Below are 221,804 nucleotides of genomic sequence, written 5' to 3'. Positions count from 1 at the left end.
CGGGCGGCGCCTCCGGGCTCCCGGCGCACGCCACGGACTCACCAAGAGATACAGGGTTCGGGGAGGGCCGGGGGGGGGGGGGAACCCAATGCCTGGCACACAGTAGGCGCTTACAAAGTATTTACTGACCAACCATTCAGTCCCAGCATTAAAGCTCCTACTGCGGGCTCGGGGCTCAGGAGGCTAATTGAGGGTGTGGGTATCCTTGGGGACAATGCCGTCCCTGCTCTTTAAAGCTTTCTCCTGCTGACACTCACCGCTGGGCAACCAGTGTGTGACTGTGTGTGTCTGAGTGTCTGTGTGTATATGTGTGAGTGTCTCTGTGGGGGGGGGGATGGGGGGGTGGGGGGGGAGTGAGACTCCTCCTCAGACTTCAGGGTCACTGCAGGCTCACAAACCTGCTCTCCTTTATCTAGGCTTCCCTGGGATGGAGAACTGAAACTCCACCCCCACCCCCCCTCCCCGGAACCTTAATCGCACTGAATCCTGGCTCCCGTCTCAGTTTCCTCTCTGTCACTATCTACTCCCTCCCCAACGCCGGGACTCCTTCCCTGGGAGAGGGCCCACAAGAGGTCTGCATTCGGGTACCTGGAGATCGCAATCTCCTGATGCTCTCTGGGCCTCAGGCTCCCCATCCGTATAATGTCCCTACTGGACAAGAAGGTCTCTGAAATCCCATCTAGCCCAAATCCTGTGCTCCAGTGATCTCTCCAACTCCCCTTCCTCCATGAGTATTTCTAGACTGAACTAGGGTAATTGGGGCCTCTCTAGTTTTATGTGGTTGTCTCCTCCCCCCCCCCCTCCCCCCAGGATTCTGTGCCTTTCTTCCTTCCTTTTTCCTGCTCAGTGTTTTTCTTTGTGTCTTTAATTTTTAACAAATTTATTTAGTCACTGTGCCTTGCAAGCTGAGGCCCTCCTGGGCTCGCGGCCTCAGGGAGGAGAAACCTAATACAAGAGAGATAAAATGGGCTGCAAGTTAAGGAAGAGTGGTCTGGTGGAAGACAGACGGGTCCACATGTAAAACTGGGCAAGCCCCATCAAGGCCCCTGCTTCACTAGGGCCGCGTGCAAGTCACCGGCCTTATCTGAGCCCCCATTAGTGAGTCACATCCCAGACCCATCACCCATATCCCAGATGAGATGAGGTATAGAAAGCACATTACAAAACCCAAAGGGTTATACACACAGAACTCCAGCTCTTAGGGTAGAAGTCACCTGAGTCCCAATAAAGAGGAGGTTTCCCAAGTGGGTTACAACTGCCTCCACATGCCTTCAAATTCATGCGTTTTTCTGCTCCCCCAGAGCCACAACTTTTTTTTTCCCTTACAGATTATTAATACCATTCTTTTTTCCCCCCTGACAAGCAAAATGCTTTGGGGAAAAGAGCCTGAGAAGGGACCCCTAAGGAAAGTTTACAGTCTTATGGTACTTGGCAAAGAACAATGGACTTGAGCCTTATAGGATCTGGATTCAAATCCTGCTCCGCCACTTTCTGCCTCTGTCATCTTAGATAAGTCACTTCAGAGATTAGTGTAGGTCCCTTCCCTGCGGAAGGCCATCCCTCAGTGAGATCCCTGGGAACTGTGGCAGTGCAGAAAGGAGAGCCTTCCCTTCTGGGTCCCAGTTTTCCTTTTCTGTAAAATGAGGGGACAGTCTGTCCCAGCTCTCTCACGGGTTTGATGTGAGCACATTAAACCTAACCAAGGCTATATTTTGAAGATGTGTGATGGGCATTGGAAAGTGCTAGCCACTCTCTCCTAATAAAGTTTATACTGGGCAGAACTTCTCATCACTTTTTAATGGGTTTTGGTGAAATCTGGTCCGTGGGCAGAGGTTACAGAGATGTGTGATTGCATCAAGAGAAACCCACGGTTCACAGAAGTCGCTAGTTTTAATTTGTTTACAAGGGGTATTTTTAAGTCATGGCTTTAAATTTGCCCTTCATGTTTACCTTCCCTGGTCTCCTTATGACTCTCTCTTGAAATCAGGTTCTTGTCCTGATTCCATCCTTAAAAGGCTTGAGTAAATCAGTGGCCTTCTCTGACCCTCAGCTTTCCCCTCCATGAAAGGAGCACATTCATAAAGGATCTCCAACGTCCTCTTGGCTTCGAATCATAATCACTAGTTCGAGGTATCTGGAATGGAATAAATCTCTCTCCCTTTCCTTCATATCCAACTCATTGCTAATTTTTTTGTCTAGTCTACCCACACAATATATCTCCCATCTGTCCTCTTCACTCAGTCACTGCCCTAATTCAGACACTCGTCACCTCTCACCAAGTACGCCAAAATCTATCTTGTATGTTCTGTGCCATCCTAGTTAACCAAATTACATGCATTCCAACTGGAAAATATAGCAATAAATAATAATAAAATATAGATAAATTGAGGAGACCCCTTAACACCCATTATATCTAGCTCAGTTTCCACCTCCAAATCCCATCCATAAAAAAATATTCATTTGATCTTTCTATCCTGTCCAGCTATCCCCCCCCCCTCTGTCTCTGTTTCTCTCTGTCTCTGTCTCTCTCTGTCTCTCTGTCTCTCTGTCTCTCTGTCTCTCTCTCTCTCTCTCTCTGTCTCTCTATATATATATATATATATATATATATATATGTAAAATCCCTTTCAAAGCCAAACTCCTGTAAAGTTTTCTTCACTCCTTTTTTAGCTCTTTGTCATCTGGCTTATAACGTTATCAGTGTACCTGCGGTCTCTCCAAAGTCCCTGAACGACCGCTTCTTTGTTGGATTCGAAGGCTGTTGTTCAAGCCTCTCCCAATGGCCCTTCCCGCAGTCACTGCCTCCAGGGACCACCGCCTCCTCCCTGCTTTTTCTGGGCTCCCATTGCCCGACTATTCCTCATTCCCATTGGCCAGACTATCTCCTCGTCCCACTCCTTACGCGGAGGTGTCCTCTCTGCACAGTTCCCCAGACAGTTATCACCTTTACACAGGAGACTCCCAGGTCTGGATAATCAGACTTACTCTTCCTGCTAAGTAGCACCATCAGTTTATTAGCCAGATCCAGCTGGATCGGATCAGAGCAGAGCATTAGCAGCAGAAGGGACTTCCAGGACCCCCTCATTTTACAGAGTTGTCAGAGTTCTTAAGTGTCAGCGGCGAGAAGTGAGACAAGGTGTTGCTAAGTCCGAGTCCTGAACTCGGCCCAAAGGAAACTCATTAAGCACCCACACACACACAACACTTCCCTCTATCTGATTTTCCCACTTCCTTCCCCTTATTCAGGTTCACATCCCTTCCTCTTTACACTCCCCATTACTTGCTAACTCTTGTCTAATCTACCCACCCAAGGCACCTGTCACCTGCCACCAGACCTCCCCATTAAACACCTAGAGTGTGCCCAAAGCCTCCTAACTGATTGCTCTCAGGCTTTTTCCTCTTCAGGTCATCCCTCACCGACTGCCATGTGGAGATCCTAAGGAAATTGGTAAGATGAAGTCACTCCTCTCCTCAGGAAGCTAGAAGGGCTCCCAAATGTCTAGAGCATTAAATACAAACTGCTCCCTATGGCTCTTAAATCTGCCCCCCCCCCCCCATCTCTAAGCTTATTGTCACTGATGCTCCATTTCTAATCCACCTAGCTTTGCTGGAACCGACCATCATGCCTGAAATCACTCCCTTCTCATCTCTGCCTCAGTCATTTCTTAGCTTTCACTTCCTCCAGGAAGCCTGTGATAACCTCCCCCAGCTGCTATTACTCTCCTCCACTCCCCATCCTGGGAAATTATTTTGTATATATTTTGCACTTAATTTCATTGCATCAACCAACTAGCATTTATTAAGAGCCTACTATGTGCCGGGCACTGTGCTAGGTTCCAAGGATATAAAAACAAAGAACAAAATGAAACAACATTCCACACTCTCAAGGAATTTATATTCTACATACATGGGTTCCCCACCTCACCCCAAATGCTCCACCTGAACATGAGTGCCTTAACAGCAGAGATCTTTGTTTTATCTTTGCATTTGTAGAAGAAAAGAAGGAAGGAAGGAAGGAAGGAAGGAAGGAAGGAAGGAAGGAAGGAAGGAAGGAAGGAAGGAAGGAAGGAAGGAAGTGAGGGAGGGAGGGAGGGAGGAAGAGAGGGAGGAAGGAAGGAAGAAAGAAGGAAGGAATGAAGGAAGGAAGGAAGGGAGGGAGGAAGAGAGGGAGGAAGGGAGGGAGGGAGGAAGAAAGAGAGGAAGGAAAGGAGAGAGGGAGAAAAGGAGAGAGGGAGGAAGGAACGAAGGGAGAGAGGAAGGAAGGAAGGAAGGAAGGCAGGAAGAAAAGAAAGAAAGAAAAAAGTAGAGAGGGAGGAAAAGAGAGAGAGGAAGGAAGGAAAGAATCTTTCCCAGCACTAACATTCTGTGTCCTAAGGGCACTCCCAGCTCTGACATTCTATATTCTGAGGTCTCTTCCAGCTCTGACATTCTATATTTTAAAGTGTCTTCCAACTCCAAGGATCTGTGACTCTGTCCTATGATAACCACAAGCCCAATGGGTAATGCAGGACGAGGAGCCCAGTAACTGCTTCTTTTAACCCTAAAGAACCTTAGTTTCCTGCTCATATCACACTCAAAGTCACTTTGAGGTGAACTGGTCTCGCACCCCCTGGAGGCTGTGAGTATGTCAGAGGAACAGGAGAGCTCTGTTTAACAGCCCAAATATCTATATCTTAAGAGGGGAGCACAGCAGCCCTGGGACCCAGGGTCTTCTCTACGAGGAGTGGGGCTGGATCCTTCTTTCTCCCATATCCCAAGATCACCTGGAGCTTGTATTGCCTGCAGACAGAGCCTGAGTAGAACAAATGGCATTCTGCACTCACAGAGAACTTGGATGAACAAGCCAGGCCTGGGAGCTGCCGAAGTGAAACATCCGAACATTGTGGGTAATGAAAAATACCATCTGTGCGTGATGGCTTTTCCTGAACACCCAAAAAAATAAGTTCCTTGTTGGAAATGTTGTCCTACGACGGGCTAAGGGATCGGCTTGCGTCTCAACCTGGTGCTCAACTGTCTCTTGGGAAAGGGTCAAAATGGGAAACAGGTCCCAGACTAGTCATTCTCACCCAGAAGGGCCGTTTGCCCGGAAATTGGCTCAGTCATGCAGATTTCAGGTCCACTAGGAAGTCCTCTCTGTGAGGGGACAGTTTGATTTTTGTCCTTTCCCCCCAACATGGCACCTGAGAAGTACAGTCAATGGAACACAGGGTCTAGACCTAGGAACATTCAGGTTCAAATCCTGTCCCACAACAACAGAAGATCCCGGACTTAAACCTGAAAGGGACTTTAAAGATCAATGAAGGAACAGCCCTGGAGTCAGGGGGAGCTGACTTAAAATCACACCTCAGACACTTGACTAGCTGTGAGATACTGGGCAAGTCACTCGACTCTGTTTGCCTCAGTTTCCCCATCTGTAAAATGAGCTGGAGAAGGAAATGACAAGACACTCCAGTATCTTTGTGAAGAAAACCCCAAATGGAGTCACCAAGAGGCAGAAGTGATTGAAGAACAACACTTCAGTGTTTGTTGAATTGAACAAAAGAAAGTATTTCCCAACAATTGTGGCGATGGCACAGAGGAGTGGGCAACAGCATCCTCCCAGTCCCTCGGGCTCACAACTTGGGAGTCATACTGTATCCTTCACCATCTCTCACCTTTCATGTTCAACCCCTCGATTTCACCTTTGCAGCATCTCTCTAATGCACCCCCTCTGGCACTGCTACCCCTCTCATGCAGACCCTCATCTCCTCACTCCTGGATCGTTACAAAAACCTTCTGGGGAAGAGAGAGAGTGCTCTGTTTGGCGTTCAGCACTGTTTATAACCCAGCCCCCTCTTACCTTTCCAGTTTTCTTACACCTGACTCCCAAACTCATACTCTTCAGTGCAGTGATTCTGGTCTCCCGGCTGTTCCACGAAGAAGACCCTCCCTCTCTTGACGCTGGGCATTTTTCCTGGCTGTTCCTCATGCTCTTCCTCCCCTGCTCCCACTATTGACCTCCCTGACTTCCTGTATGCCCCAACTAAAATCCTACCTCCTCTAGGAAGCCGTTCCCAGCCACTCTTAATTCCAGTTCCTTCCTTCTATTATTTCCTATTTGCCCTATATGTAGCTTGCTGTTTGTTTTAGTGTTGCTTCTCTCATTCGATTATAAGTTCCTTGAAGGCAGGGATCATCTTTTGCCTCTTTTTGTACCTCCAGCAATTCACACAGTGCCTGGTATATAGCAGCCATTTAATGTTTATTGATTGCTTGATCTAAACCAACTTCCCACCCAGTGCTAGAATCTCCTCTGTAATGTCCTTGACAGGTAGCCACTTAGCCACTACTTGAACACTTTCATTTATGGGAAGCTCTCCATCTACCGATATTTTCTTGTTGGATGCTGAAAACGATTAAAAAGTCTGTCCTCATGTTGAATCAAAATCTTCCTCCCATAGCTTTTCCCCACTGGTCCTAGTTTTGTTCTCTGCAGTACCACAGAATAATAATGTTAGCTAATATTTATATAACCTTTTAAATTTTGTAAATACCTTACAAACATCTCATTTTATCCTCATAACAGCTCTAGATGTAAATTCATTTTACAGATGATGAAACTAAAGTAGATAGAAGTTAAGTGATAATGTCTAAAGCGAGATTTGAACTAAGATCTTTCAGATGCCAGGTCCAGAATTCTCTATTTATCCCCCACTCCCAATTCTCCCAGATTCTCTCCCTTTAATATAGTTCATACATATGCAGTCATGTAAAACATGCATCTTTATTAGCCAAATTGCAAAAGAAAAGGTAGAACAAAAAATCCCCAAAAGCAAAACAAGAAAAATAATGTTAAAAAAAATCTGCTTCAATCTGTATTCAGACTCCATCGGCTTTCTGTGGAGGTGAATAGCATTTTAAATCCTGGGTCCTTGGATCCCCTTGGATCACTGCATTTATTGATAAGAAGAGCTAAGTATTCACGGCTGATCAATGTTCTCCTGGTTCTGCTCATTTCACTTTGCATCAGTTCCCATAAGCCTTCCCAGGTTTTTCCAAAGGCATTCTGCTCTTCATTTCTTATAGCATAACAGTGTCCCATCATAATCATATACCACAACTTCTTCAGCCAGGTCCCAGTGGATGGGTATCCCCTCAATTTCTAGTCTTTTGCCATCACAAAAAGGGCTTTAAGACACCCATGTCACATTGTTTGCTCATATGGAATGTGCACTACCCCCGGCCCCTCTCTCCCCAATGGTCGTCTAATCATACCTTCCTTGTTCTGTATTTATGCAGCTGATATATAAATGCTTATTTGCAACTTTATGTTTACCCCATCAGGTTTTATCTCAATACTGTCTCCTCTTTTTTCCCCCCTGAGGCAACTGGGGTTAAGTGACTTACCCAGGAAGTGTTAAGTGTCTGAGATCACATTTGAACTCAGGTCCTCCTGACTTCGGGGCTGGGGCTCTACCACTGCCCTCATTCCCAGACAGTAGTTCACTCTTGAAGCCTATAGAAAGTGTGTCCCCAAGTCTGTCACCCGAAGTGTTAGCCATCCCCATTTCTTGTCATCTGTAACTTGATTATGGCATTGGAAGAGAACTCGTCAAAGTCACCCACATGAAGCTCTCTTCCCTGGGGCAACATCCATCAGTCTCTCTGATTTACAGGAGCAGGGACTTTGCTTCCATCCTCTGCTCTAATTTCTGATGAAGAAGAGGCCAAGGTCAACCACTCTCCACATAACAATGGATCCCCTCCCCTTTCGTTATCTCTAGAAAAAATTGCCTTTATAATGATCCCTTCTCTCTCCTCTATTTCCGATCTTTCCCTGGCTAAGGAATTTCAGGGTTGGAAGGGATCCCAGCCTCCAGCCCAAGCTCTCCCAAAAAGGGGCCCACCCCATAAAACACTGAAAAATGGTTGTGTCTTGCCCAGCCCTCCCTCACTTAAATGCAGTTCCCTCACATGTTACATGATGTGGACAGGAGTTAACCTTAAGTAGGTTCTGGTCAGTCCTTCCAGGGTGGAGAGGCTTCTAAATCAGGCCTGGAGACGAGATCATGTTTCTGTCTGTCCTGATCTGTCCTGATGTCAAGGAGAATGGCAGACAGACAACAACAACTCGCATATACCTACAGGCAAACACAGGCAGCTAGGTGATTCAGCGCACAACATACTAGGCTTGCAATCAGGGAGACCATAGTAAAATCTAGCCTCAGACACTCACTAACCGGGCAAATCATTTAATCTTGGTCGGCCTGAATCCGCTGGATAAGGAGATGGCACTTCAGTGTCTTTGCCGAGAAAACCCCAATGGGGAGCTGTGGTCCACAGGGTCACGAGGATGAGGGACTGGACATGGCAGAATAACAACAAATATATTTCTCTTGTTAGAGTGTAAACTCTTTGAGGGCAGGTATTGTTTGGTTTTGTATTCTCAGCATCCACAGTCATATAAACAGCTCACATTTTTATTAACATTTTAAGATTTGCAAAACACTTTACATAAATTATTTCATTTGGTCCTTCCTAGGAGGTGGGTGCTAGGATTTTGCCCATTTTGCATATGAGTAAACTGAGGTTTTAAGATAAATTAAGCTTATAAGTGTCTGAGTTGATTTGAACCCAGAGTTCCCTGATTATAAGTCTAGCTCCTTTAGGGGCATCCAAAAATATAATGATAATAAATCACTTTACGGGCTTCAAGAGTCCTGGTTCTTATCTCTATTCCATCTAAAAATCAAAATGAATATTCTCGAAGTTTCAAATGCTTTCAAATTTCTCCATAGTTTCAAAATATTCCCAGGAGGTTCCTTGTCTGTACCTTTCCTTTGATAATTTATCATGCAGAACCTTGAGCTCTCTCTTCTATTGTTGTTTTCTTGAAATGCATTTTAAATAGGCTACAAAGTTACTTTAGACAGATTTGTGTTTTGGCGGTTGGCGTTTTCCTCCAGGACTGTGGAGTTAACCTTAAGTAGGTTCTGGTCAGTCCTTCCAGGGTGGAGAGGCTTCTAAATCAGGCCTGGAGACGAGATCATGTTTCTGTTGTTCAAGATACAGTTTAGCTAAAGAAAAAGGTTCATCCTTTGGGCTAGCCAGAAGACAGAACAATAATTAGCAGGGTCTGGAAGGGATTTGGATCCAAGGTGTTGACATGGGATGGAGCAGACTCAGTGATACAGGGGTAAGGGCACTAGTTCAAATCCCACTTCTGACACCCGGGGGACCCTGAACAAATCATTTTTCCTCCCTGAGCCTCAGTTTACTCCTCCCTAAAAATAGAGCTATAGACAAGCCTTAGGTCTATGATCTATGGATGATCTGGTCCTTTTTCTCTCAAGTTACTGTCCTCTTCCTCTCTTGTATAACATTATTTTCATATTGTCTTCTCCCTTACAGAACGGGAGAGCCAAGAGAGTAGGGACTATGTTTTAGCATTTCTTTGTATCTCCCATGTCTTAGAACCTGGCACAGAGTGAATGCTTAATCAATGCTGGTTAACTGACTAACAGACTAATCCTGGGATGCTTCCTCTTTTCAGGGATTATTGCTGCTGGGCCTTTTTTCTTGGTTGTCTGTCTGGCAACTTTAGATATAGCATGGTGCAAGTGGCCCCGGCTCCGGGGCCCTGGATGGGCTGTTCTTTGCACAACTTTCCACAATCCATTCCTCAGCTTTTTCCCCCAAGGTGAAATAGTTCCCTAGTTCACCATTTACACTGTAAACAGATGATGGATTTTCTCAGCATAGCAAGTCATGGAACTGTCCAATAAGGCACTGAAAGGATATATTTATGGATATATTTATGTATTAAAACAGAGCACCATCATCACCCTTGCCAGCAAGTTATAGAATAAGGGGCACCGGATTCAGAATCAAAATATATGGGGTCAAACTCTTCACTTCATACCTCCTGGCTCTGAGATAGATTATAAAATTCAATTTATGAGAGCCCCAATTTCTTTATAAAATATGGCTAATCCTCATACAAGACTGACCCCACAGGCCTGTATTAAGGAAAAAAATTTTGAACCTCTCAAGTTGTCAAAGGCCACAGTTGTGAGGTAATGTATTGGAAAGTCCCTTGCACACAGTATAAATTCACAGGATTTTAAAGTTGAAAGAGTACTTAGAGAACATTTAGTCTAAACCTTTTCTTTTCTTTTTTTAAATTTTTAATAACTTTTTATTTACAAGTTATATGCATGGGTAATTTTACAGCATTGACAATTGCCAAACCTTTTGTTCCAATTTTCCCCCTCCTTCCCCCCACCCCCTCCTCCAGATGGCAGGATGACCAATACATTAAACTTTTCTTAAAGAGGAAGAAAGTGTGGCTCAAAGAGAGCAAAAGACTTGCCCAAGATCATTCAGCTCAATAAAAATAATTCAATCATTATTGTTATTTAACTTAATACTTTCTGCCTAACGATCCTGTCAGTAAAGAAATGTAAATGTCACCCTCATCTGACACAAACCAAGGCGTAGAAAAGTCACACAAATTGTTCAAGATCACACATCTAGATGACAAAGATGGAACAGACACTGGAACCCAACGGAACAGTCAAAAGAACTTGACAGGTCCAGCTCTCAGCTTGTCCATTCTGGCTGTGGGACTGTGGGCAACTTAATCTCTCATAATCTCCATTTCCTCACCCATAAAAAACCCAGGATAATAATACTTGTAAAAATAGAAATGTCAGCTACAATCGCTATCCTCCCTTTCTCTTTCCATCACAACCAACAGCTTTCTGGCTGGGAAGCTGATTTGTAAAAGCTCTCTGGAGAAAAAACAATGCATTGGTATTAGGAGACTGGAGTTTGGATTTGGGTTTGTGTAACCTTGCCCCAGCTTCTTCATCCATAAAAAGAGAAAGTTAGAAGAGATCTAGAACTCCACGTTTTAGCTCTTGTTTTAAATCCTGTGATATTTTGGCAAGGTTTATGTCTGCCTTGATGCTGAGAGCATCACACACACACACACACACACACACACACACACACACTGTATAACACTATAAGGCAGAGTGACTTGTCCAGGGTCATAAAGCCAGTATTGTCAGAGCTTGGACTGAACCTGTTCTGAGGCCAGTTTTCCACCCACCACATCACTCGTCCTTTTCTTTCTCTCTCTCTCAACCTAGACATGTCACATTGTAAATACTGAATATATTTCCCCTATTTTTTTTTAAGTTCATAAAATGATAGATTTTGAACCGGAAGAAGCAGTAGAGGCTACTTGAGTTCATTCTCCTCATTTTACAAATAAGGAAATTGAGGGTCAGAGTGGGAAAGTCGCACAGATAACAAATGTCAGACTTTTTTTTTTTTAATGTCAGACTTTCTAAGCAAAACCCAGTGTTCCAAATGTCCTCTAGTAAGTTTTCAAAGTTTCTTTTCAACAACAGAACTCATGAAAGTATCTTACTTTTCCTGCCCCATTTTCTTTGTCCTTCACACACAGAGCATTAGCCACCATCAATGACATGGAGCTGAAAATAAACTGCGTGTAAAGCACCTTGGAAATAGGCCACGTAACTTCCACATCAACTTACCGATACAGGGCTATCTCTGGAGTACCTCGGAGGCTAATTATCTCACACTGCAAATTAGGGTAATTAGATCTGCAGGAACTGAACTAAAAATCAAGAATTTGGAATCTTATGAGGGATCTCTTCAGCGGGTTCTAAACTTCAGTCCACTCCTGGACCTTGTTCCTTCCTGTCTGTCCTCAGAGTGACCACTGGACACATTACAAAAGGGGTTTTTGACCCTTTTACCAAGATACCAGTCTTTATGGCACAGAGCTGCAATGCAAAGAGTTTTGGGACACCGGGGCCTGATACAGCAAATGCTGCAGGAGGATCTGCATTCAAATCTCACCTCAGACATTATTAGCTGCTGGCACTCTTATCAGCCTCAATTTTCTTATCTGTACAATGGAGAGAAGACCTACACTGCACAGTTGTCCTGAGGCCCAAACAAGATAATGCATATAAAGTGCTTTGCAATCTTTAAGGTATGATATTAATGTGAGCTGTCATTAAATTTTATAATGATATAGACATGGGACAATTAGCAGTGTTATAACTACATAATAAAAAGGGAAAACAAACAGCACAAGGGAACTAATCCTTTGGGATAGAGTTTCTGCTTCCTATAACATAATATGCCTGGACAAAGTGAATCACAAAACATCAGATCTGGGAGGGCCCTTAGAACCCAGGAGGTCAGAGCCAGGAGGGCCCTTAGAACCCAGGATGTCGGGGCTGGGAGGGCCCTTAGAACCCAGGACGTCAGGGCTAGAGGGGCTTCAGAGACCATCTCTTCCTTCTATTTTACAAAGGTAAAAGCTAAGCACCAAAGAGCATTAGAGTCTTGCTTAGAACAAGTCAATGACAGATGAAGCTTTTTTTTGTTCAGTGCTTTTTCCTACCTTACAAAACTGAGGCACCTTAGATAGGACAAGCCCATGACCAGTGACAGCTGCCTTGTCCTACCTGACAACCATGCTATAGCTGTTCTATCATTTTCTGACCCATTTTATCAGCCTCAGCTCCTGTGGCTCATCTTACCTTTCTGTCTTCTCAGTGTTCAATTGCAGACTTATCTCTTCGGTCTGGAAGCTCCAGGACTTGCTCTTAGGCCTTGTATCAGTTCCCAGACTTGTTGATCCCCCTAAAATTCTTCACCTAAGGTTAACCCTGTATTTTTTTCTGGCCTGCAGCCCGGGAAGAGAAATAAAGAGGGCTTGCTGGTACTTTGCAACAGGATCCTTTAGATTTATACTTACAAATCCTAGAATCCTCAAACTAGAAGGTCTTGGAGAGATCATTAAACCAGCCTTTTTCCTTTAGAGAATGTTAGAGTATTTAAATAAAAAATTTCTGATGCTTAAACCACTTAACAGAGAGTCATCCATTAATCTCTTAAAGAACTCTAGGGATGGAGGCGTCCACAATAACCCTTGATTTCTCATTATTTTAGTTTATAAAGGATTTTCTAAAAATTTTAGTGCAGTTTTAAGCTTTAATAATTTCAGAACTATATATGCTACAGATTTACAAAAACAAAACCAATTAAAATTTGTAAAATATCGATGTTTCTTAGTAAAATTCAACTTTACCATTGTCTTGTGCAATAGTTATAGCTGATTTTTGAATATTGTAACCATTTCTTAAGCTACTTCTTAATGTCTGAAAAGACTGCAGTTGTTATCCTTTCCTTAAAGTCATCAAAGAGTAAGGTTTTGATGCATGCATGACAGTTTTGATGAGACCCCTCAAGAAAAAGTCTAATACTGATAGATCAGGTAGCCAAGGTGCCAAACAAGAGGACGTCCTTTACTGAACTACTTGTCTGAGAAAGTGTCATGAAGAAACTGTCAAACACACCGTGCATAAATGGCAGAGTATCACATTTTGTTAAAACAAAAAAAGATTCAAAATTCAAAAAATAATTGAGAAATTTAAATAAAACTTCTAAATGAAAATTTGCTAAGTTTGTAACATTTATACTTCTGAAGTTATTAAAGCTTTTTATTTTAAAGCTTTTTATTTTCAAAACAGATGCACAAATAGTTTTCAACATTTACCCTTGCAGTACCTTGTGTTCCAGATTTTTTCTTCCTTCCTTCCCCCATTCTCTCCCCTAGATGGCAAGCAATCTAATATGTGTTAAATATATACAATTCTTCTATACATATTTCCACAATTACCTCACTGCACAAGAAAAATCAGATTCAAAAGAAAAAATAAGAAAACAAAATGCAAACAACAACAAAAAGAGTGAAAATACTATGTTGTGATCCACACTCAGTCCCCACAGTGCTCTCTCTGGATCCAGATGGCTCTCTCCATCACAAGACTATTGGAACTGGCCTGAATCATCTTGCTGTTGAAAAGAGTCACATCCGTCAGAATAGATCATCATTAATCTTCTTGTTGTGTAAATGTTCTCTTGCTTCTACTCACTTCACTCAGCATCAGTTCATTAAGTCTCTTCAGGCTGAAGTTATTAAAATTTAAAACAATACTAGGTCTCTGGGGATAGCCTAGCTTATGTGATTCTGGGTCTTACTTAGTTGCTTAATATACTTAGCAGATTGTCAGACCCCCAAAGTCTATTCATTTTCACAGTTACAGAAATCCGAATCACAGATTTTATCTCACTGTGCAAATTGTAAAAGATTTTTAAAAATGGGAATAGCTGATGTTGTCATAGGCTCCTAATTGGGCTTCCTGTCTCAAGGCTTTCCAATCCATCTTCCACAGAGCTGTCAAAATGATTTTCCTGAGGTATCCATCTGATCATGCTGCTCTCTCATGCAATGATTGGGCCTGTGTGATCAAAAATGCCTTCTGTTTGCCTTCAAAGTCCTTCACAACTGGATCCCAACCTACATTTTCAGACATATGGATTACTCTTTTTTCACACACAGATACACATACACGTCTCCTCTCTCTGTGTCTCTGTCTCTCTCTGTCTCTTTCTCTCTCTTTGTCTCTCTGTCTCTGTCTGTCTCTGTGTCTCTCTCTCTCTCTTTCTCTCTCTCTCTCTCTCTCTCTCTCTCTCTCTCTCTCTCTCTCTCTCTCTCTCTCTCTCTCTCTCTCTCTCTCTCTCTCTCTCTCTCTCTCTCTCCTCTCTCTCTCTCTCTCCTCTCCCTTCCTCCCCTCCCCTTCTTTCTCCCCTCCCTTCCTCCCCCCCTCTCTTTCTCCCCTCCCCATATTCTCTCTGGGTACCTCTGCATTGACAATTCTCCATGCTTGGAATGCTCTCCTTCACCTCTGCCTCTTAAATCCCTTCTGCAAATCCTAGTACAAACAGCCTCTTCCCTTTAAGCCTTTCCCAACATCCCAGACTGCTCGTACCTCTGCCTGAAATGACCTTGCTTTTACCTAGATATCTATGTGTTTGTGTGTGTCTGTGTGTTGTCCCCCACGGGGTTGGGACTATCTAGGACAGCATCTGGCACATTACAAATGTTGGGGGCAGATTAAGGTTTTCCCTATCGTACCCGTGTGGAAGCGTAGGGGCCACTCATAGGCCCAAAGCCTCAAATAATCAGCATGAGGTTCTGTTTCTGACCCGGGGGGGGGGGACTAAATTTGCTCCCTCTTGGGCAGCCTGGTGGCCTCCAATCAAAGGGCTCCCCACACTGATGCTGGACACAGTGTGAGCTTCTCGTCAGTTTGGCATCCTGCGGTTCAGAACTCCACCCCACCTCAGCCTCCTCTACACCAGCTGGCTGCCACCAGTCTCTTTTCTCAGTCTTCCCTCTAGTCTTGATGCTTGTCCCTCTCTTTTTTCAAACGCTCTCTCCTCCCTGAGTCTGTCATTTTTTCCTGGTTTTCCTTCTGCTTATTTCTCTATCCCCTCTGAGATGCCCCGTGGCCCACCCCCCACTTGTCTGTGTCTAGCCCCGTCTATGGTCTCCTCAGCAGCTGCCCCGTGCTCTGCCCCTCTGTCTGCCCCAGGGGCTTTTCAGACTCAGGCTCTTTCCTTTTCCCTAGCCGCAGCCTCGCTTCTGGACATGAGGCGCTGACTGACTGCCCTTTTGCCCCACTCACACAGGGCTTCCCAGAGCAGAGTTCCTTTAGCTTCTTCTCCCGTACCAGAAGATGAGCTACTTGGCAGCAGGGCCTTGTGGCTTCTGCCCCAGAGCTTATGCCCAGTGAATATGGCTTGTTCCTTCATGTCCAAAACGGAAACCATCCCTTTCCTGCCTTACTGCCTCTCTCTGTGGAGGGCAGCATCATTCTTGGTCACCCAGATTTACAAACCAGAAGTCAGCAATACCTTCCCCTTCCTCACCCCTCCATATCCGAATAGTTGCCAAATCTTGTTAGCTCCATTTCTTAACATCTCTTGCATCCCTCCCCTTTCCATAACTGACATTAATACCTTAATCTCATTACCTCTCATTTGGCCTATTATAAGATTCTAATTGATTTCCCCATCTTCAGCTTTCCCCTTCTCCACCTTCTCCACAAAGCTGTTAAAACTGATTTCCCTAAAGCACATCACTCCCTGCTGGCCCCCACGATAAAATTGGCATTTAAAGCCTTCATATTTGTATGTTATTTTTTTTTTTTCACGAAGCTTATGTTCCTGCCAGACCAACCTAATTACTGGTCCCTGTACATAGCATTCCATCTCCATTCTTCGTGCATTTGCAATTTCTGTCTCCCAGGCCTGGAATATTCTTTCTCTGCACCTCTGCTAAGAGAATACCTAGCATCCTTCAAGGCTCACCCAAGTTTCTTCAAAAATATTTTCTCATTACCCTACTTATCCCTCAAATTACTTTGTATTCACTTTTCTATACTATTTTGCCTAGTAGGATATAAGCTCCTTAAAAGCAGGGACTGTTTCATTTTTCTCTTTATACTCCAAATGTCTGGCACACAATAGGTGCTTAATAAATGCTGAATCTAATTTTAGGTGCCCTTTGTATTAATGCTAAGTCTGAATTGGCTTTTTGAACCATCACATCACACTAATGGCTCATAGGAACCAACAGCTCATAAAAATCCCAAGGTCGTCTTTTAATGATACCCCCTGTAATTGTGAAGGTATAGTATACATTTATCCTTAGTAAGTTACATCCCATTAAACAGGGCTCATCTTAGCAACCTGTAAGGATCTCTTTGGCGTCCCATCCTGACACTAGCACCTTTCTTTTTTTTTTATAGCTTTTTTTTTTCTGAGGCAGTTGGGGTTAAGGGACTTGCCCAGGGTCACACAGCTAGGACGGGTTAAGTGTCTGAGGTCAAATTTGAACTCAGATCCTCCTGACTTCAGGGCCGGGGCTCTATCCATTATTACAGCTTTTTATATACAAAGCATGTGCCTGGGTAATTTTTCAGCACTGACAATTGCAAAACCTTCTGTTCCAAATTTTCCCCTCCCCCCCTCCCCCAGGTGGCAGGTAGACAATACATGTTAAATATGTTAAATCCAATATATGTACAATATTTGTATAGTTCTCTTGCTGCACAAGAAAAATCTGATCACCAGCCCCCTTCTCAGGCCTCTGTTGCCTGTCTCTCCTGCTCACACCTCCAATCTATCCCTCCTACAGCTCTGCACTGTGCCCCCCCCACCCGGAGGCTCCCTGAGGGCAGGCCGTGCCTAGCTTCTTTGCCGGAGCACAGCTCTCTGTACGGGAACACTGCCTCCCTCACGCACCCCCCCCCCCTCACCTCACTGAGGAGCTCCCACCCACCTGCCAAGGCCTCTGGGTCTCAGCGCCTCAGCTCAGAGGGGCTGCTCTCAGCACGTGCCCCACGGGCAGACAGACACTACCTGTGGCTTTGAGTCGATTCCTTTTGCCACTGCTCCCGTTTCTGAGGAATCCCTGCACTTGTAGATTGTTTGGTGTTTTTTAAGGTCACCTGCTTGGCTAGCTCCCATGTTCCCATCTCTCCAATTTGCACAAAACTTTCCATTTGTGTGGTGAGGCTGAGGAGGAACAGCCAGGGCTCCCTCCCTTTCTGCCCTTTTCCTCTCCCACTCCTCTTTTGTGGATGTGTTAATGAACAGCTGGGGAACAGTGAACAGGAGGGAAAAGGGGAAGGAACTGAGCGCAGTGATGGCTGTTTTTAATAAGTTTTGTCAGTGGGCTCCCATTTTGGCAGCCTTTGTTATGGTACACAAGAGCCCTGGCTTGCGGTACACCAGTGTTCTAAGAGGATGATCTGGGTGACTCAGAAACCCAGAAACTGGGGTGCTTCTTCAGAAACCAAGGAAGAAGCATGATTTCCCTCCAATGCAAGAAATCTGTTTATAAGGGCCGAGTGCAAAGTTATATTGAAAGCTGCCCTTTTTCCTCTTCTCTTTTCCTTTTGTCTCTCTTTCTTTCAAGAAGTTTGGGGACCTGGCAGCCAGCCCCGCTTTTTTTTTCCCCAATCAAAATCCCAGGCACTGAACAGACTAGGAAACATCTGCTTCCCAGGCGGCTCAAAAATGGGAGAATGTGAACTATGTGTACAGGAAACAGAACAGAGCATTTTTTAACCCTTTTCAAGGCTGAGCTAAGGCAAGCCACAAGTCCTAGGCCTTCTCTGGGGAAGGCCAGGGAAAGCCTCTCTCTGTTTTATAGCCACAGAATTCGGGAAAGGCCCCTGGTAGTTCCCAGGAGTTCTGAGATACAGACCCTCACCACGGGTCACTTCTCTACCACCTGAAGACTTACAGAATACTTGCCTCCTAGCAATACTCTCAGGAAGTCTTGCAAATATTGTCCTCCATATTTTTAAAAGGGGGAAAGCTGTGTCTCTGGGAGTCTAGTATTACACTGTCACATTAAATGTTAGAGGCAGCATTAGCACCCAGACCCCTCTAGACTCCAAGGTCCAGTCATTTCCCCAATGAATCACACTCTGTGACATGATTATAGAAAAGAGAGATTGGGAGCCAACTCTGAAAAAACATTTTTAATTCTCTTTCTCTCTCATCTCTGTCTCTCTTTTTATTTTTTGCAAATCTGAAGATGTTTTAAAGATCAGGCTGTGTGCCAGAAAATGAATCCCGGCTTGCTGCGCCTTGTGGAGGAGCAGGGGCCTCCTTGCTCGGCTCCGCCCTGGGGGGACGGGGGTCCCCTCATCTCCCTCAGTCCCACTCACTCACTGCACCGGGGCGGCATTGTTGCTGGCACTGGCGTTCCTAGAGTCACCCTCTGAGGAAGAGAGGACAAGGGGCATCAGAGAGGAGGAGCTGTTGACGGCCAAGGTCGCCTGCTTTCGATGGCTCGGCTCCTCCGATTCCAAAGGAAGCTCTCCCAAGCTATCTAATTTTATTGTATTTGGGGCCTTTTCTTGGACCGTAGTGCGCAGACACGCGAGCCCTTTGACAAAATTCCAGGACAACAAGGAGAAAAAGAGAAAGGCAAACAACGAGATGAATATTTTGGAGAGGATCTTCTCGTTCTGGGCTCCCCAGGGGGCAGGGTCCCTGTATCTTCTGGAATCGGACTTGAAGCTCGGCGGGGCCGTCTCGGCTTGAGGCCACTCCGAGCTGCCTTTCACTAGGCTCACCAGACTCTCCGACCAAAGGTTAAGGACGTAGCTCTCCACAGTGGTGAACAGCTCTCTCCCACCGACTTTTTCTACCGACTGACAATCATAGCGTCCAGAATCCGCCTCTGTTATATTAAACACCAGCAATCCTTGGCGATAGAGAAGATACTTTGTTTCTTCTGCTCGGAGGCGTTTCCCATTGAATCGCCACAGGGTGGAGGCCAGGTTGGACAGAGGGGAGCACCTCAGCTGGCTGCTCTGCCCGGCTGCCACGATAACATTTTGAATGGGCCTGTCTGAAAGCAAGCAGGAAGGGAAGAGTAGCAGAAAAGGAAGAATTTTAATCAGAGTACAAATAATGAAACGCAATCTATTAATACAAGAGAAGCCCCCTTGGGTTTCGGGGTACACTGAAATGTGGTCTAATTAAAGCTATTAATTAGAAATTCTTTCACTTGGTACTTTCACTTGGAACGATGGTGACAGTGGAGCAAGGACAGTTGTGGGGAAGGAAAGGGGAGGCCCAGAGGACAATCTGAGTGAGAACGCAGTACAGCCAGGAATGGGGGCAGCCCATTCTCCAGAGACCCCCCTCGGGCAAACCCTCCGCTGCATCAGGATTGATAAGACCTTGGAAACAGGGCTAGGTTGGAAAGTAAGATTATAGTACACGGCACACGTACAGAGGAAGGGTGGTTTGTAAATAGCAATGTGTGTTCCTTTGGATGTTACTCCTGGGACAAATCTGAGAGGGTCCCACCCTAGTTGCGGCTCTGGGCAGTGCTTCAGAGGAAGCTAGGGGTGCCATAGTGCCCAGAAGCTGAGCCTGGCATCAGGGAGCCCCGATCTGGCCTCAGGCACCGATTGCCTGGGGGCCACTGGGCAGGTCCCTCCCCGTTTGCCTTGGTTTCCTCACTTGTGAAATGAGGAGTACAAGAGCACCCAAGGGTTGTTGTGAGGGTCAATATTGTGGTGTCTGGCCCACGGGAGGTGCCACTTAACTGTTCATCTCCTTCCCCCAAAGATCCCAGGAAATACCGAGGCTTAGAATGCTACTGAGTTCACAAAGTTCTGAGTTAAAAAGAAATCAGACCAAACAAAGCCCTGGGACCTACAGAAGTTAAATTTAAATAAAAAAAAAACAACAGCTTTCCAAAGGGAAGCGACCTGTTGACGGGCCTGATAGATGAGTGAGCTCCCTACAGCCACTTTCCAAGTGAGCATCTGACAAGCGCAGGAACCTGTACCCTCTCAAGCCTGGGTGGGGAGATCCAGACCAGCATGATCTCCTTGCAAGTGCAAGTATCCTCTAACTCTCTCTAAGGCTGCTGAAATAGGAGGGCCCAGATTCACCATGAAAAGCATTTCTGCAGCGGGTGGGATGGGGATAGATGTGAGGTGACTAAACAGGGACCCAAAGCTGGTCTGTTGGAGAAGGAGAAATAAACTTACTGTTTTAATTAATTAATGTCTTCATACTGATGCTTTAAATCTATAAAAAATTCATGTGCTAATTGCATGAGATCAGCAGTTGAGCGTCAGGAATGCAGGTGCAGTATTAGCATTCCTTAAGGCCAGTTCATCATGAGGAGAAAGAACGGGTCATTCTGAAAACCCTTGAACACAAACTCAGAACTCCTCTCTGCCAGAGGGCCAGCTGGGGAGGTGAGCTTGGGGGAGGAGAGAATCTGGCCCGATTCTCGGGGATGCCCCCGGCGGGTAGGGCCCAAATGTTGCCTTTTAGAGTCTGTAAGCTTCTCTTTCCTAGAACCCTAGTTAGATTCTTCCTTGGAAGACACTGGGATTGAGCCTTATATCTGGTTTCTTGAAAAATGCCCCAAAGTAGGCAGAGGATGCATGCTCTGTGGGCTCTTCAGCAGCATGGGAAGGCTCAGTAGTGAAGAAAACCTTCCCATTCTTCCTGGGGAGAGCTGCCAGCTCAGGGGATCACATTTGGGCATCTGTCTCAAGAGCAGCACTTTGCAGCTCCAGAGTCTGCAGGGGCAGCAAGCACAGGGCTCGGCGCTGACCTGGTCCTCTCCAAGCCTGCTTTAAAATTCTGGTTACCCAGGAGGACATTGGAAAAGTGATTGATAGAGGATAGGAGGACCCAGGAGGACAGTGACAGACAGAGGACAGACAGAGCAGCCCACTGGCAGAAGTGGAGCATTTCACACCAGGTACAACCAAGTTTTTACCTACCCACTTCAGGACACTCTGAAATATCTCCACTTTTAATATTCTGAATCAAAACCCTAAAAAGAAAATCAGAAAAAAGTACCCGTTTGTCCATTCATTTTTTCCTTCAGAGAGGTAATGTGCTTCACAGTGACATGGTGGCACAGGGTCAGAGTACAGAATTCAGCAGGACTGGTGAGACTCAGGTGTGGTTCTGAGTCAGCTGCTTGCTGCCTTCTGAACCTGGACTATGACACCATCTTTCTGGGCCTCTGCCTCCTCCTCAGTCAAATGAGGGGATTGGATTGGGGACATAAAGGTCCCTTCTGTTCTAAATATCATGCTACCAAAAACAATTCTTGGATTTCACCAGAGTTCCATAAATAGGGAAATAATTCCAATCCAGGTCTTCTCGCCTCCAAATCTAGCTTGGTGCCTTACCGTTAGCTTCCAGAGTGTTTTGTGGGTGAACACGAATCACAAGATCTTTACAAGCACCTATGAATGCTCAAGTGATTGTACTGGATAGTGCAAATGGCTTTGAGAATCAGAAGATTCTCATGTCCCCCTCCTGGACCTGCCTCTCACTAGCATTTTTCCCCTCTTTCCTCAGTTGTAAAATGGAGTTGATAATTAATACTCTTTGTAAACCATTCAGTGCTATGGGAACATAAGCTGGTATTATTAACTAAGTAAAACATTCTCCTTAGTTTCTCTCTAGAGTTCTTTTTATCTTTTTTTCTCTCTCCCTTTCTTGGAATAGATCAGTAAAATCCATTTACAATAAAAGCTTTTGTTTTTTTCTCTGTGTACCCTGACTTACTCAGAGTGATTGGTATAGCCCACTGCAGAAACACACTGGCTCTGTTTCTGGGACCAAGCACAGTACGGGTCTCGAGCCAAGATGCAATCCAGGCAGTGCTGGTGTCGGCTGCACACAGCCACGGGGACCTGAACCACCCGACTAGATGATGCTAAATACAACATGCCCTGTAAATATGAAAAAAAAAACAAAACAGATCAGGCCTTTTCTTGATCATGGGATGTTGGGTGTTGCTGAAGGGCCATTGAAGAAAACTTGGACACAAGGTTATTGCTCCTGTTAAAAATATACCATTAAATAATATAGTATATTAAAATAATGGAAAATTATTTTGCCATAAAAATGACAAAAGGGACAATTTTTAGAGAAACCTGGGAAGATTTATATAAAGGTACTACAGAACAAAGTAAGCAGGAAGAAAATATATTATACAATAACATTATAAAGAAAAAAATAACTGAAAAACTGGAGCGCGTTGATCAATGCAATATGATGATAAAGTCTACTACTCTCCACCTCCTGCAACAGACCAGATAATGGACTGAAGGTGCAGAATGAGACATACATATATTTTTCATATGACTAATATGTTTTGCTTAATAGTACTTATTTGCTACAAGGCTTATGCTTCTCTATTCTTTCTTTTGTTGTGGGAAGGGCTTAAAATAACTAAATAAAAATTTGACATCTCTCTTCACAGATGTGTTGCATCAAGAACTACTTAGCTGGTTAGAGAACTGTGTTATTAACAGTCATGCAAATCAATTCAATGTGCCTTTATGAAGTGCCTGCCTGATATGTGTAGGACCCCAGGGAGAGAGACAAAAATGAAAAATAAGGTCAATAAGGGTCAAATAAAATCATTGTGACTTATTTCTATGATCATCAAGTTAACTTAGCTTAATTACAGAGCCTCAGCCTCTGACTCTGGTCAGCTCCTGACCTTGCCCTGAGGAACCAACGACTCTGTTGATTACAAAGGAGAGTAAGGAGGGAACATAGGGATGAATCATGATAAATCTGTCCCCATGATCTGAAAAATTACAAAAATTTGATGCTAGCATGATGGTGGGTCAGCAGCACATACATATAAGAATAGGACATAGTTATTATATACCATAATGCAAATTACATGTCATAATGCAAATAGAAAAGGCTGCTTCATTTTGCAGGGCTGTAGACAGGGCCCACCTTCTCACTTGGGTCCAGGAAATGATTCTAGCCCACGCTCCCTCTGACTTATCACTCTCTGGCTTCCCAAAGGCATTTCCAGGTATTTTCCCTCTCCATTTCTCCCCAGAACCCATGATGACTTTTGGTCCTGACTTTTACCCACCATTTTTCACACTGAATCTATAAGAGACTTTTCATATTCCAAATTGTTAGTGTTTTCCTACCCCAAAATTACCTTGTCTATGTTTTGTTTTCACTTAGCTATGAATTGTAGATCAGCAAGTGATCAAGGATTTAGAGATGGAAAGAAGTTCGGAGGTCATCAAGTACAAACTATCAATTTACAGAGGAGGAAACTAAGGCCAGAAAGATTGGCCCAGACCTCATTACTCCTGCATATCTGAAACTTGATTCAAATTCAGGCCTTTGAATTCCAAGTGCAACATTATTCACTAAGCACACACATCTTTCCGAGGACTCTCACTTCTTTGAGGACAGGGGACATTAAAGTGTGTTTCTTTGTCTCTCCAGTACTTAAGCACAGCATTTTGACCAAATGAGACACCTGGTAAGTGTTTGTCAAACTGAATTAGTGTTATCTGATTTAATGCCAGACTTGGTTTTTTCTTTCCACACATTGCCAGATACTCAGCAAAGATTTCCGGATGATTTATCCCTCTGCTTTGATTTTCTCCCTTCTTTGTTCTTCCACTTTCTTCCTGCTTCCTTCTTATAAATCGATAAGATGGTAGTAGTAGTGAACTCTACAGGTCCAAGGTTTCAAGACCACAAAGATTACTAATCTCTGCTTGCTGGATTTCTGACATTAACTTGGTCTCGAAATGCTTAGAAGACTGAATTATATAGCTGGAACTCAGAAATGCTGGTCTATGGGTTGTGGGGTGAACTCCTCCAGGCATAAGCAGCATTGGGCAAATTTTGGAGAAGAGAAGAAATGATTCTGTTTTTATATTAAAACAATCCTGTACACGATCCATATTTTGGATACAGTCATCATTTCAAAATCAGTAGTTTAGAGGAGAAACATTATTAACATAACATTTTCCCACAGAATTCCTACTCACATCGTATAGAATACCAGAGGTCTACAGAACATAGCTTAGGAAATATCTAAATAACAACAATAAAGTAATTTCAATTCAATTAGTAGTAGGCACCTATTAGGTACAAGGCACTGTATCAAATCTGTGATCCAAGACCAAAAACGAAACAGTCATTGCTCTCTTGGAGTTCATACTCTATTTGGGCATATTCTCAATATGCACACAAATGAATAAATAGAAGCTATTTTGTGAAAGGAGGGAACATAAACAACTGTTGGACTCATGGAAGGCTTCAGAGAGAAGATGATACCTGAGACAAACCTGAAAAGATTAGCATGAGGAACAGAGAGAGGAAGGAAATAGAAGAAAATATGCTTCATTCTGCATTCTGAGAACATTATCTTTCTATCTGGAAGTGTTAGCATGCCGAGTCCTTTGGATTCAATATCCTTTGCTTATGGTGGTGATCAGTTACTAAGTCTTTCAAAGTTGATTATCTTTACAATATTGCTATTGTTCTTCTGGTTCTACTGACTTTGCTTTGCATCAGTTAGTGACATGTAGATTTATACCTCAGATCATTGATTTTGGCAGCGACATGGAGAACGGATTGGAAAGGAAGAAGCATGGAATCAAAGGCCATTACATCATTTGAAGCTGCAAGAGGTAATGAGGCCATGAGTGTGATAAGAGTGGTGGTTGTGTGAGCAAAAAGAAGACAGATACTAGAAATGTTATACTTAACAAGGCTCTGGATAAAGTGTGTTTCTATCAACTGGGGAATGGTTGAATAAATTGTAGAAAGTAATGGATTATCATTGTGCTATAATAAATGATGAATGTGAAAAATTTAGAGAAACATGAAGAGGTTTATGTTAATTGATATAGATTAAAATAAGAAATAAGAAAAACCCGAAGAATGATATATACAATGATTATGACCATTAAATGATGACTTTACTAAAAGAAAGTCAAACCCCAAATAAGTTAAGAATCAATAACAATATAAAATCGGACAGTCGTTTTTAAACACTGACTTAAAAAAGTCAATGTTCTGATTTGTTTTGCTTAACTATATAAATTTAATACAAGAAGGTTTCCATTTGAGGAAATACAAAGGAAGTTGGGTTAATGGTTTTGACAGACAATAGAAGAGAAAAGAGCTCCAGTCTCTGCAGTTCTGGGTGTGAATTGAATTCACATATTCTTCCATATGTGTGCCTGAATTCTACCATACTATTCGTACATGAATATTTGTTTCAAGGATATTGTGCTTTTGTGGCAAAGTTGTCCCAGGTTTCTGTGGAAAAATAAACTGTTACCTTTATAAATGTGGCTAAGAATGAACATAGTCTAATGGGAAGTATATCAGTGGAGGCTTGAAAGCTAATGTTCTAGAAAGGCTTATGCCTTAGACAGCTGAAGAAGTAACTGCTTTCAGGAGTAGTCTACATGATGTGCTACCTTACTTAAAAAACAAAATTTATTAAATAAGCAAAAGAACTTCCCAGAAATAATAAAGATGATCTTGTTAGTTAAAATCCCAAGGAAGGAAGAACAAAGAGAATAGCAGACATTCAGCAGTATATCCTCAGAGAAGAAAAGAAATTATAGATTATGTACTAGACAGGTTTTCAATGACTAGAGTGAAAAGCACCAAATAACAGTCAGGTGGGTAACAGGCTAATGGTACACAGTACAATCATGATTTTAAAGTAGGAATTGGACTTACTTTTTCTGCAGACAGTTTGAGAGATTGCACAGATTCTGGTGTCTGGAATAGTTGCAACTCCTCCACAATGAACATGTTCCCATCACAGTTGAAAGCTTTGTGCAAATAGCCATTGTCTACATAATACCAAATGCATTTTAAGATATACAAAATAGGCGCTAAGCATATTATAGTTTTTAATGTCACTGAAATTCACATTTAATATTAAAGCAAAACTTTAGAAAAAAGAAATGGAAGGAAAATAGCTTCATAGTCATGGTGTATATTATCTTTCTGTTTCTTCTTTTTTATTTTACTCTGTATCAGTTAACATAAGTCTTCCAATTGCATATGTTTAACATATATTGGATTACTTGCTGTCTAGGGGAAAGGGGGAAGGGAGAGTGAAAAAATTTGGAACACAAGACTTTGCAAGGGTGAATGCTGAAAACTATCTTTGCATGTATTTTGAAAATAAAAAACTATTATTAAAAATATTACAGTGGACTACATATTTATTTTGTTTTAAAATGTATAGTACATATGTTTTATTGTAAAAACAAACCCCGTAAGTCTTCTCATATTTCTCTGAATTTTTCACTTTCAACATTTATTACAACACAATGATGATCCATCACACCCATATGCTACAGTTTATTCAATCATTCCCCAGTTGATGGGGACACATTTTGTTTAGTCTTGCTAAATGTAACATGGCTAGTATCTGTCTTCTCTATACTACTCACACAATCACACTGATCATGAATCCTGACCCCATTAGAATAAAAAAACTATTCCTTTCAATGGTTGGTATAACCAAAAGAGTTGGAATTTAATTAAAAATTCTTTTTTGTATTAAGTAGCATCAAATTATTTTCATGTGGCTGTGAAAAATCTCTTTAGATCAAGGCTTCCTATTCCATTCTCCTCCAAAGAATCACTTACCTGTGGCTAGGAATAAAACATCATAGGTTCTTTGATCCAGACCAATTCTTCTGTCTACTACAATCTTAGTATAAACTGAGCCTCTTTTCAGTAACACAGGCACACCCCCAATTGGATGAAGGGCACTGTGCAATAATGGGTGTTCTCTCACAAACTGTAGGGTTTTATCAGGCAAATCAAGAGAAGAGTTAAATCCAATGCTCCGAGCAAAATTATTAATACACTAGAAAAAGTACAAGAGATGTATAATTACAACTAATTATCTTATTTTGCAACTGCTCAAAACAAGATGTCTACATTTGGAAAGGTCTAACTTCTAGAAAAGAAGCAACATTTGTTATGTGGAATATTCAGTAAAATCTTACAAGTTACAAGCATTTATTGCTTCATAAAATGAGAACTGAAATAAAGGTAAATCAAATGCAGATGAGTAGACCTGTAAATATAAACCCTGCTGTCAGATTTTGTAGGTCTTTTTTTCTCTTTAAGAAAGAAGACAGGGGGTGGGGGGCAGTAGACAGAAGACAGGTCTGGAGTCAAGAGGCCTCAGACACTTACTGGCCTGAGAAAGTCACTTAAGCCTGATTGCCAAAAATGAAAAGAAAAAGGAAGAATGGCAAAAATTCAAACATATATGTTTGGTATCCAGGACAAGACTTGACCTGGTTACAGTTCAGATCTCTCACTTGCCATATGACCCTGAGCAAAACATTTAATCCCTCTTAGTCTAAAAGAAATGGTTTGGATCATGTAATTTCAAGTGTACTTTCCTATTCCAAAAGTCTCCAAGGCAGGGATTTTAAGAAGAGTTTAACATACATCTTCCCTTGCAAACTAAAGGGGAAATCTTGTGTTATTGTCTTTGAATGAAATGGTGTCAAAGAATTTCAAAACCTCACTTGGAAAGGACCTTGGGATCATCTGGTCCAACCCCCCTCCAAGAGTCTTTCCAATTGGAGACTCTGTGAACAGGAATAGCCATTACAATAATAATAAGAAGAGTGTCTACATAAAAAGTTAGCAACTTTATCAGGCACTACTGAGGGTCTGCTCATAGGAAAGACTGAAACAATTCCTTAGTCATGAAAGCTTCTGGAGATAGACTAAAAGTTTGTGAATGCCTCTATCCCCTTGGTACTCCATGATTTCAAGGAGGTGGGTCCAACTATGAGAGTTTGGAAAACCAGGTAGAGTATTTTGGTAGCTCAAGAAATCTTGCAGGTAACGGGATAGTGGGGGCAGTGGGAGGTAGAGCAATGAAGAAAGAGTTGCAAAGGGTAAGAGAAATTAAGATTATACAAGCCTCTTCACTAAAGCAAGAACACACTTGGATTGGTGTAAGACCTTAGGCAATAGGGATATAGGAAAAAAAGCCTTCTCAGAATTACTGGTTCAAAATAGTTGTGCTATTTATTTCTTAGGGACATACTTCCCCAGGTTAAGAGCAAACAAAGATTTCTTTATAGTTTTCCATAACTAGTAACAACCCCCCCCCCTACAACAACTAGGAATAATAATAGTAATAGATATTTTAAAATACAGTGAATTAGATTAAATTAGATTAGATTAGTAGACAATCAACTACAACAGTATTGTTTTCTATTCTGGAAAACACTGAATCAAGATGCAAGAACACTTTACAGATATCCTTTTGATACTTCAGTAAATATAAAGCCCCTGAATGGAGAACAGTAATACCTTGTTCAAATTAGTTTCTGCTCTACAACGAACACTTAATTGAGTTCATAATAACTCGTTTATTCTGAGCAAGTCAGTGGAAGAAACAAGACTCAGGTCTATTTTGAAAGTATTTTGACTGTAAAAGTACTCTTTTAACCTGTAAACATTGACTAAAATATATAAAATAAATGTGATCTTAATATGTAAACCAAGGGAAAAGAAAGAGAACTGTAGACCAATATCATTAATGAATTAATTTTAGATAAAACCTGGAAAAAACCTATAGCAATTTATTAAAAAAAATCATTCAAGGGATCAAATTGGGGTTATATCAGGGATACAAGGAAGGGTTCAATACCAGAAAAACAAAGAACATAACCATTTTAGAATAAAAGTGTCTAAAACCATGTTGTTATCAAGGAATGCAGAAGAAGTCATTGACAATACTTATTTATACAATGCTCACTTCTAACTCGATTCCATCAACTAGGCTGCCATTCTAAGTTCTATACTCTAAATTACTTTTGACTTTGACTTGGGGTTTTGGGAGGTTATTTTTTAAACTTCTGACCAGCTGTCTTATCATGCTGCAGATTCCTTCCTTTGTGTGGTTCCCTCCTCTAAAGAGAAAAGCCAAGTCATGTACATTTTTAACCCTGCCTTCCTCCTGATTCTTTGAACTTTTGCATCATGTCCCACTCATCATTTGGCACAGTGCCTAGATGTCAATTAGATCATAGTGAGTATTTAATAAATGTTTTATTTAATGCCCAAATCCCTCAAATATAGGCATCATGGAACCTTAAAATATTTTAAGAAAGACTTATCTAAAATCAAATGCTAGCATCATATATTTTGGGGAAAGACTAGAAATTTTTCCAGTAATATGAATAAAACAAGGATGTCATCCTTCTCTGATCTTATTTTAAATAAATCCAGAAATACCAGGAACAATAATAAGGCAAAAGGGAGAAATTAAAGGTTTAAAGATAGGCAAAAAGAAAATGTTATCCCTATTTGCTAATGACATGATAGTTTACTTAAAAATCTTTGAGTAACAGCCAAGAAACTAATTGAGACAATTAACAGCTTCCATAAAGAAGCAGGATACAAAATAACCCCCAAAATGATTAAAGTGAAACAAAGCGGATGAACTACACATTGTAGGTGCCAGAAGATCTAAGTTCTAATCCCATCTGTTACTAACTTGATATGTGACTTAGAATAAGTCATTTTACCTGATTTCGTTATATAAGTTTCAGTTAACTCATTAAGATACTAGACTAAAGATCTCTAAAATTGCTTTCAATTCTGATATTTTATGTTCTAAGCACCCTTTCTAGGTTAACATTCTATATTCTATACTCTAAGTTCTAAGTTCTCTTCTACCTTAGATACATCCTGCTCTATTCTGTGATTCTGTGGTTGGATTGGTTATTCCTATACTGTTTTCTTCCCTAAAGGAAATAAAAGAATATTTACAGCACCAGGTCGAGGGACAGGAACTTCTCCTCTGTACATCACCCACTTAACATGAGAATTTTCCATGGTTATAAGTCCTTTGTATTTTCCTTTGGAGAAAACATCTTGAACTGTTTTCATACTATAAGCACAAACTGCGGTGGTATCCAACTTCCCCCTAAGAAAATGCAGGGCGGGGGAAAGGAAAATAGAGTGAATTATATTTTTTGCATCATTACAGGAAGGAAGTGTGTTAAAAGCTGAAATAACCTTCCAAGGAGCATGCTGCTACCTGTTTTCTTTGGCCACATTTTAACTTCACCTAAAAATAATTTTCTTATTCAAAGGAAAGGCATGATATGTCTTTTAGATGGATTTGTGGTGTTATTTAAAGTCCTCAAAGCCCCATGCTCCCGGTGACTATGTCTGTAGGATTGTAGAGGTCATTGCCTATAAGGGTATCTCCTTCAACTGCCCACTATCTTCTGTTCTCCTGTGGTAAGATAAAGTGAATCACAGTTATCCTGCTATCCACTGGGAATCCTGCTTTTCCACAAGAAGACAGGTGGTTCTTGGAGAGTGTATTAAAATAACACCAAAGACTAGTGTGGGGGAAAGAATGATGGATGTGGAGTTCCAGAACTTGAATTCTGGCTACCAGTGTATCCTAAATCCCTTTTCTGGTTCTCAAGTTTCCTCATATGCAAAATGAAGGAGTTGGACTAGATTTTTATGGTCCTTTATAATTTTCTGATATTTTCTATTGTCAAGCTAGGGTTCATCGAGAGGCAGCAGATCTTGAGGAAGGAATTAAAGACAAGCTACATGAAGATTAATTCAGGGAAATGGAAATGTTTAGTCTGGAAAAGAAAAAAGTTCTTTCTTTCTTTTTATTTTTTGGTGGGGAGGTAGCAATCAAGGTTGTTACTTGCCCAAGGTCACACAACTATTAATTGTCTGAGGCCATCTTAAAACTCAGGTCCTCCTGATTCCAGAGCTGGTACTCTATCCACTGTGTCACCTAGCTACCCCAAAAAGTATTTTCTTAAGGAAAAAGGGAAAAGGAAAGGGAGCAACATAATAATTGTTTTCAAGTACTTTGTCCTGTGGAAAAGGCATTAGACTGAATACAGAACTAAGGGCAAATGTGGAAACATTGGGTGTAATGGCTAAGGAAAACATTATAAACATTAAGAGCTACCTCCAGAAGCAGAGGAGGCTTCGTCAGGAGGTAGTGGGTTCCTCCTGGTTGGAGATGAAGTGGAGACTACATGATTACTTGTTAGCAGGATTGTAGAAAGGCTTTCTATTGAATTATAGGATTATAAAATTGCAAAGCCTTTGACCCAGAAGTACCACGCTTGGGCTATCCCAAGAAAGGACTCATAAATACAAAAATATTTATAGCAATTCTTTTTGTGATGGCAAAAATTGGAAATTGAAGGCACTCCCATCAATTGGGGAATGGCTGAACAAGTTACAATATATAAATATGATGGTATTCTATTGTCATATAAGAAATGCTGAAGAGGATGTTTCAGAGGAACTTTAAAAAACTTTAAGAACTGATGTGAGCAGAACCAGGATAACAATTTGCATAGTAACAGCAATATTATTAGGGAAAGTCAAATGTGAAAGATTCAGCTACTCTGATCAATACAATGATCCACCACAACTCCAAAGGACTCATGATGTAAAATGCTGTCTACTTTCAGACAGAATTGATGGATTCAGACTACAGACCGAAGCATATTTTTTCCTAATTTTTCTTGCCTTTTTTTCAGAACAAAGTTAATGTGGAATTATGTTTTTCATGACTATATATGTGTAACAGAGATTGTATTTCTTGTTTTCTTAATGAGTAGGGATTGGGTGGAGGGAAAAACTGTGGCACTGAAAATTTAAAAAGAAGAGTATGGGGTAAGGGTAGGCCTGATCATCCTTAAAATCTGTTCTGATTCAGATTCTGTGGTATGTGTGAAAGTCCCTTCCAGTCCTTCCTGTTTCATATTCTGAATTTCTTCCTAGTTCAGCCATATTCTAAGGATTTTTCCAGGTCCTGACATTCTATATTCTGTCTTCCAAGTTTCCTCCAGCTCTGGTATTCTATGGCTTCTCTCATAAAACAATAATTAATTTCTCAAAGTGCTTTTCTAACTAGTTTAATTAAAAACAATTCTTGTGGAAACAATCTAATCTCAAAGATAAACAACCCAGCTTGAACTGTTTCAGCTTTTCAGGGGCAGGAAAAAAAAAACTCTCCATCTTACCATTGCTGCATAAAAATCCCATAAAAGATTGTTTCTCTCCAGTCCCCTGTCTTAAGTAAAAAAACATCCTGAACAATGTTAAAGTGGAAATCTGATTCTGGAAGAGAACAGATGAGGCTGGCTTTTAAAAATGATGTCCATCTCTTCTGCAATAGCCGTTTCCCACCGAGGTCACCCTATAGGAAGAAAAATGACCCAACTTAGAGACACAGGCTCCTGCTGAATAACAATGGAAGATGATAAAATGTTTTGATGCAAAAACATCAAACACACACACAAACATATTTAATGGTTACTGTCATCTTAGTTAAAAATAGCTCAGTTCATATTACAATTTTAGATTTCCCAGGCAAAAGGAATAACTTTGCTTGACCCATGGTAACGAAGATAAAGAATGGAATGAAGATAAAGAATGATCCAAAAGACCAAAAAGAAAAAAATAGTTAGAATGGAAGATGGACAGGGGAAAAGCACAGTGTTAAGTCAGAATTATAGGAAAGGACATTAGAAATCATCTAATTCAACCTCCTTTTTTGAGGAGGGGAGAATGAGGCCCAGAGACCTGAAGTGATCTGTTTGAGATCACAAAGAGATTTGATGGTAAAACCAGAACTAGATTGTAGATGACAAGGTCCTCCAGCAGCTTATATACACTAAAGAATGGGAACAAAAGATAAGGGATTTTAATGAACACTGAGCTTTATGGGAAAAAATTAGGAAAGAAGGATCCTTTCTTTTCCTGATGTGCCACAGATGATGTGCTCAAAAACATCAAGAATAGATGATGAATCTCCTCCCATTCTTCATTAACATAAGCCGGAATCTGTGAATGACTTAATTTTTGGAATAATGAAAAAAGTTTAGATTTTCTGTGCTTTTACTATGATACAACAATGTTAACTGATATAGCAAAAATAGGGTGTTTTTGATACGGAAATAGTGATATGGAATAGGGATGGAGTTATTTTCATAGGAATAATGCTGGAGAGAGATGGAGAAGAGAAAAACAGATAGTAGAGTTTCCATCTGCATATCTCCTTTCTTTTCCTTTCACTCCTGTCTTCCTTTCCTTCTCCTTCCACCCTTTCTCCTCTGCTCGCCTTCCAGAAGAACACAAGATAAGGTTTTGAGAGATACTGTGGAAGGGCTATCATGTTTTAGCTATGTTATCAGGAAAGAGTAGTGGCTGGGTGTATGCTTCTTCATTTATAGCACAAATTGGCCTAGGGATCAGTCAATGAATCGTTCCACATTAATTGATCATATGCTCCGTGTTCAGGGCTTTCTTTGATTGCTTCATACACAAAAGTTTGTTTTCCATGCAAACAAGCAAAATGGCATCACTAACCAATTACTCACTTTGCAGACTCGAGCAATTCTGGAAACTAGAGGCTTCTCATAGAATTCAAATTCAATAGCTGTTTCGGTGAAGAATACATAAATTTTGTCATCATCTCCATCAGTATTTCCTCTGCTCTCTTGTATGAAATCCATATGAACAAATCTGGGTTCTGGAACAAAGAAGCCACATGTGTTACTGCACAAATTTTATTACAAAGCACTGGAAGTGAAGCCAAAACAGATGAGTTGTTTTTTACCTTTTCTTGATACTGTCCCACATTCTCTTGCCTATGAGTTTTTGCTTATATTGTTTTCCATTCCTGGGAGAGACCCCAGAAATTTCTCTCTTTTCAAAACCTACCCACCATTCAAAGGCTAATACAAATGCCAAATTTTCTATGGAATGTTTCCTGCTCCCCCCCCTCCCCGTATAAGTGATCTTGCCTCATCCAATTTTAAGATCTTATAATTCTGGAAAAATATAATTTTGTAGGATTATAGAATGTTAGAATTGATAGTAACCTTAGGGCATACAGTATCAGAACTAAAAGGAAATTAAAAGATCAGATTTGGATTGTGCCTAATTGACTCACTTCCCCACTCATCATAGAGGCTCTTCCAAACCTTTTCATTCCTCCTCTTGCCACCCCTTTATACTTTTTAATCTTAGTACTTCAAATTTCACTGAAAAAAACTGAGGCCATTTGCTCCTTCTTCCCTCTTCCTCCTCTCATATCACTCAGAAATACATGTCTTCTGCTACTATCTCTTCCTTCATCACTTTCTCACATGAACAGATGCCAAAACAAACCCTTCTATGTATGCAAGTCTTCCCCCTCCAGCTTCCTATTCTTTGACTAATCGTCAGTCCTTCCCTACCTACTTACTACTTCCTTGCTGCTTACAAACATACCTATGTCTCTTCTTTTCTTAAAAAAATCTTCCCTTGATCAATCTATGACTATTATCTGACAAGCCTTCTCTCTTTCAAGAATAAACTCCTTGAAAAAACTGTCTGATAATCAGCACTTCCACTTCCTTTCTTCTTTCTTTTTAACTCTCTGAGGTTTATCTTCTGGCCTCATTCAACTATAATTGCTCTCTCCAAAATTGCCAAATTTTTCCTAATTGACAAATATGGTGGAATTCTGGATTCTCATTCTTGACCTCTCTGTAACTCTTCATATTTTTACTGTCCTCCTTGGTGTTTTCTTCTCTAGGTTTTCATGATACTGCTCTTTCCTGATTCTCCTATCTGACTGCTCCTTTTCTGTCTCTTTTGGCTCTTCATACAGGTATTGTCCAATAACTACAGATGTTCCACAAGGCTCTAACTAGGCTTTATTCTCTTTTTGCCCTATGCTATTTCATTTGGTGATTTTATAAGCTCTTATGGATTCAATATCATCTCTGTACTAATGATTTTCAAATGTCTTGTCTAGCCCTAACCTCTCTCCTAATTTCCACTCTTGACATTTCCAACTGTTTATTGGATAGCTTAATCTGCATATCCTATAGACATTTTAAACTCAACATATCTTAAATTAAACTCATTAATTTTTAAAAAAAATATCATTATTTATCATTCCCAGGGGTAAAGTCAAAATGGCAGAATAAAGCCAGGAAGCTGCTCAAGCTTTCCTTGTTTCCATAGAAAACCACATGAATCTAAGTCTCTGAACAGAGTGAGAGAGACTCTCCAGCTCAAGATAGATTAGAAAGGTCAGTCTCACTGAGGTGAAAGGGGTGTTCAGCCCAGCTCAGATGGTGTCCAGGAAATCTAGTGAGAGGGTCTTAATCACAGCAGATCAGCAACTGAGGCTCTTGGTCTTGGCTGAGTTACAGAACAGACCAGTGGAGCAGCCTCCAATCTCAGTACAGAAGGCAAATAACAACCGGGGAAACCAGCCTGTTGGCCTGGAGAGGTCAACTAGAGCTACCTCCTGCTGTGATCAAGACACCAAACACAAAGAGCCCCAGTGCTCAAAGCCAAAGCTCAGAGTTGCACAAGAAATTTGGGTCAGTGCTCCCTGTATCCCAGAAGCAGGGCTTGACCATAAAAGTCACAAAAAAGGGAAAACAAGAAACAGTAAAGAACCTTAACCATAGAAAGCTACTATGATGACGGAAAAGACCAAAATACCTTTAGAAGAGGACAAAATACCCACATGAAAAATCTAGGAGTGATATAAATTAGTCTCAAGCCCAAAGAGGCTTCTTAGAAGCACTCATAAAGGATTTTAAGGCAAATAAGAGAGGTAGCAGAAAAGTTGAGGAAAGAAATGAGAGTATGCAAGAGAGAATCAACAGTTTAGAAAAGAAAGGATAAAAACTGACTGAAGAAAACAATCCTTTAAAAAATACAATTAGCCAAATGCAAGAAAAATCCACTGAAGAAAACTTTGAAAACACTTTGAAAAGTAGAATTAATCTAATGGAAAAAGCGATAAAAAAGCTAACTGAAGAAAATCATATATTAAAAACTAGAACCGGGCAAATGGAAGCTAATGATTCTATGAGACATCAAGAATCGGCCAAACAAACAAAAAAGAATGAAAAAAATGGAAAAAAATGTAAAATATCTCATTGAAAAAGCAGGTAGCCTGGAAAAAGAAATCTGAGAGAGATAATTTAAAAATTATTGGTCTACCCAAAGGCCATGACCCCCCCCCCCAAAAAAAAGGATAGCATTATTCAAGAGACCATCAAATAAAACTGCCTTGATATACTAGATACACTAGAACCAGAGAATAAAATAATCACTGAAAGAAACCATCTATCATCTTTGGAAAAAGATCCCACAGTAAAACCCCAAGAATCATTGTTGCAAAACTCCAGAATGATAATCTCAAGGAAAAAATACTACAAGCTGGCATAAAAAATTCAAGTATCAAGGAACAATAGTCAGGATTACCCAAGATCTGGCAGCTTCTACAATAAAGGATCAGAGGACCTGAAATACCATATTCTGGAAGGCAAAGGACCTGGGAACAAGAATCAATTATCCAATGAGGCTGAGTTACATCTTTCAGGAAATGGATCTTCAATGAAGTATGGAACTTTAAATAATTTTGATTGAAAAGAACAGAATTAAAAAGAAAATTTGATCTTCAAACACAACTCAAGAAAAGCATAGAAAAGTGGATAGGGAAGGGAAAAAAAACAATATTATTTAAAGGTTAAATTGTTTAAAACCCTAGATGGGAAAATGAAACTTGTCACTCTTGAGAACTGTATCTTTTATCAGGGCAATTAGAGTGAGCAAACATGGACAGAGGATGTAGGTATAAGTTGACTCTGACATAATATTAAAGAAAAAGATGTTATGAGGTGGGGAAAATTGTACCGGGAGTAGAAGAATGGGGAGGCAAAATGGGACAAATTAGATCACATTCGAAGAGACACAAAAGACCTATTACAATAGAGGGGAAGAAGGAATGAGCATCATGTAAAGATTAATCTCAGTCAGTTTTGGCTGAAAGAAAAAATAACATATTCACTTAGTTGGGTTTAGAAATTTATTTCACCCTATAAAGAACTAGGAGGAGAAAGGGGAAAGAAAAGGGAGGAGCTGGATAGAAGAGAGGGCAGAAACACTAGGAGAAAGGGCTAAGAAGGGAGAAGGGATGATAGAAGAGTGGGCAAGTTGAGGATGAGGTGGATCAGAAACAAAACACTAGTAAGGAGAGACAGGATGGAAAGAGAGAACAAATCATAGAAACAATCAATAATTTCATCTGAGAGAATGACAATGAGACAACATATCAAAATGTATGGGATGCAACCAAAGCAGTTTTTAGAGGAAATTTTATATCTCTAAACAGTTACACGAATAAAACAGAGAAAGAAGAACTCAGTGAATTGGGCATGAAACTAAAAAAGGTAGAAAAAGAACAAATTAAAAATCCACAATTAAAAACCAAATTAGACAGTCTTCAAAATAAAGGAGAGATTAATAAAATTGAAAGAAAATGATTGAACTAATTAATAAAACTACAAGTTGATTTTCTGAAAAAATAACAAAATAAAGAAGTCTTTGATTAGAAAAAAGGAAAAAAAAAACCACCTAACAGCATCAAAAATGAAAAGGGTGAATTTGCCATCAATGAAGAAAAAATTAAAGCAATAATTAGGATCTATTTGCCCAAGTATATGCCAATAAATCTGACAATTTAATTGAAATAGATGAATATTTACAAAAATATCAATTGCCCAGATTAACAGAAGAGGAAATATATTACCTGAAAGTCCCATTTTAGAAAAAGAAATCAAACAAACCATCGATGAACTCCCTAAGAAAAAACTCTAGGGCCAGATGGCCCTACAAGATACAAGAGAATTCTCTCAAACATCTAAAGAACAATTAATTCTAATATTATATAAAATAGGCAAAAGAGTCCTATCAAATTCCGTTTTTTGACACAAATATGGTGCTGATACCTAAACCAGGAAGAGCCAAAACATAGAAAGAAAATTACAGACCAATATCCCTATTGAATATTGATGCAAAAATTTTAAATAAAACATTAGCAAAGAGATTACAATAACTTATTGGCATAGATAAAACACGATGACCAAGTGGGATTTATACCAGAAATGCATGGTTCAGGAAAACAGTGAGCATAATTGACCATAGCAATAACAAAATTAACAAAACATATGATAATCTCAATAGATGCAGAAAAAGCTTTTGACAATATACAGCACCTATTCTTATTAAAAACACTAGTGTGTGTAGGAATAAATGGAGTTTTCCTTAAAATGATAAGCAGTATCTATCTAAAACTAACAGCAAGCATTACTGTAATGCTTGTAATGGGGAGAAACTACACACATTTCCAATAAAATCAAGTGAAACAAGTATGCCCATTATAACTACTATCATATAATATTGTACGTGAAATGTTGGCTTTAGCAATAAGAAAAGAAAAAGAAATGAAAGAAGTAGGTAATGAGCAGATAAAACTATCACTCTTTGCAACTGATATAATGGTATATAGAGAGAATTTTAGGAATGCCAAAATTCCAATCCCAAAAATCTACTTGAAACAACAGCATTAGCAAAGTTGCAAGATATAAAATTAACCCACACAAATCATTAGCATTTCTATATATTACTAACAAAGCCCAGCAGTAAGAGAAAGAGAAATTCCATTTAAAACAACTATAGACAAAATAAAATATTGACATGTCTGCCTGCCTGCCAAGACAAACCTAGGAACTATATGAAAACAATTACAAAATGCTTCTCACACAAATAAACTATTGGAAAAATATTAATTGCTCATGGCAAGGTCGAGCTAATATAATAAAAATGACAATTCTACTTAAATTGGTCAACTTATTTGGTGTTATACCGATCAAACTGCCAAAAAAATTTTTTATAGAGCTAGAAAAAATAACAAAATTCAACTGGAAGTGCAAGAATATCAAGGGAATTAATGAAAAAAATGCAAAGGATAGTAGCCTAGCAGTACCAGATCTAAAACTCCATATAAAGCAGTAGTCATCACAATCATCTGGTATTGACTAAGAAATAGAGTGATGGATCAGTGGACTAGATCAGATACACATGATACAATAATCAATGACTATAGTAATCCAGTGTTTAATAAATTCCTAAATTCCAGTTTCTGTGATAAGAACTCACTATTTGACAAAAATTTCTGGGAAAACTGGAAAGTAATATGTCAGAAACTTGACATAGATATACATCTTACCTCATACCAAAAGAAGATCAAAATGGATACATGATTTAGGCATAAAGGATGATGTATAAGCAAATTAGATGAGTAAGGGATAGTTTACCTATCAGTTCTTTGGAGAAGGGAGAAATTTATGGCCAAAGAAGAACTAGAGAACATTAATGGAATGTAAAATAGACAACTTTGATAACATTAAATAAAAAAGATTTTGCACAAACAAAACCAATACAAACAACATTTAAAGGGAAGTACAAAGCTGGAAAGAAATTTTACAGCCATTATTTCTGATAAAGACCTCATTTCTAAAATATATAAAAAACTGAGTCAAATTTATAAGAATACAAGTCATTCCCCAACTGAGAAATGGTCAAAGAATATAAGCAGAGATGGAGACATTAAAGCCATTTATGGTCATATGAAAAAATGATCTAAATTACTATTGAGTAGAAAAATATAAATTAAAATAATTCTGAGGTACCATTTTATACCTCTCAGATTGGCTAAGATGACAGGAAAAGATAATGATAAATGTTAGTTGGGATGTGGGACATTAATGCATTGTAGGTAGAGCTGCAAAATGATCCAATCATTCTGGAAAGCAATTTGGAACTATATCCGAAGGGTTATCAAACTGTGCATACCCTTTGATCCAGCAGTGCCACTACTGGGTCTATATCCTAAAGAAATCATAAAAGAGGGTAAAGGACCCACTTTGTAGCAGCTCTTTTTTATTTTTTAAAAAGCTTTTAATTTTTAAAACATATACATAGATAACTTTCAACGTTCACCCTTGCAAAACCTTATGATCCAATTTTTTTTCTGCCTTTCTTCCCCTAATCCCCTCCCCTAGATGCTAAGTAATCCAATATGTTATAAATGTGCAATTCTTCTATACGTATTTCTATAATTATGTTGCACAAGAAAAATCAGATCAAAAAGGAAATAAAATGAAAAAGAAAACAAAATGCAAACAAAACAATAACAAAAAAGTGAAAATGCTAGTTGTAATCCACACTCAGTTTCCACTGTCTCTGAGTATAGATGGTTCTATCACAAGACCATTGGAATGGTCCTGAATCATCTCATTGTTTAAAAGAGTCTTATCCACCAGAATTGATCATCGAAAAATCTTTCTGTTGCTGTGTACAATGTTCTCCTGGTTTTACTCCACTTAACAACAGTTCATGGAAGTTTCTCCAGGCCTTTCTGAAATTAACTTGCTGATCATTTCTTATAGAACAATAATATTTCATAACATTCATATATTATAGCTTATTTAGTCATTCCCCAACTGATGGGCATCCACTCAGTTTTTAGTTCTCTGATACTACAAAAAGGGCTGCTTCAAACATTCTTGCATAAGTGGATCTCTTTCCCCTTTTTATTATCTCTTTGGGATACAGACCCAGTAGAACCATTGCTAGATCAAAGGGTATGCACAGTATGCCCTTTGGACATAGTTTCATATTGAAGCAGTTCTTTTTGTGGTAGCAAAGAATTAAAAAACAAGTAGGTGTAATGGAGTATTATTGTTGTATAAAAAATGATGAACAAGCTTATTTTTAAAAGGTCTGAAAAAATTTACATAAATTGATGCTGAGTGAAACAAGCAGAATCAGGAAAACACTGTACACAGAAACAGAAAGACTGTGTGATGATCAACGATGATAGATTTGGTTCTTCTCAATGATTCAGTGGGCCAAGGCAATCTCAATAAACTTTGGATGGAAAATGCCATCTGCATCCAGAGAGAGAACTATGGAGACTGAATGTAAATCAACACATGCTATTTTCACTTTTTTTTTGTCTTCTGTTTTTTTTTTCCTTCTGTGGTTTTCCCTTTTGTTCTGATTTTTCTCTCCCAACATGATTCATAAAAAAAAATGTTTAAAAAATGAATGTACATATAAAACCAAAAAATGTAATTGGGAAAAATAATAAGAAAAAATCACTAGTTATAGATTTTTAACATTCTTTAAAAGTTTTTTGAGTTCCAAATTCTCTCTTTCCTTCCCATTCCTGCCTCACCTATTTGGGAAGGCAAGAAATATGACAGCAATTATACATGTGAAATTATGCAAAACATTTCCATGTTAGTCATGTGGCAAAACCTCTCTGAAACAGAAAAATAAGGTGGACAAATTATGCTTCAATCTGTATTCAGACTCTGTTAGTTCTTACTTTGGGAGTGGATTTCATTGCAAGCTCTTTGAAATTGTCTTGGATCACTGTATTGCTGGGAATAAGAATAGCTGAGTCATTCACAGTTGGTTATCATACAATATCGCTGTTATTGTGTACAATTTTCCTCTGGTTCTAGTCACTTAACATTCCATTAATTCATAATTTTTTTCAGGATTTTCTGAACTCCTTCCCTCTCCCCCTTGTCATTTCTTATAGCACAATAATATTTTATCACAATCATATTACAACTTGTTGAGTCATTGTCCAACTGATGGGCATCCCCTTAGTGTCCAATTCTTTGTGACCACAAAAAGAGTTGTTATATTCTTGTATATATAGGTCCTTTTTCTTGATTTCTTTAGGATACAGACTTAGTAGTAGTATTGCTGAATCAAAAGATATGCACTGCTTGATAGCCCTTTGGGTATAGTTTCAAATTGTTCTCCAGAATGACTAGACTACAGTCCACAATTCTATCATTAGTTCCAATTTTTTCTCATCTCAATATTTTTTCTGTTCTTTTTCTGTAATATTAATCTGTCTTATAGTCAGAATTATTTTAATTTGCAATTCTCTAATCAATAATGATTTAGAACATTTTAAAATATGACTATTATAGGCAACTTTGATTTCTTCAGAAAACTGCCTGTTCGTATGCTTTTACCATTTATCATAATTACTCAGTTTTCTGTATATTTGATAAATGAGGTCTTTATCAGAAAAACTTAATGTAAAATTCCCCCTTCCCCCAGTTTCCTACTTTCCTTCTAGCTTGCATTGGTTTTGTTTATTCAAAACCTTTTTAATTTAATGTAATCAAAATTAAACATTTTACATCCTGAATTACCTTCTATTTCTTATTTGGTCACAAATTCTTTCCTTATTCGTAATGACAGATAAAAATTTCCATGTTCCCCTAATTTGCTGATGACATCACCCTTTATATCAAACTATAAACCCATTTTGACTTTATCTTGGTATATAGTGTGAGATGCTGATTTATACTTAAATTTCTGTCAAATTGCTTTCTTGTTTTCCCAGCAATTTTTGTCAAATAGTGAGTTCCTCTCCCCAAAGCATAAATCTTTGGGTTTATCAAATACTAAATTACTACAATCACTTATTACTATGTATTACATACCTGATGCATTCAACTAATTCACTACTCTATTTTAGTCACCATCACATGGTTTTAATGATTATCATTTTGTAATACAGTTTGAAATCTGGTACTGCTATACCACCTTCCTTTACATTTTTTTTTAACTGATTCCCTTGTGTGTCTCGAGTTCTTGTAGATGAACTTTGTTATTATTTTTTCCTATCTCTATAAAATTGTTTTGTTAGTTTTATTGATATGGCACTAAAAAAAAGAAATTTATTTAGGTGGAGTTGTCATTTTTATTATATTGGTTTGGTCTATCCATGAGCAATTAATCTTTCTCCAAATGTTTAGATTTGTATTTGCATGAAAAGTGGTTTGTAACTGAATTCATATAGTTCCTGTTTTGGCAAATATACTCCCAAGTATTTTATATTGTCAGCAGTTTTTTAAAATGGATTTTTTCCCCATCTTTTTGTGTTGAACTTTGTTAGTAATAAATAGAAATGCTGATGATTTATATGGCTTATTTTGTATTTTGCAACTTTAATAAATTGCTTAATTATTTCAACTAGTTTTTAGTTGATTCTCTAGGATTCTCTAAGTATACCATCATATCACCTGCAAAGAATGATAGTTGTTTCCTCATTGCCTATTCTAATTACTTAAATTTTTTTTCTTGTCTTATTACTATAGCTAACATTTCTAATACAATATTGAATAACAGTGTTGATAATGGGCATCTTTGCTTCATTTCTGAATTTCCTGGGAAGGCTTCTTGTTTATCCCCATTACAAATAATGCTTACTGATAGTTTTAGAAAGAAACTAATAATTTTAAGGAAAGCTCCATTTATTCCAATGCTTTGTAGCATTTTTTTTTTTTTTAAATAGGAATGAGGTTGTATTTTGTCAAAAGCTTTTACTGCATCTATTGAGAAAATGATATGATTTCTGTGGTTTAATTATTGATGTGGTCAATTATGCTGACAGTTTCCTAATATTGAACCAGCCCTGCATTTCTTGTATAAATCCCACTTGGTCATCATGTATGATCTTTATGATATATTGCTTTAATCTCCTTGATGGTATCTTAGTTAAAATTTTTACATTAATATTCACTAATTTTCTTTCTGTTTTGGCTCTTTCTGGTTTAGTTATCAGTACCACATTTGTGTCATAAAAGGAATTTTGTAGGACTTTTTCTTTCCTTCTTTTTCTCAATAGTTATATAGAACTACAATTGTTGTTCTTTAAATGACTGGTAGAACTCACTTATTAATCCATTTGTTTTGAGGAACTTTTCTTAGGGAGCTCATTTATGGCTTGCTTAATTTCTTTTTCTAAAATAAGATTATTTAAGTACATTATTTCTTCTTCTGTTAATCTGGACAATTTACATTTTTGTAAATATTCAGGTATTTCACTTAGCTTATCAGATTTTCAGGAATGTAATTGAGCAAAAAAGCTCCTAATAATTGCTTTCAAATTCCTCTTCATTGTTGATACATTCACTCCTTTCAATTTTGAAACCGTTAATTTGATTTTCTTTTTTCTTTCTTTTTAAAGCAAATTGTTATCTAATTTTATTATTTCCCCCCCATAAAACCAACTCATTGTTTATTTACTTCAATGGGTTTCTTATTTTTAATTTTATTAATCATTCTTTTGATTTTCAGTATTTCCAACATGGTGTTTAGTTAAGGATTTTTAATTTGTTCTATTTTTATTTTTTATTGCATGTTCAATTCATTGATGTGCTTTTTCTATATTTTATTGATGTAAGCATTTAAAGATATGCCCTCTTAAGTACTGCTTTTATTGCATCCCATAAATTTTATGTTGCCTCATTGTTGTCAATTCTCTTCAGAAAAATTATTTATTGTTTGTATGATTGTTTCTCTGACCCACTGGTTCTTTAATATTATATTATTCAGCTTCCAATTAATTTTAATCTATGTTTACATAACCCTTTATTGAATATAATTTTATTTCAATATGATCTTGAAAATTATGCATTCAACATTTCTACTTTTCTGCATTTGTTTATGAGGTTTTTATGCCCTAATTTAATAGATCAAGATTTGCAAAAGTGCTACATACCCTGAGAAAGAGGCAAATTCCTTTCTATTCCCATTTTCTTCAGGTGTCTATCATATCTAACTTTTCCAAAATTCTATTCATCTCCTTAACTTTTTTCTTGTTTATCTTATGATTAGACTTATCTAGAAAGGCAAATGTTAAAGTATCTTACTAGTATGATTTTACTGTTTTCTTCTACAACTCATTTAACTTCTTTAAGGATTTAGATACTATAATTAAAACAACTCTGTGATACCACCTTACACCAATTACCCTAGCTAACATGACAGAAATGGGAAATTATGCAGAGGGGATGTGGAAAAATTGGGACACTAATGCACTGTGAACTAGTATGAACTAGTCCAATCATTATGAAGAACAATATGGAACTATACTCAAAAATCTATATATGCATACTCTGATCCATCAATACCACAAGACCTATTTGTATAACAGTATTTATAGCAATTCTTTTTGTAATGGCAAAGAATTGGAGACGAGGGAATAGCCATCAACTGGGAAATGGATGAACCATTGTGGTATATGAATGTGATGGAGTACAAATATATAATACTATAATAAATGACAAAGTAGAGTGGTTTCAGAAAATCCTGGGAAGACTTACATGAACAGATCAAAAGTGGGAGAACATTGTACACAGTAACAGCAATATTTTAAGGTTGATCAATTGTGAAAGACTTAGCAAATCTTATCAAGACAATGATTCAAGACAATTCCAAAGGACCCATGAAGAAAAATGCTAACCACCTCCAAAGAGACAACTGATATACTCTGAATGCAGATTGAAGCATACTTTAAAAAAAAACAAAAAACAAAACTTTATTTTTGTTGTTTCATTTTGTTTTTATTTATTTTGCAGTGGTTAATATGGAAATGTTTTGCATGACTTTATAGGTGTAATTAAAATTAAAATGCTTTCCTTTTCAAATGGGGGGAGGTATGGAAGGGAAAGAGAATTTGGAATTCAGAATTTAAAAATTGTTAAAAACTTTTTTACATATAATTGGGAAATATTTAACAAATTAAAGAAAAATAATTTTTAAAAATAGAGTAAAAATAATTTGGATGTTAGAACATTTGGTAGATATATGTTTAGTATTGATATTACTTCATTGTCGCTAGTACCTTTTAGCATAATGTAATTTCCTTGCTTATCTTTTTAAATTAGGTCTATGTTTGCATTTGCTTTGTCTCAGATCATGATTGCTACTTTTGCTTTTTTTTTCCCTTAACCTTGACTAATGCACAATAGATTCTGTTCCAGGACCTTATTTTTACTTTGTGAGTATCTCTCTGTTTAAAGGCCATATTGTTGTATTCTGGTTTTTAATCGATTCTGATATCCATTTATATTTTATATGTGAGTTCTTCCTATCCAAATTCACAGTTATAATTACTGTCTATTTTCCTCTATTCTATTTTTTCCTGTTAATCTTTCTTTCTCTTTTTGTCCTGTCCCTCCTCAAAAGTTGGTTTTGCTTCTGACAACTGTCTTCCTTAATTTACTCTTTTCTATCAGTCTCTCCCCTCTCCTCTCTCTTCTCATTCATTTCCCCTTCTATCTCCCTTCTAGTTGAATTAGATTTCTATACCCAACTGAGTATGTATATTATTCCCTTCTTTGCTCTGGAACTGAAATGCAAAACTACATATGGGCATGTTATTGGCTCCTGCATCCAGTGCCAGCAAAAGGTCCTCTGCACTCTTTTTCTGCTTGGTTTTTCAATTCCTTTTCCACATGTGGACTCAGAGCTCCTGAAGCTGTTGAAGTGGTGGTCTTGCCATGGCCTGGATTGTGCTCCATGCTGACCTCCACCCTGGTATTTCCTGCTGACTTCCTAAGTTGTTTTGGGCAGGAAAAATGTCTCATTTTGGTCTTTTGTTGGCTCTGCCACTACAGAATTCAATTTGAGATGTTAATTTAAAATTGTTTGGAGGGGAATGTCGGAAGAGTTCAGCTGAATTGCTGCCTTTGTTCTGCCATTTTGGCTCCTCCCTTCCTCATTATCTTTTCCCGAGAATCTTCCTCTCTTCCAAATTTTCCAAGACATCACCATTCTCTGGCTCATCTTAGTTCACAACCTAGCTTTCTCTCACTATCCCATATTCAATGTGTTGCTGACTACTCTTAATTTTACCACAGAAATATCTCTTCTTTAAGCTCCTCTGACACAGCTGTCACTTTAGGGCAGGCTCTCATCACCTTATGTCTAGAATATTTTAATAGCTTTCTGGTTGGTTTCCCTTAAGTATCTCTCCACTCCAATCTGTTCTCTATTCAGCTGCTGATGATCTTTCTAATGCCCAGGTATGATCATGTCATCCCTCACCCTAAACTCCATAAACATCAATGGCTACTTATTCCCTTTCAAGATCAAATATAAAATCCTGATTGGTTTTTAAAGTCCTTCACACCCTGCCCCTTTTCCCCATTACAGTCTTCTTATACCTTAGTCCCAGTTATAATGGTCTTCTTGCTATTTCTCACACAGTATGATCCATCTCTTGAGTCTATGCCTTTTCTCTTGCAGTATGTCATATGACTATAAATGACTTTAATGTCTTCATCTGAAAATTGTTTGTTTATATTCCTTGACCATTTATCAGTTGAGGAATATAAATCCGACTCAATTCTCTATTTTAGAAATAAGGTCTTTATCAGAAACACTGGCTATAAAAATTGTTTCCCAGCTTTCTGTTTCCCTTCTAATCTTGGCTGCACTGGTTTTGTTTGTCCAAAATCTAATTCTATGTAATCAAAATTATCCACTTTACCTTTTATTTTGCTGAAGAGGGGACACTGAAACTCTGAAAATCCTTGAAGGAGAAAATCTCCTTCAATTGTGCCTCAATAAGGGACCCTGCCCCAAGGGACAGTTTCATCCTTGTTATCTGAGTGGCACCAGCTCAGTCCAGAAACTCAATGAATTCAATTCAAATTCTAGCCCTAGCTGAAACCCAGAGAGGAGCCAACTTGGGACTCCACCCACGAGCCCCCTTTAGCTAAATCTCTCACATTATAAAAAGAACCAAACTAAAACTCTCTCTTTGCAGAGGTTCCAAACATGCCAGTCCTATACTTGGCACACCAAGGGCCTCTGTCCACTGGAATACTCTTTCTAGTGCCACTCTCTCTTTACCCTCACCTATTTCCCTAACCAGACTTACTGTCTTGTCAGCATTTCTAGTCTTACTTCCAATCCCCATAATAAACCCTTTTATCAATCTAGGTTTTTATAGAGAATCTCCACACCGCCAGAAGGGGGTTCCCAAACCTTCCTACCTTGTGCCAAATCCCAAGGGGTTGCAGAGGAGCCAAACCTCTCTGTTTGGTTCCCTGAACCTTGAACCTGCCACTAGACTTTATCATTGAACTCCCTGACTACTAGAAATCCTAATCTCATTTTGGTTCCCTAAATTTAAACCTCATAAATGCTATCTAATGATTCTTTGCCCATAAATTCCTCTCTTCTCCAAAGATCTAACTATCCCTTGCCCTTCTAATTTATTTATAGTATCACTTTGTGTCTAAATCATGAACCCATTTTGACCTTCTTTTGGTATAGGGTATTAAGATGCTGCTCAATGCCTAATTTCTGCCATACTATTTTCCAGTTTTCCCGGCAATTTTTGGCAGATAGTGAATTCTTATCCCAGAAACTGGGATACATTAGAATACTGTAGTCAATGACTACTGTCTTGTATACCTAACCTATTCCATTGATACACTAGTCTTATTTCTTAGATTGTTTTGTACCAGATGGTTTTGATAACTCTTGCACTATATGTCATTCCTAGAATGCTCTTCCTCCACATATTTGCCTCCTGGCTTCTTTTAAGTCTCACCTCAAATTCCATTCTCTGCAATAGACCTTTTCCTTTTTTCCCCTCAATCCAAGTGCCTTCCCTCTGATATTATATCCAATTTATGCTACATAAAATTTACAAGCATGTAACTGTATCTCTCATTAGAATATGAGCTCATTGAGGACAGGGATTTTTTGGCTTCCTTTGAATCCCTTTTGCACAGCATAGTGCCTGTCATATAGTAAGTAATAAATGCTTTCTTGACTTATTTTTTTGACTTTGAAACTATATTAGCATATAGAAAATAAAACTAGAACCTTTAGACACAGAATACAAAATTTCAGAATTGGGAAGCTAAGAACACAGAGCAAAGAAGGTGTAGTTAGAAGGGATTTTCAATATTATCTAGTACAATTAGATTCCAAAATTCATAGTATCTGAAAATAATTCATACATTACAGATTTAAATAAAAACACACTGAACTGGCTTGAATTTTGTTCTTAGTTCTACTTAGATACAACTACTTTAAGTACTGAAATAAGCTGAATACATGTCTTTTACCATTCAACCAAGATGTTTTGAATTCTGTCCTTAAATGATTTTCCAGACCCCGAAATATAACAGGCTCAGTACCCAAAAAGTTGTTATAGGTAGCTGAGTAAAGTGCACCATCTGTAAAGAAATGGGGAAAAAAGGTACAGACAATATTTACTAAAACAATAAAAACATTAGCCAACATCCACCAAAAGAGTAAAGACCTAAGTAACTGTATTCAGTAGGGCAAATTACAGGAAAAAGAGATTATAACATTAGATTAGGAAAGATCTTAAAACATAAAACATGAAATGTAAGACCTAAAAGGAACCTTAGAATATAGAGCTTGCAATGTCAGAGACAGGATGGACAGAATGTAACACAGAATACCAGAAGTAGAAGGACTTTCTATGAATTCTAGGAATATGAGTTGTTAGGACTTAAAATAGAAGCCAGAAAGGACTTTTGAGGTCATTTAGCTCAATCTCTATTTAACCAAGAATTCCTTCAACAAACTCTGAAACGTGGTCATCCAGTGTCTTCCTGGAGTTCTTACTTTTTTCCATGGCAGATTATTCAATTTTTGGACTCTTCTGAATGTTTGAAATTTTTCATTATATAGTACCAAAATTTGTCTTCCTTCAATTCCCTTCTCATTTTACCCCTACATAAAACTCATAGCCCACCTGATTAATACTTGTTCTTTCCTTTGAGTTTAAGCAGAGTAAATCAAATCTCTATCTTCTATGTGATTATCCTTCAACATTTGGACACTGCTACCATGTCCCCCTAAAACTATCCTACAGGTAAGAGGGAGGCATTGAATTATAATTTAAATTATTAAACATAACAATAAAAAGTTAGATTCTTTTCTACTAACAATCCTCCCTTCTTTCCCCTTATTCCCTAATACATAGACAATTTTTTTCTGTTTCCTCATTGCTTACAAAACTTTTTTCACTCTTAGAAACTATATAATTGACTTTAGCTTATAGTAACAAAGATAGATTCATTTAAAGAATATTTAGGGATGGCTTTATCATATTAAAATAAGATATGTCTAAGCTACATCAATAATATATATATATATATAATCTTTGAGGAGAGGGACAGAAGGAAAGCAGGGATGATTTCTAAAACTTTAGGAGCTTTACAGACATGAGATTTGACTGAGGTTTAACTATTTAGAACTCAGAAAATCCAGCTGAAGTGAGCAGGCTAATATATCTTAAATGTTCCACATAATTAATTTTAAAATCTGACTATTCTATTCCTATTAGAAATCTTTGGAAACTTCAAGTCTAAACTATAATAAAACCCACAATTACAAGAAGAAGCCCGATTTGGCCATTAATTATCAGCCCTATCTGGAACTGATACAGCTCAGAGATGATTAACTAGATGAGCAGGGGTGTTACTTGTCTGGGCCTGCTCCCTGCCAAAGGCAGGCCCAAGTCTTGTCTGCCGCAGTAAGAGAGTGGTGAGGACTCGGGCCACTTCTGTTTTGTGGAGGCAATCAGGACTAAGTGATTTGCTCAGGGGAACACAGCTAGTAAATGTCTGAGGTCAAATTTGGACTCAAGCCATCTGATGCTGGGGCTAGTGTTCTACCTCCTGTGTCATCTAGCTGCTCCTCGCCCCTCCTCCCTTTTTTCTTAACTTAAACCTGGAGAGTCTGGCTTTGAGACAGTAACATAAGAAAACATACCAACGAACACGGAGCTATACTTGAGGGTAGGATCAAATGGACATTTCCCTCTGCTCTCCTTGTCACTGCCCTCTAGATGCATTTCTGTATTGTTGATAACCTGGGTTAAACATTAGAAATGAATGATGGCACTGATTGAAATACAACCGACCCATCCACAGAGCTTTTCAGGTACACAGGACCCTCACAGACATGCTCCTTTGGGCCTGGCAACTCTGGGAGTGCAAGGACAGTTATCCTTTTGTAGAAATAAGGCAACTGAGGCTCAAGAAGGTAAGATTCTGGATAGTAAGGGCCATTAGAGCAAATGTAGCAAAATCTACTCCCATACTGTAGAGATGAGAAAATTGAGACTCCAAAAGTCTGAGATTTGCCCAGAGTCACAAGCGTAGATCAAGTTCTCTTCCCACTAGTCTACACAACTGTCAGCACAGCGGTACCCTAGGGGTAGAGCACAGGGGCCACTGAAGTCAATCTTATGTGCTGAACACTCAATGAGTATCTAAGGGGAGAAGGTACAATGAAAACATAAGGTCCACACTGTAATGGGGAGACCAGTTATGGATGCAATCATGGAAGCGAGAGATGACGAGGTGGCAGTTGTATGAGAGGAAAGAAGACAGTTGAAGTGAGAGATATTGTTAAGGTAGAAATGGCAAGACTTGTCAATTCACAGGACATGGGGGGTTTGGAAGAATGAAAACTTGAGGATAATTCCGAGGTTATGAATATAAAATCTGGAAAGATGGTAGGGCCTTCTCCACAAGGAAGTGACAACATGCAAGCAGTAAGCATGGATGCAGTAAGTACTAGAGAAAGCCAGTGTTGGAATCCTAGTGTCAACTCAACTTGAAACAAAGTGAAAACTCAAGGGAGATGTCAGAATCCTAGTGTTAACTCAATGGAATTGATACAATGCTTATTGGTTCACCCCTTAGAGTGAATCTTTACAAGGTGATAAGTTGCTAATACTGATAGACAATAATGCTTGTGTTCACACCTTTAGAGAGCTCATAAATATTTGAGTACTCATTGGAGTTCACACATTTGGGAGATTTCAGGGTTTAGTATGAGATATCTGAATTCACACCTCTCTTGAAGCTCTTTGGGCCAGAGAGCATTATGGGAGATAACCCATAATCCCATTCTCTCAGAGGAGGTGTTAACCTTTGGGAGATGATATATATAGAGGAACCTCTTAGAGTTTCAAGAAGTTACTGGGGAACATTCCCAGGGGTCAGAGAGGAGCACTCTGGGAGGAAGCCTACAAGCCCTCTCTCCAAGGCAAGAGAGATTCATTGCATCTTCCACCTTGGTGCTGGCTGGAGGCTGAAGAAAGCAGAGGCAGAAGCAAGGGACAAAGCTGAAAGAGCTCTTAGAACCAAGGAGAGAGAGAGGCCTCTAAGAAAGCTAACCAGGCTACATTGAAGGACACAATGAAAGATCTGAACTTTTATCAGCTGGCTATGATTTTGGGTGATTATTTACTTGTAACTAAAACTAAGGCCGCCTCCAGAAAACTTCTCCAAGAAACCTGCTCTCTCCAAGAGAGAATCATCTTATTATTATTTTAAAGAAGAAAAAACACCACAAGCCAGACAGGAAGAGAGCAATGGAAGGCCGCCTAGCTAGGTAAGTAAGACTCTGAGAGGGAAATCAACTGGACTAGATCAGGACAGATTTTGCATGGAGCAAAGGCACTCTGAGCAGGTAGAAGAGCTTGAGAAAAGGCATAAATGAATTTGTGTAACTGCGCATCACCTTTCATGGCTATATGGAAATAATAGGATTGGATGAGATATAATGAAAGCCAAACACTGAATTGTATACCTAGGTTACAGGAATCATAGAAGGACATTTCACAATGGACAAAACTGCTGAAAATTATCTAAGAAAGATTATTCTAGTATTGACAAAAATCTTTTAGCTGTCAAATCTTGTTTTTACTTCCACAATATTTATTGAATCCAATCCCTTCTCTTCTCTCTATTAGTTTGCAACTTCAGGCCCTTCTCATCTCTCACTGGCCACCCTACTTCAAGGATCTTCTCACTTTAGTCTATTCCACACTGAAACTGTAAAAACTGACTGTGTCACTTCCATAATCAATCAACTCCAACGGTTTCCTATTGCCTGGAAGATAAAACATAAACTCTTTAGTTTAGCTTTTAAAGAACTTAGCATCCTGGTTCCAACTTATCTTTCTGATCTCCCTGATATTTTCCCCCTTCTGCACTGTGCAAACCAGCCATACCAGCCTTCTCTGTATTCCTCACCCAGGATATCTCATCTCCCATTTCCCATCTCTGGGCCTTTGTATTAACTGTCTCCTCTGCCGGGAATGCCTTCCCTCCTTAACCTCTACCTCAAAGAGCCCTTCTCTTCAAGATGCTGCTCATGTAGTATCTTCTTCATGAAGCCTTTGCAATCTCCTTAACTTCTAGTGCTCTCTCCCTACCCAGAATTTTTTTTATTGAATTGTATTAATTCACTTTAATTTAATATATGTACTTCTTGTCTCTCCCATTTGACTTTAAGTTCCTTATCGGTAGGGATCATTTTATTCTTTTTACATATATCCTTATGGCCTAGCAGTGCTTGGTACATAAAGTTCAATAAATACCTGCTAATTAAGTGATTCAGGAACTTCCACTGCCTACTGAATAAAGTTCAAACTCCTTAGCTTGATATTCAAAACACTTCACAACTAACTTCTCCCTACCTTTTAGGCTTTATATCATGTCTCCCTTCTATATAATCTATCTTATAGTCAAATGGTCTATATTACAACAAACATTTATTATTCATCAAACATGATTCACACTTTCTGGCCTCAATATCTTTGCTTTTACTGTTTCTTATGCCTACAATGTCTTCAATATCTCAGGTGACACCTAAACTATCTACAAAGTTAGGGAATTTTTGAAGTGGAGGTAAAGAGGGAGTACATTCTAGACATGGGGGTACAAATGCATGGAGGCAGGAGGTGGAATGCTGTCTATAGAAAACAATTAATTCAGTTTTATTGAAACAATATTTAAAGAAATGTGATGTGAAATGAGTCTGGAAAAGTAGGTGAGAGCCAGATTGTAAAGAATTGAAAAGCCAGGCTGAGGACTCTGTATTTTATTTTAGAAAAATAGTTCCTGAACAGGAACAGGAAATCAATGAAGACTGGGTACTATGTTCCCCTGGTAGACAGTAAGTGAGCACCCAGCATAAATTCTGCACAGACAGCTTTTACTAGTTTGCTAAATTTGTATAAATGTCTGGTCTGGAGGAAAGAGAGATTGGGGCACAGAATTACTTAGAAGAATTATGCTATGGTTACATGGGTTTGAGATAAACAGGAATAAAAGGGCCTGAACCAAGAGAGAGCATTAAGAAACTGGAAATGGTAACTGTGAGAATGACATTAAGACTTCTAACCTGGGTACCTGGAATAATGGTGGTACCAGTGGACAGATAGAGGGAAGCAGGGGAGTATCTTTTGATGGGATAGGATGTTAAGTTGGGAGACATTAAGTGGGAAGATTGAAACAAGGACAAAATGCATTGATTTTATGATGGCAAAAAATCATGATCTACATGGACATTTTCTGGAATTTAATCAAGCAACCAAAGGTTTGCCCATCCGAATGCTTACTTACCATGGAATCACAAGCTGGGTGAAATGCATTAGTCCCACAAACATACAAAGTTGTGTTATTTATCTTGTGGAGGAGGAGGATATAATTTCGACATTGTATCTAAAACATTGAGGGGAAAACAAATAACCCACAATATTTCCAAATCTTATGAAGACTTAACAGAGTTAGAAAGAAATTCTAAAGGCTCCCCCCATATACAACTCCTATCTGAAAAGAATCTCTGACAACATCCCCCAAAATGGGCTATCTAGCTTCTAGCATGGAAAGAATACTAACTTAGGAGGTAGAGGGTCTGAATTCAAATCAGCTGTATTACTGTGTGGACTTGAACAAAGAATTTCCAATCTCTTCACCTATTTCTTCATCTTCACAATGAGCAGTTGGTCTCTATAATCCCTAAGATCCTTATCAGCTCTAGGCCCTTGTAGATTGAGTTATGGAGAATTACCAGACATCCCATTCTACTTTTGAATAGTTCTCCATGTGAAGGAATTTTTAATAACATTAGACCAAAATCTGCTTCTGTGAGACTTCTTCATGATCATTCTAGTTCTATTGTCAGTGCCAAACTAGGTAAATTCAATCTTTTTTCCCCCCTCCTAGTACAGACTTTCAAATGCCTGAAGATTAAGTCTTCTTTTCTCTAAGATGATCATTTCTAGTTTATTCAACCAAATCTCCAGGTGTGGCTTTCAGCCGTCTCACCAGTGAGAACTAACTTTCTGAAAGACGCACTCATTTCAGTTGGTAAACCATCTAGCTAATTACAGATGTTTTGATATGTTCCGAATTGTAGAGCTATGCTCACTAAAAACAAATGAGATCATTAAGTACCAAATGTGCCCCGTACATCAGGAGGACACGGTAGGATAGCAGAGTATTTTTGTACATAAGGCGTATGCACTGGAGCAGAGAAGATGAGGTCTAAGATTTGCGTCCTCCCTTCTGCTCTCCCTCCAGAGCCCCCATAACTTGCATGACAGGACGTGGCACTGGAGTCTGATGCACCAGCTGAAGACAGAGGTGCTGCCTGCTGCAAAGGTAGAGGTGAATTCCCGCTTGCCTGCAGGCCTGCTGAGCTAAGTCTGCAAGGCCTTGTGCAGGGGTGACTAGCAGGTGAGGTTGTTTTTCAAACATAGCAACTCTTGAAAGCTCTCTACTATTAAAAACAATGGTGGGAAAAGGACCTATGATGACCAGTCTCCAAAAAATCAAGTAGAGAAGCACAAGATAACCACAATTATCACATGGAGAGGGATATGAATTTTGAAAAATACTTTATACACATCTACTCTTTGCTGTAGGCTCCACAGCACAGTGCTGTTGGTACTCACAAAGGAGGCTCACAGGGTGGATCAATTGGTCCATGACCACATGGCTAACATGGGTGTTAGGGATAGGATTTGAACACAGGTCTTCCTGACTCCAAGTCTAGCCCTGTCTGAAGTAGGCCTTGACATTATTAGCTAACTGAGATAATATGGCTAGTAACCCATAGTAATATAGAATCACAGGGTGTTGGAGCTGAAAAGGACCTCAAGGATGATCAAGTCCCGCCTTCTCATTTTACAGAAGACGCATGAGGGGCTACCTCAACTGCTCAAGGTCCCACAGCCACCTAGAGGCGTGGCGTTCTGCAGCATATAAAAGTGGATTAAGTGAATGAGAGCTTCTTTCTGAAGATTCAGAAGAAAGTGACTACTGTAAAAGATTTGGGGAACAGTTAGACACTTGAACTAGTATAAAACTTAAGTAGATTTTAAAAGTTGTTTAAAAGCCTTCTCTATATGGAAATGACTAACTTCAGTTTTTAACATTAGTAACTTACTGTGCTTTTCCCTCTATGGATGCACTCCAGCCGCCTACCTTCACTGGCAAACCAATACACCTAAAATTCAAAAATGTGCTCACTTACAATTTCATACCTCTTTTCCATCTATAAATATAAAACGAAGACATAACTCACTAATATGCACTTATATTATAGTGCTTCAAATAGCTACGATCTCACCATGGGCATTTCTCCCTCTATCAAGGTACACCACTACTACCCCCTACCATCCTTAGCAAGCAGCTTTGTGAGTAGCTGTTGTTAAATAATAACTAGCATTTATATAATATTTTAAGGTTTGCAAAGTACTTTACAAATTATTGTCCCATTTGATTCTCACAAGCACCCCAGGCAGTAGATACTATTATTATCACATATTTTAAGGATGAAAAAACTGAGGCTGGTTGAGATTAAGTGACTCACCCAGGATCACATAGTTAACATTTAGGATTTGAACTCTGGCCTTGCTGAAACCAAGTCTGGTCTCTATCCAGTGTCAGTAAATAAACATTTATTAAGCTTCTATTATATGTCAGGCACTGTGCTAGGTACTGTGCTAAGCACTGATGAGACAAAGAAAGGTAAAAGGCTGACCCTGCCCTCAAGAAGCTCACAATCCAAAGAAAGACAAAACAAATAAACGATATGAACAAATAAGTTCTATGTGGAACAAATAGGAAATAATGAATTGAGGGAAGGCATTGAAATGAAGAGGGAACAAGAAAGGCTTCTAGAGAGTAGAATTTTAAATGGGACTTGAAGAAAGCCAGAAAAATCTGGAGATGGAGATAAGTGAAACATCTCAGGTTTGGGGAAAATTAGAGAAAATGCCCCAAATTTGGGAGCTGGAGTGTTCTGTGTGAGAAACATAGAAGAGAAGAAGAGAAGATTGGGAAGGGCTACGTATGTATGTGTATAAAGCCCTTTATAATGGGCTTTAAATGTCAAACCACAGATTTTCTATTTGATCCTGGAAATGTGACAGGGAACTATTGGAGTTTAGTAGGGGTTAACATGATGAAACTTGCACTTTAGGAAAAATCACTTTAATAGCTGAATAGAGGATCAAATGAGATGGAGCAAGAAGAGTCAGGTCACCTCCCCCCCAAAAGCTGTTTAAGCAGTACAGGAATGAAGTGATGAAGTGATGAGGGCCTACATCATTCTGGGGGCAGTGTCACAGGAGAGAAGGGAGTGTATTCAAGAAATGTAGAGTAGGTAAAATCAAAAGGACTTGGCAACACTTTGGATATGGAGGGTTGAGTAAGGAGTCAAAGGATGACACTTGGATTGTGAGCCTGAGGGAGTGGATGATGATAACCTCCACAGGAAGAAAGGAGGAGGGTTTGGGGGGGAAAGATGATGAATTCCATTTTAGATATGCTGAGTTTAAATTTATCAATGGGACATTCAGTCTGAGGTAACAGGCAACCAGAATTGTGAGATTGGAGGTCAGGAAAGGATTACAAATGTATATGTAGATTTGAGATTCATCAGTACAGATATAATTAAATTCATGAGAGCTAATGAAATCATCAAGTCAAAAAGTCTAAAGGGAAAAGAGAACAAGACCCTGGACAGAGCCTGGGAGGACATCCATAGTTAATGGGTATGAGTCAGATAAAGATCCTGCAAAGGAGACTGAGAAGGAGCTATTTGAGAGGAAGGAAGAAGGTTAGAAGAGAAATGTCACAGAAACCTAGAGGCAAGAGATTGTCAAGGAAAATACAAGGAAGAATTTAAGTGACTACTTTGTGAAAAGAACTGTGCTAATTGCTTCACAAACATGATTTTATTTGAAAAGAAGGTGATCAACAATATCAAAGGCTGCATAGAGATCAAGAGGCCAGAGAAAAGGTCATTGGATCTGGTAACTTTGAGAGAGCAGTTTTAGTTGGATGATGAGGTTAGAAGCTGGATTGTAAAGAGTTAAAGAGAATGAGAGGAGAGGAAATGGAGGCACTTATTATAGAAGACCTTTTTAAGGATTATTTATAAACACAAAAGGCAGGAGAAAAAGAGGATAATGATGGGGATGGATGGGCTCATGAGGAAGTTTTTGATTTTTTTTTGTTTGTTTTTGAGGATAGGGAAGATAGAGATATGAGGCAAAAGTACATAGCTGAAAGAGGGAGCTCTGCATCTGAGGAGGAATTAAAAAGGTTTGTAAGAGCTGCCATGTTAAGTGGGACAGTGAGTTGATAAGGAAATTATACTAGGATTGTCTCACAGTAGTGAGGGCTCAACTGTAGTGTTAGCATAGTCATTGAGGTTTCTAATTTTTTTCCACTATGCCATCTAGACGTCTAAGCAAAACATCAAGACTAGCAGGACAATCTTGTGGTGACAAACCCCCCAAAGTTTAGTGAGGTTGGTCCTTGAATAGCAAACTGGGATATGATAGGTACCTAGAGGAAATCTTATGGTTGGCAGGAACTGCTAGAAATTGTATTTGGCTAGCTTTTGAGAATGAGCAATTACCACCACAACAGGAGGATGTTAACACGTTTTAGTAGCACTTTGCATTTTACAAAAGTTTACAAAAATTTTTCTTTCCATGAACTGATCCCAATTCTATTTTCTTTGCACTAAATCATGCTGACTTCATTTTTCATTCCATTTTTTAACAAGAAATCAAGACTCAGAGAAGTTTTAAAGCTTTCCCTTTATTTCCCAAATGGAATCAATAAATGAATCACCTAGTATTTAGAAATAATATTATGTGGCAGACACCGTCTATACAAGTAGAAAGAATAATATAATATAAGAGTATTCTCAAGGAGTATAAATTCTAATGGGGAAGACAAGTATATATATATATATATTATATATAACATATACATATATATGTATAAGTGAATAAATACAAATGCAAAGACATGAAATGCAATATAGTTAGGGAAGCATGTCACTAGAAGTTGGAGAGGAATTAGGAAGGGCTTCATCCCTTTCTGCTGTGATTACCTCCAATTTATGTTGTGTATATATATTTGTACATACTTGTTTTCATATACCTGGTGAGTTTCTTAAAGGAAGGGGCTGTTTTTGTCTCTTATCAGAATTCCTCCCCTTTACCCCCCACAGTAGGCTTTTAATCTTTGCTGATTTGGTTTTAAATGCTGAAATTAAACTGACTAGCATGGTTGCTACTGATACTACAAAAGTTAACCTCTGAGTGGGAGGAGACTTTTCTTCATGGTAGCATTGGTTCTCAGGTAATAAATTAACCAAATTAATCAAAAATAATTTCTCTACATTGTTCGTTTTGGTCATCAGAGAACGTATGCCCTTCAGTGATGTAGCTCTATCTAGGACTAGTTACATTATTGTTATCTTAGTCTTAAGGACTTATTCTTTAATTTTAATACCAAACAGCAGTTTTTAAAAAAAAATTTACTATAGCAATACAACTACTAAGGAACTTGTGGTTTTTTTTTTTTGGGGGGGGGGGTTGGACCAAATTATATATATGCTCAGCACAGACATTGGGATTCTTTATAAAATCTTATCCCCTGAAATACAAGTTATCTCTTTCCACTCTTTGTCCTCAAGTACCAGAGCATTTTGTTCCCCTCTCACACACTTAAAATCAGCCTACTTTTTCTTTTAATCAAGTGTCTATTTACTCCCTCCCTACTAGGCCTATGAACTCCTTGAAGGTAGGGATCAGGACTCTGCACAGAGTAAATATTTAGTGTTTAATGAATAAATCAGAAGAAAATCAAAATAGAAGGAATTAATCTATCTCTAGTTTTACAGTTAAAACTAGGAACAAATGTTCAGTAAACAGTTCATGTGTGTGTGGGGGGGGGGGATTGTGTTTAATAGCAGCCTAGAATTTTAACCTATTAGAAATAAAAAGTATGTTAATATTTCAACAAAATTGTGATTTCATCTGCAGATATATGGGGCTTATAGTACAGGGGGAAATCATGGGATTGTAAGCTAGAGAATTTGGGCTTGAATCTTAATCTCCATTATTTACTTATTCTCTGTGTAACTGAGAAAAAGTAATTTCTCCTTTCTGGGCCTCAATTTCCTTATCTATAAAACAAGTAGATTAGATCTCATGATCTCTAAAATTCCAAAGCAGTTGTGTGGTACAATGAAAATAACTCTGGATTGAGAATTTGATAATCTAAGTTCAATCACTGACTAGTGATTGGATCTTGAGGTGCCAGTTTCCTCATCTGTCAAATAAAAAGTATCAAATTAGATGACCTGCAAGGTTCTTTCCAGTTCTAAAGCCCTGGCACTTCCAAAAGTATACACTGTGACACATCTGTTGATGCATTTTATAACCTCTCCTGCAAGTCTTGTAACATTTCATGAGTTATTCTAGCAATATTTTTCAGTCTGTTATCACTGATTCTTATGATATGATCAGCCCCAATCTTTCAGATTGTTCACTTTTTTTTTAAAAGAATATCTTGTCTTGTTTTATGCCTTGATATTGCTTATGAAAGAATTTTAAATGTTATTTCTGTGGCTGAATCCAGCAATCTTAAATGAATGCATATTATCTTATATGGTGAATTAAACATTTATTAAGCACCTATGGTGTTCCAGGCTCTGTGCTAGACACTTTACAAATATCTCATTCAATACTCTTGCCCTGGACGCAAATGGCATCTTCCATCACAAAACTATTGGAATTGCTTTGAATCACTTCATTGTTGAAAAGAGCCAAGACCCTCACAGTTGATCATCACATCATCTTGTTGTTACCGTATATATGTTCTCCTAATTCTTCTCACTCAGCATCAATTCACATAGCTTTCCAGGATTTTCTGAAATCAGCCTGTTAATCACATCTTATAGAACAATAAAATTCCATTACCTTCACATATCATCACTCATTAAGCTATTCCCCAACTGATGGGCATTTCCTCAATTTCTAACTTTTTGCTACTATGAAAAGAGCTGCTAAAACATTTTTAAAAAATTGTTTCTCAGCTTTCTGCTCTCTTTTAATCTTGGGTCGTATTGGCTTTGTTTATGCAAAATCTTTTGAATTTAATGCAACCAAAACAATTATTTTGCATTTCATAATGTTCTCTCTCATCTAATCATAAATTCTTCCTTCTCCATAAATCTGATACATCAACAATTCCTGGCTTTCCTAATTTGTTTATGGTGTCACCCCCTATGTCTAAATCATGTATTTGTTTTGACCTTATCTTACTATATGGTGTGAATGTTAGTCTATGCCTAGTTTTTGCCATACTATTTTCCAGGTTTCCCTGCAGTTTTTGCCGAATAGTGAGTGAGTTCTTAAGCCAGAAGCTACAGTCTTTGGGTTTATCAAACAGTAGAATACTTATTGTCATTTACTATTGTGTCTTGTGTACCTAACTTATTTCATTGATCCACTACTCCATTTCATAACCAGTACCAAATAGTGTTGATAGTTGCTCTTTTATGATACAGTTTTAGATTTGGCAAAGCTAGGTCATCTTTCTTTGCATTTTTTTCATTAATTGACTTACTAATCTTGACCTTCTGTTCTTCCAGATGAATTGTTATCTTATTTTTTTTTAGCTCTTATCAACTAATTTTTGGTAGTTTGATTGGTATAGTACTACATAAATAAATTAACTTAGGTAAAATTGTTATTTTTATTATATTACCTTGAGCAATTGATATTTTTCCAATTGTTTAGATCTGACTTTGTGTGAAAAATGTTTTGCAATTGTGTTTATATTGTTCTTAGGTTTGTCTTGACAAGGAGACTCTCAAATATTTTATATTGTCTAGTTATTTTAAATGGAATCTCTATCTTGTTGCCAGACTTTGTTGGTAATACATAGAAATGTTGATGATTTATGTGGATTTATAAATTGTTCATTATTTCAAGTATTTAGTTGATTCTCTAAATATATCATCAAATCATCTGCAAAGAGTAATAGTTTTGTTTCCTCATTGTCTATTCTAATTCTTATGGGAGCTTTTAAAGATTGTTTTGCTTTCTTGAATCATCGTTGTTTTTAATAAAGAAATAATTAACATAGCAAGCTTTTATATTCTGACAATTATGGGATTGTGAAGATGTGACATACTGGCTAAAGATAAATACTGAAAGTTAACAGAATGCTGTATTTGAAATCAGTCTGCTACAATAAATCATTAAAAATATTCCTTTCTCATATTTTTTTCCTTTTTGTTTCTGTCTCATATTTCACCCAGAATATTTTCAATATATGAATAGTTCATACTTATGGTGATTTTGTAGAAATGAGACAGTAAGGGTATTGATTAGTAGTTACTGATACCATCTTGATCAACTTTTTTATAAAAGGATTATCTCTCCAATCAGTTATCTTTTCCACTTTTAGATATATTATAAATCAATCTTTTAATTATCTCAATATCTTGTTGTTCTCAGTATGAATTTATTTTTTATGCATTTTTGTCTGACCCAGATTCCCCTTTGTCTTCTTGACCATTTCTACTTCTAGGAACTCCCATGTTAGAATTCAAATATGGAGTCTCTGTTGTTGAAATGTTTGTTGTAATGTGCAAAAATGTTTGTAGCAACCCTTTTGGTGGTGGCAATGAAATGGAAACTGAGTGTATGCCTATCAGTTGGGAAATGGCTGAGTAGGCTATGGAATATGAATGTTATGGAATATTATTGTTCTATAAGAAATGATGAACAGGATGATTTCAGAAAGGCCTGGAGAGACTTACATGAACTGATGCTGAGTGAAGTGAGTACAACCAGCAACAACAAGATTATGTGATCAATTCTGATGGACTTGGTTCCTTTCAACAATGAGGTGATTCAGTCAATTCCAATAGACCTGTGATGAAGAGAGCCATCTGCACCCAAAGAGAGGAATGTGAGAACTGAATGTAGATCACAACACAAATTTTGATTACATCAAGTTAAAAATCCTTTGTACAAACAAAACTAATGCAAACAAAATTAGAAGGGAAGCAACAAACTGGGAAAACATTTTTACAGTTAAAGGTTCTGATAAAGGCCCCATTTCCAAAATATATAGAGAATTGACTCTAATTTATAAGAAATCAAGCCATTCTCCAATTGATAAATGGTCAAAGGATATGAACAGACAATTTTCAGATGATGAAATTGAAACTATTTCCACTCATATGAAAGAGTGTTCCAAATCACTATTAATTAGAGAAATGCAAATTAAAATAACTCTGAGATACCACTATACACCTGTCAGATTGGCTAAGATGACAGGAAAAAATAATGATGAATGTTGCAGGGGATGTGGGAAAACTGGGACACTGATGCATTGTTGGTGCAATTGTGAATGAATCCAACTATTCTGGAGAGCAATCTGGAATTATGCCAAAAAGTTATTAAACTGTGCATATCCTCTGATCCAGAAGTGTTACTACTGGGTTTATATCCCAAGGAGATCTTAAAGAAAGGAAAGGAACCCACATGTGCAAAAATGTTTGTGGCAGAATCTCTTTGTAGTGGCCAGAAACTGGAAAATGAATGGATGCCCATCAATTGGAGAAAGGTTGAATAAATTGTGGCATATGAATATTACTGTTCTGTAAGAAATGACCAGCAGGATGAATACAGAGAGGCTTGGAGAGACTTACATGAACTGAGGCTGAGTAAAATGAGCAGAACCAGGAGATCATTATATACGTCAACAAAGATACTGTATGAGGATGTATTCTGAAGAAAGTGGATTTCTTTGACAAAGAGAAGATCTAATTCAGTTTCAAATGATCAATAATGGACAGAAGTAGCTGCACCCAGAGAAAGAACACTGGGAAATGAATGTAAACTGTTTGCATTTTTGTTTTTCTTCATGGGTTATTTCCACCTTCTGAATCCAGTTCTTCCTGTGCAACAAGAGAACTGTTCGGTTATGCACACATATATTGTATCTAGGATATACTGCGACATATTTAACTACCTGCCCATTTTAACTCCTATTTAATTACCCTGGCATGGGTTCTGTCAATAAAAAGTTATAATTATTAAAAAAAAAAAAAGAAAAAAAAAAGAAAGAAGCCCTCAGTAACACTGGAATATTCAAGACAATTCAAGTGGAAGCCATTCAGTGTCCTGTCATGGTGCTGAATACTGTCCAGGTTTCACAGGTATGCACCAATGAGATCAGCACAACAGCTCTATAGACCTTCAGTTTTGTAGAGAGTCCAGTCCCTCTTCTCTTGTCCACTTTCTTTTGGAGCTTCCCATATGTTGAGGGTCCTCTTTGAAAATAAAGGACTAACTGGGGCATCTAGACAGAGTGGTGAATAGAGCACTGGGCCTGGAATCAGGAAGACCTGAGTTCAAATCTAACTGTAGAAACTTAACACTCACTAGCTGTGTGACCCTGGGCAAGTAACCCCAACTGCCTCAGCAAAAACAAACAAACAAATAAATAAATAAATATAAAAGAATAAAGGACAAACAACAGCAGCTAGCTCTAGCAATACATGCGCCCATCTTGTCATCTCTGTAGACTTCTCTGAAAAGTGTACTGACAAGGTAAATGAACTTACCCCCAGCATTCAGAGTCTCTCCATCTGCTCTACCTAATGGTTGCACGTATGGAAGGCATGGTGCTGACTGACTTGTTTCCTCTGTTGGCTGTCAGGCTATAAGCCAAGCGGCAGCAGAGGGCAGGTTTGTATACGGCGTTTTGTGGCCAGAAGCTTGTGCTCTTCCTGCAGGTGCTTGTGTGAGGGAGCAGCCACACCCTGGCGGTCTATCAGACAGGACAGCCTGGGTAGATGGTCCATCCCTAGGGTCGTGTCCCCTCCCGCCACAAATGGGGGCTAAGAACAACTTGTTCCAACAGCCAGGAAGGCAGCTCCACAGTGGGGGGCTGAGAGTTGGGCGCTGCAGCCGGGCCACCTGACTTTCTCCTTGCTCCTGGACTCTGGTGGCCCTGAAGACTTTTGCCAAAGAACTTCCCAGAGTTAAGACCAGTGTTCTGAGCTTGGCTTCACAATCTTTGCACTTTGCATGATCTCATCCCATGGCACAGTGTGTTGTGCTGAGCACCAACTGTTTGCTGAGAGAGATCCCCCTATTTCCAGGGGACTGAGATCCAGAAGCATCCATTACACTTCTTGACATCCTCACAATCCCTGTTTCTTGTAAGTGCTAAATGGACCAAACCAGATACTGTTACACTATCTCTGCTTCTATTCTCTGCTGTGAGACAACCAACACGGAGACTGTTTCCACAGGATCCAGGAAGGCATGAGCCACCATGAGATGTACTGCCCAGTACCTAAGAATGACTATGTCATGGTCCATCCCCCTTGTGAATATACAACACTGCCTCTGCCCTCCTCCTCAGGACTTCCATTTTCCTCACTTTGAAAGTAATTAAACTTCTAATTGACTCCTGACTCTCCTATCTCTAGCATGCTCTGTTTGGCTCTGGCTCTGGATCCTGCAGACCTATCTTTGGTCCAGCTCCGACACCCCTGTAGGCTAAGAGCATGTGAATGGCTTTGTGAATGGCACACCTCTATAATTTGGTCTCTCTACACACCTTTGGTTTGTTCATGATTGGTTTATTTTTCTGCACATCTCAGGCTCTGTGTGCCCTAAGTCAACGAGGTAAATTATGTCTGTGCACTTTACTGTTTGCATTTGTCTTTCATTTTATTTGTGTCTTTGTAAGATGCAAAATGTCTCTGTCGTGTTTGTATTGTGAGCTAGATTCTGTTACCTTAAAAGATTTAAAATGTATCCAACCAGAAAAACCTGTAAGGGCTGTAGACAGAGTTTACAGTACTGGAAAAGATTAACGAACTCTAATAACTGAAACAGTTGTCCCAGTAAGCAAGACTAGTTCCACTTTAGGCTTTTCAAGGTAGATGAGGGTATAAGAAAAAGAAAAAAACCCTGTAGGAAACTTTTTCTGTCATTATAAAATTGGCCAACTTGGAATTACAGAATTAAAGTCAGGTAATCAAAGTTTATAGAACTGTTTAAAAATATTTTAGCAGATTCTGGATGTTTGGAGATTAATCATTAAGGAGTTTGGCAATTATGTCATTTTGAGATTCAGGAAAAACTTAGTAATTCCAGGAACTGAATCCCTTTTGAAACAGTACATACTGGGGTATCACTCTGTAAAATTTGCCCTAAGGAAAAATAAATATTAAATATTGAAAAAATTTTTTAAAAGGTTAATTGGGCAAGATTAATAGTTTCATTGTTCTAAGAAGCTAGTTTAATAGTAATCCCAGAGAAAACTGGAAAATACTGTAGCAGAAACTAAGCATAGACCAACATCTTATACCCTATGCCAAGGTAAGGTTGAAATAGCTTCATGCTTTAGACATCAAAGGTGATGCTATAAACAAATTAAGAGAGGAAGAGATAGTTTACCTGTCAATTCTTTGAGAAAAGAGAATTTATGATAATTTTGATTACATTAAACTGAGAGGTTTTAGCACAAACACCATCAATGCAGCCAAGATTAGAAGAGAAGAAGAAAGCTAGGAAGCAATTTTTACAATCAATGTTTCTAATGAAAACCTCATTTCTAAAATATAAAAAGTACTGAGTCAAATATATAAGAATACAAGTTACTCATTTCCCAATTAATAATGGTCAAAGGAAATAAACAGGCAGTTTTCAGGAGAAGAAATTAAAGCCATGTATAATCATATGAAAAAATGCTCTAGATCACTATTGATTAAAGAAATGCAAATTAAAATCAATCTATCAGACTGGCTAAGATGAAAGGAAAAGAAAATGGTAAGTACTGGATGGGATGTGGGAAAACTGAGAGTTGTGAGCTGACCCAATCATTCTGGAACTATACTCAAACACTTATAAAAACTACGCAACACCCTTTAATCCAGCAATACCACAACTGAGTCTGTATTCCAAAGAGATCATAAAAAAGGAAAAAGGACCCACATGTGCATAGTATTTGCAGTAGTTTTTTTGGTAGTGGTTGCAATTGGAAATTGAGGGAATGCCCATCAATGGCTGAATAAGTTGTCGTTTATGAATATAATGGAATACTATTGTGACATAAGACATGATGAGCAGGTCAATTAGAGGAAAGCCTGGAAAGAATGACATGAATGATGCTGAGTGAAGTGAGAAGAACCAGGAGAACACTGTATACAGGAAAAGCAAAATTTTGTGTGATTATTGTCTATGAATGTTTTAGCTCTTCTCAGCAATACAATGATACAAGACAATTCCAAAAGACTTGGGATGGAAAATGCTATCCACTTCCAGAGAAAGAACTATGGAGACTGAATGCAGTTACTTTTGTGGTTTTTTTCTCTCTCATAGTTTCCCCCTTTGTTCTGAGTCTTTTTTTACAATATGACTCAAAACATATGTTTAATATCTATTAAACTCTTTTTAGACTCTTTTTGATTAGACTCTTTTTGATTAGTCAGGGTCCAAGGTAGGCCCAACTCTAGGCAGATTCTGCCCATCTGCTGCCTGGAAGGTACAAGTGTCCCTGGCAGTGCCTAGAGTACGAGGTGTGAGAGCCAGCCAGCCTCTGCCCTTGAGGAGCCCTCCCTTTTCTGTCCCCATTGCAGAAACTTATTAGGCAAATTAGTTTATTTCTATTTTTCCCAGATTCCTGATCTGTAAAGAGAAAAATAATAACGGTACTCACCTCCCAGGGTGGTTGTGAGACCAAAGTAATATAATGATTGTAACAGGCTTAACACAGTGATTGGTATATGCTATGCATTACATTGTTTCTTTAATTGAATATAATTGTTCCATGCCTGATAATTCTAAAGTGGTTTTAAAATGCCAAAGGTAATTAGATCAATGATTTCTTTATGTAGTAATCTGAAAATGCAATTGATGTCATCTGAGTTTATTATTTACGTTATTATATTTCTAAATCTCTATCGTTAAATTTGAGAGATTAATGTTAGACAAAACTTCCCTTTTAATTTTGATTCTGTTACACAGGATTTAGGCTTTTCATAGGATATGCTAAAAAAAAACTGAATATTTGAAAACTTTTAAATATTTAATGAGGTATGTTTAGTTATAAAATAGGTAATAATTATAATTATAATATCAAATTTCCATTTGAAAATTTTGGCTATTATAAAATTACATAAGGTGCTCTCAAAATGAAATTAATGAAGTGCTAACTGTTAGGGAAACTTTAAGGAAGATATTCAAGCCCTAAGTTGTGGTTAGTGCAATTTTACTATTTAAGGTAAAATTCCTCAGAGTGTAATTTAGTATTGTTTTGAGCTTTGAATACAGGGATAGTTATCTGAATTGTCATGAAGCAAATAGAAAATGGAAAAGCAGTCTGGGAACTGCTAAAGGTAGATATCTGTGCCTGGGAAAAATTTTGGGGATGAACTGGATACAGTCTAAGTAGGATCTTCTTGATTGTATTTCTCCATTGTGCTATTTACTTTCTGAAAAAGGAAAATTCTTACCTGGTTAATTCTGAGCCTTGCTTTTGATGCCCTGTGATATAACTGGTTGTTAGATATTTTTCATTCTTGGAATCAGTTTTTCTGTTAGGATATTAACTATGTCTTTTCCCTTTTATAACAAATTTTTACAAGCAAGAAGTTTTATAAGTACTAGTTACTAAATCTATTAAATAAGAGAATGATATTGGAATATCTCTGAGTTAATGTAATAGGATTAGGAATGAACAACTTAGAATTTTAACCTATATTTGTGATCAAATATAATACAGGGATGATATTCTCCAAGGAAAAATGATTCGACAAGGTAGTAAGACAAAGATGTAATGTGAAGTTTTCTAATTCAATAGAATAAAAAATTTTAGAAAACAAAAGAATAAGACTGTTTTCTTTAGAAACTATAAACACATGTATATGATTGGCTTCCAGATTTATCTATCATAAAAAATACAGGCTGAGCACATGTTTTGGTGATAAATTCTTAAATTTGTATTAAAGATTAATTAAGAATTAAGGAAATTATACATAAATTATAATGATAAAAGTTAACTGAAAGTGAAATTAATTTCCCATTATTAAAATAACTGTATGATAAGTTTAAATGGCAGAAGAGTTCAGTTTATGGTTGGAACTTCACAAAATTTTAAAAATATTCTTATGTCAAGTATAAGATTTAAGTAAGGATAGTATATAAACTGAAATCCTCTGAAGTTTCAAAATTGGAGAACCAGATTTAAGTGATTATACTAAATTATAAAAAGTGGAAGATATTAAGGGACCAGATAACTGCATGAGATGTCTAGGACTCAAACTGTATTAGTTAAATGGATATTGAGAATGGGTTACTAGGATACAAGGAGACACTGTTAATATTGTGATAACTTTTGTATTGCTTTGGTCTTTCGTTCTCAGATGTTTAAGTTTTCTTGGATACCTTGGTGACATATATATCTTCCTACTCAGAACCAGTCCATTATGAGCCCTCTAACAAGTTTAATCTATACCTAACAATTAATTAAATGGGAATTGTGTGAATAAGCATTATTTGAACCTGTTCCTGCATGGCTGGGAAAGTGGACCACCTCCATGCGCAAATCCAAAGGTTGATACAAGGACTTCTCTCACAATTACACACCTCAAACAAACCATATGTTTTGTCTAAAAACTGGCTTCCTACTGAAGAATCAAGCAACCACTCTCAGCAACAGTGGGTCACTCTAGTGGTCCATCCAAAGAGGCTGGAATCTCTCTGTACTTAAGCCAGCCTGATTATTGGACAGCAGATACTATCTGTCACCATCACCCTTCCTTAAGCTTTTCCAACTTATGTCTCTTTTGAGAACCCATATTCCTTCTCATGGTTCAATGAACTATTGAGGTTTAGCATCCACAAAAATTTACAGAGCGATCCCATCTAAAACACATGAACTCCTGAGTCTCCTGAAAGGTTAACCTAATTTCCCTAATTCTCACCTGGTGTGTGCATAAACATCTGATCTAATTTAAGCAAGGCATAATAGAGAAGGTAAAAGTAGTGGGGAGGGAGGGAGAAGTCAATATATTTCTGAATCCAAGAGAACTCATTTACCTTCTGTTTTCAGGTACAGCGTGTCATTATTTGCCTGCCTTGGCCTGGATAACTTGGAAAGGATCGTGAGTTGGTCCTTAGAGAAAGTGCAATGGAAAGAGCTCTGGATTTGTAGTCAGAAATCTGACAGTAAATAAGAGTTCCAGAGCTCTATTTGAGGCCTTGCTGGGTGGTGTAATGGGATAAAACAGAGTCTAGAGTCAGGAAGATCTGAGCTCAAATCTGGCCTCAAGATACTTAATTAGCTGTGTGATCTAAGTGAGAGAGTTTCACTCAATCTCTGCTTCAGTTTCCTCCATTGTAGAATGGGAGTAATTACTGCACCTACCTTGCAGGATTGTTGTGAAGATCAAATGAGACAATATTTGAAAAATGTTTAGCACAGTGTCTGCCACATGGTAGGCCCTATAGAAATGTTCTTCCTTTCCCCCTTCCTAGCCATGCTATTTACAAGCTATGTTGCCTTAAACATTTTACATATTTTTATCTGGGTTTCTTCATTTGTAAAAAAAAAAAAAAAAAAAAAAAAAAAAAAAAAAAAAAAAAAGAAAAATTACTTGCACAACTACTGCCCGGGGTCATTGTGAGAATCAAATTTGCAATATAAATGGCAGCTACTACTATTACTCAGTAATGCGATCTGGATTCCCTTCCCCAGTGCAGACTGTTGCCCCTTCTATGCCTCAATCCCAGTGAGTTTCTGTAAGTGATAAAATTCATCACCTTTTGCCAGACTTGATGATGGATAAGCCTCATTGTACTTGGCTCTGCTGGAATATGAGAGAATCCAGGGTACCACTGTATTTAAAGTTATTCCAACTGGGGAGGCTTACAAAATTTTATGGACCATTTGCAAAGTTATGCAAGTCCAAAGTGTTTGCCAGGTATACTCCAGTAGTGCATCAGAAGTCTTTGGTGGAGGATTATTTTCACTATTATTATTGTCTAGTATAATCAATAAGTGGTTATTAGTTATTTACTCTGTGCTAAGTATTGGGGCTACAAAGAAAAGCAAAAAACAGCTCCTGCTCTCAAGAAACATACATTCTAATGGGAGAATGAGCATGTAAACAATGAGAAGCTATCAGGAAGAAGCTGAGATGGAAGAGGAGAATCAGTCTGCCCACAGTCATGCAAAGAGTGGGGATCAGAAACCAGAAAACATGAACCCTCGAGCTCTCTCTATTGTATCAGAGAACCCTCTCGCAGCACTGCTCCATACCTGACTTTGGGTAGTTAAAAGTCATTCAGAGTCAATGATATCAAAGACTGCAATAGGCTTTGAGCTGGTAACTTGCTGAATGGTCAGTACTTTTGGCAGCCTTAGGGATGTGACTGGAATTCAGGAAAATCTACCAGGTACTTTGGCACCACAGACATTTATGAAGGCCACCCCATCCTCAAGGCAATGTCCCTAGTCCATCCCCAATTCTTCTTCTTCTTTTTACTTAGTAGTGTTTTATTTTTTTCAATTACATGTAAAGATAACATTTTTGTTGTTAACATGTTAAACATACATTTTTGTAAGATTTTGAACTCCAAATTTTTCTCTCTCCCTCCCTTCTCCCTTCTCAAGACAGCAGGCAATCTGATATAGGTCATACATGTACAAACGTGTTAAACATTTATTTCCACATTAGTCACTCAGAACAAAAACATACCTAATTATTCTGAAAACAAAGTGAGATCAGCCTACCAATGTAGGTTAAACATCAGAGTATCTACTGCATGTTTTTTTCAGATGAGAAAACTCAGAGTATGAAATTTGCCCAAAATCATAGTGAATAAGTAAACAATGTTATAGAGATACAATAAGATATTACTATACAATAGGGAAGTGGGGTGGGGTACTAATTCTAGTTTATAGGTGAATAGAGTCCTCTGACAAATAACAGTTCAAATTTTCAAAGTATATAACTTCTATCCTCTACTAAAGATCTCCATAGGTGTCTCCTTGTGCTAAGGAGGTGCTTTAAAAAGTTTAGCTTTATTTTGTTTTAAATATATAGTTTTTTATGCTTTTAAAAGTTATGCCAGTTCAACCTAAACTTTAAAATGCTCTACTAAATTAGAGAAGCATCAAGTTTAGACCCAGAAACAGACTGTTTACCGATTAATAAGTGCAGGGAGGATATTTGAATTGTTGGAGGGAAATACCCATACTGACAAAAATATTAGCTCTTTGTAGTACTGAAGTATGATTTATAATCTAAATATTAATCGACTATATTTTTGAAGGATTGTATTGTACTTGATCTCCCCTCATCCCAACCAAACTCAACTTAATTGAGACAACGTGAGCCTAAGTGAAAACACCTAGAAATAAAAATAAGGTAAGAAACATTTAAAACTAACTTACACTGTCCATTTCTCTAGTGATGTCATTCAAGTCAACAGCAAAGACAGCTTCCCTGGCGCCGATAAATAAGGTGTCAGTTTCTTTATTCATTAAGAGTGTTGAAAAATTAGAGAATCCTGATTTTCCAAATTCTTTGCTATCATCTAAAACAATAAAATTCAAAGGATGTTTCCATTTAGAAATTCCCCAATGAGATGAAAATTCAAAAGAATGAGTTACTGATTTTTTTTCTCCTAAATCAGTATCCATTTAAAAAGTCCATTTCTGACCGAAAGCAAAGTTGAACTCTGTCTTCTATTGCTAGTTCTGTAGACAGCAAATGAAAATCATAATTCCTTTCAAAACATGATAAATGACTATAGTACAAAGCAGAAATGAACTTGAAAAATGGACAAAAAAACTTCAAATGTGTTTTCCATTTATTAGCATTTTGAAAGCATGTATGTGACAAGTTTAGTCCAAAAAAGAAATATGAACTCAAAAATATTTTCCTCTTGCCTATTAATGCATTTGCCATTTAAAAAAGAAGACTGCCCTCATTTTTCAATTTCTAGTCAAGTTTTGTTACTGGATCTGCTACCTACACCAGAAACACATCAGCCTCATTTAAAAATATACTTTTTGTTCTCTCAAGAATTTCTCTTTTTGATGAACACAGGCATGCTTTATTTCAAAGAAAGTTTATATGAAACTTAAATATGGAATAAGTTACGGTATAAATTTCAAACATTATTTTCCTTAATAAACAAGTTTCTTAAAAAGCTATTCTGCTGAAATTAAACATTTGTTTTCAAATTATGAATTACTTGATCCAGAGTGGAAAAAAAAAACTTAATATCAAAAGTTTAATCATTAGTAAAAGAATGCAGCTCAGACTGGAGCGTGGTACCACTGGAATTACACAAGCCTGCATCTGAATCCCTTCCTTGACTCTTACCCCCTGACTATGGGAGAACTGGTTAGCCTCTCAATTTCATCTATAAAACGGAGATAATAACACCAGTTATATATACCTCACAGTGTTGTTATAAGGCATTATGTGACATGATAATAAATAAACTGTTGTTATTAGCGATTTAAAATCAATTTGAAATGAGATCATCCCTAAATTTATTATATAAATCTTAAGGATGTCACAGTAGGAAAGGCCTTAGAATAAGGATGATCAGGGCTGGAAACATCCTAATAAAAGAGAACACACAATATTAGTGATAGGACAGTCCTAAGAACATAGAACGTCATAGCTGGAAGGGCCCTAGGAAGGAAGGGAACAATTTATTTAAGTACTTATTATATGCCTGGCACTGTGCTAAGTGTTTTGCAAATATTATCTCATTTGATCCTTAAAACAACCCTAGGTGATGAGTGCTATTTTTATCCCCATTGTGTAATTTAGAAAACTGAAGCAGACAGATTAAATGATAGCTGTTCACTGCATCACCTAGCTCTCAGATCATCTAATCCAAATTTTTTACCGAATTTAAGGAAAAAAGAAGTCAAATAGATGTCAATGGAAAAGTTCTATTCAATTTCTAAAAATCAGATTCACATTTTATGTTTCAGAAATAATTTTCAAGAGTGAAGTGAGGCTCACTGGTATAATCTAAGTCTGGCTGACTTTCCCTAACTTCTGAGGTCAGCTCACTTGAGGAACAGGTATGATAATAGAAGTGGGAGGTGATACAAGTATTCCCTTTTAAAGAAAACTCCACCCATGAAAAGTGAAACTTATAAAATAAAAATATTAGAGGATAATTCATTATCCCAAAGAATGCACTAGGAAAATTCAAACTTTCCTAATTTACTCAAAAATATGACTTGGAAAGGAAAGCTGAGACACACAGCCTTAAGCCTAGCTTGGCTGTATTTTACCTCTATAACACTGACCAAGTCATTTGGTGTCCTCTGGAAAATCCCTGTACTATTCACCTCACAGGGATACTGAGCAGAGCACTTTGGAAGGAGGTAAGTGCTACAAAAATGAAATTACTGTCTTTTATCAAACCATAACTATTTGGTAAACAAATTAACTATTTGTTGTTAAAGAACTAAAATGGGTCCATGGGAAAAGGACCTGGGGGAGGGGAAAATAGCCTAACTCTTAGTGTGTAAAAAATTTAAAACAGTATTAGTTTTAGCAAGTTATACAATAAGATCTTACTAATTTGAACTAACTAGGGGAAGATGAAACTTTTAAAGCTCAGAATTGTTTGAGGAGTTGTTTTTATATTTTTTACTGTAAAAAGACTAACTTTACCTCTTAACAATATTTCAGAATCAGACATTCTGTCAAGCTTATTTTAATGAAAAGATATTTATTTGTAATTGGCATCATCACTTGCATATAGTTACAATCCTTCAAACTTGTTCAGCAAGTAAACTATACTCCCCTGCATCTTGTTTAACATCACATAATTACAGAAATTTTGAACATCAAGTCCAACTCTCCCATTTTAAAGAGGGGAAAACTAAGATCCAAAGAATCAATATGACTACTTTGTCTACTAAGATCACAGGATTTTGAAACATCATCAATCTAGTTAAAGGCCCTTAATTTTACAATAAGGAAGCTGAGCCCCAGAGAGTCACAGTATCAGTATCTTAGGATCTCAGAACTGACCTTAGAGATCATTTCATTCAGCATTCTAAAATTTTTTTAAGTTCTATTGATGTCTTTTGTTTTTATATTAGTGTCCATGTCCCCATTATACAATGACCCCTTTTTTATAATGAAAAAATCCAGCTTAAAAAAAAAGATAGGTGACTCAATGACTGTGCCTAAGAGTGCTTGCAAAGCTGCTCCCTTTCTACCTGAAGGACTGAAGTGCATTTCATCATCTTCACTACTAGTTTTTAGAGATGAGGAAACTGAGGTCCAGAGCAATGGAGCATGGGAACCACAGGACCCAGTGACACTGGTTGTCTGACTCCCAGTTCAGGCTCTTCCTATTATGTAGTTCAGAGGCAAAGTGAAGGGCAAGTTCTCAGACTCACACAGGCAGTACGTCTGAGCTGTCTGCATACCCAGTTCCAATTCTTTATCTCCGGCAGGGGCAGTTACTGAATGACAATGGCTGAAGATGACCTTCTTCCCGCAATGGACAGTATCAGGACATAATGGACCACACCTGCTAACCTGCCTCCTCTTTATCATAGCTATTTTAATGAGTTCAGCAAGGATCCCTCCACAATAAAGGATGTCCAGAGTTCCAAGAAGATCACTTACTTTGATACTTTATGGTTTTTCTGGGAATGCAGCTGAAAGGAGATGCTTCCATCTGTTGGAGAAATTTACAAAAAGCAAAGGCAAGGAGAGCAACCCAAATGTTCATTTTCAAACGTCCAGCACCAACGAAACTTCCTCAGACTTTGTTCTTGGACCGTGACTATTCTGTCAAAATGTCAAAAGCAGACAAGTGACAATTTAAACTATTTCTAAAAAGTTGGGAGCAACAGAAAAAAGAGCTCTTGCTCCCCCACTTCCTCTGAAAATAATTGCTTTTAGCAACATTCCTCAGATGTGCCCTAAAAACTTAAAGTACTTTTAAACAATGGCCTTGTTCCACAAATCCTCTGACAAAGGCATCATCTGGGAAATTGAGAACCTCTTTACATTTCTCTCCCATAGAGAGGCTGAGTTTAAATTTCTTCATCAAACAGCAATCCAGCTGTGGTGAATTTGTTTTTGTCTAGAAATGGCATCTTTTGGCAAAACACAGAACAGCCTCTTGTCAGAATCCTTCCTGTATTCAGTCTCATGAATTTGATACCACAATCTACTTTTGAGGGTTGTTATTATGAAGAGCAAATCAAATTCATTTCAGTATGCCCTGATTAAGGCTCTACTACATGCTAGGTTCTGGGGATACAAAGACAAAGAGGAAATAATCCCCGATTTCAGGGAATTTATGGGGGTTAAGGAAGGTACGCCAAAAAGTAGACATAAAGTGGACAAAAAGTAATTCACAAGGTAGAGTGCTAACATTGGGAAAGAGGAGTCAGAAAAAACATCCCTGGGAAGAGACAGCCATCAGAGTTCTACTCTGAGGACAGGGGAGGCCTCGGGGCAACAGAAGAATGTACTTCAGATGTTGGGGGTGGGGCGTAGGGGTACCACTGATGCAAAGGCAAAAGAGGGAGGAGACCGAGTGTTGCATGTAGGGGAACAGTCAGCAGGACAACTTGACAGGAGTCATGGGAAATCACGTTGAGAAGGTGGGGAGAGCTTTGTATCTGACACAAGGAGGATGAAATAATGGCCACAAAGCTGGGCATTGGGAGCCTTCTCCCATTAGGCCCCACACATTACCACCTCCCTGTTCGGCCTCATCACCAGTACTGTACTCTCCTTTACAGATATCTTGCCTTTGCTAAAACAAAACTGCTGTATAATCCCTAAATCTTCCTTGGCTCTCCCTGTTCACTGCCCATCACATTGGTCTTCCAGGTCTAAGTGAAATGCCACCTACTACATGGTGTGTCCTCTGACAATACAGTCTGGAGATATCACTTTTAACTGCTTTTGATACACATACTAATGCTCCAGTAGGTGTATTATAATTGAAAAGGGAAAAATTCAGTACCATTGAATCTAAGGCCTAGGGTAGTTGGGGGGTGCAGTGGCTAAAGTGTTGGGCCTAGAGTCAGGAAGATCTGAATTCAGATTCAGACACTCACAAGCTGTGTAATCCTGGGCAAAACACTCAACCTTTAAGCCTCAGTTTCCTTATCTATAAAATGGAAATATTAATAGGACCTACCTCCCAGGATGACTGTGAAGATCAAGTGAGAGAGTTGTAAAAGTGCTTGATACAGTGCCTGATACATAGTAGGTACTATATAAATGTTAGTTATTATTAAAGCTAGGGACACAAAAACAAGACTGAAAGGTCCCTAGCTTCAAAAAGCATATACCTCTCTAGGAGTTATAATTGCTTAGGAATTAAGGGTCTTATTAAGGAAGATTATTATGGAATGTGAATAAAAAATGGTTGGTGAAGGGAGATCCTAAAGGGATATGTCTTATATTGACTTCTTCCCCTTGATGACACTCAAAGCTCCAGGGCAGAAGCTCTTTATCCCTAAATCTTCTTGGCATTCTCCATGGTCCCTGGGACAGATAAGAGCCTTCATAAGTATTTTTGAATGAATGAATACATGAAATCAAAACCTTGCTAAGACAGCCCAGATGGCATAGGTTACAGTGGAAAGGACCTGCATCCTTTGGGCCCTGGGGTCCAGTCCTGGGCTTGGACTTCAATCAAATGGTCTTAAGCAGATCAATTCCCTCCTCTGTGCCTTAGATTCCTCATCTGTCAGTGATAGTAGTTTTCTAGATCATCTAAAGATCCTTTCCAGCTCTAACAGCTAAGGTTTTATTTTTTAAACAATTATATTTCCAATTAAAAAAAGTAGAACAATGCTCTTTTGTGGCCTATGGCAATCCTCTTCATTACTATATAGTTATGCTGTGTGTGTATAGGGTGGGGATAATCTTTTTTATTGGAGAGTAGAATCTATGATTTAGAGCTCGTTTGTAATAAACAAAAGAATCAGTCTTGCGCATTTAGTGAAATGCTGAATTAAGCACTCCTACATCAGGTCATATATACCTGAGAGGCAAGGCACATAGCGCGTGCGTGTGTGTGTGTGTGTGTGTGTGTGTGTGTGTGAATTCATAAATGCTCCATTAAATTAGATTCAAATTAGCATCCTGCTTGAAAATCTGTCAGGAAATCTTTGACTTACCCTCTGGTACTCTTGAAATTTAAGCCAAAGAAAAACTAGGTTGATATTAAGGACAAGGACTGCCTTGCCAAGGCAGAATTTTCCCTGAAGGGGCATTTTCCCCTTTTCACGTGTCCAGTTTGTTACAAAAGGGCTAATCTCACAGAAGAGCACAGCAAAATTTGCCAGGCAGTGTTTCTGTGAGAAACATTAACAGTACAATAGTGAAAATACCTATCCCTGGGACTATAAGATATGAGAGGGGCAGACAATCATTTCTTTATAGATAAAAAGGAGCAAAGAGACTCACCTGGATTTAAATTTAAAACAGTACTTCACATTTATTCATATAGTGCTTTACAGAATGCTTATAGCAGCTCAGTGAAGAAGGCAGAGGAGGGATAAGTTTCATAGAACTAGAACTGGCAGAGACCTTAAAGAGTCTCCAATCTAGGGAGTCCTTACCCTTTTAGGTGTCTTGGACCCCTCTGGGAATGTTGTGACACCTGTGGAATGAATATTTTCAAATGTATAAACTATGTAGAATATAGATATGTATGATATACATGTATGTAGATATACAATTATCAGAGTATTTTTTTAAAAGATGATATATATCCTGTACTGGGTCTATTAACAATAGTAATTTTTGAAGTGGGGATGAATATAAACATTTCAAGTCATTCTCCAATAACTCTTATGTGATATGAAAATATCTGATTTCTATTGGTAACAAAATTGACATATATTGCTAATAATAATGTGATTAGTTATCTAGAGGAAAATTTTTCTGTATATTGTTAAAATCACATTGTTTCAATGAACAAAAATTCTCTCCCTCCTATTTGAGGGGAAAAAAACCCTTTTAAAACAAATATTAATTATCTAAGCAATACAAATTCTGCTACTGGCCATGTTTATATACTGATTATGTCTCTCTCTCATATATATACATATATATGTGTATGTGTGTGTGTGTGTGTATGTATATATGTTTCATTATGCACCCTATTTAGTAACTGAAGTGAGTGCTAAAGTGTAATTGCGTAATTTCTTCCCTACCTAATATATCTAGGATCCTTTAGTGAAGAACCTCCTCCACCAATCACCTCTTCATTTTATATTGGTATGATATTCTCTCCCTCAAAGGTGGAGATGATGAGTATTAATTACCACACTTTGGGCATTTGGGGCCTTCCTGGCTTTCAGTAGCAAGGTGGAAGATGACCATTCTAAGAGGAAAAAAAAGATTCTGGGAAGAAAATAGGTGGCAGACACTCACCTCCCTATCCTTAGTTTGCTACATTAGATTTGGGGAATTTCCTTTTGGGTGAGACTGAGACTCTCTTTTGGTTGAGTTGAGCTATCTTGCTCCCAACTGGAAAGCTTTTTCAATCTGCATTTTCTAGTAGTATTCTCATAACTATACTTTCTATGATTTCAGTTTTGTTATCAATTTGGATAAATGGGTTTATTTGCCATTTCGTTCATATATATGCATATTTGTTTGTGTGTGTCCATGCACATAGACATACACACATAATTTGTAACAGGTGTCTATGTGCACACACACACATATTGTGTAGCTGGCACCTGATGGAGTTGGAGTCTTGGATATAGAATTTGGGTCCCTTTTTTCCCCATTAAGAAACTGCTACTGAGAGTTTAGCTTGAATCTAAAAATGGCTTCCCCTAGACTCCTATTATTTCAGGAAGCAAACATATAATTCTAGCCCGGGAGCCCCTCTCTGCAGAGAGCAGAGCAGTGGGTGCACCCCCTGCTTCCCTCCTGGAAGGAGTCTGTCTCCCATGGACAAGGGGGTAGGGGAAATTGGGGGAGTGGAAGAGGAGGGGTTAGAAATGTCTCTTCCTGCCCCACTATGAGCCACTTTTAGACAGATCTTTGGGGTCTACACACCTAGGTATACACCACAGGTATGCGTACTGGCCTTGGGAAGCATCCGCGGGACCGCAGCACAACCAGCAGGAATGAAAGGGGTGAAGGTTCACCCACGGTACTCTCCTCACAGCCCCCCAGGGGAATGGGCGATGCAAGGACTGGGATCCCATTTCACCGAGGGAAGCCTGAGGCTTGGAGACATGACCTCCGGGGCACGCACCTGATACAAGTGAAGGCTGGCGTGCAACATTGTATCCCAGTTCCAAGGCCGCGCTCCCTCCTCCTTTTCTCCAGGCCTGAGGGGTTGCTTCCCTCTCCTCCGCCCCCAAACCCCCAAGAAACATTCCCCGTTCCGAGAAGCTCCAAAGTGGCGGAGGCCTCGGAGACCCTTCTCTGGTTACACCGGGGGGGCTGAGGCCCTGGGAAGGTAAGTAACTGGCCCCAAAGTCCCGTTCGCTCCCTCTGCAGGGGGACCCCACTCACTCCTCCGAGTGTAGCTTCGGAACAGGGGCGGGGGTGGGAGTGGAGGAATCAGGGCAGGCTTCCTGGAGGCGGCGCTCCCAAGGGGAGCTGGGAGAAGCGGCCGCTGCTTGTGGAGGTGGGGGAGGGTGTGTGGAGCCGGGGTGGGGGGGGGGGGGGGGGGGGGGGGGGGGGGGGGGGGGAAGGTGGGACTGGCCCCTGAAGGCTGCGAGGACACAGCCTGGGGGGACAAAAGGCCGATAATGGAGCCGGGATGGACTCTGGGGTCCGATCTGGTCCACTCACCCCCTCGTTGGGAGAGTTCCCCGCGGGCCTAAACGCTTCCTCCTCTCCTGCGACCCTCTGCGAGCCCCGCAAAGACCTCAGTGGGTATGAGGCCGTTAGAAGCCGCCCACGTGCCTGCCGCCTCTCCCTAGCGGAGCATGCGCCACAGTCTCCCTGCCCTCTCCGTCCCCACTTGAAGGGATGTGTCCCGGGCCCCAGAATCCAGTCTGCCGTGGGAAGGATCCCTGAAGAGCACGAGGACCAACCTATCCCATTTTACAGAACGGAAACCTGAGCCTTAAGGAGAGTAAGGGTTTTACCCAAAGCTACACAAAGATGGGAGGCAGGCAGTCCTCAAGACCTAGGATTTCCAAGTCAATTCTTATGTTCTTCATTCCATGGGCCCTCCCAGCTCTGACATCCCGTGTTCCGAGGTTCCTCCTCCAATCCTGACAGAAATTCTGTGTTCCAAGGGCTATCCCAGTTCTGATATAGTCTTAAGGGCCCTGTCCACCCTTACGCTTTCTAAAGCTCCTTCCACCTCTGACATCCTATGTCCCATAAAAGCCTTCCCAGCTCTGACCTAAGGGCTCTCCCAGCTAACATGTGTCCTAAGACAGTCCCAGGGCTGACATTCTAAAACCCCTGGTTTGTTGTAAGACAGAGGAAGGGCCGACAGCAGCACATGAGCTTTTAGCTTAGAAGAACTGGCCTTCCCATGAAGAATAAGAATGCAGGGAATCTATGCAGTCAGGTGAAAAGTGATGGGGAATGGCTGGATTAGCTGAACTGCTGAAGCAGCTCAAATTCCCATAAATAAACCTCAGAGGACACTATTGTAATAACTTTACAGAGGCAGCATTCATAACTGCTGTGCTCACTGATTGGACCTTCTATGAGCCATGAAGGAGAAAGAGAACTGAATATGAATATAAAACCGGAAATTAGAATGGCCATATATGTATATACATTGCTTTATAGTTATATCTGCTTCCATTGTTATCTACTACTTTGTTATTGTCCTCATCTCACTGAGGAAACAAGATTCAGGAATTTAAAAACTTGCCTAAATCACCCAGCAAATAAACGAGTGGCAGAATTTTGAAACCCTCAAGCTTGGATTCAATTAAAGCATTATGATGTTAAGTTATATGCTAGATCCTCTTAGATCAGGTTGGGAGGTCTGGGTTCAAGTTGATTCATTTGACCTTGGTAGAGATTTCAAATTCAGGTCTTGGGCTTTTTTCTTTAGTTTAAGCCAGGAGTTAGCTCTCTCTTTGTCATATAAACCTTACAAATGATTTTTTTTTTTTTTTTTTTTTGGCTGAAGCAATTGGGGTTAAGTGACTTGCCCAGAGTCACACAGCTAATAAGTCTTAAGTATCTGAGGCCAGATTTAAACTCAGGTCCTCTTGATTTCAGGGCTGGTGTTCTACCTACTGCCCCACCTAGCTGCCCCTTACAAATGACTTTTAATAGTAGAGAGGTAGGTGAGTAGTGGTGACAATAATAGTAGATGGCATTGACAATCCTTTCACCCAAAAGGTATTAGAGCTGGAAATGAATTCAGAATGCAGTGCTGGCACTGGGAAAGGCCTTGATGATTATTTGGCCCAACTCTACCATTAGATAGATAAGGAAATTAAGATTAGGGGAAGTGACTTTTGAAACTGCTCTGGTGTCCCTCTCCACTTACACAGAGGCACACTGTCACAGAATAATAACATTTTTATGACCTGTGGAATCAACCACTCACAGAAAAGCTACATTATCAAACATATGCTTTACTTGTGCTTTTAGAAACTGAACCACAAGTAGAATAATTAGGAAATGTGATTAGGAATGTGAAGGAGAAAAAAGCAAAGATTCTTGCATCAATGTGTTGCAATTTTGAATAATGGAGGACTTCCTAAGTCTTTCATTGTAACCCCCTAACTGATGCATGAACACCCTCTAGAGCACTGAGATCAGGCCTGTTTGGCCTCTTTTCAGGGCCAGCCCCTTTCCTTGCTGGAAACTCTGTTATCGGAGTCCTTCTCTCAAACACTGAACTTAAAATTTCCCACTTGGCATCAGTTCTGTCATAGGTTCCAAGCAATCTTATTTTCTTCTACATATAATCAACTCTCTAAATATTACTGAAAATAGCCAAATTCAATTTGTACCCCAAAATGTGCTGCTTTCCCCCAAATTGGTCCATTTTACAAATTCATAATTGAAACCATTGGAAATGTTTTCTCTCTACATTTATTATAGCTGCTAAAAGGTTAACAATGTTCACAACTAAAAAAAAAAAACAAACAAAAAAACAAACCCAAAAAAACTTCCATCATCACAAGCATCTTCTAGGCTTTAGCACTGTCAATTTACATGGAACATATCAAAATTCACTATAAGATTACCCAGGGTAAAAACAAACCAAAAGACAGTAAACACACCATGGAAGTAAGTTAAAATTTTCATTGATGCTTGTAGTCTTCACGAAGAGACCCTGGAAACTAAAATAACAGAAAAGAAACTAGTAACTTTAACAAAGTAGTGTATTTGTGCAACATCTATGTACTGCATTTTCAATTCAACCTGCAGAAGCAGGGTAAAGCAGGGGGGATTCCTTTCACAAAGGAGAGGCAGGTAGTATGGGGGAACCCAATAGTGAGCCACACTAGAATCTTAGCACCAGTGCTGCTCATCTGGCATCTCACCCCAAACGGAAGTTTGGTACAAGTAAGACCGACCATACTACAATTATCCAGGACAGCAGTTTAAGACTCCCTCAAGAACCACAATTCATATTTCTTTCCAAGAGTGGGTTATACCCCAGCAAATTGCTTTCCAATGAATTGCAATCAGGAGGGAATATAACCTAAGTCTTTATAGGTTATTTTCACGTACCCCAAAATGGTACTGTACCAGCAATCTCAGCTCAAACCAAAACATTCCCAGAATAATGACTAGGGACTAGGTGGCTGAGAAAGTAGGAGTGCCCCAATGTGGGTAGCCACACTCTGAAATTACACTCTCTTAATTGTAAACAGAACTCTAGCTAGTTGAAAGAATGAAAGTGCTTCCAAAAGGCCAATATGGAAGAAGAGGTGAAGTGGCAATAATAGCATCAAAGTCTCTTGTGGATGAGCTGCAAAGAGCTACACCCATATTGAGGGAATATGAAAAATTGTCTTCAGAGACTAATCACATTGCTTCCATAAAGCCACATTTGAAAAAAAAATTAGCAACTGAAGAATGTCTAATTCCAAAAGACCATCATTAACGGCCAATTGAAAATAAGTTAAGAAAAAGGTGCAGGGAATGCACCTCTGTGATAAGGTTCCAGAAAAAGCCACATAAATTTTTGCTGTCCCCAAATTTCCCAAAGAAGCCTATGTTGAATCTTCTAATGTAGCTGTACAGCTGCCTGTTTTGTTAAGCTTTTCTGAATGAGGCACGTTCATTCATCCCTTAGGCCAAACTCTTCAGCATCTCCAAACCAAATCACAAAGGAAAAGTAAGAATTGTCTTTAGTTAGGTCTTGAATCAATACAGGCCAGTCTTGACACTTTAAACTTTTGGTTGAAAGGCAGAGGCATTTGCCACGTGGCAGAACAAGATGCCACGGTACCTGTGAGACCGAATACTGCATACCTATTGGTATTTTGCTTTGGCAGTTGGATCGATTTAGAGAGAGCATCTGGAAAAGAGGATCTGGTCTGGTATTGTGGTATTACATTCCTGGGGGATTGGCTTAGTGGTGTTGCTGACAGTCAAGGTAGTAAGAGAAACCTGGTCATCACAGCTGGAAGGTGTTTTGGTTTTTTGCTTTGGGGAAGCAATGATTCCTCAAGGAACCCAAAATAAAGACAGTTCTCTCTTTTCTGTAACTCTTCAAGGAAAAATGATTGCTTTCTATCCTTTAGCTTTATAGCTGAATCAGCAGGACAGCTGTAATAATTTACTGAAGAGGATCCCAAGTTGTCTTGCATTTTATCATTTGTTAAAAACTTCAACATTGACACTTTATCATAAAGGACTTAATACAGAATTCTGTATGTAGGTACAAGAAGTATGGTGCTAGATGGATTAAGACTTCAGTCATAGTCTTTTAAATAAGAAACAGATGAACTGGAAATCCCAAGACAGGATTTTTTTTCCCCTTTCCCTCACAAGGACTGTAATAAAAATAATCCTTTACCCATTGCTACACATGCAAAAAATACATCACAGAAGAAGCAATGGGCGGGACACTAAAGTGTTTGTTTTTATTTTTAACAACTGTGGCACAATCTATGAATTCTTAGGACCCTTGTCCAACTGGGGAGAAAGAAGTTAAGTAGTCTAATGGACTATTCCCCCCTGAACACTGGTATCTAAGACTACTGCAGGACTGTACTAGGTCTAAGATACACTGAAAAGGTTACAAGACTTGCCCACACGTAAACACACTTGTCAAGTTCAAAGACTTCCATGTCTTCTGAAGAACCTCCAGACATTCTCCAGTGGACTCACTTTGGCACTGTAGTTTGTCTTCTACTGAAATTCAGAAAGGCAATTAGAAAGGGAGATTTGTAATCATTCCTAGGATACATTTGGTCTCATAAGCAAAAAAGAGATTTGCTGAGTTTCTGGAGGTCACTCAATGTTCAATCAGATTAAAAACAATTGTATTTTAATTTTGTTTTTTAGCACACAGGATAGGAAATCAGAGTGGACGATTCAGTATTTTGAATTTCATGTTAGTGCTACATTCTGATAGGATAACCTGAAACTGATTTAGTTCATTTCTGCTTCCCTGAGGAGCAAAAATGGAAACTATGAAAAAGACTTGAAAAAAACTTGTGGTTAAAGGTTTAAGACAGAGGTTAAAAATAAACAAAAAGGATTCTGGAAATTTAAGGGTCCTTTTTACCTCCAAAAGAAAAAAACAATCTTCGCACCAAAGACAAATATTTCCTTCTGTATATACATTCACTATGGCGATCCACACAGATATATATTCTGGATCTGCTGATAATCCAGGTCAGCAAAAAAAAAAAAAAAAAAAAAAAAAAAAAAGAAAAAAAGAAAAAATTCAAGATTAACCACCTTAAGGCTATATCTTTAATCAATGTTTTCGGTTGTTCCTTGAAGACAACTATTTTGTCCAAAGTTTGACTGAGGAATAACTGGAATAAAAGAAGGCATCTGAAAAAATAGGAAAATGGAAAAAAATGCCAGCACTAATTGAACTTAGACAAGGAAAATGCTTGGTACGGTCTTCTGACTACTGAATCTTCTTGTTTCCTGTACGGGCTCAGATGCAGGCCTTCTTCATTGGTGAGACAAAACCTTGACGAAAGGACGGAATGAATTCTGCAAGTCAAAAGGAGTCTCTTCCAGGTAAGCTGGCACCCAGACAGTCAGCCTGTGCAGCAAATGCAAGGCTAATCCTGAAGCTTGACAAACTAGGAAGTGGGTAACATTAACTTCTGAGTTCACTGTGCCAAAGAAAATCCCTTTGCACATTGCTGAAGTGAACTAAAAATCACCAGAAAGCCTGTAGGGTAGCAGCTTTGTCAAACATCTGCGTTTTCAGCCTGTAACACATTTCTTCTGCAAACCTAGAGGGTAAGAAGTTGGATAGATCTGCATTCTGATGACTTTTTTGTAAAAATAAAATTCTTGGGGGTTTTGTTGTTGTTTTTCTGAAATGAAACATTTCAGATTTTTTTTTTTCCAAAACTAGAATTTCAGTGTAGGCAGGAATTCATGAAATGAAACGTGCCCAAGCACATACCTATTTACTTGCTCGTTTCTGCCTGTACATTTGTATCATTCTTTGACGGAAAACATCAAATGTATCTTCGTTATTTTCTTCCCCTTCAACACCCAAGCCCTCCCCTTCAGAGGTTGTTCCCCTATGGGAGTAAAATGAACAATTAGTATAGGACTCTGCTTTTTTCAACTACATGACTAAGTACAGAGAATAGTTTTAAAATAATCAACATGTATAGATAGTCAAGTATATGATAAACTGTCTCTGCAGAGGTTATGTGATGGGACATTAAAAAAAAAAAAGTTAAGAGAAAAACAAAATGTACTTACCTTATTCACAGCTGTACTTACCCCTAAGGAGAGACTTGGAAATCCCTTGTTTATACTGTAGAAATTTAGTGTAGCCCTATGTGGCAGATCTCAAACTTATTTTTTAAATACTTGCTACACACAATGGACCCTTGAAAATAACTTCAGATCTCTGAATGAAAAGGGGTTCCAGGTTTTAAACCTGGAGCCATTTTTGCATGCCCCGGGGCCATTTGTGGCCTGGCATTTAAAAACAGCAAATATTACTAAAATTATAAGGATTAAAAAGATAGTTAAATTAACTGTTAAATGGATTGTACAGTCCAAATCATTGGCTGAACTTCCAAAATATACATTTCTAAAGAGCTTATGACCTTAAATTTGGCTTTTATTTAAAATATGACAAAGTCTTGAAATCTCCTAAAATCCTTGATTCAGATATTAAGTTATTTCTACTTTAAACACCAAACTCCCTCATTTAAAAGAGGAGGAAACTGAGCCTGGTGACTTCTCCAAGGTCATACAGTACTGAGTGCTGGCTCCAAATCCTCTTTTGACTGTACCTTAATTCCTCTGCTTTCCGTGGATGCCCAGAGCCAAGAAAAACAAAATCAAATAAACACCTTTCTGCCTCCCCACATCGCCCCACTATCCTTTCTTTTTATTTAAGGCCAGGCTTATAAACATCTCTGACTCTGAGAAGTACCTAAGAAGTATATGAGTCGCCCTTAAAGAGAGTAAGAACCAGGACATAAACAATTCAGAAAAGAGTCATGGTGAATAGGAACCTGGAGTCTCCCAGGACAGTGACCAGTAAGTTAGCTCAGCTGCTCCGGGGCCTACTTCCCATTCCTTTTCTCCTAAGACTCCAACGATGGGACCTGCCGGGTATCATGAATAGTAACGTTTCTACAATCTGATTTTACAGCTGTGAGAGCTTTGTGTGCTTTCTCTCATACAATTCTCACCACTGCTCTCTGAGATCAGTAGAATGAGTATTTTCCTCAGTTTACAGATGAGGAAACAGAAGCTTTTTATAATAAACTGACTTGCCCAAAGTAATACATGGAGACTAGGCCCCATAATCCACAGCACCAGCCCTGGGCTCTTCCTCCTAAGCCACACCAACGAGCCTTCTAGGGCCGACTTTTAAACCTCCTTCTCCTGCTCTCTCTGGGCAGTGGAGTACCTGTCCCTATGGTTTTGATATTCTTGCATTTCTGAAGTCGGTTACCATTACATACACTTTTACAGGCTCCTTAATTCCTTTCCCACGTGAGCCCAGGCCATATCCCTCCTTCCAGCCCATCTTCTGAAGCATTTGAAAACCCACATTCCTGTCAGTCAGTTTCTGCTGAGCAAATTCCAAGTCTTTGTGTTTCTGAAGAGAGAAAGAAAAAAGTTAAATCTATCTGAATTACAATATGCTTCATTTATTCAATAAAGCCTCTATAAAGCAGAGAGCACAGCACTAGACACTGAGGGAGACAATGATATAGGATCACCAGGACCATGTGTGGTGGTGGAATAAGTATGGGCTTAAAGAGTCAGGAGGTCTTAGATCACACCTGGATTCGAGGACTCATAAATGTATGACCTTGGGTAAGTCTTCTTTTTAAACTGGTTTTTCATCTATAAAGTGAAAATAATAAGGGTACTACCTATCTCACAGGGATGCTATGAGAAAAGTGCTTTACAAATCTGGAAGTGTGACAGAAATGTGAGCTATTCCATGACCCTTGAGATTCAGTCAAAGAAAAGGAACAAAGAAATTTCAAAGGAAGAATCACAAAATTCAGTTTTAAAATTTTTAAACAACATATAGAGAACCTGGAAGTTAGACGAGCTAAGAAGATAAAAACTAAAAACATCTGGCCTGGTATTTTGTCCTATGTGCTCAGAATCAGCAGCTGCTGAGTGACTTGAGCTACAGCAAGGAATGCATCCAGAGTCAGGAAGCCCTGAGCTCATACCCTGCCTTAGTCCCTCAGATACTTATTTTCTGGGTGACCTGGACAAGTCAGTGAGCCTCTCTGTGCTTTGATTACTCCATCTGTAAAATGAAGAGCTTGGACTTGGGTTCCATCAGGATGATCCAGGACTGGCAAGGAAAGCTAAGGACAAGCAAGTGATTTTTTATAAGTTGAATTGGGGAAGAAAAGGAAGAGACTAAACAAAAGACTAGGACAGCTACTCCACATCGATGGGACAATTACTGGTGACAAAAGAATACCAGAACAGGTCACTTCTTATTTTGCTTGTTTCCTAATTTGACTGGAAAAGATAGAACAAAAGAAGCTAATGGAGAACTGACCAAAAGCCAAGCAAACAGGAAGAGAAAATTGATCCACTTCTGATAAGTTGATGTCCCCCAGTTCAGAGGAACAATAGCCGCAGGTATGGAGAGGAACTGGCACATATGATTTGTTGAGCCACTGTCAGAAATAGTTCAAAAACTGTGAAGAACAAGAGGTATCTCAGGGCTAGATAAGCACAAATGATTTTCTTGTATGAAAATCAGGATAATAATAATCCAAATCAGGTAGGACTGGGATCTCTGTTGTTCTATCTGCTGCTAGAATTGTAACAAGGAAGCTTCCAGTGAGCCTACAGGGGATGAGCTTACATCCCAGGACAGTTATTCTTGACTCCCATAGCCATCTATGGAACACAAAGTATAAAAAAGGAGGATAGCAACTGATGCCAGGCCCACTTCTGTCTGCACCTCATTGGTAATAATAATGAAAAAAGTTAGCATTAATATGGTGCTTCCCAGAAACTTCCAATAAGCCTGTGACACAGATGCTCAGAGAGGCTATGTGATTTGCCCAAGATCTTACAGCTAGTAAGTATCTGATATAGGACTTGAATCCAGATCCCCACAACTCCTAATCCAGACCTCTTTTCACTACATCACATTCTTCAATCCTATAATTAGAACCAAAAAATTGTGAAACTTTGGAAGAATGGCCTGAATTAAACAAGATGAAATTTACTAGAGAAAAATATAGTTCAGAAAAGTAACTGCATAACCACAGGATATCAGAACCCCAGGTAGATAGTTGTTTATATTTCATAAATCCCTGGAGTGGGATTTATATTTTTATACCAAAACCATGAGAATCCGGAATCCACACAGGTAGTGCCAGTTAGCCAGCTGTTTTCTGACTACACACCTGTTGCAATGTTGTAGCCATAAAGGGATGTAGCTTTCCAATCTCATTTCTAATCTCTGCAGTCCCCAGGGAACAATGCTGCTCTATATGGCTGCAAGTCCTTTAGTAACTCAACAAAATCTATCATGAAGATAGATTCATGATCTATGATCTATGAAGATGACCCTGGGTTCTCAAAAACTATATAGATCCTAATTAAGCCCAGTAATTATTTACAATTTGTCTGAGGACCAGCCAAGCTAAGGATGGGCAGGCTCATCAACAGTTTGGGCAAAGGGTGTTGAAAACAATTTTTGATTATGACAACTCTGAGGAAATATATTAAATTCTAGAGGGAGTGTGATCTGCAATGGTGGGGATAAGGGGAAGACACCTACTGATGAAGTAACAGATCTTTTAATTGTTGACAACTGTATAACTATACAAATGCTTTAGAAACTAATTGTGCTTAGTGACTACTAAGCTTTAAGCACAGTAATTTTCTTTCTTCTTAAGAAGATGCTAAGAGATTTGAATAAGATGTCTCATTATGGAGAATCACACGTACATGTCTAACACTCCAGTTTCTTCACATATGTATTAGGTGATTTGGTGACTGAGCAAATTCCTTCGACTAATGTAGATTATAACTATTCTTCAATTTATAATCTTAGAGACTTGCCCAGGGAATTGAGAGGTTAACTGTCTTGTCCAGAGATATATAGCCAGTACATATCAGACACAACTTGCATCCAGCTTTTCCCAGTCCCAAGGCCACACTACCTATATCTCAGAACACAAAGCTACAATTACTTAAAAAAAAAGATCTATGATTTTTATCACTTTTGAGTATTCCCAGCAACAAAGCAAACTGCAATTCTTAGGATTTTTTGGAGCCAAAAAGTTCCCTGGCAAGCCAACTTTTTGTTGAGGTTTTCCAGATTTAAACAGGCTGGATCCATAATCCAAACCTTTTTAGCTTGATAGGACTGGAAGAGCTTGTGCTGTGATGGTGCAGACTCCAAGAACCCTGAGTCATCACCACACCACAATGAGGCATCTGAGTAGCACTTCAATGAAGTCCTTTTTTTTTTTTTTTTTTTTTTTTTTAAACAGTTCTTAAAAACAGCTCTTTTTTATCACAAGAAGGAAAGAGAAACTTGTTCAATTAACAGCTGAATGAAATGTGAAATTTCCAAACTGTAAATGGATGCATCATTGTTGAGGATTTCATGTTGGTGGAACCTCACCTTCTTCTTGGACACAGGGCGTCCCCGGGGCCTGTCATAAGCAATTCGCACAGGTTCATGAACTACAAGACCAAAAAATAAAATAAATAAATCAGGGGATAATCATCTTTTCTCTACATTACTTATAGAGAAAACTGTTTAAGATAACTGCAAATTCTATACAGTACACAAAAGCACAAGTTTCCTGAGGAAGGAGGTAGGTCCTAATTACCTTGCACCTAACACATGCCCTTGTACATGGCACTAGGAGTTTCATAAAGGAAGTTTCATATCCCTGGGGCCATGTGAACTACACACTGTAGCTCTGTAAGGTTATAACATCAAAATACAAAGATGCTGGTAATTAAATTTGCTTCGTTCTATCTTGTTACTACTTTTCACATTAAATATAGAGATCTAAAACGGTTTCTCCAAGATAAAAGACAAGCTATCTGCTATCATGGTCAGATACACTCAAACTTCAAAGCTACTATTTAGAATCCCCAAGCCCCAAGGGGCCCCAGAGGTCAATTAGTTCAACCCCACCCTAGAGCCCAAATTCTTCTACAACATCTCTAATAGGTGATCATGCAGAATCTGCTTTAAAAGGCCTCCAGTGATGGGGAAACTCTTCCTTGCAGAGACAGCCCAATTCATTTTTAGAAAGCTCCAATTGATGCTCTTTCTTGTACCAGGTTGAAAATCTGTCTTCCTATAACTTCTACCCACTTTGGGACTCAAGAACAAATTGAAGCCCCCTTTAAATGACAAACCCTTCTTGAATATTTGAAAATGAATTCTAACCAGATTCCCTGTCCCCAGCTGTACCTCTTTCCTTTTCTAGGCTAACTATCCCAAATTCCTTCCACTAATCCTCAACTGGCAAAGTTCTTGGTCCCTGCCTGTGCTGCCCTCCCCGGGTACATTCTAGCATGTTAATGCCCTTCCTCAAATGTGGTGCCCACATACGTGCTACATGTATCACTAAGTTTTAAGCTGTTGTTATACACAGAATAGTAAACACACCTAGCACAAAACGTGCCCCACATTACTTTTCATCTTCCTGATATACAGCACTTTAGGGCCTTGCAGTGCTTCAGTCATGTCGATTCCCCATCTTGTAGGCCTTTGTCTGCACCCCTCAAGTAATTTATCTTGTCCTATTGTTTGTATGTTACAGTTATCTGTGTTGGTGTCTTCTGCTACCAGACAATGAATTCCATGAGAGCAGGGATCATGTTTTATTTCAACTTTGTTATTTCTCTTTAGAACCTAGTTCTATAAACAGCAGGCACTTAAATCTTTGTTAATGATTGCTCATCTATGTATGTGCCAAAGTGTCAAATTAAGAGCATGCCAAATATTAAGAGTTTAAAGTTTGAAATTTTCACTATTAATGGTTTGGCCACAGTGCCATTAAGACATCTTAGCATCTACCCACAGATTAGTAAATAAAAATAATTTCACTTGGGTTCAGCGTAACGTACCATTAATCAGAGAACAACTGAAGGTAATCCCTAAAAACTCAATGTGCAAAAATCTGAGTTTATTAAAAAGAAAGTATAAAGTGATTATTCATGTAATGCAAAGTTTTTGCTTTATATAATTAATCTATGAAGTGCCTTTAAATTGGGTGTCTTCCTAGTGTATTTAAAATATGGTTCAATTTACAAGAATTTAATTTCACAAACAACTTTAATTTCACAAACAACTTTTCAGTAATAAGCAAGGTACACGTGTACTGTGTCACTTTATCATTAGGAACATACAGTTCTGGAGTTAACAATATCATTGTCATGGACTAAATGGGAACACCTTGCTGCAGAGACAAATGCAAAGACACGTCAGGTACCTTTAGGTTCCTCTATAAGACACACCCTCTTGGGAGCCGGGATCATGCCAACTTTTAGTGATTTGCTGCTGATTCTCTTTCGAGGGAAACAGGCACTCGAAGCAGAGGACTGGGACAGAGCTGCTAAACTGGCACCATCGCCCTCCGCTCCTGTGTTTTGTGCCTCCTCAGAGGGGATCCCCTCTGACTGAGCTGCTCTACCAATTTCTTCTCCAATTCTGGAGGATGCTTCTTGAGCTGAGGTGTCATCTTCTGTACCTTCTTCTTCTTCTTCCTCAGGCCCCAATTCTAGCTCCAATTCAGTCCCTTGTTGAGAATGATCTCCTTCAAGCTCTTCTTCCTCCGGCTCCTCTTCTTCCCCATGATCTGAAATTTTCCCTGATTTCAGACCTTCTCCTGCTTTGAGATTTAGTGGGGTTTTTGTGAAATTAATGGAAGGGCACAGTTCATACACTTTCATTCTATAAAACTTGAAGGCAGGACTATTTTGGTCATGTAGAAACCTGGGTTGAGAATGAAAATGAAATTCCATCAGTTAAGTTAAAGGATTCTTTGGAAATAACTTGCTGGAGAACAAAGCAAAGGCATTCCTTTGGTGGCATAGGTGCTGATATGTCTGAGAAAGATTGGAGACTGTAGGGGTACACTAAATGATGAAATGGATTTGATCAGTGAAGGAAAGGGTGGTGTAGTATATGGAATACTGGACATGGCAAGACCCCACTGTGGCTACAGTGTTGTGAGACCTTAAGCAAGTCACTTAACCTTTAATTTTCCATTTACTGAATAAGTTTGACCTTTAAGGTCTATTTCAGCTTTATCATTCTGTAATTTTGAGAATAGTCAATATACTGATAAACAAATCAAGCCCAAGAAGTCTAACTCTGTCCCATTAGGAATAGAATGCCAATATGCTGAAGTAATTAAAAAAGAGAGCGAGAGAAGAATCCTTCATTTTCCACTTAACTTCATAACTGTTCATCCTCCTAAGATACAGAACTAGAGAACTACTATAAGACATAATAGATGCTTTTCCAAACATTTACATATCTGTATCTCTATCTTGTTCCTTTCTCTTTTAGAAACTGGGCTTCTAGAGAATAGAAAGTATATAGTTTTAGACAGAATTATATAATGGAAGAGCTATTAAAGCAACCTCATGGATTAGTCAGGCCAGCACCTTCATTTTATAGGAGAAAACTGAGGCCCAGAGAAGAAAGACACAGTTTGGGAAATTAGGTAACCAGGCTGGTTACAACTGTTGTCTAAAAGGTTACAGAGTTAGCACTAAGGCCCTGAATCAAGGCTCAAGCAAGCTATCACATGAATGAATTTTATTATATTGATCTTAAGACATTCTTATTTCTCAGAAGCTTTGTGTTGTTATTGATGTTTCTTCTTGTATTCTAGATAATTAAGCCTCTGGAATAAGTGACTTCCAGGTAAATGAGGTTGTTATTATTCAGTTTTAGGGTGCTCTTTTATAGTGTTGCTTCTATATTTAATGTATATGACCCTCAGAAGCATACTACCAGGCAAGTAAAAATGCTATCATTAACCCTTTTTCACAGATCAGGAAATTGCAGGTCTAAAAGGTATACAGTCAGAATCAGAATCCTTGAGTTTAAGACTTGGCTCCAATACTGACTATCTGAGGAGCTGTGGCAAATCACCAATGCTAGAAACTAGGTTTCCTTCTCAGTAAAATAAATCACTTGTGAGGTGTTTTTGTGAAGAAAGTACTTTGTAAGCTACATAACATTAGAGAAATGTAAACCGTTACTATTTCTAATTCCTTTTGGGTTTGTGTAATAAAGACAATGAAATAATTTATCAATTACATAGGAAATGTGGTCAATAGAAATGTGAAAATGTTGGTAAACCTGAACACTATTCAAATATAAGTTATCATTGCTGTCATCATCTTCTTCCTCCTCCCCCACCACACTGTTATTGATGAGCAATGGGAAATAAGCCACAATGTATTGGGTCTAAGGCAAACCCAGTATAATGGGGGAAACACTGGACAAGGAATGAAATTAAAAGACTGAGAGAATCTGGATTGAGATCCTGGCTCTGGTTGTGTGACCTTTGGCAAGTAAATTCACCTCTGAGCCTCAGTTTCTGCATCTGTAAGATGAAGGGAGGTGGACTAAATAATCTCCAAGGTTAATCCTCTTAGTATTAACGTTCTAGGATCCTAGAAAGGCCTAAGTAATGCTTGCCAATTGCCATTTAGCAGTAGTGTTATGTGTAGGGCTTTCAATGCACAAAATCATATGAAAGAGATGCCAGTGACTGTTGTTCCATCCCAACCATGCACAATCGACAATCAGCTGTTGCACATGACATGCTCTCTATAGTCTAGACATCAAAGAGTCACCACAGTGGTTCAGAACAGGAAATGATAATTAACAGTGACAGACCACATTTCCTCAAAAGAGGAAGGCATTAAAAGTCATTCCTAAGTTTACAGATGAGGAAACTGAGGCCAGGAATGTCAGAGTTATGACAGAGCTTTTAAGGCAAGCCCAGATTTGATGAATTCCAAGGCGAATACAATTTCCACATCACACTGCATCTAAAAGATTGCTTTAAACTTCCTTCAGTATAGAGGGACACTAAAACAAGTTAATTCCAGGGATCATTCAAACAAAGTGACATGAACTGAGCCAGACTTTTGGGCAAGGCAGCACACTTAGAAGATGATCCCAAAATGTGGACCTCAAGGATGGAATTTTAGGAAATTTTCAATGTATTTTATTGTGCTAGAATCAAGAAGATACAGCAGTTACTTACCAGAGATCTGGGTTATCTGCACTGTTTTCTATACTAAATTGTTCAATTTCTGGTCCCACCTGAGCAACAAATTTGGCTAGTTTCTCAGCAGTATCCATTGTTTTAGCATCAACTGCAAAATGCAAAACAGTTATCACATATTAGTTCTGAATTCAGAGAATCCTAAGAATGTCAGAGATAGGCAGTTCCTTAAATATATATAATACTAGAACTGGAAGAGACCTTAAAGGGAATTCCGTTAATGGATTCAAATGCAATTAGTGCTTTGAAAACATAATTAGCAGTTTTAGCCAAAATAACCAACCAACACATTCTAAATGTACACATTATTCTCTGTTCAAGACTCCTGTCTTAGAAACTGGGCATAAAATGACAAACTAAATAGCTTGGGAGTTCAAATTCTACTAGGGAAGGGGAACTTTCCATAAGTCAGAAAGTAAGGAAGAGAAGGGGCAGTTAGTTGCTGCAGTAGATAGAGCACCAGCCCTGAAGTCAGGAGGACCTGAGTTCAAATATGGCCTCAGATGTGTGTGTGACCCTGGGCAAGTCACTTAACCCCAATTGCCTTAGTCAAAGAAAGAAAGAAAGAAAGAAAGAAAGAAAGAAAGAAAGAAAGAAAGAAAGAAAGAAAAAAGAAAAGAAAAAAGAAAGAGAAGAAACTAAGAAGAAGAAAGACAAAATGATGAATTGGTGGCAAATGGAAACATTACTGACTTTGGAGTCAGAGAATCTGAGTTTGAATAATAGCACTGGTACAACCCTGGGCAAATCACTTGATCTGCCTGGATCTGTCTCTTTAGGGAGTCAGGCTCAGTGACCACTGAGGTCCCTTCTACCTCTAAATGTATGATCCTTCACATTTACACCTATAGCCTTATTTGCTGGGAAAACCATAGGCGATTGCTGGTATCCTTTCCAGTATCAGAACACAGGACCAGAGCTCTTCCTTCTTCCCACCTGTCTCAATGGGTGGTCCTCAACTGAGAGAGACCTTATCAGAGCACCTTATTCTTAGAATCATGATTTAACAATCTTAACTCGGGACTTATGAAAACTCTGCTTTTTTCTTTTTTTTACTCTTCCTATCTATCCCATACCTCATACCCTCTAAGCTTCTTCCCATTCAAAGTGACAACCAACCTGATAAATTCATTATATACTAAGATACTATCAGGTATCTATGCAGCCTAACAGGGGCTTCTGGAGAAAATGAATAAACAAATTTTATAAATAAAATTATTTTTTTAAAATTTAATAAATCATTATTCTAAAGATATTTTTAGAAGACCTATCCTTCCCTTAGGGATGGCTGACTCCTGATCTAGTCTAACCTCTCCATGAATCTTATTCATGGTACTCTTGATTAGATGAAGTCCTTAAGAGTTTTAAATCCTAAAATCTTTTAAGTGATAATCTAACCTTTACCCAAAACATCCAGTGGCAGGGAACACTTTGAGTTCCTTGAAAGCAGGAACTTTGCCTTTCCTTGTATCCTTTATGCTAAGCGTTGAGGATAAATGTCTACTTTTTGTTAAGTGCTTAAAAATGCATCTTGACTTGACTTGACTTGGTAGGATGGAAAGAACACTGAACTTCAAGTCAGGAGGCCTCATCCTGCCTCTATACCTGTTTGAATTTGGGTAGCTTATTTTACTTTTCTACTTTTCAATTTCCTCATCTGTAAAGTAAGGATAATAATATTTGTACACTCTACTCCATAGAATTGTGAGGAAAGAATTTTATAAACTTGAAAGGGCTGCAGAAAATGGAATTATTATTATTAGTAGTAGTACTACTACTAACACATATGGCTGCCCTGTTTTATTGCTGAACAGCTCTAACTGTTAGGAAATTCTTCATTAAACTGAACTTCAATCTGCCTCCTTGGAAAACTCCCCCCACTGGGCATAGATCCACCTCCTGGGGCCAAGCAGAATAAGGCTAATTAATCCCTCTTCGATACAATTGCTTAACTATCCCTTAGTATTATTTTATTAATAGTTTTGCTGTTGTCTTTAGCTCCTACTGGCTTTGGAGCTTTAATATGAAATCTTCACTTACCATTGGCAAACTGGGAAGATGAGGGAGTGTGGGGTGACTCAGGCAAGGCAGAAGAGACCTCCATCCCAGTTGTTCCTGCAGGGCAGGTCAAAGGTCCTGGACTGGGGTCACAGGGAAGAGATCCAGGTTCCTCAGATGGCAAATTCTTCTCATGGCGGTTTACATCAGAAACAGAAGGCTTTACCTGGAATACCCCGTGGGCATGTCTGACCTGATGCTTCAGCATGGTCCCTGCTGAAAGAAGGGTCTGTGTCCCCACAGAAGATTTTCTCATCTTCCAGCCACTGATCCCCCAAGATGAGAGTAGCCCAAGCCTCTTACGGGGAATCAATCTCTTCTTCAGGCTCTGGACCTTCCTTGCATATAGCATTGCTCTCACAGCACATTCCTCTGAAGTTGGCTGGTGTTCCTCATCTTTTTTAATCTCTTTTATCCTCTGCATTTCTGCCAACTTTAGCTTATAATATTTATACTCCAGACTATCCTCATCAGATAAGAACCTAGAAAGGAAGGGAATATATTAAAATACTTTAGGTGAATATTATATTGTTCACAAACAACCTTCTCTATTACATTTTCATAAAATATTTAATGAGTTTTAAATTAATCATTCCTTTTTATTTTTTAGAAACTTTGTTCACTTGGTACAAGGGCTTAGTTTTTCTTTTTCAATAGGGGATAGGAGGGAAAGATTTTAGTTAATTTTCTAAAAATAAAATTTTATTTTGAAAAATGTCATCTTTTTCTCTGTGAGAAAGAAATGGTAGTTACATATAAATTTTAGTTCAGATCTATGTGTCAAGTTTACCTTAGTAAATGACACATTTCAGTACAATCTAATCTGCCAGATGCACAGAACAGATAACTACTATTTCATCATGTTATTATAATTTCACATATTTGTCCCTCACTGTATACCTCTTACAAATCTTTCTTTTGACAAACTTTTTTAAACTCCCTAAGAGTAGGAACTATGTCTTAGTTTTTGTAACTGTCAATATATATGGCAATATTTTATATGTGGCAGGAACATATGGATACTTAATGATGATTCATTACGATCACACTCAACCTGAAATTATAACATATCAGCTTGTCAATAACAGAACTGCATAGAATTTTAAGAATTGGGAAGGGACCCTAGAGATCATTTAGTTGAATACATGTGAAAAATAAACCTCCTTCACAACATCTCCAACTAGTGGTGCTTTGATCTGAAGACTTCCAGTGATAGAAAATTTTGAGAAACTACATTTAGGGGAAAAAAATCAGTTGTGAAAAGCTCTCTAATTGTTAAGAAATTTCTTTTGATATGGATCTGAAATATTCCCTGCCATGTCCATCCCACTGGTCTCAATTGTGCTATTAAGGACAAAAATGATAAGTCTAAATCCTTTTCAATGTAATAAGCCTACAGTTATTTGAGGGCAGTCACCAAATTACTTCTAAGTCTTTTGCCAAGGGCAAAAAAAAATCAATCTTGGATGCAAATTGTCTCCTATAAATGTTACAGCAAAATTTTGCTACTGACTTTTGTTTTGGTTTGTTTCCTCTATCTTAAGGAGTTAGAGGACTTAGAGGACTATCTATAAGGACTTAGAAATTACTCTTCTAATAGACTTCAATTTAAGAAACACTAACAAACTCAAATGCCAGATCATGGAGTAGCAAGTTGTACACCGCCAGAGTACAAAATTCTATGAATGAGAAGAAGAATCACATCCTTTTATGGTCATTTTAATGGAATCTGCATTATTTCATGATCCTACAGACAGATTTTGCACAGCAAACCAGGCTCAGAAAATTTTTAAAAATTCTCACAATGTATCCCCTTTCTTTCATAAATCAACCCACTAAAAACTATGCTGACATTAAACTGGAACCTAAGTTTAATGATATTGAACTTTGAAGCATCAATGATGCCCACTGCAGAATGCATACAACACCTAGCCTGCTCATCTGTGGAGGCAGCAAAAATAACCCAAGGCAGTGTGGGAGGGAAAAGCACTAGCTCTGGCATCAGGAACTGACATCAGATCCTTGTTCTGCCACTTATTACCCCAGCAGATTCATGCCCAGCCTATAAGTATAATGAAAGGGCTACAGTAGGCCAGTATGACGGGAGAGTACTGCTACTGAGCCACCAGGCTTAGATTTGCAGCCTGGATTACTTACTACCTGGCTTTGACTAAATTACTTTGCCCCACGGTGGGCCTTAACTTTCTTCTGCAAAATCACAGAGCTGGAGCATATGTTCTCCAAGCTGCCTTCTCTCCCAATCCTTTCCAGAGTGTACTCTTCACTTCTGACAAACTACATCACTTACACTTCCCTAAGTCTATCCCTCCTTTTCTCACTTCTGTACATCTGCTCACAAACCACTCTCTGGAATGTGTAATTTCCCCATCCCCACCTCTCCTCAAACTCTTTTAGCTTCTAAAACCCAGAACCTAATCTACTTCCAGATGAAGTTTTCTTGGTTCCCTCAACTGGAAATGATTTATATTTCCTATGAATTTTCATGACATTTTAAACTTCCCTTGCATACTTATTGAATTTTGTATTATATTTATGTGGATTTTGTCTCAGCTCTTAGACTGTAAATCTCTTGAAAGCAGGGATTCATCCAATTCAATTTTGTATCTTTTGCAGCTCCTATCCCAGGATCTTATTCAACATGGGCAATGAATGAATTGACTTAATGGGAAAGGACAATTTCCTAGATGATAGTTTGGAATAATTCTTCCACTTCTCCACTCATTCCAATATCCATTGAGCAGAATAAAAAAATGTATATCCATTATTGAAGGCCTTGCTCCCCATGAGGAATATCTTTCCAATATAAAAGTCAATTCTAACAAAACCTCAGAAAGTTCTATTTGAAATTCTTAGTTCTAATGTTTGAGTGATAGAAAGTCCTCATGTGCTTGAGCATTTCTTAAATACCTACCAATAAGTAGGGTTCTTCTTTAATGTTGCTCTTTCTTTTGGGGACAAGTTGCCTTCAGTTATACTCTTCACAAATTTTTCAATTGTCTCAACAACCTTTCTGTCTGCTCGCTGAGGAACTGTAATAAACAAACAGAGTAGGCTTGAGAGAGGTACTGGAAGGCTCAGGTCTCATAAAACCAATGCTGCCTGACAAGGATCTCAAAGCTGCTTCTCTCAGTCGATCTGAACCACTAATACTCTCACTCTTTAGAGACTAACATTTGAAATAATATTGCGACCAGAGATTGGAAGTTTAATACCAGGATGACATTCAAAAATTTAGAATGTTGAGGGCAAGTTAAACAGCATAATTATTAAGGGACAGGCCACAAAACTAAAGGATAAAGAGATGATTTTTAAAAATATTTTACTGCTGCTTAAAATAAAACTAGTCATTTCTGGAAATATTCCCTCCTCCCCTCTAAACTGAAATCTAACTAGTAACAAAGAAAACTCGTTAAACACACACAATTATTTGTTGCAGTTCTGACAAGGTATCAACATTCTGCTCAACTAACCCCACTTCCACTCTCTTAAGTGGGAGTTAAGTTTCATCATCTGTCCTCTAGAAAAACATATTGATTTTTTTACAATTCAGAATTTAGGGCAATAAGATTTTCAGCACGACAATTTTCGATGTGTACACTCTTAAAAAATTAAAACCTTTCATCCTGTAACTAAGAAAATACTACTTCCTCTAGGAAGCATTCTTTGATTCGTTCCAAATGAAGGTAAATTTTTTTTTCATCTGACCTCTCAGTCCTTTCTCATCCTCTTACATGCTGACCATGGTTTAAACTGGATTGCTTTTACTTATGTCTGTCTCTTCTAAGGTTCTCCTCTGATGCTCTGATGAGGTAAGCTCAAGTATTTTTGAAAGCTATAACACCAAGAGTAAAATACCAGCTCTAGCAGCATCTACACTCGGCTATTTTCAAGAGGTATCTAGTATGGGCGAGGACATATATATATATATATATATATATATATATATATATATATATATATATGTATGTATATATATGTATGTATATATGTATATATATCTATATCTATATCTGTTGTCCAATGGTCAAATGAAGTGAGGTTTGTAAACATTAAGTTTATGAGCAGAGACTGAAATCTTTTGATCATACAACTTCTGAGATAGAAGGGCTGGGATCCTCATCAATAAAGGGAATACCCATACCAATGAAATCACCTGTCACTCCCAAGAAGTCAAGTGTATACTTATCCATAGATTAACACTCTCCAGTACCATTTACTTCTTAGTAGTTATTTCCTAATCAATCTCTGTATTTGATGACAAACTACTTGAGGGCAGGGGGCAGTTCTTTATCTGTGTTATCTGTAGTACTGAACATAAGTTCTTCTCTTTCCCTAATTAACTTAAACAAGCACTAAAAGTGGCTCTAGATGAAAAGCGGTTCCTGCCCTTAAGGAACTCATGGTCTACTAAGGGATGCATCACATAAAGAGATATATAAGCACAAAATTATTTGAGAAGGGCAAAATTACTGATAACCAGGTGTTCAGGGAAGGTTTCTCATAGGAGGTAGTACCTGCACTGAACCTTAAAGGAAGCCAAAAAAACTCTTAAGAGGTAGAGATGAGGAGGGAATTTCTAGGAATGAAGGAGAGCTTGGGCAAAGGAATGGAGGGAGAGAGGATGCAGCATGAGAACAAAGCTGTCCACAATGACTAAGTGAAGGGCAGTAAGAAGAATGGAGAGGTGAAGTCAAAACAATGTGAAAAATGTTAAACCATAAAAAACTTTGATTTTATCTTAGAACAATATTGCCAATGAAGAAGTCTACAGCTGAATTTAGGTCCTGACTCATAAATGCTTTGGAAACCAGAAGAGAACATGGCTGTCGCTGGTGGAAGATTCACTCAACCCCAAGTTTAAATAAAGTCCAAAAAAACTGAAGAGGCTGGACTCAACCCTCACTACCAGTGGGACCCTGGGCAAAGTAACTTCAATTAAGCCTCAGGGATGTGGCTTCCCCAACTGCAAAATGCAAAAGTGGGGTTAGATTATTATTTAGATTTCTTTTGGATCTTGATCTTATAAGCCACCTCAGTGAAATCATTATACAGACATAAAAATGGCTTTTTGGAGCAGGGAAACATTGTCTGTTTGGGATTTGATGATTTCACCAGTCTTGTTAAGGCTATAGAGGGTAAAGATAGGGGCCATCCCAGAGTTATCCCACTTACTGTAGTATCCCAAGACCAGTGGGTTTTTCAATAAGAGATAGCATAGTATAATGGAAAAAGCGTGGGATATGCAATCAGAAGACCCAGGCCACCATCTAATAGTTGTTTAACCTTAAGCAAGGTTTTCCCCTCAAGCCTCAGTTTCCTTATTTATAAAATGCAGATGGATATAATATTTGTACAACCTACCTCACAGGGTTATTGTGAAGAATCTTCCTAAGACCTCAAACTGCTATAAAAATGGGATTATTAATGTTAATCATTTATACAGTCAATCTTAATTTGTTTACATAAGGCTAAAAAAAACAAAGAAATTTTCTATCTCTAAATAGAAGACAACCAACATTCCTTAAAATGAAAAGATTAAGCATATGAGCAAAGGTCTTTGCCTCTTTACTTACCTCCATTTAGGGCCTCAGGGATCACATCTGAATTTGGAGAAGGAATGCTTGCCACTCCTTCTGTGGCCCTGACATCTGCCTTCTTCATCTGGATGGGATGACCACTGTTCTCCAGCCAGGCTTTGAGATGCTCTATGTATTCTCTTCCAAACAAAGTTGAATCATCGAAATTAGGGAAGGCTGCTGGAACTGGAGCTACTTCTTGAAGGCCAATAGCTTCTAATATTTTCTCTTGTCGGAACGTGGAAGCTAAGGAAAAGGTTTGGCCCAACAGTGCTAAAGACTTACGACACAAGGAATTAGTTGTCTCCAAGGCACCTGCCACTTCAGCAGGGTTACTGAAACCCTTCATCTTCACACTCAGCTCATAGGCATTGCAAGCCATGAGCAGGGGAGTAACACTTTTCAGGAGGCGGTCTTGGAGTCTCATCATGTACTTGTCAAATGGTTTTATTATTTCAAAGAAACAATTCTTGGTTTTCACAGCACCTTTATCTAAAAGCATGTTCAAGAACTCATTGTCAACTTTGGGGGTTTTCAAAGCAGAATGTTTCAAACACTTGATGGTAAAGAAGCAGAAGTCTCTGTGTTCTGGTTTCAGAGAACATTTGAAGGAGGCCAGCATCTTCGCACAGGTTTCAGTTTCCAGCTCAAAGAGAGCCGCAAACAGCTGTGAAAACTCCATATCATTCTTTATCTTATGAAATCCGGCCCATTTGATTATCTCTATCCCAAATGTTGAAAAAATGTCTGAATTGTCGACTAGGTCAAAACTGACTTCTCCTCTGGGTAGCCGACTAATCTTCTGATTGGGGCGCAAAGGAGTCTTTCGCAAAGGACGCTGGACATTTTCAGTCCTTTGGGTGACCCCAGGACTCAGATCGGGTCTTAGAATAGTTTTCCTAATTCGATTAGTACCTCGAGTTTTGGGGATGATTCGATAGGGAACCATAGGGGGCAGTTTTTTAGTGTTCACTTTTCTTATGGTGGGAATTTTCCTAACATCCCCTTTAATGACTTTGGTTTTAAGTGCGCCTCTAGTCACCCGCTTATTCTGAAGACTGCCACCCCGGTCAGCAGTGCCTACAGCACCCCGGCCACCGCGGCCCCTGCTGCGTACCCTGCCCCTGCCCCTCGGCACTGGCTGCTGGAATTCATAATCTGCCTCGCCTGAAAAGTCCAAGTCATACTCCTGACTGTCCATGTCCACATATTCTTCTTCCATAAGACCAGGTGATCGAAAGTCACCCAAAATCTCAGGACCAAAGTCATTCTCATGAGACCAAGAAGGTTCATGGGAACTTGGATGGGCAAAATCATGCTCCCAAGACTCAGAGTGGCTAAACTCTGGATCCTGAGAACCAAAATGACTAAAGTCCCGGTGGCCAAAGTCCCGGTCTCTGGAGCCAGACTGGTTGAAGTCCCTATCCCGAGAGTCTGCACGAGAAAAGTCCCGGTCCCGGCCAAAATCTTCCTGATAGTAATTTTCTTCACTCATGGGAGGACTATTAGATCTAAATGAAGGTCCAGGAAATACATCATCCCTTAGGTCTTCTCTCCAAGTGTCACGAGGATGCAGTGGATCACGAGAGTATCTTCCATCATCATGAAAACTGTCTTCATATCTGTCTGCTCTTGATCTTGGGATAGACCTTGAATGACCTGAAATAAACCATTAAAAAGGAAACAGAATAGATATTTTAGGTTAAAGAATAGTTTTTGTTTACATAACTACCCTAGATTTTATTGTCCATACTGAAACAGAATGTTTCCCATCTGTTTCTATTTGTTTAATAATATATAATCATTGAATAGACTTCTAGGTATATAATTAAACTATTATTATAGTTTATACATATGAGCAGAAACATGCAAATCTTGCTAAGCACTGCTTTTCTTTAAAAAGTTGTAACGTTTGTTATCTTTTGCTTTTACATCTTCATTTCCAAATGTATCCCATCCCATTCCCTTAACAGGGATTTGTCCCCTAGTAAAAAAGGAGAGAGAGAGAGAGAGAGAGAGAGAGAGAGAGAGAGAAAGATAAACTTTCAATAAAACTAACCAACATACCAACTAACATATTCAGTATCCAACTCTCATAGTTCTCATTTCTGCAAAGAAAAGAGGGAGTTGCATTTTTTCATCTCTTCTTTAAGGCTAGGCTTGGTCATACTTAAAGAACTTTCAGTTTGTGGTTTTTTTTTGTTTGTTTGTTTGTTTTTTTGTTTTTTCCATTTACATTGTTTTAATTATTATAAATATGGTTTCCTGATTCTGCTTACTTCAGTCAGTATCAGTATATGAGTCTTCCCATGCTTCTTTAAATTTTACACATATACTGTATTTCTTAGCCATTTGCAATAGATGGGATGCTGCTGTTTCCATTCTGTGATATAACAATAAACAAACTTACAAGAAGTTTCCTCCTCTCCATGCTCACCTCTACAAAGACAGGGGGAGTTAAGTTTTCTTCTCTCTTCTTCTGGGACAAGCTTCTCTGATTGGGTTTTTGTTTTATTTTTTTTCCATTATACTGTTGTAGTCACTGTGTATACAGTAGGTTTTTATTTAGCCTTTTGCTAATTTGTGTATTTTCCCATGCTTCTCTGCAGTCTTAATTATCATGATGCAGTAATTTTCCATTACATTCATATACCACAATTTTATTTAGTTATTTCCCAATCAATAGGGACTCTCTGGTTCAGCCAAGTTGGCCTTTTTGCTAGTCCTCAAATACACCTTTCCATCTTCTTTTTTCATTGCTTTGTGCAGGCTATTCCCCATGTCTGAAATGGACCCTCACCTCACTTTTCCCTCTTAGAATCCCATGTTTTCTTCAAAACTGCTTAGTAACCCCTTTACATGAAAGTTTTTATTTTCTCCCCAGCTATTGAAAGCCCTGCCATGGGTTTACTTTGTCTATACTTATGTATTCCTGCCCCCCCCCCCCCAAAAAAAAAGAATATAAACTAGTTGAGGATAAAGTCATTTCATTTTTACCTTTATCTCCCCAGAATCTACTTATTATATGTTACATAACAGGTACTTTAAAAAATGCTTGTTGAATGATGGATGTCAGGCTCCACTAACAATCTATCAGCATGCTTCTCTTTTCATAAACCCTTCAAAATTGATGATTCTCACCTTTTGTCATCTTTTCCAGTTTTCTAGGTATGGAGTAAAATCTTAGTTGTTTTGATTCTCTTATTATTAGTGAGTTAGAGCCATCTTTCCTATTGTATTAATGATCTGTGACTAAGCATTTCAGTGGGAATATCTTGTAACAAAAACGAAACACGTTTCCTTTATTTTCAATGAAAAGTAATTTGGGGTGGTAGAAAAGATTGAAATGAGAAGGCCCAGAACTGCAATTTGGGTCTTATTTCTAGCTTTCTGATGAGGTCACTTAATCACTTGACCTTCAGTTTCCTCCATCTGCAAATAGGGATGACAATACATGCACTAATCACCTCACAAGGTCATGGTGAAGAAAGAATTTAGTAATCTTCTGAGAAGCACTATCCCTTTTTTAGTTTACCTTGAGACTTAAACTGATGGAGAGTGTCTTCTATAGCATCACTGTGGTCCATTCGATATCTCTTAACCTTTTCTTGTATCACAGCATCAAAAGTTTCCCTTGTGACTCGCCTAGATGCCATTGTTCAGCCCAGCTAGAAGAAAGAGACATGTTAACACAAAAGATCCTATGTACTATTATGCTTTAACTTAATGTTTCAGAAGCTTCATGTATATTAAGACTGTTTCTGGCCTGGCATGCATTCAAACACAAGAGAAAACAAAGATTTAAAAGACTTAAAACCTTTTAGTCTTCATATTATTCCTCTTTGTAAAACACATTGGACACGGTAAAATGTTAAACTTGTTGAGTTTTCCCCAGTCTTCTGCTTCTGTGCAAATTTTCCCACTTTTAGAACCTACTCTCTTACCTCAATCTGTTCTTTTAGTTCTTCAAAGTTTATTTACCACTTCTTCCATGAAGCCTTTACTTATTCTCCTAGTTAAAATGATCATTGTCCTTCAAACGCAAAAATTTTTTTCACATTTTACTTTATACTATATTCTATATATATTTACCTTGTCTATATATTTATATATACACACGCACACATGTTATATATATACATATCTATACATACACATATATATACATACGTATACATATACACATCTATATATATACATAGTTTTTCTTTAAGATGCCATATCTTTACTAATAATGTTGGAATCTTGAGGTCAGCAATTGTTACCATTTTCATCTTTATATATCACTTAAGCTACACAGCAGGTATTTATTAAACATTAAAGCCTTTACAAAGCAGAGCCAAATCTATTTGGTCTCATCTTGGAAAAGCCTCTTTCAGGTAAGGGCACAAAAAGGGCTTGAAAACTAAGGTAGGTGGCATCTACCTGTAGCCCAATGTCTCATCCCTTTTTCAGATTTTCAAATGCTGTGCCTACGTCCTGCTGAGCTGAAATGGCCGTCCACTACAATTCATTGTCATCCACTACAAGCTTGTCATCTAAAGACTAGCTTGGCCAGGAAGTCTGCAGCAGGCTCATGACTAGCTGGCCACAGGGTAACGCATTTTCTGTTCCACAGCTACTATCAAACACTGCCTACTGAGTTGTGGGAGGATTGCCTAAATGGATGAAAAATGGATCCTTTAAAGTCTAAATATATTAAGGGTCTCTTTTATTCAAGGCCCTGTGCAGGCTGCTGGGTTAGGGTAAAACAGGAGGGAGGGACAGAAGCCAAAGATACTCCCGGGGCCTGAAGCCAAGGATCGATGGACTGAAAGAAGAACCCCGGAGGCCTAGGCTCCTGGGCCTGAGGATCCTGAAAGGAAGGAAGCCCCCGGGCTCGAGCTGCCACAGCTCGGGGAGGGGGAGGGGGAGGGGAGCGAGGGGTCCGCATCTCTCCAGGATGCTGGGAGGGGAGGGAAGGGCCTCGGCTTTCTTGGACTCCTCTCCGGTCCAGGCCTGGCTCCTTCCTACTCCGGGGCCCTGCTCTTCCTATCGAGCCCCTCCCCCTCCTCCCCCCGTTCCCCCTCCCCCGCTGCCTAAAAACAGCCCCCCGCCCATAGCCCTGCTCCTCCTCCCACCAAGGTCCTTTACCGGCCCTCACTAGGATGCAAAGAGCGGCCGGCTCGCTGGGCTGGGCCGGCCCGGACCTGGGTGGAACCACCACCGCGCGGCACTGGCACAGGCCCCGGGGGTCCTGCGGATTTCGGTGGCTCCCGACACTGGGCTACCCCCCAGCCCCCAAGTCCTTTAGGCGCTGAACTGCGCGTGCGCCGGAAACCGCTCCCCTAGATACCCACGTGACGCAAGCGAGGCGGGAACATGCAAATTAGCTAACGGTCTTCCCAACCCTTCCCTGACTCAAGCACCGCCTCGTCCCGCCGAGCACGCGCCACTCATCCCCCTGGGCCGTTCGTCCGCGAATCCATGTCCCTACGAAAACTCACCAAGATAATCTTTCTACTGCGCTGAAAACACGGCGTGAGAGGCCGTGCGGTGTGGCAGCTGTATAGCTGAAGGCCTGTCCCTCTCTAGTCCTCCTTTTGCGCCGTCGTCTCTTACCCCCCAACCCCCAAAAGTTCCTCCTGCTTGGGCAAAAGGAGAGGGCTTGTGCGCCTGCGCGGGCCACTCCAGCTGCTACGGTGGCCACCGAGAGTCAGAGGCTACGGCCGGCCGGCTCACTGCGCCCCCAGTGCTCCGCGCGTGGGTAGCTTCGTCCGTAGGAGCGCGCCGGCCGGGCGGGAGCTGTCATCTCGGAGGTGAGGGGAAGGGACGTGCGATCGAGTAGGGCAGGGAGGAGTCTTGGGCTCAGGGCCGGAATCGAGCCGCGCGTGAGCTGATCCCGGGAGGGGAAATCCCGTTGAGCTCGTCCGCTTTTCTCTGGTTTTTCCGTCGAGGCAGTGGGGGTGGGTGGAGTGGCCCTTTTGCAAGAGACCTTCTAGGAAAAGAACCCCAGACCCGGGAGGTGACCGAGCCACGTGGGGCATCACAGAAGCGACCTGGGCCGCGTTTTATAAACCTGGAGTATTCCCCTCCCCTCGTTCTTACAGATGAGGAAACACCCAGAGATTTAGTGACTTGACCGAGGTTTGAATTCTTAGCTCCTCGTTTTGTAAACGGGGAAAACTGAGGCGCAGAGAAGGGAGGTTCTGTTTGCAAATTGCTTAGCACAGTGCCCAGCACATAGTAGGCCCCTTAATATATGCTTGTCCCCTCCCTGCCTGTATTTACATTCTTGTTTATTCTTTGTGTGGTCTGCAAATGTACAAGGAAGAGGCACATCTCCATTCAATGGATTCGCACATTGTAATTTAACAGTCATTTGTCTATTTCTAAAAAGACAAAGCCTCGGGTCCAAGGCTCGGACTTGCTCTTCGGAAATCTGAAGAGAATTAAGATGTATTCCTTGACTTTGGAAGAGGCATGTACAAATGAAATAGGATATCCATATAGGACAAGATGATCTCTGTGGGCCTTATTAACTCTCTATGCAGATTATATTTTATATACATATATATGTATGTATGAATGTCCCACAGAGTGTTATGAGAACAGGTAAGGGAGAGAACTCTACCTGCTGGGAGAATTTAGGGAAGCTGGTAGCTTTGAGCTGTATAAATGGAAGTTATTCTTATGACTATGCTAAAGTTTTTTGTGCTAAACCCTGGGAAATACAAAGATAATAATGCCTCTCTTTGTATCATGTATAGAAATTACATCATTTGATTCTTACAGCAACCTTGTGAAATAGGCAAGGCATCCGTTGCTAGCCCCATTGTTAGCTGAGGTTGAGAAAAAATTAAGTGTCCACAGTTATGGAGTTGAACAGTGTGCAGACTTGGAGTCAGGAAGACTGGGCTACAAATCTCAACTTCAGTCATATAATTTCTCTATGCCTTAGTTTTCTTATCTATCAAAGGGAATATTTTTCTCCCTCTGGTTGCCCTCTGTCAGCTAAGGCTTGAGGTAACAAGCTGTAGAGCAGGCCCAGATCTGCATGGGAGAAAGAGTTTGTTTCTTCTTTGGAAGTTCTATCATTGAAAACAAAATTTAGTTGGTTTCCCCCCCTTCCCCCCAGCATAGTGTAATAAAAGTATCCGGAAAACCTCTCTTCCTCATGGAGCTGATGATTCTTAGATCAGAGTAGATAATGGATATAAAAGTTGTAAATCTTGTAAGATCACAGGATCCTGTCTTTGGACCAGGAAAGGACCTTAGAGGTCATTTTCTCAATTACATGATTGCTCTCGATCACACAAGTCAAGTCCATAAGCACTTATGTGCCAGGCACACATGTAATAACAAATTTTTTTTGGTTTTGCACAGACTCAAGTATGAGAGGTATATCCCAGCGTCACTGAGCATGCTGCATAGTAAAGGGTTCTAGCTGTGAAGGGTGGCAGTTGGGTTGTGTTGCAGGCAATTTTAATACAAACTATTGAGACCTGATAGGGTCTCTAATGTGGTCCAAAGAGGCCTACCTTTTACCATGTTGTTTTATTGCTTTACTCAGTCATCCAGAGGTTTGTATTGAACTTTTAGCTCTAGGGACTGGAATTGTTGAAGTCAACATGGCGAAACGCATCAGCCAGGAGACCTTTGATGACGTGGTACAAGAAAATATCACAGAGTTTGACATGGACCCTGAAGAGGCTGTGAAAGAAGCTGTTCAGCAATTTGAATCTCAAGGTAGTGTCTAGCTCTTCTTGTGGATGGCTCTGAGTCTAGACCAGGCTGCTGTGGATGCCTGTCCCAGGTGTCAGGTGGCCTCCCTGATACAATGAGTACAGCTGGTATTATGAGGTCCATGCATCTTGGGGTGGGATGGGAAGCAAACCATCTATGTGCCTGCTCCAGAGGTTCCTTTCAGTATCAGTTTATCTTCCAAGGCACAAAGAATCCAAACTTCTGGAGAACTCATCCTTTGGGTTCAGATATGGGATCTAACCTATCAATCATCAGTTAAGTGCCAGGCAGGCACTGGGTACAAAAAGATAAAATGAAAGCAGTCTGCTCTCCCTGAAGGAGCTTCCATTACATCAAGAGAAACAATACTTAAGATTAAATGGATACATAAAATAAACATGAGCTCATTTCAGAGGAAGGGCATTGGCAGCTAGCAGAAAAAGGAGATTAGGAAAAGTCCAATGCTATGGTAGTGGTTGAACTTTGAAGGAAATGATAGTCTTTATTTGGCAGGAGGGGAAGGAATGAATTTCAGATCTGAGAAATGACCAGAGCCTGGAGTCAGTAAATGAAAGATGGAATGTCTCAGATAAGGAAGAACAAAAAAACAAGCTTGGCTGGACCAGAGACTGCAGAAGGGAGAGTCATGTAATGACATGGGGCATTTTAAATGGGATGAACAGATGTATTTTTAGGGAATCTTAGAGGCAATGTGGAGGTGAAGGGGTTTATGGAGGAGGGCAGTGATGTGGTGAGAGCTGCACTTTAAGAAAATCATTCTAGCTACACTCAGAAGGATGGATTGGAGGGCAGAAGTGGGCAGAGAACTCAGGAGGCTAATGGGAGGATGGTGGGGAAGAATGCTGAAGGTTTAGTGTTGGGCATCATTTGTTTGAGCCCAGAGAAGGGAAGAGTGTTGTAGAGGCCAAGAAGCCCAGGTCATCATGGGTGCTCAGCTCTGTTTAGAAACATCTAGTGAATGATTGCATATGCATATCAGGGGCTCATGAGGGAGACTGGGAGGAATGAGATATCAGTGCATAGAGATGATCATCTAAGATGTTGATTGTCGATGAAGTTACCAAATAAGACATGAAGAAGGAAAGAAGGCCACAAAACCTTGGGGACCATTGCAGACAGAGGTGAATGATGAGCCTGAAAATCAGAGTGAAAAGTGTTCACAAAGGAGGGAGAAAAACCACAAAAGAATCAGCATCTTCAAGAGTAAATAGGATTCAGGATGAAATGATGCTCAGCAGTCTATTGTTGAGGGACGAGGAAGGGGGACTGGGGAGGATGAGGATTGAAAGGACAGCCTTTAAGAGATGACTGGCAAAGCAGTCTCACTTGAGTGATGAGTTCAGAAACCAGATTCAAAGAAAGGAAATGGAGTTGGTGTAATTTTTTTTAAGGGTTAGGCAGTAGTTTAAGGGAATGGTAGGGTCCAGTGAAGATTTTCAGGCTAGCAGAGACTTGAACATATTTGTAAATAACAAAAAACTAGTTGATGAAGAGATTAAAGGTGGAGGAAGAGGTAAATGTGGGAGCAATCTCTAGAGGTGATATGCATGTAGAAAGATTGGCCTTGGTGAGGAAAAGGGACCCATCTTCATCAGAGACTGTGGTAAAGGATGAAAGAATAGAGGAATTGTCATGGGCTATTAAGATGTTAAGAAGGGAAAAGAAGAGTCTCATGGTGAATAGTTTCTCTTTTCTGGGGAAGCAGGAAGCTAGGAGCATCTAAAAGTGGCCATGGGAAACAGACTGTGAAGACCTAAAGGGGCCTTGAAAGTCAAGAGTGTTCAATTTTATTCTTTCAAAAAAAAAAAAAAAAACAAACCTAAAAAAAACCCCAAACCAACCCACAGGCATTAGAAGGGAAGTGAGTGGTCCATAGGACCAGGAATGGACTCTTACCGCTGTTCGCTGCTCCTCATTTTCCCAAGGCTTCAATCCCTCAGCCCAGGGCTGTTCTTAGGTCATTATTACCTGACTTCACTTGAGTATCCCCTTCATTTCTGGAGACAGAATTTTCCTTGTTTTGGGACATCTTCTATAGTCCAAGAGAGAGAGCCTTTGCTACAGAATCATAATCATAATAGCTTATATTCTTGAGATATATTAATATATAATAATATAATTATATAATATCGTATTTGATCTTCTATGCCCAAAGAGGACCACCTTGGAGTGAGGAAAAGGAAAACTCTTTGAGTTTCTATTCTGAGTTTAAAAACATGACTTAGGCAAACCAGTTACACCAGGAAACTCAGACAGTAGCCCCTCTTGCCCCATTCCCTTAACTAATCCTCCAGTATAAGCTCTCGTTATCAGCTACCCAGAACAGAGATATTAAACTTATTCCCACAGAAGCAAATTAAAATGCAATTGAGAAATGTTTAATAAATCAGTAAAAATACAGTATATCACAGGTAATGTTAATTTGTGATTTTCTAAGGTGGTATGCTGTGATCTGTATCTATTTCAAGTTTGACACCACTGGCCTAGATTATTGCAGGAGCCTCTTAGTAACATTTTTTACATCTACTTTCTTCCCCCTCCAATCCATCCTATCACTTGCTGAATTATTTTTCTTATGGATAAATCTGGTCATAGCATTCCTTTTCTCAGACAACTTCCCCACTTAAAACAATGATGCCACAAGGCATTGTGGAACAGCAGGAAATGTTAAGTCAGACCTGCCACTCTCTTATTCACAAATTCTGAATTCTTTTATCCGATCATCATTTTTCTCTGAACCTAACAGCCTCTAATCCTGTTGTTCTTTGTCCTAACAATGGTCTCCAATCCCTTAACTCCTCACTTCTTTCCTGGGTCATCACCCTGCTCCTGACTACACTCTCTCCTCTCTTCTCTATCTTGATGTCTTCATGAATCAATTTATCTTTACCCTAAAAAAATCCATGTCATATTGCCAAGCCCCTCCCCTGGACAGCTCCTACTTTCTACCTTCCATTTCCTTTTCTCCTTGTTACATTTGTCATTTGGGAGCTGGAGGAAATTATGAAATTGCTACATGAGCCTACTGCAAGTGTGCCATCTTAATCTCTAATCTCATCGGGGCTCTCACCAATGCATGGCATCCCAATCCCATCCTTTACTGCAGCTGTTCCAAACTTTTTCCCTCAAGCTTCCCATAGTTCCCCTGTTCCCTTATCCTATCAACTAAGGACCTTGCTTCATAAATAAATGAAAACATGGAGATGATTCACCAAGAGTTATTCTTTTTTTCCCTTTCTTGTCATGTACCATTCAGACATCTCATCTTAAGAGGTGGCTCTTCTTACCCAGACCAGTTCTTTTACATGTATCCTGCATCCATTTCATCCTGCCCTCAACTTTCTCCTCCTCTTTACTGTGAACCTCTTTGAGAAAGTTCCTTATACTTGGGGACTCAGCTTCTGCCTCTTTTTTAAGCTCTCTGCAGTCTGGTTTCTGACCTCATCATGCAACCTCCAGTGCTACCAGTAATCTAATGGCCTTTTCTCAGTCCTGGTCCTCCTTAATCTCAGTGCAGAATTTAACATTTTTAATCACCTCTTTCTGGATGCTCACCTCTAGGATCTCATGATATTCTTGTTTCCTGGGTTTTGTCTGGTTGACTGCCACTTCTCAGTGTTTTTTACTGGTTCTTCATTGAAATCATACCTTGGGAATCCCCCAAGGAAAAGAATCTCGAGTCTTCTTTACTATTTTTATTATTTCACTTATCTTATTAGCTTGCTAAGGTCCAATGATTATCTCTATGGTGATGATTCACCTACACACACACAATGATAGTCTCCTATGCTTTAGTCACAAGTCTCCAGTTGCCACTTGGACATCTCAAAGTATTTGCAGATGTTTTCTGCCTTACCTGTGGTCCATAGCCATCTCAAGTGCAACATGTCCAAAACAGAACACATCGTCTTTTCCCCAAAACTTGCCTCTCTTCTGAATGGCACCTCCATCCTCCCAGGTTCTTCAAACTCTCAAGCTAGGTGTCATCCTTGACTCCTTTCTCACCCCACATACCAAATCCACTGCTCAGTCTTGGGTGTTTCTGCTTTTACATTTCTTATATACTTCCCCTTCTCTCCACTGCTTCTGCCACTACCCTCTTGCAGGTCTCATTATCTTTCACCAGATAATTGCTTTAATCTGCTTCAAGTCTCCTTCCCTTTAGTCAATCTCCTACTGGGCTGTCAAGGTAATTTTTCTAAAGGATAAGAGTGATTGTTCACCTGCTGCTCAAGGAGCTTCAGTGGCTCTCCATTACCTCCCCATTACCTCCAGAATTATATAAAGTTCTCTGTGTAGTATCTTCATATTCTGGCTTCTTCCTACCATTCTAGTCTTCTCACACTTTACTTTTCTCTAGGCACTTGTAGTTCCTAGAACATGAATCTCTTATCTCCAATATCAGGGATTTTTTTACTTGTTGGCCCCATGCCTGGAATGCTCCCATTTTAACTTCCTTCACTTCCTTCAAGACTAAACAGAAAGTCTGCCTTCTGTGAAAAAACTTTTTCAGCCCCCCCCCCAATTGGTACTGCCTTCCCCCCCTTCTATCTTCTTTGCATCTAGTGATTTTCATGTTATCTCCCTTACTGGATTGTGAGATCTTTGAGAGGAGGGATTTTGCCTTTCTTTATATTCCTAGAACTTATTCCAGTGCCTCATACGTAGTAAGTGCTTGTGGTCTGGCTTACTACCGATCTGTTGTTGGAATGCCCTTAGCCTATCTTCTCTTAGTGAATTTTTCCTCAACTGCTTAAGTCTATCTCAAATGCCTGGTTCTCCAGAAAGCCTTCTCTAATTTGTACCTGCCTCAGAAAGTGATACCCTCCACCCTCACCTTTAAACTGTGAATCCTTCTTTTAAAAAATTTCTTCTGCATCTTTTTGAACTATTTGTCACTTAATATGATGTGTTGTGATTATCTCTATTTGTGATCTGTTTCCCTAACTAGCTGCTAAGCCATATAATGACTAATACTTTATTTAATATCTCTCCTCGGGCCTGAAGAAAGAGACATTTAATGAATGTTGGAATTGAATTGTAAGTACATAAAGCTCATTTCTCTCCCCTTTGTGTTTCTTCCCCTCTCTTCTGTAGGGGTTGATCTGACCAACATTGTAAAAACAAGACCCAAAGCATCTGCTTGTGGTGACCAAGGACCAAAACATAAAATTTTGCAGGTAAGAGTCAATGGACGGGTGCAGGAAATGATGATATCTTTGCCAGCTTTTAGCAGTTTGCAGTAATGTTAGTAGATTTCTTATGGTCTCGGAGAATGCTGAGTAGCGTAGGTATTAAATTCCTGGGTTGTATTGTGCACCATGCTTTCCAGGAGAACTGGAATTGAGAATTCACAGGAGCCAGCCTCGTCAGGACATAGCCAAAGAACGAAATTGTGCCCTTCCATTTTTTGCCTTTTATGCCTTTTAGATTTGCATCATATTGGTTTCTGAATACATCCCCCATTCCTCTTTCCAGCAAACCTTCCCTTGTAACAAAAAATTGAAAAAAAGGAAAAAAAACAGTTCAGCAAAATCAACATATGGAGCATCTCTGACAGTATATGCAGTATTCCAAAGCTATATTCTCCAACTCTGCAGTGGAGGAAGGGAAGTACATTTTCTCAGCTCTCCTCTGGAAACAAATTGGATCATTTTCACTTCGTGATACTCAGTTACGTTTTATTGTTTCTTCCACTGACATTGTAGCCTTGTGTACTGTGGTTTTCCTGGTTCTGTTTTCTTCACTCTTATCAATTCATGTAAATCTTCTGTGTTTTTCTGAATTCTTCATATTTAACATTTTTTAGCATAGCAGAACTTCATTGCATTCATATAGCACAGTTTATTTAGCTATCCCCCTGATCCTGTGCTTTTTAAAGGCGTATAAATGAAGTGGTAAGTTTTTGCAAATAGAGGAATTATGCATACTTGTTAGAAGGATTTTTTCCTTTAATGGGAGGTAGTAGAAGGGAGAGAAAAAATATTTTTATTAACTGACCCTCCCCCTTTTTCCCAAAGTTTAAAAAAATGATCCTCAAGAGGAAGGTAGTTAATATTGCTGACCTAGAAATTCTAAATATCTAAAGCCCATGGCCTGGCATTCAAGAACTTCCACAATATAGAATCAACTTGTCTTTTTCTTTAGCTCATACTTCTTCCCACATCTTGTGCTTCAGCCAAACTAGTTTCCTCCCTCCAAGCCTTTGCTCACATAGTTCCCTATGCCTGAAATGTGTTTCCTCCCATCTCTTCAAAACATCATCTAAACACTACTTCTTTTGTAAAGCTTTCCACGATTCTGCAATTGTAAGTGATCTGACAACTGAGCAAACATTTTTGGGCTAACTAAGCAATTGTGTAAGGGGACAAGGCATTGAGTGGTCTTTTTCTTGGCTTTTCCAAAGTATCTAAGCTAGACCTGGACACACTGAGTAGGTATCCAGTAAAGCCTTGAACTTTCTTGCATTTTCTCTGGCAGAGGAAGAGAGGTCTGTGTACCCACATTGTGGATGTAGTAGAGCTGCCCTGCTTGGCTGCTTCATCTTGTTCCTGGGGTAGAGGGACAGGCCAAGCTCTCCCCTTGTTCCGCCACACCCTGATGATCCCGAGTCCTTTCAATGGGCAGTAGGAGATGGGGCTTGGCCAGTGCCTTCCCCCTGGAGCTGTGGAATATAAATCCACTTTCTCTTCATTCATCTATCTCTAGCATTCCTGAGTATGTTTCTAGTCAGAAGATTTGTAGATTTTGGTGAGTTCTTTATTCCTGTTTGAATCAGCAGTTGGAAGTAAACATTAATATCTGCTGGAATGTTTTTTGGGAAAAAAACTGGCAAACGGACTCACATTTCTAGGCATCTGGGTGGGGCATCCAATGCCTCTCTGAGCTTGTTCTTTTCATATTTCTGGCCTTGGGGAAGACTAAGAAGTGCCAAAGCCATTTGAGCAGAGAGGTTCCTTGGGCCTCAAAGGCCTCCTTTTTCCATAAAGTTGCTGAGTGAGAAGTTAAGGTCACTTCGGGTCTAATAGCACATTGTTTGCCTCTCAATGTACATTGGATTTAGTAAGATTTGTGACTGACCCTAGGACACACCCGAGGGATTTCTGCATCTCAGCCCTGAGCACATTGCCTTGTACAGGCACCTGTTCTTGGAGGAATTGATCTGGGCAAAATTTCCTTTGCATGTATAGTAACAAATCAAATATGGAAGAATGAAAATTGCTTTAGGTTATTCTAGTCTTTGATTTTAGAAAACCTTCCTTAAATGCCTATTCTTTGCCAGCCATGGGCGTAGGTGCTAAGGAATCTTCTGCCTTCATGGGATGTGTCTTCTAACGGAGGATTGTGGGATTAATTTATGCAAGCAAGCAAACACAGTGCCCATAAAAAATAGTACAAAGTAATTCTGTGGGGCATAAATGCCAGGGGATCTGGATCCTGAATGGAGAAGGCTGTAACACTGTGTCCACTTGTTTCTCCTTGTGTCTCATAGACCCTGGATGCTCTCCAGAAGTCTATTGACTCTGCAGCCCCTCAAGAGGTGGCAGAACACCTAGTGAGCTTCAGTGAGCAGTGCCGGGGGCAGCTCGCCAGCCGCTACCTGGCTGCACAGAAGGGTGCATATGCTGTTGTGTTCTCAGCCTGCCAGCGAGCCGTGACGGAAGAGCAGGGCTTCTTGGTAAAAGCCCTGAATGCCCTGGCTGCCCTGACTGAGGGCCAGCCAGACCTGCTTGATCCCCGGGGGCTGCAGTTACTAGTGGCCACGCTGAAGGAGCACTTGGGAGTGGCTGAGGTGGCGTGCTCTGGGCTGCGCTGCATTCGGTGTGTCTGCCTCAAGCACGAGCAAAACCGGCAGAGCCTGGTGAGGGCGGGCATCTTGCCTCTGCTGACCAGGGCCATTGAGAAGCACAGCGGCAGAGCCAATGTGGTCAAGGAGGCCTGCTCCGCTCTGAGAGTCATGACATTTGACGATGACATCCGAGTGCCCTTCGGCCACGCTCACGACCACGCCAAGATGATAGTGCAAGAGAACAAAGGCTTAAAGGTTCTCATAGAAGCAGCCAAAGGTAGGAGACAGTTTGCTTCTTGGTGTCAGTAACGGGGCAGCTAGCTGGCACAGGGCATAGAGCGCTGGCCCAGGATTCAGGAAGACTGAATTCCACTCTAGCCTCAGACCCTCACTAGCTGTGTGACTCTGAGCAAGTCACTTCATCCTCTTTGCCTCGATTTCTTCATCTGTAAAATGAACTGGAAAAGGAAATAGCTAACCCCTCCAGTATCTCTGCCAAGAAAACCCCAAAAGGGGTCACAGAGAGTCAGACCACAAGAAATCAGTAAATCTCTACCTTACTGTAGAAATCAATCATGGAAGCCCCTGGGTTTGGGCAAATGCTGAAGCCCCCAGGTAAATAGTGCCTCTCCTGACTGGCCCTTTTTTTTTTTTTTTTTTTTTTTTTTGCAGAGCCAGGGCATGCGAGCATCCCACGGAGAGAGCTAGGCTCCAGAGCTACCTTCCTGCCACAGCTCTGTGGGAACAGGCCCATTCCTCCTTTTCCTGAAATGAGTTGTGTGGTTCTCCATGCTTCTTTCCTGTGGCAATCAAACAAGAGAGAACAAATTAGTTCTCTCTGAATGGGACCGTGGAATTGTGGGAGGAAGCTGAAGGCTCATCCAGTATCAGTTAGTTTGCTGTAGGAAAACAGACTTCAGAGATTGCCCTATGGCAAGTATTTTAATAGCTTTAGCCACAGTTATGAGAAATAGGCATAGAGGCTGACCCCTGGTTAGCCTGAGTGGGAGAATGCCTTTTTCATAATTGAATTAAGGCACTAATTAGAAATCCATTCATGGGGCTGAGTGGGGGGTGGGTGGGAAATTGGTGGTTCATTAGAAAGGACCCTGGGAAAGAGGAACTTTTGCTTTTCCTGAAGAGCACCTGCCCCTTGCAATCCTAGGCCAAGGCCACACTCCCTCAGTTTAGGAGTAGACTGCTTGGAACAGTCTTTGTTCTGAGCACAGAAGCATTCATTCTTGTTTCCTCCTCCCCTTACGGGGTTTGTACCTCTGACAGCATTCCTGGACAACCCTGCTCTTCTCGGTGAGCTTTGTGGTACTTTGTCGCGCCTGGCAGTTCGGAATGAATTCTGTCAGGAGATCGTCGATCTAGGGGGCCTCAACATCATGGTGACTCTTCTGGCTGACTGCATTGATCATCAGGTAAGTGGCCTCTTCCAAGGGTCAGGGTGATCTCTTGGGGGCCTTGCAGGTTTTGTCTGTCTGGTCTTGGAAGTTTGAACAAGGAGAGGGATTGTCACATAGTGCAGGAGAGCTGGCTGAGTAACCCTGGGCAGGGAGGTCATTAGGATCCCAGGTAACTAAGAATGTCCTTGCAGAGAAAGGGAAGACCAGCCTGGGCACTGGGAGTTTCCTCATTTTGGATTCCCTGTACTAATGATGTCAAGGGCCAGTTCTTGTCCTATATTACAAGTGGGGCAAAAGGTATGATCTCATCACAGCCCTGGGGAATGATGGGAAAGGTGTGAAGAGAAATGAGAACCATCTACAAAGAACACATCAGGTTCAGATTCCAAGACATGTGAAATAAAGTGAGGTTTGAGGGTCTGAACTATTTAAGGAACATCTCTACTTCTTTTCCATGTCAATCATAATGATAACAGAGACAAAAAATAAAAATAATAATTCACCCAAAGACTACATTCTGGGCAGCAACATGTTATAAAGCAGTCCTCCTTTACAGGGAGCCTGTTGTACTGTTCAGAATTTTTCTGTCATTTACTGCTCCCAAGGGAAGGCCAGGTGAGAAGTCAGGAGCAGGAGTGAACTCTACCTTGTAACCCCTTCTAGTGATCCAGACTGAAACCAGCTCACTAAATCATCCCCAGTTTAGAAGAGTTCCTTCACGTGCTGTTGCTATGGCCATGGTCCTGGGATTATGATTGCCACAACTCCATTGAAGTCCAGCTATGGACCTTCAGACAAGGACCTTCTGGATACCCAAGTTCCTTTGTAAAAGAGAGAACTGTTTCATGGCACTGCTAACCACACAAGGCCATTGTGTTCTGTAAGCCCTAAATCAAAAGGGAGTAATCAAATCCCTATAGTTTCAGGGTTTAGCCTGCTAAAATCAGTATGGAGTTTTAGACTGAGAAAGATGATGGTTCCAAATCTGCCTCTACCATACACCGCCTTGTGGGTGTGAGCAAATTGCTGAACCTAGGAAAATCTCTTGTTACTGGTTTGCATTGGTGGAAGAAATGCCTTCACTAAGAGTTCATCTATACCAATGAAGTCACAGGTTCCCCATATTTCTCCCAATTCTCTTTTCTAACAGACATTGGAGGGAATTGGAAAACTCTTGTGGTGTGACATGGCTTGTCCACTGTAGGAGAGAAGAGATAAAGGGGACACAAAAACAAAAGATAGTACCCAATCATATTTTCTCCAAAAATGCCTCTGAATTCTTATAGGCCATGGTAACAGAGATAGCTCTGGGAAGTCCTAACAAGCAAACTCAGGTCTCAAAGAGCTCATGGCTAGACAGTCAGCCACCAGAGGCCCTGGTGGCTGGAATCACAGCACCTTTTAGTTATCTCCTCTGTACAATGAGATGATTCTCAGTAACTATTGAGATCCCTTTCATGTCTAGACCTGCCCTTTACGCAGAGGGAGTTTCAATAACTCTAGAAGACTCTTGACCAAGGCAATCTGCTCTGGTAGAAGGAGCATCTACAGCAGTGCTATAATGAAATATTCTGAAAAGTCCCTGAGTTGTAAGCCCAACTCTGCCATTGACTAACACTGGGATCTTGAACATTTCTTTTGCTGTTCTGGGCCTCAGTCTCATCTGTAAAATGGCTACAAAGACAGTAGGTACCAAGGTGGGATTGGTAATTCATTAAATATATAGGTTTCTCAGATCAAGAGCATCAAAATAGTTTCTGGGACTGAATTTAACCACTGTGCTTTGGCAGCCACCTTGAACCACAGGTCTTTCTCCCTTCTGCCATGTTCATTTTTATGGCCACAAATAGGAGCTGGTACGGCAGGTGCTGAGTGCTCTCCGAGCCATTGCTGGCAACGATGATGTAAAGGATGCCATTGTCAGTGCAGGTGGAACAGACTTCATTGTGATGGCGATGACCCGGCATCTCTCCAGTCCCCAGGTACCAGCCATGACACTGAGCTCTCTATCCCAGCTTCATGGGGTTTTTTCAGTTCTTAGATAGCCTAAATTTGACCTGGATAGTTCCAGAGAAGGAACATTATATGTAAATGGCCCATTGAATAAATCTTAGTCCCTGGGTCTTACCTATACCTTGTCTCCCTAGCTCGAGGTCTCTGAGGCATGAAGCTAAATCCCCTGGGATCAGGATGCAAAAGCTAGGAGTTGGAAGGAGAGCATAAGAATAGCTGACAGAAAAGGCCTGAGTGCCATTGTGCTGGGGTGGGCAGAATGCAGAGCTTGGAATCTGAAGACCTAGGTCAGAATCCATCCTTCATCTGTCAGATGGAGAGAGAACAATCCTGGTCCTCCCTTCCTCACTGGGATGTTGAGAGAGCTAAAAGCAAGTCTACATTTCCCAGGATTTGTGTGTGTGTGTGTTTCCATTGGTCTTTTTGTGTAGCTCAATGAAACACTGACTACTTTGTTCTCTGCCTAATCCTTGCAGATCTGTGAACAAAGCTGTGCAGCCTTGTGCATGCTGGCCCTGCGCAAGCCAGACAATAGTCGGGTGATTGTTGAGGGTGGGGGGCCCTTGGCAGCCCTGCAGGCCATGAAGACCCATCCGAATGAAGTCGGTGTACAGGTAGGCACTGGCTCCTATTCCCACATACTCTGGTGGGTTACTCATGAGGTTTTGCGGGAAGAGGAACAATGATTGTTTCTTTCTCTTTCTGTGAAACTGTAGGAGTGGGCTCAGCCCCTTTTTGCTTAAGATAATGATATACCTGACCTGAAAATACTACTACCATATGTAGGGAAGGGAATCTCCCATCTCCAAGCTGACTTCCCCTTTCTATACCCACACTGCTCCCCACAGACAGAGAAATGTGGCGGCAGAGAGGTAGAGTCTAGTGATCTCTGGCAGGGACCAAGTTTCTTAATCTGCACAGTAATAGAGCTTTGTCTTGCCAGACCCACCCCAGGCTCCATGATGTCAACACTGGTGGTCCAAAGTCTTGTGTCCACTTCACTGTGGCCTAGACTTAGCTCAGGATTCAGATCCCTCTGGCGTTCTGTTGCTCAGCTGTAGGCTCGCTTCTGCCTAATAGAGCCACATGGTCAGCTCAGAGTCTGCCTCCTGAGACCAGGACAGACACAGGTGCCTGCCAAGCTCCCATTCAAGTCTACTAGCGTTTGGTTGGGATCTGGAATTTCACTGGTGGTTGGAACTTCTGGTATGAAAGTCGCACCACCAGTGCAGATCAGCAGCATGTCTGTAGGAGAACAACGTGAGCTGCTTGAGGTCACAGAACAAGAATGTACAAGGGGTGGGCCTAGAGTTCACAATCAGCCCTCTGACCTCATCAGAGCTTCTCCACAACTCTCACCGTTTCATGTCAGAGTCCTGTCTTTAGCTGCCCTGAGGAAGCTTGTGATCATGGAGGCATAAAAAGATAGAATGGTAGTTGTATAAAGGAAGATCTAGGACAAATTGTTGGGTGAGATGGAGGGGAGAGAGCTGGGGAGGAGGTACGAGGTCCCTGAGCAAAGCTGAGTAAAAGGGCTCCAAGTTGACAGAGATGGAGGCTGGGGATAGCAGTGGGGAAGTAAACAATGACTCATATAGTTTGGGTGTATGGGGTGGGGAGGCGGGTGAGACAAGTTGGAGATGTAGATTAGAGCCAGCTTCTGCAGGGCCCCAGATGCTAGGCCAGGAGGCCTGCCTTTGTCTAGTAGCTGCCAAGGAAGAGCTCCTGAGGGGGTGGGGGTGGAGGGTTGGTTTGGTTTTGAAATGGGAATGATGTGAGTAGAGCAAGATTAATTGGAGAAAGGAAGCATTAGAATCAAAAAAGCTGCCTCTCTTGTCCCTGGGGTAAAGGGACAGAGCAGCGGAGAACCTTATCCCGGGGCCAAGGACAGTTAGGCCCCAGCCTGTTTTATGGGGTCACTATCACTGTCTAGGACACCAGTGCTTTTCACTTTTCCAGACCAGAACAATGAACTCGGCTCATAAGAGTAAATGCAAGTAGGGATAGAGGTAAAGTCCTACACTTTGACCAAAATATCAAAGGAACCACGTGTAGGCAGTTGAGTTCCTGTGAAAACTCCCATGGTTTAGGATGCTTTCAGAGAGGCCCAGTGCCTAGAGGGAATGAGATGAAAACTCAGCTGTGTCTCTACCCTGGCCAGACTCCTCTGGAAGCTTGGGGCTACTCCTTGGGAGGGCCATTGATCAGCTAGAGCTCAGCCAGAAGAGAGTAACTAACCAGAATGGTGAGAAGACAGAAAGCTTCTCCAAGAGAGGAAGCTTGGGAGAGGGAAGAGGCCATGATGGTCTTAGGAAATACTGAATAGGCTTTTGTGAGCATACTTATACTTGCTCCTGCTAGCCCCAGAGAGCAGCCCTAGAAGCAATTCAGAGAAATATTAGGTGGGAGATGACTGTAGGTTTTTGGCCCAGTACTTAGGAATAAAACTTCTAATAATGTTTTAGAATTGTCTGAAAGGTACAGGAAAGGAAAGAATTTGGCACTGAAAATTAAATTAACATATCTGTGCTTTAAAAAAAAATAAAGCAATTTTAAAGATGAATGTGATATTTAAAAAAAAAAGGAATTGTTTAAAAGTTGAATAAACTGCCTTATAAGTTATGGATGGATGAGTTAAATGCTTAATTTATGCCAAGCACTAAGGGCTAAGTACTAAGGATACGAAGAGAAGAAGAGAGCTCTTGGTGAGCTCACACTAACTGGGGAGACACATGAAAGAGAGAGTGCGCAGCCACCACTGGGTCAATGGCAAAGCCCAGGGTTTCTTGAAGGCCACATGACAAGAGACAGGGCTCAGAAGACCACAGGAGACAGCCGCAAAGCAGAGGCTGCAGTACTGCTTGTTAGGCTTATTGCAGGAGGCTGTCCTGGTCAAGCCTAGGTAGACTCTCTCCCACCCCTTTCTTTTATAACTCCTCAAAATATTTTTCTTCTGCATCTCAGGTTCTTTTGGAACCCCAAGCACTCCTCAAGCAGGCAGACTCCTACTTTAGCACAGAGTGGCTCAAACATTTGCAGGGGTCTCTGAGCACTAACCCGTCCACCCTAATGCCAGAAGGCAGTCAACCAGGATTGAGGACTGACCTAGTTCTATCTGAGCAAGGAGTTGGGATCTTGTCTTTGAGTTAGCTCTTTTCTAGCTCCAAAATGGAATTATTCTAATAGGCTCTAGGCTCATCATTGGTGTGAGTCCTCTTAGTAATTTTTAAAAAAATAAGAAACATTACCTTGCTTCACAAAGCTCCTTTGTTATATCAGTGTTACAAGATCATGGATATAAGAGTCAGTAAAATGTTTCAGAAATCATTTAGAAGCTCTGAAGATATCTCTCTTAGAATCATGGAAGATAAGAGCTGATAAAAAGCTTAGCGATCATCTAGTCTGATCTTCTCTTCCAATGCACTCCTATACCTTTCATAGAGAGCACAAAGCCAATATAAGTGGCAGGACTGGGGTTAAATCCACTTTTCAGGGGCTTTGGGCCAGTGCTGCTTCTCAGAGGTGACCTCTTCTCTGACCTCGGATGGTGTTCAGGTAGAGACTTCCCTGGTCTGAGTAGAAGAGTGCCTGCAGCCTAAGTCATGACCTCTGAACTTGGAGAGGGGGGCCCGGGACTGGCATAAAATAGGGACAAAGGTACATTTCCCTTCTTGAGTGGAGGCAGAGAAACCCAAGCACAGAATGTTTCATTCACTGCCAGCCTTGATCACTCTGCATAAGGTCTATTTGTGGTTGCTGTCTTATAAGGGTGACAGTAATGTAATAAAGTGAGAGGAAACAGGGAGAGAGCACCCTGACTTTCCCAGCAGTGGCCTGCTCATGCCTTTCACACCCTCTTCTTTACCTGTTGGAAATTCTACCTGTCCTTCTTGATCCAGGTGGAATAAATCCACCTCTTCTATGAAACCTTTCAAGATGTCTCACCCATCCTTACCCAAAGTCATACCTGATGTTTTATAACTCATGTGCTTATTAATATCTGATTTGTCTTAGATAGCAGTGGCAATGAGACTGATGCTTAGAGAAATGGATGAGAATAAATGGACTAAGCTTTTCCTTCCCATTTTCCTCCTCTCCTATTTTTTGACTTTTTTTTGCTTTCTTGTAATAACTTTTCGCTCTTTCCCCAGAAACAAGCTTGTCTGCTGATCCGTAACCTCGTATCCCGCACTCAGGCCTTCTCCCAACCCATCCTGGACATGGGAGCAGAGAGGCTCATCATGGAAGCCCGAGCCACACATCGGGAATGTGATGATGTGGCCAAGGCTGCCCTGCGAGACCTGGGCTGTAAGGTGGAGCTTCGGGAGCTCTGGACAGGAGAAAAGGGAGACCTGACTCTCTGAGGCCCTCCTCTCCCAGCAGACTTCAGGAACATTCCACACCCCAACTGGGCCCACAGAAGGAAGCGGCTCAGCTGGGAACTTTGGGCTTCTTGAGCTATTGGGGTACAGTGCTGCTCAGAGGCCTCATGGAAAAAGCTATCGCCTTTCAAGGCCCAGAAGGAAAGTTCTCTACCTCTCCTCCTGAGGGAACATGCCCTCTATGTAGCCTTGGTACCACCTCTGTCTGTCCTGTGTGCTTCTGAGGGCCAAAGTTGGAAGAGATTGGTTTGGATACAACAGGCCCCCTTCCTCCTGGAGTGATTTTAGCCATTGTCTTGTTCACTTTAATATGAAAGTCTTAGTGGCCATGTCTGTCTTTTATCATCCTTAGGCCAAGATGCATGTTCCTGTGAAGGTGGAACAGCCAGAGTCACTGAGTCAGGCCATCAGGGCCTTCTTATCACTCTGACTGAAGTGCTTCTCAGATACTGAAGGCTAAACATTAAACCCATTCATTCTCTTAACAGTTTACAATCATCCCTTGGTGAATCAGTTCACCTCCTGGCTGCTCGCTTCAGCAGTCACTTACCCCTAATCACATCACCAATTTTGCCCTGCCAACCCTCGGCCTTGGATCCCTTCCTCCATCCTCTGTCTTGCTGGGGAATATCATAAAACTGTGTTGACTATAAATTTATGTTACATAATCTTACTTAAAGGCTGCCTTTGTTGTTCCTCAAACGAGACACTCCAGGCATTTTTCTCTGGCTGTCTTTTTATGCATGGAATGCTCTCTCCTCATCTCTAGCTAATGGAAGCTCATTTAAGTCCCAATTAAAAAAAAAGTCCCATCTTTTATTGGAAGCCTTCCCCAGCTTTTGTTAATTCTGGTGCCTTCCCTCTGTAAATTATTTCCTCTTTATCTCACATAGAGCCTGTTTGTACCTACTTATTTGCTTGTCATCATCTTTGTTAGCTTGTGAGCTCTTTTAGGGGCAGGGATTGTCGTGGTGTCAGGGGTATATCATAGGTGCTTAATAAATGTTAATTGACTGTCAAGGGTGACTATTGGCTATGTCCTATGTCCCAAGCTTGGAAATGCCAGGTAGCTTGTGATAGCAGCCCCCGTAAAAGGTGCTAGATTTATCCAATCATTTTTTTGATGAAGCATTTGGGATTAAGTGACTTGCTCAGGATGAAACGAACTAGTGAGTGGCAAGTGTCTTAGCCCACATTTGAACTCAAGTCCTTCTCACTTGTGAGTCAGTGCTGTATCCACTGCACTGCCGACCTGCCCCATTGGCTTAATCCTCTTATAGCACTATTTTAAGTTCTAAAGATGCTTTGCTGGCTTTCCTCTCCTGGCCCTAGCTCTCCTGCCTTCCCACCCACCACCTATACTTAATGTTCTACTCTATATAATGGCATATATATAATATAATATATAATAAATCTAAATAATCTATATAATGGCATGGAAAACAGAAGACAACTCATTTGTGAAAGTTCCAAAGCTTGGTACTTTTTTTTAATCACTAAGCAATTTTTTTTTTTCAAATTCAACTGTCAAATTGGTCTAAAGGAGTTTGATTCACAGAACAAACAAAAGTATATAATAAGTTATATAGAAAAGTGGCAAGGTAGCTAGGTGCCATTGTGGATAGAGTTCTGGGAGTGGAGTCAGGAAAGTCTGAGTCCAAATCCAATCTTGACTGTGTGACCTGGGCAATTCACTTAACTCCTATCTGCCTCAGTTTCCCCAAATGCAAAATGGAGATCATAACAGCACCCATTTTTCAGGGTTGTTATAAGGATCAAATGAGATGTTTATAATGTGCTTAGTATGGGGCACACAGTAAACATTGACAAATGTTTGTCTTCCCCTCCTCCCCATCTCAACAAAAACAGTACTTCCTGTTCACTTTCATTTTAATTTGTAGTAGTAGTAAGGCAAAGGGAGACCAGATAGTATCTGGCATTACAGAATCTCAGTCACATAATCCAGGGCTTCTTAAACTTTTTCCACTCATGACCTCTTTTTGTCCAAGAAATTATTTCATGACCCCAGTATATAGATATATAAAATAGTTATACAAATCAAACATTTACTGATAGTAAATTATAATTATGAGGAGATACCATATGGGGTCACAATCCACAATTGAAGAAGCTGAGACATAATCTAACCTTGATTTGACACAGGAATATTCTCTACAACATCTCTGACACATGGTTCTCCAGCTTGAATACTGCTGGTGACAAAGAGCTTACTACTGCCAGAGACAGTTCCTTCTACCTTGAGACAGAACTAGCTGCCTAAAAGATCCAGATACCCACAAGTCCCAAAAGCAGTATTTTTTTTAAGGAGAAGAGTCTCCAGAGTAAGGCACATAAGCCATTTTATAAGGATGAGGGGCCAAACAATTACGGATTACACCTAGCCTTTTAAGCTAGCCAAAGGCCAGATACTCAAACATGGCTTCATTACCCTTTTATTAGGCTCCCTCCAGATTCTGTCCAACCCTTTCACTGGAATTTTCATACCATAATGAACAAACTTCCCTTCATCCTGGACCTCTTTATTTCATGCTCTTTACATCAGTTTTTGCTGAAAACTGAATCCCTTTATGTCAGTGAATCACCATTAAACACCTCCAGGACTGGCTGAACCACACTCCTCCAAATCCATCTCCCCTAGACACACACTTACAAACAGTTCCTAGCGAGAAACTCCTCGTTCACATTATCACTTCTTTGTCACTAGACTCCCTTTATCTCCTTCAGCCAACTTCACCTTCTTCAAAGTCCACTTTAATTCAAATTCGCCATTTCACCAAAAGTACTTCAGTTTCAGTATACCAAAACCCAGGACATTCTATCTCTCAAAACAATTAATACTTGATTCACTATTTTTCCCTCTATAACGCTTGTGATGATGCCAGATGATTATCATCTCTGTAGAGATGGGATACTCTCTCTTTCACAAAGAACAGGAAGAGTGATCAGATATAAAATTGAACTTCTGTTAATACAGGTATGTTTTTTAATAATAGCTTTTCATTTTCAAAATATATGCCAAGATAATTTTCAATATTCGCCCTTGCAAAAACACAAGGTTCCAAATTTTTCCCTCTTTTCTCCCACCCTCTCCCCTAGACATCAAGTAATCGAATACATGTTAAACATGTATAATTCTTCTATACATATTTCCACATTTATCATGCTGCACAAGAAAAATCAGATCAAAAAGAAAAAAAAGATGAGAAAAAAAAACAAAAAGCAAGCAAACAACAACAAAGGTAAAAATATTAAGCTTAAGGGCAGCTAGTTGGCGCAGTGGATAGAGCACCAGCCCTGAAGTCAGGAGGACTTGAGTTCAAATCTAATCTCAGACATTTAACACTTCCTAGATGTGTGACCCTGGGCAAGTCACTTAACCTTAATTACCTCAGCCAAACAAAACAAAACAAAACAAAAATACTAAGCTTTGAATCACACTCAGTCCCAATAGTCCTCTTTCTGGATGCAGAAGGCTCTCCATCACAAGTCTATTGGAATTGTCCATACAGATGTTGTTTTTTAAATTTTTTAAAAGTAAATAGATCTTTTGTGATTATACATCCAATAGTGATGTTTCCCTTCTAATTTTAAGTGCATTCATTTTGTGCAAAAACTTTTCAATTTATATAGTCAAAACAGGCCACTTTCTCTTCTGTGATACTTTCTATTCTTTGATAGAACTCTTTCATATCTAGAGAAAGATATTTTCTTCTTTGTTCTACTTTGTTTCCAACGTGACCTTTTATATCTAGGTCACAGCCAAAGCTTATTGTGGCATATGGTATAAGATCCTAGTCTAACCCTAATTTCTGACAGACTGCTTTCTCGTTTTCCTAACAGTTTTTTTTTTAAAGTCCTCAGAATGTCCTTTATCCCTATTATTATTCAACAATGTCCTAGAAATGCTAGCTTTAGCAATAAATCAAGAGAAAGAAATCAAGAAATAAGTATAGACAAGGAAGAAATAAAACTATCACTTTTTTTGTAGATTTAATATTATTAAAGAATAAAATAAAAATATTAGTTAAGACAAGTATCCACTTTAGCAAAGTTGCAGTATAGAAAATAAACCCACACAAATTAGCAGAATTTCTATAATCAACAAAGCCCAGTAGGAAGACAAAAAAGAAATTCTACTTAAAATAACTGCAGACAGTATAAAATGTTAAGGAGTTCACCTTCCAAGACCCACAAAGGAACTACATGAACACAAAAAAACATTCAGCACAGAAATAAAGATAGATCTAAATACAGAAATATCCATTGCTCTTAAGTAAGCCAAGCCAATAATAAAAGTAGCAATACTACTTAAGTGAATTTACTTCCTCAGTGCCATACCAATCAAACTATCAAAGAATTAATTTGTAGAGCAGGAAAAAAAAATAACAGAATTCATATGGAGAAATAAAATGTCAAGACTATCAAAGGAATCAATAAAAAAAAAAATGAAGCAAGGGGTCCTGTCCAACTACATTCAGAGTCCATTAGTTCTTTATCTTTATATGGATAGTATAAGATGAATAGTTTTGATTATATTAAATTAATGTGATGTGATACTATGTAACAAAGTATTTTATAAAGTGATTTCCTTAGAATGATTTCATATTAAATAAGAAATGGAGTGGTTGATCAAAAGAACAGATTAGGTAACACAATATATAAATGCAAGAAGCACAACTAAGTGCTTGATAAATCCAAAGATCTCAGCTACTAGGGCAAGAATGCACTAATTGATAAAAACTGCTGGAAAAACTGGAAAGTGAGGTAGGAGAAATTAGGCATATATCAACATTTCACACTGTATATCAAGACAAGATCAAAATGGGCCCATGATTTATGCAAAACAAATTAGGGACATAGGGGAAAATTACCTATTAGATTTATGGATAAGGAAGAGTTAGTGACCAAGAAAGAAAAAGAAAGAAAGGTTCATGTCAGGTAAAATGGATATATATATATATTTAAAATGGTATTGTATTTTTCTCAGTTATATGTAAACACCATTTTTAGCATCCATTTTAAAAAGATTTTGATTTTCAAGTTTTTCTTCCTCCCTTTCTCTGCTTCTCTCTTCTTAAAATGGTATGCAATTTAATATACAGATATAATCATGTAAAACATATTTCCATATTAATCACAGTTGTGAAAAAAGAAACAAATCAAAAGGAAAAAAACAAAAAAAAGTGCAAAAAGTATGCTTTGATCTACAGAGTTCATTATTTCTTTATATGGATAGCATAAGATGGATAGTTTTGATTTTATTAAATTAAAGTTTTTTGATTACATTAACTTTTAACAATTAAATTAAATCTAATACAGTCAAAATTAGAAGAAAAGCAGGAAGTTGCAAAGAAAATTTATAGCAAATTTTTCTGATAAGGGTCTTATTTCTCAAATATATTGAGAACTGAGACAAATTTATAAAAATAGGAGCCATTATTCCACGATGAATAAATGGTCAAAGTTATAAACAGAGGGTTTTTTTGTAAGTGAGGGGAGTCCTCTGCCCATCTTCTCTTTGCTTCCTTATAGGTTTTTTTTTTCCTTTCTTTACTTATATTTTTTACTTTATTTTCCCCTTCTTTTCTTCCTAATCCCACCCTAAAGAAGATTACAGTGAAACAGACATATATTTCCATTTATGTATGTTGTATGTGAATGCAAATATATATTGGCAACTGGACCAGAACCAGCCTCTAACCTGTGGGTGCCTGGAGCCAAAACAAAGCAGATTAGGGGGCAGGTGAGTCACACAAATAGAAGTTTAATTACTTCCAGATTGAGGAAGATGACACCTGCAGCCCACCTCTTAAGGAAGAGGGCTTGATCTTGCTAAGGCTGGGACTACTTATATACATGAAAGGAGTTGGTCCACAACACAGTGACTCCTAGGTCTTGAGACAATTCTCATGGTTGGCATTTCCTGAGATAAGAGAGACATTCTGGTTCCCATGGGAATAGCCATTGTTTCAATTCTTGGGAATCAGGACCACCCTGCCAGGTACAAAACCATAGCTGTGTCAGCATCAGGAGTACAATATCTGTCAGTGGCAAGGGACAGGGAGTGTGAACATGTGAGGCGCAACTCTGGGAAATGGGGGGAGCGGAATCCCTTAGTGAACAGTTGGTGCTGGTCCAAGCAATACACTTTGCACAGGGTGATATCATCCCCAGTGAAAAGGATTAATGTTATACTAAGCTCAGAGCACAGCCTACTTGTGGGATCTTAGCTCTAGAAAACAGGATATTTTACTACCCCAGCCCTCATCTGCATAGAAATCCATTGAATTTGGTATTTGATACTTTTTGATAAGAAAAAAATTTCACTAGAGTAAAGGTGCTCAGCAGAAGGAGTAGGAGCCGCAGTGGTGGGAGTCAGGTGGTGGTGGTACCAGAGGACCCAGGCCTCCTGGCAGCCCCAGGCCCTCACCAGAGTCCTAGGCATCTGAGAAGGGCATGGGACCATAGTTTCTGTTTCCACATCCAGCTTCCTCCCCCCTCAACCCCCCCCCCCAAAAAAAAAAAGTCAAGCAGGGAGAAGTCTAAGTGGGCTGAACTAGGCTGGCTTGTTTCTCTGCAGCTGAAAGCCCCACTTGGCTCTTGGGAAGGAGAAGTATGGTTAGGCTGCCTTCTGGAACCAATTAATAATGAGTACCAAGATATTATTGTATCTCCAAAATATTTTGATATTACACATAGATATCTATAAATATACACACATATCCTCCTTACATATATATATATATACATATATATATATATGTAAAACCATACTATGCTTACTTATTTCTCCTTGTACTCTGTTTCTCTGAAGATAGATTGCATCTTCCTTCATAAGTCCAAGTCTTTCCACATTTTTCTAAATGAATTGGCTCATCATTTCCTATACCACAGTAATATTCTAACTCAATCACATCCTATCTCAGACTATCTATGGAAATTTTCCCCAAAATTTCTGCATTCCTTCTATTTTTGGTTGCATAAATTTTATGTATATGAAAAAATTTTAATTTAAAGTAATCAAAAAGATACATTTTAACGTCAACATTGCTTTCACTTTTTAAGGTCTGATACTACTGAATCTGTTTCCTTTACTTTTTTTCCCTTCCCGTCTCCTCACCCCATTTCTCCAAAGTCCTTGGATTTTTATTCTTTCAAATGAACTTTGTTTTAGCTTTTAAAAAAAAATTTAATTGGGATAGCATTAAATAAAAGTTAAGTAAAAGTGTCCTTTTTTATTGGCTTTACCTACCCATGAACAATAAATATTACGTCAATTATTTAGCTCTGACTTTATGGTATGTGTTTTTATATTTATGTTTATATTATTCTTGTGTCTGTTTTGGCAGGTATATAGTCAGGTATTTAATACTGTCTGGTTATTTTAAATTGTCTAAAACTATACTGAATAATATTGCTGACATGCAGTTTTCCAATTTTTTTTCTCTCTTGAATAAACAAGATCATGATTTCTACCCCTGCTTTTTTTTTACATACTAAATTTCTACTCCTGACTTTTATCTTTGTTTGTACCTCTCACTTTTATTGTGTTTCCTGAAAGCAATATATTGTTGAAGTCAAATTTTTATTCTATAAACCTTGGGTTCTCATTTCCACTCCTAAGCCTTGGCAAGGGTCCTGCAAATGATCTTGCTCCCTGTGATCTCTTAAGTGGTTGCTAACTACAGCTATCCTTTCTGCCCTGACTCTGCTCTCCTGAAAGTGCACACTGCCAGCAAGGTCCCCATCTCTCTGCCACTGCATTCACCAGGTGGGTGCTAGTCCTTCTCCCCCACAGCTACAGCCTATCCCAGGACTCATCTGGTCAACACAGCTGTGCTTGGCATCCCTTAAAAAAAAAATACCTTCAATCTTCTACTCAGCTATCACTCTTTCCCCTCCCCTTCCTCCCTCCAAGAAACGAAAGTTTTTAAGGCTGCCTCCTGAGCTTGTTGTTTGTTGATTCCACAGAGTTGATCAGGAGATGTTTGCCCTTCACTCAGGCTGAAATTCCACCCTTGGGGGTCCTATTTCTCCTTGGATTTTCTCAAGTTGTTTTAGAAGGATAACTGCTTTATCCAGATTTTTTTGTTTAGTTCCTCTGTTCTACATTCCCTCTGAAGTGATGTTCTGTCTTTTTTTGGGGGGGGGGAACCTGGAAAGCCAAAAGTTTTCTGACTTATTTTGCCATCTTCCCCAAATTCTCCACCACCACCCCCCAACCCCAGACATTAGCTTCACACTAACACTTCATGCCATATACCAGGATAAGTTCCACATTGATTCATGACATGGAATAAAAGGTCACATCATAAACAAATTAGAAAAATAAAGAACAAATTAACTTTTGGAACTATGGCGAGGAGACAAGTTTATGACTAAACAAGTGATAACAAGGATTACACAAGATAAAGTGAACGAAAACTTTAAAGTTTGGCACAAATGTGATAAAGTAAAAATTAAAAGAGAAATAGGTAAATTGAGAAAAATATTTGCACAAATTTATCTAATACAGGTCTCACACCTAAGATAAATAAGGAACTGATTCAAATTTATAAAACTAAGAGCCATTTCCCAATAGATAAATGGTCAAAGGCATAAATAAAAGAACAATTTTTGAAGGAAAGAATCTAAGCTATTACTAATCACATAAAAAAATCTCCTAAGTCACTAAAGAGAAACTCAAAATACTTTAGAATTTTGATTAATGCAATGATAAACCAAGAATCCAAAAGAATAAAGATAAAACACATGGCTTATCTCCTGCCAGAGACATGATGAATTTAGAATACAAAGAGAAACATACATTTTTGACATGGCTAATGTGGAAATTTGTTGAACTATGAAGCTATGCACTAAACAGATTTTTTTAAGATTAAAAAAATATGCTCAATGTAGGGGTGGGATTAGGAGGAGGAAAAGAAAATTCAAAAAACTTTTGAATTAAAAAAAAAGGGGAGTCCTTTACCCAATAGTTGATATCTTTAGATTTAGATTTTAGGATATTTTAGATTTAGAATATACTGTGCTATATTGAGGCTGCTGGGTTACCTAGTGAATAGAATGATGACCTGGGATCAACAAAATCTGAGTTTGACTCCAGTTTCAGACACTTAATAGCTGTGTGATCTATATCACTTAATCTCTTGCCTGCCTCAGTTTCCTAATCTAAAAAATTGGGATAATAATATCTTTCATCACCTAGGGTTGTGAGGACAAAATAGATATTTGTAAAGTGGTTTTGCAAATCTTAAAGCACTATGTAAAAATTAACTACTATATTATTAATGTTCAATTACTTCTGGTTCTTGTTATATAATCTGTCGTACTAAACAACTTTTCATTGACCAATACCAAATCATTTCGATGGCTATTGCTTTATAATTTAGTTTGAGAACTGACCCTTGCAAGGCCTTTTCACTCTTGCTTTTCTTTTCTTTTTCTTTCTTTTTTTTGTTGTTGAGGTAATTGGGGTTAAGTGACTTGCCCAGGGTCACACAACCAGGAAGTATTAAGTGTCTAAGGCCACATTTGAACTCAGATCCTGCTGACTTCAAGGCTAGTGCTGTAATCCACTACACCAACAAGCTGCGTCTCTTGCTTTTATTTTCAATATTTCCTTGAATATCTTGATCCATTTGTTCTTCCACATGAAATTTGTTCGTTATTTTGTCTAAAAAGCAATTCCTAGTGGTTGGTATGGCATTAAAATCTATAAATTAAATCTGGATAAGATTATTTTTATTAGGTTATTATGGCCCATCCATAAACCATCAATTCCCTCCCTCAAACTATCCTTCATAAACTATGTTTTAACTAAGTGGGCCTTCTTAGTATTCCTGAAATTGTACCCAAACACCCAACCTGTGCTTTGCACAGGCTGCATTACATGTCTACAACATGCACCCTCTTTATGTCTGTCTCTTAGAATTCATAGCTTCTTCACAGCTTGACTCAGGTGCCACCTCCTACAGGAAACGTTCCTAATCTTCCTGGTTGTTAGTGGCTTCTTCCTCAAAGTAATTTTGTACTTCCTTGTCTGTGGTAACTGTTTGATCAATCAACCTTTATTAAGTTTCAGGCATTAGGAAAGATGCTGAGAGAATACAAAAGTGAAAACAGTGCCTGTCCTCAAGGAGCTTACATTCTAGCCAAGAGAGACAACATGTGCAAATATCGGTACATACAAAGTAAGTATCCAGAGTGATGCTGAGAGAGACTGCAAAAAGAAGAGAAGGGATCCAAGAAGGAATTAGATTACATCTATGTGAGGAAGTGAGTTCTAAATGATGGTCTAGCCAAGGAGCTGGCAGAGAGATAAGAGAATGAAGAAAATGTCTTAAAATTCCAAAGGGAAAAGAGTATTCAGAAATGTGGAGGGTCACAGAAAGTGGGAAACTCTGAGAGAGGTATAAGGCCTTTTAGTCCAGTGATACTCTGCTGACATGTCTGCTTTGGCTCCCCATCCCCCCTAGGGGTGACTTGACCTTCCTGAGAAGTCAGGGGGCATGACAACCTGTGTTGTAATTAAAGCAGAGTTATATTAAAGTGGCAAAGAGACATCTGTACACAATAGCAGGTTGTTTATGTGGTCCTGCATGCGCAGTATCCTACTTAATGCATGCATAGTGTACTATAGTTATATAAGTGTATATAAGGCTGAGAAAATTTTGAGTAAAGACTCTTGCCTGACCATCTTTGTGAGTTCCGTCCCTTCACTCCTCACCCGTGATCAGGATTTGGGCAGGTAACCAAATCCTCTAGTGAGCAGATCCAGACACAGAAGAGAAATTGTTCCATTTTAATCTATATCGGATTGCTTGTTGTCATGGAGAGGGAGAAAAATTTGAAACACACGATTTTGCAAAGGTAAATCTTGAAAACTATCTTTGCATTTTTGGAATAATAAAATACTATTGGGGGAAAGGAAGAAGAAGAAAAGGAGGAGGAGGAAAAAAAAGAATAATGAGAAAAAGAATTAGAAGAAGGAAGAAGAAGATGAAGACGAAGAAGAAGATAAAGACAAAGAAGAAGATGGAGAAGAAGATGAAGACAAAGAAGAAGAAGATGAAGAAGAAGATGGAGAGGAAGATGGAGGAGAAGGAGAAGGAGTTCAACAATGGCAAAGGCTTGAGAGAGGTCAAGAAAGTTGAGGACAGAAGAAGCCATGACCTAGATTACAGGTAATCTTGGAAAGCATGGTATCAGTTAGGTGAAGAGCTTTGAATAAGCTGGTTGATAAGTGAGCAAAGGGAGATAAGACAAAACACAAATGAAAACACTACACAATATAACAGGATGTGTGTACTGTAGAGTTGTGGGAGGTTTGAAGGGCAAAATTTAAGGGAGTTAAGGGAAGGCTTTCTGGAGGAGGAGGAGGAGGAGATGCATCTGAGTAAGGCCTTTAAAGAGAGGAAAGAATGCAACTGACCCCAATTCCAAACAGATAGGGGTATGAGATTGCAATGCACATAGAATCTGGGGAAAGAAGGGAGTCATCTAGCTACATGGAGGAAGTTATAAGAAAGATGAGGCTGAGAAGTGTATGGGGGGCGGGGGGAGGTTGGTGGTTGGGGAGAGACTTAAATGCAAGGCAGGAGTTTGAACTTTAGGCATAGGCAGAGACCTAAGACTTGGATTTTGGTGTTAGACCTGAAGAGCAGAACTTGTAAATCTGAATCTCAGGGTTTACAATATAGCCAAAGCCAAAGCCAAATGGCAATTTGTCATGACTAGTTTTCATTATGTTACTGGATTCAACCCATTGTAAAATTAATTGGTTAGAGCCTGCCTAAAACAAGGTCTGAAAACTGGAAAAAACAAGAGCAGATGTCCTAGTGTGATTAACATGGGCAAGAAATGGCAAAGATCCTGTTCTGATGAAATAAACTCCCCTATTTAGGCTGGAAGGCAGAAGACCAGGTTCTGTTACTAATTTGCTGGATGACTTCAGGCAACTTATTTAACTTCTCTGGGACTAAGATTCTCATTTCTACAATAAAGAGATTTAGGGAGTGGACAAAATAGCCTCCTTGTTCTAAGGACATCTCCCGTATTGATGTTCTGTGTGCTAAGGGCCTTTCAGAAGATTCTAGATTTAGAGCTGGAAAGAACCCAGGAAGCCACTGAGATTAGCTCCTTTTTACATAGGTGAAAACTGAGGAAGAAAAAGGTTATATAACACACCCAGAGTCACACAACTGTAAGGATCTGAAACAAAATTCAAACTCAGCCTTCCCTATTCCAGGTCCAGCTCTATCCACTATGCTAGCCCTGATAATCCTGGTCCCAGCTCTGACACTCTTGTGTTCCAAGAGCCCTTCTAGCCCTGACATTCAGTGTCCTAAGGGTCCTCTCAGCTCTGACATTTTATAGGCTATCAGAATCTGAGGCTCCTTCTAGCTTTAAACCGATGATCAAAGGTAGTAAATAAAAGGTAAGGAATTTTCCCTTAGTTGACAAAAGGAGGGACCTCTTGATCCAGAGAGAGAGAGGAGAAAAAGGAGAGCGAGAGAGAGAGAGAGAGAAGCCTTCTCAAGAATTTATTTCAAAGGCTGCAACAAGGGGACATGAACCACTCCTTCCCAACACCTCCTTTGCTTTTACTTCCCCAGTCACAGGCACTCTAGGGCACTATTCAATCAGGATCTGTTTTGAATAGTGAAAATCAAGTCTTGGCATTGGCAGGAATAGGCAAAGTGAAGCCCAGGCCAGAGGAGAAAAGGAAGGCAACAGGATGCTCCTGACCTTTCTCTTAGTTGGCAGCCTCCCTAGGAGGCTGAGCCCTGCCAGAATCCTTCTGCTTCCCTGAGGAAGTCTTTGCTAAAAAGGTAAAGCAGCCTCCTTTAGTGGTGGTAGTGGTAAGATCAGAACCAAATCATTGTATGACTGGAAAGTCTCTTTATCTAGCAGAGACTTAGTTGCCTTATCTAGGAAACCCAACTGTAAAATATCTCATAAACAAAAGACTTTGTAAATTATTAAGTTTGGTGTGAATCTCAGGGTTTACAATATGGCCAAAGCCATACATAGAGCTACTGGGGGCTCTAAAGATAGCCTCGTCCAGGAGTTCTTAAACTGGGATTCCATAGGATCTGATGGATTTCTGAGGCCTATAAATTTAAATGGAAAAAATTAAATCTTTATTTCTACCAACTAAATTTCTTCTAACTGAAATTTAGCATCTCCTTACATCATGTATTTTTAAAAAATCCACATCGTGCTGAAAAAGCGTCAGTAGTCTTCATTAGTCTGATGTTTCCATTTCAGAGATGAAATTCATTCCATTTCAGAGATGAGGAAACACAACCCATAGAAGATGAAGTATTTGTCCAGCTCATACAGATGAGTGGGTAGTAGTTTTTGGGTATGAAATCCTTAATCCAAATCTCTACTAGACTTGGCTGCCCCATCTTTTGTTCCTTTGAGTAATTCAGTTTGCCAAATTGAAATATTCACAAAGTATTATATGCCAGGTTCGTGCTGGGTTCTCCTAGTTCAAGGTCTGAATTTGAATTCTGCCATAGTATCTGAGGAAGGAGAAAACCAAAATGGTTGGTCCAGCCTCAGGAATGTAAACAGTTACACTAGTAACTGTTCTGCCCATGAGAAGAAATATAAGTCATATGAGGTTAGTAGGCGAATAGGAGTGAGAAGGAGCAGGAACTAAGTGTGCCAGGACTGTCGGAGTTCTGTGTTGGTTCCTTCCCCAGAGCTAAGAAAGGAGGGGAGATGGAGTAGAAAGACATATGGCCCTTGTTTAGATTCTCAGGCAAAACACTTAGCAAGGTGCTACAAGAGATATAAAATTGTGGTGAGATATTTCACTCCCTTATAGAACTTATATTCTAGTGGAAAGAAAAATCAGAGGTAACTATAATATACAATATTATACTTCAGTGCACTGGTGAGGTTCAGTATGCTATATGGAAGAAAAAGATAAAGATTGTACATTGTGTTCTAGGCACAAGTCTTCCAGGAATGATTTTCATTAATTTGTCATTATTCTGATAAATGAGCCAGAGACAGACCAGACATAGAAAGAGGGACAGACAGACACAGAGAGAGACAGGCACAGAGAGGGATAGAGACAGACAGAGACAGACAAGACACAAAGAGACAGACAGAGACACAGGGACAGGGATAGAGAGAAACAGAGATAGACACTCCCTCACATCCCCATACACACACACACACACACACACACACACACACACACACACAAAGACAGAGAACTGAGTCCCCTCATGCCCTCAGACAGGTATCTACTATGTTACTGAACAAAAGCAACTTTCATAATATATAAAAACATAATTAGGCAATTTAGGGTTAACATTTTACATTCTTTAATAAAACAATAGACATTTAAAATTTTATGAATGCTCCAGAGAACCATCCTTCTAAAACTACTATATATCTCTTTGACCACTTCCCTACTGGGGGTGCCCTCCTGACGCATCAGATAGAGCACTGAGTCTGAAGCCCTGAGTTCACTCGACTCAGCCTTAGTCACTTACCATCTAGGTGACTTTGGGCAAGTAACTTAACCCTATTTGCCATCTGAATGAAGGAAATGATGAACCACTTCAGTATCTTTGTCAAGAAAACCCCAAAAAGGTCATAGAAACAAGCACGACTGAAATGACTACACAATTTCTCGGTCTCTAGAGATATCTCTGGAAGGCAATGGCTTAGCTTTCTCTTCTGTTGGCTTAAGCCCCCACAGGTATTCTTCTCTCAAAAAATTATCAGTTGAGAATCAGTCAGTTGAGAATGTAGCTTTTAGAAAAAGGGTATTTATTAAGACAGCCTAAGAAGAGCCTCAGCCTCAGCTTCTTCCCCCTTGGACATTTTCTTCTCCCTAGAACACTATGCTTACTCCAATTTCTGCAATTCCATTTCTTCTCAACTCACTTGATAATGTATAAATGAACCATGGGCCTAACTAGACATGATTCTTTTGCAAAGTCATCCTAATAGGAATGCACACTTAGTCTAGGATCTTTGGACTGACTGATTGTTCTCAACTAGTTACGTTACTAAAACTAAGATGGGGTGCAATTGTTTTCTAACCTTGGACCCAAATCTGGGTGGATCTTGTCCTTCCCTGAACACTTCCTTTATTTACTTTAGGGAGTGCTTCTTCCTATCAGGGAGCTATTTTGAAGAGAGCGGAGTGGGGCACTGCTAGTTAAAGAACAACTGATAAGGTTTTCTCACCAAGGCTTCTGACTAGTCTCTTAATGCCAGGCTCTTCCCACAGTTGTTTATCTCTCACGTATCCCTATCTACAACTTGTTTCTAGAGTTGTTTGCATGTTGTCTTTCTTTGTATCCCCAAGATTTAGACCAATGCCTGACTTTGAACAAATTTAAAATACCTTCTTAATATTTCTAAGAGCCAAATTGGCTGCTTCCAGAGGACACAGGATCATCATAGATCTAGAGATAGGTGGTATCTCAGAGGGCATCTAATCCAAACTCCTCATTTTTCAGAGAAGGACACTGAGGTTCAATAAGCTTTATTGGCAGATCCACAATTACACAAGATGGCAATCGCAAAGTTGTTATCTGAACCTGGATTGTCTGGCTCAGCTCCAAATTCAGCTCTTTCCACTTAACTGTGAGGAATGTGTACAACAAATATTCCCAATTAGCTGGAATATGTAGGCTCAGTGGAAGGGAGGAAGACCAGATAAGGCTGGAAAGGTTGAGTGTCAATAGGTTGTGGAGGGAATTAATCCATGCAACAAAGTTTTCACGTTTCAAGAAAGTTAAAAAGGAGTCATTGATAAATTCTGAACAGAGGAATGATGAATGATGTGACTTGGTCCATCAAGATGTTGGAAAGTCTGGAAAGGGAGATAGAGGAAAATCCTGACAAGGGCATATATTTCATGGGGGCAGTGATAGTAGAGAACAATAATAATTATAATAATTGAATAAAGGCTTTTGAAAGATTTTCAGAGAGGCGGAAATGAAAGGACTTGGTAACTGAAGAATGAATGAAAAATATGTACTCGTCTCCTGCTAAGTGCTGAGGATACAAATGTAAAAGTAAGACATCCCTATCTAGATAGGAGTCAACTATCATGATATTTCCAACAGCAATGATAACCCGGCTTTGATTGCTATTCCCAAAGGGAATGGTCAGATGGAAGGAGGGCGGGAGCGTCAAGAGATATGGTCTAGAGACAAGTGGCTAGATTTTCAAAATGAGGATCTGCCCTAGTTGGCAGATTGGCAAATGAGGGAACGGGCCCTCAAACAGTTGGTTTTCTCGCCGTAGTAACAACGACAACAACAAAAACCCACGACCCAAAAAGTCACCTGTTTCATTCACTGCAGTCTCCCAGAGGAAAAATGGAAAGCGCCGCTAACCGGAGACTCCCTGGCTGGAGGGACTCCTGGAAAGTCCTGCTAATTCTTCCAGCTGAATATCACTTCTCACTAAAAAAAACACTCCCTCGGTGTGAGGAGCACGTTTATGATCTAAGAGGTCAGATTCAGAGCGAGAATGGGCTTTTCTACTCATGACTCACTTTTCACTGGAGAACATTTTACGCGACCCCGGGAAGAGTTAGATAAAGCAGGCAGGCAAACCAAGCATTTGCTGATGATAAATCACAATTTTGAGGCCCCCACCCTCAGTGACAAGACCCCACGTGGGGGCGAGAGCCAGGTGAAGCAGCTCTGTTCTGGTTTGGTCTCCCCATTTTACGGAGAATTGAGTGATTCGCAGTCACCCGGGGAGATGAGCGGCCCGGCCCGCGCCCCATCAGTTGTGCCGCGTTTTTAGGACTTTTGTAACACTCTGGGCAGAGGAGGAGGAAGGGGAAGGAAACAAGCAATTTATTGACACCTACTATTCTTGGGCACTGTCAAGTGCTTTACACATTTCCTCTCGCGCAGGACGCGGCTCTACCCCCTCCACTTGTTACAGACGGGGAAACTGAGGCTGTCAGCGGTTACGGCTTGCCCGGGGTCGCCCAGCGAGCCCATCTTCGGGCTCCGAGCCCAGCCCTCCAAGCGCCGCAGCGCGCCGGCTTTCACCCGTATCCGCCGCCGCGTCTCTGCGCAGTTACTTATCGGAGTCCAAGCCGTTCGCCGCCCGTAGAACGGAGGCGCTCGGAGGCCGAGGGCTGCTTCCTCGGGCTGCTTCCTCGGGCTGCTTCCTCGGGCTGCTTCCTCGGGCTGCTTCCTCGGGCTGCTTCCTCGGGCTGCTTCCTCGGGCTCTCCTCCAGCCCGGGGCTGGGTGCGATGCAGGAACTGAATCGGAACCGCTCTCGGCCGGAGAGGAGGGACGCGGTCCCGGCGGGAGCGCAGAACGCGCAGAGAACCCGCACACGTGCGCCGCCCGGTACCAGCTGCGGCCCGCTCACCTTTTCCCCACTACCCCGGGCCCGCTCGGCGCGGAGCCCCGCCCTCGGCGCGGCGATTGGGTAACGGCCTGCTGCCCGTCCGCACTTCTCTCGCCAATGACTGCCCTCTTCCCCTGTGCCCGCCCCCGCAACCTAGGCGCTGCCGCCTCGAGCCCCACCTCGACACCCCACCCCGCGGATGCGGCCTTCTCATTGGCTCATAGGTAGATTCGGCTGGGAGAGCCGACAAATAGGAAGGCCCGGCCGTGCGGCCCTTCCCCCTCTTCTTCCACCACTGCCCCCGGCGCAGGGTGCGTGAGGCGGGGCCGGGCCGGGCTGGGCTGGATGGCTGTGGCGGCGCGTCCCGGCCAGTGAGGCGGAGGGAGCGTCGGGCGACCTGAGGTGGGTGACAGGCCCAGCGGAGTCGAGGGGGCGGCGGGAGCAACGGCCTCGGGGTGAGTGTGAGGGGCTGAGGCGGGCCTGGGCCTCAGGCGGGAGGCGGGAGCCGCGGCGTCTCCTCTCCCTTCCGCCCCCGAGGCAGGTGGCGCGCGGCGCGTCCTCCTTGACAGGAGCGCGCGCTCCTCCCTCGGCGCGGGCCCGAGACGCCCCCCTTCCCCTCTTCTTCCTTGGGGAAGCCCTCGGAGGGCAGTGACCCCTCCCTCCGCTCCACCCTTTCCAATAATTAAGCCCGACCTGATGTCTGCACTCTCCGCCCCCTAATCTAGCTCCCTAGCCCCTCTGCCCCTCCATCCAGATGTTGCCTCTTCCCCGCCCCCGCCTCCCGCAAACCCGGTCTCTCCCCTCCCTCCTTCCCCTCATATTCGCATCCGTGGCCATATTCCCCCTTGGTTCCTCCTAATATGCCTCACGTCAGCCCCACTTGACTCCCTCCCCAACTTCTACGCCTTTTATCTCCCTTTGCCCCCCCCCCCCAAATATCCACATTTGTCCTGCCTCACTCCTCCCCAGACTTGTAGATTTGTCGCCCTCCCCACCCTCAGACCTCTCCTTCCCATGGGGAAGGAAGGAAGGAAGCATTTATTAAACGCCTCTTATATGCCCGGCTCTGTGCTGAGAGAGCAGGCTCCTCTCTCCCCCTATTCCTTAGCCTGGAAGTGAGGCTCCACATCCTCTCTCTCCCTCTTCCCCGGCCCTTGCACTCTAACCCATGCACTTTGTCAGTCATTCCGTGAAAGAGATTGGGCCAAACTACTAACGGCCGCTGATAAAACCCTGGGGTGGGGGGCAGGGAGGAAAGCCTCAAAAATAATAGTGGGGGAGGGGGAGGGGACGAAAGAGATCATGTCACTGCTGCTGATTTCTGTTAGTCCTGACAAGATCTGAATTCTGAAGGTGGGCTGGACTTTGTCGTTGTGACTCAAGGAACGATAGGCGAGAGGCATTTATATTCCCAACCTTGATCTTTCAACTTTGCTTCACCGCTTTCCTGCTCCAAACTTGGGGTTTGGGTTCTTGGATCCCAGAATGCCAGTTGTGTTCCTCTAGCTCTCCCGCTTTTCCCCCTCCTGACTTTTCTCTCTTCCAGACTGCCTTTAACTTACAGGTGCATGTCACGGAGGGCTCAGCAACATTTCCTGCAATTCCTTTTTTTTTTTTTTTTTTTTTTAAAGCAAGAAGTGATTAAGTTTCTTTTCCTATACGGTGAAAGGAAACCATTCCTTTTAACCTTGTTCTGCCCCTTAAATAGTGTGGTGTAAGGGTATTCCTTTAGATCATGTCAGTGACTTTTCTGTCCAGTTGTGCATCACATCACCTTGAAATATTTCCCCACTCACACTTTTTTTCTTTTGATCTATCCTTCATATTTATCGGAAAATCCAGTTATTAAATCGGCTTTTTTGCTTGCTCTGCCTTGTTTGCTGAGCTATACTCGTAAAGAACTTTTGTTGAATTTTTTTAACTAGTATAAGAAGTGCTGGGGCAGAAGTGAGGAAATTTCCTTTGTGCCATGAAGAAAAGCCCTTAAGTTTCCCTCTCTAGAAAATGTGGGTAATATTGTTTGCCCTACCTAATTCACCAAGTTATTCTGAGAATTCAAAAAGAAGTGTAGAGACAGACATTTCTAAAAATACTACACCAAGGTGAGGTCTTAGAGGCCAGTGGTAACATTCAGAATCATTAAGTAAATTGTGTTATTAGATGGCTAGATTTTCTGAGGTTCGCTTACTGTCAGGAGGTAAAGAAGACAAATTCAAATCTCCTTTCTACTTTTTATTACCTGTATGACTTTGGCAAGTCATTTAATCAATCCAACTCTAAATATGATTGGGTCATTATGTGATTTAGAGCTGAGACTTCAGAAATCATCTGGCCTAAATATTTATTTTCTTTTGAGGAAACTGAGGCCCAGAGAAGGTGATTTGCCTACGTACCTCTAATTGACAGAACTAAGATTTGAACCTAGATCTTCTGGGCTCTAAACCTAAATTCATTGTTCTTTCTACAATATTTCAAGAGTAGTCATCTTACATCCCATTTTTCTTTTTCCTTAGTTTAATAAGGCAAGATTATCATACAGTATTATTAAGCAATTAGACCAGTTCATCTGCCTTCATATACTTCTTAGCTGTGTGACTCTGGGCAGGCCACTCACTCCTATTTTCCTCAGTTTGTTCACCTATAAAATGAGCATAGTACTCCAGTATCTTTGCTAGAAAAACCCCATATAGGTCATAAAGAGTTGGATACAACTAAACAACTGCATTTTTTTTGCACAATAACTGTGCAGGGACTCATCGAAACTACTCTGCAATCTTAAGTTTCCTAGGGTGCTGAGAGGTTAATTGTTTTGCTTATGGCCATATTTTTTTAAGTTTTATTTTTTATTATCCTGAAGTTAATATTAATACCAAGTGAAATGGGAATTTCCATATACATAATGGGGGGAAAAGGAGGTAGGGTTGCGCAAGATACTTTAGATCTCTGTTATGTATGGTTTGTTTTTCATCTAAAATACACAATAAATTCAGCATGTAACTTTCAAAGATTTTCTGCTGGTCTGATTCTTTCTGGTTTCTTCTGTTCTCTTCTGTGCATTAAAATATTACCTAATCTGTTACAGAGACTGGACCTATGCCAATGTAGAGGAAAAAGAGGAATTATCTTAAAAAACCAACAAGGATGTGCACAGAACTTTCCAACTAATATAGATTTTTTAACAAGGTATAATCAGAAGGTAGAGCAAGAGCAGGTAATGGAAAGTGACTATAAAATCGTATCTTGATATTGTAGTGTCAAGATTGCTTTAGTTTATGATTATTACTGGGTGTTGAAGAAAGCTGAGAGAAGAATATTTTTTTAAAGCTGTATTAGGGAAAAGAAAAATCAAAGAAAGAATCAGACCACTGCTAGAGTTGGATAGGAGGACAGCTAATAGAAAGTTGAACTACTCAGTTATTATTTTACTTCTGTTGACTTGCCTAAGAGAATAACCTTTGAACTGGAAAAACAGAACAAAAGATGTCTAATAGGGACTTGACAACTAATATAAGAAAGGATATAATAGTAAAAGAATTGTCCTTGATGAATTCAGGTCTCTTGTGCCAGATGAACAACCTTATGAACTGAAAGAACTGACTTCAGATACCCTTGGTTTCCCAGTTCATTAACTTTTTCAACTTCCATGAATTGTACCTTTATTCTACCTCACTCACATAACTTTGACACCTGATCTTATCACCCAAAAATGCTCCACTTCTAAAACTCAGTACTCTGACATTTCTTCCCTTTCTCCTTTTTTGCTCATTCCTCAAACCTGTTTTTTGTCCTTACTACAGCCTCTGATCATCTTATCTCCCTGCTTTTCTAAACTGGCTTTGGCTTTCCTTTTCTCTATTTAACATATTGGTGCTATAAATCTTAGCTTCTTAAACTGTGGATTGTGACTCCATAGTGGGTCTCATAACTGAATGTGGGGATCATGAAATTATGATTTATCATAGTAAATGTTTGATATATATATATATCTTTTTTATATACCCAGGGTCATGTAAAAGTTTCTCTGGTGAAAAGCGGTCATAAGTGGAAAAAGTTTAAACCCTGCTATAGAGGACCATTCCAACTTTACTCATCTTCCACCCTAAAGTCTCTCCTTATCACCAGTCTGGTCCTTCAGTCCTTTCCAAATTCCATTCTGAAATTATTCCACCCGCCATCCACCTTTGTTTCTACTGATATACTGCTGAATAATGTTGTAGAAAGTCATAGAATCATGCTGCGTTCAGTACAAAGTGATCAGTACAAAGTGATCTTATCTCAGCTGATCCCTCACTGCTGCACGTCTGCTCCTTTTACCTTTCCATGATTGTAACACACTCCCCAGATCAATTTTTCTAAACTTCTTTTTTTTGTTCAAGCCACTTACCATATCTCTTCCACTCTTCACTCAGCAGAGGACCTTATTATATACTCTACCAAGAAAATCAAAGCCTCCTCTTGTGAACTCCTCTCTAGTTATCTGCCCAATGTCCCCATAGCATCATCACCTATTCTCTTTTGTTTTAATCCTGTATTGGGGGAAGAAGATAGCCCTTTCTTCTAAGGCTAGTCCTGCTTATTTCCTTGATCCTATTCCTTCCCATTTCCTTTGGGATCTTACCCTTTGAATCATCCACTTTTTGTTTTTAATCTTCAGTCTTTCTTTATCCTGGTTTATTTCCTGCTTCTCCTACAAACATATCTAGGTCTCTTTTACCCTTAATGAGTCTTCACTACTACCATTCCCTCAAGCCAAATTCCTAGAAAAAGCTAACTACATTCACAAATTGGAGTCCTTTTATCTCATTTCTCAACCCTAGTCATTCTGCCATGGAGCGTTCTTATTGGTTGAAACTGCTCTTTACAAGGTTGCCAGTGATTTCTTAATTAATAAATTCTATGGCTTTTATTAGCTTACCCCCTTGACATCTCTACAGCATTTGACACTATTAAGCACCCCCTCCTAAATAATAACTCATCTGTGGGTTTTTGTGGCATTGCTCTCTCCTGAGCATAATTCTCCATTTCTTTCCACAACTCTCATTAATCCTCCTCAATCTTCTTTCTGACCAATCATCCTAAACCTCTTTTACTACATTTCTGTCTTTGTCCTTCTCTCATTGAGTGTCCCCTAATACTCTCTGTCCTGTGTCCTGTATTTTTACCTTGGAAAAGTACACAATGGGCCACCTAATTGACCTTTAACCTGAACAGGAACCCTTACCACAATATATTCAACAAGCAGTCATCTAGTATAGTTTCCCTTCTACTAAGCTTGAAAACTGTGAAAGAAAGTTCTATATTCTTGTTTTAGGTAGAAGCCTGCCAGAAAATTCTTACTAATTCAGATTATTCTAATCCAGGCATTTCTGCTTATGAGAGAAAACAGAGATGGAAAGAGCTATCACTTGATTATAAAAATCTCGTTCCCTCTTAGCCATTGCTGAGTGAACATTTAGAGCATTCTTACACAATAGAAAAATGTCCAAATAAGATAAAACAGTTACAAAATTCAAAGACAGTTACAGTTTACATTTTGCTTCATCAAACAGAGCCTTAATCACTTAACTTTTAGGATACCCTTGGAGAATCATTTTTCTAAAATCAGCCTTTGAACATACTCAAGTTTTTCTTTTTAGCTGGTCAAAGGTGAAACTTTTTTCCCTGATTCTATTAAAAATTAATATTTTATTTTTCTCAGTAGCATGTAAAACAATTTTCATATTCCTTTTAAAGTTTTGAGTTCCTCAGAAGGTTTTGCAAAGGTCAATGTTGAAAAATTACCCATGTATATGTTTTGTAAATAAAAAGCTTTAATAAATTAAAAAAAAATTTTTGAGTTCCAAATTCTCTCTTTTCCTTCCATCTCTCCTCATTGAGAAGGTAAGCAATTTGACATAGGTTATATATGTGTGGTTATGTAAAACATATTTCCATGTAAGTTATTCTGTGAAAGAAAACACAGACAAAAAAAACCACATCAAAATAAAGGAAACAAAAAATATTTTTGATTTGCATTCAGGCTCTTCCAGTTCTTTCTCTGGAAATGACAACACCTTTTACCATAAATCTTATAGATTTGTCACGAATCATTGTTTTGCTTAGAATAGCTAAGTTATTCATAAGTAGGTCGTCATATAACATTTCTGTTACTGTGTACCATATTCTCCTGATCCTGCTCATTTCACTTTGCATCATTTCATGTAAGCTTTTCCATATTTTTCTGAAAGTATCCTGCTCACCATTTTCTTTTTTTTTAGTTTACTTATTTTTAATACACATTGTTTTATGAATTATGTTGTGAGAGAGAAATCAGAGCAAACAGGGAAAAACATGAGAGAGATTAAAAAAAAAAAGAATTGAACATAGCATGTGTTGATTTACATTCAGTCTCCTTAGTTCTTTCTCTCGTTGCAGATGGCATTTTCTGTCCAAAGTCTATTGGGATGCTTTTGGATCACTGAACTACTGAGAAGAACCAAGCCTTTCATAATTGATCATCGCACATTCTTGCTATTATTTGTGTACAGTATATTCCTAGTTTTGCTTGTTTTGGTCAGCATCAGTTAATGTAAATCTTTACAGGCCTTTCTATAATCAGCTTGTTCAGCATTTTTTTATATAACAGTAATATTCCATTATCTTCATGTACCACAACTTGGTCAGCCATTCCTCAACTGATTGGCATCCATTCCTTTTCCAGTTCGTTGCTACCACAAAAAGAGCTGCTACAAACATTTTTGCAAATATTTTGTCCTTTATGATTTCCTTGAGATACAGAAGCTCACCATTTCTTAAAGCATAATGGTATTCCATCACAATCATATGCAATAATTTGTTCAGCCATTCCCCAATTGATGGACATTCCCTCACTTTCCAATTTTTTGCTACCACTAAAAAAGCTACTATAAATATTTTTGATCTGATTTTTCTTGTGTAGCAAGATTATTGTATAAACACATATAACATATAACCTTTCAGATTGGCTAAGATGACAGAAAAAGATATGTTGGAGGGGATGTGGGAAAACTGGGACACCAAGACATAGCTGGTAGAGTTGTGAACTGATCCAACTGTTCTAGAGAGCAATTTGGAACTATGCCCAAAGGGCTATTAAACTGTACATACTCTTTGACCCAGCAGTGTTTCTATTGGGTTTATATCCCAAAAAGATCTTAAAGGAGAGAAAGGGATCCACATGTGCAAAAATGTTTGTAGCAGCCCTTTTCGTAGTGGCAAGAAACTGGAAACTAAGTGGATGCCCATCAACTGGAGAATGATTGAATAAGTTGTGGTATATGAATGTTATGGGATATTATTGTTCTATAAGAAATGATCAGGAGGATGATTTCAGAGAAATCTGAAGAGATTTACATGAACTGACGCTGAGTGAAATGAGCAGAGCCAGATCATTGTATAAGGCAACAACAATATTATTGAATGATCAATTCTGATGTATGTGACTCTTTCCAACAATGAGGTTATTGATGCCAGTTCCAATGATCTTGTGATGAAGAGAGCCATCTACACCCAGAGAGAGGACTATGGAAACTGAATGTGAATCACTACATAACATTCTCACTCTTTTTGTTGTTGTTTGCTTGCATTTTGTTTTCTTACTCGTTTTCTTTCCTTTTTGATCTGATTTTTCTTGTGTAGCAAGATTATTGTATAAATATGTTTATACATATTGGATTTAACACATATTTTAACACATATAACATATATTGGATTGCTTGCCATCTAGGGTAGGGGATGGGAGGAAGGAAGGGAAAATCTGAAAGACAAGGCTATGCAAGGGTCAATGTTGAAAAATTATGTGTTTTGAAAATAAAATGCTTAAAAAAGAATATTTTTTCATATGATTACAGATAATTTTGTTTATTTTATCTGAAAACTGCCTGTTCATATCATTTGGTCATTTATCAATTGAGGAATAGCTCTTTTTTCTATAAATTTGACTTGGTTTTCTATCAGAGTTTTATCAGAGAAAGTTAATATCGATTTTTTTTTTCACAGTATAATTACCAACTTTGTATTTTCCTCCATCTTATACACCCATCCACCCCTTTATCCTGGTCTCTCTCTCCTTTTACCCTGTCCATTTTCAAAAGTGTTTTGTTTCTGACTTTTACTTCCTCCAAACTGCCTCCCTTCTATCAGTTCTCTTTCCTCTTTCTCTTATTCCTTTCCCTTCCCACTTTCTTGTATGGTAAGATAGATTTCTATGCCCAACTGAGCATGTAAATTATTCCCTCTTTGAGCCAATTCCAGTGAGAGTAAAGTTAATCTGTTCCCCTCCATACTTGAATTTTCTCCTCCACTGTCATATCTCTTTCAAGCCTCTTTTATGTCAAATAATTTATCCCCTTCTACTTTCTTCCTTTCCCTTTCTCCCAGTGTATTCTTTTTTTTACATACTCTAATTTTTTTTTTTTTTTTTAGATAACCATACCATCACATTCGACTCATACCTCAGCTTTTTATCTACATATACTCCTTATAACTGTCCTAATAATGGGAAAGTTTTTAGGAGTCATAAATATCATTTTCCATATATGAATATAAATGGTTTATCAAATTTCTTATTATTTTTCTTTCCTGTTTTCCTTTCTAATGCTGCTTTTGAGTCTTGTATTTGGAAGTCAGATTTTCTATTCAGCTCTGGTCTTTTCATCAGGAATACTTGAAAGTACTCTATTTCACTGAATATTCATTTTTCCCTTTGAAGGATTATATTCCTTTTTGCTGGGTAGGTGATTCTTGGTTGTCATCCTAGCTCTTTGCCCTCTGGGGTATCACATTCCAAGCTCTCTGATCATTTAATGTAAAAGCTGCTAAAAAATTGTTTGTTAACCCAACTGCAGCTCCACTATATCTGAATTGTTTGTTTTTTTTTTTTTTTCTGGCCACTTGCAGTATTTTCTCCTTACCTGTGAAGTTCTGAAATTTGGCTTTAATATTCCTGAGAGTTTTCATTTGGGGAGAGTTCTCTCTTGGGAGATGACAGGTAAATTCTTTCAATTTTTTTTTTACCCTCTGCTTCTAGGATATTGGGGCAGTTTCCCTTGATCATTTCTTGAAAGAAGATGTTAGGCTCTTTTTTAATCTTGACTTTCAGGTAGTCCAATAATTCTTAAATTAACTCTTCTGGATCTGTTTTCCAGGTCAGTTGTTTTTCCAATGAAATATTTCACATATTGTTCTATTTTTGTTTTTCCAATGAAATATTTCACATATTCTTCTATTTTTTTAAATTTTTAAATTGTTTCTTGATGTTCATAAAGTCATTAATTTCCAATTGCTCAATTCTACTTTTTCAGGATTTATTTTCTTCAGTGAACTTTTGTACCTCCTTTTCCATTTGGCCAGTTCTACTTTCTAAGAAGTTATTCTTTTTATTGAATTTTTGTGTATCTTTTTCCATTTGATCAGTTCTGCTTTTCAAAGTAGTCTTCTTTTCATTGTATTTTTGCGCCTTTTTTTCTATTTGGCCTATTCTGTTTTTTAAGGTGATATTTTCTTCAATATTTTTTGTGTCTTCTTTACCAACCTTTTGACTCCCTTTTTTTCATGATTTTCTTCTATCACTCTCATTTTTCTTCCCATTTTTTCCTCTACCTCTCTTACTTGATTAAAAAAAAAAAATCCCTTTTGACTTCTTCCATGGCCTGTGACCAATTCTTTTTCTTTTTTTTTTTTCTTTTTTTTTTTTTTTTTGAGATTTTGGATGCAGGAATTTTGACTTTGTTGTCTTCTAAGTATGTGTGTTTTGTCAACCATAACAACTTTCTGTAATTTTTTTTCTGTTTGCTAATTTTCCAGACTGTTTTTTAACTTTTAACTTTATGCTAAAATGGGCCTCTTGTTTCCCAAGTGGAGGGAATATTGACCAAAGCATTGGGTTTTTTGTGCAGCTATTTTCAGAAGTAACCTATAAGTTTTTGACTCTTCCAAGGTGGTATGATCTAGGGGGAAGTGTGTTTATTACTCTCTTGTGTGGTGCCCTAGTTTGTAAGGGACCATAAGCACTCTTTTCAACTCTGGAAATTTAACCATGCTCCCCTTCAGCTGCAAGCTTTGCTTTGCTACTGCTCCTCCTCATGTGGGACAAAGATCCAGGACTATGACTCGTAACCAAGCTGGTGCCAGCAAAGGAACCTCTATAAATTTCCTTCTGACCCATTTTCCAACCCTCATATGTCTGTGAGCTGGCTGAGAGATCTGAAAACCACTACTGCTCCCACCGATTCAGTCACCCTGAGGCCTGTTCCTGGTTTTCTAGGCCTGGATTGTGCTCCTCTCTCACCCTGGTGTAACAGACCTTTCCTTGCTGACCTTCTGAGTTGTCTTAAGACTAGGAAATTGTTTCACTCCATCTTTGTGGGTTCTGCCATTCTACAGCTTGTTTAGAGTCATTGTTTAAAGGGATCTGGAGGGCTTTGGGGGAGAGCTAAGAAGAGTCCCTGTCTTTACTCTGCCACCTTGGCTCTGCCTCCTATGTGTGAGGAAGTATCTGACATTTTTTTATGATGACCTTAATCTGATCTAAGTGAATCATTCTAGGAATGCCCTTCTTTGGTTACTGCCTTAATTGTTTTGGGGGGGGGTTTGTTTGTTTGTTTTTGCCTTGTTTCATAGAAGAATCCTTTTTGGAGCTGTTCTGGAAAGAAGAGAATAAAATATTATTCTGAATTGATAGAGAATGATAATTTTCTCTTTCAGACTTGGATAATTTTAAAATGCCTTCTTAATATTTCTAAGGAGGTGAGATAAATCTGCTTCTTTTATGGGAGATATTTTTTACTAATTGCTGCAGCTCTCCCAAATACAGTATTTGTGCACCATAGGTCTTTAATAAATGTTTGCTATGTGAGTAAATGAATGAATTTTCCCTACCTCTTACCTATAGTCATTTATGGCCAGCCAATCAGCTGTTGCTTTTCTTCAGGTCAACCACTCCTTCTCACCCAGTAATCTCATAAATAGTGTTCCCCAGGTTTTGCTGGCACTACTGCCTAGGCAATATTTACCTCCAGTTCTATTGTTACCTCTTATATAATTCTTCTGTTTCTTTGGAATAAAAGAAACACAAATTGATCCAGAGTATCAACACACAGGTCCCACTCAACATAGGTTGAATGAATGAAAATGCCTAGTCCAGGCCCTCTTATTTCACTGATGTGGAAGTTAAGGTTTCTAGAGAAAAGTGTATGGCAAATGTCATACAAACAGCTAGTTAATGGCAAAATCAGGACTAGAAGCCAGAGTTGCAGCCTCAGGGAAGACTTTTAGCTGCTAAATTGGGAAGATTAGGAGCCACTACTAGTTTCTAAAGGAAGGAATGAGAGAATCAAATGGTTCAGAATGGATTAGAGAGAGAGGGACTACCATCTGGAGCTCATATTAGGAAGTGATTTTAATGATAACTGATATTTACTTAGCACTTTAAAATTTTACAAAGCACTTTATAGACAGTCTCATTTGAGTCTGGCAAGGAATATAAGTATTATCTCTTTTATAGATGAAGAATTATTAATCTCAGGGGGATTAATAGTCATTCATGTCATGATCATACAGTATCAATTGGGAGAGAACGCACATTTCATGGCCAGTACTTTTTCTACCTTCCTTTTCAATAAACAGTTTCAAGCATTTTTCAGGTATTAAGGGCCCAGACTAGAGAGTTACCAATGACATGCAATTAATAGAAAAGGATGGTTGTCAAAAGCACTTGGTAATTTTGTTATGAAAAAATACTTTGCATTGGTTTATTAAAATATTTCTGTACATTTAGGGAGCGTAGAGGCTACTTTACCCTTTATATTAGATCAGAAAGTGAACTTTAAACATCCTTTGAACATTTGGTTCATGACTTCTTGCCTAGATGGTTTACATGTAAAAGAGTAATAAGAAATGAGATTCAGGCTGGTTAACATGTCACGGATGCATAATAAATACTTGCTGATTGATAAGGTTGAGAAATTGGTCTATCATGCTATGTAGATCCATAGTTTCCAGATTTTTAAATTAAAATATTTACCATTCATACTCAAAATATGTAGATTTCCTTATTTATAAGTTAAATATGTACTACTGTACTAAGAATTATGTATATTATAAAATGTAGACAAAGAAGGATGAGATAAAAATGAAATAATAGCAAGCCACTAGAGAGCACAATAATTTAGGTGAAAGGTGATGAGGGTCTGAATTAGGGTGATAACTATGGGAATAGAGAGAGGGGAACAGATTTGAAAATGTGTAGGTAAAAATAATACCTGCAAATGAGATTTGGCCATTGATTGGTTATATAAAATGAGTGAAAGTAAGAAATCAAGGATAATATGGTTTTGAACCTGGATAATTGGAAAAAATAAAGGTGCTTTTGACAGAAATAGGGCTGTATGGAAAAAATGGGGTTTTTTTTAATTAAAGCTTTTTATTGTTCAAAACATGATAATTCTTCAACATTAACCCTTGAAAAATCTTGTGTTTCAATTTTTCCCCTCCTTCCCCCACCTCCTCCCTTAGATGGCAAGTAGTTCAATATGTGTTAAACATGGCATATATGTTAAATCCAATATATGCTTACATATTTATAGTTATATTGCACAAGAAAAAATCTAATCTAACTGGAAAAAATGAGAAACAAAATAAAATGCAAGCAAACAATAAAAAAGAGTGAAAATGCTATGTTGTGAACCATACTCAATTCCCACAGTTCTCTCTCTAGGGTGTAGATGACTTTCTTCATCACAAGATCATTGGAACTGGTCTGAATCATGTCATTGTTGAGAAGAATTCCATCCATAAGAATTGATCATCATATAATTTTCTTGTTGCTGTACAATGATCTCCTGGTTCTGCTCATTTTACTTAGCATCAGTTCATGTAAGTCTCTCCAGGCTTCTCTGAAATCATCCTGTTGGTCATTTCTTACAGAACAATAATATTCCATAATATTCATATTACTATAACTTATTCAGCCATTTTCCAACTGATGTTTTGCCCCAGTTTTAATGCGAAATTATGAAGTTGGTGCTATTGTTATTCCATTCTACATAAGGGACAGCAATATTGGGATATAGACCAGGGTAATATAGCATTACTAGGTTATGAGTTCCAAGATAGTTCTTGGAATCCCTGGTTTTCTTAAAGACTCACCTCAGAGGCTGCCTTCTTCATAGGGCCATAGATCCAATATCCAGTGTACAATGTTCTTCTGGTTCTTCTCACTTCACTCAGCATCAGTTCATGTAAATCTTTCTAAGTATTTCTGAAATCTGTCTGCTTATCATTTCTTATAGAACAATAGCACTCCATTACATTCATCTGCCACAATTTGTTCAGCCATTCCCTAATTAATGGACATTAGAGCTGCCGCTTATAATTGTCCTCAGAACTTAAAAAATCTATAGTTTTATTGATTATGGGTGCCAGTTTCCCTGAAGCTAACTGCAAGTCATATATAATTAAAAAAGAAGTTTCATTGCTGCAATTAAAAAAAAAATCATTACCTGATGACAGTGATCTGAACATAAACCTCTCTGAATTTAAGTAGAATTCTCTCTTAGGTATCAAACAATTGCAAGTACTATTTGCCTGGCATTCTCCTGATAACATGGCCTTCCAAAGCTATACTAGTAGAACATTATCTCTAATTGGGTCCTACCTCTTGAAAATTCACACATTAAAACAAGCTACACATTTAGCTAGGGAAAAGTTTTCTTAGTTCTTGAACCAGAAAGATTTGAATGAAGTATATTTTAACATGTATTGGAATACCTGCCATTTAGGGGATGGGGTAGGGGGAAGGAGGAGAAAATTTGGAACAAAAGATTTTGCAAGGGTCAGTGTTGAAAAATTAGCCATGCATATATTTTGTAAATAAAAAGCATTAATAAAAAAAAGAATGATATTATAATTTGTTTAAATTAGAAGAACATAGGATAGTTTACCTCTCAGATCTGTGGAGGAGGAAGGAATTTGTGACGAAAAAGAACTGGAGGTCATTATTTATCATAAAATAGATAATTTTGATTATATTAAATTAAAAAGGTTTTGTACAAACAAAATTAATGCAGACAAGATTAGAAGGGAAGCAATAAATTGGGGAAAAAATTTTACATAAGATTTAAATGAAGATATTTGAGTATTTTGAATCTCTTGAGTTTTGTTCCTTAAAAAAAAAAAGAAAGAAAGAAATTATCAAACAGAAAAGATGTGAATTAGCTTCCTTTTATAGAATGGTTTCTGGATCAGTTTCACCACCAATCTATAAACTCTATCAACTATGAAATAGTTTTCCTAGTTCTAGAAACAATTTTTCTCTTTATTCTTTGTAAGTAGGAATGTTGATAGTGATAAGAGGCATTTGGATTTGAATTTTAGTTTTTGTTTACTAGTTCTGTGGCCTTGGGCAGGTCATTTATTCTAAAGTGAAGATCAGTTTTCTTATCTTTAAAGTGATCATAACAATAAACACTATCTACTTCTTAGTGTCCTGAGGAAATAACTTCATAAACTATAAAACTCCATATAAAAAACTGCTATCATATTCTGATGTACCTCCACAAGCATCATTCATATGATAGAGGCATGGTATTTCAGATAACCTGACTTCCTGTACTTCCTGAGGAAACTGGAGATTTGTATATGCTGTGACTTTTGAGTCCTTCAGCTTTTTGTTTGTAATGTGTTTAGTTCAGACTGGTGTTTTATTTGGGTAACTTTTAAATTTTTATTCTTCTTTGATCTTTTCTCTAACAAGTTGGTAGCCGACTTTACCTAGGTAGGTAATTTGGAAATAATTTGTAGCTAATTATTTCCTCCCTGATATTTTGTGTATGTTTTTGACTAGTTAAAAGATAGTGAGGTTCAAGTGTCAGCCATTCCCCTCACTCCTTGTTGGTATAAATTTACTTGTGAACCCTTTTTATGCAAGATTATTTTCCTTAGTCTTCCTTTCCCCTCTTACTCCCACCTTCCATTTTTCATCTCCTCTCTTTTAATTTTTATCATTATCAAGCCAGGCCTTGTCTGATTGGACTATATAATTCCTGATGATTAGGAAGGATACAGGTGTCACTTTCTCATATAATGTCTCTTTATCATTGTTCTTTTATGATTACCTTTTTTTTTTGTTTGTTTTTTTCTTCATTCCTGTATTTGTATTTGAGTTTCTTCACAGTTCTACTCTTTTAATCAGAAATTCATGGAAGTCCTCTATAATTATTAAAGGTGAATTCTTTTCTCCATTCTTCCCCCTCTCCCCATTCTTTCTTTCTTCAGGCAGGGTCTGTGTCTACGTCTTCTATCTAATTGCAATCTCATTTTAATTTATAGCATGAATAATAACATTTCACACTGTATACCAAGATGAGGTCAAAATGGGCAGATGATTTAGAAATTATTTCATAAGCAAATTTGAGGAGCATGGAATAGTTTCCTGTTACATCTATGGAAAAGAGCAAATTAAAAAAATCCTAATCAAATACTAAACTTGAAATTCTAAAAATAAAGGAGAGATTAATAAAATTAAAAGTAAAAAACTATTGAATTAATAAATAAAACTAATAGTTGGTTTTATGAAAAAACCAACAAAATAGATAAATCTTCAGTTAATTTGATTAGAAAAAGGAAAGAGGAAAATCAAATTGTAGTCTCAAAAATGAAAAGGGAGAATTTTCCACTAATGAAAAGGAAATTAGAGCAATAATTAGGAGTTACTTTGCCCAACTTTATGCCAATGAACTTGGTAACCTAAGTGAAATGGAGGAATACGTACAAAAATATAGATTGCCCACATTAACAGAAGAAGAAATAAATTACTTAAATAGTCCCATTTTAGAAAAAGAACTAGAACAAGCTATTAATCAACTCCCTAAGAAAAAAATCCCAGAGCCAGATGGATTTACTTGAGAATTCTACCAAACATTTAAAGAACAATTAATTCTAATACTATATAAACTATTTGAAAAAATAGGGAATGATGAATTCCTACCAAATTCCTTTTATGACACAGACATGGTACTGATACTTAAACAAACTAGGATGAAAACAGAGAAAGAAAATTATAGACCAATCTCCCTAATGAATATTGATGCAAAAATCTTAAATAAAATATTACAAAGAGATTATGGAAAATCATCCCCCAGATAATATACCATGACCAAGTAGGATTTATACCAGGAATGCTAGGCTGGTCCAATAATAGGAAAACTATTAGCATAATTGACTATATCAGTAACCAAATTAACAAAAAGCATATGATTATCTCAATAGATGAAGAAAAAATATTTGATAAAATCCAACATTCATTCCTATTAAAAACACTAGAGAGTATAGGAGTAAATGGATTTTTACTTAAAATAGTAGCATCTATTTAAAACCAACTATCATATGTAATGGGGATAAACTGGAACCATTCCCGTAAGATCAGAGGTGAAACAAGGTTGCCCACTATCACCATTACTATTCAATATTATATTAGAAATGCTAGCTTTGGCAATAAGAGAAGAAAAAGAGATTAAAGGAATTAGAGTAGGTAATGAGAAAACCAAATCATCATTCTTGCAGATGATATAATAGTATACTTAGAGAACTCTAGAGAGTCAACCAAAAAACTATTAGAAATAATCCACAACTTTAGCAAAGTTTTAGGATACAAAATAAATCCATATAAATCATGAGCATTTTTGTACATCACTAACAAATTCAGCAGCAAGAGATACAAATAGTATAAAATATTTGGAAATCTATCTGCCAAGGGAAAGTCAGGAACTATATGAGCAAAACTACAAAACACTTTACTCACAAATAAAGCCAGATCTAAACAATTGGAAAAATATCAAGTGCTCTTGGATAGGTTGAGCAAACATAATAAAGATGACAATACTACCTAAACTAATGTACTTATTTAATGCTATATCAACTAGACTGCCAAAAACCTATTTTACTGACCTAGAAAAAAATAACAAAATTCATCTGGAAGAATAAAAGGTCAAGAATTTCAAGGGAATTAATGAAAAGCAAAGCAAATGAAGGTGACCTAGCTATACCAGGTCTAAAACTATATTATAAAGCAGTGGTCATCAAAACCATTTGGTACTGGCTGAGAAATAGACTAGTTGATCAGTGGAATAAGTTAGATGTACAGGACAAAATAGTCAATAACTATAGCAATCTAGTGTTTGACAAACTCAAGGACCCCTGCTTTTGGGATAAGAACTCACTATTTGAGAAAAACTGCTGGGAAAATTGGTAACAAGTATGGCAGAAACTAGGCATTAACCCACACTTAACACCGTATACCAAGATAAGGTCAAAATGGGTTCATGACCTAGGCATAAAGAATGATACTATAAATAAATTAGAAGAACATAGGATAGTTTACTTCTCAGACCTGTGGAAGAGTAAGGAATTTATGACCAAAGAAGAACTAGAGATCAAAGGTTAAACTGGGTACTGATCTAGACATAAAGAATGATATTATAAACAAATTAGAAGAACATAAGATAATTTACCTCTCAAATCTGTGGAGGAAGAAGGAATTTGTGACCAAAGAAGAACTAGGGATCATTATAGATCACAAAATAGATAACTTTGATTATATTAAATTAAAAAGTTTTTGTACAAACAAAACTAATGCAGACAAGATTAGAAAGAGAAGCAATAAACTGGGGAAAAAAATTTTTCCATTCAAAGATTCTGATAAAGGCCTCATTTCTAAAATATATAGAGAATTGAATTTATAAGAAATCAAGCCATTCCCCAGTTGATAAATGGTCAAAGGATATGAACAATTTTCAGAAAAAGAAATTGAAAGTATTTCTAGTCATATGAAAAGGTGCTCCAAATCACTATTGATCAGAGAAATGCAAATTAAGATAACTTTGAGATACCACTACACACTTTTCAGATTGGCTAAGATGACAGGAAAAGATAATGATGAATGTTGGAGGGGGTGTGGGAAAACTGTGACACTGATACGTTGTTGGTGGAATTGTGAATGGATGTAACCATTCTGGAGAGCAGTTTGGAACTATGCTCAAAAAGTTATCAAACTGTGCATACTCTTTGATCCAGCAATGTTTCTACTGGGCTTATATCCCAAAAAGATCTTAAAAGACAGAAAGGGCCCCACATGTGCAAAAATGTTTGTAGCAGCCCTTTTTTGTAGTGACAAGAAACTGGAAACTGAATGGAAGCCCATCAATTGGAGAATGGCTAAATAAATTATGGTATGTGAATGTTATGGAATATTATTGTTCTATAAGAAATGACCAATAGGATGATTTCAGAGAGGCCTGGACAGACTTACATGAACTGATTGATGCTAAGTGAAATGAACAGAACTAGGAAATCATTATATACGACAACAAGACTATACGATGATCAATTCTGATGGACATGGCTCTCTTTTGATCTAGTAATACCAATACTACATCTGTATCCAAAAGAGATACAATAATATTTATAGCAGCTCTTTTTATATAGTGGCAAAGAATTGAAAATTGAAGAGATGCATATTAGTTGGGGAATAGTATTGTATTATTGTGATTACAATTGTATTATGTGATTGTAATGGAATACTATTGTGCTATAAGAAATGGTGAGCAAGATTGTTTCAGAAAAACTTGGAAAGATTTATATGAAGTCATGTAAATTGAAGTGAGTTGTACCTGGAAAACATTGTACATAGTAACAGCAATATTATACAATGATCAACTATGAGTCATTTAGATATTCTCAACAATATAATGATCCAAGACAGTTCCAAAAGACTTAGGATGAAAAACACTATTGACCTCCAGAGAAAGAACTGGTGGGAATCTGAATGCAGATCGAAGCATATTTTTCTTGCTTTATTTTGGTCTGTGTCTCTTTTACAACATGGCTTATATGGAACAATATTTTGCATGACCCCATACATATAATCTCTATCAAAATGTTTACCTTCTCAAAGAATATGGTAAAAAAGGGGAGCAGGAATTTGGAATTAAAAAATTATAGAAAAGAATGAAAAAATTGGACTTGTAATTGAGAAAAATAAAAATCACTGGATGGGGATTTCATGTTTAGGATAACAGTAGCTAAGGTAATGTTTACAGATGTTCTGAAAACTGCATGATTCTTTAAAATTCTATTCACCTTTTCTGCTTGTACAGAAGCATGAGACTTTTAGAAATTGAGGGATAGGGGTTGTCTTAGTTGAAGAATTCATCATCAAATAAAATTTGGGCCTCCTGGTAATCTTCTCTTCAGTCTTTTTTTTTTCCTTATAGGAAATCATGGTTAAAAAAGCTTGACTTATTAAAAAGTAGTTTTGTATTCTTTGCTAATGTAAATCCTGTTTGAATGTAAAATCAAAGTATTTTGCTAGGTTTTCCTCTTATTAAATATTTACTGACTACAGATTTCTAGTCATATCTTCAATTCAACAAGTATTGGCTGAACACTTGTTAGGACACTCTCTCACCACCTACCTTAGTCACTCAAGGGAATATCAAAGAAGTACAGGACATGCCTTCAGTGAACTAAAATCTTTTTGGAAAAACATGTGACATTTTTAGAATAACAAGAATCCATTTAATCAAGTGCTAAAATTGAAATTAACAGGTGCATAAAATAGTATAATATGGGAAGGAAGGAAACAAGCCTTATTAAGTCCATATTATGTTCTAAGCACTATGCTAAGCACTTTATAAATATTATATATATAAATAGTATAAATTATATATATATATAGTATAATATCGGAAGGAAGGAAACAAGTCTTATTAAATCTATACTATGTTCTAGGCACTATGCTAAGCACTTTACAAATATTATCTCATTTAAGCATTGCAACAATCCTGGGATATAGGTGCTGTTATTATCCCCATTTTGCTTTGGGGACACTGAAGAAACTGATCAGTTAACTGATTGTACCAGAGTCATACAACTACAAAGTGTCTGAGGCTACATTTGAATTTGGGTTTTCTGACTCTAGGCCCAGCTCTGTCTAATTATATGTACTGCCTAATTATAGTGTTATAGGTGTTCATAAAGGCAAATATGATCACTTTGAGCTGGAACTATGTGGGGAAAAACTTGAAAAAGGCTCCTTAAATACCAAATTGCAGAATTTCATTTTTATTTAGTAATGGTAGTAATAATAATAATAATAATGGCATTTATGTAATATTTTAAGGTTTGCAAATATCTCATTTATCAACCACACTTGAAGGTAAGCAATATCATTCCTGTTTTACAGATGAGAAAACCAAAATAGACAGCAGTTAAAGTGATTTGTCCAGGGTCACCACATAGTCAGTCAACCAGCATTTACTAAATATTATGTATCAGGCTCTATGCTAAACAAGGGCAATATGTAGAAAGGCAAACAGACAAAAACCAGATCCTACTTAAAAGAAGTTCAGTCTAATAAGGGAGACAACTTGCATACAACTACATACAAGCAAGATAAATACAGAATAAATCTGGGATAGCCTCAGAGGAAAGGCCCTATATTTGAGGAGGAGGAGGAAAGGCTTTTTTTGCAGAAGTTGAGAATTAAGCTAAGACTTGAAGATGAAGGGAGATGAAAAAACTGCCAGGCATGAGAGACAGCCAAAAATACCTGCAGTGGTGCAGTGGAATGGCAAGCACAAAGAGTATTTAGGAATCCCCAGTCACTGGAGAGTGGTGTTGGAACAAAAGGGGTCAGATAATGAAGGGCTTTAAAAGTTAGCCAGGATTTGATATTTATCCCAGAGGTAATAACCACCAGACATAACCTATTCAGATTTAGGCTTTTTGGGAAGATTAATTTGACAGTTGAGAATGGATTGGAATGGGGAGAATTTCAAGGCAAGGAGAACAACCAGCAGATTGTGATGATGTTTGAACTCAGCTCTTTGTGACTCCCAAGTTCAACGCTCTGCCTACTACACCATCTAATTGCACCTATGAAGCAATGGAATATCATTTAAGATTTTTTGAATGGAAAACAGACATAATGAAAGTAATGTTTTAAGAAGATTGATTTCCAGGAACTGGGCAGAATGAAAGTACAAATGACAGGAGGCAAGCAATTGGTCAACAATCATCCAGAATTTAGTAAGTGTCTCCTATGTGCCAGGCAGGCATTGTGCTAAGCTCAGGGAGACCAGTTAGGAAGTAGAATGAGAACTAGAGATGGGAGGCTGGGTTGGGGAAGTGGCTCAGGGAGAGACTCACCAGAAAGAGAGAATGCAGAGAAGTAATGATACAATCTGATAATGGGTTAGATGTCAGAGCTGAGAAGAAGCAATCACTGAGAAACTAAGTCACATTTAAGAAATGAGCTTTTTCCAGTTCAGGAACCTTTGAGGCAACAGGATTGTCATACATTTCTCATTCTGGTATCCTGTCTTATTTGTGGCTCCATACTTTGAAAAGTCATTTTGGGGAATGTCAAGAGATTTTGTCCCCATTTCCCTCATCTCAAAACAAGCCTGATAACTTTTCTTTCACCCACTCCTAGAATGACCGTGACAGACCACTGTTTAGTCTACACTCTTTCTTCAGTGCAATCGACTGCCCAATATTCTGGCAGTTTCTTTCCTTTGTTCTTTACTTATATGATAAGGGGAAAAGAGCAGCCAATCAACAAGCATTTGTTAAGCTCTTATTAGGAGTCTGGCATTGCTAAGCACTGAGGATACTAAGAAAAGTGAAAGGCAGCTTCTGCCCTCAAGCAGCTCATATTCTAATGAGAGAGATAACACAATCATGTTATATACAAGGGAGTAATTTTTTTATTAAAGCTTTTTATTTTCAAAACATATGCATGGATAATTCTTCAACATTAACCCTTGCAAAATGTTGTGTTCCGATTTTATCCCCTTCTCCCATTTCCTCCCCTACATGACAAGTAATTCAATATTTGTTAAACATGGTAAATATATATATAAATTGAATATAGGCATACATATTTATACAATTATCTTGCTGCACAAGAAAAATGTGATCAAAAAGGAAGAAAAATAAAAATCAAGAAAACAACAAAAGAAGTGAAAATGTTATATTGTGGACCACACTCAGTTCCCACAGACCTCTCTCTGTGTGTAGATGGCTCTCATCATCACAAGATTGTTGGAACTGGCCTGAATCACCTTATTGTTAAGAAGAGCCATGTTTGGGTCAGCTAAGTGGCACAGTGGATAGAGCACCAGCCCTGAAGTCAGGAGGACCTGAGTTCAAATCTGCCTTAACACTTCCTAACTGTGTGACTCTGGGCAAGTCACTTAACCCCAATTGCCTCAGCAGCCAAAAAAAAAAATGGGGACTCGACATCTTTGGTAAAGTTCAAAAGAGGATGAGGGTGGGGGAAGAGAGAGGAGGAGTTATTGAGTACTTCCTTGGACCAAAGGCAGTTGGAAACATGAAATTGAATGCAGGAGGACAAGTAAAGAAAAGACAGTTACTATGAGATTGAGAATTTGAGGTTTCTTAGGCTGGGACATTTGTCATAGCCAATATATTGTCAATAGTTTTACATATATATATTCTTATGTTTATTATTGTTTCCATCTATTTGTAAATTGCCCAAATTCTCTCATTTTATATTTAAACATAGAGAAATAAGGATAATTACTTTTGAAAAGAGAGGTTTTTTCCCCCCCAGTTCATTAAATTGCTAATATTTATTGAACTAAAATAGGAGTTTGTACTGATTCATGCTAATGAGATTAGAAATTTATTCATAAGAAATAAAATATCCAAGCATAAAGAATGAGTCAAATAATAAGATGAGGTTAGGGTACCTACAAGTAGATGTGGGCAGACCCCCATCTAATGTTGCTACAGATGAAAAGGGCATGTCTTTTTGTACTTGCTGCATGTTTCATCAACCTGCTGCAAGCAGATTATTGTACACAATTACACACATATAATTATTAGATAAATGCATCAGAGAGGTCAAACATGGAAGGGAAAGGAAAGAGGCAGGGATCACTTCTAACTGAAGACATCAAGAAAGGCTTTGATAAGGAAGTGGTAGGCCTAGGCCTTGATCAAGAAGAATTTCAGTTGCAGAAATGAGAAGAATATGTGCTAGGCGTGGGGGAAAATATACTAATGCATGGGAGCAGGAGGCTATAAGACAAGCTCAAGGAACAAGGAGTCCCAACAGTGTTCAAGAAGGAACATTATGAAATGATAAACAGGTAGTTTGGGATAAATTAAGAGAGAACTATTATAAACAAAAGCAAGAGTTTTATATTTTATATTATGGACTGTGAGGAGCTTCTAAGGGTCTTTTAACTAGTGAATAATGTGATCAGACTTAGTTCTAGTATTAGGAAATAAAAAACTATAAGTATATTTTGTTGGTGGTAATTTAAAGTGATTTGACCATGTTATATTTAAGAATCGAAGAATCCGAGATTGAACTATAAGATGCCTTTGTTTTGATTGTGTAAAAGAGTTATTAAATGATATCTATATATTTTTATTTCAGTTATATTAACAAAGATAAAGAGAGGTGGATAGAATTTTCATTTGATATGTTAACAAGGAACAAGTATGCTAACAAGGTATTTAATCAAAACTTTTTCTCTCAGAGAATATAGGTAAAATATAAAAAACTAACTGGCTAAGCAGTTTGAGGTTAGGATTCATGAACACACAATTGAGGAGAAATGGTTTCTGTTATAGGAGCTAAGGAATTCTAGGAGTATAGAGCAGAGAGGAGCTGCCCAAGGAGATGTCCAGAAATGGGGCTGTCTAAATGGAGAGCCTAAAAGGATTCAGATGGTTGTAGTAAGGATGTGCTTATGACAGATGACTTTGTTTATACATATGTAGAGAGGCATAGTCTATATAATACAAATACTACATTTATAATTTATTATTAATTTGTACAGAAAATCCACTATTACAAATTAATCTCTGTCAGTTCAATTTGATTTTATAAAACTTTTCCCAGTCATTGTTGAACATTGATCTGGGAATGCCATGATCAGTGGCACAGTTTGTACTCTGCTTTATTAAAAATTTGTGAATATCTTTGCTGAAGAAATTAAGTGATGTGATTTTACTGGACAAATAAACACAAATTTTGTTTTGGTCTTTTATTTTTTAAGCCTCAGGAAACATGTGGAAATGAAATGTAAGTCATTTGCATTTTTAACAATGGTATTTTGAAATTCATTTTGGGAAGTGCTTTAGAATTTTAAAATGCACAAAAACAGGAAAATATAGAGTATTATAAATTTGTAAAGGAGTTAAGGGGGAGGTGCATAACAATATGAAAGTTAGAGACCTTTCAACAAATTGCTTTGGTATTTTCCAAAGGACTTTTTGTTCAGAGGAAAAAGTTGCCATTGACTAATTTATCCCACTTAATAACTTCTCCATGTGACTTTGAACGTGAGGGGAAATTTTAACACAAAAGTATAGGTTGGTAAACAAATGAAGTAGTTATTATTAAGTCTACCTCCTTGGGCTTTGACATCCAAACAGATGATCAAGAAACAAGTAAACTAAAATAACTGATATAAACTGTGCTTGTCATGCTTATCATATATGTTATTTTGGAAAGGTGGATCATAGCACTAGAACACATGTAAGAAAGTACTTAAACTGCTGAGCCATGTTTGTGAATACATCTGACAGTAACTAAGGAAATGGATCAATATTTGGTTAACTTGTTTTTGTTGGCTGGTCTCTGTAACACTTATATCAGGTGACTTGTAAAAGGCATGTAGGAAAGGGCTAAACTTTGATGGTATGAATGAAGCAGGCAGATTTCTAGTAGCTCTTATGGGTTATATAAATTACTTCAGTAAATTCATTTTAGGAAACATTGGTTAAGCACCTTGTAAATTCAGGACATTGTAAGATAAAAGTGCTAACCATAGATTTTGTAGTAGATAATAAAGAACAACAGAAATAGATGTCATACAGAGTAATCATAGGTATCCAAGACAAGGATATGGTATTATATCTGAGGAAAAAGAAGTTTGGAGGGTCCCCAAGATCATACCATATGAATATTGTGTGAAGGGTCTAAGGATGTTTCAACTAGAGAGAAAAAAAAGGAGTGTGGGAGGGTAAGAAAGGCCAATATCACATGTTGTGACTGGCTTGTTTTGGGGTGGGAAGCAAGTAAAAGTAGAGGGGAAAAAGTATTTTCATCTACATTCTGAAGCCATCAGTTCTCATTCTAGAGATGGATAACACGTTTCTTCATCAGCCCTCTGGAATTGTGAGGAATTATTTTGTTGATCAGTGTTGTTATATCTTTCCTAGTTGATTATCTTTACAATATTACTGTTACTGTGTAGATTATTCTCCTGGTTCTAATCACTTTGTATCAGATCATGTAAGTTTTCTATAGGCAAACCTTTCTGAGCTTTACTTCATAATGTCCACAGTACTTTCCTCACAGGCTCGAAAACATACTTGGAAAGCATTTTACAAATTTTATAGTGTAATATAAATGTCAGCAATTACTCAGTATGGTTTGTATTGGATGACCTTGGAGGTTTCTTCCAGCTTGGATCCTCTGATTTCCCTCATTAGTAAGAGATAACCAGAAAAAAGACCTATGAGATAGGAGACCTTTGAGTTGCATTATAAAGAATGGGTAATTTATTGTTATTTTATACAGTAGAATGATAAATGATTCAAGAGCATATGCCATTCAACAAACCTTTCCTTAGTGGATGAAGCCACCAAAAACCCTACTAAATCCACAGTCTCAATAAATTAGTTATATGTCTATCACCTCAGATTCCAGAATACTAGAGGTATAGATAAAGCAGAACAATGTTCTCCTGCTTCTGCTCACCTCACTCAATATCAGTTCATGTAACTTTTTGAGGTTTTTCTGAAATCTACCTGCTCATCATTTTTTATAGAACAATAGTATTCCATTACATTCATATACAACAACTTGTTCAGCCATTCCCCAGTTGATGGACATCCCCTCAGTTTCCAATTCTTTGCCACCACAAAAAGAGCTGCTACAAATATTTTTGTACATGTGGGACCTTTTTCCTTTTTTATGATAAGATAATATTTGTTTTTTGTTTTTTTAAATTAAATTTATTTATTTATTTTTATATCTTTTTATTGACAGAACCCACGCCAGGGTAATTTTTTTTACAACATTATCCTTTGCACTCACTTCTGTTCCGATTTTTCCCTCCCACCCTCCACCCCTCCCCTAGATGGCAAGCAGTCCTATATATGTTGAATATGTCATAGTATATCCTAGATACAATGTATGCGTGCAGAACCAAACAGTTTTCTTGTTGCACAGGGAGAATTGGAGCAAACAGTTTACATTCATTTCCCAGTGTTTTTTCTTTGGGTGTAGCTGCTTCTGTCCATCATTGATCAATTGAAACTGAATTTGGTCTCTTTGTCAAAGAAATCCACTTCCATCAGAATACATCTTCATACAGTATCGTTGTTGACGTATATAATGATCTCCTGGTTCTGCTCATTTCACTTAGCATCAGTTCATGTAAGTCTTTCAAAGTCTCTCTGTATTCATCCTGCTGGTCATTTCTTATAGAACAATAATATTCCATAACATTCATATACCACAATTTATCCAACCATTCTCCAATTGATGGGCATCCATTCATTTTCCAGTTTCTAGCCACTACAAACAGGACTGCCACAAACATTTTGGCACATACAGGTCCCTTTCCCTTCTTTAGTATCTCTTTGGGATATAAGCCCAGTAGTACCACTGCTAGGTCAAAGGGTATGCACAGTTTGATAACTTTTTTGGCATAATTCCAGATTGCTCTCCAGAATGATTGGATTTCTTCACAACTCCACCAACAATGTATCAGTGTCCCAGTTTTCCCACATCCCCTCTAACAATCATCATTATTTTTTCCTGTCATCTTAGCTAATCTGACAGGTGTGTAGTGGTATCTCATGTTGTCTTAATTTGCATTTCTCTGATTAATAATGATTTGGAACACTCTTTCATATGAGTGGTAATAATTTCAATTTCATCTGAAAATTGTCTGTTCATATCCTTTGACCATTTGTCAATTGGAGAATGGCTTGGTTTCTTATAAATTAGAGTCAGTTCTCTATATATTTTGGAAATGAGGCCTTTATCAGAACCTTTAATTGTGAAGATGTTTTCCCAGTTTGTTGCTTCCCTTCTAATCTTGTTTGCATTAGTTTTGTTTGTTCAGAAGCTTTTTAATTTGATTTAATCAAAATTTTCTATTTTGTGATCAATAATGGTCTCTAGTTCGTCTTTGGTCACAAATTTCTTTCTCCTCCACAAGTCTGAGAGATAAACTATCCTATGTTCCTCCAATTTATTTATAATCTCATTCTTTATATCTAAATCATGGACCCATTTTGATCATATCTTGGTATACAGTGTTAAAGTGGGTCCATAAGATAATATTTGTAAAGTAATGCTTTAAAGTGCTTTATAAATGTTAGCTTTGATAGCCATTATTCTTATTCTATTATTAAGTTTTTATTAAATTATCATGTAGGTATTTATATATAATATAACTCTTGTTCTCTATACAATTTCTATATAAAATCTGAATAGGAAGGGATATCATATTCAAGGATAAGTATTCTTAGCCTTGCCTAAAACATTTATTCCCTGTAAAAAATATTTGCCCCAAAGTAGTCATACAGTCTCTGATTGAAGACTTCCAGAGATGGGAAACTCACTACTTACTTTTTTCCTTGCCATTACTAATTTAGGACCTCACTACTTTTCTTTTTAAAAATTGTTTTATTGCCTATTGTTTTTATACCATAATCTTAGCTTTTTGTTCTTACCCTCTGCCTCATTTCTTGTTAATATGAAAATAGCAAAATTCAGCTAAAGCCAGTAGGACAGAACATTTTTTTGTGGACTCTAAATTCTATATTCATAGCTTCCACTACACTACTAAGAAGAAGATAGGTGGTCTTAGTAAGAAATTCTCTAAATTTTTAGGTTATTCATTATCATTTTACTGATTCTATACATTATAGTTATAATTTGACTGCTTTTCATACATTGTTGAAGTCAAGTAAATATTTTTTTTTTGTTTTGCTTTCTTCACACTATTTCATTTTGTATAAGTTCTCCCAGGTTACTCGGTATTATTCATTCATTATTGCAGTATAATACTATTGCATTATATTCTTATTCAGTGGATTTAGATATTTAATTCAACATTCATTCAGTAAGCATTTGTTAAGTAAAAAAGTTTTTTAAAAGTATAGCAGCCCTTTTTGTAGTAGCAAAGAACTGGAAACAAAGGAGATGCCCATTGATTTGTGAATTGATAAGTACATTATGGTACAGAAATGTAATATCCTCTAGGAAGCCACAGACCACAATGGAAAGAGTCTTGGCTCCAAAGTCAGAGGATCTGGCTTCTGAAGCTTTGTGTCTGTGTAACTTTGGGCTAAGTCATAAAACTGCCTTGCACCTTAGTTTCCTCATCTGTAAACTGAGGAAATTGGACCAGGTGGCTTCTGAGTTTTCTTTCAGCTTTATATCTGGATTACTCTGGTAACTGTACTGCAGGAGATTATGTAGAAGATAAATGCTGTTCATCTTTCATTTTAAAGAGGATCAATGACATCATGAGGTGATGCCTTGACTCATATATAAATTAGATTTATGTGAAGCACAGTTGCACAAAGTAGTCAGCTTCACTTTGTCTTCCATTATCATTAAAGTTCAGTGGCAAGATAAGAGAAAGAACAGCTGACAATGCATTACCTTGTTACCAGTGGATCAGTGACCAGTGACTAACCTTGGAGTTTTTGATGTCTTCTTGACTGTTGGAACAATTTGTTCTTATTCACCCATTCCTCCGGAGAAATTCTTCACATGGTAGAAAGCTTCGTGGTAGAAAGCCCCCTAAGTCAGCAACAGGTTTGAGGCCTATGAGTTACCCTCAACCTACTCTAACTCTTCTGCTGAGATGGTTTTACCTAGGTTATGACTGCTTTGTACACTATAGCTTAGCATTACATGGTAAATGTAGAGAACATCCAGAGCCATCCCCAGTCTTCCTGATCTATATCTGGTCACTGGACCCAGATGGCTCTGAAAAGGAAAGTGAGGCAAGTGACCTTACACTGCTCTCCCTCACTCAAATCCAATTCCCTTGCAAGCCACGGCATCACCTTCCTGATGTCCTCTCTGAGAACAAAGGACAAAGAACAAACAGCAACAATAACAAATGTAGAGAAACACAGGAAGATTTAGCTGAAACCTGAAATAGTTAAATGAAAAAGAAGGAAAAATCCAGCAAAGTAATTGAAAAAGAATGTTGTGGAATCATAATGGCTATGTTTGGACCTGAGAAAAGATGAGAATGCTCTTCCTTGCTTTAACATGATAGTAACTCAACCTCTGCCCTATTTGTACAACTTCATCCCTCCTGAATTTCTTTTTGCTTTCTTATGTGTATTTTAAAAATGTCTCATGAAAATTTTTTTTCTTCATCACTGTCATCACTCATCAACTCCTGCCATCCTTTGTAATAAATAGAGACAAGCAAAAAATTCACATATAGGCTTTGTCTGTCTCCTTTCTGTCAGAAGGAAAATTTTCTCATTTAGGAGTTTCTTATACCCACAAAATTACTAGTGTAGTCCTCATCCCCTTCATTCACATACCACATTCATATTCTTATGTCTCCATTTATTTACCATAATTTGTTCAGCTATTCCCTAACTGATTGGTACCCACTTTGTTTCTCATTTTTTTTACTGTTATAAAAATGTTGGTGCATATGAATTCTTTCTGTCTATCTTTGATCTCCTTGAAGTAGAGTATATAATCTAGAAATGATAATAACTTAGGTTAAAGTCACAAACTTAGTGACACTGTAAGTACAATTCCAAATTACTTTCCAGAAGGCAGTAGACCAGTTCATAACTCCATCAGCAATATTTTACTGTGCCTTTGCATAGCCCCTGGAACAGCCACCATTTTCCTTTTGTAACATTTTTGCCAAGTTGTTTTCATTTATATTTTTCTTATTAATGATTTTGGAGCATTTTTTCCATCTGGTTGGTAACTTCATTATGATTTCTATAGGGTATTAAGAGTTTACAAATTACTTATAGAAATCTTGTGAAGTGAAAAGTTATTTTTATTGTGATTTTATTGATAAGGGAACTAAGGCAAAAAGAAGTTCAATAATTTGCTTACAATCTCCTTTGACTGCTAAGTAGCAAAGCTAGTACTTGTCCCTTGGGTTCCTGATCTGAAGTTCTAGGCTCTTGTCATAGTACCACTCTACCTTAGAAGAACTCCTATTGTCCGTTTGGGATGGAAAAGGCCATCCTTTAGTCTGCTTTGATTTCAGTCTTGGGATCATAGAACTGAAAGTGATCCTAAGAAATCATACTTCTATACTTTTCTTTGAGGTAGATGAATTCTATGTTTCTTATTAGACATTTTTGTTTTAACCTAGGAATACCATCTTCTTTTATCAACAAGACTGGTATGGGTAATGGTGTGAAAGAAGCTTCTGTGGGTTTAAAAGAGAAGGATGTGAAGACCATTCTACCGGTTACTGGTGGGGTAAGTACAACAAATGCTTTCTTTCCTGGTGACCTTATTTAATTTGTAGATCTATTCGGGCAGATACACTTTTCCTCAAAGATATGTCTATGAAGGAATGATATAGTAATTGGAAACAGCATATATTTTCCATGGTTGTCAGTACAGAGATGCGTGTGTATGTGTGTATGATGCTATATATATATATATATATATATATATATATATATATATATATATATACATACACATGTGTATAGTATATACAAATGTAATTATGTATATATATATATGTATACACATATATGTATATATACCTCTGGCATGTGTATATATTATGTATCTTAAACAGATTGGTTTGCTTATCTGTTTTTGTTTAGGTTAATAAGGCTTATTTTAATAATAATACTTCAAAGATTAGTGATTTGGTTGGTGTGGGTCTTTCCTCCACCAGTACTGATAACAACCTCTTTTATAACGGTTCAGTAACTTGTGTTCAAGATCTGTTTTAATTGAAAAATTCATACTCTTCTGACCAGCTTGGTGATTAACCTTTTTCTGGTTTAACTAGGTTGTTTCTTAGCCAGCAGACATATTTTCCATCATCAGGCCTTTTATCTAAGCTTTTCCTGATATAACATGCAAGAATTTACTGTTCCTTGGGATAGCTTTCAAGTACTAAGGATTACTTCTAGGCCATGATGACACATTAGAGAAGAACATTAGCAGATGTTTAATAATAATAATAAACTTTATATTTTACTTAATTATATAGTTTTTATTTACTTTATTTACTGAAGAGCATAAGAGAACCTGTTTTTATATATGTAGTGTTTTGTGCACATTTGTCTCATTTGGGCTTACCAGGAACACTAAGGGAAAGTGGAAAAAAAATTTGCAAATTAGATAATAACCAAAACAAGTCCGAACCTTGGTCTTTTGGTGCTAAGATCAGTGTCTTTTCCTTTTAAGTAAATGCTTTATTATTGTTTTGGGGAGGTTTGTATCATTGTCATTTCTTAAAACACCTCCTGTGCCAAAGAAAAACAGATCAGCACATTCACTATGTGGGGTAGTCTAGGTGTGGCCATCCACACTGCCCATTTATCATTTTTTCTATTCCAAAAGTAAAGGAGTATGTTTCTACTCCTCTGAAATTAAAGTTCATCAGTATTGATCTGAATTTTAATGTTTCTTAGTGCTGTTTTCTTTTACTTTGGTGTCACCATTTTCTATCATGGTTCTGCCTTCTTCACTTTCTATTTGTTTGTTCAAGTCTCCCCACGGTTTTCTAAAATACTCATATTTATCATTTCTTATGGTTCAAAAAACATTCTGGTACATTAATTCCCGTATTCTGCCCTTTGTGTATTCTGTCGGTTCCCCATCATTTGGGTATCTACTGTTTCCTGTTTTTCTGCTACCACTAGGCCACTAGGGGGTGCCATAGTGCACCGAGTCCTGGGCCAGAAGACTTGAATTTGAATCCCTCAGGATTCCTGAGCAGGTCACTTCACAATTCTGTCTGCCGAGTTTACTTATTCATAAAACAAGGAAAACGCTAACACCCACCCACTTCCAGGGTTGTTGTGGGAGTGAAAGAAGATCATATTTGTAAACAGCTTTGCCAGCCTTTAAGAGAATACTTTCGGATATCAGTGCTCCTGTTTTATTATTCTGGGGCCAACTCGTTGCAGTACTCTTTTACATCACAGCATACAGCCTCTTAGCCTTCTGGTTAATGATTATTGGAAACAACCCACCTGAATAGTGGAGGAAGACATTTTAGCCACTTAAATTAAATTACAGGTGTGAATATTTAAATTACTTCCTATTTTACCTTAAAGAAATGAAAACTTTACCAGAAAGGTTTGACTATATCGTCCCTTCAAGATGTGGGAATTGTGTTATTTTCATTATTTTCTATTCTCTTGCTATATTCTTCATAAGTGCTCACTGAATTAAATTCTTGATCCTAATAATTGACCACAAGACAAATCAGAAATTAATCTGAAAATGTAAATCTTATTATTGTTTTTTGCTTATCTTTTTCTTTGTTTCAGGATATAGTTGGGACGGTAGTATAATATGATCTTACTGTGGTATAGCAGGTTTTTTGGAATGAATATCAGATTGAGAGTCAGAAGATTTGCACAGTATGGTCCAGATATGAGACTTGGGTATAAGTTTCAATCCTTCTTTATCCGCAGTTGTTTGACCTTTTTATCCTAAACATGTCATTTCACTTTGTTATAGCTTAGTTTACCCGTCTGTGAAATGATGGGATTGTACTAAGTGATTTGTAATCCTGTTTCTCTCTGGAATCAGTTTTTTCATTTGTAAAGTAAGGATGTTATAAACTGGAAGTATGACAAATGATGGAAATGATCAGAACTGCAGGTAGACTAATAGTTGTTGGTAGAACTGGAAATTGATCCCAATTCTGGAAAGTGTTCAAGGATTACATAAAATAGATGTAACCATACTCAACACAAAAAGGTCCTATATACAATAAAGTTTATAGTAGTCTTTTTTATGATAGCAAAAAGAAAAAAAATGTATTACTATCCATTAGAGAATGGACTAAACAAATTATGGTACATGAATTTAATATAATATTACCATGCTGGTAGTATGTTAAATATTGAGAAACACAGGAAGACTAGGTGTAATTGATGCAAAATGAAGTGACCAAAACCAGGAAAACAATAATACACCCAATGACTGTAGCATTTGAATGCTGTGAATTATAATCACCAAGCTTGGTTCCAAAAGAAAATATGCTGTTGTTTGGAAGCAAGGTATTCTGGGTTATAGGTTACTACCTGTGTGACATTAGAGTTCTTCAGTATGCTTTTGAGTTTTGCCAGACCTTTTTTCCTCCCTTTATTATAAAGATAGCTCTCTGGGAGAAGGTAGGAAAAGAAATATAGAGGGAAATGTAGATTATATAGAAGCAAATAATATCACTAAAAATCATTTATAAAAAATGTGACCATATCCTTTGACCCATTTGAAGCAGTATGACAGTGGATACAGAGCATGTTGAATATCAAAAAGAATTGAATTCAAATATATCCTTTGACCCAGACTAGTTCGGTGACTCCTCACCAAGTCATTTGAATTCTCTGTGCTTTAGGCAACTCTTTAAGACTAATTTTTTAAAAATAGTATTTTATTTTTTCCAATTACTTGTAAAGAGAATTTTCAACATTCAGTTTGAAAAAAAATTTGAGTTTCAAATTTTCTCCTCCTTTCCCTCCCCTTCTTCCTCTGTAAGATAATAAGTAATTTGACATGGGTTATATATGAACAATCATGTAAAACATATTTCCATATTAATCATGTTGTGAAAGAAGAAACAGACCAAAAGGAAAAAACCCCACAAAAAGCAAAGAAAATGAAAATAGTATGCTTTGATCTGTGTTCAGACTCCAGAGTTCTTTCTCTGGATGAGTTCTTTGGATTGTTTTGGATCATTGTATTACTGAGATTTAAGACTAAATTATAGAATAGTTGATAGCATCAGTCTAGTGTCTAAACAAACCAAATCCTTTAATCCATGGATCTTGCTGTTACATTGCAAGGATCTTCCAACTAAAGGTTTTATATATATATATATATATATATATACACACACACACACACACACACACACACACACACGTCATTGCAGCATTTGTATAATTGTGAAAAACTAAAAACAGAAGTAGGTAGTCATCTGAGAAAAAGCTAAGCTAATTGTAATCAGTGACTATAATGGAGAAGTCCTATGGTCAATGATATATGTGAAAAGTTCAGAGAAGACTCTGTAAAGAAGACTTGTAGTAGAATTATATTGAGAGAGAGAAGGAACCTTCAAGGGCATTTAGTCCAACACCTTCATTTTAAACTTAAGGACATTGAAGCTTAAAGTGATAAAGTAACTTGTTCAAGATAGTAAGGTGCTAAGTCTAGGCATGTCCTGAGTATGATTAAGGTCACATAGGTATTAAGTGACAGTCAGGAACTGAAGCCAGGTGTTTTGGATTGTAAGAACAGAGGGAGGTTAGCAAAATCAGCAAAGTAATATATACACTGATTCCAACAATGTAAAATGGAAGAACAGGGACTAAGATTGGCCCCTGAGAAAGATTAAAAAAAATGAACTTCTTTATTTTCAATGTGGGAGACTATGTTTATGAAATACAGTGCATGCTGCCCAACTGAGTCAATGTGTTGCTTTGTTTTGCTGAACTGTGTTTTGTTTTTGTTTCTCAGTCTTTAGCACAAGGGAAGGCTTCCTGGGAAAAGGAGGAAAGAAGGTTTTATTTGAAAATTAATGTGATATAATAAAAAGGTCTCAGCCTTTTTATTTAAAATGAAGGTTTAGCCTTGATCTCTGAGGCCTTTCCTGGGGATTTTTTTGTTTGTTTGTTTTGTTTTGTTTTGTTTTTATCTGAGGCCTTTCCAACACCAAAATTCTGTGAATCTACTTTTGGAAGTTTCCAAATGTGCTTCCATTTAATATTTTAGTTCCTGTCCCTTTTTTTTTTTTTTTAACCTAGGATGTACTTATTGAGTTATTTTTCTGTCTACTCTAATGTATGACATATCCCAGTTTTAGAATCATCTTTGAACTTTGAGTTTTTATATTTTATTGATACTTAAAGCATACCTTGGCCAACATTGTTTTATATAACATCATAATACATTATAACCAAAATTCACTATGTTTCAAAATTCTACTGTGATTGTTATTTCATGTCAATGGAGAAGCATGATGCTCAGAGCCCAGTATTAAACTGCTCTTATTTTGGGTACTGATCCATTGTATTGGTATAACTGACTGCTCATTGTTGCTGAATGTTCTTTAGTTTCCCCGGAGCCATTAACTGCTGTAGGTTGAATATGTGTATTTTTGCTAGTGTACTAATGACATTTGAGAACTATTTACAGTATAGCATGTGCTTTGAGAGTTCAGTCATTTCAGAAGTGGTGATGGATTTTTGCTTTCAAATGAACTTTTTGTGCCAAAGGCTGTTTATAGATAAAGATGCAAACTGTAACCATTGAATAGTAAGGACTAACTGGGCCTTCTAGAAAGAAAACTTGTGGCCAAGGGTAGAAACATGATGATAATGGTGGTAGTGGCGAACTCTGTGTGTGTGTGTGTGTGTGTGTGTGTGTGTGTGTGTGTGTTGGGGGAGGAGGTGTGGGTGTTGAAAAAGTTAAAGGAAAGAAGATTCTTTCTTTGTCTTTTAAGCGTTTGGTTCAAAATAATTTTTTTTTAATTTAATAGCCTTTTATTTATAGGTTATATGCATGGGTAACTTTACAGCATTAACAATTGCCAAACCTCTTGTTCCAATTTTTTACCTCTTACCCCCCACTCCCTCCCCCAATGGCAGGATGACCAGTAGATGTTAAATATATTAAAATATAAATTAGATACACAATAAGTATACATGACCAAACCGTTATCAAAATAATTTTTAAATAGAAAGGGTCAAGGTTTACTTCTTTATTTAGTATGAATGAGTCAAAAAAAAAGACTAAGGACTTGTCTGTTCACAGTCAGTGATCTGAGTACTTTGTACCTCATAGGTCTAGTCATCTCTGTTTTGCAGGGTCTTGCCAGATACTTTCTTCCTTTATTAGGATAATTGAGATAATTAATGTTGCCCAGAAAGACTTTGAGTTTATCACTTGACCTTAATGGTTAGTAGGCCAATAGAAATTACAAAATCTAAGTTCAATGTTTAGAAACTTGTAGTCTAGGAGTTCTTAATCTTTTTTGTGTCTGAAATATTATATTTCTCAGGATATTATATTTAAAAGCATAAAGTACATGGAATTAAAAAGAAAATTATTTTGAAATTATCTTATAATTTTTCCTCTCCAAATTCAAAGACTTTCTGAAATCTATCCACAGATTTATGTTAAGACCCCTACCTGTTCATTTTATAGCAAAAGAAACTAAAACCTAGAGAAGTTACTTAATTGAAATTGTACAGTTATTGAAGCTATGGTGGAAACAAATTGGTAGAATTCAACCGATTTTTACATGATTATTTGAAAACAAAAGGTTTTGCATCTCACCTTATTGAATAATTTTGTTTGATTGTGGCAAAATAAACTTCTTTTGTTACTAGTTGTTCAGTGTTTGTCTTTTTTTTTTTTTTTTTTTTTTGTAGGATGATAAAAAAAAAGTTCTCAACTCTCTATTATCCGGAGCATTGGCAGGAGCTCTTGCTAAAACTGCAGTAGCTCCCCTGGACAGAACCAAAATCATTTTTCAAGGTAATTGTTCTTGGCCATTAGTGTGGGGGGAATGTTTAACTTAATGAAGAAAAAATTTAGGGAGAACATATTCCTCATCTTAAAGTATTTGAAGGGCTGTCATATGGAAGAGGGATTAGTCTGGTTCTGCTTAACCCCAGAGGCAGAACTGAAGGAAATAGAAGGAAGCCACAGTGGGACATATTTCACCTGGTTGACAAGGAAAACAAACAATTGGAATTCTGAAAATGGAGTATATTTTTAGGAAGTAGTTGATTCTCTTTTACCAGATGTGTCCAGGGCGTAACTCCCTTAGGAATATTTTAGAGAAGATTCCTTTTTAGTTTCTGGGTAGGCCTCTGAGGCCCTTCCAAGCTCTAAAATTCTCTAGGAAAAAGAAACAATTTTTTCCTCAACCATTTTCTTTCCTATCCCTGTCCCAAAGTGGAAAGACAAGATCTAAAAGAAAATGGATAAAGTTTCCCTCTTGAGGGTGTTCCCTCTTAGAAATGGGGTTTTTCTCACAAAAGCTTCACTCTAAATTATCCTGCATAGTTCTTAACAGAACAATTTAATCATGATTACTTAAGAGTTATGGTTTTCTAGTAAGAAATGATGGTTCAAATAGACGAATACTGTTTCACTTTTTATCTTTGTTTTCTTTGATTACATTGCTGGAGTGCTGGATCTGCCTTGTGCAGAACAGTTTTATTAATTTTCATTTTTTGGAATGATTAGAGCAAGCTGACCACCAACACAGATGTGCCTGACCATGTTCGTCTCTTTATGAAAAGAGAGCTCAGCAGCTTTGGTGGATCTCACCTCTGAGACGTGAGGAAGTAGCACCATAGATAGGAAAGAGGACTAGTTATACTGGTAGACTCCTCAGAGTTTGAATCACCTTTTTTAATTTTTTTTGGCCGATGGCTTATTCAATACTCTGCTTGCAGTCATCCCTAGAGGGCACATATAATGTTTATCTTGAATTATTTCCGACTTCTTTTTTACATGATTTTTTTTTCCCCTGAGGCAATTGGGGTTAAGTGACTAGCCCAGGATCACACAGCTAGGAAGGGCTTTTTTTTTTTTTTTTTTTTTTTTTTTACTGTAACAAAAACATAATACAATTTTTATGATCTTGATCTTTCCTTCTTGCCTTTGCAAAAGACCAGAAGAGAAACATTTGCAACTTTTACAACCTTGAAACACACTTTAGAAATATTATGACTTTTTTGAACAAATCCAGCAACCAAAACTATGTCACTTTCCTCAATAAAATTCAAACAACCAATATTGGGAACAAAGACAGTGATTTTTTTTTTGTCATTCTTAATCAGCTAGACTCTCATATACTTCCTGATGGCAGAATTGGGCTGCTTGACTTCCACACCAACTTTTTCTAAGACAATCCCTTTTGTATGGGATGCTTCTCCACATAGGTTGACCTTCAAGGCAGTACCTGCATGAGCTTTCTTCTATCATTTATTATGCTATTTTTGGTCTCTTCTGTGGTTTTGGAGCTTTTTAGCTGCATAAAAACCTTGACACTTACCCATATTGCCACTATCTAGGCTGAGAGGAAAGAGAGAAGAAAAGGATTTCCCAATTTTCTCTGTGGTTCAGTTCTCTCTTGCTCACCAATTTTGCTGCTCAAAGTCTTTTCATGTGAGCTCACCTTCTGAAAGTTCCAGCTTCCTATCAAAATTTTTTCTTCTTCCTATCAAAATTTATGTTCCCTTAATTCTCCCAAGATAAGAATAGATTATTGTTATTAATTATAATTAAGCAATTCATATTAAGGTATGTCACGAATGACTTCTCTTTTAACCCTCCCAAAAGATGTCAGTATTTTAAAAGAATTATTGACCAAATTAGATGTCAAATATTTTTGAATCTCTTGCCAAATCTGGCTACTTTTGCTTCAGTCACCTTTTTTCCCCTGCCTACTCTGCCCAACTTACCTAAAAGTACAGGAATCAGCAGTTTCTAAAAGATTGTCAGTGTCATATGAATAAACAGGAACCTTGAGCAAGAAAGGAGATGGAACAGATTCTAGTTCTATTAGGAGTTTTGGTCCATTTCCTGTTCTACTACTGACTTCCTTGATTTTTGCTTCCCTTTACTTGAAAAGGCATTTCAGATCTACATATACCCCTTTTGTTTTCCTTAATTCGCCAAAAAAAAAAAGTTCATTTTCAAAAGCACTTTGCTGGAATTAAGGAGGAAAAGACAAAATCACTTGCAGAGCTCAGAATCGTTGTTTCAGAGCAAAAGGAGTCTTCTCCTGAGGTAGCCTCTGCCTGGCCCCAAAGACCAACAATAAAGTTTCAGGTTAACTAGCATCTGGCCTGGCCCTCTCCTTTACCCTGATCCCAATTTGGCCTCTCAGCCTGCTCTGATGACAGTTTCTCTGTGATGGAATTGGAAACAAATTTTGCAGCTCTCAGGGGCCACCTCCTAGGGAAGCTGGTTTCCTGTCTCTGCCTTTACTTCCCAAACTCTGATCAGCCTTGGGATATTGCTGCTCCCGTTTTACTCTCTCTTCCTTCAGTCAGATTTTGGCTGTCACCTTTAATGTCTCCTAGATGACATTTTCCCATTTCTTCCTTCTTAATTAGAAACATAGTTGAGGAGAGAATCAATTTACAAAGGAAGAATAAAAGATTAAAAATACAAACAAAATAAATACATAATAAATTAAGGTTCTAAAAGGTCCCTGGCCAGTATTTTTTTTACAAGTTTTCTAATTAAACTGGTTTCATCCTAAACAGAGGGTGGAGGACCTTTTTTCTACCAAGGACCATTTGAATATTTATAACATCATTCATGGACCATACAAAATTAACAACTTATAGAATTCAAGCAGTGGATTATTGTACCTAGCTTTCTGCTCATTATCACCTGTGGTTGCCTTAGCAAATGACTTCACATTCAAACATTCCCCATCTCTGCCTAAACTCTGTTGAGAAGTAGATGCAGCCCTGTAAGACGAGTCTGCCTTTTTTGGTGTGAAGAAATGTGGCATGTATATCTTCTTATTCTGGGCTTCCCAAAGAATTCCTCTATATGATTAATTTGGAAATAATTGCATCAAGTTGATTTGAATGAGAAAGTTTTCTAATTGGATATAGAAAGAGTATCTAGGAGAAAAGGAAAAGATAATCAAGAACTTGGTTCTGGTTTAAAGAAAACCTCATAGATTTCATAGCTCTGCAGTTAGATTTTTCTGTTATTAAAAGTGCCATCCTTGGGCACAGACTTAAGGGACACCTGACTTATTGATCTTCATTTAATTAAAGTGCTGTGACTTTTTCTGCTTGGCACCAGAGGGCAGAATAGGGCTCTTGGATGAAGGTATAAAGAGACATTTCTACTGAATAGAACAAAGAACTTCCTGATGTAAACTGTCCAATAATGGAAATACCTCCCTGAGGAGGAATTGAGGTCTTTGTCACTAGAGGTCATTTCAGGGTATTGGGGAAGAATTGGATTGGAAAAGGACATTGTGTTTCAGGTGGGATTAGCCTTAGTGATCCCCAAAGTTCCTTCCAAATGTTTTTCACTGTCATTCCATCAACATCACATTAGTTCAGACTGTATGAGGGGTTAATAAATGTCACTTCTCTCACTCTCTGCCCCAGTTACCTGTGACAGACATTCTCCTCAGTATTCCAGAAAACCTATTCCTTCATACTGTCCAGATCCTACTGCAATGGTTCTGTCACATTTTCCCTGGACTGTGGAATTAAGTTCCTAATGTGTTTCCCATTCTTCTTTAATCCTTCCTTGACAAAGCTCCTTCCAGTGTAGTCTTTATAAACTATAATTCTGCTTGCTTTGTTCCCCAGCTCATAAATACACGCTCTTTTTCTGGCATTTAAGACTTCACATTTTGGCTTCAACCCACTTAAAAAACTTTATTTCACATTATTCTGTTTCACCTCTTAATTCCAGTCAAACTGCAGGGAACTATTACTTCTTTCTCTAATTCATTATATTTCCTGCCTCCTATCAGCATTCATATAAATCATCCTCTATACCTTGAATGTCCTTTCTTTTTCTTACCTTAGGGCCTAGCTCATGTTTTCCATGAAGTCTACCATCAGAAAAGTGTCTTCTCTCCTACATGTCCCTACAGCACTGTCCTTTGGCCCTCTCCCTCATTGTGTTTCATTTTACTTCTGTATTCTCCTTCTCTAGGAATATGATCTCCTAGAAAAGGATGGGACTGTCATTTATTGTGATGATATTGTCTATATCTTACACAGTTTGAATGTTCAATTGTGTGTCCTTCTTCTACAACTAGACTTGAATATAATTTTAAAGATTCTTCTCAGCATCCTCTTTGGTCCTGCACATCCATTTTCCAAGCTTTTTAAAGAGCTGGAAGCAGCCTTAGACATGGTTAATCCTTCTACTTGGAGGCTAAATCAGAAAATGGAAACTCAGAGAAGTTAAGGGTTTTTCCAAGGTTACATAGGTCATGAGAACTAGACCCAAGATACTAGGCCTTCTGACTTCACCCTAGCATATGCTTAATTCACCCCAATTTTATCTTCCTGATAATGTACCTTAAGTTCTGTACAGGAGAACTACTGACATCTTCATAGTTTCTCCCGTCTTCCACGTATTACACAGTTATAGGACATCTTGCCCCATCCTCAGTAAAGAATGTATTCTTTATATCCCCTGATTAAAATATCAGTAGGGAAAAGTGTATCTGAAAGGTGTACCTTTCTAGTAAAGTGGTGTTTCCTCCTTCCCCAATTTTTGTTTCCTCCTTCCCCAATTCATCCATGACATAGCTCCTAGAAAATTAATATTTATAAGCTATATTTTTGACTATATCATCCCCCTACTCAATTTTCAATGGCTCCCTGTTGCTTCTAGGATTAAAATACAAACTCCTTTGTCTGGTTTTTAAGATTTCACATTTTGACTTCTATTCACTTTTAAACTATTTCACATTATTTCATTTCAGTTTGTCTTAGTTCCAGTATAACTCTTTGCATTTTAAGAGTGAATAAAATCTTAGAAAGGGTAAATGACGGACTTGCTAGAAATTACAGATCACCCTCTGACTTTTAGACTAGTACTATGCTGCCTCTTTTCATTTGCATTATTACTTTCCCTGCCTATTCTCCACTCCATCTTCCATATTACCTTAGAGCTTTTTTGGTCAGAATCAGTGAGTTGGAAGACACTTCAATGACCATAGAGTCCAAGCCTCATGTGAAAGATATCTTTCATATAACATATCCACCAAGTAAGTGCTCATCCACCTTCTTGAAGATTTCCAAAGGAGAAGAGCTTATCCAGCTCTCAAATGCTGCTCATTCAACTTTAGCACACTGAGAATTGTTAGGACTTCTTTTTTGTTGTTGGGTTTTTTTTTTGTTTTTTTCTGACATCAAGCCTCTTTGCAGCTTTCTTTCCCCTTGTTGCTGGTTCTGCTCACATAAGAGTTGGGAGTAGGGGCAAACATTAGAATGTAAACTCGTTGCAAGTAGGGAATATTTCACCCTTTGTATTTGTATCCTCAGTGACTAGCATATAATAAGTGCTTAATATTTGATTTAAACACAACAAATTTAATATCTCCAATGACAATTCTTCAGATACTCGAAGATTACCATCAACAACATAATGAGCAAACTCCCGTTGAGGTTTGTATCTGAGTAGTCAGAGGCTCATAAAGCTAGAGTTTTTTAAGCTTAGCTAAGTTGATATTTTATAACCAAACAGTGAAACTCTAGCTCAAAATATTTAGGATTCATATTTAGGAGAGCTTGTTATTCAGTGGAAGCTGAATCATAGAGTCACCAAATAGACAATGTTTAATTAAGTTCAGCAAATTTAGCAGAGCTGGAAAGGTCTCAAGCATAGAAATCAGATAATACCAGAGTGGGAAGAAATTTAAAAGATAGACTACAGAGAATTTTACAACTGAAAATTCCATTAGAGATCCTCTGCTCCAGTGGTGTCAAATGAGGTCCTACCGAACTTCCCAGTGTGACCCAAACCAGATCCAGATGTAACTGGATATGTTTAACAAAATAAGTAAAAATACAATACGACATAAATAATGTTAATTTGAGGCTTTCTAAGTTGATGTGCATCTGGTTCTAATTGAGTTTGACACTACTGAGCTAGTCCATTTACTTCATTTTACAGATCAAAAAACCAAAGCACAGAACAGTTAAGTGATTTACCTAAGATCATACAGCCAATTATTGGTGGAACTTGAGCCTGTTTCTACTGTTTTATATTGCTTCTGCCTTCTGGCTCAGTGCTTCATGGAATCCCTTATTTCTTTGAAGGGGCTGGTTGGTTTTTCATTATCAAGTTTAATAATTATAATTGTCTCTCATCACTAACCAGCAGTTCTCTTCTGTTCAAACATTTGGCTATGCAATGAGTGGAATGCTTTTCATTGTCACACTAGTTTGGAGCCATAAAGTAATCTTTGCTTTTATAGCATTTTTCTTCTTAAAAGAATTTCTAAGTGGGAATGGTTTAATGGATAGAGTGCCAGAGCTTGAGTCAGGAAGACTTGAGTTCAAATGTGATTTCAAACACTTACTAGATGTGTAAAACTGAACAAATCACTTAACCCTATTTGTCTTAGTTTCCTTATCTATAAAATGAAGATAATTATAGCACCTACCTCCCAAGGCTGTGAGGATCAAATGAGATAATAATTGTAAAGAGCTTATCACAGCATCTGGCACAGAATAAGTGCTATAGAAATGTTATCTACTGTTGTTATTGCTATTATTGTTATTATTATTATTATGTTGTTAATAATATGGTTCCCTTAAAGTTTAAGCAGCACCTCTTTAAGGAAGGCATAGCATAAACATGTAGACTGGGAGACTGACTTATTCATAGAGATATTTGAATGAAAGCCTGCCCATTGGAACTGTTAAGAGGCCAGAGATTAAACCAAGTGAAATCTTAGATCCCTTATCACTGCTAAGATTGTCAAACCCAAGGTTTCTGTAGAAAACTACAGTGATTGAGTGACTCCTGGATCCCAGATTGCAAGGAAGCTTGTGCTTGTCACCTAAGCCCTTCTCCTTCTTGGTGACTGGTCAGTAACCCAGAGAAGGTGGATGAAGGGACCATGGTGCTCATGCTGAAAAAGTCCTAATCGTATGTGAATATCATCAGTTTAACTTCCCAGTCCTCAAAGTGAAAGAGTTAAGACTCTTCCACCTTGATTTCAAAACATACATGCTCTTGAGTCAAACTTCTTCTTTTCAGTCAACAAACCTCTATGATCTTTCCTTTAAGACTGACTTGTTTATTTTATATCTGATGTAAGGATGATGATGATGAAAACCAGCTCAGTGTGATTTGTCCTGGGTTCTGCATGCCCCCAGGGGGCATAATCCTGGTTCATATGTTCTCAGTGAGGATGGGCCCAGCTTAGGTGATTAGAACTTTTTATGTTGTTGTTTGGTTGTGTCCAACTCTTGGTAATCCTGTGGGCTGACCATGTTGTCCATGGAGTACTCTTGAGACAGATGCTGGACTGCTTGGCTGGCCATTTCCTTTTCCAGTGGATTAAGGCAGACAGAGGCAAAATGACTTGACCAGGCCACACAGCCAGGAAGTGTCTGAAGTTGGATTTGAACTCAGGTTGTCCAGACTCCAGTCCATGAATCTATCTAGCCACTTTTTTATAGCTTCATGGTAAACTATCATATTGCTTCTGAATAATCAGTTTTCAGCCAGAGCTTTTTGTCTTGGTGCTTTTCCTTGAGGCCTTGTCAGTTCTTATCATCTAAGCAGGATCAATCCAGGGCTCCTCAGAATGGTGGGAAGTGTTATTGGTCCTTCAGTGGAGATCAAGGATTTTCCCTCAGCATGAGACTTTAAAGAATTAGTCTCTTGTAAGGGAGTTGAATTTTTTTTACTTCTGTCTTATCTTTTGCTTAACTCTGTTTCTTCAGATGTTTTATTTGAATAAAGGGATTCTTGTTCAGTTTATAGACTCTCAGCACTAGCCATTTGTTCTATTCACTTTGGCACTGTTTGGCATTGTTTCAGGGTTTGTAGTTTACCTCCCTGACCAAATTGTAAGCTCTATGGGGACGGGAATTGTATCTTGCATATATGTGCTGATCATGTAGTAAGCACTCAAATAAATGCTGTGATAGAGAATTCATTGCCTTGTCTGGCTACCTTTGTACCAGATTGGCTTGAGCAAAGAGAAGGTTGAAGAAAGTACAAGATTTACCTGGAAGAGGAGCCAAGGATTCTGTCTCAGGACCAGACCTCTTAAGGGGCTCCCAGGTTTGGGATGGCCCTATTTTCAGGGCTGCTGAGCCATCAGGGATAATGTAGAGATGTGAGGGGTGCCATGTGGGGTCCCAGCTTCATGTGGCTTCCCTGCCACCTAGAAGAGGCAAGACTAGGGAGCTATAGAGAGGAGGAGGGAGGGCTTTGCTGAGGTCTGGGCAGAAAGGACTACATCCTTTCCCTGAGGCAGTCCTGTTCTTTAATAAGTAATGGCTTTCTAGGGTGTGTGAATCACTGCCTATCCTTTGATTGGGAGCCTTCAGCTGTCCTTCAGGGGACAGGATCTTGTGAGGGCCACCTGGAAAGAGAAAATTGAACAGAGAGGGAAGGCCCTTGTTTCTAATGAGTGGCAGAGCTTGGGAATTTTTAGTTTTTTGGTTTTAAGAATGTCAAATAAAATTCTGATTCCAGTTATAAAAGGAGTTTAGTCCTATACTTAATAGTTCATCAGTAATACTGCACATTTTTCAAACTTTGATTCAGTCAGTGATAGAAATGATTTGTGTTGGTGTTGCATGGAACTTCGATCTTGCTCCTGACAAGTCCTGCGAGTCCTAACAGTCTCTTATTCTTGTGTTTTTTCCAGTGTCTTCAAAAAGATTTTCTGCCAAGGTGAGGCAAAGTGCATAACCCATGCTGACCTAAAGGATTTGCTTCCCAGCTCCCTCAAAGCCTTCCACTTTGGGGTGGTTAACAGCTATCATGCTTGCATTTTGTTTGCAGAACATGTTCTTATAAAATGTTGCAGGAAAGAAAACTTTTTGAAAGATGCAGTTTTCCCTTTATTCTTCCTTCCCAAACCAAATCTCAGGGACTGATCAGGGACCTGATGATAACCCCCTAGGCCTAAGGTAGAGGGTGTGACTACCTTGCATGGTGTGATTGGTGCCACCACTGCTCGGACTGAGAAATGACGGTGTGGAGCTTTCAAGGGACACTGTCTCTCGGTACGGGTCTTGGGAATCTCTTTGCAGCTCGGGCTTTCTTTGCGTGTCTGAATATGTGCAGCTACACAGTGGGCTAGCCTACTCTCCAGAGTGCTAGGGCCATAAGGGAAGAGTGTCAGTGGCTAATGACTTCCGGTTTGTTCAGGTTTTCAGCCCAGGAATCCCACCCTGCAGGGACTTGCTCTACCCCAAGTGAATGTTTGAAAGGCAAAGCAAGAAAAAAACAAAGCAAGACCTGGTGCTTTTTCTTCAACCTACTAACTCCCTGTTCTCATTTTCTTTTGTATGTAGGAAGCCTTTAAGCTCATCTACTTCACCTACCTCAATGAAGGTTTCTTCAGCTTGTGGAGAGGCAACTCTGCCACCATGGTCCGGGTGATCCCCTATGCTGCCATCCAGTTTAGTGCCCACGAGGAGTACAAATTGATCCTGGGCCGTTACTATGGCTTCGAGGGCGAGTAAGGCAGAAGGGGCTTCCTTCTTCATTTCATGGCTCCCTGAAAATGGGATGGGGCTGACTTGGAAGGGTAGCAGCCTTAGTTCTTGCTGATTTTAGGCAAGCACTGACAGCATTGTCCCCAGTGTAAATAGACCTGGAGCTGCTTCACAGAGATTGGGCTTTTCCAGGGAGGCCAGTGAGATTAGCTGACTTGATGTCTTTAATGCTGTTCTTATCAGCCCTATTCAAGAGTCAGTTGTTGAGCTGGCCTGGGGAGACATTGCATTGCCTTTCTCTTGTGTGTGTGAGGAGGGGAAAAGCAAAATTAGGGAATGAACAGGGAGACACAGTGGGCCTTTATCAACTAGCACAAAATACTGCTGCTGTCAGGGAAAGTTCAGATGCCAGAGCAATCTCTGAAAGGTAGAGACCTGAAAAATGGCCTCCACAGCGAGCATGGCTGCAGAGCAGAAGTAGTTCCCTGGGAATAGAGTCCAGAAAGGAGTAGGGAAATCATCTCATCACCTATCCCATTTTTCAGATGAGGATACTGAAGCTCAGATTAAGTGACTTGCCCTCAGCTCACACATAGCACTTTAATTCTGATGCTCATTCGAGTGTGCTTTCTGTTACTCTCACTGCCACAAGATCCAAGCAGGGCTGACTCTGACCATGACTGCTGCCAAGAGGTTATGCACAGAATAGCTCAGGTTCTAGGCTGTAAGCTATCGAGGCGACTTACTGCTCCTTATATTCCCCTCTCATTTGTCTCCCTCACTTCAATTCAGAGCTTTGCCCCCTTGGCCAAGACTTGTTGCCGGTGCACTGGCTGGTATGACGGCTGCTTCCGTAACCTACCCACTGGATTTGGTGAGAGCCCGGATGGCTGTCACACACAAGGAAATGTGAGTTTGAACACATGATAAATAACATTTTACAGAATCACTTTTGAGGTTTCAAAGCACTTTACTTAAGTTCTTATTTGAACCTCATAGTCACCTTGTAAGGTAATTACTTCAGCAGTTTTCACTCCCTAATTACAGAGGAGGAAACCGATGCTCAGAGGTACAATGGTGTGGCTCTTATTCACACGGCTATTAAATATCTGAAAGCAGATCTAAACCAAGTCTTCAAGACTGGATCCATCCCTCTTTTTTTTTTAGAGCCCCAGATCTGAGTTGGATTTCCTGGATCTCAATGACCAGGAACCTAGCAATGATTCTGTATCTTGAACATCAGGTCCTAATTATAAACTAAATTAGTTTGAAGATCTCTTTCCCACAGCTCCTCATCCATTGGGGCATGATGCATAGGCTTGGCACAGGGCACAGCAAGTGGTGGAAGAAAGTAAGAAAGACAATAATTGCTTTTTCATGCTGGTTGGCACACTATCCTTGAATCAAATGTTTTAAGTGTAATCCTGTGTTGAACAGAGATAGAAAACTTTCAAACTAAATATTTTGTCTCTCTAGTCCCAGATACTAAAGTTTTATTCTAATACTTGGGTATACTTTCCATGACATTCTTTTCATAGGACAATTCTTGCTTTATGTAAATTTACATTATGGAAATTTGAACTACGCTGGCCTGGGCTGCACACTGGCTTCTAGCAGACAATAGCCACAGCCGCATTGCAGCCCTTCACCAGAGGTCATTCTCAAGCCACTCTGGCTGGGAGGGAGGGGGGTCCTGAACCTGCTCCAGCTGGGGTGGGGGGCACAGAGCTGTGGAGCAGAGCCCTTCGAGAGGAAAAGTAGATCTGTGGAATGATCTGTTTATGTTAAGCAAGAACTGGTTTAGTGTTGTTTAGGCATTTAACCAGATTACCCTATAATGTCACAAAATCTGTTATAAAATTCATCTGCCTAAGACAAATTATGTGGACAGTTTCAAAAAAAAAAAAAAAAAGGAAAGAAAGTTGTACAGTTGCTTGAACATGGCAGAAAGTCTCTTTATACTTGGTACATGAGGGCAGATTTTGGCGGAGTCAGAAGTATGTCTGTCCTAGTGCATCCATCCAGAAAGTCAGCCATCTTGGAGGACTTTCCCCTATGTCTGGCATGGTGCAGCCGCCCATCATTCCTTCTGTAGTCCACTGCTCTTGACTGCCAAGCTTCCCTTCCTGACAAGACAGGGATGATTGATGGACCATAGAACCCAAAGTGCAGCTATTTCTTGTTCTTGCTGGCCCTAACTCCCCTTTATTGGTGACAGCAAGAGTCTCAGCACCCGTCTTTCCTTTAATTCCCTTGATTCTGCTCGACTCTGGGAATTCAGAATTATTTCAGGTATCTGGAAAGACCTATTTTTAAAGTTTTCATAGTCTGAATGTTTCCCATTCAGGAACCTCTTTTTTGTTTATAATGTTGTTCTGTGGAACTAACTGTTTCTTATATTGTTTTACCTAACTTATTTTGATGGAAGTTGGTGGAAGCAATTAGTAAACCTTAGTTATTGGAAGTAGTACATTGACTCCAAAGGACTATATTTGTTTGGACTATTTGAATCTCATTGTAGAGAAATGTGAGTTTAATTAAATTAAAATATGATCATTTTGTACTTTGCAAAATGTTTTATGAAGTAGATAGTACAAATATAGTTATTTCCATTTTTCAATGACTCACTTATGGTCATCTGAACCCTGGTCTTAGAACTTCAAACCCTGTGGGTTTTTTTTGTTTTTTTGTTTCCACTATATTCCAATGATTCTGATTATTGAGCAGGTGACCCATGAGGGCCATTATTAAGATTTTTGAAAATATAAGGCACTAATGGTTTTATTATTTGGCAGGTACAGTAATATCTTTCATGTCTTCATTCGGATGTCTCGTGAAGAAGGTCTAAAATCTTTGTACAGGGGCTTTATGCCAACAATTCTTGGAGTCATTCCTTATGCTGGGCTGAGTTTCTTCACCTATGAAACACTAAAGAAATTTCACCATGGTAAAGAGGGCCTTGAGAAAATGGTGTGGGAATGTTTCTTCTGGGGGCAAAAGGGTTGATTAAAGAAAAGTACTAAACTCTGAATAGGGAATGGATTTGTTTTTGTTTTTTTTAAAAACAGAAATATTCATCATTGATTTTGATGCTCACTTGAAATGATATGTCCAGACTTAGTTTGAAAACTTTTTTCCCAGTCCTGGGATAGCACTTTTACCCTGAAGATACCTTTTTTATATGCTTCTTCATCCCTATGCAATAAGATGTGGGGTTTTTTTTTTTAATACTTTAATTTTTTTCCAGTTACATGTTAAGAAACATTTTTACATTCATTTTAAAATTTTTCAGTTCCAAATTCTCTCCATCCTTCCTTCCTCTCCCTTCCTCTCCTGTCTCATTGAGAAAAGCAATTTGATATAGGTTATATATGTGCAATCCTGCAAAACATATTTCCCTATTAGTCATGTTGTGAAAGAAGAGAGACAAAAAACCAAATCACAGTTCTACCAGTATTGCGTTAGTGTCCAAATTTTTCTACATCCCCTACAACATTTGTCATTTTCTTTTTATATGTGAGGTGGTGCCTTAGAGCTATTTGAATTTGCACCAGTTTTTCTGGGTAGGTGATTCTCAATTGTTAATTCTAGCTTCTTTGCCCTATAGGAAATCATATTCTAAATCCTCCAATCCTTTAACACAGAATCTGCTAAATCTTGCATGATTCTGACTGTGGCTCCTTGACATTGGAATTGTTTCTTTTCTGAGAGCTTGCATTATTTTTTTCTTGACCTAAAATTTGGCTTTAATGTTCCTGCGAGTTTTTGTTTGAGGATCTTTCAGAAGGATGATAGGTGGAGTCTTCCAATTTTATATTTTACCTTCAGGTTTTAGGATATCAGGGCAGTTTTCCTGGATGATTTTTAAAAATATGATGTTTAGGCTCTTTTATTTGCGCATAGCTTTCAAATACTTTAGTAATTCTTAAATTCTTTCTTTCCTCAATCTATTTTCCAGGTCAGTTGTTTTTTCCAGTGAGATAGTTTTTTCTTTTTCATTCTTTTAATTTTGTCTTATTGTTTCTCGATGTCTCATGGAGTTCTTATCTTCAGTTACCCAGTACTGATTTTTAGGGAATTATATTCTTCAGTGGGCTTTTCTTCAGTGGATTTTCATGCTGTTTTGCCATTTGGACTATTCTGTTTATTTTTTGGGGGGGGTGTTTTCTTCAGTATTTTTGTGGGGTTTTTTTTAACCAAATTGTTAAGCAGTTTCTTGCATTATTCTTAGATCTTTTCCTAATTTTTTTCTACCTATCAGATTTTTTAAATCCATTTTGGCTCTTCCAGGAATTTTTTTGGGAGGGGAGGGCTGATGCCAGTTCACATTTTTCTTTGAGACTTTGCCTGTAACTGTTTTGACATTGTTGTCTTCTGAATTTATATTTTTATCTTTCCTGTTACCATAATAACTTTCTATGGTCAGTCTCTTTTTTTGTTGTTGTTTGCTCATTTTTCAGCCTATTTCTTGTCTTTTAATTTTGTTAAAGTTGGACTTTACTCTGCAGATGGAGGGAATACCTCCAAGTTTTACATTTTTTTGTGCTATTATTTTCTGTTAGCTCTATAAGTCTGTAGTTTTTTTGTTTATTTGTTTTTGTTTTTTGTTTTAGTTCTTCCAAAGTGGAATCATCTAGGGAGAGATTTGGTTATTGCTCTCCTGGTCTGTGCTATGGTTTGTGAGTTAACCCTATACACTCTTTTTTGCCCTGAGACTTTATCCAGGGTATGCTTCTGTTAGTTCTCCTCCTCACCCAGGAACTGTGACCCACAATTACATATTTATAGCACAGAATCTTGCTAATATCTCTGCTAAACTGTTTAACTTATGAGTCTATAATTTATTCAGAGCCTACTGAGCTTTTCTAAATACTTAAAATGTACCCTGGTAAAATGGTAGCAGGACCTGGAATGGCACCAGTCACATTTTTGGTGACTAGATCTCTGCCTAGAGATTCATCCCAATAAGCATTTATTAAGCATACATGATATGTCTTGAGTGGGCAATTTTGTTTATTTTTCTTATTTCATTTCTTTTAGAACACAGTGGACGATCACAGCCATATCCTGTTGAGCGAATGATTTTTGGTGCATGTGCCGGTCTCATTGGCCAGTCAGCCTCCTATCCCCTAGACGTGGTACGGCGACGGATGCAGACAGCAGGAGTAAAGGGGCAGACTTACGATAGCATCTTATGTACCTTGCAAGACATTGTCAGGGAAGAGGGAGTCATCCAAGGTTTATATAAGGGATTGAGCATGAACTGGCTTAAAGGCCCAATAGCAGTGGGAATCAGTTTTACCACTTTTGACCTAATGCAGATTCTTCTTCGTAAATTAGATGACAGAAGTTGTAATCGGAGTTAATGTTCTAATGCTCACTTACCCAGAATACTTACTGAAGCACATGTGTATATGTAGAAAATGCTAGTGCTATCCCCTACATTATTGTGAAATGTGATTTGAAATTTTACTTTATTTTTTTAAATAATTGAGTTTGCAGTTCTGAAAATATGCACTTAAGATTGATCTTCTCTAACACCGAGTTCTCTTAGAGCAGCAAGTAATCTGCGCTCTGGGTGGCATTTGCCCTCTGAATTCTTCCCTTGAAACTGTCTCATCCTCAAATTAGTAAAGAGGACGATGCTTCTGAACTGGACCCAGAGCGCATCCAGGGATTAGGAGATCCTAAAATGTTCACTGTCTGAAGGGTGTTTAGGGAATGCAATTTAGTATTTGGTTTTAAATATCCTACAAAGTGCAGTATTTCACTTTTGAAAGTTTGGTTGTCTACTAGATACCTGAATTGAGATTAATATTCTTTTGAAAAAAGAAAAAATTCAAGAGTTCTATTATTCAGTTTTTAAAAATTGGTCCCCAGAAGGGAAATGGATTCATCAAAATCAAGGATCCCAAATTCTTTCTTATCCAGGGTCTAGGACTTTTTGCATTTAATCTGTCCATGGCTGTGAAAAAAGTCTATGGGATTAAAGGGCCTGTGGGACCATCTTAAATTTCTTCTCATGAGCTGTTGGAAGTAGGTAAATTTTATCCCAATGGCATGTGATGAATATACTTTGAACCCTCCTAAGTCTTGCAAAACTGTTACTAGAAAGTAAGTGTAGATTCCTATCACTACCATATCCCTCCTCAAATGCTTTCATTCTTTGTATAGCATTCATTGTCTGATGTGTGAGTACCATGAACTTCCTTATTTCCCTGGAAATGTCAAATGTTTTGAGATTTTAAACAGGGAATTTTGTAAACTTGAAAATCATAGGTCATTTCCTTCATTGAGTATAATTGCTGCTAAGTGACTAGCTTAAAGAAGAATTCAGTCTCTCACCAGACATAGCAGATCAAGGAATATAAATCCTTGTTTTCTTAGGAGTTTACTCGTCAATAAAAAAAGCTTTTTTACAGCTGGTGGGTAGACCAGCCTCTGTGCTTAAAATAGAGCAGGCTCATCTTGGATTTGCTCATAAAAAATGGTACCCTCCAATAGGTCCCTCCCACAGTGACTCATAGTCATGTAACTGCCACCTGATCTCATTCTCGGGTGCCATATTTTCCCAGCTCTCCATGGGCCATGGAGCCTGAAGAACAAGGCCTCTCTTGGGGCCACTTTGAGGAATTGGCATACAGCCTGGCACTTTGAAGTGTTCATTATGGTATTTCCTGGAGAGGTTTTGCACCTCTGGCTTAGCACCTACCCACCCACCCACACTTTCAAAGGGATGGGGAACATATCAAATTATCCTAAGCAACATCTTGGAGCACAAGAAACACAAGAGAGGGTCCCACATCCTGGAGGGTCCCAGGGTCCTACAATGAGGAGGCCCAGCATACACCAGAAGTAGGAAGGGGCATGGAAAGAGATTTTCTTTTCTTAGAGGGTTGCTGCTCAGATGGAAAGGACTGCATGTGATAAATCACAGGGTGCAGAGAAAGTCCTTTTCCAATGTTGGTATTTTTAACTATGATTTTTTAAAGGTCAAAATCTGTATCATGACTTCATTAGTGTAGAATGAAGATCATTGCACAGTCAGTGAAATTTGAATGCCCTTGTGTTTGGTTCTGATTTTGCACTCTGGACGGAGATTGCTTTAAAGCCAAATAGCTAACGGGATGAGCTCCCATTTTGCAATCAAGTCCCACTCAGCCAAGGACAATCAATTTGGATATTTAAGTATTTATCTATCATCACAAGGTCCTGTAGCTGTACTTTCAGAGTCTGGATTGTTAAGCTTCCTGTTATTAGGAAGGTGTCCCTGGTGAAGTGACTCTAGGTAGTGGTATAGGAATAGTGAGTGTCTCCTAAATGGTATGGAAAGTGCCATTCCCAGACCCTTGAGGAAAATAAGCTGTACTTTCCTAAAAGGCAGGGCAGGAGGAAGGGGATGACAATCGTCTGTCCCCACTGAGCCCCTCCAGCCCAGCACTATCTCATATGGTTTTAGGCACCTGGGAAGCCAAGGCTTGCTTTGAGTGGCCCTTTTAAAGTCTTGTGCTGTGTTCGTTTCTGAGTGCTGTGTTTTGACACCCCCTTCCAGTAACACTTCCCAAATCTGTCTTTAGGGAAACTAGCATCCATAGGATTTTGTGTCATGTTTTAAAATAGAGTTAGAAAAGACAGGAGCTTAATTAAATTTGGCTGTGTCACCATTTCTTAGCCTGAAATGAGATCACATTTGGGCAATCTCCAACAAGTCCTTATGGTGTCCTTCAGAAGTTTAAACTGGAATTGAAAAAAAAAAATGGACTTTGTAGGTAGCCCAATGTACTGAACAATACATTTGAAAATCTTCCTGTAATATAATAGCAGTTATAGTAGGCCTTAGAAATTCATTTTTCGAATTTTCTTTCCAGCAAAATATTTCCCTGATCCTCATGTTTATTCACATGACAAAGTTAATCATTTTAGTTCCATTTCCTAAAGTAGTTTTGGTTGGGGGTTGAAGGAAACTTTGCAACTTTCTTTGTGTATGAAAGTAGCTGCAGGGGTGTGTGTGTGTGTGTGTGTGTGTGTGTGTGTAAATCTGTGTTTGTCTTACGTGCATTTTAAATAGAGATTTTTTTTTTTCCTTGTCTAGTGCTTGGCTTATGGGTGTGAAGAGCCTTCTCTGTGTTCACATTTTGCACGTGGCATGCCTATCCTGTAATTTTAGTCCTGCCTGAACAGAGGAGTCAGAAATGGGTCATGATTCTAAGGGGAAATCGACTTCCCACTCCCCTAGGCTGCAAGCTTTTTGTGGGAATGCAAGGGCATCAGAATCTTCACACCACTCTCTCCCCACTGTTTTCTGAGCTCAGCTCATTCTCTACTGGCCCAGCATCTCTTCCTTTCTCCATGGGTTTGCTGTTGGAGATTGTGCTGTATTCTGGCCTCTTGTACATTCTCTGCCAAGCACATCATGTTACATTATCCTATCATTCCTCCCTCTGACCTCAGTGCTCTCGGGGATTTTGTTACCCAAGAGGCATTTTGGCCAAGCTGCATGTTTCTAAGGGAGAACAGTTTTGAAATTGTTGTCTGCCCCTGTGCCATGTAAGCAAATGCTATCAGGAAAGGCCTGTCTTTTAAGGAGTTTGCCATAATGATCCTGTGCACATTCTGAGTCTGAATGGCAGAAATCCAATGCAAGGTCCTTCCTTTGATGGAAATGGAGCATTCAAGAGGATCATTTTTTTCTTGCCCATAGCTCTCCCATACATCTTCCAGATGAAGCATCTTCTTGATCAGAGATCGCAAATTAGGGAACAGATTTAAGAAAGGAAAATCCAGGAACACCAGCACCCCAGTATCTTTGCCCTGCTATGGCAGCTGCTTCCCTTTGGGCCTTTTTAGTCTCCGGGGCTATACATGAGTTTAATAGTTGCTGAAGCCCAGCCAGACCACAGAAATGTGATGCTGGATATTTGAAGCCAGGTTACCTTCCATTTCCTCATACTCTGGTTGAGCTAAGCTTTAGTAGAAACTATCAACATTGCTGGAAGGGAAGGTACAGCCAGAGCCGTCTGACAGGAAAGTTGAATGAACCTGGTTGGTTTAGCCTGTTTTAAGCAGCAATCCACCCCAGAAGTCAACTTCCCTAGAGGAATTAGAGAAAGACATGACCTGATGTGGGGGGGTGGGGAAGGAAGAAGGGAGGGAGTGTGGCATTTTGTTCTTGGGTGGACAAGTCCAGAGTCCACAGCAGCTGTGATGTTGTCTCAGAACCAGTAAATCTAACAATGGGAGTGTGTGAATAAGCGAGTGAGCAAGAGGTGCTTTGTGTGTATGTGTGAATGGCCTTTGTGAGTGAGAAGTTCTTGGAAAAAGTGCAATTTTCCGAATTGGATCAGACAGAAAGATTTTGGTCCCGAAACCTTTCAAGAGCTTTAGAATCAGGTACTCTTGGGCCTTTTGGCCTCCCTATGCTGCGTTTCTGAATAACCAACTCCCTAATGCCTGGTTCTCCCCAAATGCTGTGTTTTGCAGGGACTTGACACTGTTGTCCACCTAGCTTGCCTATGCACATAACACATGACACTGTTAAATGCCTTTTGTAAAGATGTGTTATTGCTGTCCATGTGTCAATTTCGATTGCTTTTATTGGTCTGGAGTTATATTTTGATGCAGTGAAAATACTTTGTTTATATATATATATATATATATATATATATATATATATATATATATATAATGTTTATATTTTAAGATTTGTGCCAAGAGAATATATTTAATAAAAATAAAAATTTGATTTCTTTTCTTTCCTCCTCCATTCCCACTCTTCTTGCATATAATTGACCATAACCTGAATCTGAAGTTTCTTTTAAAATATTTGTTGAATAAAAACTTATAATCTGTTGCTAATTTTTGACAATAAGATGAACTGAAACTATTCTCTTCCCCATTAAAGAAAAAGGAAAAGCACTAAATTAATTTGCTTTTTACTCATGTGGAATTCAATAAGATCTTTTATCAACAAAGGTTAGTGTATGACTGGTAGATGACTCCATGTCGTCAGAGTAGCCTTGTAAGTTGATACCTGTTCATTGGCAAGGCTAGCAGCAATCAAGACAATTCTCCTTCATAAATTTCTCATCTGTCAGTTAGTCCAGACTTGGATTTAAAAGGCCACCCATTTGTCTTGGAGAACCAGTAGTCCTGACTATTGCAGTGTAGACTAAAGACCTAAGTTTATACCATCCTGCTTACCATGGGCTTCCATCACCATAGGCCAGGATTTCAAGGAACTTTGTTTTCTTTACTTTGGAGTTTATTTATGACATTCAAATCAATCTTGTGGACAAAAAATGCTGAGGAGGTAGATTCCCTGACTGCCATACCAACCTCCTGGGTCTGAATGTTGGCTCTTGTCTCTGAAGAATGAAGCTGCACACATATTAGAAATCAGTCCTATCCAGAATTGCAGGCTCATTCTGAATGACTTCAGAACAACAGATAAGGTGTGAAGTTTCAGGACTGAGGGAGAAATAGAAGGAACTGAAATCTTTTATAAATCTACCAGTCAAGAGTAATGAAGCTCAAAGTACTTTTTAAAATTACTTTTTTAAAAATTAGGCACTTAGTTTTTTATTTTTGTCTCCCAGTCACACTGAAAAAAGCGAAAGAAAGAAAAAACTCACGTAACAAATTTGCATAGTTGAGCAAAACAAGCTCCCATATTAGCTATGTCCAAAAATCTCATTCTGCACATTTAGTCTGTCACCTCTGCCAAGAGATGGTTAAGCGTGCCATCTTCAGGTCATGACTGGTCAGAGTTCTTATCTCTCTCAGAAATCATTTTTACGTTATAACAAATTGTACAAGGACAAATTGTAGTCCTTGTTCTGCTCCATTCAGTTTGCATCAGTTCATACAAATTTTTCCATATTTTTCTGAAACCAGTCCATCCATTGCCTTCATATATCATAATTTGCCCAGACATTCCCCAATTGATGTGCACTCACTTAGTTTCCAATTCCTTGCCACCACAAATATCTTTGTACATGTGGGACCTTTTCCTTCCTTTGGTTTTTGGAGTAATGGTGATGTTGGAATGGGGTAGGATGCAACAGGTATAATAGTAGTATTGATGGGTTAAAGTCCATGTGCAATTCAGTACATAGTTTGAGGCATAGTTCCAAATGGCTTTCCAGAATAACTGGATCAATTTGCAGCTCCAGGTATATCAGTGTGCCTTTTTATACAGCTCCTCCAGCATTTGTCATTTACTTTTATTGTCAATTCTGCCCAAATTCAGTTGCTTTCATTTGCATTTCTCATTATTTGTGACTCGAAGCATTTTTTCATAAAGCCATAGATGCCTTGACTTTCTTCCCTTGAGAATTTGCCTGTTCGTATCCTTTGATCTTTTATCAATTGAACAATGGCCCTAGGACATTTTTGAATGAACTAGAATTGGTAGAATTTCTTTATTGGGTAGCCCCAGATTTACTTAATGGATTCTGTTTTTACAGCTGTTTCTGTCTACATGTACTCACTCCTTCCTCTTGAGGGAGAACCTGATCTAACCAGAATAAACAAGCCAAGTGAATAAGTCATACAATCTCACTGGAATCTCATCTTTTCCCTTTCCTTTAACTGAAAAACGAAGTAGTGAACTAGACAATCACTATGAGCCCTTTGAGCATTAACTCAATTTAAAATCCATCCTCACAAAACATAATTTATAATGTGGAAATGAGATGTACATAAACCTAAAGGTCAATTCTAGCAATCTGCACAAAAGATTTAAAATGCAATGGGGGGCAGTGTCTTAGAGCAATTTTAGTCTGAAGGATCAGCAAAGAATTTTAGAACTGCAAGAGACTTAAAAGATCCTAGTCCAGCACCTTTCTTTCTGGAAATAATAGAGCTAGAAAAGCATCTTGCCTGAGGTCAGAATGACAGAAGTAGTTTTCAAACCTGAGTTTTCTGTTAACAAGTTTAGCATTTTCCCAGTGTATCACACATGGAAGATGTCATTAAAGCTTGCATTGTCTCAGCTATTTGGTTCCCATATTGACAGTATGCTTCCTAAGCCCCAGTATCTGAAGCCATTAGGTGAGTAAGTGTGGTTTTGCCCAATAAAGATTTGTAAATATTCCATAGGCATTTATTAAGCACCTCTGTGTAAGGTGATGGGCTAGTTATTAAGCTTTTTTTGCCCTGCACTTCTTCAGCTTTGGACAAGGGAAATCTATGAGACTTTAGAATATAATTAAAGAAAGGCTTTATTTCAGTTACAGATGAGTGACAATAAAAATGTAACTTCCCATCCAAGTTAACAGACAACCTGGAAATCTAATCATGGAACCCTGGAAATCTTTGGACAGCAGATTAAGAACAGTTGTTGGACTGCAGATCATTCCTAGCCTAGGAATAGATGCAAATACAAAAATAAAAAGAGTAATATGAAATAGGATAAATAGCTATGTCTTTAGTTAGGGATAGTGTAACACTGGGGAAAGAGCAATGGTCTTTATGGTCAAAAGTGGCCCAAAGACTCAGATCAGCTTTCCCACTAGCTCCGAGTATTCCTACCTATAAAATGTGGAAATTTCCAGTCAATTCTAAGACTCCTTTCAGCCTATGATTTCTAAGTCATTTTAGTTTAGCGGACACTACCATTTACTGATCATTACAGTCATGAAAAACATCTATTCTAATCCCATTTTATGGAGAAAGAAATCTACCCGCTATGTCTCTGGCCAAATCATCTACCTTCTCTGAGTTCCTATTTCCTTTTCTTTAAAACAGAGATAATAATGCTTCAACTATCCAAAGACATATGAGAATCCCACTTTGTAAACCTTAATGTACATTAGAAAAAGTTGTTCAACATCAGGAGCCTGTGCAGTCAGCTCCGGGGCTCCCGTGCGGCTTTGTGGGAGGTCGGGGCCTTGGCCGCCAGAGGGCGATGCTTCTGCTTGGCAGAGGATGCTATTCATGGCAACGAGGAAGCGTTGGCGCCCTGCTGAGCCCGACGCGTAGGTGAGCCCCTGGGCAACTCCGCCGAGGCCCCTCTTGTCTGTCAGGGATGGTCATGGGCTGAGAGAAAAGTCCAAGAACTCCACACAACCTCCATCGCCCAAGCCTGTGCTTACATACAATGTCCATCCAACCATCTCCCCATCCCCACACTCCCACTGCCCAAGTGGGGGCAAACCTCTCAGAATTCCTTCTCTCCTTCAAGACTTCGGCTGGGGCAGCACCTCCCATACAGCTAATTCCCACGCCCTTCTATCTTTATTTACTTATCTGTGTGTATATTATTTCTACTGTGCCCTAATTGGGGAAGGCGCCAAAAATGTCTTGGATTCAGGACCCCTGGGCTCAGCCTCTTGCTTCCTCTCTTTCCCCCCCCCCCAGATCAGGAAGCTCCTTGAGGTAGTAGCCAGAACTGTTGAATCCAATTTCATATGTTGTATCTCTTCCATCCTTGTAGATCCAGCACCTAGCCCAGTGCCTTGTAAAGAGTAACTTATTAAATGTGTGCTCTGAAAACTATCTTCACATGTATTTGGAAAATAAAATACTATTGAAAATTTAGAAAAAAAAATAAATGTGTGACTGATGAATCAGAGGTCATGGAGTTGTAGTTTTAAAACTGGAAGATTGAGTCTAGATGCTTTCATTTTATATATAAAGGAAGGGAAGGGAAGGACTTTCCTAAAACAAACCAAGCTGAGGCAGGATTCGGCTCTGCTCCCCATCTCTCGGTGCTCAGTCCTGTCCTTGTCCCCCATAAGTCATGTTATTTGTTCATCACTGCACTGCCTGACTTTAGGAATGTTATCAGTTGTTAGTTCTCCTTTCTACACTAACCTTAGAAATGGCTTGTCTCTCTGTCCCTCTCCCCAAACAAGGGAAAGCAGCCAGGCATGTGGGGGCTGCTGAGTCTGTCATCTGACCAAAGAATTGGGCCTCCAAATATCTAAGGGATGCTTGAGCTGGGGGAGTCCTAGACAGTAGCTGATGGAGCACTGCCGGACTACTTTCGGGTCTCCCCCTGTCCCCTACTTTCCAAGGTAGATCCCAGGCTGGGCAGAAGTCCATCCCACTCTGGGGTTTTTTTTAGAACCAAAAAATGTACCTCCCAGGGCAGCTAGATGCCTCAGGGGGGAGGCTGAGTCTTGACTTGAGTGTAAATCCAGTCTCAGAGCCTTATTAGCTGTGTGTCTCTGTGTAACCAGTCTGCCTTATTCTCCCCTATTGTAAAATGGAGATCATAATAGCAGAACCTGGATTCTACCGCTAAAGTTCCTTCCAGGTTTAAACCTATGATTCCATGAACCCAGTTTGGCAACAAACACTATTAAGTGTACCATGGATAAGGCATTGTTCTAGGTAGTGGGTATAGTCATTCACCACGTGCTTTGCCAGTGTTCACATCCAGTCTGTAAAGTGCTTAGTACAGTGCCCACCACTCCAGGTATCCACCTTAAAGATCCTCAAAGGCCCAGGAAAAGACCCGGTGATCCTGAAGCTAGGGTTTCAACACAGGTCCTCTGGTTGCTAATCTAATGTTCTTTCCAGGAAGACCACAAAACATCACAGCAAGTCCTGAGGGCAAACATGGCAGAGGGGGGAAAGATAGTCTCCTTCCAGCCCTTCTTTATAGATGGTAAAACAGGCTGGGGGGTGGACGGGTCTCATAGAAGCCAAAATGATTTCAGGCTAAGACAGGACAATTTAAGCTAGAAGAGGAAATCAGCAAAGCGTACTCTAGTTTGAGAATCTTTTTAGAAACTGGTCCTGAGAAGAATACACATCATTCCCGAATTGATAAATGGTCAAAGGATATGAACAGATAATTTTTAGATGATGAAATTAAAGCCATTTATAGTTGTGTGTATGTGTGTGTTGCTCTAAATCACTATTGATTAGAGAAATGCAAATTAAAACAACTCTGAGATACCACCTCACACCTTTCAGATTGGCGAAGATGAAAGGAAAAGAGAATGATAAATGTTGGCGGGAATGCGGGAAAACTGGGACAAAGATGCATTGTTGGTAGACTTGTGAATGGATCCAACCATTCTGGAGAGCAATTTGGAACTGTGCCCAAAGGGCTATAAAACTGTCCATGCCCTCTGACCTAGCAGTGTCATTACTAAGTCTGTTTCCCAAAGAAATCATAGGACCCACATGGGCAGAAATGTTTGTAGCAGCTCTTTTTGTGGTTGCAAAGAATTGGAAAAGGAGTGGATGCCCATCAATGGGGACTGTTTGAACAAGCTGTGGCATATGAAGATAATGGATTATTACTGCAGAAAAAATGATGAAGCCGCCGATATTAGAAAGGCCCGGAACTTGAACTGATGCTGAGCAAAACAAGCAGAACCAGGAGAACATTGTACACAGTAACAGCAAGAATGCTGCGATGAGCAACTGTGAAAGGCTCTCAGTGGTTCAGTGATCCAAAGGAATCCCAGTTAGACTTTGGATAGAAAACGCCTTCTGCAACCGAGAAAGAACAAAGGAGACGGAATGGAAATCAGCACGGGCTGTGTCCACTTCTTTTTTCTGTGTGTGTGTGTGTGTTTTTTTTTTTTTCTCTCTCATGGATTTTCCCTTTTGCTCTGATTTTTTTCTCCCACAATTTGTAAAACAATGTGTATTAAAAATAAACAGACACTGGTCCTGTGACAGTTGTTGGATTTCAGGGTCTGAGTTTCCTCTATTGTATAGAATGAGACTAACAGAGTTTGTACCACTTATAGTCACAGGGGAAAGGAAGTGAGAGACAGGCTCCTAAAACCTGAAAGCCCTGAAAAAAAATGGTAATGACACATTGATATGGGGGATGAAGCGATGAAGTTGGCCAGACACCTGGGTACCGAATCTTCCTTGGTTTCCTGGCAGCGGAGACAGTTTTGCGTCCTCTAGTTGTCTTTGTCTGGAGCCAGGGAGTTCCCAGCTCTCAGCCGGGGTGACGTTAGCAGCAAATGACAGGGGGCAGCTGGGTGGGGGCGGTGCCGGGCCAGCTGCCGGCAGGTTTGTCCCAGGGCTGAGCTCAGGAGGCCCCGGAATGGGCAGCCCAGCCCCTGGCTCCAGTCCCCTGCTTTCTCTCTTCCCTCCTCTGTCCCTTTCCCCATCCCCACCCCATTGTCTTTGTCCATCCTCATGGTCTAATTACAGTCTGAGTGAAATTTTCTCCCCCCATTCTCTATCCAGGCACTGTGTGGGCCCCCGAGGTCATGTCTGGGCAGCCCCAGGAGAACAGTTGTCTGCATAGCTGGGCAGTGGAGACAAGGCTCCTGGCAACGGGGCTGGCCCCTGGCCTTGTCTGCCCTCCCCGGGCCGTGGGTAACGAGGGGAATTAGATATAGAAGCCATCAGGCCTGTCCCTTCCCAGGGAGGTGGAGGGAAGGGACCTCCGAGGGCATCTGGTCTGACCCACCCTGAAAGGGATGCTCCTGTTTCAACCTCTCTGACAGTGACGCGTTCTCGCCACCTCCTGAGGCAGCCCAGCCGCTCTCCGGAGCTCCAGTCAGTCCGGCTTCACTGTTCCTAGGGCAGCCTTCTGGGTCAAAAGTGACACCTCTGGCCCCTCTGCCCCTCCCCCGAGCTGATCCCCACGTGGCCTGGCTCCAGCCAGTTTGCCTGGGTTCCCCTGAAGGGATGCTCCAACAGCCACTGATGATGCTGGACTCTGAGTCGTTGGTCAAGCTTTAGCCCTTCCTCCTTGGGGAGTCCAAAGGCCCTTCCCTTCGGTACCTGTGTGATCTTTAAGCTCTGTGGGCCTATTTCCTGCTCTGTAAAATGGGTCACTAGATGATCCCACAGTTTCTTCCAGTCCCCCAGATCCATGGCAGCCAGGCCAGACCTAGAGAGCACAGGGTACTCTGGGCTTAGGGACAAGTGGGGAGCCAACCTTTCCTCCCAGGGGTGCCACCAACAAAAGATAGCCTGCCCATTAGAGTGGGCCGTTGGTCGTGGAAGACCCTGAGGTTGCAAAGCTGTAGGTGAGGGTGCAGAGCTCCCAGGGGCAGTGAGGGCTGAGGAGGGGGGGATCTCTAGCCCAAGGCGGCAGGTGCCAAGCAGGTTCATGGGTGGATCAGACCAAGGTGTCCCCAAAGAGAGGCACAGAAAGGGGGACCTGCAGAGGAGGTAGGGGGAAACTCAGGATAACCTCTCCCCCCCCTACTTTCCAGCCCTTCTGACCCTACCCACTCCAAAGCCACAATGGATGGGATTCAGCCCTATGAGGCTTGAACCAGGCCAAAGGGGCAAGGGACCTTCTTGCCTCAGGAGAACCCCAGCCCCCAAACTCCTCCTTTAATCCCCATCTCTCAGCTCTTTAATCTAAGGTTCCAGATGGCCTAAGTTGGAAGAACCAGGAGAAGGGAGCGGGCTACAGATGGAAGGGAGGGAATTGCTGCAAAGGGACAATAATAATAAGCCTCCTTATTATTAGATATATATATATACACACATATATAAATGATAATATATAATATGTAAATATGATTACAATAAGCCTCAGACTCACTGCACTCCCAGAGCAGACCCTCCTGACCCAAGCAATGATGGCCTTGACAGCCTTCTACACGGTAACAATTATCCTCCTTTCTTGAACTAAATGGGCCCATAACCAAGGGTTCATGAACTTAAAAAAAATTCTGATAACTGTATTTCAATATAATTGATTTCCTTTGTAATCTTATATATTTTATTTTATGCATTTAAAAACTTTATTCTGAGAAAGGGGTGCATAGATTTCACCAGAATGCCAAATGGGTCTGGGATACAATAAAAGGTTGCGAGCCCCTGAATTAAAATAAGGAGCAAACTCAGCCGAGGAAAGAGAACACTTCAGCAACCCTCCATGGGCCAAGGAGACTCTTATCTGTCAGTCGGTCTTTCCCTCCTTCCCTCCACATCTGAGTCAGAAATGGGGTTTCCCGCCTCCCCCAGCTCTAACCCCGATCCTAACGGTCCCTCTCCTGGAAAGGATAATTCATCGTGACCCCTTTTCTCATCGCCCTGGTCAAAGATCAGGAGTCAGCAGAGGTCAAAGGAGGGAGGAGAGGCAGGGTCCAAGCCAGGGCAGAGCTCCGGGGGGCCGTGGTTTCAGGCACTGTGGGTGAAACTGGTGGCCGTGCAGGGGAGGGGTCCTGAGCAGAGGCGGCGGCCGCCCTCTCCCCTCAGCCCCGCTCGGTGCTGAAAGGCCGAGGCTCCCTGTCGGCCCTGGCACATGCCGGGCCAAGGGCAGGGCTGGCAGACCTGGAGAGGAAGGCCAGACAGGCACAGGAGCCCGGCCCTCCCCGAGGGAGCCTAGGAAGACGCCAGGCGCTGGTGGAAGTAGAGGCCGAAGAGGCTGGTGAGCAGCTGGCAGGCGGCCGCCCACCAGGTGAGGAAGGCCAGGAGGCCCCGACAGAAGGCAGGGCAGAAGAGCCCACTCAGGGCACCCAGGATCTGGGAGACCGTGGCCTGCACCTCGTCGTCTCCGGGGGGGGCGGCCGGGGCAGGCGCGGGGGGCGGCCCTGGGGGGCGGCTGGAGGGCCCCAGGCCCCAGGAGTAGCCACCTGTGGGGACGGGTAGTGAGCCGTGAGGGCACTGAGCCGGGGCCGGTCCGCTCCGGCCCCCAGTCAGCCCCAGCCTTACCTAGAGTCTTCAGTAACAGCGTGAGGTGCAGCGTGAGGATGAGGGGGGCCAGGTACTGCAGGCTCACCACCGAGACGTAGCAGTAAATCCGGGTGATCTGAGGGGAGGGGGAGGCAAGGGTCAGGGCGGAGCCTCCGGTCCCAGAGGCCGCTGCTGCTGGCCAGGTCTCCAGGGGAGGCCCACCACAGGCAGAGGGGTGAGGGGAAAGCCTCGGGGATAATGACAATAGTAAGAATTACAGCTCCCACTTTTCAGTTGACAAAGCACGGCAGCCCCCTGAGGTAAGGAGGACATTTCTGGACCGCATCCCCATTTGACAGATGGAAAAACTAAGGTTCAGACATCCATGACTTGTTCAACGTCCCAAAGCCACTCAGTGATGGAGCCAGGGTTTGAACCCAAGTTTCTGATTCCAAATACATCTTTCTCTATGCTATATTGTGCTGCCTCAAGGTCCCCAACATGGGGAATGGGGAAATGAACCAGACTCCCAAGTCCTGGATTGGAATCCCACCCTCACCAAACGGCTTCCCTACTCACATCCCTTCCCAGCTCAGGCCCTTCTGCCCAGAGCTTCCAAAGTACAAGTCAGAGTGGGCTTCTCCCCTACTCAAGCAACGCCAGTGGCTCCCTATTACCTTGAAGGCCAAATTCTAATTCCTCAGGCTCTTCACAGTCTGGATCGAGCCCTGCAGCCTCTCTACCCTTCCCGGAGGGCCTTTTTCCTATATCTCCCCCCCGTCTGTCCATCCCCCATGACTGGAGTGCATGCTCTCCCCTCCCACTGTGAACGCTCACTTCTTTCCAAGGTCGCCTAAAATCCTTCTTTGTAAGAGGATTCCTGATCTACCCAGTGCTAATTACTTTGTGATGTGTGTTAGCATGTATATTTATAAATGAACACATACACTATTATGTAACTGCTTTATGTGTATCATATCAACATATATGTGTGTATATGTGTGTATGTGTGTGTGTATAATCTACTCCATTCCATCAGAGGAGCCTATACAAGCATATACTTGTACTATCTCCTTATACATGCCCAGAATGTATCACATACATGTATGTGCATGTGTATGTAGGCTGCACGCTCATGCACATTGTGTATATACATATATGTATATGTACATATGTATATATATGTACCTAGGATCCCTGATGGAATCGAATTCCTATATGTTTATGTGTGATTCTTTGGAAATACATGTATATAGACTTTCCTGATGGAACAGAAGCTAATAAGCATGTACAAAATAAGCATGTATGTATATAAATGTATGTGTGTGCACACATAGATCTATGGGGGATTCCCTAATGAAAAGAAGTCTAACCAACATGTATGTGTGTTGCATGTACACGTATGTATATACACGTGTATAAGTAGGCTCCCTGATGGAATAGAATCTAACATATACATGTATGTGAGTTTATATGTACTCACACACATACGTATGTCTCCCCTAATAGAAGGGCATGCAGGCTCCCAGAAGACAGGGGCTTTAAGTTTTGAGTCTGTGTTGCCAGCCTCTCGCCCAGACCTGGCGCACAATAGGTGTGGATGCCCGATCACCAGATTGATGGGTATGGGCCCAAGAATGCCCTTTCAAGCCAGTCCGCTTCAGCTTCCTCTGCTACAAAGTGGAGAAGATCCTATTTCCCAGGGAAATCAATCATTTAGGGGATTCCCCACAAAGGAATAGAATCAAAAGGCACACAGGAAGATCCCTGCTAAGTCTGTCCTCTATAAGCCAGGCCCTGTGCTGGACACCAGGGTAAATGGAGTAAAAAAGAACTAACTTCTGTCCCAAGGAGCTGACCTTCTAAAGGGGGAGACAACCAGTATCTACATAAATGTCTCTAGAACAAAATCTAAAGTGGTTCAATGCAAGAGAGCTTGGGGTGGGCAGGAGAAGGGGACAAGAAAGGCATCATGGAGACAGTGAAGACCCAGGTCTTCCAGCTTGGCAGATGCAGAGATGGAGAGAGGCCGTTGTGGAGGAGGAAGAGAGAGGAATCGCGTCTGGTTGGGTCGCTAAGGCAGGAAGGGAAGCAACACCCAGAAACTGGACGGGCTGGGCCCCGCGATGAAGGGCTTTCAAAGCTAAACGAGGCGGCTGAGAGGAAGTCGCTTAGAGTTGTTTGGGCAGATCTGCCCTTCAGAAGAGTTCCTTTGGCAGAAGCAGGGAAGAGGAAGAGGAAGGTGGGCAGAGACCCGAAGCAGAAGATGGAGTAGGAAGCTGCTGCAATCATTGGTGAGCGGTGGGGAGGGTCTGGACTCCGGTGGGTAGGAGAGGGGTGGGATTGGCTCCAGAGTGAGGAGTCAGGGCCATGGAGAGGTGGGCAGGCTGGTTCCACTACCACCTGGGCTGGAAGGAAGAGAGCCGGCAAAGAGGGGAGTTGGGACTCCTCGGGGACATCCAGGAGGTCACTGGAGATGCAAAATTGTAGGTGAGCAGAGATTGAGGCAGAGAGTCATCTGCAGGCTAACCCCACAGGAGCTGGGGAGATAAGTGAGAGGGAAAAGGAGGGGCTGGGGACAGAATCTGGGGGGCTGGGAGGCCTGAAGAGGCAGCAACAAGAACGAGGAGCGGCTCAGCAGCTAAGAGGGGAGCAGAAAATGACGATGGGAATAGCCAGGGATGAGAGAGAATCCAGGGCAGGGCGCTTGACCACCCAGCTGCAGCAGACAGTGGGAGCAGCAGGAGGGCTGAGAAAAGAAAACAAGATTTGACAATGAAGGCATAGTTGGGTTCCTCGTGGTGGCACCCGCCCATAATCCTTGGAGGAGGCGAAGGCTGATGGGTCAATTGGACTCAGGAGTTCTGAGCTGCTAAATTATCTGTGCTAAGTCTAGGCTGATGTGGAGAGCTCCTGGGAGGAGGAAGCCACAGGCTGCCTGAGAAAGATAAAGGAGGGAGGGAGAGAGAAAGACAGAGACGGAGAGAGGGAGGGATGGAGAGAGAGAGGGATGGAGGGAAGGAGGAAGGGGGGGAGGGGAGGGGAGGGAGAGGAGATGAAAGAGAAAGATAAAAGAAAGGAGAGGAAGGAAGGGAGAAAAGCAAATCACTAGATCATTTGTAACTTTGGAGAGAGCTATTTTAGATGAATGATAAAGAAGGGATATTGAATAAGATAAAGACAAAAATAAAGACAGGATAGAATAAGTGGGAGTAACTGAAAACAGCAAATAGGACTTTTTCCCCCTAGAAAGCAAGACTAAGCAGTTGGCAAAGGGAAGAGATACAGACAACAGCTCCAGGATGGCCCAACTGGTAAAGGTCATTAGGGACATGACTTAGGCATATTTAAAAAGGGTTGGGGGGGTGGGGAATGTGACCTGCTAAGAAAGACAGGGGGGAATGCAATCAGAAGTGGGGAGTGGCCTGGGTGAGTGGAAGGGCCATTTCTCTGATAGTGTGAGGGAAAGGAGACAAGAACAGGAGATGGTGGCTTTGTGGTGAAAAGACTGGGAGAAAAGTAAGCTCTAGCCTCAAAGCGACCGAGTCTCCAGGTGAGAGGGCAGGAGGAGGTGGGAGAGGTTGGAGGGGAAGAGAAGTTTTGGAGCAGTGAGATGGGGATCAATCAGGAGCAACTGAAGGACTGTCAGCTGCAGCAGGACCGGCTGGAGCTGGGGAGCACAAACCAGTGATCACCAGTCTGCAAGTTCTGCCACGTTCTCCAGTTCTTCTCTGAGCCCATGAGGAGAGGAGGAGGCAGATGGCAGGAGGAACCCAGAACCCAGATTTGGCAAGAGGTGATGGGGCAAGGAGGTGAGGGATTCCAGAGCAGAAAACAAATATGATTGAGGGATGAAAGGGCCGACTAGAAGAAAGTAAGGGAGCTTGAAATGATATGGAAGTGATACCCATCACTGCACCCCACTATGTCTTTGCCAAGCCTTTTCCTTCTCTATGGACCCCGAGACCCAACTCCACCCCTGGTCCCTCACCTGGACTACTGCTGGATCTTAAACAGCCTCCCCACTTCCCCACTCTTGCCCACGCTCCCAGGGGCATCTTCCCAAATCGTCTGTTCCCACATTCCCTCTCCCCTGCTCACACATGTGCTAGGACTCCCCTGGACTCCAAGGAGAAAGTCTGCATCTCTCGGCCGGCACTTTAACACCTGCAATGGCTGTCCCCCACAACCTCTGAAAGCCCGGACCTCCAGCCTTTCACATACCCTCTGCACAGGAGGCAGAATTGCTTCGCTACATACCAAGAACACCCCCGTCTCCTGCCCTTCATTCTCCCCGATTCTACTCCCACCTTCCCCAAGAAGCTCTCCATCACCACCCAGATCCAACCTGGGCCAAACCCAAATCCTCCCCCAACCTCCTGAGGACTCGCATGGGAATCATTTACTCATCATTTCCCATTCTCCCCATATGGACAGAGAGCTGGACTTGGGGCCAGAGAAGAGCTGAGTTCCAATCCTGCCTCAGACAAAGGCCATCTAAAGGACTCCATGCACCAAGGGGATGATGATGATCAAAACCTCTGCCACGGGGCTCTCGTGAGCACCAGACGAGGTCGTGGCAAGCTTTCCGACACTACATTAAAGCATCCGAGTTTCCAAAGTTCTGAACAATTATTCCATCATTTGTTTCCCTGGGATTGTCCCAATTTTACAGATGGAGAAACTGAGGCAGTTAGGGGTTAAATAACTTGTCTAGGATCACACTGCTACTTAGTCAGCTTTTGAACTCAGATCTTCCTGGTGTTGAGTCCAGTTTTCTACATCCCCTGAGACCCCAAACTACCCGAATAAATGCCAGTTACTGTCATTTTAAATCACTCGATAGACAGGAGATAACATGGCCGGAAAAGGGGCCTGCCCAGCCCATCACTCAGCGGGTCTGCCCCCCTGCTCTCTCCTGGACCGGGACGTGCATTCAGACACCCCACACGGCCGCCCCAGGGCCCCCCTACCCTGCGCTGGATCTCCAGGGCACCGATGCGCCCGGCCTCCTTCCTCATCTGTTCCACCCAACGCTGCGCCAGGCACAGGTAGGCCTGCAGGTGGGGCCTGGTCACAGCCAGACGCAGCAGGCACAGGGCCAGCACCAGCCACAGGCGGAGCGAGTCAAAGGCAGAGTCGGACAGTCTGCAAGAGTGGGGAGGAGGGGTCAGGGGGCCCCAGAGCCAGCCGAGGCACCGGAAGGGCTGAGTTCCAGCCGGAGGTCCCCAGCCCGGCCCGCCCTGACTAGGGCAAAGCCTCCAGCATCTGCCTTCCCTCAGGAGAGGCTCGGCTCTGTTACACAGAACTGGACAGGAGACCCAAACCCAGAGAATAAAAGTGACACAGACAAAGTCACCCAAGCACCGGGTGGCGGTCCTGGGGGCTCTGGCACCAAAGCGCACTTTGGTTGCGCCCTGAAGCCCCTGGGGAGACCCTGCCAGCCCTCCGCCCCTCCCATGGTCCCTGGAGCCTGCCCACCATCCTGGCCCAGGATACACACAGCTGGACGGGGGCCGTCTTTCCCACGGGGGCTTGCAGGAGGAAGTCCCGGGCAATGGGTTTGATCCACAGACACAAAATCAGCACCGGAGCCAGGAAACTCGTATGGAGGGCGAGCCTGCAGTTCCAGGGAGAGGCAGGAAAGGTAAGCAGGGAGGAACCTCCCTGGTCCCCAAAATACTGGGGGACCTGCCCTCCCATGCGCCCCCAGACCCCAGCAAGCCCCATCCTCCCCCAAGCCACATAACTGGAGCAGGGGTCGATCGGCTGCCAGGTGCAGCGCGTCCAGGTGGGTCTGAGCCAGGCGCAGGCCGGGGAACGTGAGGCAGGCCCCAAGGACAGAGCACACGGCGACCAGGGCCAGGCGGAAGGTCAGCTTGGTCAGGGGGATCCTACAGGAAGAATACAGCAGCAGTCAGCAAAGGACATGGGGTAGGGGAAAGAGCCCCAAGCCCGAGGCCCTGCCAGCCATGGACTGTGGCTGTGCAAGCCACTCCACATCCCCAGCCTCAAGTACAAGTAGGCAGGGCCAGGTGATTCCCAAGATCCCTTTTAGCTTCCACATTTTATGGTGTAAGAGCTGTCCCAACTCTGACATCTTGGGTTCTAAGGGCCCTCCTAGCCCTGACATCCTGGGTTCTAAGGGCCCTCCCTCTATCCCTCCTCCAAGTTTCTCACTATTAACTTCTTCTCCTTCCACATTCCTAGGCTTTAATCCCTCTACCTGTGCTCTTGACCCTGAACCCTCCAGGGCCTTGCCCTGGCCATCATCCCCTCTCTCTTGTGCTTCTTCAGTCTCTCCCTTGCCACCAACCTGAGCTGCAACTTGTCTTCTCCATGACTCCTTAATGGAGGGAGAGCCGCCCCAGGGTCTGTCCTGAGCTCCCTCCCCCTCCCAGCCATTCTCAGGCCCAGATCTAATCATGCTGTTCCTCTGCTTAAATTATCTTCAGAGGATCCTGACTCCCTAGAAACAATTTCATACTCCTCTGTCTAGCATTCAAGGCCTGGTACACCTGGTACTTTCTAGTCTTGCCTCATTTTACTCCCCCAGTCACACTGCAAACTCCCCTCCCAAAACCTCCCACCTCCATCCCTTGACCCATACTGTTTCCTATGCTAGGGAAGCCCTCTCTCCCCCCCCCCCCCATTCTTCACTTACACAATTCCAAACCATGCCCTAAATGCCACCTCCAGGAGGCCTTCCTTGATCTTCCCCAGTTGGAAGCAATGTTCCCCATCAGACCTCACAAAGCACTGTGTTCACACCTCTTGAATACAATGAGGTTGGTCTTTTTAAAGTGCCTACTATGTGCTAAGCTTTCAGCATGTAACCCAGTCTATTAGAATCAGCTGTGTTTGAGGGATCCAGTGAGCCTGACACTGTGCCTACCTTTCTATTCTTTCAAGTCCACTGGACCTTGTCACCTTCCCTGCCCAGTTTATTTTTCTATTTACATCCCCTGCACTTAACCTAACAAATAGTTTTTCCTTTGCTCATTAATGCATGCTTTTTCCCCCCTGAAGCAATTGGGGATAAGTGACTTGCCCAGGATCACACATTCAGAAAATGTATCTGAGGCCAGATTTGAACTCAGGTCCTCCAGACTTCAGGGCCAGTTCTCTATCCACGGTTCCATCTAGCCCCCAGTGAATGCTTATTGAATTAAACCAGCCCCTCCCCGCTCTGGCATTCTAGGGCACCTGTTCCTTGAGCCTTCTGGAAGGGACCCGAAGCATTGGGAAATCCCAACATGCGAGGTTCCCCTCACCCAGCCTCCCTCCCGGCTCACCTACTTACCACCAGTCCCAGCCGTGTTTCTTCAGCACAGGCTCCAACTTTTGGGTGATGCTGGCCAGTCCTGTCACGGAACGGGAAAGAGCTAACATCGGCGACGGCCAGCAGGAGGGACCGGACTGAGCCGGACTGAGCCGGGACAGGGTCCCCACCATCCCACGTCCCACACCCCTGGAAGGCCCTTCCTCTCTCCCCCTCTGACGCTGCCCCCTCAAGGACCACCTTCTCTTTGAAGCCTTTCCTGGCTCTGCAGCCTTAACACACAAAATGCTTCCTCTTAACCTTTCACGGCGCACGTGCCCATCGTAGTGCAGCTCCCCACCAACCCCAGACTTGTGGGACCCAAACCAAAACCCAGGGAAAGAGCGGGAACCTCTGGCGGGAGCATGAGAGCCGCCTTAGTGAATGGGTAGGCGCTCACTTAGGTTCTAGGGGCCAGAAGCAAGATTAATGGAGCAGGGGCAGATGGGGGGAACATGACAGGTTAGCTTCCTGTCGTTGTCATCCCGAAGGGAAAAGGCTGCTTTGTGAATGACCTCTGTGGAGGGGTCCAAGCAATGGCATGATGACCCCCTCCTCAGGGACACTAGAGGGGGATTGCCCAGGGGTACAGACAGCACCTGGGGCCTTTGGAAGTCCTTCCACCTCAGATTCAGGAACTGTCTGTCTAAAACCCCAAGCCCCTGGCCCAGCCCCATGGCCCCCACGGACCTGGCTCCAGTCCAAACTCCAGGATGTCTTCCCGGACCACCAGCACCAGCATGGCCAGAAGCAGGAAGATGAAGGCAAAGGCGAGGCAGACGGAACGCTCCCCCCCCTCCTCCGAGGAGAAGTACAGGCGCATCACGGTCAGGAACACCTTGCTGGGGGGGACAGCTAAGGATTTTTTCAGGCTGTCTGATGGGCAGTGGGATGGGGGAACACAGAGAGCAGGTCTGGAGATGGGGAGGAATGGGGATCGGGAAACTGCCTGAGGTAGACTCCTTCCTTACTCTACCTGGTCCCCAGTAAGATATTTGCGCAACCCTCAAGAAGCCTAGGAAAAGCCTGGACGTGACACTCAGGAGACCTGGGTACAGGTGTCTGACACTTATGCCCCCCCAGCCCTGACCCCCTGGGTTCTAAGGGCCCCCCCAGGTCTGACCTCCTGGGTTCTAAGGGCCCTCCCAGCTCTGACCTCCTGGGCTCTAAGGGCCCTCCTGCTGACACTCTCCCTGCTCTGAGGTTCTGTGCTTCTGGCTTTACCTGCCACGCTCCCTCCCCAGCTCCTTCTCTGCCCCTGCCCAGGCCGAGCCGGGGGGCACAGGCCCCTCCCCGGGCTGAAGGATACACAGAGAAGACGATGGTGAGAAGACACCAGAGCACCCCAATGTTGGCCTCCTTGGCAGGGTCCACCACACAGTAGTAGGCCTCGGTGAAGAGGTAGACGCCACAGGCATAGAGCGCGAAGTCCACGAACCATTGATACTCAGAAAAGTACCTCAGCACTGGGGCAGGAGTCAGGAGGGAGGCTGGCTGACGGCTGGCTGAGGGGTCCAGACCAGCCAGGCTCCCCATCCTCCCACTCACCCCAAACCCCGTGGAAAGAACAGGAAGGGGGGGCAGACAGGCTCTGTTGTTGGCAGGGACTCAAGGGATCACTGTGGGGAGCACAGTACAATGCAGAGATCCCTGGCTCTGGAGTCCCAGGAGCTGGGTTCAAATCCTGCTTATCAGTCAGGCGCTGAATGGTCTCCCTGACTCTCAATTACACCAACTGTAAAAATGAGGGGATTGGGCCTTGGTCTCCGAGGCCCCTTCTTGCTTTAGATCTGGAACATAAGCTCTAGCACTCAGAGCAGTTTGGGCACACAGTAAGCACTCAGTAGATGTTCATCCCATCATTTAGTGAGCCCACCCCCATCAAAGGTTAGAAGGGAATCCAAAAAGGGCTGCCCCCACCCACACTCAGGGGTTGGGGGCAGGTGGGGCTGTAAGTACCAAGTGCATCAATGGCTGTGATGGGGCTTGTCTCCAGCTGAAGGTTGATGTCTCGGGGGACAGACAGAGGCTTCTCCTCACTGAAGCCATTGGCCCTCCTGAGCCAGAGAGAAGTACGGATCAGGCCCCCCAGATCTCCCCCTCCCCAGAATACTGCCCTCCTCCCAGCACAAGGCGTGTTGCTTCCTCAGGCTGCAGCCCTGAGAGGGGCTGGGGCCCCTGGATGGCTGACCCGGAAGCTGACTGGGGCCAGGGTGGCAGGGACAGGGAGAAAAGCCGCTCACCTTTCCTTCTTGCTTTTTGGCTTCGGTTTCCCCGCCAGAGCCCGAAGCTCCTCATCAGTCGGGTGTTTGTAGCGGAACAGGCTAGAGACAGGCAGGAGATGGAGAGACGCTGAGAGGAGTGAAGTGGGACGGGGCAGTGGGCACCCATCCGGAAGGGTTCGGAGAGATAGGCTCAGGATCCAGGAGGAGGGCTGGGTACCCATAAGGGAGGGAGGCAGGGTCCAGAAGCCTTAGCGGCCAGGAGGGAACGTCAGATGTGGGGGAGACCTCGGGAAAGCGAGGGAAGGAGGAAAGGAAGCAGGGGTCTCACCTCCCATTGCAGAGCAGCCATCGGGCAAAGGAGAAATGCGGGGCCATTCTGTGCATGAGGCTAGCCGTGAGAAGGCTCACGACCAGCTGGACGCCCATGACCGCCTGCGGGGGGAAGCCCTATGTTAGTAGGGAAACAAAAGCCACGCTGCAGGACTGACTGCCCAAGAAACCCGATCCACCTGCCCTGGCTGCTCCAGCTTTCAACCTTGGGGTGGACTATTAATAGAGGCTCTGGGCCTAGGGAAGCCTGGGCCAGATTAAGGCCTCAGGGAACCTGAGCCACAAACAGTCCCAGCCGTGGGAGAGCTAGAGATGGCCCCCAATGGTAAAGAGATGGAGGAGGAAGAAGTCACCTTTGGGCTATGAGCCAGGACCCCCAGAAGTGAGATGTTTGAATAGGGCCAGACCCCCACCCTGAGTCATTGTACCCCAATGAGCTGAAGACAAAGGAGGCATGATGACTATATAGCTGGGCCAGGGGGCCAGATGAACCCCGCTTGTTCCTTCCTGGCCTGGCCCTTTTGTCTTGAAAACCCACAGCACAACAGATATGGGTGTGACGACTTGTGACTCCAGCAGGAGTCCAGTTTTGGGGAGAGCTGCGGGAGGGGGCATAGGAATCTCCAGCCTCCCAGTCAAAGGGCTCCTTACTCCTTTCCTCTCACCCCCAAGTTCAGCTCAGTCTAGGCAACAGGGTGATTGGGTTTCCAATTCCATTTTATAATATTTTTTCAACCAAAGTTAACAAACAAGAAGTTTGGACTGGTATTTTGGGCAACCACGGTCTAGGAACACTTCTTCAATTTCTGGCCCCATATCTGCTCCAGTCCCTTTCTCCATTCTATAAAACTAACCTCTATTCATTTTTAATAAATCCCTCCTCTTGCCTAAACCCTTCCTTTCCTCCTTCTTTCCCTTCCCTTCCCTCCCTCCCTTCCTTTCTTCTTTCCTTCCTTCGTTCTTCCATCCCTCCCTCCCTTCCATCCTTCCTCCTTCTATTCCTTCTTTCCTCCCTCCCTCCCTCCCTTCCTTCCTCCCTCATCTGTAATTTCATTGATATTTGTGAATTCACAAAGAATAAAGAGAGGTTAGGTGACTTTTCCAGGAACACTCAACCTAGACCATCCAGGAAGAACTTGAAAATGCTCTTCTGGACTCTGAGGCTGGCTCCCCAGGAGTGTGGTCTAGGGGACCCCCGGTGTCTAGCCTAGAATCCTTTCAGAGGGTCCCTAAGGTAAAAACTTTTCATTATAATATTAAGTGGTTTTAACTCCTAATAAAGTAACTATCAATAGATGAAACAAATATAAAATCTCTTGGGGGGGGTCCTCAATTTTTAAGAGTGAAAAGGAGTCTTGAGAACACAGAGTTTGAAAATCGCTGGTCTGGGTGGAAAAATTAATAATAATACTACTAATAGTCCCCCACGTGGTCCTCACAACCACCTGCTGAGGTGGGTTCTCCAGGGAGACAGTACCTTTCTTGGGTCACTCAGCTCCTGCGTGCTAGAAGCCAGTCCTCCTGACTCCAAGTCCAGCCCCTCTCTTGGTGGGGACCCTCTAAATGGAGGGGGTGGGAGGGGAGGGGAGAGGTAGTTTGGGGTTAGTGCAGAGAGCCTCGGAGGACCTTCTCCTAGACGTGGGTTCAGAGACTTGCCCGCTGCTGTGTGACCCAAGGAAGGTACCTCTGACCTCTCGGAACTCGAGTTTCCTCATCTGTAAAATGGGACGAATCATCACCACCCTCCCCCCGACAGCGCCCTCCTACCCAAGGAGTGGTGAGAACTAGCGGACGAGAAGCGCTCGGCCAGTTTAAAGCGTTATGCAAATGTCAGCGATTATCGGATGATTATTAATATTAATTATCATAATTATCATCAACCGGAGGGTCTCCCTCCTCCCCTCCTAGACTTGGGGGTAGGGGTGTCCTGCTTTTATTTCCACCCCCCCGAGCCCCAACCTCACCATCCTGGCGGCGAAGGCAGCCCCTCGACAAGCCGGACCGGACCCTAGGACAGGACGGACCCCGAACCCCACCGGGACCTTTAAATGACTCTCCGGCTCCGGCGAGGTCTCCGCGCCATGGACCGGCCTCCTGGACCAATCCTGACCAGGTTCGTCACCGACGGACAGTCCTCAGGACCAATCATCGAGCGTAAAAGGTCCCAAAGAGGAAGCGGCCCGGGGAGGAGGCGGGTGAAATTCTTCTCCACACCTGCATTCCTTGGCATGCCGGGAGTTGTAGTTTTCCGAGTGCTGAGCCTCTGGCTGGACACGAGAGTGAGCAGTTTACCTTGCAGCTGCTGGAACACGCCTAGAGAAAGAAAACTTATCTAAAGTATTACAGGCCGAGTAAATGGATTTACTGTCAAATATAATATCAA

At 39.8% G+C, this 221,804-nt stretch overlaps 5 protein-coding genes and 1 pseudogene across 22 annotated transcripts; 2 read left to right on the top strand and 4 right to left on the bottom strand.

Moving 5' to 3' along the window:
* Nucleotides 1–18,409: 18,409 nt before the first annotated feature.
* LOC100935364 (semaphorin-4D-like) lies at nucleotides 18,410–81,177 on the bottom strand. 10 transcript variants are annotated; one of them, XM_031948163.1, is made up of 17 exons: nucleotides 81,028–81,177; nucleotides 79,425–79,594; nucleotides 78,828–78,868; nucleotides 75,862–76,026; nucleotides 72,636–72,778; nucleotides 56,278–56,337; nucleotides 54,450–54,548; nucleotides 50,800–50,899; nucleotides 49,119–49,229; nucleotides 33,675–33,826; nucleotides 32,316–32,491; nucleotides 30,067–30,223; nucleotides 26,905–27,127; nucleotides 25,981–26,096; nucleotides 22,012–22,178; nucleotides 21,213–21,265; nucleotides 18,410–19,306 (listed from the first exon to the last, which is right to left on the bottom strand). In XM_031948163.1, exons 4-17 carry the CDS (start codon nucleotides 75,965–75,967, stop codon nucleotides 18,618–18,620), a joined length of 2,352 nt encoding a protein of 783 aa, XP_031804023.1. In that variant the 5' UTR covers nucleotides 75,968–76,026; nucleotides 78,828–78,868; nucleotides 79,425–79,594; nucleotides 81,028–81,177; the 3' UTR covers nucleotides 18,410–18,617. The 10 variants fall into 10 exon arrangements, with proteins under 10 accessions (XP_031804023.1, XP_031804024.1, XP_012397626.1 ...); XM_031948164.1 differs by having other exon boundaries at nucleotides 75,862–76,021; XM_012542172.3 differs by lacking the exon at nucleotides 79,425–79,594.
* Nucleotides 81,178–83,237: 2,060 nt separating this feature from the next.
* On the bottom strand, nucleotides 83,238–144,287 carry SUGP2 (SURP and G-patch domain containing 2). Of its 8 annotated transcripts, none has more exons than XM_031948157.1 (11): nucleotides 143,999–144,287; nucleotides 107,307–107,439; nucleotides 103,769–105,430; nucleotides 101,107–101,224; nucleotides 98,157–98,656; nucleotides 96,096–96,207; nucleotides 93,297–93,799; nucleotides 91,466–91,527; nucleotides 88,305–88,441; nucleotides 86,774–86,894; nucleotides 83,238–86,597 (listed from the first exon to the last, which is right to left on the bottom strand). In XM_031948157.1, exons 2-10 carry the CDS (start codon nucleotides 107,425–107,427, stop codon nucleotides 86,774–86,776), a joined length of 3,336 nt encoding a protein of 1,111 aa, XP_031804017.1. In that variant the 5' UTR covers nucleotides 107,428–107,439; nucleotides 143,999–144,287; the 3' UTR covers nucleotides 83,238–86,597. The 8 variants fall into 8 exon arrangements, with proteins under 8 accessions (XP_031804017.1, XP_031804015.1, XP_031804014.1 ...); XM_031948155.1 differs by lacking the exon at nucleotides 143,999–144,287 and adding an exon at nucleotides 109,258–109,420; XM_031948154.1 differs by lacking the exon at nucleotides 143,999–144,287 and adding an exon at nucleotides 108,905–109,103.
* On the top strand, nucleotides 109,508–128,300 carry ARMC6 (armadillo repeat containing 6). Its single transcript, XM_003760784.4, has 8 exons — nucleotides 109,508–109,569; nucleotides 111,353–111,499; nucleotides 116,615–116,697; nucleotides 119,010–119,583; nucleotides 120,588–120,733; nucleotides 122,569–122,700; nucleotides 123,208–123,345; nucleotides 126,883–128,300. Exons 2-8 carry the CDS (start codon nucleotides 111,382–111,384, stop codon nucleotides 127,093–127,095), a joined length of 1,404 nt encoding a protein of 467 aa, XP_003760832.2. The 5' UTR covers nucleotides 109,508–109,569; nucleotides 111,353–111,381; the 3' UTR covers nucleotides 127,096–128,300.
* Nucleotides 144,288–144,782: 495 nt separating the features above from the next.
* On the top strand, nucleotides 144,783–200,482 carry SLC25A42 (solute carrier family 25 member 42). 2 transcript variants are annotated; one of them, XM_031948162.1, is made up of 8 exons: nucleotides 144,783–144,895; nucleotides 174,946–175,055; nucleotides 181,211–181,316; nucleotides 190,189–190,214; nucleotides 190,841–191,007; nucleotides 191,777–191,893; nucleotides 193,780–193,931; nucleotides 196,025–200,482. In XM_031948162.1, the coding sequence occupies exons 2-8, from the start codon at nucleotides 174,978–174,980 to the stop codon at nucleotides 196,348–196,350; spliced, it is 972 nt and encodes a 323-aa protein (XP_031804022.1). In that variant the 5' UTR covers nucleotides 144,783–144,895; nucleotides 174,946–174,977; the 3' UTR covers nucleotides 196,351–200,482. The 2 variants fall into 2 exon arrangements, with proteins under 2 accessions (XP_031804022.1, XP_031804021.1); XM_031948161.1 differs by having other exon boundaries at nucleotides 144,784–144,948.
* LOC116420795 lies at nucleotides 182,384–182,882 on the bottom strand (annotated as a pseudogene).
* An 8,150-nt stretch (nucleotides 200,483–208,632) lies between the features above and the next one.
* Nucleotides 208,633–221,754, bottom strand: TMEM161A (transmembrane protein 161A). Its single transcript, XM_031948153.1, has 12 exons — nucleotides 221,386–221,754; nucleotides 219,420–219,523; nucleotides 219,110–219,190; nucleotides 218,826–218,923; nucleotides 218,176–218,332; nucleotides 217,557–217,708; nucleotides 216,849–216,909; nucleotides 215,296–215,439; nucleotides 215,049–215,165; nucleotides 214,519–214,693; nucleotides 209,585–209,681; nucleotides 208,633–209,505 (listed from the first exon to the last, which is right to left on the bottom strand). Exons 1-12 carry the CDS (start codon nucleotides 221,386–221,388, stop codon nucleotides 209,255–209,257), a joined length of 1,440 nt encoding a protein of 479 aa, XP_031804013.1. The 5' UTR covers nucleotides 221,389–221,754; the 3' UTR covers nucleotides 208,633–209,254.
* Nucleotides 221,755–221,804: the final 50 nt, after the last annotated feature.

The sequence above is a fragment of the Sarcophilus harrisii genome, chromosome 1, assembly GCF_902635505.1.
Source record: "Sarcophilus harrisii chromosome 1, mSarHar1.11, whole genome shotgun sequence".
Lineage (NCBI taxonomy): Eukaryota > Metazoa > Chordata > Mammalia > Dasyuromorphia > Dasyuridae > Sarcophilus > Sarcophilus harrisii.
The sequence above is the reverse complement of the archived record's forward strand: the minus strand, read 5'-3'. Positions and strand labels throughout refer to the sequence as shown.

Bases quoted from the DNA above. Each gene is read 5' to 3' on its own strand.
- LOC100935364 (XM_031948163.1), bottom strand. From the start codon at position 75,967: ATGAACATTTGGGTTGCTCTCCTTGCCTTTGCTTTTTGTAAATTTCTC. The intron at 49,230-50,799 runs GTATGTTTTCTT...ATTTCTTTACAG, and splicing joins GTATAGCTCCGTGTTCGTTG to ATGGTGCACTTTACTCAGCT. The intron at 21,266-22,011 runs GTAAGTCAGGGT...TTTTCTTTTTAG, and splicing joins GGCTATACCAATCACTCTGA to GGTTTTGATTCAGAATATTA.
- SUGP2 (XM_031948157.1), bottom strand. From the start codon at position 107,427: ATGGCATCTAGGCGAGTCACAAGGGAAACTTTTGATGCTGTGATACAA. The intron at 93,800-96,095 runs GTAAGTAACTGC...TTCTCAACCCAG, and splicing joins GCAGATAACCCAGATCTCTG to GTTTCTACATGACCAAAATA. The intron at 86,895-88,304 runs GTATGTAATGGT...TTACTCCCATAG, and splicing joins ATTAAGGAGCCTGTAAAAGT to GGGAACAACCTCTGAAGGGG.
- ARMC6 (XM_003760784.4), top strand. From the start codon at position 111,382: ATGGCGAAACGCATCAGCCAGGAGACCTTTGATGACGTGGTACAAGAA. The intron at 116,698-119,009 runs GTAAGAGTCAAT...TGTGTCTCATAG, and splicing joins CAAAACATAAAATTTTGCAG to ACCCTGGATGCTCTCCAGAA. The intron at 119,584-120,587 runs GTAGGAGACAGT...TACCTCTGACAG, and splicing joins TCTCATAGAAGCAGCCAAAG to CATTCCTGGACAACCCTGCT.
- SLC25A42 (XM_031948162.1), top strand. From the start codon at position 174,978: ATGGGTAATGGTGTGAAAGAAGCTTCTGTGGGTTTAAAAGAGAAGGAT. The intron at 190,215-190,840 runs GTGAGGCAAAGT...TTTTGTATGTAG, and splicing joins CAAAAAGATTTTCTGCCAAG to GAAGCCTTTAAGCTCATCTA. The intron at 191,894-193,779 runs GTGAGTTTGAAC...ATTATTTGGCAG, and splicing joins GCTGTCACACACAAGGAAAT to GTACAGTAATATCTTTCATG.
- TMEM161A (XM_031948153.1), bottom strand. The intron at 219,191-219,419 runs GTGAGACCCCTG...GCCTGTCTCTAG, and splicing joins TGGCTGCTCTGCAATGGGAG to CCTGTTCCGCTACAAACACC. The intron at 214,694-215,048 runs GTGTGTATCCTG...CCACTCTTGCAG, and splicing joins AAGACGGCCCCCGTCCAGCT to ACTGTCCGACTCTGCCTTTG.